The 288358-nt window shown below is 43.7% G+C and overlaps 3 protein-coding genes and 1 long non-coding RNA gene across 5 annotated transcripts; 1 reads left to right on the top strand and 3 right to left on the bottom strand.

Moving 5' to 3' along the window:
• The first annotated feature begins 18079 nt into the window (after positions 1-18079).
• On the top strand, positions 18080-29166 carry LOC100759281 (cytochrome c oxidase subunit 7A-related protein, mitochondrial). Its single transcript, XM_027417913.2, has 3 exons — positions 18080-18235; positions 26919-27050; positions 28325-29166. Exons 1-3 carry the CDS (start codon positions 18164-18166, stop codon positions 28463-28465), a joined length of 345 nt encoding a protein of 114 aa, XP_027273714.1. The 5' UTR covers positions 18080-18163; the 3' UTR covers positions 28466-29166.
• Positions 29167-47286: 18120 nt separating this feature from the next.
• Eml4 (EMAP like 4) lies at positions 47287-160697 on the bottom strand. 2 transcript variants are annotated; one of them, XM_027417911.2, is made up of 24 exons: positions 160418-160697; positions 98952-99134; positions 91986-92115; positions 88388-88561; positions 86121-86249; positions 85645-85670; positions 85422-85454; positions 79129-79252; positions 77517-77666; positions 74462-74531; positions 72736-72846; positions 70443-70538; positions 67362-67496; positions 67124-67259; positions 65635-65786; positions 64244-64369; positions 64030-64161; positions 62890-62957; positions 57837-57925; positions 55564-55661; positions 53241-53328; positions 52654-52752; positions 50397-50527; positions 47287-49999 (listed from the first exon to the last, which is right to left on the bottom strand). In XM_027417911.2, the coding sequence occupies exons 1-24, from the start codon at positions 160440-160442 to the stop codon at positions 49538-49540; spliced, it is 2967 nt and encodes a 988-aa protein (XP_027273712.1). In that variant the 5' UTR covers positions 160443-160697; the 3' UTR covers positions 47287-49537. The 2 variants fall into 2 exon arrangements, with proteins under 2 accessions (XP_027273712.1, XP_027273713.1); XM_027417912.2 differs by lacking the exon at positions 85422-85454.
• A 71708-nt stretch (positions 160698-232405) lies between these two features.
• Positions 232406-245654, bottom strand: LOC118238888. Its single transcript, XR_004770280.1, has 3 exons — positions 245474-245654; positions 235797-236014; positions 232406-235675 (listed from the first exon to the last, which is right to left on the bottom strand). It is a non-coding gene; the product is annotated as an uncharacterized LOC118238888 (long non-coding RNA).
• A 29946-nt stretch (positions 245655-275600) lies between these two features.
• On the bottom strand, positions 275601-284858 carry Pkdcc (protein kinase domain containing, cytoplasmic). Its single transcript, XM_027417910.2, has 7 exons — positions 284177-284858; positions 280146-280268; positions 279332-279603; positions 278653-278732; positions 278327-278431; positions 276680-276853; positions 275601-276467 (listed from the first exon to the last, which is right to left on the bottom strand). The coding sequence occupies exons 1-7, from the start codon at positions 284813-284815 to the stop codon at positions 276382-276384; spliced, it is 1479 nt and encodes a 492-aa protein (XP_027273711.1). The 5' UTR covers positions 284816-284858; the 3' UTR covers positions 275601-276381.
• Positions 284859-288358: the final 3500 nt, after the last annotated feature.

Here is a 288358-nt window from a genome sequence, read left to right as displayed (position 1 = left end):
TAATGGAATAACCCTCTGAAACTGTAAGCAAGCCCCCAATTAAATGATTTCTTTTATAAGAGTTGCCAGCCAGGTGGTGGTGGCACATGCTTTTAATCCCAGCACTCAAGAGGCAGAGGCAAGCAGATCTCTGTGAGTTCGAGGCCAGTCTGGTCCACAGAGTGAGTTCCAGGACAGCCTCCAAAGCAATACAGAGAAACCCTGTCTCGAAAAACAAAAACAAAAAACAAACAAACAAACAAAAAAACAAGAAAAAAGGAAAAACAAAGTTGCCCTGGTCATGGTGTCTCTTCACAGCAATAAAACACTGACTAAGACAGGGTCATAGGTTTTTGAGAGCATAGGAAACCAGGTAGAAAAATCTTAGCTTTGATTGGCATTGGAACCAGACTCTTGCTTTTTAGATGTGTCTTGCAGTGTCACCCACAGTGGCCTCAAATTCTGGATCGTCCTGCTTCAATCCCCAAAGGGCTTACCCAAGGCATGGACCACCAGACCTGGCTTGGAAGATCCAATAGGACAGGACTTGAAAAGAATGTTCTGGGCTGGACCCAAGAAAAGGAGATTAAAGTCAGAGGTACGGTGCCTAGTGTAACAGCTGGGACCAAGACAGCTCAGATGTGATAGAGGAAGGATGTCAGAATGGACACTTCCATAAAAACTGAGCAAGGGGCTGGAAAACTGGTCCCCTGGTTAAAAGCACAACCTATTCTTGCAGACGGACCTGATTTCAGATCTCAGCACCCACACCAGGTGACTCACAGACACCTGCAACTCCAGTTCCAAGGGTATCGGATGCCTTTGACTCAGGGTACCTGCAAGCATGTGCACATACCTCACCCACCCCCAAGACATGCTAACATACACATAATCAAACAATAATCATTTGTTTTAATCTAGGGGAAAAAAGAGAGGTATGATGACCTGGCTTGTTACAGGCATTTGTCACCACGCCAAGATGGCTTGAGTTTCATCTCACAGGACCCACACTGTGGAAGGAGAGAAGCAACTGCTACAAGTTGTCCTCCGACCTCTATGTGTACATATATACTGTGGCATGCATGCCACTTCCATCCCTACTTCCAAAAAAGAGATAAATCAATTTTAAACAACCTGAGTGAGACTCAGACTGTGGAGGGAGACAAAGAAGAGGTGGCATTTAGCCCTGTGACTGAGAAGGCATGAGAGGAGGGAATGGGACCTCCAGGCAGAACTGTGTTGGAGCAGTTCATCTATGTGTCCAACACATTGCTACTGAGGCTCTACCCTGTGCCCGGAAGATGGACAAAGTCCTGGTTCTCACAAGTCAACAGTCGGGGGAGAGAGATGGACAGGTAAACAATGAACAAATGAGTTGACTTCAGATCTAGGTGGAACAATGGAAGAAATAAAGAGATGGCATGGTTGAGTTCAGCAGAAGAAGAGTTGGGGAGATCCTCGGGGACCTATGTTGGTGGCCTTTGCCAGTCCTGCTTTGATTCTTTGAACCTGGGGCCTCTGGTGGGAGTGGGGGCAGGGAGAAAGAGTACCTCTGCTCTGTAGATGTTGGTGAGGAACCTAAGGAAGCCACTGCTCTAGCTGTTGGACTCCTTCTAGAGGTGCAGGGTGGGGCACGGCCCACACTCACCACATTACAAATGTGAAGGTCTCTGGGCTGCGCCAGGGCTCTGTGGGCACTTTGCAGCTGACTCCCACCAGCCCCTTCTCGCCATCCGTGCCCTTCTTCCTCAGACTCCCCTCCCCAAGTCTGGATAAGCAATCACCCTTAAGAACGCCCAAGTGTGCCTGCTATGGTCTCTAGGTAAGGGACTCCCATTCCTGTTCTCAGTAGAACCTGAGTAGGACCTGGGGAATGGCTGCTGTCAACAGCTCTGCGGAGCAGGAAGGATGCTCAGCCCCGCTGTCATTGTGGAAACGTAAGTCAGAACCACAATGAGATGCCACTTCATAGCCATCAGGATGGTTATTACAAAGCAAACAGAGAATGACAAGTGTTGGCGAGGAGCCTGCCAGTGGGAATATGAACTGGTACAGTAGCTGTGGAGGATGAAGCTGTGATTCCTCAAAAACTAAACACAGAATTAATTAGGATCCAGCCATTCCTCTTCTAAGTATATTCCCAAAAGAAGCGAAAGTGGGGACGGAACGAGGTTTCCTGCACTCCCGTGTTCATGGCAGCGTGGCTCGGGATAGCTGTACGGCAGAAGCCAGCATTGGTTATTTTTCTCATTGTGTGGTAAAATGCCTAACAGAAACAGAGGGCAGGTTTGTGTTAGCTCATAGTTCTCAGGGAATACAACCCATCATGACAGGACAGCTTAGCCTGTGGCAGTAGAAACAGACTGCTTCACATTGTGGCCAACCAAGAGACAGGTAGTAAAGGGGCAGTCAGGTGAGCTCTATCCCTTAAGGACCTATGCACAGTGAACTACAGCTGTCAAGTAGGCCCCGCCTCCCGAAGCTTCCACACCCTCTCAAAATGGTATCACTGGTTGACTGCCTGAGCTGTTGGTGACATTTCATATGCAAACTGTCTCACAACCCAACAATGGACAGATGAGTGGAAAAATAAAATGCGGTTGGGCATAAAGTGGAATGTTACCCGGCCTCTAAGAGGAAGAACATTTGACACATATTATAACACGGAGGAGCCTTGAAGACACTATGTGAGGTGGAGCAAGGCAGTCACAAAGGACACGCGTTGTACTATTTCTTATTTGTGAAGTTCCATGGGTAGAAGAGTTCATCCACACGGAAAGTAGAGCCATGGTGTCTGGGCTGGGAAGGGAGGCAAAGGAGAGCTAGTGTATGATGGGTACAGAATTTCTGTTAGGGAGGTTCAAAAGGAATTCTGGAGAAACAGACAAAAGACAAACTGCAGTCAAAGCCATTGGCCAAACGGAATTGAAGGCAAGAAACCTTGTAGAACGATTACAGCTGGCAACACAGAGAAGGGAAGAGGGGTTTCTGTAAGCCATGGTGAAACCTTACTTTTAAGCAGTTCATTTTTTATAAACTTTTGGTTTTTCTAAACAATGGGCTAAAAGTAAGTAGTATCTAAAAAATTAAGTTTATATTAAAAAAGAATTCTGAGGTTGATGGGGGTTGTGGTTGCATTAAACAGGGTAAATGTATAGTGAGACTGAACCACATATAAAATTGACTAAGTAGCATTGTGTGTGTGTGTGTGTGTGTGTGTGTGTGTGTGTGTGTATGAGAGAGAGAGACAGAGAGAGACAGAGAGAGAGAGAGAGAGAGAGAGAGAGAGAGAGAGAGAGAGAGTCCATGTGGGTGTACATATACGAGAGAGCTTTCCCTCAATCACTTTCACCTTATTTTTTGAGGCAGGGTCTCTCACTGAACCTGATGCTCACTGATTGGACTAGATTGGTTGACAGAATGCTCCAGGGGTCCTCCTACCTCTGCCTTCTTCTAGAGCTTGAGTCATGGGTGCACACTGCTACACCCGGCTTTTTTCAATTATTTATTTTTATTTTATATACATTGGTGTTTTACCATGGGTGTCAGGTTCTCTGGAACTGTGAGCTGCCAAGTAGTTGCTGGGAATTGAACGCAGGTCCTCTGGAAGAGCAGTCAATGCTCTTAAACAGTGAGTCATCTCTCCTGCCCTATACCTGGCTTTTTATGAGGGTGCTAGAGATCTGAATTCAGGACCTCATGTTTGTACAGACAAGCACTTTGCCATCTGAGTTGTCTTCCCAGCCTGTGTTAGGTACATTTATCACATGCATACATACATACCTTATGAAGAAGTCAAGGGAAGTGCTGGGTCCTATCAGGAAGTACAGCTCCCCTAGTCAGAAAACCTACACTTTCTGAGCCTTCAATACATGTTGAGGACTTAAGTAAGAAATATGTGTATGTGTGTGTATTGTTTTATACTCTTTTTTTCTTTAATTTTTCATTAATTTATTTTTTACATTCTAATCCCAGTTCCCCCTCCCTCCTCTCCTCCTGCTCTCCCCACTATCCCCCACCTCCCATCTGCTCCTTGGAGAGGGTAAGGCCTCCCCTAGGAAGTCTACTAAGTCTGTCCCATCATCTCATTGGGGCAGGACCAAGACACCTCTCCATCCCTCACACCTGTGTCTAAGCTGGGCAAAGTATCTCTCCATATAAAATGTTCATTAGTGTTAGATCTTGGACCCACTGCCAGCGGCCTCATAAATTATCCCAGTCATACCATTGTCTAGTTCGGTCTTATGCAGGTTCCCCATTTGTCAGACCTGAGTCAGTGATCTCTCACTAGCTTGGGTCAGCTGATTCTGTGGGTTTCCCCATCATGGTCTTGACTCCTTTGTTCATATTATCGCTCCTCACTCCAGGACCTTGTACTCGAGGACCTTGGCACATTGGTTAGTTGTGCATCTGCTTCCATCTGTTTCTGGAAGACAGTTCTAGCTTCTCTGGGGTTGTGGATTGTAAGCCAGGTGATTTGTCTCCAGTTAGTAACATGCCATCAGGACTGGTCTAGGTGGTGACATCAGAGTGTGCTCTTTAGCCCTTTTGTTGGGTCCTATCTGGAAAGCAACAAATCTTTTGGCCAAACAGGCAATGACTCTCAATAAGAGGCTGCTACAGTTTGAATATGAAATATCCCTCCAAGCCATACTGAAGGCTTGATAACAGCCTGTGGAGCTATGGGACCCTGCAGGAGCTGGAGAAGGATGCAAGTTGTAGTGATATCTTTCTTGCACAAATAAGGTCTGTTTTCGGGTCAGAAAATGGAGCTTGCCACTAGCTAACCATAGAGGTCTGGAGGGCTGTACAGACAGACAGGAAGTGACATAGCTGGGCAGAAATAGGATATAAGCAGGAACAAACAGGAAATCACTCTTAGGAGGTAAGGTGTGCTGTGGCTTTCTCCTTCTCTCTGATCTCTCAGCATTTCCTTCTGTATCTAACTCTGGCCTTTTATTGTCTAGACCACTTAAGAACTCCTTTTACATTAGGTGACTGAGGATGTACTCTTGAAGGGATTATTGGGAGGCTAGAAGCTGCTCAGTAGCTCAGGCTAGCCTGGAACTTGCTGAATAGTGACAGACAACCTCACATTTCTCATCATGATTCCTTCCACCTCTCAAGTTCTAGGATCACAGGCCTATACCACCAATTCTGATTTTATGTAGTTACTGAGAACAGAATCTATGGCCCCGGGCATGCTAGGCAAGCACTCTACCAACTAAGATACCTTCTCAGACCTTCTTTTTCTTTTAAATTCTGGATGTCACAAAGGCAACAGCCTTCTCTGCCATGTCCTCTAGCCATAAGGTACCGACTAGCCCAAAGTAACAAGGCCTAGTAACTGTCAACTTGAATCCTCTGAAACCGTGAATCAGAATCTGGTGTTCCAGGTGTTTGTGGAAGGAAAGCTGACAGATACAAGACTAAAGGCAGGTTGTGATAAGCACAATACCCCCAGGCTTGCCTGCATGGACCTGCTAAGTCCCTCTTGCTCTGCCCTGCTCTGGATTGCTTGGGGATGACATCCACAGGGATGTCTTGGGGAGGGACTCACGGTAGGTCCCACTACTCATCACCACATGTTCTAACATTGCCACCGCTCCTCTGTGATCCTGCTCTTTTCTCTTAGAACCCACTGCCTTTTGACATGAAAAATGAACTATAAGGAGTCGACTGGCTAATTAATTAAAATGGAAAAAAGTCCCAATCTCCAAATCTGAAGTGATTAATTACATAAGCACTACCGCCTCTGCACACCCAAGACTGCACATCTTTGATTTCAGCTCCCCTAGCATGTTATTTTCTGCTGGGTGCCTCTCTCTCTCTCTCTCTCTCTGTCTCTCTGTCTCTCTCTCTGTCTCTCTCTGTCTCTCTGTCTCTCTCTCTGTCTCTCTCTCTCTCTCTCTCTCTGTGTGTGTGTGTGTGTGTGTGTGTGTGTGTGTGTGTGTGTGTGTGTGTGTGTGTTTTCTGCCCATTTGAGGCTGATTTCTCACACACTTCAGTCCATTTCACAGCAAATGGCTTGAATGGTGTTTGCCCTGCTCATTAGGAGACTGTATCAATTAAGCAGGCCTAGCTGAGCAACCTATCCAGCTCTCACAGCCTTGATGGTGGTCATTTTTAAATCCTCAGCTGCCTAGCACCCCCAGACCCTCCCCATTCCTTAAGGTCTAATACTGGGCAAGCCCTTGGTGGGTTTGATTTGTTTGTTTTGTCTCTTTACAAGGTCAGGGCAGAGTTCTGATTTCAGAGAGCTGTTCTACTGGGCTTGCTGTTATGGTTTTGTTAAAGCATATTGTTGAGCACATTGTTGGGCTGAGACACGTGGCTCCCACCTGCCAGTGTATTACACCTTCCAGGTTTGGGGGCATGTGTGTTTTCCAACACAGTGTCACCCCTTGGGTACTTTTGATAGAGTCTCTCATTGACCTGGAACTTTCCAGTTAGCTAGACTGGTCAGCAACTCAGAGGGGTCCCACCAACCTCTGGGATTACAAGTATGTGCCACCTTTTTCATAGGTGCTGGGAATCAGCCTCAAGTCCTCAGATGCCTGAGCTATCTCCCCAGGCCATAGTTTTACTCTGTAGCTCTGGCTTGCCTAGAAATATATATATATTATATATATATATATATATATATATATATATTATATATATATATTTCTGATATATATACATATATATATATATATATATGTATATATATATATATATCAGGTTGACCCTGAACTCACCTGCTCCTACCTCCTGAGTGCAGGAGTTAAAGATGTGAGCTGCTGCCCTAGATCCCACTTGTTTTTTACCAAAAGTATAGACCTCCCTCTTGCTCATTGGCTCCCCCATAGTGAGCCCAGTTGGCCAGCTCCTGCCCAACCCATGCTATTTGTGGACCTTTGCTTGCAAAGGCCGGGACTAGAGTCAGAGAAGGGGATACTGGTGGCTAGGGCCCTGAGCAGGCAGAAAGCATCGCCCATAGTTCCCTTTCCCTGGGTGCCCATTCTCTGTAGGCAGAAAGTCCTTAGTCCTCCAAGGAGTCCTGTGGCCCTGGGGCTAATGCTCAGGTCTGCCATGCAGGCTGGTTACTAAATAACTATCCTTGGTGCCTACAGAGGAGGATGTGGTCATTTCCTTTGAAACCCAGTGAACTTCCTGATGCCATGGTTGTCTAGAGCAGTGGGGGGTGGGACACCTGGCCCACCACAAGCGGTAGAGGAATCTGTTTATGCCTCTGGTTGTAAAAATCGTAATGTGATGGTAGAATGCCTTCAGAGGCAAAGCCCCTGGGGAGAAGACGCAGATATTAATGGTGGGCACATGCTGAGAATGACATGTCCATCTTCCAGAAGTAGAAAACATGTTTCTTACTGAAACTGTGAAAAAGAAAAGTTACTATGGTTCGACATTTAGGCAGGAATTGAAGCACTTTCAATACAAACAAATTATTATTTTTTTACTTCCATGGCCTGAGTTCATTAACAAATGAGTTGGATTCTCTTCCATGAGGGCTTGGGCAAACAGGGGAAGTCTGTGTTTCCCTTCCTACCCTACTTTGCATAAACCTGTGCAAAGCCATAAAGTTGCATAAAGCCAACAACTACATGTGAATAGCTACATGGCACAGATGATGACGTTCCTCACCACACTAGCTGCTCTTCCAGGATCGGATAGCCACATGTGGACAGTGTGTGCCATATTGACCAACACAGACACAGAATATTACCATTGTCGGGTCCAAAGGAAATTTCATTTGCCCAAATTCTGGCAGTTAGACCAAAGTCAACTTTCTTCAGGAACGTGAAAAGCCGGTTCTTGTCTACCAAAAAAAGCCATTTCCTTCATCACTGGCAGAAGGGACAAATGGCTACTTGTGCCTCCTAGCATACCAAAGCACATGCTAGCCTTCAGGCTCCATCAGTATCACAGAGAAGTTACCTGTTACACATTTCAGAGTTCATGCTGGCATCCTGGCTCTTCTCACACCCCAACCCTAAACTTCTTCCAGGTCAAGGGGCTCCCCTCCCCCAGCTTCTCATTTTCCTTATAGCCCTGCTATTTTGTCTGTGCTTTCTTGATCTTTTCTTTTGCCCACACTCTTTGCCTCTCCCTCCTTCCCTCCATCCCTCCCTTCCTCCCTCCCCCCTTTCTCTCCTCTGCTCCTGCTTCTCTCCTGGCCAGGCCCAGACTGCTAACCATGTTCAGTCTGCTACTTTCTCTCTGCTGTGGACTCTTCCAGATACCTCTGGCTGTTCTCTCCCTCATATCTGTAGTAAAAACCTTCCCCGTAACCACACCATGTAATCAGTCTACAGAACCATCACTGCCAAACATTGCATTGGATGGCCTGCCAATATATATATTCCTTTATTATAGAGGCAAATTGCATCTTAGGATTATTGAACAAGCAATGCTTCAACCACATGTCTACATGAATTTGTTTCTTTTTCTGTGTCTTAGAAATGACAAGTTCCCCATAATTTTCTAAACCAGAGGTCTGTCAACCTAAGACAGGATAGCAGCAAATGCCTGGCTCTCCCTCTGTGAACTCCTACTCTGTTCCAAGGCCCCTGCAGCTCTCACCCATACTCTGTCTAACTTACATCCTTCTCAGCTTGACCCATGTTCCCTAAAGAGTATGGCCTTATTGTCAAGACTTTGTTCAAATGGCTAAAATGGCCTGGGAGAGCATTGGGGGAGAGGGCTCAGTGGGCAAGGCACTTGCTACACAAGAGTGAGGACCTGAGTTTGCATCTCCAGAACCCACATAAAGCTGGACACTCATGCTATACATACAAACCAGAACAACAAAGAGACCTTGTCTAAAACAAGGTGGAAGACAAAAACAAAACCAACCTTGGCCTGGGGAAGGCTGCAGAGGCCCAGCCACATACAGGTGCAGTGATGGAATGATGCATGTGCCCCTGGGGTGCTGCTGCAGAGTCACAAGCCTCCAGAGTTTGTCAACTCAGGTTACCTGTGGTTTTATAAAGGAGATTTAATGAAAAGAGACTCTTTTGCTATCGTATTTGCAATCAATATAAAAATAGGTTTGGTCTCTTTGCTTTGTTTTTAATTCTGAGGCACAAAATCCTCACCAAGAGTTGTTCTTCTCGCATCATTTAACTTCAGATCCTACTGAGTTGCTCACCCTGAAGCTTGCAGGATAAATGGTACTTCTACAGCCCACCGGAAATTAATGCTACTTGACTGACAGCGTCTCTGCTCTCTTGCAAAAGTGTGGCTACAGACTTCTGGAGTGCCTGCAGATGGGGACATTCTGGGGTAGCCCCAGGTACTGAAGAAAGGTGTGCTGGCCTTGTTTACATTTCTAAGGTTCTAACAGGGAAAAATGTTGGCTGGACAAGCTTTCAGATGACAAAGCAAATTAATTCCATGAAGCCTCCTGGGGAAGGTAGGATGCCCAAAGCCTTCCTAGGTCTTCTGGTGGCCCAGCCCCAAACTTGCTTAGGATGTTTCCCTGGTACCTGTTTGTGTTGGAAGGGCAAGGAAGTGCCACCTGTGGATGAAGCCCCATGTAAATGCAGCCTCGACAGCCAATAGAAAAGCAGTAATGTTGCACTCCAGTGTTTGGAAAGAAGCCTTGGCAATTAGAGCAGGCAGAGGAGAAATTATTATGGAACCAAGTTATTAGGTCTGCACCATGGAACAGTTTTTTTTTTTTTAAACCAAGCTTATTTTCCTGAGAGAAATTTTAATGTTCTCTCCCTCCCTCCCTTCCTCCCTTCCTCCCTTCCTCCTTCTCTCCTTCTCTCCCTCTCTCCCTCCCTTCCTCCCTCCCTCCCTCTTCACTCTCTCTCTCTTTCTCTGCACCTGATACCACTCTGCTCCAAGTGCATGTGGATGCCAAAAACAGGGGGACATTGCTGGGATGTGTCACAGAGTAATTGGCTTCAGGCAGAGTCAGACAGGACAGTGCTGAGAAGCCAGCAAAAACCAAACAAAACAACAAGAGAGAAAAAAAATGAAAGGAGACCCACCCAGACAGTAAACAGCAGAGCTTTACCCCCATCCCTTACCCCCCCCCCCGCATTGCTTTCTGGGTTGGAGGGAGGCTGGAGCAGCTGGGCTTGTCAAGAGAAGGATGGGAGCTGCTGGACCAGGAAACCTGGGACACTAATTGCCGTCAATTCACCACAATGAAGCTAAGAGCCACCATTTGTGGGTGCCTGCGGAATGGCAAGGTTGAGGTAGATCAGAGAAGAGAAGTAATAGGATTTGGAAAAAAGAAAAAAAAATCTTCCTCTAGCCATCTGCCCAGTCATTACAACTCACTGTGTCCAAGGTGCACACAACTCTCACAAAGGGCTTCTATCCTGTGCTATAAAGAACCCAAGGCTCAATGAAGTGAAGAGTCCTATGGCAGGGACCCCCACTGCCATTTAAACCCTGCCGATAGTTAGCATCACCAGGGTTAACAGGGATTCAGGCAGACTGATGAGAGATTAAAGTGGATTTTTTTATGACTTGGCATCAGTTGTTACAGCTCTCCCCATGATACACAATGTCCAAATTCAATTGTTAACCTGTATTATTCATATATTACTAAATCATTTATTTTGACTGGATGAATGGAATTGGCTAGATAGACAATGTAACCTAGCCTTTAAATATGTGGAGATTTCTGTTATACTCTTAACTTTCTTTTTTCTTTTTTAGTGCTTATGGGAGAACTGGGGGCAGGAAGGAAGGTGGGGGTGTTACCAGGAAAACATAGAAAGGACTCTTCATTAAAACAAAGAAACACAGGAAGAAAACACGTCTGGAAATGATTGCTCCATCAAACATGAGTGCACACAGCAATCTCTCGTATTTGTGCCACCCACTCCGTTGTTCTTAGTGCGTCAAGAACAGAACTGCCTGGGCACATTTACAGGCTCTCATCCTGACATCTGTGCTGAAATGACTGTGTGTGTGTTCGAGGAGCACTTGCTTCTGCTCAGGGGAGAAGCGCAAACACCTTGGGATGACTTGCACCTTTCCTGTGACTTAAATGAAAACAGATGCTGTTGTTCTCCTGCATACAGCTGTGAGCTCATAGGATAGAGAAGGAAGGGACAGGAGGACAGGGTGGGGTTGAAGTTTTGGGGGCTGAAAGACAGGTGATGGTCGCCCAGTGAAACAACTCCAACTATGTCTTTGTTCAGCTCTCTGGTAATTAGGAAGCTCTGGCCCATGTCTTTGGCTGGATGGTGTGGGCTTGTTTTGGAATCAAATTAGCAGATTCTTCCTCCTGAGAAAATGTATTGATAAGGAGTCAGGGTCTGGGGGTGGCTGGGGGTGGTTGGGTGGGGAGGGCACTCCTGTCCCAGGGCCAGCATGCCTTATCTGAGCCTTCCAAGTTTCTCAGCTGTGCTGTTGTGAATGTCCTATGTTCTCCAGTTGCCTAAAGGGAAGATTTGCAGTACTTTCTGCAGATCTGTAACTTCCTCCCAGGTGGTTTTCCTTAGACTTTACCAGATTCGAGGTCCATTCGATTCACTGAAGTTCCACCCTCTGTCCACCATTTTGGAAGCACTTGGCTTCCAAATGCAGGATGCAGGATGCAGGATGCAGGATTCGGGATGCACTGAACAGACTGAGCTTCTGTAGCTACTAATTAATACTCAGCTAATCTGTGATTCACCTGGGGGGAAGAGCTGGGAAGGGATCTGCTCAAGGTGACTGAGCTGCCACTCAAATCCAAGTTGGCCAGGGACAGCCTATCTCCCTGCCACCTTCTTTAAGTGTTATTTTAGGACTGTCATTTTGGGTTCCTATATAGCAGAAAACTAAAAGGAAGTTGTCATGATTGGAGATCCAGCTCATTGGTAGAACACAAGTTCAGTCTCCAGCACAACAAACTACAAACAATGATAACAGCAGCAACAAAAAAATGCCAACTTTCCACTCTGAGCTGGAAGGGAGGAAGGAAAAGGATGAATTTGGCGTCTGAAATGACCTGGTGAGATGGTTCAATGGGTGATGGCTCTTGCCACCAACCCCGACAACCCAGGTTGGAACCCTGGGACCAACATGGTAGGAGGAGAGCACTGACTCCCACACTTTGCTCTCTGCCACATGCCCTTTGGCACCGCCTCAAACAAATACATGCTAAAACACCTTTAAAAGTAAAAATTATCACCCAGGCATGGCGATGAACACCTTTAATCCCAGCACTTGGGAGGCAGAGACAGGCGGATCTCTGAGTTTGAGGCCAGTCTGATCTACAGAGTGAGTTCCAGGGCACAGAGAAACCCTGTCTTGAAAAACAAACAAACAAAAACAAACAAAACCAAATAATAAAATTCAAAAAGTACCTGACCTAGGTAGCATAAGCACTGAGACAGAGTAGTAAGATTTCCAGTTTCAGGTGGTGACACAGTGAGTGCCTACGCAACGAACAAACAAATCATAGGGAAAATTGGGAAAATGTGATTTTTAAGTTAATGACAATACCAGAAGTTGGCTGTTATTTTCATGAGACAGCAGGTGAGTTCTCCCAAGAATGGCCTTGGAAGAAAATGACCTGTTGCTGGTGGTGGCAGCGGCGGTGGCACACACCTTTAGTCACAGTACTCGGGAGGCAGATGCAGGCAGATCTCTGAGTTTGAAGCCAGCCTGGTCTATAGAGTTCCAGACAGGCTCCAAAGCTACACAGAGAAACCCTGTCTTAAAAAACAAAACAAAAATAAAATAAAAAAGCCTGCCAATTATCCAAATGAGATTATTTATTATTTGATTATTTGATGATGCCAAGGATGAACCCAGGGCCTCCTGTGTCCTCAACCACTGAATGTCAGCTCAAGCTCCAGTAGTTTTCTTTTGTGTTTGCTTTTGTTTTGTTGTTGGCTTTGACACAGGGTGTCTGTGGTTCAGGCTAGTCTCTAACTCCATATGTAGCTAAGGCTGGTCTTGATCCTCCTGTGTCTACTTCCTAAGTGCTAGGCGTACAGGTATATGCCACTATGCCTAGTTTCAAGTGCACGGTTCTTCATTTCCTTTCCTCTCAATCACCAATACCCGTGGCTGTGGGCACACTCCTGTAAGTAACTGCTCAGGTCATCCATTCTACTGTGATGTGTGGAGGTAGTGTTCGTTCATTTTTTTTCATTCTTGTTTGTTGATCACTCACTCACTCACTCTATAAAAAGCAGCACTTTATTTCATTATCTCTAGAGGGCAGAATGGCCCTTGAGCCACCCTCTGTGTGACTTTAACACTTGGAAACTGTCTCTCAATAGTTATGTAGATCAAGCTAGCCTGAAACCAAGTGATGCAACTGCCTCTGTTTTCTGATGCGGCCACTAAAAGTGTATGTCGGGCTGGAGAGATGGCTCAGAGGTTAAGAGCACTGGCTCATTCCTCTTCCAGAGGCCCTGAGTTCAATTCCCAGCAACCACATGGTGGCTCACAACCATCTGTTATGAGATGAGATCTGGTGCCCTCTTCTGGTGTGCAGATATACATGTAAGCAGAGTGTTGTATACATAATAAATAAAATCTTTAAAAAAAAGTGTATGTCACCATAGCAGGTCACCTCTTAGGGAATCTGTGTTATTGTATGTGTATATGTGGACTTATGAAGGTAATGTGTGCACATTGTAAAACATCTCAGTCCTGCAGACCATGTGTGATACAGAGAGCAAGGAGTCCTAGGGACTAGGAGCACCCCTGTCACCCCCAAACCAGGTTAGGTCACTATTTCCCTTCCTGTTTCTGGACAGAACATTATCCGGGCTGTATTTTTATAGATGATTTAATGTAAAGTAGCATGAATCTTGTTCAGGAGCTCAAGTTTTTCTTCTGTGCATAATTAAGTGTATTTAAAATGATTTAAAATAAATTATGAGTCATACCTCAGCCTTTCTTTACCAGTGAAATGAAATGTGATGTGTCAAACTTGAGTTAAATCCATAATCTCCCTGGATGTGCTTTTGACTTGCTTGTAAGGAAGGCGGGCGGACAGGCAGGCAAAACAGAGGCAGCCAGCTTCGTGCACCATATTGACATTCAACAATGAGAAGGTCAGGGTAGGGAGCTGATGCCAATATGTTCATCCCAAACTGCAATAAAGCTGTCCTAGCAACTGCAGTCCTGGCTGTTGTTTCCCTGTCCTTTGGGTTAGAAATGTGCCATTCAGACCCTCTACTCCCCTATACCAATATGCCAAGCTTTCACGAAGGACTGTTTTTAAATACCAATATAATCCTAGATTTTAGGTTTTGAGGACAAAAATCCCCACACCAGTTAAGGGGTTTATTTGACAAAAATAAAATAATTTTTTTTTGAAAAAGGAGTAAGAGATGACAACTGAGTTTTCTCCCCCATGAAAATTACCAAATAGAGCCATGTGGTGGCACACAACTTTAATCCTAGCACTTGGGAGGCAGAGGCAGGCAGATCTCTGTGAGTTCGAGGCCAGCCTGGTCTACACAGCTAGGTGGAGAAACCCTGTCTCAGGAAAAAAAAAATTACCAAATAGTTACACTGAGTATCACCATAAATATCAGAAAGTGAGTGTTTAGCTCTCAGGATGGTTTTCCAATGCTTTGCCAGAGATGGCTTTCTTGAGGATGATTGACAGATCAGATACTGGAAAAATACCTACCTCTCCCTCCTGTACCTGCTTACTTACTGTCAGGGATGGCAGACATAAGTCATAGCTAGATGAGTATCATGTCACTGTGACACCACATCTGGCCCTATCTCATTTTCCCATCAGGGACACAAACTCAGAATGGCTACAACCCACCTGCATACTGTCCCTTCCCAGGATAGGAAGGGCTGTTCAGTCCACATGTTTGGCAACAAAATAAGCAACAAAGCCAGGAAGGGTGGGGCTTTGGGACTCCGCCCAGGACATCACTTCTTCATGATAAATATCCCTCAGATAAATGCTTACCAAAAACAAAACAAAAAACAAAGCAAAAAAACCAAAAAAACAAACAAACAAACCCTTGTATTTCTACTTCTAACAGGTGACACCAAAGCAGGTAATAATGAATCCTTTGAAACAAAAGTGTAAGGAAACCAAAAGAGGGATAATCATCACCTCACCTGTTATGAGACTTCTGTCAATTAAAAAAAAAAAAAGCCAATCCTAGGAAAATGTTAAAATTTAAGAATTATTTCACAAGGCTGTTCCTGTCTATGTGGAGCATAACTTAATTTAAGATGTATATTGGCTACCCATCCATGGCCTAAATGCTTTCACAGAGCAGCCTGCCAGAGGCCATTAGCACACAGCTCTCACAAATGGAGAAGCAGGGCTTCTGTCTAATTCAACAGCCATCCTTCCAACCGGCGTCTGCATTCGCTCAGCAGTTGGCAAGCTTCTTTCCCGTCTGAGTCTTGGTCACTACCCCTCAGAATAAGATCCGGAGAAACGACCTGAAGGCATCATGGTTTAAAAAAAAAAAAAAAATGAAGTTATCTGATGTTGGGTGGGATGTGCAAACTCGAATGAGAAGAGTGCTTTAGTACTGTCGGGTTGTGCTGCATTTTATTTGGGAAATGAGGGGAAAAAAATCTTTCCATGATCAGCCACTCCATGTGACATCCCAGCCCACACTCTGCTACTGACATTTTATCTCCCACTGAACAGCCCGGCTGTTGTAACATTTTCAGGATTCTTAAATTGTGTCTTGCAGGATCTAAAATCAGAAGGCAGGGACTTCAAGAAAATAACCAGTGTTGACAGGCACCTTTATATTTCGAGAAGCTGCCACACCTTAATGATGCTAGAGGTGGGGAACATTCTCTCCTACTTCTTCCAAAATCTGTCCAGAAGATAGGAGGGGATAAAGACGATCCTGAACCATTCTGTTTTCTTTTTCCATATAAATATAGGAGAAAGAAAACCTTTCCTTTCACCCAATATTGCTAACAAGCTTATTATTTTTCCTTAGGATAAAGAATTCTAGCATTTGTTTGAGAGGAATTGGAGCAGTGGTTCTCAGCCTGTGGGTCGCGACTCCTGGAGTCCCAGATCAGACGTTTACATTATGGTTCATAGCAGTGGAAAAATTACATTTATGATATAGCAACAAAATGACCTTATGGTTGGGGCATCACCACAACACGAGGAACTGTATTAAAGGGTCTCAGCATTAGAAAGGTTGAGAACCAGTGAATTAGAGTAACCAAGATATGACCATGTTAATTAGGTAACCATGGTAATTAAGCTTCTTATCTATAGCCAGGTACTGTGGAAAAGAGAAAGAACCAACAGGCTAGGTCATGAGCTTAGCATAAATTGTATAACTTCCTGAATGGCTGAGTCTCATACCATGAGGAAGACAGGGTAATAATGATGGCTATTCCTTCAGTGAGGAGGCAAATGAAGTTCCAAAGACGGGTCATGACTGGGCTCAAATCACTCGGGTGTGGGGAAACTGACATTCAAACTGAAATTGCTAATTTTTTTTTACATTATACCATGGCTTTGTAAAGGCAGTAACTTGATTGGCTTATCATTAGAAGCTGCCGGAATCTCTGAGGTCCATGGTATTAGAGTTACCGAATACAAAGACAGGATTATATCCAGTGTATATCCTGGCTCTAGAGCGCTCAGCCTCGATCCTTTTCTTCGTCGAATGGATTTATATGTATTTATCTGTAATACAGCGATCAGGGTACAGAATCTTGAGTCTGATGACTAACTCTGTCACTAGTTGCTGACCTCAGCAAGTTGCTTCCTTTTTTCCTTCTGGGCCTTATTTTTCTGTGCTGTAAAAATAGAGATGGCCACAGTACCCGCTTCACAGGGTTGTTGTGGAGATTCAACACATCTATGGGAAATTCTTTGTCAAGCTTAGCACAATCTATCCATTAGCCAACTTACATTGAAAATGTAGTATACTAAAACCTATAATGTGCGTGCAAAGACTTCTGGTTAGACGATAGAACTAAAAGCTCGCTCTGTCTCTGGAGAGTAAGAAATCAGTACACTCCCTTTATAAAGTTTTTGACATACAGTGGAAGCTTGAAACCACTCCACATTACACCGAGTACCACTGTAGCCGGAAAGCTGTAAACGCACATCTTTCAAGCAGACGGTACAGATTTCAAAAGTGTTTCCAGTCACCTCCCTACAGGTGCTTATCCCAAAGGACAGAGGCCAGGAACGAGATGAGCAGCCAATCCTCATAAATGCAGATGACAGTAAATTCTCACTCTCAGAAGGTGCAAAATATACACATAGGTGCCTTAAATTTAGGCTAAGTGTATGCCCTCCACACAAAGCCTGTGAGTTCCTCTCCTCCCCTCTCTCCCTCCCTCCATTTTCTTTCTCCTCCCTCGCTCTCTCCCTCCCTTTCTTCTCACCCTTTCCCTCTCTCCCCTTTCCTGTCACTTTCTTGGCATTGAGGCAGTTCTTACAGCAACTGAGGTGGAATTCTTAACAGCCCTCGTTACTAAAGGCCCGTCAACAGATACAAAATAACCCTCATTGGACCCAGGATCCAGTCCCCGCCCCAGATCCAGGCCCCGCCCCAGTGTCAGGCCCCGCCCCAGTGTCAGGCCCCGCCCCAGACCCGGTCCCAGCATCAAGCCCCGCCCCAATGCCCAGACCCTGTCCCCGCATCAGGCCCCGCCCCAGTGCCTGGCCCCGCCCCAGTGCCAGGTCCCGTCCCAGTGCTAGGCCCCGCCCCAGACCCCGGCCCAGCATCTGGCCCCGCCCCAGTGCTAGGTCCCTCCTCAGACCCCGGCCCAGCATCTGGCCCCGCCCCAGTGCTAGGTCCCTCCTCAGACCCCGGCCCAGCATCTGGCCCCGCCCCAGTGTCAGGGCCCGTCGTTAGTGCCAGGCCCCGCCCTGTCCGACGATGGCGCTCTCAGCTGTCGGCTTGGTCCACAGGACGCTTGCGCATTTATCAAGACGTCTGGGCACTGCCCGTCTCTAAACGAGCGGCAGAGAGAGAGATGCCTGCTTCTTTTGGAAAGCCTCAACACGGCCTCTTCCCTTATCGTCTTAGAGCTTGTTTTCGTCTCACTGCCTTGAGAACGCGTTTTGTTTCCTTTTGACATGGCTCATGAGAGCACGTTTTCAGTCAGGCGCTCTCTGGACAGTCCGCATCCTGGATCGGGGTCCTGCGCCGAGCTTTGGGCGGGCCAAAGGGGAAGCGGGGTCCTTCTCTAGGGCGGTCGCGCAGGCAGCGGCTGTGTGAAGCCGGGCTCAGGCAACATGTACTACAAGTTTAGCGGCTTCACGCAGAAGTTGGCTGGAGCTTGGGCCTCGGAAGCCTATAGTCCGCAGGTACGAATTGTGCCGCGCCGCCTCCGGCGGGAGAACGGCGGCCCCAGGCAGGCAGTCCCCGGGTCCGAGCCGGGAGAGGCTGCTGCCGGCCGATCGGTTCGGTTTGCTGGTGTCTCCCGGTACCTCACCACACTGCCTGGTGGCAGTCGCCAAGGCTTCTCTGTGTGTAGTGTACCCTAGGCAAGGTTTTCGTGGCACACAAGTTGGGTCTGCTACCCTAAGCGGTCAAGGTGACCCCTGGGGTGGCCGCCTGTTTATGGATTTCCCGTGGGAGTCTGTGGTGCAGAGAATGTGACTTGAGCTCGGGTTCCAGCTCTCCCTGTTGAGGTGGCCTGGTTTACCCCTGTCACAGCCCAGAAGGCGGCTTCACTCAGCTACCAAGAAGAGCGGAAAGGGCGGAATTGAGACGCTTGCTTGTAAGGTGGATTTCTTCAAATACAAGGGAAGGCATGGGGAATGAATGACACGCAATGAGGTTTAGTTATAAAGTAGCAGACTGTGACCTTTGAGCGAACTGACATTACGCGTACTTAGAGACTACCCATGGTGTTTCCGTGTCCAGCCTCAGTGTTGTGAAAATGTGGTATTTTAGAGCTCCGTTCATACTTGGTTGGTACTGAATTTAGCAGCCTTAGTTTTGTGACCTTGACTGTTAACTTTCTGTTGTGAGCCCTTTTTGAGTCGGGCTAGCATTAATTTGGGTTAAATGCGCTGTGTGTCAAGAGAGCAGCTTTTTTTTTTTTGGCAGATGGTGCTGGATAAATGTTATATATTCTCCAAAAGCTGCAGTTGAATCATTGCTCAGAGTAGTGTGAGAAGGCTTAGTGGAACAGGAAGCTGGAAAACCTTGACTAGAATAGTAAGTGACCCGTATGGACTGGGTAAGATAATCCGTGTGTTGTTACTGCCTCTTCTCCCACTGTGGAACACTACATCTTGGTTAAGATGAGAGTGTTAAAGTATGATCAATCCAAGATCAAGCATGCTTTCAGGTTAAAGGAGGTCGAGAAGGACTGAGTTTGCTTTTAGGGGAGGACAAGGAGGAAAAAGTCTTGAGATTTTAGGTATTCAGTTTTTGATAACATGTCATAGCAGCGGAGTTTATGAATACAGTGTTTAATAGACCCATGGTTGGTAGTAGGCTCTTTGCTGACGGAGAGATCATTCAGGAAGTGCATAAGGAAGAAGGAGACTGTTGATCTGTTATAGAAAGCGAAGGGAAATGAGAAAAATGTGTTCAAAGAACAGTCCAGGGCTAGAAAGGGAGCTAGTGTGATGTCAGTAAAATCCAGTATAATGAGTTTTAAGGAAAGTATTGCCAGTATGCTGATTGATTTGTAAGGAAGTACTATTTTCATTGTATCTTTTTGGATTTTGGAGACAAGGTTTCTCTGTGGCTTTGGAGCCTGTCCCGGAATTTGTTCTGTAGACCAGATGGCCTTGAAACGCACAGAGATCCACCTGCCTCTGCCTCACCAGTGCTGGGATTAAAGGCGTGCACCACCAACACATGGCTAGATTTGCTATTTTTGAAAATGTGTGCGCGCATTGGTGTTTTGCCTGCATGTATGTCTCTGTGAGAATTTTGGATTCTGGAGTTACAGATAGTTGTGAGCTGCCATGTGGGTGCCGGGAATTGAACCCACGTCCTTTGGAAAAGCAGTCAGTGCTCTTAACTGCTGAGCCATCTCTCCAGTCCCAGTTTTGCCTAATTTTGAACCCCCTGTAAATCCCACAACCTCCTGTATAAGGCTTATTTTAAATGTACTTTTGAGGTTCCTTCATGTTACATATATGAGTGTTTCATCTTATGTCACAGTTTCTCTTGTGATGGTTGTAGATAAACTTTTAAAAATATTTTTTACTTGTATGGGTTTTTGTCTACATGTAAGTCTGTGTTCCATTGTCATTGCCTGGGGGCCAGCAGAAGCCAGAAGAGGTTCCAAATTTCCTGGAACCAGAGTTAGAGACAGTTATGAGCCACTCACTGTATGGGTGCTGGGAATTGAACTTGGGTCATCTCCAAGAGCAGCCAGTGTTAACTGCTGCTCCATTTCTCTAGTCCTGTAGATATGCCTCTTACAGAGTTGTGGCATAACCTATTGCTTCAAAGGAGAAAGGAAAAAATTGACTAAGTGGCATTGAAATACAGTTGACATCCAGAGCAGGGATTACCTAAAGGTGCTCCTGATATAGACAAGACTTTCAGTTTTTGGCACCCCTTGAATTAGACTTTGCCCTAGTATTAGAATTTCTAAGTTACTTAAAGCTTGTATTTTTATGGTTCTAGCGATTGAACCCAAGACTTCATACCTGCTAGACAAGTGCTTCACCACTGAGCTAATCTCCAGCTCATTTAAAGTTTTCTTAGGCCGTGTTGAAAGAAGCAGTTTTGGGTGGGCATTATATGAATTGTAGATTCAGAGTGACTGTAGGGCCTCATGACCACAGTAGCACCAGGGAAACAAACCATGAATGTAAAACTAGCAGGTGTTTCCCTTCAGTGAGAGGATTTACACTGATTTCTGCCCGGATAGCTCGGGATGGATCTGTGTACTAACCTGATGGTCTTGCTATCTGCAGGACCAGGCTTCCCCTGAATCCCCAGACAACTATGCTTTTCCCAGACTTCTGAGCATTGCTTTTCAGTCAGGAGGTATTTTGCAAAAGACTTGTACTTTGCAAAGGCGTGTAGTCATGCCTTAAGCTCTGTTGTGGTAATCAGGAGGAAACGTTTCCAAAGTTGTTCTGTGCTTAAACAATGCAAAAATAAACTTCGGGGTTTGTGTGTGTGTCAGACTCTAGAAGTTTGAACCAACACCAGTTAAGTTGTGTTGAACCAGATTTTCTTCTTGCCTCACTTGGATCACTGTAGTGTTTGCAGGAACCCCTCCAAGATCTCTTCCCCAACTTGGTGCTCTGATTCTGATAATTAGTATTTTGTCTTCCTTTCTTGGACACAGTGGGTTCACTGTAAGATGAAAATGTTTATACCATTCAGCGTTACTTCAAGTGAATACGTAGCATGCTTTAAATAGCCAAATATGGAAATGCTACTTCTGTAACAATAACACAGAGATTTGTAAGTCATTTTGATGGCAGCCAATTGTTGGGAAAGTATTTTATGGAGACTGATGGAAAAACACCTGTCTTTCCTTTTTGTGATATATCCCACAAATAAATTGAGGCACATGAAAAGGTACTTGACATTACTACTCAATTGCAGTGAGGTACCACCTCATGTTTGCCAGAATGCCCATAGCCAAAAAGACAGACGACAGCTTGTAGAAGTGAAGATATAGGGAAACCAGATGCCCACTGCTTTGTTGGAGAGAATTTAAAATGCTGCAGCCACTTTGGAATGCAAGTGTCTTAGTTAGGGTGTTCACTGCTGTGATAAAGACCACGACCAAAGTCAACTTGGGGAGGGAAGGGTTTATTTTGTGTAAACCTCTGGTCACACCCCAACACTGAGTGAAGTCCGAACACGAATTGAAGTAGAGCCATAGTGGTTCTCAACCTTCTTAATGTTTTGACAGCTCCTCATGTTGTGACCCCCAACTATGAAATTATTTTCATTGCTACTTTAACTGCTTTTGCTACTGTTACAAGTGGTAATGAACTATGTGTTTTCTGATGGTCTTAGGTGACCCCTGTGAATGGGTCATTTGACCCCCAAAGGGGTGTGACCTACAGGTTGAGAACCACTGCTACAGAGGAACACTGCTTGCTATCTCACTCCTTCCTCATGGCTTGCTCAGTCTGCTTTCTTTTAGCACCAAGAAACAAAACTCAGGAGTGGCACCACCTAAAGGCCAGTCTGATGGGGGCATTTTCCTAATTCAGAGTCCTTCTTTCCTGATTCCAGCTTGAGTGCAGTTGGCATAAAATTAGCTAGCACACATAATTTCTTAAAAGGGGAAATAAAATTTTACTGTATGACCAGCAATTCTAGTTAAGGTCTAGGTGTGGGGAAATAAAGGAAGAGAGGGGCGGAGGAGGGTTGTTGAGTAAAGTAAGTTTGGTTGTGGAGGTGAATCATGAAGAGCCTGTGATAAAATAATAGGAGATTGGATGCAGACAGTTGGGGTAGAATATGTCCTTACTGATGAGTGGCATCCTGGAGATGAGGAAGGAGTATCTGAGGTGACATGGGAATGTGAGGGTGGTGGCGCTCTCCTTAGAGACGGGGAGCTTCCTAGTGGGTTGATAGTGAATTTGAGGCATTTGGAGTGTGAGGTGGCAGAGGGATGTGGTGACAAAATGATCTGAGCCACTGAAGATTCAGCCTAGTTTTCAGCCATATATCAGGGGTGAACGGCTGATAGGTTTCTAGCATATAAAGACTGTCTTTTTATATATTTTATGAGTATGAGTGTTTTACCTCCATGGATGTATCTACATCACATGCATGTCTAGTGCCCACAGAGATCAGGAAAAGACATTGGATCCCCTGGAACTGGGGTTAAGGATGGTTGCAAGCCACCATACTGGCTCACAAGAACAAGTGCCCTTACCACCTGAGCAGTCTCCATTAAAGACATTTTTTAAAATGGGGATAATTTTCTGCCTCCACTCTCCTCAGTCCTAAAAGGTAGAAGAAAATGCTGAGCCAATCAGCTTTAGGAGGAGAACCAGGATTACTTTGTCTTTAAACCTTTCAACTGGAGGCGGGAGAGGTGGCTATTTCATTAAGTAGCTCATATTGCTGTTTCAGGGGACCAAAGTGTGGTTGTCAGTACCCATGACCTTCATTGGTTTACAACTACTTGAAACTCCAACTTAAGGGATATGATGCTGTCTTCTGGGACACCAGCATTCACATGTACACAGATTTGTTATCCCCTACCCTGATTCACACATCCAATATGCATAATTTAAAAATAAATCCTGTTTTGTTTTTAAATATGAGCTGGAAAGGCAGTATGGCAGCACCGTCAAACCCACTACTGCTCACACAGTCCTTAATAAACCTGCTTTCTGTCTTTAAAAATCGAGCCCAATGTGCTGGCACAGCAGTGTAATCCCAGCATGGAGGCAGAAGCAGAGGGCCAGGAGTTCAACCTCATCTTCGGCTACAGAGTAGGTTCTAGGCCAACTTGAGTTTCCCGAGACCAGATCTTAAACAAAACAAAACACGATTTCCAACAGTTAGACTGGAGGAGGTGTGGTCAAGCCTTTGTTTAGCATTCTTGTGGCCGTATCTTCAGTCTCCAGGACACATTCCTTCCTTGCTTTTTAGCAATTAAACAGGAAGAATTTGTTGTAGACTGTTTAGAGGTAGGGGTTATGTACAGTCAGTATGAAAAAATAAAACCTGGTTTCTCTCAGTTTAATGGATCTTTCAAGAGTTTCCCCCCTGCTACAGTAGTGGAGAGACTGCTGTGGAGCACCAGTTAGACTTCAGTTATGAGTCTATTTTGTGGTGAAGCTGTAGCCTTCTTTAGTGCAGTTACATGTTTGGCAAATGTGTATGGAAGGTGCTTTCTATCAATTGCTTTTGTTAGTCTTGGGAATATGATCAGTGATCAAAACATGCTAGACTCCTGCGTTTGTGGGGTGTCTGTTGCACAAGGGGGAAAGGGTAAATAAAAGAGGATGTAGCGTGTTTGATGATGGTAAAGTGCTGTGGAGAAGAACAAGGCATGACAGTAGACTAGCTTGTTTGCAGGTTTGGGAGAGGGACTTGAAGTTTTTAAAAGGACGAGTAGAGCCGGGTGTGGTGCTATAATCCTTTCACCTGGGAGGCAGAAGTGGTAGGATCAAGAGTTCAGGGCCAGCCTGGGCTATGTGTGAGTTAAAGGCCAGCTCATGATACATGGACCTGAATTAAACAAAAACCCAAAAAAGGTGTTCTGGAAAAAGTTTCCCAGGGTGATGTAAAAAGGTGAGGAAGTACAAGCCATGTAGAAAGAAATCTGAAGACTATTCCAGGCAAAGAAATATGCTTCCAGTCAGGGAGGCTTATAGGTGTATGGGTGGCAGGGGGAGGAGGAGAAGGACTGGGCTGAAATAGGGGGGTGAAGAGAAGGGTGCACTGTGTAGAACTCTAAAACTGCTAATAGAACTTGGGCTTCAGTTCTATAAGATAGAGTCTCCCGAGTGCCGGTGCCCTCTATTTTAAGAGCCACAGAGTAGACTGCCAGGCAGCAAGTGTGGAAGCAGAGTGCGGTTAGGAGGATGTTAAATCTACTGTTGCACTAGTGTGGAGGGGTGGAGGTAGCTCCTTGGTCTAGTATTGAGAAGGCGCTGAAGGTAAAGCCCAAAGGATTGGCAGCGTGTGCCCGAAAGACAGTAATTCCAAGGTCTTGAGCAGCTGAGATCCCTGACTGGTCTTTCAGGGAACCCAGGTTCATCCTTAGTATCTGAAACTCTACTTCCAGGAGATCCTGTGCTCTTTTCTGGTTTCCTCTGGTGGCAGTCACAAGGTGTATAGTCATACATACATACATGTAAAGATACCTCCTGGTCTTGCCAGCTTTTCAGAAACTCAGTGCTGGCTAACTCTCTCTGCCTACAAACACTGGAACTGTTGGGAGACTCACTGTGTGTGCATGCGGTGATGACAGGGAGGTGAAGTACCATCACTCATTCTTTTTACCAGCCAACTGCTTTATTAACGTGCAATGTAGTAAAAACAACTGAGCCTCATTGGGGAGACTGCATTGTTCATAGGAATTGATGGGACAAGACACTGAGGTAAGAGGTAATTTTTAACAACCTGTATTCCAAATTTTTATGATTTTTATATGAGATTTTCTAAAGCTGTTGAAGTATCTGGTAACCTTGGGTGTGTCTGGTGTAAAGTAAGTGACAGCTGTGCCTGGTAAGCGAGAGAGTGCATTACCCTAGACAGGACGTTTCTGTGCCAGACCAACTGTGCTTCAGTACATTTGCTTGTTGGCTTTGGTTTAGAATTAATGCCTAGTTGGTGGGGGTAACAGTGTTTTATATAAATGTATTTTTGTAATTCCGTTTTACTCTTCCTCCACTCTCTGCATTGATGTTTTAAATGCCCAATCTTTAGGTCTTGTTGGTTATAGATACATTCCTTTGAGAAATAAAAAGAGGCTAGCCTTGAAACTTTTCCCTAGTTAGAATTTAAAGGGATAATTTCACTGGCTTGTAACTATTTATTTATTTATTTTGGTTTTTTGAGACAGGGTTTCTCTGTGGCTTTGGAGGCTGTCCTGGAACTAGCTCTTGTAGACCAGGCTGGTCTCAAACTCACAGAGATCTGTCTGCCTCTGCCTCCCAAGCTCTGGGATTAAAGGCATGCTCCACCACCGCCTGGCTTGCTGACTCTTAAACTTCAACTTTAATATGCAGTGTTTTGGAAAACTGTTTGTGTGTTGCTTTGCAGCATTGCACCTTCAGATAAAAACAAGAGTTCCCTTTGGTTTTGGTTTGTGTGTTTGTTTGTTGTGGTGCTGCGGCTGCGCATGTTAAAGAGGCACTTTGATATGAGCTACATCCTCAACTTCCTGCCCTTAGGCTCTTTAAAACAAACAAACAAAAACCAAAAAACACAGCCTGGAGGTGGTGGCACACACCATTAATCCCAGCACTCTGAGCATGCCTTCAATCCCAGGGAGGAGGAGGCTGTCCTGGTTTTATATGGAGAGTTCCAGGACAGCCAGGCAGCCTTTGGTCCCAGCACTTGGGAATGGTGGTACAAGTTTTAGTTCCACCTCTTGAGAGGCAGAGACAGGTGGATTTCTGTAAGTTTGAAGCCAGCTTGGCCTCAAACAAACAAAAAGATTTATTTTTATTGTTTTTTTGTTTGGTTTTTTGAGACAGGGTTTTTCTGTGTAGCTTTGGAGCCTATCCTGGCACTTGCTCTGAAGACCAGGCTGGCCTCGAACTCACAGAGATCCACCTGCCTCTGCCTCCAGAGAGCTGGGATTAAAGGTGTGCCCCACCAACAACCGGCTTATTTTTATTGTTTTTAACTGTATGTCTCTGTGTGGGTATATGCACCTGTGTCAGGGTGCCTGTAGAAGCAAGAAATGTCACCCCACTTGGGTGCTAGGAACTGAACTTGTGCCCTCTGCAAGAGCAGTGCATACTGTTAATGGGTGAGCCTTCTCTGCAGCCCCCACAGTTAAGTTTAGAATAATTGCATAACTTCAAAAAGAAAGTTGTCTTCTTCAACTGGCACCCTCTTACACTCCTGCTGTAACAGCCAGTAATCTACTTCTATTGCTAGAGCTCTCTGTTCTGCACTGCTACTAATGAAATCATGTGCATGTGTGTTTCTGTCTGTCTGTCTGTCTAGTTCCCAGGAGCATACCCAGCCTTATACATGGTGCTGGGGAGTGAGCTCAGGCCTTCATACAAGGACAAGTACTTTACTGACTTAGCTGTCTCTACGTTAGTGGGTTAGTTCAGATGAGAAGAGGACATCATGGTCCTTGTACTTCTTGAAGCTCACGTTGGGCCCTTCCTGTAATTTCCAGCTCACTGTTAGAGTTCTTGACAGTTTGCTTTGGGAAAGTAGTTAAGGGTGGTTTGTCAGAGGCTTGAGAACCACCCAAAGGCCTCATACTGCAAGTGATAGAGACCCTGCTCCTTCCCTTATATAGTTGGTGCTGTGTCCACTATCCCAGACAGCCTGCTTCCGGAAATAGCTCAGCTTCCCAGACATACTCAAGACTTGCTGTTGGCCTTTGCTTTCCTGCAGGGGTTAAAGCCAGTGGTTTCCACAGAAGCACCCCCTATCATATTTGCCACACCGACTAAACTGACCTCCAGTGTGACAGCATATGACTATGCTGGGAAGAACAAAGTTCCAGAGCTACAGAAATTCTTCCAGGTGAGCCAAGACCGGAGCAGAGAACTGAAATGTTGAGATGTGTGTATGAGTGGAAGCTTCTGAAGCTGGAGTTTACGGCATTGTTGTTGTCTACCCAGCCTCCTTTTCCTTTAAATAGAACTCTTAGTTTCAGTTTGCTCCATTAGCTTATAGAACCTATTCACAGGCAGATACCAGTAATAGAGGGAGGGTGGTTAATGACCTCATTGACATAACACCCACAAATTTTCAGTCCTTCACGTAGTATGGCTCCTCATAGTCACTGTATGAGACACAGGAGTGTACGTAAGGACTCTGAATCAGCTAGTGCCTGTGTGTGTATGTATGTGTGTGTGTGTATCTGAATGTCACATGCGTGCAGAGGACAGAAGAGGCTGTTGAACTCCCGGGAGCTGGAGTTACAGGTGGCTGTGGAAACTGACCTGAGAGCTGCAAGGGCACGTAACTGCTGAGCCATCTTGCCAGCTCTGAGCAGTGACTTTTGGCAGCCCGTTTTCTTCTGTTTGGCTCGCTTGATACTACAGTTCACTGCGCTGTTGGTGGAAGTTGGGTGCCCTCTTAGGTAGGTCATCGACAGACGAAAGTCAGAATTGACACTTCAAATGATTAATCTACTAAGAGATAACCAAGAACCTAGTGACCTGACCCTGAGTGCTGGAGAGTGGCAGAGCCCACTACAGCTATCACCGCAGGGTTGCTTCCCCCACAGAAGCATGTTCAGGTTCAGTCCATCCTGGCTATAGAGCACTTTCACATTGCTCAGTATAAGTCTTTTAAATCTGATGAGTGAGATTTAAGAGGCTATTGGAGTGTGTACAAAACATGAAATAAATGTTCTACAGAATTGGATCATAAGTGAGAGCGTTAGCCAGTTGTTGGAAGGAAGGCCTGCTGGTTACAAATGGACTGGTGTGTTGCTGACTGCCCATGTTCTGACTGTGCTCACGCGCCAAACGAAATGCAGACATGCTCAGAGTGTTCCTTGTGCTTGGCCTTTGTTTAGCTCTGATTGTCTTTGCTCTTTAAAAACTCCCCAGGGCCCTTCTCTTGGCAGCGTAATAACAGGGTAAAGGCCGTAGAAGCATGGACTTGGTGCATACATCATACTTAAAAGTCTTGAGCTCCATTTGAAGGAAGTAGCCAGTGTTTTGCCACTCTGGTGTATCAGTGTCCCACTGTGTCACCTTTATGGAATAGTTTTTGTGGTGGACAGATTTTTCTTCCATCTGTTGTAAAAGCTTGTTTTATAAGCTTTGTCAATCCTTGCTTTCCAGAAGGCTGACGGCGTGCCCATCCACCTGAAACGAGGCCTTCCCGACCAAATGCTTTACCGGACCACCATGGCGCTGACTGTGGGAGGGACCATCTACTGCCTGATTGCCCTCTACATGGCTTCCCAGCCCAAAAATAAGTGAATTAGCCTTTGGAGGACTCTTCGTGGCACAAACCCTTTGATTTTTCAGATTCCTGGTTTTTTGTTTTGTTTTTGTTTTTTTTCCACTTGGATGGTCTACTAACATTTTTGCAAACAAAGGAAAAGATAAGAACACAAGCGCTTTGTTTGTTTGTGAAATGCAGATGGCCTGTCAGATGTCAGCGGGTTTGTCAGTTAATACACTGTTGCAGGAAATGACACTGAGCCGGAGTTTGTGCCCCTGATTTCCCTGGAGGTTCTGGATACAAGTTGCTCACTGTCTCATTAATGGCAGGCAGTCTGTGCTCAGGGCCTCCAGGACTGGGGCTAAGCAGGGACTGCAGAATCCTTTCTGAGTTTAACTGTAACTGTGGAGGGAAGACAAAAGCTGGAGAGTTCAGGCATGTGAAATGAGGGGTTCGAGTTAGCCACCTGGGGAATTTTTCCACCTTGCAGTGAAATGTTAATAGAAATTATTTGCAATCTGCTTCGTTTGTTGGGCAGTTTGTTTCAAAGGGTAATTTGCCTCACCCAGCTCCTTAGTGAAATGTTATGTATTCCATCATGGGAAAGAGAACACCTGTCAGGGTTACACTCTTGACAGCTGTACCAGAAATTCTCCTTTAATAATGCTATGGCTTTAAGTTATGATTTATTTGACTGTGGAATAAATACATGATTAAAAAATTTAGTTTGAAATTATTTATTTTTATTTTTATTTTTTTAAAGATTTATTTATGCATGTATGCCTGCCCGCCAGAAGAGGGCACCAGATCTCACTACAGATGGTTGTGAGCCACCATGTGGTTGCTGGGGATTGAATGCAGGACCTCTGGAAGAGCAGTCAGTGCTCTTAACCTCTGAGCCATCTCTCCAGCCCCCTTATTTATTTTTGAGACAGTGTCTCACTGTTTCATTGGATGACCTGGAACTCACTGTGTAGACCAGACTGCCCTCAAACCACAGAGATCCGCCTGCCTCTGCCTCAGGAGTGCTGGGATTAAAGGTGTGAGCCATCATGCCCAGCTGGACACCTAGCATGCACAAAATGCTAGGTTCAGTTCCTAGCTTGGGGTAATAGCCTGTTTAAAAAAAGAAAAAGGAAGAACAAAACAAACATCTCTTCCCTCAGCAACCTTAACTGCTTATAAATCCTTGCAGGGCTGGGGAGGTGGGAGTGCTGGGAGTTGGGGGTGCCGTGCAGCACCTCACAAGCTCCTCACTCCCATGATGGAAATCCATTGTGCTCAATCTTGTGCAGTTCTCATGGTGGGGCGGGCATTGCAGGTGTTGGGAGATCAAGAGGACACCGCCAGAGGACAGCATGTCACAACACTCCCTGCCTCTTCTGGATCTTATATTCCTTCTACATGCTCTTGAATGTCCCTTGAGATTTTGAGGGTGAGTTATAGATGTCCCATCGTAAACACAAGGCACTGCAAAAAGAAGCTTCTCTGACCAAAGCTGACAGCATCAGTCTAGGGGCATAGACCCATATTTAGAAGGCAGTTTCATAAACATGCTGTGCCCATTTAGCAAAACAAACCATGGTAGCTTCCTCATTAGTGTCCATGATCTTCCCAGCCATGGACTTTTGACTGAATTTGGAGTGATGGATGAATCTCTTCCTGTGGCGCAGCCCTCGGTTCCACTGGAAAACAGTTGCTTACTTGTGATATATTGTTTATGATCTACTAAAGCCACTGAAGATCAGTACAAAGCCAGCCACACTAGTTAGCCATAGAAGCTGGGCAGTGGCGGCACACACATTTTCATCCCAGGACTCAGGAGACAGAGGCAGATGGATCTCTCTGAGTTCAAGGCTACCTGGGGCTACGTGAGAGTGAATCAGTCTAAAAGAGTAACAGAGTTCATGCCTTTAATCCCAGCACTAGAGAGGTACATAAGGAAGAAGCAAAGGGTCTCATGTGAGATTCAGTTTCCACTCAGGGAAGACAGGATCTCCATCTCAGCCCGGTAGAGGTGAGAGCTACTGGCTGGCTGCCTTGCATTTCTGATCTTCAGCTTGAACCCCGGTATCTGGCTCTGGGCTTTTCTTGTTCATGTTACAGTTACTACTATAAAAGTCATGCCACTATTGTACCAGTGGGCACACCTTACCTGGCATATTAGCAGTATAGCACTCGGCCCATACTGGGGAAGGACTTCTGCTGTTGATTCTCCAACAGCCTACATAGTGTCTGCTAAAGCTAGCCAGCAGTATGGAAGCTTCTAGCTCAGTCCCAGCTTGCCTTTGCTAGGTCCTACATCCCAAGTGTTTATTGTCTTCACCAAAGAGGCTCTTACCATGTGGTCCTGCTGGGCACAAACAACAGCGATAATGTTTCTGGGGCGTTGACCAACAGCCCATTGGGAGGTAGCTTGTCGATGGCGCAGGATTGTCCTTTAGTAATCTGACTTCTAGGAGCATCATTCTCTATTCACACAAGGTACCTTCATTCAGACTCTCCCTTTAATATCAACAGACAGGGCCTTTATGCAGACTCCCCTTTTAACATTAACAGACACAGGGTGTTGGAGGATTTTTTTTTTTCTCATTAACCTCGGGTGTCATCTGTGCCTTATTCAATCATGAAGGTCCTAAGAATTTCATAGCTGTGCCTGATCTTTGCATTGAGTGTGAACTGATTGGACATCTTCGGGCCTTTAGAGATGCTTCTTTGGCTTTCAAATACTCTTCTAAGTCTGCAGAGAGGTTAGCATCACATCATCTACCAAATGAAACCTTTTGCAAAGGGTGGCCAGAACCACTGAAGGCCCGCTACCCACCTACCATTTCAAGTACAGCTTGATCTCAGGAATTGGCTAAGGGACTCCCAAAGAAAAATGTTAACAAGAAAGTATCATTTTAGCTGGGCATTCATGCCTTTAATACCAGCACTCAGGAGGCAGAGGCAGGAGGATCTCTGTGAGTTAGAGGCCAGCCTGGTCTCCAGAACGAGTGCCAAAGCTACACAGAGAAACCCTCAGCCTCCAAAGCCACAGAGAAACCCTGTCTCAAAAAACCATAAATAAATAAATAAATAAATAAATAAATAAATAAATAAATAAATAGTATCATTTCCTCTAAAGATCAGTGTTGAGTGTAGCATGGTAGGAGGCACTACGACAGGCCTCCACAGTCTAATTATTCTTTGTAAGTCCTTCTGTCTCATCCTGGGCTGCCATGTATCTCCCCATTGAATCCTGTTGCTCTGACTGACCTAGGGTCACCAGGGAGCATAGCTGTGTTCTCATCTACTGTACCTGGTGAGAGTCACGCTTCCGGGACCTGACTATTTCTGGGCCTGAGTGTGGCTGCCTGCTATCTCTGTTGACCACAGCTGCCTTTCTAATAGGCGAACAGTTGGTTGGGTGATGGGTTTCTAGCCCCAGTGTAATTTGTGCACAGCTTACTCTCTAGGCATAATTGCCCACCCCTGAGACAGGCTTAGTATTTTTTCTATTTTTGAAAATTTGGTTTTATTACTGAACAAAAAGAACACCTTTGCACTTTTTGCCCCTTACCCACTCTCCCCTGCCCTCCCAGAGAATTGTACATGTGGTTCAGAGATGGGTGGATGACCAGGAGGCCCTTGTCTTTCACCTTGACCCTGGGCCCCGGCTCACACATATTCCTTGGCAGAATTTGACTTGGGGTAGGAGCAGGGTGCACTATACAATTTTGATTGCACTGCCAGGGCAGGAGCAAGAGAGCATTTCTGTTGTGGAACAATCTTTTGTACACTGTGAAGATGTGTCTGCCAAGGTGCCTTCTGATTGGTTTAATAAGGAGCTGAATGGCCAGGAAGAGGTTAGGTAGGATTTCCGGGCAGAGAGAGAGGAAGAGGAGATGAATCTAGGCTCGAGAGAAAGGAGGGGACATGGAAACAAGAGATGCAAGATGGAAGAGAGGTAAAAAGCCATGAGACAAAACATTAATATAAATGGGTTAAATTATAAGAGAGAGTGGGACAAGCTTAAGCTATAGGCTGAGCTTTCATAATTCATAAGTAAGTCTCCATGTCGTTTTATTGTGAGCTAGGGGCCCAAAGAAAAATCCATCTACACATTCCTCTCCTGGGGGACCAGAGCAGTTGTTGTCTAGCCAGGAAATGTGGCAGAACTAAACTGTATTTAACGTTTCTGGGAGCCTGGGTGTGGTGATTTGAGTAGGAACGGCCCCCATAAGACACACATGTTTGACTGACACATAGGGAGTGGCACTGTTGGGGTATGGGCTTGTTGAAGTAGGTGTGGCTTTGTTGGAGGAAGTGTGTCACTTCCCTGGTGGGCTTTGAGGGCTCATATATGTTCAAGCCACGCTCTGTAGAGTTTTTCCTTCTGCCTGTGGATCAAGATGTTGAACTCTGCCTGCATGCCACAGTGCCCAGCCATGATGATAATGGACTAACCCTCTGAAACTGTAAGTGAACCCCAATTAAATGCTTTCTTTTATGAGAGTTGCCATGGTCATGGTGACCCTTCACAGCAGCAGAACACTAAGACAAGTGAAGTGGGCTGCTGTGCGACCAGAGCCCTAAGTTTTGTATTGCTCTGTCCACAGCTCCTTCTTGGTGGCCTGGCCTGTGAAGTCGATCGTCTGCTACCACAGGACGGAGGCCCTCTCTGTCAGGCCCACCCAACAACTGCAGGCCCCAGCTGGCCATTTCCATCTCATTAAAAAGAAAAAAAAAAGGGGGGGGGGACACAGGAAGGGCGACCCTACAGTAAAACAAAAAATTTTGGGAGCCATGCAAGAAAATTTGGATGGAGGTTTAAGTCACCTCTAGACAAAAAAGTCTCTGGCCTGGTGACCCCAAATCTTGTCAACTGAAGTAAACACAAATCAACACCCCCAGGGGAGAGATGGTCACATAGCAGAGGGAACCAGCTTAAGCCGAAGGACTGGTTCCATCGCAAGCCCTCCGATCAGTGTGTTCAGAGACTACCCAAAGAGCCCCCAGAAAGTATCAGGCTGTGCTGCAAGAGCAGCAGAGGTGGTTGGGCGGTGGTTCAGGTGGTTCAGCAGGTGCAGGCACAAATTTAGTTTATCTGCACTGCCCTGTCACTTATACTTCCTAACCCTTTGCCCAGCCTTTCAGGCCTTCCAGGGGCTCATAAGCACCAAATTTGGCTTCTGTTGGATTTCCCCCCCCCCCAATCTTATGACATCCATTTCCAGTGACTCAGACAAGCCACCTGCCTCACTTCTGCCTTTTCCGTTTCCCTGGGCCCTTCTTGCTTTTGCTGCACTTCACGAACCTGATCTACATACAGACCATCTAAACCAGCCACACTTCCATGTCCCACCATGGGGCTCAGAAAAAGCCAGAAAGTCTTACACCACATCCCTGCTGAATCAGCTTTTGCAGGTGTGTGTGGTGGCGGTGGTGTGCATATACAGGTGTGTGCCCGTGGAGGCCAGAGGCCAGATTCAGTTGTCATTGCTCAGGTGGCTCCCACTTTTTTTTTTTTTTTTTTTTTTTTTAGCCAGTCAGTCTATCACAGCCTCAGAGCCTGCCCAGTAGAATAGGCTGGGCGGCCAGAAAGCCACCCACCTTTCTCCACCTTCCCAGTGCTAAAGTTATAAACACATACCACCATGCCTGGCTTTCTGAAGACCAAACTGAAGTCTTTGCACTTTCAAGGCAAGCGGTTTACTGATTGAGCTGCTGCTGCTGTTTTGCTGCAGCGCCGAATATCTGTAACAGCTACGTTCACAGCCCAAACCCGGTTCTTTAACTCCTGTGAGCACAGTACTATTTGGCCCAAGCATCTGGGCATCAAAACTGCCTCTTCGATGCCTAGTTCCCAGTAATTCTAGTCCTTGTCTGTCCTCCAGGACATGGAATTAACGGGGCTGTCAGCCAGAGCTAACCAAGTGTCCCTAATGACCCATATGAGTCAGTCCATTAGGGACCGAGTTCCCTTGTATTTCCTTACATTAACTGCCAATTTCTCCCCAGGGAGGGGACTCTTGAGTCCCTTCATCCTGGCAACTGTTGGCTGCCTGTAAATCACAAGGAAGGGGTGAGTCTCATGAACACCGAGTCTCTACGCGATGGAACATTAATAGGCCTGACTTTTGGGAGTCCAGGAGGGCGTGCTGTTCATGACTACCCTCCGAGCCGAGCAACCATCATCTTGGGGCGTTCAGCTGCGCCCACTTGCAAAAGGATCATTCCAGCTGGGCTTGTTGACTGTTTGCACCCATCCCTTCGTGGAAGGGTGGGGAGGATTACAAGACTATCACCTGAGTAGCCAGCGGCTCCCTACACCTGGTGTATGCAAATCTGCTTTAATCCCACAAGGCCTAGGGGAGGGGTTAGAGTATTTAGGCCCTGGAGGCTGTGGAGAAGTTCCATCTGCGCAGCTGCGGGAAAGCTTGCTCTCGTTCCGATGCTGCGTTGTTTGAGAGGAACTCTCGCACCCTGTAAGTAACCCCTCACCCGTGCTCTGTGAGGAAGCCTAATAGACTCAGTGGTCCCCCAGAGTGAACTTTGATGGGATTACGCATCATTAGGAGGAGGAATGGATATTGTCTCTATCTCCCTCTGGAAATGGATTTTAGCTACCTGACCACGGCCATGTCATGCCCAGAGGACGGCATTGCACAACACCTGTGTTTCTAGTCGGTGACGGTTTTTGTTTTACATCCAGGATCCAGTTAAAGAGTGTAACAACATAAAAACTCCGTAAATCCTTAAATCTCCTTTAATCCACACAGCTCCCAGCGTCCTTCCTGAGTTACTGAAGAGTCCTGGGAAGCTGTCTTGTGGGACACCCCTCCACTTGAAGTTGTCTGAAGGTCTCCCCTGGGATGATGTAGTGTCCTATTTGTTCTATTATTGATGATTGGGAGCTGACATTTCCATCAATGTTAATGGATGAATTTTACCCCCAAGAAAGTATCTTTCCCCCTTGTGATTTTAAGTCCTCTGTGGGGTGTTTGAGATGGCACAGCCCTGTGCTTAGCTGCTCCAGCTTCCTGGTGTTAGTCCTAGCTGGTGAATTTTGACTGAATTGCTATTAAAGCAACTGTAAAAGTGATCTCCCCCCCCCCCGGGGGGTTGGGGGCTAGAGAGATAGTTCAGTGTTAAAAATGTTTACTGGTGCTAGGTGTGGTGGTGAACGCCTTTAATCCCAGCACTTGGAAGGCAGAGGCAGGCGGATCTCTGTAAAGTTCAAGGCGAAGCCAGCATGGTCTACTAGAGCTAGTTCTAGGACAGCCAGAGCTGTTAATAGAGAAGCCCTGTCTCAAAACAAAAACAAAATAATGTTTGCTGCTCATCCACAAGACCCAGGGTTAGTTCCCAAGCTCCACATGGCATCTCACAGATATCTGTAATTCCAGTTCCAGGGGATCTGATGCCCTCTACTGGCCTCCACAGACATGAGACATATATGTGGGTGCACATACATGAAACTCAGGCAAAATATTCATACATATAAAATAAAAATCATTTTTAAGTCTCCTCTTGGGGCGCGGCGCTGAAGGGGATAGCTCAGTAGTTAAGAGTGTTTACTGCTCTTGCAGAGGACCCAAATTGATTCCCACCCCCCCACCCCCACTTCTGGTGGCTCATAAGCACCTATAACTAGTTTCTGGTGGTCGAATTCCCTCTTCGGGTCTCTTGGGCACTGTGTTCATGTGCACAAACCCACATAAGCTTACTTAAAAAGAGGCGATTTCTTTTTTTCTTTATTTTTGATTTTCAAGACAGGCTTTACCTGTGTGACAACTCTGTCCTGACCAGGGTGGCCTTTGAACTCAGATCTGCCTGCCTCTGCTTCCCGAATGCTGGGACTAATGTCGTGCACCGCCACCACCTGGCTTAACGTGACTTTCTAGGCTGCTGCGCTGTTGACCATGCACGTCTGTGACGGTGGACATGTAAAGAGTTTACTGGTTTCCTTTCACTGTGTATCACTGTTCAAAATTGACTGTAGCTCAATTGTAGTCCCCTGATTCGTCACACTGTGCCCCTTATCAGTCTGTGAACATTTCGGAACTCGCCAATAGAGAATGGGTCTCAGCTGGGCGTTGGTGGGGCATGCCTTTAATCTCAGCACTCGGGAGGCAGAGGCAGGTGGATCTCTATGAGTCTACAAGAGAGTGGGTCTCCATGACAACCCCATTCTTGGTTTGCCATTCGGTGTGCATGTGTGTGTGTGGATTTGCCTCATCTGTTTAGTTTTGGCCTAAGTGCTACTGTACCTTCTGCTTCTCACTTTGAGCCTAGAGTGTTCTCAATTGTACCCCATTTTATAACCCCTCATAGTTTTCTTTTGGTTTTTTTTTTTTTTGTTTTTGGTTTTTTTTTTTTTTTTTTTTTTGAGACAGGGTTTCTCTATGGCTTTGGAGGCTGTCCTGGAACTAGCTCTTGTAGACCAGGCTGGTCTCAAACTCACAGGGATCCGCCTGCCTCTGCCTCCCAGTTCTGGGATTAAAGGTGTGCGCAACAGTCTCTCCTGGTGTACTGCCTTTATCAGATTGGTTAGAGCGCTAGCCTGTGGGACATTTTCTTGATAATTAATGTGGGAGGATCCCAGCCTGCTGTGGATGGTCCCATCTCTCGGCGGGAGGTCCCAGTTGTTATAGAGCAGCCTGAGCTAGCCAGGAGGAGCAAACCATAGCCTCGGCCTCAGCTCCTGGCCTGTCTCCTCTTAATCATTGACTCTGTCTACCGGTAAGAGGTACTAAATGGTCCCCGAGGTTGCTTTTCATAAAGACATCTAGCAGCAACAGAAAAGTAACCAATGCACATGGGGCACAAAGGTTGTTTTTGCTTTCATGATCCAACCTTCTCTGCCTAGAATCTGCTACACTGTTGAACACATCTGAGGCACAATTTCTGGAAGAGAGGCTTCATACTAAGGGATGCTACTTCCCATTTTGACAGCTCCTCCTCCTGAGAGATGGGGCTGTCATGGCTAGGTCATGAAAGTGCCTGATCTGATTTTGCCAGTAGAGTATAGCGTCTAGCTTTTTGATGTTTGCCAGTCTAATACACAACAAAATGTCTTTGTGGTTTCAATCACCTTCTTACACGATATTGGTGATGTTGAATATCTTTAATGTTTTAAATTTCGTTTTCTCGGGGGCTGGAGAGATGGCTCAGTGGTTAAGAGCAGTGGCTGCTCTTCCAGAGGACCCGGGTTCTATTTCAAGCTCACACCTGTCTGTAACTCCAGTTCTAGGGGACCTGGTATCCTTACACCAATGCATATTAAAGTTTCAAAAATTTTTTTTTAAAAAATTAAATTTCTTTAAAAAAATTTTCATTTTCTCATTGAGAGGTAAGTTGTTTCCATTTTTGTGAACTATTTTCACGTTTTACCAGAGCACTGTTTTGATATTGCTGGAAATGGCCATTGGCTCCTTGGGATGACTGCTTCAGAGACAGTCTCTAGCGATGCCTGTCCAGTAAATCCATTGTAGAAAGGGGGATTCCCCAGAGCCCAAGGGAAGCTGGTCTTCACTAGGGACACCTTTGGTGACAATGCAGTTGTCCTTTGTGTCATGTCTTGGTTGTGCCGCCAGTTGGCGCTCTTTCTGCAGAGCAGAATCTTTCTCATGTCACACCTGTAGAAATGGTTGTCCAGCCAGCAGAACCCAGCCCTGAATCCCAGGCAGAGACCTCACTGGCCTATTGGGGTCCATGACTTTTACTAGACCAGTCAGCAGTCTGATTTATGGGACCAGTACAGCCAGGCTGCCCAGGCCATCCTGGTCTTGCTTGTGACTATAGACTAAGAGCTGTTTTATAAGCTGCTTTGACTCCTTGCCAAGTTGGTTGGTTCTGGAGGCCATTCTCTCATTGCCATTGGGTGAAAGGCTCTTAACAAGGTCAGGATGTTCAGTCTTCTTACCTCCCCCTAGGTCACACAATTAAGCCAGATGCTACTGCCTCTTCAGTGCAGCCTTTACCTTCCCAGGGGGTGGTGTTTTCCTCATTTTAGTTGCCCAGGTGTGTGAAGACTTCAAGACTTCATGGATGTTCAGGCAAGGGTGCCCTTAAAGGATAGCAATTTTTGTTTTGTTTTTCGAGACAGGGTTTTTATATGTAGCTCTGGCTGTCCTAGAACTCGCTCTGTAGACCAGGCTCGCTTTGAACTCGGAGATCCGCCTGCCTCTGCCTCCCGAGTGCTGGGATTAAAGACATATGCCACCACTGCCTGGCTAATAATAGCAACTTCTTAAATTAACCATATAGGTAAACATACTAAGTTCGTCTTCATACATGTGTCATTATAGTTTTGAACATTGCCCTCCTCCTCCTGTTCTGTCTGCCTCTAGTTTTCCCTCCTCTGTTTTTTAAAAATCTATTAATTTATGTCTATGAGTTTGTATCCATGTATGCATGTGCACTGTGTGAAAGCCTGGTGCTGGAGGAGGCTGGAAGAGGCCTCAGATCCCCTAGAACTGGAGTTACAGATGGTTGTGAACCCCCATGTGCATGCAGGGAACTGAATCCAGGTCCTCTGCTAGAGGTCCAGTGCTTTTGGCTGCTGAGCTGTCTCTCCAGTCCTTCTCTGCCTTCTCATTACATTATATATACTTCATTACCCTATTTCTCACCTCCCTTAACTTCTCTTCTCCCTTCTCACAATTCCCTTTCTGGTTTTCATAACCTGCAAACACACACGCAAATACCCATATGTTTAGAATTTTAAATTTGTCTTCTTGAGACTGGTTGATTTCACATGATGAGCTCAGCGTCCGTTACCCTTCCCACAGCTGAGCTTGAGGGACCAGTGACCTATTCTCTTCAGCCAAAGAATAGCAAGTCAGTTAACCATCCGGTCTGACCCAGGTTCAGTCCTTCTGTCCTTGGTGTACCTCCTGCCAGGTTCACTGGTCCACCCTTGCTTCTCCCAGGCTTCCCGGATCTCAAAATTCTCGGGCCTCAAAAGCAAACCAGATGGCAGCCTTGCCTTGGATAAGCAAGCCCAGAGATATTCAGAATGAAATGCCTTTGAAATCATTTCTGGGGTGGTTTTCAGATCAGGGTTCCTAGAACACACAGCCTTTTCTGTAGGGGCATACTCCTAGTGCTGGTGTGTGGAGCATCAAATGCCTGTGTGTGTGTGGGGGGTGCTTGCTTACAGCAGCAGGCCTGGGGGAGCCTGACTGAGGAGGGTGATGGCCTGGGAAACTCATGTCCCTTTAGGCTCCTGTGTTAGAAAGGGACTGAATGGATGAAGTACTCGGTCTCCTCTGTCACCAGCTGCTGTCACCGCATAGGCCTGTGCCTGGAATCCTGGTGTCTGAATCCTGGTGGCTCAGAAGGTGGTGTTGACCATAGCAGGCTGTGTTCTGTTTGTCCTGAAGTCCTGAAGTTCACCACAGGCTTTGCAAGGGTTCTGACTGCAAACCACGAATGGGCGGCAAGGGCCATCCATGCAGGGTTTCTAGGAGCAGCATTCCTTAGATAACATCTTTTTCTTCATGTTCTGAACAGCCCGACCAGGACACAGTGCCTCCCCTCGACCTGACCTTTTCCATGGTCACTGATGTTTGTCATGATCACATGGCTTTGTTGCTACGCCAAGGCGCAGGCCTTCCACACAGCCCACCATGTACTTGCCAGATTGGAATCTTTGGTCACTGCAAACGTCACCTTGGGGTGGAAGGCAGCTGAAGCTGCCTCAGGTCGTGGGAAATGGTGGCCTTGCTTCCCATCACTGGGAAAAGCTGTTAAAATGCAAAGTTCAGCTAACCAAGCTTTGATTGGAAGAGAGAGGGAGGGAGGAGAGGAAGGGGGAGCCGGAGGAGGTCTAGGGAGGGGGGAGGGGCGGGAAGAGGAAGGCTTTGAGTGGGAATGTGTGAGTGGGATGGGGAGCAGCAGACAGTTGTTGAGTGAAGGGGAATGCAGGGGCTGCTGGTTCAGGGGCCACTTCAGGCCTCTGGCTGTGCCAGGTAGGAGCAACCTGACGGCACAGCTCTGCCCCAGCCTCTTTGGGATGGTGGAAGCGTGCCTGTGTGCGGGCGTGATGGAATGGTCTTGCCACTGGAGCCTGAAGCCAGACATACCTGAGTGGGTCTAAACTCATCTTTCCCCCCTCCCCCACTCAGGCCGCCAAGCCTCTGGTGTTCCACGGCAGATTAATTTGAAAATTGAGTTGCAGCTGAGTGAGTTGATGTTGATTTCAAAGTTCACTGTTGTTTAATTAGAACCATCTCGAGACTAAACGGGCTCCAAGGAAATTATCCTGACCGAATAATTAAAGAGAATAAAGGTTAGCTTTGTGTTTCTGGTTAAGTCTGTGTTGTATTCAACACTTCCAAAAACAGGAATCTCATTAACCTTTCGTGAACCAACATTAAATTGTTCTCAATGAGTTGTCATTCTAATTAAGGCAGAATCAGAGAGAGGAACCTTTGTTTATACTTGATGGCTGTGCCATCTCTCCTTGAAGCAGTTTGGGGCAATGACTTTCTAAATTTCTCCATGCTTGGGTGCCTGCAGTTCCCTTCCTTGGGACTTGCTCATGGAGCATTGGAGAGAACCAGGCCACTGGTGTGGCAGGGAAGGCTTGAGTTAAAAGTTAAAAGCTGAGATGGCCTATGAGGGGGGACCTTGGATGGGGACCTTGGAAGATTCCATGGCAGCCGAGGGTGACCGTGACCCAGGTGGGGAACAAACATACCAGGCAGACAAGGGGAGTGAGGTAAGGAAAGAGAAAAGAGGTAGAGAGACAGAGACAGAGGAGACAAGGAAAAGTCCTGTCTGCCCCAGGGGAACAGTAGGAAAGACAGCATAAGAGGGCAGGGGTCTTTCTTTTAAAGGGGTCCCTTGCACCTTTGTGCAGACTATGCAATCATAGAACCTTGAGCTGACCAGGGTACTGCCTGAGTGCATTCTGCCAGGTGACAGGGGTAGGCCAGCATCATGCCTGAATCCTTATAGCCTAGGCAAGCTTACTGGGCTCCTAGGGAGCCTTGTGGGTCAGATGGGGGGAGTTTGCCTTACTTTTGAGGCCATACATGCCCACTGAGTGCTGGTGACCTTGTTTGGGTCTTAGGCTAGGAGTGGTGGAGTCCAGTCAGGCTTCTGTCTGGTGGCCACAGCAGGACATGGGCCAAGCCCTATGTACCTGCTGCAGGACTCCTGGTTACCAAGCCTGTTTTATTTCTGCCTTTCCCCCCAGTCGATTGTAGACATGGTGAGTTAACAAGTAGGACGCCTGTGCCAAGGCAGGATTCCTCAAGGTGAGCTTCCAGGTCCCCAGAACTCAAGAGGCTGTAAGCAATGTTGGCTCTCCATGGCTGAGAGATACTGATCGTTCTGTTACCTGTGTGTCTCAGGATGGCAGCTATATGCTAGGGACATTCCTTGGCCTTTAAATGAATTATGTGTATGTGTGTGGTACACAGGGTGGAGAACAAATGACAATTTGCTGGAATCAGTTCCTTCTACCATCTGACCTTGGGAATGAATGGAATCAGGCCATCAGGCTTGGTGGCAGACACTTTACCAGCTGAGCTATCTTGCTTTTTGTTTTGTTGGTTTTTTTGTTTGTTTGTTTGTTTGTCCTGGTCTTTGTGATGTTTCAGTCCCAGAGGAACCTCAGTGTGATCTGGATAGACAATTGTTACCAGAATAGGCAGCCTGGCTCCACTGGAGAATTTGGCCCTGCCTCCATCTTCATGCTCAATAGCTCGGGCATGGGTTCAGTCATGATACCAGCTGACCCAGAAACCCAGGATCAGGAAGGCTTGTCCGGCTCTCCTTGACCTCTAGCTCTCTGGGATATCTTTAAATCACAAGTTTTATATGCTTCTTCCCAGGACCCCTATCTGTCCTTTTTCTGACGGTCTTCCATGGATAAATCTAGGGTTACCTTGAGATAGGCACCCCAACTCCCTCTCTGATGGGGGACTCGTTTGACCTCCCCAGCCAGTGCCCTCATGCTGCTGTCACTGATTCTCTTGTGGGGTGCCAAGACAGAATGGGGACCCTTCCTTTGCCTCCAGAACTGATGGAGTGATGAGCTTAGCTTGGGGACCTCAGGCTCTCCAAATGTAGGGCCAGGGCCTAAGAATGAAAGAGGTGGCGCTGTTTACAGTTCGTATAGCTCCGGGGAGGAGAACACTTGCATTTTGAGCATGCATGGGGGAAAAGAACAGATCTGTACCAGAGTCAGGCTCAGGTTTGTTCTGGAAACTTATGTCCTGGTAAGGAGAGCGCAAACTCTGGTTGGCAGGCAGCAGGGATGGGTGTGTGTTGGGGACAGTCCCCAATTCCAGTGCTGAGTCCTTGGTGCCAGGGGTAGATGGTGGGTTGGAAAGGCCCAAGGTGGCTGGTGAAGTGAGGCCTAGGAACAGCTGGGGCACTGGAGGCTTCCGCTGCCTTCCTGTCCTCCCATGTGTCTACTAGTCATTTGTCCCATGGCTATGTGAATCGGTGGCACAGTGACTGTGACACTGAGCACATGGAAGAGCAGTTGCTGAGGTCCTCGGGACGAGGGTACATCTGTGAAGTCTTGCATTTTGTATCTGGCTTCCTGAGTGGCCTCTTGGACAAATCCCTGTGTTTAGATTGTTAATGTTTAATGAACAACGCAATTGACTACTATGATTTATTAAAAAGAGAAAGAAAACCCTATCTTCACATTTCCCATGGAAACGAGTTCAGTTTTGTTGACTGAGTGGCAGTGTCTTTATTGGAGCCACCTGCGGGCTCTCCTGGAGTTCCTAACAATGTGGCCTTCCAGGACAGGCACCACTGTGCTCTGCAGGGGCCAGGCTTTCCTGTACCAGTAATCAAGATCACTAATGACATCCATTCATGCCCACAGAGGCCTGGCCTTGTCTGAGCAGACGGAGTGGGGGGGGGGGTAGGGAAGTGGGAGGGTACAGAGCTCCAAACTCTCTTCATTTCTCATTTCTCATGGGGCCAGAAGCCGGGGCAGCTCAGGCAGGCAGCACTTAACCTCACCTCCACCTACCACAGGCAACATGGGAGCTGATGTTAAAACCAGTCTTCCTCACTGTGGCCAGCAGGCTCGGGCATCACTTAATGGAAATCTAGGTGATTTCTTCCTTATGTGAACACCACAGTAATGTCTACAGACAGCACTGTCACTAGGCAAGATGATATTATGGGATGGGGGTTATGGTGGGACTGTGGTTAGGTTTTGTTAGATTCTTTATCGGTCCCCAGCAAAGGGCTGGTTTCCAGGGGGGGGGTGAGGGCTCTGGGATTGTGTGAATCCTGCCAAGGGGACTCTAAGCTCCATTCAGGGTTAATCCATCTTCTAAATGGAAATGTCAAGGCCCAGCAAACATTTTTGCTTATGATTCTGGTGATGAGATGGGCAGGGGCAGCAAACAGTTGGCCACATGGAAATGGATTTTGCCTGCCAAGCAGTCACTTGGGAGAGAGCCAATGGTCTCCTCTCAGGGCTGCTCATTCTAAGCTCCCCTTCATTGGATTAGTTCTGAGCAAAGAAGATAGCTCAGTGCAGGCACCCAGGAAAGTGGGCCTGGGTAGCTTTAGGAGAGGGTTCCAAGAAGAAGTGGACGGTGCCTGCCTCTTGGGGAGAGAGAGAGAGGGGAGGGGGGGGACAAAAAACCCCACCTGGCCAGGCGTTGGTGGTGCACACCTTTAATCCCAGCACTTGGGAGGCAGAGGCAGGTGGATCTCTGAGTTTGAGGCCAGCCCGGTCTTCAGAGCGCGTGCCAGGATAGGATCCAAGGCTACAGAGAGAAACCCTGTTTCGAAAAACCAAAAAAACACCCTCAAAAAACCCAAAACAGGTTGTGAAGGGAAAGGAGGACCTGCCTCAACAATGGGGCACAGCAAAGGCCATGTCCCCCACTTGCTGTAGGAAGTGGGAACTGTTACAGATGGGACAAATGTGCCTAAATTGAAAACGCTAACTCTGAAATGTTCCAAAACTTAAAACTTTTTGAGTGCCGAGATGGCTACCTGTGGAAGACTCCAGGCCTGATCTCATGTGACAGGCCACACTTGGGATGCAGAGGCATTTAGTGTGTAGTTACCTTCTAGCTGTGTGTATGTATATTTGAAACATAAATTGATTATGTCTAGACTTGGGTCCCACCCATGATATCTATGTATATATAAACAGGGGAAAAACTGAGGAGCACCTGAACCTTTTAAGCATTTCTGACCCCATGCGTTTTGAATGAGAACAACCAACTGCTGGCACTAGAATGAAGCAGATGAAATCAGAGTGCCTGGGTTGCCAAACCTGTAACCCCCTGGTATCACAACCTCAGAAGTTCACCCCTAGCCCCATTGTGATCACAACACAGCATGAAATCCACAAGCAGAGCCAGCCAGGAAAGCTGTAGATGTCACCCAGTACCTATGACAGTCATCTGACCTGAGGTAGAGCACACAGGTGCACAAGGTCAGAAATGGCACAAAAGGGGCTTTGGTGGGAGTGTAGCTCAGTTGGTAGAATGCTTGCGTAGCATACACAAGGACCCTCACAGGTATGACTGATGGGTGCCCATGAGCTTAGCACTTAGTAGGTGGCAGGAGGCTCTTAATGTCATTTTCAACTATATAGCAAGTTTGAGGTCAACCTGGTCTACACAAGACACTGTTTCCAGGGTTTTGTTGTAAAATGAAAAAGGGGGAAGTTTCCATGTATTTTCTATGTTTTAAGTTCATTTAGAATTAAGATACACATGAAGCTTAAACTCTCGAGTCCTGTGACCCTTCCTCATTTTCCAACAGTGGTGAAACTTTATATAACTGTTATTGACAGGAAATTGATAGTTAACCCACAGATGTTACCCAGTTTACTTATTAACCAGTTCTGGGCTTTGATGCCAGGTAATTCACATACAAGTTCAAGCAACTACCATCTCAAGTCTTATAGTCTTTAAAAACAAAAAAAAAAAAAACAAGCAAAACACAAAGGGGCCCCCTGGTGCCACCCATTGGTAGTCCCACCTTTCCTTCATTGCCCCTGACCATCACTAATGTGTTGTTTCTTACAGGGTCTTTCCATTTTTTGCCAGCTGAGTCTGAAGCCTTCTCTAGCTGGCTAACCCATCTGAGTGTTTTCTTCTTGAGAGCAATCACCCATCATTTTAGAGTATAATCTTGAGGTGGGAGCATGGGGGGGTGGACGTATGGGCAGAACCTTCAAATTGTGGCTATTGGCCATCTGTTTAAGTTACTGGGCTCTTTGTTCCTTGTCTATCAAATGGTGACAATGGAATTTAGGACTGCTGCAAGGGCTGATGAAGAACTCATGACACTCATTTGCTGTTGGCCATCACCACCAAAGCTTCTATAGCTCTCCCATGGTGTAGTGAACACTCGAGCCTGTTCCAGGCCATTTCTCCTTATTTTTAAATATTTCGGAGGGTGGGGTGGGAGAACTGAGTTTTCCTGCTAGTCTTTTGGACCGGAGTGTTAGGACAGTTCAGTAAGGCAGTCTTAAGGCTGTGCCCACGATGTGACAACAAAGTCACCATACTCTGTTGATTTGGGATTATTTGCTCCTCTCTAGGTTCCTTTGGCAGGAAAGGTGGTTAGGTGGACTGAGTGGTGAGACTAAGAAGGGACCCTGAAGAAAGAGCCGCAGCTTTTTTGTTTTCGGACAACACATGGATCCCATGTTTCTTTGGTGTGAGTTTTGGACAATTGCTGGACAAGACTGTCATGGCTCCTGTCTGGGTTTCATTTCCTTTGCAAAATCAGAGTCTACCCTTGTTAGGGCCTCCTTGTCCCTGTGTAGTCTTTCTTGAGCCTTCTAAGCATGCAGTCCTGACCTAATACTTGCAAGTGAGTCTGGGTTGGCTATTTGGCTTTCCTGTCTTGATTCCTTAGCTAAGGGTCCACAGGGGCTTATGGCCAAGGTGGGGTGTGGTGTGTGTGTGATGCTGGGCCTGTAGCTGGTATTCTGCCATAGCAGTGTCTTTCACCAGGGCATCACACATCTGTTCTCAGCCTATCATTAGTCTGCATATGTTGGTCATTGAGTTAGGTATGATGGTGCATGCCTGCAATCCTACCAACCTGGAGGCTAAGACAGACCACAGCGTCAAGGCCAGGCCTGGGATCCATGTGACTGTTCAAAAGCCAAACAAATAAGACACATACAGACACAATCCAAAGCTACCCCTTCCCCATAAAAACCCTCACACGCGTTTTACTTCACTTAACTGTTGCTTACGCAGGTGACAGCCCCTCTAAAGTTACCTTGCCTTAACCTCAATGCTCCCAAAATCCAACTGATTTTTCCCTGTAGTTTCTTTCCTAGATTCATTTTGTGGCAGCCATTAGAGTTGAGCAAGTTCCCACAATTGCAATGGTCAACTTTCGGTTGTGGTGTGGAGCGTGTGCACTGCTAAGGCACAGGGGAAAGCAGTGGGTGCCGGCTTGTTGAATACCAGGCCTTCAAAAGACAACACCAGGAGGCAGGCAGGGTAGTGAGGACCACAAGACCAGTCAGTGTTAAACACTAGAGAAAACACAGCTCTGAAACGATCGGAAGCTGAACTATTCCCTATTAACGGGGAAGTATGCATCAGAACCAATATTCTCTATGGCATGAGGTTTCCTGCTACCAGGAGTGTGTCCACAACAGCAGTCAACGGGTGTTTCCTTCTGCACCACTATGTCTTCTGCTATCTGGATTGTCATATAGTGTACCAGAATAAACCAATTTAAGGTACATGTGAAAGACAAAACTGAGTGGGGTGCAGCCTGCCAGTAATAACCTTCTAGGCTGTCGAAGGAGGGTTGTCACATGTTCGAGGCCAGCCTGGGATGTACAGCAAGACTATCTCTGACAATCCCACCAAACAAAAAAAGGCAAAGAAAATGTTTTGATTCTTATTTTTTAATCTTCAAAATTTTCTGCCATGACATCGGAATGCATGATAGAAATGGCTCATCTTCACATGAAACACTTGGGTTCATTTTCATTCACAAGTTTTTCTAAGAAAACATTTACAATTTCATAATCCCACATCCTTCCAGCCATTATCACAGATCTGACTGACATGAAACAGTAGTCGCCAGCACTAGGGGCTGGAACGCTTTCTGCGCATGAGTAGTGTCTTTGGAAACCACCCAAGAGTATCATGATTATAAATCTCATTGTACATGGCAACCCCAAAGGTGACAGATGTCCCCAAATAAAGTCCCTGTTTGTGGAGAGCTGTATTCTCCAGGCACGGAAAGAAATGTACTTCCATCTCCTAGTGTCCTTTCTCAAGGACTTGATTATGTCACCATTGCTAACTGGTGGAGAGAGATGCCTGAAGCTGCGCTCTGATAACTGGGTACAGAACGAACTCAAAGTCAGGTGGCTTAGCAGCTCTTCTTCGGAAGAGAGCTACTTTGAGGTGCTTTTTCCCCTTAGTTAAAAACAATGTTGTAAACAAAAGGAGAGAGATACATGGACATACACCTAGACAGACTTACACTGTGAGCGTTTTGGTGTGTGCATCTATCTTATCTAGAGATACACAGGTCTCCACTTGTCCCTCCACACCCGCCCTCCCACACAGCGTGTGGCTACGAGTGTCAGAAGGGTCCTTGGGAGTTTACCGGAGCTTTCATATTTCCAAATGATGAAATACCTGATTTTCACGTGGAGTAACACCTGAGAAGACACTAGAAGGGAATGACAGTTTTGATGCACTTTGGAATGGCACAGTCACGTAAACGGCTGCATACTTAAGACATCTGAACCTATGAAAAGTTCCTAAACATAATCCAACAACAAAAGTATGAAAACAATGTAGCAAGGTAAAAAAAATAGTTTTTGTAATCAAAGTATAAACAAACATAGGAAATGCACACTTGTCAGTCATTTAAGTAGGAAACATACTTAAGAAAAATAGTTATCTGACAAAACTTGAAAAAAGCCCCTTCCCATGTATACCAACATGCACTGCCCACACCACAGCAGGCCATCCAGGGGCTGCAAGGCTCACAGAAGAAGGAAATGCCCAGATAGCACACATCTGCACAGGGTGCCACCTAGTAAGCAGTACTGTGACTATTACACTTCTATAAAAAGACATCCCTCAGTGTAATAAGTTTGTATAAAAATTACACCTTTAATCCCAGCACTCCGGAGGCAGAGGCAGTCAGTCTCCAGAGCGAGTGCCAGGATAGGCTCCAAAGCTACACAGAGAAACCCTGTCTTGAAAAATAAAAAAAAAATAAAAATAAAAAAAAAAAATGAACCAATGAATTTCAAGCACCAATTCAACCATTTAAACTACTGTGTTTATGCTTCTACTGAGGGAACAGACAGTGCTGAAGGCTAGCGAGGGTTAGCAGGTCATCATTACAGTTTGTCTTTTAAAGGCATGCGGTTTTTGTTTTTTAGTCTTTTGTTTTCCCTCTTTTTCCATTCCCTTGAATGCCAAACATTAGAGAATGTTTAGGCTGGTAAAGGACTTCTTGGAGAACCCACCATCCCTCAGAATCATGGTTTAATATACATTAAAAGCTCTTCAACAAACCAATGCTTGCTTCTAGGATAAAGTTCTGTCCACAGGAACTGAGGGCTGTTCCTCGTTATGACTTAGAGAAGGCATCCCCTAGAATAGCCTCATGAGCATGTCCAGACATCTACTGGTAGTGTAAGAAAATGCAGTATTACAGGAAAAGGCAACACCACCATACTTGGCAATACTCAAGTTTTCCTTAATAAGTTCCCAACTAGACATTTGGGTGGGTCGTTATCACAATAAGATCACTTTCCTGTATCAGGAAAAATGGCAGTTTGAGCCCGTGGACGAGCAATGGTGTTTGCGATGCCTCTGTCGGTTCTGAGGAAATCACGCTCAGATAACGGGTTTATTTTGATGGGTACAACTGCAGCTCTGTTTCCAGTATTCACACCACACGTGGTGATTTCTTAGCCACACTCACCTGCCAGTCTCCTCCTGCTATTTAAGTTTGGTTACGTTTTCATCATATACCAAACGACCTTTGGTTTGCTGTATCTGACGTGGGAAACAAACCTCCATCCACAATGATTCCCCATCACTGCCCATCCTATTACCTGACTCCATCCCGTCACAGGCAGCTGAGGGAGCACTGCAGCCTGCGTTTCAGCACAGGAGTGGTATGCCTTGCTGGTCCTCAGGCAGGTCAGGTGCTCCCTGCTTCTCACCTAACTCACTGTCAGGCTCTTCATCAATCACCGTACCAAGGTCTTCACTGCCCCCCTCACTCTGCTCCTCGCCGGGCTCTGCAGTGTGCTCCAGGCTGTTCTCCACAAGTGGGGGTGAGCTGCTTATTCTGCTTTCCTCCTCAGCTGTCTGAGTTAACGGTTGGGAAGGAGGCAGGGGAGGAGGATTAGGCTGCCTGGCATTTTCAGTGGAAGAGGCAGGGGCTTTGGATAGACTGCTGTCTGTGATGACCTCATTCTGAGGTAAAGGTAACTTTTCCACAAGCTTCCACTGGATGATGCTCATATCTTTCCCACCAGTTGAAATCAGGTGACTGTCATTATGAGTGAAGCTGACATTGGTCACGTGGCTGCTGTGTGCACTGTACTTGTGACTGGGAGCCTAGGAAAGAAGTGATGGGAAAATGAAACTTATTCTTCTCATGCCTGCTTAGAGCAAAGGAGACAACTTGGGAGACTGAGTCAGCTTATGAAAACAGCTTCATTTAATTTACAGCGCAACCGTAAGCCTCAGATCTGAGGAATAAAACTTTGCCTTTTTCTGTATATAAAAAGGGGGAAGGGGAGCCTGGGATGGCAGTACCCAGGAGTCAAAAGCAGAAGGAAGACCCCGTCCCAGAAAGAAATCAGGAAGAGGACACTATCAGTTGTCCATCCCATAGTGTGAAAAGGGACAACTGAGCAGGGCTGTGCAGCCCATCACCAAGAGAGCTGGTAACTCCTCAGCTCTCCCGAAGCAGAAGGTAGGGCAGTGCTGGTTTCCGCTGAGCTGAGCTCACCTTTGCTTTGGAGCACGGATACTGAAACAGATGAACTTTACAGAAGTCATCAGCCACAGCTATCACCCTTCTATTGTGGGACCGCACCAGTGCATTGATGTCTGTCCCATCGGATCCTTCTGGCCAGACACCTGGAGAAAAAGAGGTGCACAAAATTAGCCTGAGGGGTGGAGAGATGGCTCAGCGGGTAAGACTGCTCTTCCAGAGGACCTCAGTTCAATTCCCAGCAACCACATGACAGTTCACAACTATAATTCCAGTTAAATGGACTCCCATGGCAAAACACCAATGCACATAAAGATAAATAAACTTAAGAAAAAAACCAAAATTAGGCAGAAACCATAACTGATATTAAAGTAAACAGACAAACTCTCCTTAGGTCAAACAAACTGGAACATTTAGGTTGAAGTGTTGATCTCCCATGACTGAGTCCTACATTGAAGAACTTTTTCTTTTTTAATGTGTATGAGTGTTTGCTTCCACAAGTGTGCCTGGTGACCACAAAAGTCAGAAGAGGGCATCTGACCCCCTGGAACAGGCCCACCATTGTGAGCCACAGCGGGTGCCTGGGAATCAAACTGGATCTGCCTTTCTAGCCCCGAGAGATGGTAGGTTTGTTGCCGGGAGTCTTCTCTATTGCGCTCTGCCTACAGGGTCAGCTTTTGTGCGGGAAGATGGCGTAGCTGTTAAGCACTTGATGCAGAAGAGCTGGGTTCCAGCCCCTAGACCTACTTGGGGGCTCACAACAATCCACAGCATTCAATTCATGTCCTCTGGCCCCAAAATCATGCACAGGGCGCACTTACATAGTTGCAAGCAAAACACTTCTTACACATAAGAGACATTTAACAAAAAAAATAGCAAGAGTCTTTAATGAACTGAAAGCTCATTGTTTTGACTAGAACAGCTTGCCAACAAGCTCCCAGGATCTGCCTGGTTTCATAAAGCTGGGGTTATAGTCCCAGGTGTTTAAGTGGGAGCTGGAGGTTCAAACTCAGGTTTTCATGCTTGCAAAGCAAATGCCTGTACCCACAAAACCATCTCCTTGGCTCCATCTACATGATATGAGACAGGGTCTCTTACTAACCCTGAAGCTCAGATTCAGGTAGGCCGATGGCCTTTAGGGACCCACACCAGTGACAGGACTGCAGGTTCATGCCAGCTGCAAGTTTGTGCCAAATAATCCATCTCCTCAGCCCTATAAGCCCTAATTTTATCTTTAAAACACCTAAATATTTTAACAGATGGCACTAGGACAACTGAATACCCACAAGGGGAAGCCATGCCACACATTGGTAAGGCCACCAAAACTCTGTAATTTGAATGTACATGGCACATTCACACACTAGTAGTTCTCAAAGGCCACAGGACCCAGCAATGCCACGCTGGAGTGCATACCCAAGAGAAATGAAACCTATCCATAAAAACTCTGTCCATCTACACAGCATCACTGTAATATCGAAGAGCAGACACAACCTACCTGATGAACAAAATGTAGTCTCTGCCACTCAAAAGGGCATCAGAGCTGTAAGAGCTCACCCAGTGAGATAAGCCATCATCACTGGACCGCAGCTGTGGTTATATGAATTATGCAGAATAGAGAACTGACAGATGAGTGTAGTGTTGCTGGGTTTGGATAGAACAGTCGTTCTCAACCTTCCTAACCTTTAATATAGTTCCTCATCTTGTGGGGACCCCCAACCATAAAATTATGTCATAGCCACTTCACAACTGTAATTTTACCGCTATGGGAGGGTCATTAGACCCACAGTTGAAAACCACCAGGGCAAAGGGAGAGATGGGTAGTAAAGGGTTTCTCTGTGGGTGAGGAAAATATTACAAGATCAGAGCATGATAAATTTTATTATCATTGATTTGTACACTTTAGGTAAACTGTACAATATGCGGATGAGATCTCACTAAAAGCTACTGTTTTTAAAAAAATGTCTTTACTAATTTGAAAGCTTCAAATCCACTGGAAGGTAATTTACCCTACTGTGCCAACTACTTTTCTTGAGACCCAAACTGGAAGTCTGCAGAGAATAATCTCACATTGGTTGAATCAGTACACTGGATCTTTCTGAATCTGAAATTAAGGGTTTTTACTATGTAGGCTTGGCTGGCCTTGAACTCTCAGAGGTACACTACCTTTATGCCTTCCAGATGCTGTGTATGTGAATGCCACCATCAGTTTACCTGGTAAACACAGTGTGTAAAAAGCTCATACACACTACCCACATTAGTGTAATGTTCTTACCAAAGACTTGGAAGCCTAGCACACAGGTGTACGTTGTCCAGTCGATGTCCTTACAGTCTGACCGGTTCCTGATCAGTTTGCAGCCGTTCTCAATGTCCCCTTTAGGAAATGAGAAACAGGGAATAATCAGAGCCATGTACAAATGTATCTGAGAGTGCCTCATAATTCAAACTGGTCATGTTTACTTGCATTTATAACCCATACACTGAACATTAAGATACATACTTTTTTTCCCCCCTGTTAAGTGTATCAGGACCTTACAGAAAAGAGTAAGTGTCTGAAAGCATGAAGGCTCACCCCAATACTTGCCCTGCCTCCAGGAAAAGCTGCTTAATGAAGCCATTGAGAGCTGCCTCAGTTTCACAGAAAAATCTCTCATGGCAACATCCGATGTCAGTTCTGCACTGTTAAATTAATGCATTGCTTTCTTGGAGAAGGAGCTGCATGGGAGCCTCGTTACTTAGCTCGGAGTAACATGTACTGTTAAATTAGAGGCCAGCACACACTTCACCGTTCACATTCCACGCAGCCTTCGTAGCACTGCCTGGCAAACAGATCTGAGCCCACAGATGATTGCTCATACTTACAGTACAGTATCTCGTAGTCGCCCGAGTTAGACATTATATGCTTATTGTCTGGGGACCAGTCAAGGTGTGTGATGTAGCTAGAATGTCCCTAAGAAAAGGTTAATAAAGACAGCATTTAGTTTTGAGTGACAGTGTAATAATAATTTGTTAACAATGCTTTCTTAGGATCCGTGTGCCAGGCCTCCTAAGGGTGGGGCAGCATCAGAGCCTGTGGTGCCAAAGAGACCCAGGACAGGTTCTTCAGTTCTTTTTACCCTGCCCTGTTAGAAGGTAAGAATGGCAGGTAGATACAACAAGAGTTTGGGCAGGGGACATAACAGAACACTGTCAAGTGCCACACCAGAGACAAGTAGGTACCACTTGTGTTAGAGAATAACACCATGCATTTTCAGGCTTGCCTTTAACCCACTCACCATATGTCACCAATGGAATGGACACTCGTCTTGAGAAAATTTCTGTTACAGATAATCACACAGAAGTTTTCCTGGGCTGTGTATGGTCCCTATAAATAGTCAGAACTCTCCTAGGCACATTCCTATTGCCAAAGAATGTTCTGGGTAGCAGAAAGTGACCCAACACTGCATCCCTGCAGAACAGCTAGACCCAAGTTAACCATCTGGTTCTTCAAAACTTTCCTTAAATAGGAAAATAGTGATCTTTTGCTGCTTAGCTTTTAACACTGGAAATTAAAACTACTAAATGCGATGATTCCCAATAACCCATTTCAGGTATGTCCTGAGGATCTTATGATTTATCAAGGTCGGCAGACACACACACACTTGTTTCATATAGCCTAACTTTGTACTTTTGGAATTAAAAGCCTCCTGCTTACATTGTTTGAAGTTAATAAACTCAATTCATCTCAGATACAGTTTTTAATAACTCACAAGCATTTTAATTATTCCAGTCTCCTGAAGCCAAATTAAACATGTCCCAAACTCTCTTTTGGACCCCACAACCTTGCTCAAAGCACCGCAGATCCATGTATTTGTATGTTTAAGTGATCTCAACTGTGGAGTTTGGGAGTTTTGAAGCTTCCTGAATACTAGAGACTGGATATGTTGGAAAACAGGCCAAGAATCACTTGCAGTTGAGAACATTAGCAACAAGAGATCAATGTTTAAAACCAGAATGGCATGCATGGTTACTGCATGGTATTTCTGAGTGTGCATGAGGGCATGCTAACACACTGACAGACAAGTCTCATGTCTAATTGTGCATTGCCATACTCCTCTAAGCCTTTATCCTAACACAGGTGTTATGTGCATATTGCCTGCATCTCTAAAAAAGCAATACTTAACTCACACAACAGTAGACACACAATGTGCTCAGAAGGCCAATCAATGCAAACTGGTGCCCAGTCAATTTCTGTAGTTTGAGCTGAGTTCCCACCAAACAGAAGTATGTAGCTTGTGTATAGAATTTAACTTTCATATTATAAAGATAACCTGCTATCTTTAGAAATGGAGAAACAAATCACAGCAAATACGTTTCTGCTCACTTTCTTAAAAGGAGACATCCACTAAAGTTATTCTATAGGATACTGGGGATCAAACATGGGGCATTGAGATAAAGCTTCCCAGAGCTAGGGGTGTGGTGACAAACACCTTTAATCCTAGCACTCTAGAGGCAGGGAAGATCTCTGTGAGTTTGAAGCCAGTCTGGTCTACAGAGTAAGTTCAAGGGCAGCCTGGGCTATGCAGAAAGATCTTTTATCAAACAGTTTCCCATAGAAATAGTTTAAACAAACTGCTTTAATACTCATTACAAAGAGATTAATACTAAGCTCAACTGTAAGGAGGTACCTTTCCAGAACCCATAGTAGTGTTCTACAGTCAGGTAATTACAATTTTCTTTTTAAAAAGTTTTTCCATTATGTGTGTGGGTATGTGCATTGCCATAGAGATCAGAAACACCAGATCCCCTGGAGCTGGAGATACAGGTGGATGAGAGCAGCTCCATGTGGGTCCTGGCAACCAGAGCCCACTCAGACACCTCCAGGTCTCCCCTCCTCTATTTTCTTTATTTGAGGTAGGGTCTCAAACTTACTATGTAGCTGAGGATGACCCGGAATACTGATCCTCCTGTCGCCATGTGCCAAGAAAGTGCTGCTATAGCTAGTTTATGAGGTACTGTGGATCCAGACAAGGGACCCATGCATTATGGCACAGGTGATCTCAGGTTTCACAGAAACAGATTAGAGTTTAAAGCAGTTAACATGAGAAAACAAGGGCTACATCAAGGTGAACACTTAATTCTCCTTTTAACAGAATACAATTTCTCAATTACTTTGTAACTTAGGTCATTCTATTTTGCTACTTACAGTGCACTTTCCATATCTGCTGTATTTTCTTGCATTTTCTGATACCGAATAGAGGTAAATAAAGTTGTCGTGAGATCCTACAGCCAGGAGAGTACCATCTAGAATTTAAATGTGAAAAAAGTGTTGACTAGAAAAATGTCTGTATTGCTACCTTACTGGTTCTACAAAAAAGTGTCAAATCTCAAAGTAACTGTTATTTGGCATTTTATGAACAAATCCAATCACTCAGCATCCCCTAAAATCAAATGGTAACCCAGTCCAACATAGAATCCTTCCTTGGATACTCTGTGGTCTTGTCCCCTTGTAGTCGACTAGATGATGGGTTCAGGACAATTTCCCTACATTTATTGGTGGAAGTACACAATGTTCATGCAGTAAATTAAGCATGTACAGCTGCATAGCTGGGCAGGCACATCTGACGCCACCAATATCAGGGTAGGTCTTAAGAAGGAACACAATACTCTCTCTGGTTCTGTGTCATCTTTGGTTATACCTACTGCTATGCTAAGCAATTGACAACTGGACAGACTCACTGATCTTTTGATTTTAAATGCTACATTTTGTAAAGGTTGTAATTCCAGCATTAAAAAAATAAAAAAGCAAAACAGGAAATACTGCTGTCTCAAATGACTGTACTGGGGCAGGCAAGATGGAGCAGAAGGAAAGGGACCCGTTGCCATGCTTGATGACCCCGTTCAAGCCTAGGAACCATGAGGTAGAAGCATAGAATGACCTAACAAGAGTTGCCCTCTGACACATGTGAAAAACAACAGAAATCAAACTAATTTTCCCCATGTTCGTGCTTCTTTGGAAAGAATGAAGGAGCAATCAAACATCCTCTCTTTACTCTTAATCAACAGCTATGAGAATACACTCTGTGGGCCAAAGATGTAGCTCCTTGATGAAGTGTTTACCTGTCAGGTACATGAAACATAGGTTTCAACTCCTAGCATTACAAAAACAAAACCCACCAACCCAAAATGTTCACATGTAAGAAATTCTAGGTATGCATGCCTATAATCCCAGTTCTTCTAAGAGGCGGGAGAATTATGAGTTTCAAGACAGCTTGGGAAAGACCACCTCAAAAACAGTCAGATTGACTCTAGAAAAGGATAATATAAATCAAACCACATAAATAACAACAAAAAAGTAACTGGAATATTGTGAAAACATTTTGAATAAAGTACAAAGAATTACTCAAAACTGAATGAGTTACTTAAGAATTACTTAAGAATTCTTAAGTATTTTATCCAGTAACAATTATGATTATATAACTCAAAACAATGTTAAATAGAGTATTTGGATATTAGTATGAATGCTGGTTATTTCTTCTACAATTTTTTGGCAATGCCAAGGACTGAACCCAAGGCAAGTGTTCTATCACTAAACTCCATTCTCCACTGCTTCTATCTTTTTTTTCTTTTTTAAAAGATTTTATTTATTATATATTCAACATTCTGCTTCCATGTATATCTGCATCCCAGAAGAGGGCACCAGATCTCATAATGGATGGTTATGAGCCACCATGTGGTTGCTGGGAATTGAACTCAGGACTTCTGAAAGAGCAGCCGGTGCTCTTAATCTCTGAGCCATCTCTCTAGCCCTCTATCCTTTTTATATACAAAGAAAAGGTTGCTAATTAGACGTAACATTCAGCTGTTGTGGGGTATCTGTATTCTGTGTGATGATGTATTGCTGTGATTGGTTTAATAAAAAGTTGACTGGCCAATAGCTAGCAGGAGAGCATAGGCAGGATTTGCAGGGAGAGCACGGAACTGGAAATGAATCTAGCACATGAGAGACGCTAGCGAGACCCAGAGGCAGTCGGACATACAGAATGGAAGAAAGGTAAAAAGCCATGTGATGGAACACAGATGAATAGAAACGGGTTAAATTTCAGTTGTAAGAGCTAGTTGGGAACAAGCCTAAGCTAAAGGCCAAGCTTTCATAATGAGTGTCATTTGGGGCGAGTAGTCCCAGCGAGAAACTACTACTACATTCAGCTTACTATATAAAGATTCTAGTGTATATAGTATGATTTGGTTATACTGGTTCTAACTGCTACCGCAGCTGTGACAGTTCATGGTAAATGCATGCTTGATGATGATTATGCTGTTTAAGTTTTTGGGTTTCTTATAGTTTCCAGTAGTGGAGTTTAACCTGATATTTGGGGGACAAGTCACAACTCTTGGAAACAGATAAAAGGAGTGAACCTCATCGACAAATAAATGTGATTTCGGTGAGTGCACACCAAAGGAGGAGGGGCTGCCCACCTACTGAGTAGCGCATCACAGAGAGCTGCTCATTCCCATCAGTGTGGATGGACACCAGATCTCTGCTTTCTGCATCCAGGACAAACCACCTGTTTAGGAAGGAAAGAAGGAAAAGACAGTAACATTTACAGAAAGAGTAGCTGACTTTTTCTACATTTTTTTCAGATTTCATTTATTTTAGTTTTATTTGCATTGGTCTGTGAGAGAGTGTCGAGTCCCCTGGAACCAGAGTTACACAAAGTTTCTGCCATGTGGGCTCGAGAACTGAACCCAGGTCCTTAACCAATGAGCCATCTCTCCAGCCCCCTTTTCTACACTTTTAAGAAATTTAAGTATTAATATTTAACTAGGACTGTGCTTCTATGTTCTAATCAAGAGTATTTAAAAAAATGCTGCAAAAAATGCTGCTAGATAGACATTGGTCTAGTGTTTTTAACTGTACCTCTGTCAGGCATTGTTTAGACAGAAAAATACAATGACAAGGTCAAGATTATACTAGAGCTGAAAGTCAGCAATGGGGCAGCGGAGAAAAGAAATGACTAAATGGTAATCCCTGGGACGGTCAGCAAACAACAGAACTCACAGAGGAAATGAGTAAGAGTAGGCACAGAAGAACCTGTAAGGAGGATGCAGGATGAAGTGAACATTGAGGGGAGGTTAGGATAATGGCAGCTGCATAGCTAGGGAGGCAGGCAGAAAAAAGGGACACATTCAGGATTGAATTTTAGTAATTTTGTGAGTGAGGGGCTGGAATTTCTCTAGGTAGCTAATTTAATCCATACACTCTGTCATTTAACAGCCTTCTCCACACGCTTGAGTTTAAAGGCCAACCAGTAGGAAGCTGGCACACAGGAGCCATATGGTCCATGTTTACTGAACATACGTTGGCACAGCTGACGGTGCCCACAGACTGTAGGTTTGTTTTGAACTGTTATTCATCAGTCTTCAGGCTACCACTGTAAGCACCGAGAGCTGCCTTTTCAGAAAGGAAACAAGATGACATCACAACTAAGACTAACTGGATCTTGAGATACAGAGTTACTATGACTACCAGGCTTCAAGTCTTAAAATTATTAAAGTTTTCATAATCATATTAAGTATGTAAGAATATAATAAAGTTGGTAAACCTCTAACTAATATTGGCTATTTCTAAGCCCTTTTAATTTTCCTAGGAAAGCTACATACATTTTTTTAAATCTGTTTGGAAGCAACCTGAGCAAGCAACAAAGCCTAGATCATGTTCTCATGTATAGAAACCTACACTGTTATAGATAGCAGCTACTTAATCTTTGTTTTTTAACTCTTGTGTAGTTTTTCTATTTCTTTAAATACAGCAGGTTGATTCTTCTATTTTTGGAATGGCATTTTATTTTGGACCCTAATTTGCATGTGTGTGAAAGCCCTAAGCCGACTCTCCTTTGAGATAGGGTTTCTCTTCTCAATGAACGAAGTAGGAGTGTGAAGATTCAGCTGTTGTAGCTGGCCAGCTTCCTTCTCCACTTTCTGGGGGCTGCTGGGATTAGAGGCTGGATGCTATGCCTGCTTAACTTGGAAACCAGTCATTACCCTATGCACACCAAGAGCATTATCTACTGAGTCCTCTCTCCAGCCAGGCAAATAATTGTTAAACGCATAGAATTTCCCTATAGATGTGCACGCTCTCACCCCTTTCACTGCACTGTATTTTACTTTCAGAAGATGCTACCATGGCCAGGATCTCTGTTCTTACTCAAAGTCCCAGAAAAGGGAGTTTTCTACAAGCAAAATTTGAGTTTTCACGTTGTATTTAATCACTTCTCATTTTAAGGTGTATATATTAGAACAGAGCTTCTCCTGGGGAGTAATGTGCCATCACTACGAGGCTCTATGAGACCTAAAGGAACTAATGGCTTTTTCTAAACCTAATGGCCATCAGGGATGGGATATATTAAGTTGACGTGCAAACCCAAATACCCTTTATCATGATGACTTTTTCGGGTTGGTTGTCAAGTCTCATGTAGTCCAGGATGGCTGTCAACTTGCTCTATAGCTAAGGCTGACCTTGAATTCTTTATCCTCCTACTTTTCCACAAATGCTGGGATCATAGCCATGTATCACCATGCTTGGGTACACGGCTTATGCACAGAGAATTTAGAGGTCGAACTACTTTAGCATCCTTAAATAAAAGTTATCTCTTTTCCTTTAGAAAAATATGCAGCCATTAAATCCATGATAGTATCTTTGGATAAAGTGTGTCCTATGGCCTTGCTCTTTTTTTTTTTTGAATGATCCTCTAGTTCTTCTGTCCTCCAAGAATGACCACACATATATGGAATAGACAGACAGGCAGGCACACACGAAAATAAAAATCAAAAGGAATGTTACTTTTGTAATTAGAAAAATGTAAAGTCAAAAGAAGAAAGAAAACAAACAAAAATACCCCAAAACCAGGTGGTGGCGGCACATGCCTTTAATTCCAGTACACAGGAGGCAGAGATAGGTAGATCTCTTAAGTTTGAGGCCAGCCAAGACTACACAGAGAAAGCCTGTTTATAAAAAAAAAAAAAAAAAAAAAAAAAGTAAAGCCAACAAGAGAAGAAAAGCCCAATTCAACCAATCACTTATGCGATAAAGAACTCTTTACAACTCAGTAATTCATGTGTGGGACAGGATTTGAATATACAGTTTGCTTAGAATGGTAAACAAATGCTGTTGCAAATGCAAACCATGACATCAGTTCCTTCACCCCCTGCCTCCTGGGTGACCAGAACACAGGTAGATGAGGAGACGATGTAAAGATGTGGGGAAACTGGAGCCCTCTGAAGTAGGATTGCAAATGGCACAGCTGATGTACAAAAGTCTGTCAAAGCATTAGAATTGTATGACCTCTGTCATCCAAGACAAATGAAAGCATACTTCTACACCAAATCTTGTACATGAATGTTTGTAGCAGGATTATTCCATTGTCAAAAGTGGAAAGCCAAATGGCCATAAAAAGGGATAAGTACTAGTATATATAACATTCTTTCAAGCTCTATTACTTCAAGTGAAAGAAGCCAGTCACCAAGGCATGCCTGCCTGATTCCATTCATATGAAATGTCTGGAACTGGCAAACCTATAGGAAAAGGCTAGTCAGCTACCTATAGCTGAACAGGGCAGAAGGTAGGTATACAGGAATTGCTGTTAGGGTAAAGGATTTCTTTCTGGGCTAATGAAAACAGTCTGAAATGATATTACACAGTTCTGTGGATGTACTAGGACCATTAGATAATATATTTAAGTGGGCTTTATGGTAAATTATATCTCAATAAAGCTGAGCAGTGGTAATTATACCCACTCATTTCTTCCCCCTTAAAAAAGACACAATACAGTCTTTGGGCAGTTGTGGAGCATCCCTAGATGTCACATACACCACACACTCTTTTAAAACAACAATTTTATCACTGATAATGTATTTGCTCTTGTGTTTATTTGTGCAGATGCAGTATTGTGAAAATATCTCTTACTAGAATTACTGCTGGACCTCACAGCTGAGTTAATAATATATCTTGAGGTCACTTAAGACTTAATACTGCTATCCTACTGTGTATTCAGCCTGTCTAACCTGCATTTGAAAGAACAGTGTAACTTGCCTTGGACTTTCCATGTAATGTACCTAAGCTAATGCACAGCTTTAATCTTTTCCATGGCCCTAGCCCAGAACAATACATGAATGTCTGCATGTGTGTTATCATAATTGTTTGCTGAGAACAGCAAACAGGATGCAAGTGCACTTATGTAATAATAAATACACAACACTAATACTTCATCCCTTCTCACCTGACGTGCTCTTTCTGTGCTGTTCAATACACACAGAGCAAAAGCCCTTTGTTAGGGACCAGACATAGGGACAGACAAGACAGACATCAGACAGGCACAGGGACATAGACTCAAACTGTTTACTGCTGGCCTGAACCCATAAGCTAGAGAGATAGGGAAGACACAGGGAGATAAACAGGACTCTAACTCAGGTTCACTCTTGGTTAAATTACTCCAAGAGAAGTGCTTTGATTTCTTCCCTTAATGCAGTACTAATGCATATTGGTGACTCTGAGTCACTAATGCACTTTTTACTTGGTGACATGATGCAGAAATCTATAAATGGACACAGACACATCTTTAAACATCTTACCAGTCAACTTTCTGACTCATGCACAATTTGGAAATGTTTTACAATAACCAGCTCTTAGCCCCGAATGTGACTTTCCCCCAGGTATAAAAGAGAAGTGATTATAATCTGAATGGCTAAAATAGTAACTTTTCAGTTTCAGAGAGTAAAGTGTTCACAGACAATATATATATATATGGAAGGTCCATGATTCAAAAGCACAGAAGCAGGTGTGAATCGTATCTAAAATGAACAATAAAAATTGCATCTGGTGTAGATCTGTGCAGTCTCCAGCTCCATACCAGACGGAGCAGACTAACTGCCAACACTACATATGTAGTTAGTTATTATAGTCCTCTCATTTGTGTGCTTTCTACTGACAACTCCAACAAGTAAAAATCTTTTAACTTTAGTATAAGTCACTAAGACTGAAGTGACTCCACAGCTTCATAAATATTAGAAAGTAATTTCAGTGGGTTTCAACCAGATCACTTTTTAAACATTTATTTAAGGTTTAAAAAAATGTGTGTGTGTGTGTTATAGGGGAGTGCACATGCCATGACATGCATGTGGAGAGCAGAGGACAACTTCCAGGAGTTGGTTCTTGATTCCAGGGTCTGAGTTCATGCCGTCAGGGTTGGCAGCAAGCAACTTACCTGCTGAGCCATCACCTAGCTAATCAAAACAGTTAAAAACACTAGGGCTGTGTGTGAGCATATGTATTGGACACACATGTACTGCTTTATCCAGTCAAACTGTGCTTTTGTGATTTTCAAACCCCTCTAGCCTTACACTTGACTAAGTGCACACAAGGGTATTAAGTGTGCTGTATGAGGGATGAATTTCCCAGATGAGATTGACAACACTCCACAGTAGTTCGAACAGCCCACAATTTCGGATCACTCAGCTCACTTAAAGACCCTACCTGCCTGAATGTGTTCCGATGGCCACCACTGTACCACTTGGATGAAAATCTGCACAGTGTCCTGGTTCCTAGAGGAGAAAAAGACAGCCATTGAGGGAGTGGTGGTCTCAATAGGTATGGCCCTACAGATTCATATGTTTGAGGGCTTGGTAGGGAGTGGCACTCTTAGGAGGTGTGGCCTTGTTGGAGGAAATGAGTCGCTGTGGGGATAGTTTTTGAGGTCTCATATGCTCATACTATACCCAGTGTGGGACAGAGTTCACTTCCTATTGCCTATGGGTCAAGATGCAGAACTCTCAGCTTCCTCTCCAGCACCATGTCCTGCCATGCTGATAATGGACTACAGCCCCAGTTAAATGTTTTCCTTTCTAGGAGTTTCCTTAGTCATGGTGTCACAGCAATAGAGCCCTGACTAAGACAGAGGGTACAGGAGAAAAGACTCCTTAGATCTAAGGGAACTGTGAAAAAAAAAAAAAAAATCTAAGTAACTTGTTTCACATAAACATGAAATTCTGGTCAGCTTTACTGTAAACCAATGAGAAATACTATGTAGATACAACTGAAAAGGAACTTTAGGACTGACTGGCAAAGGGAAAAGATAATTGGTTTGTGGCCGGGCAGCGGAACAATATGGGTAACACCAAATACATTAAATACATGCTGGGTGGTGGCAGCACATGCCTTTAATCTCTCAGCACTGGGGAGGCAGAGGCAGAGATATGAGTTTGAGGCCAGCCTGGTCTACAGAGCGAGTTCCAGAATAGCCAGAGCTATACAGATAAACCTTGTTTCAGCATCCCCCTAAAAAAGACACAAAGACCTCATGTGTAATTTTCAGGCAAGAAAAAGTAGTTGTCTGGATATAGTAGGGCAAAAATACAAGATGACTCATAAAGACGACGATAGCATCTGTTACAGCGTTGACTGAAACCAAATGCACCACCACAGTGGACCAAATATAATTAATGCTCCACAAATACATGAAGTCTAATTTGACCACTGAAACTGAGAGAAAAACAGTGTACGTGGCTCTCTTCGCCAAGCCATAGACACAAATTTACATCTATGCCTAGTTCTTTTTTTCTTTGCTGCTTGCAACCGGCAGTGGGAGACGTTTGCACGAGGAAATTACCCACTCACATCCACAAGCCTGGTCCACTCCAGCCTGTGCTCCACGGAGTTCCACATGCACACCTGCCTGTCCTGAGCACACGTCAAGAGCAAATCTTTGAAGGGATGTGTTGCAAGGCCCCAGAGCTCGTCTGTGTGACCCTGAAAATGAAAAACCGTGTTGTAAGAACCAAAGGGTGCTACCAAAAAGCAACACAGAAACCACTGGCCTCACATAGCTTACCTGCACTTCTATTTGGAAGCCATCGTTAAATGTTCCCCTTAAAATGAAGTTTCGTGATGTACCTACTAAAAACTGTTCTGCCTTTCCTTCTGCAACAGCTCTAATTGTGCCATACTGATCAGGAACCTGGAACAAATGAATGTGTGACGTTACTGTAAACAGAGTAACATGCAATAATTACTACCTTAATAGTACTGTGCTCACAGCTGTATGCAGATATAGAGTAATAAAGACAGATTCTAAACCTGAAACAACGGGGTAGTCTCATCATTTGGTAATTTAATGTTCACTTACATTTTATCACACAGAAGTTATAGTGTATTATTATCAACATCCTTTGCCTCATTTATAGTAATTATCTTTGCAGTACAAGGTCTCCCACAGACTGCACAAGCTTCTCACAGTGATCTCACTTCTAGCCCACTTCAGTAAAATCTAAATCTATATTCTGTATGATTCCAGGAGTTAAGGGTTAGAAGTGTGGGGAAAGGGAGTGAGTTCTTTTGGAGCTCATAAGAAGTATGGTCTGGGTTTTTGTTTTATGTTCTTCTGGGCAGTCATTCTTAATTGTCACAAGGACCAAAAAAGAAAAATCTCAGTGAATCCAAAAAAAAAAAAAAAAAAAAAAGAAAAAAAAAAAAAAAAAAAAAAAACACAGTTAGTTGGCCTTTTATCTGTAGATTCTGCATCCAAGGACTAAATCAACTGTGGACTGAAAATATTGGAGTGAAAAAAAAAAAACCTGTCTGTACTGAATATGTACCACTCCATTATTAGTTCAGTAAAACATTTTTGATAACATTCACACTGTATCAGATATGGTAAACAGTATGCAGACAATTAAATTGTAAGTACACGGAAATACTTGACAGCATTATGTAAGGGACTTGAGCACACACAGATCTCTGGACTCCGTGGGGAGATCAGAAACTACTCCTTTTCAGATAGGAAAGGATGACTGCACTGTACAGTGTTCTAAAGGCTATCCACAGGCCTCTTTATGAGATCCATTTCACTTACACACACTATGTGATATAATCTCAGTGATCTTTACACCGATAACCAATGATCCCACAGAATGACTCTGAAATGGGTGCTGTTGCTTCTTCATGAAGGGCTCCAAAATGCCTCTGCTCATACTGTTTGCCTAATCTGTGTCAGGCCCCAAGCTCAATTTCTTGCATGGCAAAATAAACCATAAAGCCCTCAAACTCCAAATTACGTTGTTTAAAGCACACTCTGTGCCATAACCAGCTTTCTCCTCTGGGGGAGGGGAAGGAATGGTAAGAACACGTACCAGTTTCCCAGAAAAGCAATCTCAAAATGAGACAAAATGCATGAGTAGAGGTTCTACTATTATGAGATTTTTAGCGTTCCATTGCCAGCCATACCTCGATTTCTCTTTCAGGGTTCAGATCATGATCCCACAGAATTATTTTTCTGTCTTTCCCTCCTCCAGTTAACAGCATCCCATTTCGCATCTGACAGAGCGTAAACACACTGCCATCGTGAGCTTTGATTTGTCTGCTGATCTGATAGACACCTAATATGGTAATGGGAAAATCAAAACACTAGTAATAATACATTTTATTAGACCTTAGTGTCCTTCTGGAAACAAACTTCGGCAGGGCTACAGGGCGAAGACTCAGAACGTTCATAACTTCATAATCAAAAGTCAATTCTCAGCAAGTTATTGAAACATGGGGACAGAGAAGCTTAAGGCTGAAAAGAATCCTTTGCATTCGTCGACATTATGTACTCTAAAAATTATTTTCTTACAGAAAAGTAAGCTGCTAAAATAGTGAGAACCGTCCAGACAAAAGGGTGTAAAATGTAGCACCAAACTTCACTGCTACCTCTTGTGATAGTTTTGTGCCACATCAGTCTCACTCTTCTGACTGTAGAGCAAGGGCAGAAGTCTGAGGGTGGCATACACAATACCAGTTACCTAATAATAAAGCTGTGACCAGGACCCAAGTCTACCACTCAATGTCCCTGGAGCTTTGCAAAAGAGCCTTTGTTAGTGAGCTCAGTACATAACAATCACTAATAGACATGCTGCTGAGAAATAGGAGGCTAGAAAAGAAATTATGTCACCCAATCCTGATCTGGAGCCCATGATGCTTATTCGGAAGTCTCTAGCAATCAAGTGAGGCTATTGAGGCAAGAGGACAGCTTCTGGAAGATAATGCCTTAGAGAATTAGACACCAGGTTCACAATGGAAGCCAGAGACTTGTTTAAACATGGGCTCAAGTCAACAAATAGCCTTAGATCTTGTGGAAAAATGGGGTAAAAGTTTTGAATAGATTCATTTTCTAAAATTATATACCAGCTGGTGAATGGATAAGTAAAACATAGGTATGCCTATATAACTGAATATTATGTCAAAAAAGGAGGTAATAAAACATGCCCTAACATAATGAACCTGGAAAACATGCTAACTAAAAGAAGCCAGTATAGTCAGGCATGGGAGTTCTACATCCATAATCCCAATAGGAGATGTTGAGTTTGAGGTCAGCCGGGGTTACACAGTGAACTCTGGACCAGCCTGGGATATGTAGTAAAGTGTGTTAAAAAAAAAAAAAAACCCAAAACAAAAAAAGCCAACCAAACAAAAAAGAAACTTAGTTATAAAAAGCCACACATTTCACTCTATTCCAATAAATTACCTAGAATAAAGACACCCAGAGAGAAGGGAGTGGCTGCTAAGTGGGAGAGGCTGACAGATGGGAAACTGTGGATATAGTAAACATTGCATGTATTCTTAAAGGAGCACAGGTATGTTGGTAACTCTCCCGTTACTACGGGTTGGGTAAGGGGGGAACTACCATAACACTAGGTAAGAATTATGCAGCTCATGGAAGATGACAATGGTATACCTTTAGGTCCTTTCCCAGGTGGGGGCTCCACGGCAGTTCTGCTCCAGATGAGCATGGTTCCACCTGAGTCTCCAGTGAGAACATCTCCGTTCCCCAAGAATGCTAAACACTGAACAAACTTTGGTTTCTCATATTTCTACAATAAAATGAGAATCTTCAGTTTTCTCTTTGGCATGGTGACTTTATGCTCACCCAACAATAAAAAAGATTAGTGATGTTACAATACTCTGATCCTTACCCCAAAAATTCCCTGTTTTCTTGTTAGTGAATTGCCACTCCAGGTCCAGAAAAAAATATGAGATTTACCACATGTTATTATAGTATTTGCATCTGTTGGGTGGAATTCCACAGCCAAAACAACTTCATTTGTTGTCTGTGAGGGGAAAAAATGACATTTTTAGAAGAATATATATTCTTACTTCTATTAAAATCCAATTATAATTCCTTACAAAGACAGGGAAAATATTTTAGGAAATGCCTTTTCTTCTAAGATTTATTTTCCTAAATCACCTACGCCCCAAGACAGGGTTTTTTCTGTGTAGCCCTGGCTGTCCTGGAACTTACTCTATAGACCAGGCTGGCCTCAAACTCAGAGATCTGCCTGCCTCTAACTCCTGAGTGATAGACTAAAGGTGTGCACCACTACCACCTGGCTTCCTAAAAAAAAAAAAAAAAAAGAAAAAGAAAAAAAAATTAAGAACTTCTAGAATCAAGGTTTAATTGTGACATCCTTATATTATTTTATCGATTCTTCTGCTGTTTATTTATAAGAAGTTTATAAGAATGACAGCATACTTCATACATATTGGAAAAGCACACTTCCACTGTACAATGCAGGAGCAATGTGGGTTGTCTTAACCCTCACAGCACTGGAGCCAGAAGCAGACCAGATGCTTTGTAAGTTTCCTATCCTCTGCCACTACATAGGAAATCAAACCAGAGGCACTGTCCAGTGTACTGCTTTCATGTTTACAGTATTTTTTCAACATTATATTTGTGAGATCCATTCATATTCAGTCTAAATGTCAATAAAATATTCCTTTGAAAAGGGAAAAAAAAAAAAAAAAGGACCACATCTCCTGCCAACTGCAACTAGGGTAGTTCCACTTTTTTTTAAAAAAAACTATTGTAAATAGCACTACAAATATACTACTCTAGTGAATATGTCAGTCTAGTTACGTTGGCCTTATACTCTGGAGAAAACCAGGCTGTGTCAGCAAGTAGGCCTAGGTTCAGCCTTAGCAGGTAATGCCAAACAGTTTTCCAAAATGTCTATACCAATTCGCCCATCCAGCAGCAGCTCCAAACTGAACCTTAAACTTACACAAAGTACAAAGTTATTTATCAGGCCTCAGGTCTTCATGACTTAAGCAGAGGGAGCCCCCTGTTAGACTGCTGTAAGGTCTACACATAGAGAGGAAGATGGTGGAGAGAAGGCCATGGATTTAGCCCTGGAACCAAATCATTCCTGGCAAAATGCCTTTGCTTTTCTCCAAAGGCTTTCCTCTCTGACTACCAGGAATAAATACTCTGCAGTTAAGCTTTGCTGGCTTTCCAGTGAGCTGTTCTGGACAAGGACATTAGGAGGGTGTGGGGATCTGGATGAGAAAGGAGAGGCCCAGGTGTCTCAGATGGATACAGCATCCACATTGGGAGGCAATACTGGGTGGAACAACAGAAGACTACATTAAGTTAATTTTGATTTGTGGTAGAGGACATTCCTATACGATGTCTGGGAAATCTGGGCTGGAGGTACACAGTATATCTTAGACAGCAATGCCCTCAATGGAGGGTCTGCAATAGAGCTCTGTACTAGCAACATATCCTGGAAAGGCAACCGAGGCATGGCCAGGGGGAAACGCAGTGCTCACTTGGGAGACCTACCCACAAAAGAGAAAGATTTACCTATTTCATTTGGCTTCAATTTCCTTACATGTCAGTAGTGTAAACTATGCAGAATGGTGATGGCTGAAAGACTATCTATGATTTCATTTATGTTTAAGGTGTGAGGTTTTCTGACAGCCATTTTCAAGTACAACCAGATATACCCTGCTTATTTCAGAAATTACATATACATACAGCAACAACAAAACGCCCTTTAAATTAAAATAACTGAAAACTTAGAGATATATATGTAAATAATTAACCCCGACACAACAGACAAGAAGCTGAAGCAAAACACATATTCTTCCTTTCTTAACTTTTTAATTATGTTTATGCATGTGTGTCTGTATATGGTATGTGCACCTAAGTGCAGGCGCCATGGGCTTAATCACAGAGGTTATGGGTGGTACCGATGTGGGTACGGGGAGCTCTGATCTCAGGTTAGCTGCAAGAGCAGGACAAGTTCTACCTGCAGAGCCATCTCTCCAACCTTACAAACATATTCTTTAAGGACTTAGCAAAGGCATCCTGTACTCTTAGCATCTCTGACCCATATAAATGCAGCTGTGATGCTAACTTACAATGTTTTTTTTTTTTTTTTTGGGGGGGGGGTTGTGGCTTTGGAGGCTGTCCTGGAACTAGCTCTTGTAGACCAGGATGGTCTTGAACTCACAGAGATCCGCCTGCCTCTGCCTCCCGAGTGCTGGGATTAAAGGCGTGCGCCACCACCGCCCAGCTACAACCAACTTATGAGCCAGTCTGAGCCGCACTATTCTACAGCACTTATAAATTCTACAAGCCCTCTAAATGCCACAGCACTCCCTATAGTCACTACACAAAACCTTATACGTTTATATAGGCCCTTTAGTTAGAGTAAGTGTGTTCCTTTTTATTTTTTTTTAATATTTATTTATTTATCATGTATTCAGTGTTCTGCCTGCATGTAACCCGAAGGCCAGAGAGGGCACCAGATCTCATTACAGATGGTTGTGAGGCACCATGTAGTTGCTGGGAATTGAACTCAGGACCTCTGAAAGAGCAGTCAGTGCTCTTAACTGCTGAGCCATCTCTCCAGCTTCCTCAAGTGTATTCTTAAGTAAAACTCTCCTATTGACTCATAAGGCCTCAGAGGCCGATAGAAACGTTAAGTTGAGTAAAAAGCAGTAGCCACGCAGAATGCTCAGTCTTGAAACTGGACATCTTCTACTCTGATATTTCAGTATCATGTTTTCTGAAATATGAAACTGCTCCAACTCCACTATTTTGTTTTGTCTAACTGTAGTGCTAATATCACAGATTCCTGATAAATTGGAAAAACTGATAAATGTGAGTTATGAATTTATTCTTATAATCTGGATTAGCATAAACTATAAATCCAAGCACCTACCAAATAATGGCCTCTGAAAGATAATATCCAAAACTTATTTTGATTTACCTTTATCTCTGCTACTTTTGATTTTTTCTGCCAGTCCCATACAGTAAGCATATGTTCATTGGAGTCATCAATAACACATAAATGGACACCTGAATCCTAAATAAAAGTAAAGTTGAAGAAAACAATGCCATTATTAAAACTACTAATAATGAAAATTTTGTTAAACTCCTTTGAGACACAATTGAATGTACTATTCATAAAAATACTATGCTTTTTTAGAATTACAGAAATCCATTAACTTTTCTCCTGTATCTAGTTTTGCTGCTGGGCTGATTCCTACTTGCCAGTCAGTCACTGGTCACCATCAGATGACAGCCACTGTCTCTGAGGCTCTCCTAGTCCCTTCACACCATCTTATGCTTCCCCTCCTGCTGTTAAAAAACACTCAAGGCATTTCCCCACACAGAATATATGTAATTTCATGCACTTTAGACTGATGAACTTTTGATAGTTTGACAGAATATGTTAAAATTAAATGCCGTTTTAAAGTACACTGATTCCAGTTTTTGTGACATACTTGGTTTACATTAACATGACTAAATGAGATAAATAGAAATAGCATTTTTCTAAAACCACCTTCATTCGCACAGGTTACAGAGGCTAAGAAAAGGAACTATGGATGGGGCCAAACTATTTCTAGCAGCATCTGTGGCACATTAAATGTCTCTGGAATAAGAGAAGCTAAAGTGGAGATGGAGAGCAGTGCTTGCTGCTTATCTTCCCTGTCTCAATGGAAATGATTATCTGCATTAAGGAAAGCTAAAGAGTATGGGCTATTCTAGACACAATGGAACCAAACCCATGACAATAGCTCCTGTCATCCATGTTTCTGTTCTGGTGTCTTCCCTTCTCCTGACCTGTCAGACTGTTGTCATTCAAGGTCTTCAAACAAGCAAAGCTGGTAAACTCAACTAAATTTTATGCTTTACAAATGCCTCATTTTTCATGACCCCCAAATTCCTGTAAGTCAGAATACAGGTAAGAACTGAAGAGATAATCCGAATAGCTAAACACATTCTAAGTATAAACGAAGCCCAGTAAACTCTAGAGGGGTACACTTGAAAATTTAAAATATGACTGTGAAAATATAGGAGGCCTCTTACATACTTTATAAATGTAATCGCTTATACAAGAGAAGGAAAATGTTCAGATGAGCAACATCTTACTTTCTACTCATAATAAACCCTCAAAGCTTAAATGACACTGCTATACACAATTTAAAAGTTTTAAGTGTGTATGTTTTGCCTGCGCACGTTTGTGCACGCACACATGTGTGGGCACCAGTGCTCCACATGATTATCTGGTATCTGCTGAGGCCAGAAGAGAGTATCAGATGTGTTGGAACTGGACTTACAGATGGCTGTGAGCCATCCATCACGTGGGTCCTGGAGACTGAACTCAGGTCCTCTGCAAAAGCAGCAAGTGCTCTTGACCACTGAGCCATTTCTCCAGCTTACTACATATAAAATTAAACTAATACTATCATCAATTCAGAACCAAGATAATTCGTGGATTTTAGGGAATACTAAAATCTGATTGTTTCCTTTCTCTCATGTTACATCAAAAAATATTTTATAGAAATGAAGGGTCATGCCTGAATTTCCTATTAAGATGGATGTCTCCTATGACTCAAAAAGAAATTAAAATGCATCTTATTGCTTATATCAAACTACCATACTATGTCTTTATTCCTCTACCCATTTTCCACAACTACACTGGCATCTATCTCAGGACAAAGACAATGTGGCGGTTTAAATAAGAATGGCCCAATAGGCTCACAGATTTGAATGCTTCATCACCAGGGAGTGTCACTATTTGAAAGGATTAGGGGGTGTGGCCCTGTTGGAGGAAGTATGCCACTGGGGTGGGCTTTAAGTTTCAGAAGCCCAGGTCAAACCCAGAGTCTCTTTTTTTCTCCAGCCTGCAGAACCAGATGTAGAACTCTCAGCTACCATACCTGCCTATGTGCCTCCACGCTTCCTGCCACGTAGAATGGACTAAACCTCTGAAACTGTAAGCAAACCCCAATTACAAGGTTTAAAAAATATAAGTTGTCATGGTGTCTCTTCACAGCAATAAAACACTGACTCAGACAGACAAATTAAATATAAATAAATGTATATCTTGATCCTACCTAAACCAAATTTGTACTTAGACTACAATAGTAGCTATTTAACAATAGCTATACTGAAAATTGCTAGCATCTCGTTTTTTGGATGGATACACGATTATACACATACACAAAACTAATTCAGGCTTAGTTTGCTTACTTTAAAAAATAACTGTGACTTACTGCCTTTGAAAAATCCAGGCATCCTACTCCACGCTCAAAAGTTCCAAGTCCAATGACATGCAGTGTGGAAAGGCTTACTGAATCCCACACCCTGACATGGGGCTGCAGAGGCTGCAAAACAGAAGATAGAGCTAGCTTATCTAGGTGGGTATAGATATGTGCACCACTCCACACAGTAGGCATGTGCACCACTAGCACACAGTACATATGTGGACCACTCCACAAGCAGATATGTGCACCACTAGCACACAGTAGGTATGTGTACCACTCCACAAGTAGATATGTGCACCGCTAGCACACAGTAGATATGTATACCACTACCACACAGCATATAAATGTTCACCATTCCACACAGTAAATATGTACACCACTACCACACAGCAGACATGTGCACCACCACCAAGAGTAGGTATATGTACAACTACCACATAGCAATTTGCTTTTTGTTTGTTTGGTTTCTTGTTTGTTTTTGTTGTTTTGAGATAGGGTTTCTCTATATAGCCCTGGCTGTCCTGGAACTTACTATGCAGACCAGGCTGGCCTCAAACTCAGAGATTCACCTGACTTTGCCTCCTGAGTGCTGGGAATACAGGTGTGCGTCACCACACCCAGTCCAATTTTGCCACCTTAGTAAGACAAAAATTATAAAATTTAGACAAGCCTCCAAAAAATCTTGAATAGGTACTCCCCCATACTAAGGAAATAAGGGATCATAGCAGCAAATAATTTGGATATTTAGTGTTATGTGAAGCCATTTAGTCCTCATAATCTGCAATGCTCACTCCAAAGATAAGGAGATGAGACACAGGGATTATAACTATCTTTTACAGCTACCAGAAGGTGGAGTCAGACTCTAATTCTAACATGCTATGGTTACTTTTTTTTCTTTTGAGACTCGATCTTAAAACTTTATCCAGGCTGATCTCAAACTCTTAAATTCAAGTGGTCCTTCTGCTTGAGGCCACCAAGAAACAGGAACCACACGTGTGGGTGACCATCACCCGATACTTCACTTTTAATATTACTTTTGTTCTTGATATACCTTTAGAAAAACAACTGTTTACTAAGTTCTATGGAAACAATCCTTAACAGAATACAGAACTGGGAAGGGTTTTCAATGCCATCTAATAGAACCCACTCAGTTGTAGCTTTTCTTTATAGAAACTGAGCCCAGAGAACATCATGTGCATAGAGTCATCATTAATCCACGGGCTGGAGAGATAGTTTAAGAGCACTGGTTGCTCTTCCAGAGGTCAAGAGTTCAATTCCCAGCAACCACATGGTGGCTCACAACCATCTATAATGAGATCTGGTGCCCCGTGTGCAGACATACATGCAGGCACTGTATACATAATCATCAATCTACTGCTGATCTCAGAAATAAATATATCAATCTAGTGAAACCAAAGAGTAACTGACACTCTAAGAGATCAGCTGCCTTCCTAAGGGAGAGAATCAAGAGGGCCCATCAATTAGGAGGAATTTAGTTTAAGAAGCAAGAGTCCTGCTATTTTCACATGCAGACAGTTTCCCTAGGAAGAATACTTCTTATATAGAAGGAAACAGTAGTTTAAACCCTACATTTTAAGACTTCCTTATATTTTAATATTTCCCCCTAATACTAGAGATCCTTTCATACAAACTTTAAGCAAATAACAATAAGCTGTGGCTACAACGAGTCAGTCCTTCTAACAGCAGGAGTAGGTACATGAAACTGGCTGCTCACCCTTCCATCCTTGTCCACTCCAGCTATCTGTCCAGTTGCGATCCTAATCTTGTCAGGATGTATAGCCAGGCTAAAAGGCAGCATTAACAATAGTTTTAAATACAGAAACATGAAACAGCATGAATGTACCTTTATATCATTTTTTTTTAAGCAAATAGTTTTCAGTCTTAAAAACACACCTGGCCCATTTATTTTTATTAGTAAATTAAGCAAACTTCTATTTTTCTTTATTAATCTTAATAAATTACAGGAACACTGAATTTATAGAAGATATTTGGTTCATCATTTGATATAGTAAAAATGGAAACCATTTTCATCTGTTCAAATTCCTTTTTAGTCGCTGTACTTAGGCAGACATTTTTACATGGTTTTATGAAGTGAAGTGTGGCCCACTGTAATTTTTATCTATTAAAATATAAGCATAGCGTCAACTCTACACAATCCTTATACATTTACTAACTTAATTCTTTAGCATTTTAGGCATTTCTACAAACAAAAAGCAGCAGTAAATGTTTTCCAATATAATTCTACTAACCTATAGCTAGTTCCTAAATCTATCTTTGTAAATCTACCCCAGGGCGATGAGTTCTAAATGAAAATGGTAAATATTATAGCAAATGTACTCTAATTAACCATAAAATCTGTGTGTATGCACGACTATGTAGGTGTGCAAATCTGCCTGTGGAGGCCAGAGGACAACGTTGGGTGTCTTCCTCTATCTCTCACCACTTCATTTAATATTTGCAATTTAAATTTTTATTACATTTATTTATTTGTGCGTGCAAGCCTGTGCGTTTATGTAAGTGCACAAATGCAACAGAGATCAGAGGACAACTTGTGGAAATTGGTTTTCTCCCACCATATGGTTCACATTGTCAGGTTCTGTGGCAAGTGCCTTTGCGCGAACGCCTACATGTGCATAGGCCACATTCACCACTGCTCATGAACTAACTCACTGGCTGGATAGCCAGCCTGAGATCTGTCGTCTGTCTCCACCCTACAGCGCTGGAGTTACAGACATGTATTTTGCCCAGCTTTTACATGAGGTAAGGGATTTTAACTCAGGGCCCGTATTTCCACAGCAAGCTTTAACCACTGAACCTTTTCTCTAGCTCCTGTTCACAGAAATCACTGTCCCCTATCCCCCTCTAGAATGCATATATAAAAATTACGTTTATTTACAGGGAGAGAGCATGGAGGTCAGAGGTAGACTGTCGGGGTTAGTGCTCTCCTACCGTGTAGGTTCGAGGGATGGGACTCGGCTTGTCAGTTTGGCTCACTTGCTGAGCCATCTTGCAATCAAGGAGTCAGCTCAACTGGAAAGAATTTTTGTTTCCTGCTACATGTTACTAATTATTTTCCAGAAGATTGTATGAATTTGTCACAGGAGATAAAAACATTCCAAAGTTCTATAACGCCTCCATATTAAGAATTGTATCTTGGGGCTGGAGAGATGGATGAGTGGTTAAGATCAGTGACTGCTCTTCCAGATTCTTCTAGAGGGCCCAGGTTCAATTCCTAGCACTCATATGGCAGTTCACAACTGTCTGGAACTCCAAGATCTGACACCATCACACAGACACACGTACATGCAGGCAAAACACCAATACATATAAAATAAAATAAATTGTATCTTTTGAAATGTTTCAATAATTTGGCATAAATGGCATCAGGTTTTCATTTCTAAGGAGGTTAGAGTTTACCAATATTTCTGCAATTTCTTTTCTTCTTAAACAGTTTATATCCTGCATCTAGACATTAAAACTAAAACTCTGGAGAGATGGCTCAGGGTTAAGAGCACTGACTGCTCTTCCAGAGGACTCAGGTTCAATTCCCAATACCCACATGGCAGCTAACAACTGTTGTTAACTCCAGCTCCAGGGGATTCAGCACACTCATACATGCAGAGATGTACACTAATGCACATAAAATGAAAATAGAAATCGTTTAAAAAAAACCCTGAAACTCTATTACATTAAAATTTTGCTGTATTTAACTCTGCTCTTTCTTTTCAAACAACAATTTTAGATTGTAATTTCTGTACTAGTTAACACATTTGTATGGCTCTAATATCAAAAACTATTTATCACCTGCACCAACTGGTAAGACTGTCTCTACCTTTCCCTTACCCCAGCCTATGACATCACTTAAAGGTAACCACTACAGCTTCTTTTCATTGGGAACTGTAGGGAATACTTCACATATGTGGAAGCCACAACAGTATTTTGCCTGCCTGCTTTTTGCAGTGGTCCATCCTCCTTTCCTGTTTCTAAGCCAGGGCCTCCCTGCTGCATTAACCACGATGCTCTGACACGTGGTCACTAGCATGCAGCTTCTTCTAACGCTTATGCTGCAACACTTTTGCGTAGAATTGCGCAAGTAGGAACTGTTTTATCTGTGCTGAATATCATCGATGTACTCTCCCAGCATTCATACACGAGAGATTTTTATCTACTTGTCAGGACAGAATAAAGAAGCTAAGCTTTGAAATGTGAGAAGACAATGGATTCTGGTAACAAATGACTGAATTTAAAGAATAGCAACATTCATTGAGTAAAACCCAAAGCCTAAAGTATTTCAAAAGCTCTGCAGTTGTAGTTTGACACCACAGGGGTTACTTAGGATCTGACTCAGCTTATGGCTTCTCTCCCTCTGAAAGGAAAACCTGAGGCCCAAAATTTATCACACAGAACAAACCCTCAATAAACACTAAGCAACCAATGAAAAGCTACTTCCAGAAAGTCACGAAGTCCAGTCTTTCTCCATGGATTTCATATGACAGGCCAGATAGAAACAACCACAGACCTAAGGCAGCAGAGGGATTCCACTGAGGTTGAGATCAGTGTATTTTATCACTGTTGGCTGCACACATGAAGAATGTGACCTTTTTACTTTAGGAAACATATTCCATTGAATAAATAGCATCCTTACTTATATTCTAAGCTTTATAATGGTGAACTTTCAATACAACACAAATAATAATGACAGTAACAACAACAACGATTATGATGAAGGCAGGCAAGCACAAAATTGACAAACTGTAATTGATACCAACCATTTCACACAGTCTGTATGACCCAGGTAGTGCCGCTGAGTCCTCTCCTCATAATTAAATAGTACCACTATTGATGCAATGAAATAAACTATCTCCCCCGTAGGAAGCAGGTAAACATTCGCTCGACAGTCCTTCCCTCGATAACCATAGCTTAAGCAAAGTGTCAAGGTTTTAAAGCAAATACTGAAGGGAGTTTAGGGAGCCAATGGAGGCACAACGAGGAGAGAACTGGGTCAGAGCCAGAACACTCACATCCCCTTTCCTGCCCAACCCTGAGCCTTTTACTCTATTTGTCTTAATGTCCACATTCCTTGGACAAAGTTCCTAGTATATACTAAACACATAGCTCTGAACAGATGAAATGTGGGGTCTGTGGTGACAGTATGCTAGGAAGAAGCATACATGGAGATCCTGAATAAGGAGAAAGAGTGACCTAAGACTCACCCAGGAAGGTAACCTGAATGCTGGGCCTAAAATGATGAATAAGGTCAGTTAAGCAGTGTTTGCTGTACACAATGACAATAAAAACCTGAGCCAAATTCCAGGATTGGTGAGCTTCTCCAAGCTAATTTAATTCTGCCCAATGTATGGGGAGGGGAGCACAGAAGAACAGAGACAGAGAACTCAGTTTATATGACTAGCCTCCTTCTTCTTCACTGAGTTTCTTAGAGGCCATAATGAATCTCTCCAGGTGGAGCCAGGAACGTTGAATATTAAACTACCACGTGTGTCTAAGCCTAGCAGAGAAGCAGTCAATTTCAGAACTACATCACCCTTGTAGGGAGACACCTGCAGCTACTCCTTAGTAGGCGTGGTTACGGTATACTGGAGCTCTTGGAATAATCCACGGTAGTAATGCTGTGGTACATGTTTGTGACCCCATCTCTTGGGAAGCTGAGTCAGGAAGACTCTTGGGATGTTAAGGCAACCCTAGACTACATAGTGAGTACAAGGTTAGGTAGGGAGACATAGCAAGACCGCATGTCTCAAAATAACAAAAAAAAACAAAATAAGGTTTGATCAAATGTATCACTTCATAGGCTGGGCGTTGGTGGCACACACCTTTAATCCCAGCACTCGGGAGGCAGAGGCAGGTGGATCTCTGTGAGTTGGAGACCAGCCTGGTCTACAAGAGCTAGTTCCAGGACAGCCTCCCAAAGCCACATAGAAACCCTGTCTTGAAAAACTAAAAAACAAAATCAAAATACCAAAGCAGTGCTTATAATTCTTAGAGCAGCCCCATGAGGCCAGTGTTACCTCTTTCTGTAAGGATGGTAAGATTGACAGGGGCAAGGGCAGAGCCAGCACTTGGATACTATCCTTCCAGCTGCAGTCGGGAACCTTTCCTGCCGCACCTCCACTACCTGCTGCTGAGCTCATAAAACACTGCTGTCCTGTCTGGTCTGCATTAATGCTGGTGATATTATATTGCTATTAGCAAAATATATCTGACATGTTTGAGAGATACTGTCTCCTTTTTGATTTTGCAAGTGGTTCTTAAGTCTATTATGTTTTCTTCCTGGTTTAAGGACAATTCGATTAATTAGCTAAGGAAGTTTTTATTAAACTAGGACAAATCAAGTAGGTTTGTTCTCTTGTTTGGGAAGGATACACCCACTCCAGTTTGAGCTTTTCGGGAGGCAGTTCTGTTCTGATGTCATCATAGTTGTCAACATTCGAAGGAATGAACATGGTAATTGGCCGACCTCGCATAAACATTTTAATATATTCTCCTTCTGTTGAAACATAAGACAAAATTAAATCACATGTATTTTCCATGTAACTGTAGGAAAACAGATTATTGATACAATGAAAACATGACAAGCTGTTTAAGTTTTCCATTGTATGTTTTTTGAACATATTATACAATATAAGTAGAAAACAAAGGAATACTATAAATATCTAGTCCAAAACAATAGAAGCAAAAAATCATAACAAAGTGGCCATTTGTTTAGTTGAGAGTAACTGTTTTCATGCAAATGTAATTTAGCTGTTTAAGCTGACATATTTCTACAAGAAGCCAGAAAAGCTCAAGTAAAAAAATGCAAACCTGTGTGACCAAGGTTTCTTAGGCATACAATAATCATGTCTATCACACTAACCAACCTAAAAGTCAAGACCTTGCAGATTAAAGAGCCTCTGCCACAACTGACAACATGAACACAAAGCATGGAATAGGAGAATTGTCTGCAAACTATGTATATAACATGGTGGTTAATCTCTAAACATATAATGGATGCCAGCTCAATAGGAAGAAACAAACCAAGGCAACTGCACCTAAAATGCATTTTAAAATGGGTTAAGTACTTTGAAAACATTTCTGGAAGGAAGGGAGGGAGGGAGGGAGGGAGGGAGGGAGGGAGGGAGGAAGGAAGGAAATGGTCAACAGGTAATTTGAAAAAATATGCAGCAACAATAGCAGTAATGCAGGGAAATGTGAATGAAAACCACTGTTATGTCATTCCAGACCTGTTAGAATGATTAGCAAAACCAAACAAAGTATAGACAAGGGTATGGAAAAACAGGATCATTGTATATGCTGCTGCTAGGGATGCCAAATGATGCTGCCTCAATGGAAAAGCAGGGTGGAGCTCTTCAGAGACAATTCAAATAAAATTATTGCATCATCTGGCAATTCTACAACTAGATATTTTCCAAAATAATGTAAATCAAGACCTTGATCAGATAGCAACACTAACTTTCATGTTCATGGCAGCACTGTTCTTAACAGCCCAGATCTGCAAACAACCTCAACGGTCACTTCCAGATAAAGATGTAGTATAGACACAACTAAGCCAGTCACAGAAAGACAGCTAGTCAAACTCATGAATAGGGGACAGTTAACCAGGGGTTACAAGGAGAGAGAAATGAGGATCGAGTGACAGTTCAGCCAAGCAAGAAGAATGAAAGCTAAGTATTATACAATGTTACACTAGTCAATATTAACTAAATTACATGATTTAAGACAGCAGATCTCGTCAAATCTTCTTACCATGGTAAACCAAAACAACTATCTTGGAATATATCATAAGAAAAAGACTCACATTTTTTCAACTTAAAATGAGAAGCAGGAAGAACTATGCTACACAGCAGTGAGCAGGGCCGCTTCTCACACCTTCAATTAGCCTCATATCAACAATCAAATTCAACTGTAAACAATTTCTAGACAATGAGAAACAGTTTTCCTTTTCTTACTTGCACCACAGGTTCTTAAACAGCTTTTGTTTATATAAATTCATAGTTGTTTATAAGATCTTCAATAGTCTAAAACTAAAATATTTTTAAGAGACAAGCCAGAATCAAATCAATATTGATTATATATCGCTAACCAAGGGAAACAATGCTCCATGAAACAGGTAGGAGCTGGGCATGGTGGCTCATGCCTGCAATCCTACCATTCAGGAAGCAGAGGCAGGAGGATTACCCACAAATGCAAGGACAACTTCATCTACGTAAATGAGTTCTAGGTCAGCTAGGATTGCATACTGAAACCTCTCAAAACAACAACAAAAAAGCAGGAAAAAAACCCACAGATGGGACTGTTCATTACCCCCAAAAGCTTTAAACAAACAAGCAAACAAATAAATAAAACCACAAACCTGACCTATCACTGCCCCAGCCTCCTAATGACCCACATGCAGGTTAAGTCACTGCTGTGAAATGGTTGCCAAAGCTAAAGGTAAGGAAACGAGGCTGGGTACATGGCACAGGAATGTCTAGTGTTTACTAACTTGTCTGGCACAAAATGGAAAGTGTGATCATCACCAACCAGAGGCTGATGTGATCTTAAAAATCTCTATCAATGATCCAAGTTATCTAAGAAAAATAGTGTATAATCCAGTGTTCAAGATTCAGTAGTTTATATACTGTAACTAGGAAGAGGGAGAGAGATTATCTGGGGAGTGTCTGCCTGTAGCCATCGCTTCAGATTAAGAAGGTGTGCTTATTGTGGGTGAGAAGTTCAAGTTATTTTTATGATTGTTACTCAGTATGCTCAGCCTTGGGGTTTGATCTAACAGGGCAAGACCTCCCACACCACGCTTTACCACCACATGATGCATGTCAGTATCACTTCTGAATCTAGGAGTGGGCCTTGCTTCCTGATGATTTTTAGCATAGCTGAACTCTGACAGCAACTCAATGGTTACCAGCTGCAAACATCTCCCTTCTAGAATCATCTTGATGTGTGTACCTGCCTCTTGGGGGAGGGAGATGTCAATCTACTCTAATGGGTATTCATCTATGATACAACTTTCTCTCTTGATTTTTTAAAAGTAATTCATTTAAATTTATTTTATGTGCATTGGTGTAAGGGTTCAGATCCCCTGAGGCTGGAGTTACAAACAGTTTGAGCTGCCATGTGGGTGCTGGGAATTGAACCCAGGTCCTCAGGGAGAACAGCCAGTGCTTTTAACTGCCGAGACATCTCTCCAGACCCCTCTCTCGATTTTTTTTTTTTTTTGGGGGGGAGGCTGGTTTTTGAGACAGGATTTCTCTGTATAACAGTCCTGGTTGTCCTGGAACTCACTTTGTAGACCAGGTTGGCCTTGGATTCACAGAGATCTGCCTGCCTCTGCCTCCTGAGTGCTGGGACTAAAGGTGTACACCACCACTGTCAGGCAAGGGGAAGGTTTGTATTGCAGATATGAGAGAAAAAAAAGCCAGAGTCCATAGCAAGATAGAAGGGAACAGACTGAAGTGACAGCGGACTGTGCACGATCAGGAATATCTTTAGAGAGGGAAGAATGGCAGGGGATAGAGAAAGCACCAGGGGATAGAGAAAGCACAGTGAGAGAAACAAGAGCAGAGTAGAGAGAGAGAACACAGCAAGAACTCAGGGGTTGGTTATATGGAAGAGGAACTGTGGGGGGTGTGGGGGGGTATATGGCAGGGGAAGAGGTGAGATGGCCTAGGATGCTAGCATGGACTTTGAAATATGTTAACAGGTGCTTCTATTACCAGCATGGGCTTTGAGATCCTGACAGGCGCCACAGGTAACCATGTGTCTCTTCTGCCAGACATAAGGGAAATTATTCCTGTTGGTAGATGGCAGCTGGTTTCTAAGTTCCTGCGGAATGTTGGCTTTCCTCTAACCACCAGAAATTCTGTGGTCCAGACTGAGTTCAATGGACTGCCTGCCTTTTGGAGTTTTGGGAACTGGAGTCTCATTTGGCCCTAACTTACAATCTCCCGGTCAGCTCAGAGAAATTTCTTCAGGGCTGGGGAGGCAGCTCAGGGCACGCAAAGCTGCAGTCACATTTAGACAAAGCATAGAGCTTGCCTATGGTGATAGGTCCTGGGTTTGATCCCCAGCATTGCACAACAAAGAAACTAAACCAAAAAGTATTGTCCTAGCTGCCACATATGATAATAAACAGCTCTATAGGAAAACTTAATCAAGTTCTAACTGCTGCCAGCACTTTACTTCTGCTGTGACTATAACAGCATCCAGAACCAGGAAGACAGAGAGTAAAAAGGGCTTAGGTATCTAAAGCCCTAAGTCTTTCCCTACAGCTTGCCCATGTATATCCTTTCCCGCTGCCAACTGCTTCCAACCAGGGCTCCTGCATTCTGTGTTTAACTGCTGACCAGGACCTGCAGCCTCTCCAAGCTTTCCTCTGATTTCACTAGGCCTGAAGGCACAGGGTTCTAGGTAATCCTGTCTGCTACTGTTCACCTAAATGTATCAGATGTAAACAGGTTTCTTCCCATGGCAAAACAGATGGGTTAGAACCAGTAACTATTGTCATTGGCGTGCCCCCCCCACGTTGCAATTATATCACAAAAACAAAGACTTGGGGAAATGAAATAATCAGCTCAATGTCAATTTCTAGACTCCAGGAACCAGAGTTTACATATCTAAGCTGCACACCCACATGGGGGGTTAAAGGGTTTATTTTCTCAGTTTTAAAGACAATTCAAGTGTAACTGCTCAAATTACATTCTACCTCTTTTACACACACACACACACACACACACACACACACACACACACACACACACACACACACACTTCTCCAGTGTCTGGTCTTCCAGCAGAGTCACTTACCTAGTTCTCTCATGCTAGTCTCCACAACGCCTCTACTCCCTACCTCACACTCTACACCTGTCCAACCATTTAGAATCTATCAATTTCTTTTTCAGACTCAGTCAGGACAGAACTGTGTAGCTGACTGAACCAGAGTCTTCACAGGTCCATTCTAGTGATTACGCTCCAGGAAGAATAAGCTAATTAAAGAGCAAAGAAATGTATTCAAATTGTGTACAATTGAATGGTTCAGTATGGTCATGTAATGTCATCAATTCCCATCCTTGGGAAACTTTTTTTTTTGGGAGGGGGGGTTACTCTGTAGCTTTGGAGCCTATCCTGGCACTTGCTTTTGTAGACCAGGCTGGCCTTGAACTCAGAGATCTTCCTGCCTATGCTTCCTGAATACTGGGACTAAAGGTGTGTGCCTACTACCACCTGGCTGGAAAATCTGTTTTTTAAGACAAAATTCTTATAATGAAACTCAACTTCCTTTTTTCCTCTCCACCTTCTCCCAAGCGCTGGCCAGCCTGTCCATGCTGCTCTGCTGCACCATGACCACCCATATATCGACATTACTTCACTTATATACCTGAATGACTCTGAAGAGTGTGCCAAAATACAAAGCACTTTTACAAACTGATGTCAAGTTCCACCTTCCCTTCCAAACATACTAAAGAAAGACAGCCCTTTCTCAATCCCTATGAGGATTCTGTTAGATTGGAGTGCTTCTCTAGAACATTTAGTAACAGTGCACCTCTCTGGACACAGTGTTTCCTAGTTTTAAAGGACTCGTGTATAAGCTGTTCTGCCTTAGGAGTTATGTGAAGTAAGCTTTGCTGTGATTACCATTCTCAGGTCAGAACACCATTCGAGGACACTGTCATTTGGCAGAAAAACTGGAACCCATGGCTGTCCACAGTCACTGCTCTTTCTGTGTATCAGTGCCTCTCTACTTAACAAAGTTTGGCTAGAGTCAACATTGTGTCTTAAATAAATTCAGTATTTTTCTTGGGTATGTCAACCATTATGTAATCTACACTATTATAATGCAAAACATTCAGATCTAACTGAAGAAGGCTATCACACTTCAACCTTATTTATAATTTCTGTGTAAAAACTTGTGACCTAAAGAATATAACCAATAAATATATTTTCCTTACTAGAGTAAAAGAAAATAAAGATTCACAGGAATTAAGTAAATTGCTAACAAAAAATTTGCGTACATTTCAGCCAACTAACAAACTATAAAACAAAGATAGCTATGATACAGGAATGAGCTGCAAAAGCATGCACAGAGAAGGCACGGTTTCATCTAGAACAGCATGCTTCAATTAAATTTGCAAGCAATTTGAAGAGAGTGTAAAACTGACACATAAAACTTACCTACTTTGCAATTAAATTAAATATACAAAGTTATCCTGCTTTGGTCAGAACAAGCCAACAGCAAGTAGCCAGAAATAACAATTAATAAAAGGGAAAAATTTAAGAGGAAATGCTTTGCTAGACTCATTATATATGAGTCTTAGCAGCAAGAAATAAGTGTTTATTTGCAACCAAGTTGGCAAGACAGGAAATTGAGTTAAAAAATGTATCAATCTTTTAAATGGCTTTTCTAAGTATAATTTTTAGAGGAAATATATTTTTTGATTTCTTCATGTTGCTATATTTATTTTTACTGTTCACCTTAATTCTTCAGATCTCACAGAAGACATATTTTTTTTTTTTTAAAGCAGTTACACTTACTAGTTCAAATTACCATGGTATTTCCTTTGTTAAGAGGAAAGCCCTTTTGAGAGTAGTTATGCTGAAAAGCCAAATAAGAGATCCAGGGAGGGGCGGGCTCAGAGGGCACCCACTGTAGAGCTTATCCTTACCTTGGCTGTTTTTTTCACGGGTTGACATTTTTGCTGGTTGAGACAAAAATGACATATCGTACAATAAAAACCAAGCATTTTCTTAAATGACTACAGTAATATGTCTCTTTGGTTACTATGAACTAATAAATTATACTGAATAAAATTAAGTCATTCTTATGAATCAGCAATAGTTAGAATGATGTAAAAAAAGGCAACTATTTCTAAAAAGAACTTAATTTACCTTGATTGATGATGACATCTTTGTGTCTAAAAGAGAGAATGCAAAGAACACATTTATTTTATATGGCTCAGCACTAGAATCATCTGAAAGCATTTAAATTTTTTGATGCTTAGCCCATCCCCTAGATAAATTTAGACAAGTAAAATTCAGGAGTAGTTTTTTTTTTTTTTTTTCAGTTTCTCAGTGGTCTCAACTACTAACATATATTATTTCATAAAACAACAAATACCACACAAAATCATCGAAACAGTGAAAGCACACAGAAAGAGTATAATACTCAAATCTTGTAAGATGGAGATACTGGAGAAAAATTAATAGGAAGACAATGCTTTTCCAAGAAGACTTAAAAAGAATACACTGGCAAGAAAAAACATAACTAAAATAGATTAAAAATTCAAATCAGGTATGTCCTTACAAACAACAGTACAGAGACACAATTATTAATTTTCATACATGACAAATATGACTTAACTTACTTGTCTGCACTTTTTATAACCTTTGATATTAGTTTTGATGTTGAAACGGTTTTCAATAATTTATTACGACTATCATCTGAATTTTCCCATGAGTTATGTGACTTTTCAGCTGTTGGTGGACGCTTTATGCTAGAAAAAACACATTAACTTCTTAGAGGAACGTTCTGAGTAACAACATGTAACTGACAGATAAGTAGAAAATGAAAGACGAGATTAGCACTCTTAGAGTGAGTCCAGGCGTGAGAAGGATTAGCTGAAAGATCTGGCTGGATGAGTGGAGGAGTTAAACAAGGCAATTAGGAAGTCTATGTCACAGTATCATTCAAAAGACCCACCAGAACAAACATTATCTGGAAAAAGAAATCTCTACGATCTGCTGTTAACAGAAGAAAATGCTTACATCTCTATGTACTATTTCTCATAGTGTGTAGCTATAAAATATGAATTATAAACCTGAAATATGAACTTTGCCTTTCATTCTGCATGTAATGATGTTCGTGAGGTGAATTTATACATGGCAAAGATTTCTAAATAAACTGTGACGCTAAAACCGAAGCTCTTGTTTACAGTTTTAGAGACTTTTATCTGGGATCAGAAATAAACAGTATGTGATAAAATTAAAAGTTATTGGTGTTATCTTTGAGGATTCCCTGTATTTGTAACTGAAATTTTATGGTTTGTAAATGACTTTCTGGATGCATTGCTAACCACCCTGTAACTCATCCAGTCTTCAGTACTTCAGCAATAGTGCATCCCAAGAACAACTGAGAAGGAAGGGCAAAAGCACATTTTCAGGAGATGGTAAGCTGAAAAGGAGACTCTGGGACGAAGAGACACCAAGTTAATCAGAACCTTAAAGAGAACATGAGCCGCCCTCCCCTGCACACAGCACCAAGTTGCATAACGTTCGTTAATAAAGCCACCCTCAAGAACTCCACAGGAGCCCAGGCAGAGGAACCACACAGCCTTAGACAGCAGGAGAACTTGCGTCAGGCACAGAGACAAAGCATTCTGTAAATGGTAAACATGCATTAATCAAGTGAAGAACATTTTGGTTTTCAAATTTCCATGACAGACTTAAAGCAAAATATTAAAGTAGCTAAAGAGAAATATACTGCAAATCTTTTATGAGTGATTGTCATTTACTTTACTGAAGTTCTTACCAGTTCTGGGGATAGTTTCCTCAAATTCTTCTGCAGTACAATGATAATTAAATGCTAAAGCTTGAGTCTTTCCTTTCTTTCTTTTTTTCTTTTCTTTTCTTTCTTTTTTTTTTTTGAGATAAAGGTTTCTCTGTGTATCACTCTTGACTGTCCTAGAACTCACTCTGTAGACCAGGCTGGCCTTGAACTCAGAGAACTGCCTGCCTCTGCCTCCCAAGTGCTGGGCTAAAGGCATGCGCCACCATGGCTTGTCATTCTAAATAGTCCCCAACTTCCTCCCTTCATCAAGAAAGGGTTTCTCTGTGAAACAGTCCTGGCTGTTCTGGACCTTGCTTCGTAGACCAGGCTGACCTTGAACTCAGAAATCCGCCTGCCTCTGCTTCACAAGTGCTGGGATTAAAAGCATGCACCACCACCACCTGATTAAATGCACTGATTTAATTAAACTGGTATCAATACTTATTACAAGGCAGCTGCATCAGTGAGCCCCAGCATGCAGATCCACACTCCTAACTTAGGCTCACACACATTTGTTAGAAATATTTTTCCCTTCTCCCCATCTCATCACATTAAAACATTAATTATTATGGACAGAGAAAAGCTCTCAAGCAAGCCTTTAGCATAGAAAAGACCAGGTGAAATGAATTCATTTCCATACTCAAGCAAGACTTTATCCTCCCAAGACCCAAAGCTGAAACTGAGGCACAGCCACAGGAATCTTTTGTTTAAAGGGCCTTGCAGGTTAAGGTTGTAATGATGCCAAAATGTAGTGAGGGCAATTAACATGGCAATTTCTATCCATGGCTATAAATTTATACACAGCTACATAAAAAATTAAAATAGTCTACAGCTGTATTATAAAAATACTGTTTGCGTTGTTTATACCTTTTTCCTTTTACCAAATTGTTTGTAACTTAGCTCCTTTGCCAGTTGTAACTGAAAACTTATGGTTCTATATCTTTTTTTCCTGGTGTTCTAAAACACAGATTATAACAATGAAGAAGCTTTCTCTTGGAGTCCATGGATAGCCAACACTTCCCAAGTCACAGAATTTAGGTATCTTTACAACCGGTCCCTAGCGCTGTACTTGGGGATGGTTAGAACCTTTTGGTGGGAGCGGAGCTCTTGCTCTCTGGAGTTTGTCTGTTTATTTGGAGAGGCTGTGAAGAGGGCTGGGGAGAAGGTGATGCTCGCATTTGTGGGCTCTGATCATTAGAATGAGATTCCTCTTTTTTTTCTCTCTGTCCTTGTGGCTTTTCTTTCTTTTTTTCTGTACCACTGTAAAATAAAGTATAACATGGAACAACACATATTTAAACCAACTTTAAAATCAAAGTAATAGTGATTATAATTCAAGACCCTAAATCATATTACCTAATACAATTATATTGTTTTTACTCAATAAGGAAATATAATTTTTAATAAAGAATTTTTTAACAATTTAAGGTAATAATCCATCCTATGAAGATTGCCCTTTTGGACACAAGTAACCTCTAATGGATTGTGTGATTTTGGTAGATTTCAGTGGGGCTATAGAAGCTGCCTTAACTAACTTTAACTGATGTCAAAGTTGGAAGGACCTTTGCATTCCCTGTGAAGAAACTGATGATGACACAGGAGCTGCTCATATTTAACCCAGACTAGTCCTGGGTTCCTTTGCACCTGTCAATTGAGGTTTCTCTGTATCGGGAGAAGGGAAGGGTGGGCTGTGGTACTGAGCATTAATTCAGGGGCTCATGAGCTACACCCAGAGCCCCCATCAAGAGTTTTAAATTTACTAAAAATGTATTGTTTATTACAAACCTATTAATGATAAGTTGTTTTAATTAAAAAAGGCTGAAAAGAAAATGTAGTTCTGTGAAAACCAAATTTTATGCTTTAGAAAGATTAAAAACGTTACTAAAAACGTTGTGAGGGGCTAGAGAGATGGCGCAACTGTTAAGAGTGCCCGATGCTCTTCTAGAGGACCAGAGTTCAATTCTTAGCATCCATGTCAGCTGGTTTAAACCACCACTCCAGCTCCAGGAGGATTCAATGAACCCGAACACAAATGTACATACCAACACACATATACACGTAATTAAAAAAAAAAAAATGCTTTAAGACGCCTAAGCATGCTGGCGCACTCAGGAGGCAAAGGCAGGCGGATCTCTCAGAGTCCGAGGCCAGCCTGGTCTACAGGACAGCTAAGATTGTTTCACAGAGAAATCATGTCTTGATAAAAACAAAAGAAAATAAACAAAAACCAAAAATGAAAATAAAAACCAAAAAAATTAAAGTTAATTGAATGTGAACTGATTTTTAAAGTCACAGAAAAAGAAGTTCTAATGTATTGTTTTGCCAGAGTTTTACATTTCTTATTCTGCCTTTAAACCAAGAATTACAAAGTTACTTCTAGGTATGTAAGACAGTCAACAAATTTGATCAGAAATACATCCTTTGAAAGAGGGTAGGAAGACTGTCTTGACAGACGACTAAATATTGATGTGTTTTAAGTTAAAATACCTAACATGCTTATGTACAACCTTTATGACTTTGCAGTTGGACACAAGTTCTCAGCTGCACTGATGAGCAGTGCTGAAAAGGGAGGACTCAAGGCTTGCATTCCAATGTTGAAAGGGTAGAAAGCCATAAATGCTTTGCTCTACAGTGCTTAAGCAAAGACATTTACATTTTATAAGGCATGAATGTCTTATTGTCTATACAGTCTATACAGCTCCACTGTCACACTGTAACAATTGGAAACACAGTAATAACTTTTAGATCCTGACACTTCTGAATCTGACTCAGTCCTGATACCTTTGCACCAGCCATTGATTGCTGACTCCGTTTGGTTTTTAAAGAAATGTGTGCTAGGAAAAACATCCTTACCAGAAAATATCAGACCAAACCTTAAAATTAGAAAGGTAGGCCTGGAGATGATCAGTGGTAACATGCTCACTGTGTTAAGGGTGAGGATCTGAGTTTGGATCTCCAGCTCCCACAGAAAAGGCAAGCATGGCAGTGTTCACTGGGAACTCAGCACCCGTGGTGGGATGGGGGGTGGGGAGTGGGGGATGAGGGAGGACTCCAGCACTGGAGGCAGGGACACATAGATTCCTGGGGGCCTGGGAGCTATCCTATCTAAGCAAAATTGCAAACTACAGGTTCCGTGAGAGGTCTCAAAAACTAAGGTAAGGAATGATGACCGTTCATCATCAACCTGTGGCCTCCACAGATACGTGTATGTATACACACATTCATATATCACACAAAAAAGGAGGGAGAGACAGGGCCTGAATTAGATGTCACTTCTTTTGTATTGGTCTTCAAACTATTCTTTATGCTTAAAAGCAATCTTCCTTTTGGGTTACTTAAAAGCAAAATCTAGTTCCTCTGAACAGTAAAGAACAAAACCAAGTTTGGGTCCTAGATCACCTTTTCCTATTGTGCTGATCACTACAATGCAACAGCGCAGCAGCTAGCTAACAAAACCAGCTAAAACTAAACCGTTACTGAATAAAAATTGGATGTTTATTAAAAAATTATATAATAAGGGCTGGAGAGATGGCTCAGCAGTTAAGAACCCTTGCTACTCTTGCACAAGACCTGGGTTTGGTTCTCAGCACCCACATGGCAGCTCACAATTACCAGCAACTCCAGTTCCAGGGGATCCCAAATCCTCTTCTAGTGGGCACTGCATGATGTGTTCACCAGAGGGCAAAACATACCGATGAAATAAAAATTAGACAATCTTGAATAATAATATTATAAATTTCTACTACAAATGTTTTATTACAATGTTTTCTCCTGAAAATGAAGCAGAGATAATTTTAGCACTCTCTGAAAGGGGAAAAAAAAATCTAGATTCAGTAATGACATTACATTCTGGAAGGAATTTTTAAAGAACTGAAGGTCTTGTTATTTCTTCATCCTTGTAGCCGCCTGCTTGGTGAAACACCTGTAATTCCACACTATGAACCTCAGTCACTGGCATTAGCTTGCTGAAGCAAGTGCTTCTTTCTGTCAGCATACATCCTTCTACTTTTTAAACCTTTGTGCACTATCAAACAACATGATCTGCTCTGTGTGGGTAGGCAAATGTCACTTAAGCCTGTCATTGGGACAGTGAATTATACTGAGTTAACATGAGCACGAGCCCATGGAATTCAAGTCTGTAATGCCCTGGAACGTTTATAACACAGAAACTCCAGCATCCTCTTGCCTCTACCAGCCCTGAACATGTGGACGGCCACACGCCACTACTAAAATACTTTGAAGTAAGCCTCAGTTTTCTGATTTTTTTTTCTAAAGAAAAAGTCATAATAACCTTTAACCCCCCCCCCTAAGGTAGATCTATATTAAAGAGTCTATTTTGCTTTTAAAATTTATCAAATGTCACTTGGTTAGGAATATCTACTTAAATAACGTCATTAAATGTATCAACATTTTTCTTGCTGAAAAACAAAAACAGTAATAACAACAAGATTCCAGACATGAAAAGGCTCTGTCTCCTCAGTAAGAACCAAAAGCTTTCTGTATAAAAATCAGCAGTGTGGTATTGTGAGTACGATGGACTCAGGTGTCTCACCATAGTTAAGGAACTCAAGACATGAGCACCTGCCTACCATAGGAATCTATCTATAATTCTTTTCATGGGGAGCCCAATCTACCACACACAGTTGTGTCCTGTCAGCTCTCCCACCCCATGACAATCAGGTACCTTTTAGCAGCAGATGAGAGAGTTTCTTTTCTTGCTATTGATACAGAGCTGGTGTGATTCTGCTTTCTGTTTATACCACTTCCATTGGTTATACAGGACATGGAAATAGCTTCTCGGAGGCTCGGCTGGCCTAAGATAGTTAGAGAAAGAAAACTGTAACAAATTTCAAAATATTTCTTAAAGACCAGTTTTAAGAATTAGCTCTATTCGTGTTTAGGAACAGTGAGTAGGTGGCCCCACCTGAAACTTCAGCAAATGGCGCAACTGTCTTGACATTTAATGCCATCAACATAGACCAATAGACAAGCTACACTGAGCTGCTGGGATGCTACACCCACTCACCCAGCTAAATGACTACTTTTACATGGCAGCTCTGAAGCTCATGACACAACCATGTATTTTAAATTTCTGATATTACACACATCAAATTTTAGAGTGCTATTCTATATAAATAAAGTTTAATTATGTAAAACTTTAACTTTGCAGTAAAAGAAATGGAGTCAATGTCTGACCGGTAGGCAAGTAGGCATCTGTAGTCAGCAAGAGTCAAAGCCTCAGACTAAACAGGACGTTTTACTAAGAGTCAAGTTTAAAGATTGGGAATAGAGCACAAGTTATGGGATCAAGCAAAAAAGACAAATCTCATGCTGGTTTTCCTTTCCAAAACATAAAAATTAAAAGTTGTACATGTAGGACCTAAAGTATTTAGCATTCCTGAGTGTTTCAAACCTGGTATTTAACTGAATTTTTGACAGGTCCTTGACTAACTTCTACTTCTATTATAACTACCTAAGAGGCATCCTTAATACAGTGTCCCATATCCTACCACAGATGGATGAGCCAGAAAAGAGGAAAAGGCAGAGAGCAGCTGCATTTATCTTTTAAAAACTTCTCAAGAAGGTACTTACATAAGAGATATGCCCCTCAAATTAAAATTTCTGCTATAAAAATCTAGCAACACGTGTGCCACACAAGTGACTTATTGCACTGATGATTTCTGTTTGTTTTTCGAGACAGGGTTCCTCTATGTAGCTTTGGAGGCTGTCCTGGAATTTGCTCTGTAGGCCAGGCTGGCCCCGAACTCAGTTATCCACCTGCCTTTGCCTCCCAAGTACTGGGATTACAGGCGTGCACTACCAACACCCAGCACATTGATTATTTTTTAAAATTGTCATGATGAAATACTTTAAAATGTTCAAGTCAGCAGCATTTACCATGTGTGCAATGCTGTGGTCAAGGGAAGGCAGTGGTGCAAGGAGGAAGAACTCTATCTGAGGTTCACTGTCAGGTGCTCACTATCTCCAAACCCCTCTTCCACTTTCTAATTCTCTTCACTGTCAAGCTCTAGACACCCTTTCTTAGTCTAATGACTTTATCCTTTAAGAGGACATCAATGTACCCCCATCAAATTCTGTCTTTTCTATTTCCAGTTATCTTGGAATATTTCCCCTTTCCTCTTGTCTTAAAGCAAGATATACCTTCCAACTTCTAGCCATTGTTTTTCAAAAGCAGAAATGACAAGAGACATATTAGACTCTGGCATAGGAACAGCCCTGTTGCTTGGTCTGAGACAACAGCCACCAGCATACTTTTGACACAATTACCACTGATTTTATTTTAATGCTCTCATTAAAAGGGAATCATGCCTTCCCAACCTGACTAACATAATTTACCTACTAACAACCCATGACAACCCTTACCATCTCCTATGTAATTCAGGATAGGAACTAAATGACAACGCCTGTGCCTTGACAATATCCCAAATTCTACATAATAAGGACTGACTTTCTATTATATTTCATTATTTTCTCTGGGTTCTTTCATTTCTCAAGTGGTGACTACACAATACTTTACATCTTTGGTTTATCAAGTTTCCTTGGTTTGAAAAATTAACCACTACCTTTAGATAAAGTGGGCTTTTACCTGTAGAGTATTCTGTACTAGCTGCTTGTCTTTATGCAGTGCTGCTGGGCTGTACTCTCAGATTATACTCACTTGGTCACCCCCTCTCCTCAGGGGGTTCTAATGGGTTTCCCAGGGACCAGCTGTGGCATAATTTGTCTTCCTGGCAGCTAAAATTGCCCAAGTATTCTCTGGACTTTCCTTTATATTCCAAAGTACAGGTAATTTTCTTTTGGCAAGGATTCAGTTCTAACTGTTACTTAAGTTATGAACATATGCCGTCAAAAGGAAGGAATTCTCTGATAGGGAAGGTATATGAGAAAATTAAATGGCTGGCCAGTTTAAAACACTGACGTAAAAACTTCCTATGTAAAGTGTCTGACATAAAATAAAGAAAAATAAGGGTTAATTTTTTAAGTACATGGAATAAGATAAACTAAAAGAAAAGAACCAAATATACTGCAGTAATTAGTTAAATGTGCTTCTGATTTGGGCATTTAAGTGACAGTAGAATTTCAACAAGCCATTTAGACTTATATACATACATCATTAATATTTACTGTTAGCCATACTTGAGGCCAAATTATGTTTACCATATTGCTACCATCTACCCACACTAAGTAACAGTTGTCCTCAGCAGCAGTTACAGTAACCCCTCTTTAAAAAAAAAAAAAAAAGATTTTTATTGATTTATTATGTATATAACATTCTGCTTCCATGTGTATCTGCACACCAGAAGAGGGGACCAGATCTCATAACTGTTGGTTGTGAGCCACCATGTGGTTGCTGGGAATTGAACTCAGGACCTCTGAAAGAGCAGTCAGTGCTCTTAACCTCTGAGCCATCTCTCCAGCCCCCTACAGTGACCACTCTTAACCACAGTGTTATAAAGGTCCTTACCCTGTTCATCCAGAGGTTTAATCTATCTCTAAGAGAAAGGCATCTTTAAGAAGAACAGAGTGGATTCCGCCGACCGACCCAGGAACTAGAGCCCTCACCCAGTGGCTGATAGAAGCAGAGACAGACATCCACAGATATATACTGAGCCGAAATCGGGAATTTAGTTGAAGAAAGGGAGGAATGAAGAACGAAGGGGTCTGTACCAGGTTGGAGAAACCCACAGGAACAGTTGGCCTGAACAAGGGAGAGCATATCGACCCCAGATGCTGTCGGGGAGGCCAGTACAAGACTGATCCAGACCCCTGAACATGGATGTCAATAAGGAGGCCTCTGCACTCCAGGGAGCCTCTGGTGGTGGATTAGTATTTTTCCCTGGTGCAAGAAGGGACTTTGAGAGCCCATCCCACGTGAAGGGATACACTCTGGCCCTGGACACATGGGGAAGGGCCCAGGACCAGCACAGGAAGAGAGAAGGAGGAGGAGGAGGAGAGGAGGAGGAGGAGGAGGAGGAGGAGGAGGAGGAAGAAGAAGAAGAAGAAGAAGAAGAAGAAGAAGAAGAAGAAGAAGAAGAAGAAGAAGAAGAAGAAAGAAGAAAAGAAAAAGAAAGAAAGAAAGAAAGAAAGAAAGAAAGAAAGAGAAAAGAGTGAAGATGATGAGTAAGCACTGTCCTGTCAATAACTCATGAGGTGTGAATACAGAGGCACTCGGTATCTGGGAGCATTTCCGCTCAAATCTCTTGCCATTAGCTGCACAATAATCTATGTATATACTTTTGCATGTTTTAAATCATTCCTACATTACCTAAAATGCCCAACATAGTGTAGGTAAGTAAAGATTATACTCTATTGTCCAAGGGAGTGATACATAAAAACTACAGATGTTTAAACATACCCTGAATGTTTCTGATTATGGCTGGCTGAATCTACATATGCAAAATCTATAGATACAGTACTGACTTCTAATTTCAACAGAAACTAAGACCCTAACATAGTAGAGTTTTCCACAGTACAGTAAGTAATTTCACTTTTAGTTAAAGTTTAATCGTATGTTAACAGGTATTTTATGAAAAAAACTTAATTTGAAAACATGTTGCTTAAAATATTCAGATTTTATATCAATATACATTAACTCTATTAATTAAAAACTGATACTTGATTTTAGATTATTTGAGTAGTATACTATATACAAATCCTAAGAAAAATATACACCTGCTGAAGAGTTTTCAATGACAAAACTTAGAAAATTTTACATCTTTGTGTCTTATTATCAGAATTACAAAACGTAATTAAACAAAATCTCCACTAACAAGAAATAAGTGATTAATCTTAATGAACTATGTTCATCCATAAAAGTTTTTTCAACCGAGTAACCCAAACATAGTCAATTAAATGGATCTCATTTCAGAATGTAACTACCCTAGCAGCAAAGTAAAGTACTGGGATTTATTTTAAAACCTGTTTTCCTTTACTTTTATGTGTATGGGTGTTGTCTGCACACTTGTTTGTACATCACTTGCATGCAGTGCCTGTGGGGGCCAGAAGAGGGCGCTGATCCTCTGAGACTGGAATTACAGATGATCTGCCATGAGGGTGCTGGCAATCTAACCAGGTTGTCTGGAAGAGCAGCCAATATTTTTAAGGCTGAGCTATCTCCATAACCCCTAACTTTGTTATTTTAAAAATTGATTTCTTGATATTTTGTTAGAGCAATAAAAAATGATTAACATGCATGTATGTGTATATTAATATGTATGTATGTGTGTATCTTATACATCCACATAACTACACATCCACAGAATTGAATATTACTCAGTCATTTAAAAAAAAACATCTTTTCATCTATATTAAATAACATGTACAGAACCTAAAGGAGGACAGAATGTTAACTGAGACAAGTATGCATAGAAAGAAAATAACATGTGTTCTCATGGGTATATGGAAGCTAAAAGTTGATTTCAGAGCAGAGAATAGTGCTTGGAAGTCTGTGATAGAGAAAAGATGGTTAATAGGCACAGTGATGAAGATGGATAGGAAAAAATGATGTAACCGTTTACACAGTATAGGAGGATAACTATGGTTGAAAAAATTGTTTCAATATTTCAAAATAGTTACTAGAGAGAATTGTGAATGTTTCTAACACAATAAATAACAAATGTCTGAGGTGACAGGCCAATTACCTTTACCTGATCATCCCATATTACACACGTGCATGAAATGCTACAATGTACCCCAGAAATAGTCCAATTATTACATGATAGTTAAAAACAAAGACACATAAAGTACTTCTGACAACGAGGAAGCGTTATTTTCTATCGCACGACTTAACATATGCATACAGATTCAAGCTGAGGTGGAGATGTCAATTAGGCAGAAAGCTTGCTCTAAAGCTGTAACCACTTTAGTCAAGCCTCTGCATGTTAACCGATCTACTTCCCCATCTACTCTAGCAATGTCTAAATTTTCTTACAAAAATCAAGTCTTAAGCAAATCATTTATTACTGTCTTGACTGTGGCAGTCTTTGAAGTTGATTCTCAAAAAGATACAAAATTAAACAAATTAAAAAATAATAAAACCATATAACATTATCATCCAAAGTGGTTTCTACCAAGCCTTTGGTTCCTTCCCAAGCACTTGGGAAGCAGAGACAGGCGGATCTCTGTAAGTTCAAGACCAGCCTGGTCTACAAGAGATAGTTCCAGGACAGCCTCCAAAGCCACAGAGAAACCCTGTCTTGAAAAACCAAAAAAAGACTTACTAGCTTCTTCCCTTACCTAAGATCACCCTTTGCAAACTCAGAGAAACCTTGATTTACCAATTCTTATTACCAGCACCAATACTATCTTCCTCTTTGCTATCTCTCTGTTCTCAACATATTTATATAACATCTTAAAACATAAAAAGTATACAATAGGGCTGAATATACATATATATTCTGGTGATATAGTAGGATTATAGGGCCCTCAGTTACATCCTTAGCACCATAAATCAATGAGTAATATTAAAACTGGCCTTCAATGTAGCATCCTTTTATAGCCACTATCATTTTCCCCCTTCAGGCAATTTGTTTTAAGCCACTACTCTTAATTCTACAATTTTCCTTAATCAGAGAATTCCAATTACATTTCTCAAAATACTAGAGATTTTCAGGACTGCTATCTCACTAAAATTGCTTTTGTAGGGGTTTCTAAGATTCTTACACATCAAACTCCAAGTGTTACTTCTCAGTCTATTTTAATGGCCTTCCCTGCTGCAGCTGACAACCCGCATCACTGATGCCATTCTGGGCTTAGTTTTATAGCCCTTTCTGTCACATCAACTTCATCTGTAAGGTAATCAGTCCCAAAGTCTTGATGGCTAACAGGAGCAAGAACACCTCCTGTACTTCCATGATGTACACAAGCCTACTCACACACCAGCACACGCATCTCAGTTAGCACTCACACACACACACACTGGCTTCACTGGTTTGAGTCTTGGCTAACTGTGTTGTGAGCATTGTCTAGTAAGCATCGAGAATAACAACATACTTCTCCCATGTCACCTTCTATCTAGTCCTCCCGACTCACTGCAACCTGGGGGAAGCAGTGCAAACGTCCCTTTCCAAACAAACACTGCTGAGGACAATCCCTATTAGCTCCACTAAGAAATGTTAAGTTCAAGTGCTTGAATAATTTATAAGAATTAAAAATTCTTGGTGGCTGAGAAATAGAAAAGGCTACATCTGATTTGAATGAGAGCAATGTCTTAGGGACTGTTTCCTCAACGTTTGGATGTAAAAATTCTGCCTGTATTGAGGGTGGCAATAATTTAACTACTGACTGCAGAAGGCTTAGGATGAAGCTAGTTAAATAATCTACAACTATTTCACTCATGTTTCTGGAATAAGTAGTTTAATGCCTAGCTATAGTTAGGACAGGAGGTGCAAAAAGATTCAGTCCTTGCCCTCTGCAAAATTTATTATATAGTTAGAAATATTATGGTGGGGGAAACCTGTAGTATTACACAGGTTCTCAATAAGGAGTAAACTTTCAGAATTTGGAGAAATAAAGGAAACCTACTATAATCACAAGTGATTCAAACTAACAAACAGTTTTGAATTTCAAGTTTCAATTTTAAAAAGAAAAAGAGACATTCCAGGACTCTTGTTACAATGATCTTACTCACCTTTATTTGGCACAGACTTTTTCACTGAGGCTACATGATCCTCAGAGATCGCAAGACGCCTCAAAACATCAGCCAAAGCTGCCTTTAGCACAGTGATTTCATCTTCCTGTTGTTGAACTCGTGACTCGAGAGCTGAGAGACGATCCTGAACATCAGAAGTACTTGCAGCAGAAATACTATCATCTGAAAAAGAAAATATTGACCATTTTAAAACCTGACTGCCCGAGAAAGGATTTCCTTCTGGTGAGAAAACTACACCAAATCAGTTTTGTTTTGTTTTATTTTTTAAAGACAAACAAAAAACAAACAATAATTTTACCATGTTTACAAGAACAACTTCTATAAAGATATTTTTCAAGTTATTAAAATGATGAAAATTTCCTGTGCCGTCTGCCCCCCCCATACCGCCTTAGTTTTCTTACTAAATGTTCCTACATACATCAATTTGGAGACACAGGAATAGTTTTCAAGAGAGCAAACTACCCAGGCTCCCCTTCTAATAACATCACGGTCTTTAGGAACAGACGGCAAACCATGCGCCACCACTGACTACAAAGCCCCTTCCCTTGTCTTTGCTCTCACACTCTTCCAACACCAATAAAAAGCAACACTGTCAGGATCTTAACTAAAGACTTTTTGCTCTTCTCCTTTCTCCCAACAGTGCAATGTCTTTTTAAAAGAGTAATGGCTGGGTGTGGTGGCATATACCTGCCATCTCTGTACTCCAGAGGCAGTAGGATTGGCTCAGCCTCCAAGCAAGCCTGGGCTGTATTGTAAAAGACGATCAAAAACAAAGCAATGTGCCAACAGGATGATACAGCAGGTAAAGATGCTGCCAGCCTGAGTTTGATCACTGGGACCCACATAGTAGAAAGAAAGAACCAATTTCCACAAATTTCCTCTGACCTCCACACATACACTATGGCACATGTACATTTCTGCTACAAATAAATAAGTGTAAAATAACGCTTCCAGAGCTACTTCAGAATCTACTATTTGCTGAGTCAATGAGAATAAAAATGTACAGCTATGGGTAGATACGGGATGAAAACAGGAGAGGTCAGGGTGAAGGGAAGCAGAGGGGAGGTTACTGAAAGAGACTACTGGAAAGGGGGGCATTTCAGGGTCAGGTAAAAACCTGGCACAAGGGACTTTCCCAGGACTCTACAAGGATGACCTCAGCTAAGACTCCTAGCAATAGTGCATACCCATCTCCTGTGACCAGACAAGACTTCAAGTAGGGTGAGTAGGATATCTGGCCTATGGGATATTCTGAAGTAAGGTAGGCCTAGAGATTGAAGGAATGTCCAACCAATGACTGATCTAGCCTAAAACCCATGCCAGGAGAATCAACCACCCCTGACACTGCCTGGAGTACCAGGACCCACAGGCTTGGTAACCCAGAGACCTAGGATAGGAGGGGGGGAAAAGTCAATGTAATGATGCCTAATGATATTCTGTTATACTCATAGATTGGTGCTGAACCCAATTGTCATCAGAGAGGCTTCATCTAGCAACTGATGGAAACAGATGCAGACCCATAGCCAAACATTAGGCGGAGCTCAGGGAATCCTAGAGAAGAGGAGGAGAAAGGATTGTATGAGCCAGAGGAGTCAAGGACATCACAAGAATACCCACAGAATCAACTAACCTGGGCTCATAGGGGCTCACAGAGACTGAACCAACAACCAGTGAGCCTGCAGGGGACTGATCTAGGCTCTCTGCATGTATGTTACAGTTGTGTGGCTTGGACCTCTTGTGGGGCTCCTAACAGTGGAACAGGGGCTGTCTCTGACCCTTTTATTGGCTTTTGGGACCCTACTCCTCATACTGGGTCACCTTGCCCAGCCTTAATACATGGTGAGGTGCTTAGTCTTACTGCAACTTTGACATGCCATGGTTTGCTGATACTCATTGAAGACCTGCCCTTTGGGGTTGGGGGGTGAGGACAAAGGGTGGGGAGGACTGGGAGGAGAGGAGGGAGGGGAAACTGTGGCCAGGATGTAGAATAAATTAATTTAAAACGTACAGCTGTATAGAAAGATCAAGTGCTGTTAGTTAATTGTCTATAAGCAGAAAAATGCTGGGGAGAAATACTGATTTAACAGACACCCTTGACTTACTTCTTAGATCCGTACAATGTAAACTAAACTAGGTCAGTCATATCAGACACTAGGGCACACTGCCGTTTTCCTCAAGCTGAAACAGTTAATTCCTAGTCAGAGTTAACACATTGACACAACCTCCTCAGCATTTTCAAACCAAACTTATGGAACAGGCAACATCCACACTGAGACCATACATGCCAACTGACCTCCCAGGGGGCAGATATGCTCCCTTCTGCTTTTAGTGGAATTTTAGTGACAAACAAAGAAGTAACAGTGTTGAAAGAAAAGCTGGGTTTGTCTTTAACTTGGACTTCAAGTCCTGGCTCTATACTAATAAATTAAATTACCTTAGATAAGTGATTGCACTCTTTGACCCTTAATTATTTGTCTTTAAAGGAGAAAAATACAAAGGGACGAATCCAGACCCTTGCACATCTGTTACATGAAAAAGCAGGAGTGTCAAAACCTGAGGTGGTTTAGCAAATGGCTGGTAAGAATAACTCAACTCTCTCATCTTGTGACTCCTATGTACTTTTTAAAGTTCTTATTAACATTAATATGCCTAGTAATGGGTTCCATTATGACACGTTCAAACAGTACAGAATGCACTTTGAGCACATCTGTGCCGCCACTGCCCTTCAGCCCCTGCCAATTCTCTTCCTCTTTCAGCATGTGTGCACACACTGAGTCAAGGGAGCTTCATTAGGGTTAGCCACAGAAGTATTTACAGCACCATAAAACTTTATTTATATGTGTAAGTGTGAAATTTACACACACACACACACACACACACACACACACACACACACACGGTTCTGTGTATGAAGTGTGCTAGTGTGTGTGGGTGCAGGTATACTCATCTATGCCCCTGCATATGTAGAGGAAGTAGCTTCCTCTACCATTCTGCACCTTCATTCCTGTTTCTCAAAGGAACAGTGAGCTCACCAACTAACATGCAACACTGGGCTCACACATGTGCACCACTGTGCCTGGCCTTCACGTGAATTCTTGTGCTACAGAGTCTCCCTAGCTCCGAGCATCTTTATGCTACCTTTCCTTTGTCATCTGGCTGGCCTGTGCTATTTGCAACTGTGCAAGTTCAGTCACTATTTCTTCTGCCTTGAAGAAATAAGGAGTGGGGCATGGAAAAACAGCAGTAGGTCTTCTCTCCTGGTGCCTCACTCTTCCACATTAGCAGGTTGTACTGTATAAGATGGCTTTTTGAGTTGGTATAAAAACAACTGACTACTAGCAATTTTGTAAGGTTCAATTTACACTGGACAGTATAGAAATTGTGACTAGACACCAGGCTAGAGAGTGACCTTCCAGGTTTTTAAGAGACAGGGGTACACAGCATGCTCTCTCCTGGTTCATCAACACTCCAAGGAGTTTAAGATTGTCAGTAATAAAGAAACTCCCGACTACTCTAGCCCCAGTTTTGAATTCTTAAGGTGTGGACAACCAGTTCTAGGAGGCAGTCTTTTATTTCTGCTGGTTACTTATATGGCCTAATAAATCTAGTTTTTGCAAGCCACCACTTGTAAGCCAAACATTCTAATTAAGTCAGTAAACTATATAGCTATTACCTTCTAAACTGCTCTCAAATTATGAAGGTTAAGCTGTAAGCATAAGTCATAAACACATAATCTGTTTGGTGCCTTTGGGAAGGGAGCAGAGCCTAGTGAATACATTATCAAGTGTCACACTAACATAACTAACATAATTCACCCACCTGGGGTTCACACCATGCTGGTACTTTATGTTGGTGTGTCACTTGCCTTGTGTGACAGGCCCTATGACAGACACAAGGATAATTTTTCAAAGGCGTAATAAGCGCCAAATTAGCAATTAAGAATATCATATTTTTGTGGTGTATTTTTCATATTAACTACCTCATTCCTTTTCCTTGTTCTGTCTATATTTTATATTGAAGGAAAAAAACTGAAGATACTAAATAGCTTGTCCAAGGACACCAAGCTACTCTCTGAGACCTCAAACATAAGCCTGACTCCAAAATTAAATGCCCCTAATTTTATATCACACTCCACTCTAATAATAATCACACGATGACCAGATAAATACATCCTTTTACAGAGCTAGAAGGGTTTAAAATTACTGAATGACATATAAACAGCATTTTTGTTTTAAACAATATGTTGGTCTACCAGTTATTAATTACTAGTTTATCATTTATTAGTTATTAATGAACCCTCTTTTACTCCATTTTGGATGAACAATAAAAGAACACTCTAGCTAAGGAAGACACAAATGAGGACTGAAGTGAAACTTCACAGTTCTTTTCAGCTCTCTTCAGTTTCTTCTTGTCTGAAATCTTTGGGCTAGGAAGATAACTTAGTGGATGAGGCACATGAATACAACCCTGGAGACCTGACTTTGGACCTTCAGAACCAAGTTAAACACCAAATACACAAATACAGCAACACACAGAGATGTAACCCCAACAGCCCTATGGGCAGATGCAAGACAGGGACAAGAGATCTGCAAAAGTTTATGAGGGCCAGATAGCCTAGCTTACACAGTGGCAAACAAGAGAACCTGTTTCAAGTAAAATGAGAGACAAGGATGGACGGACCCCCACACACACACACACACGGAAATCTCAACACTTCCAGTAACAGGATCCAACAGAAGATGTGACACAGCAGTGTATGAAATCTGGTGTTAAACTCACTGGGTAAATATGTTTACTTATCAGCTCTGTGAGTGGTTTCCTCACAAGTAATTTCATCATGCTAATTAGTACTAACATAAGGCTTGGGAAGACTAGATGAATAATGAGCACTGTTAGGTGATGCTCTTGACTGCCCTGTTTAATAATAATGCCATGAAATTAGAAATGATCTAAAATTCATGAGCATCCATGCAACCACTAATAAAGAAATATATAGGGTAAAAAGATTGCTTATTTCACTTGTCTTGCAGATCTTCCAAACTGCAAAACAAAACACACTACACACACCACACACACACACACACACACAGAGAGAGAGAGAGAGAGAGAGAGAGAGAGAGAGAGAGAGGAGATTAGAAAAGCAAAGCTTTTCATTATGATTTTGTGTATTTGAGTCTCACAAAAAGTAACACAATAGAAAGTGTGTATACTTTAAGTTTGTATTGCCTGGTGCCAATTTCTTAAGATAAGTTCTCTTTTAGCACAGTGACCCAAAAGTATAGAGAGACATATACAATAAGATACAATTAAGTTAAACTTGCAGTCATAGATTACTACTGTTGGAAAGAAACTATCATAAAGCCAGTGATCTTCAGCATTTGCAGACAAGGAACTGAGAAGTCAGATGAGTGTTACATGGTTATACAGGAATAATATAAGCTCCTTCCTCGAATGACTGACTTCATTTCCAGTGCTCTCTCAGCATTTGGAAGGCTTCCTTTTCCCAATGTAACACAATCTCATTCACAATAAACTCTTTAGGTAAGCATCTGTTCAACAAATATATTCTGGGGCTCATTTTACACTCCCTTTTCTTAGTTCAAATAGATTGGTTTCTTTTCCTTATACCACGGTAGTTCTTTGTTTTGTGTTTTCTCCTTTCAAATAAGTTTCTAGTCTTGAAGGTTAAAAAGTAGAACTGAAAATAAGATTCTCAAGAGTTCTTAAGCCAGTGTGTGTGGGTGGGGGGGGGGATAGGGAGATCTAAAATAATTTACCTGTCAGTCTGTCTCCTGGGATACACAAGTCTCTTTTATAGGAAATGTAACCAATGCCTATTTAATTAGTGTCTGATGCTAGCTCTATTCATTTTACATCTATCACACTGAATCACTAACTTGTTTCCTGAACTGTGAAGAAATGTGTCACCCTTGGAGAAGTACATACATTGTATTCTAAATACCCCTAAGCTGGCAACCCAGCATGGTATTAGAATGAGACATGCCTATATATTTTAGTACCTTCAGAATTTTAATTACTTTATGCTAATCTTTTGAAAATGGAACACTGTAATCTGTTTTCCTACTAGTAGGGTCACGATTGTAATTCATGATGAGAATCTCCATTTAGACATTGAGAGGGAGAGTGACCAGAATATATAGTTTACATATGAAGAACCAAATTTACTAGTTAAAAAAATTAACTACTATGCTGAAAGCTGTGATAAAAGGTGCCCCAGAAGATGTATGTACACCCCTAATACAATAATTTCTAGTCTTTCTCTGCCTCCCAGTCCTTGCGATTAAAGGTGTGCACCACCACACCCAGCCCTAATCTTTCTTATAGTGTTTCTGTGTATCATTTTGCAGTTAGAAATAACTATGCCTATCTGTACTAATACCTGCTTCTGATTTAATATCCTACATTATGGGATGTTGGCTAAATGAGCCTTTGTATTGCTTAAGTGAAAAGAAAACAGTCTCTGGGATGAGGACATATTTTGTTAAAATTTCTGTGTGCACATACTTACAGATTCACTGATAAATATATGCATAACTGTATATATCTACATGAGTACACATGCACACATGAACTATGTAAGGAAGGACAAAGGAAGAAGGCAATATTACTGTTAGTGTCTACTCAGTGTTAGGCACTGTGAGACAACATGTAATCTTACTGAAGTCAATCAATGATGCAATGAAACAAGATGCAGTATCCCTACTTACGTAAGCACACTGAAGCTGTGAGAAGCAGCTGCCTAATACTGTGTGTATAGTAAGGTGCAGAGCTTGAGAACAATCCACATGAATGCTGGACCTACAATGTAGCTTTGGGGGAGAGGTGTGGCAAAACACATTACATTAGGACCATAGAACTAACAGTGGGCACCACACATTTTGCCACTGTATAATAACATGAGAATCAGATATCCTAACCAAATAAAGCTGTCTCATCTCCTAAATTTTTAAAAATTTTATTTTACATTATAGGTGTTTGATCTACATTTATGTCTGTGCATCTACCACATGTGTTCCTGGTGCTCTCGGAGGCCAGAAGAGGGCATCTGGAACTGGAGTTACATATGTTGTGAGCTACCTTGTAGGTGCTAGGAACTGAACCCAGGACCTCAAGGAAAACAGCCACTCTCTTCACCACTGAGTCATATCTCCAGCTCCCTGTTATATCTATCTTTATTCTTAATGACAAAACAATTACTTGAGATCTCTGAAGAGTGACATTAGTAGGTGAACTGAAAGGGAAATCAAACTCTTAAGAATTACCCATAAGGCAACTCTATGGCACACCTTTTACTGCAGGGTAACCCAAACCCCAGAAATGTATTTAAAACAAGACTCTCCAGACAAATCCCTTTCTCTCTGGCCAAAACCCTGGGAGGGATGGGATGCTGCAGGATGGGACTCTGTATTTCACAGGCAGTCCTGTAGCTCTACCACATGGCAGCAGCCACCAGCACTGGAAGTAGGAAGGGCTCCCCTTTTCTTTCCGCCTACAGCTTTACCCTGATATGGGTAGACACAAAATAAAAGGACTCAGCTTCCTAGTACAAAAGCAGAGAAAGAGGGGTCTTCAGAGCCCAAGAGTACCAAGATAACAGAGAGGACGCATGTGAAACTGTACCTCGAGGCCCTCACCATAGCAGAGAGGACACCTGTGACACTGTACCTCAAGTCCAAAGTTAACTAGAGTCAACATGGCAAAGGCTTTCAAAAGTGAACAGACACAGATCAATGCCCAGTGCCCATGATGGTCCATGCATGTGTGCATGTGTAAGGGAGTAAATAAACTAAGCTGTTGAAATATCCTTTTTCTCCCATCTCTTCTCTTGCTCTGAACATTTTTGAAACCACCTTTTTGGGTATATGTGTTTTCTCTAGAGCATAGATTGGGAAACTGCTATGTTCCACAAAGGGAAGACTTTCTTGAAATAAATGGAACAATGCAAGTCTCAGGGAAAAAAAAGTTACGTGGAAGTTTTAGAAATGAAAACAGTATTTTTAGTATCACAGGAGTTCCAAAAACAAACAAAAAAAGAATGATGACTATAAAGAAAAGATAGTGAACTTATATTAGATCAAGATACTACTTATTCTCAACACATGGAGGAAAGTAAACATAGCACCAGGCCTAATATTTGTGTCCCTAGTGATAAAGAGTCTAGGGGTGGGAGTGGGGGGTTCTGAACAGTGGTTAGATTTCCCAAACTTAAGCTAAAATTTATAAATTCATTTAAATTTGGTATAGTGAAACCCTGCAATCATATGCAAAAATATGAGTAAAGCAGATTAAAATGCAAAGGCAAAATTATAAAATGTCAGTAACATAAAATATGTTCATAGACCCAAAGTAGGAAGAAGTTTATAAGCAAGATACAGAAAAGAACAACTTCTCATACCATTAAAAACTCGTACTTAACCACAATAGAATTCAGAATGCACGCACGCACGCACGCACGCACAGAGGAAAAAGACAAGGGCAGTATATAACACCACTAAAGGATTAGCATCCCTGACAATTCCTACAAATCAATTCTGAAAAGCTGACAAAAGTCTGAACGTGTGAATATATGTTATGATGGTTTAAACAAGCTGACTGGCCAATGGCTGAACGGACTAAGGTTAGACAGGAGAGCCAAACCGAGAATGCTGGGGAGGAGAAGAGTGGAGTCAGAGGGAGCAAGACAGGCTGGAGGACAAGCAAAGACACAAGCCATGGGGCAGCACATAGATGAATATAAATGGGTTAATTTAAGTTGTAAGAACTAACTAGTAATAAGCCTGTGCTATTTGGTCAAGCATTCATAAATAATATTAAGTTTTCTGAGTAATTTTTAAGAGCAGCCGTGGCACAAGAAAACTCCAGCTATACCCGAACATCTCACTGAAAAGGAGACATTACAAATGGCCAATGAAAAAAATGGGATGAGGCTTGAGCACATCATGAATCTTGGCCAGGAAAATTGCAACCATACAAAATACTATTTTATGCATATATATGCAGGGTGGGGGGAATGGAGTGGTTTTCCTCCGTTATAGAAGATAGGGCAAGATGGATAGATCATGCTGATTTACTCATATTCTTTTTTTGTGGGGGACAAAATGGAATTATTTTTGCAAATTAAATTCCAAACTAGAAGTTGTATATTACCAAGGAGCATTGAGGCTTTATAGCATAGAAACAAGAAAACTGAAAGGGATATATACATATATAAAATTATATGGTCCTAAGATCTATTATATAGCAATCTGTTTTTTGTTTTAAGTCCATCTCTAAAAGGTACACAAAATAAAATGCCAGGCTGGCCTCAAACTCAAGAGACCTACCTACTTCTGCCTCCTTAGGGCTGTGATTGAAGGCATGCACCACCACTGCTGGCTAAAATGCTAGGCAGTTCTTATCAGAATAGCAAAGGCAGATTACACAGAACACTAGACATGTCCAGAGTGAGAAACTATTAACAACAGTACATATTGTTTATAGTTAAACAACTGTAGTAGCCCAAATGACAGTCAGCTAATCAAATAAGTCACTGTATTCTGGCATGTCCAAGAGATATTAAAAGGGACAGTACACATTTATAAACACAAACATGAGTTTACCAGGAAGAAACACACTATAAGAAAACCTGGGGCTGGAGAGATGGCTCAGAGGTTAAGAGCACTGACTGCTCTTCCAGAGGTCCTGAGTTCAATTCCCAGCAACCACATGGTGGCTCACAACCATCCGTTATGAGAGCTGGTACCCTCTTCTGATGTGCAGATATACATGGAAGCAGAATGTTGTATACATAATAAATAAATAAAATCCTTAAAAAAAAAAAAAAGAAAGAAAGAAAACCTGAAGGGCAGCATCAAAGCTGTAGCTGTACCTGCACAGAGCTATTCCCATTGGTAAACACACATAGAAATGCTAGAGCAAGTCTCTGGGAAATAGGATTTCAGAGAACTTTTAATTTTAGATGAATTTTTCCACAAAAACAAAACAAAACACATTTTGTAGAGGGCACGGGGTCCTTCTGCTCACAGACAGGGATTAGAGAAACCAAGAATATTAAGCACGCAGGCTTGTGTCTTCAACAGAAGGGATGTGTACAACCTGTTTTCCACACAGAAGGCTGGGAGTGGATGTGGTTGATAGCCTAGTGAGCTGTGCCATCAGTAGGGCCAGGCCTCACCTAGACTCTTGATCATGTTTACCCCAGACTGTCCCTCCCTAGACCTTTGTCTTAAGCATTGTTTCTCAGTCAGTAGGACCCATCCTTACAGGAGATGTCACGTGTACTTCACAGTGTGGTGAACTCTATGCTAGCTTGGTCAGAGACCACACCTGATCCTAGGCCCTTAAGTTATGGAACCATCTTCATGGTCACATTACTTTGCAAGAGTTCTGATATAGTCACACCATAAGCTTTACTGTGTGCATGGGACTGAGATAATTGTTATCAGGAAACTTTTCCCCAAAGCTGAATATGTCAAAATAAACTGCCTGGTGTCAGACTCTAGAAGTTTGAACCAACCGGGCTAACTAAGCCGTGCTGAACAAGAGTTCCTTTTTGCCTTGAGAGGGTTGTTCCTCCCTGGCAGTGATACTTGCAGGGACCCCCACAAATTTTTAAATAAGAAAAGTGAAATTATGCTGTAATGCAAACCTATCTAATGGCATACCTAAATTTTCAGTTCAAGTTCAGTTATCTGATTTTTTTATTCAGTGTGTGAAAATCCTTCTATAAAAGTATAAATACAATATTCAAAAGCATATTATCAGTAACAAGAGGCATGAAATCATTACACAATTCTCTAAGGCCTTCAAATACTACCTTTTAAAGTCATGACAAAATCCACAGCTGATTTGTCACTTTAGTAAGTCACAGAAAAAGATACCCATTCAGCAAACTGTTTTTCCCCACCTGTTGAGCCACCTTGCCAGCCCTTACCAACTTACCTTTATTAACTATTAACTAGAATTGGTTGTCATTAAATACCACCGCATAAAGTCAGAAATGATGGACGTTCATATCAGGAAGTCAATGCCACTACACATTCCACAATAGCTAAGAGTAATTCTAGGAAATAACTTAAGAAAATGTATGCATAAAACACAAATGCACACATGGAGACATCTTCATACAAGAATTATTTTTTACTTATCATAATATCCTACTTCCAAAGTAAAACCCTTCTCTCAAAAGAGTTTTTACTAAATAATACACTTAATTTTGTAAAACTGGGGTACTTTAAATTTGCAGTACACAGTAACGTTAATCACCTCTGTTCAGCAATATAATAATATAAAAGCACTTAGGAAGTGAAATAGCAACAGGGATACCTTGTGGTGGTTTGAATGTGGACACCCCCCCCCCCAAGAAGGCTCATACACTGAATGCTTAGTCAGCAGGAGTAACATTTTTCAAAGAACCAGGAGGTGTGGCCTTGTTGGAGAAAGTGTATCACTGGGGGTGAGCTTTGAGGTTTCAAAAGCACATACCAGGTCTCCCCAGCCCCCACTTCCTCCACCTACAGATAAGGATGCAGCTCTCAGCTACTTCTCCAGCACCTGCCTGCTCGTCACCGTGCTCCCACCATGACCAAAATGGACTAAGTCTCTTAAACTGTAAGCAAGCCCCTAATTAAATGCTTTCTTTCAAGAGTTACCTTGGTGGCGGTGTCTCTTCACAGCAATACAACACCAACTAAGACACATTTGTTCTCTACTTTAAAACATTAAGACTGTTCTTTTTTTCCCCTTATAAGCTAAGAAGTCATCTAGAATATAACACAAAAAATTGTTTTTAAGAAAATGAAAAAAAAATCATTTTACTACTGTAATCCAAGGATGATGTCTACTTCAAAAAAGAATTGTATCATTAATTCAATACAAAATTTAAAACAGATGTGCAGATAATTCTGTTTCTGATGAAGGTTTTTGGTAGGACTTCACTGAAAGACAAAGTTCACAATCTGATTATTTAGGAGGCACTATTAAATTATGAAGGGACCAGCTCCCCATTTCAGCAGCCGAACACATGCTTTTCTGACCTTGCCTTGGTCACTAGAGGTTAGGTGCCTGCCTCATGGCAAGGAACCAATCCGAAGTTAGCTAGTGGCACTATGCTTTACGGCTCTGGGTGTGCTTTACGGACAAGTGCACAGCAATGACGCAGAGCATAGCAATCACCCTGGGAGGGTCTATGGGCCATAACAACCAATTGGCCAATCAACACAGGGCAAGCCCTCCAAGCCTGGAGGCACACCAATCCTGAGCCTGTGAGTACCCCTTACGCTGCCCTACAAGATCTCTCTGCAGCTGGTTCTGCAGCTGGATCTCTCTGCAGTTGTCTTTGCTAGAGATCCGCCATGGCGGGTGGGTGAAAGACCCGAGCTAACATGGGGTTAGCTCATTAAACAACAATAAAGCCTCATGCAGTTTGCAGCAAGCTTTCCAATCTGCCTGGTGATTGGGGTGACCGAGGTCCTGGGCTAAGACCCTGGAAGCCTGAGTTTTCCGGGGGGGGGGGGGGGTGTCTAACAATTACTGTCCATTAAAGTGGTGTCTTAATCTTTTCTCCTCAAGAATAATATATGTTACATACCCAACTATGTTTCATAGGAGAAAATCATGTAGCGTGAAACCCATGCTGCCCGCTCCACACACGTGTTATAAAGTGAGTACAGGTTTAAGCACGCAGAGTACTTAGGCAAATACTTACGGTATTACTGTCTCGTGTACTTAAGAGTGAGGAGACCACCGGGATCTCAGGTCTCAGCTTCCTACAGGAACCACACACTTAAGGGGACCAAGCAAGCTGTCTTCCGCTCTTGGCACTTCTGCCTGTTTCCTGCCACCTTCCCAGACACTCCATGCAAACTCCAGCCCAAAATCTCACTACATAGCTTGACATTTTGAGGAAATCCCCTCGGTCCAGATGGCCTACAAAGCACTTCTGTAATGGCAGACATAAAACCTGCTGAAGACAGCCACTCTCCTGTCCCTTCGCTGTCTGAACTACAAGTTTTCTACTCACGACAAAGAAGCTGAAGGAGAACAAACTAACTAACCCAAACAGACAAAGCCTTGGGCCGCCCCAGGCAGCAGACAGGGCTAGTACACACCTCCAATATTCACCACAGTGAGGCTTTGCTTTTAGGATCTCCAACTGCTCCTTCAAACCTAAACCCTAGATTTCTCCTTCTGAAACACAATACAGTTTCTATAAATAACAGTTCAGAAGTGCCAAAGTGAGTGTTTTTGTCTTGTAGGAAATACAAATAAACAATGTGCGTGCAAGTCATGTTTCCTTTTTCCTTCTGCTTTTGTTTAAAATGAAACCCACTCAGAGTATAAAAAATAACCACCTCTCATTAACTTTAAAACCTAAATATTTAAACCATGGCTGATGAATTATAAGAATTTTACTAATATAAGAATTTACTAATAAATACAATTAACAAAAAGTCATTTTCAAAATTGTCTAAAAATGTTAAAAACTACAGTAGTATTAACCTATATGATGAAACCACTCGCAGCTGCTTACACACATACTCTAGTTTTAAACCATTGATGCTCACACAGTAATATCAATGTGTGATGATACAAACCATAAATATTTTCAGCCTGTCTTACAACACCATATAAAGTCAGGAGACAATGAACATGATGTATTTTTTGTGTGCTCACTTCTAACGTCAACTAAAGAACAAATTCATAAAAAGTAACAAAGATGCCAGAGGATTTTCTTCAATTTGTTACTTTAAAACTTTGCATTTAAGAAAAGTAAATCTAAACCAATCCAAAGTAAGCACAAGCAATATGACTGCTATAAACACATTCACACACCAAGAAAATATTAACATATGAAACCTAACCCAAACTGAACATGACGGGATCTGAACACAAGGATAGATGAATTGGTAAGCTGACAGAAGAGGAACGAGGAAAACCATCCACACCAGTATTTCCAATAACCTTTATGGGAAAGTAGGAGCCATTACAAGAAGATTCCAGGAGGCAATTCTGCTTTGATTAACAGCTGGTACCGATCTATCAAAGAGATAACTGAGATTAACAGTACTTAAGTGGTCTGGGGAGGGTGCAATCTGTTTGAAACATCACAGACTAGGAAACCTTCAAATTCTTGATAATGATTCATGGGAAGTGTGTTATTATACTTCAATTTCTGAATTTCTGTCTAGTTTATAATTCTTTATACTAAATGATTACAGCCTCATGAGGTTAGGGCTATTAAATTCTGTAAGGTACTTTCTACCTGGGACCTGAAGAAAGCACTTCTCTTTTTCATTACAACACAATCAACCCCCCCCTTACATGTGAGTAGATAGGGTGCTAATAATTTATTTAGATCATATAAGTTAGGTAATTCTAACTTCTCAAATACATCTGACTTCAGGCCAGAAAGCTTAGTTTCTATGTCCAAGAACCATCTATATTATTATAGTTGAACATCCCTCCTAAAAGACCTATTCAAACTCTTCCAAGTATGTGAAGAGGTGAGAGGGGCTGGCCGAGGAGGTAGGAGCAAGAATAACTAGCACTTAAAGATGATTGAAAAGGCCATGTGTAAATTATTATTCATAAAGTAAGAGAGAGTGTGTGTGTGTGTGTACGTGCACTTGATTAATTGGGGTTACTCTACACAGAGGTAGATAATGCTCCCCTCAGATGCTGTTAAACTGTCAAATAAAATTTCTAGTGCAGGTGTGAGATACTTCTCTCATTGCTAAGAGGTACCCTTAGAGACCCTCAAAATAAAACAGGCTACTGTCACTGCTTTATTATCACTTTCAGAACTTGATGGTAAGAACTTACTGCTGGGGCTGGAGAGATGGCTCAGCAGTTAAGAGTACTGACTTTTCTTCCAGGGGACCTGGGTTCAACTCCCAGCACACACATGGCGGCTCACAACTGTCTGTAACTCCAGTTCCAGGGCTCGGACACCTTCACACAGATATACATGCAGGAAAAACACCAATGAACACAAAATAAAAATTATATATTTTAAAAAAAACTTACTGGTGAAGACATCACATACTTTGGTCACAGGACACGGAGAAATCAAGTTGGCACCGACAAGGACGCTGTCCTGCTGAATACTTCTATAGTACTTAACATTGCTATGCAGATTGCTGGTGGAAAAAGTCTTCAAACATCTTTCTCAACTGTGAATGCTGTGCACTACAGTAAAGACCAGAGTGGCAACATATAACTTCGGGTACAACAGTGATACAGATGTTATGGGGTGTGTGTGTGGGGGGGGGGTGAAATCAACTATTTTCTGACTGGATTTAAGGCCAGCTCCATCAGAGTACTGTGAATCCAGTTGAGAACACTTGGTTGAGTTGCTCACCAGAGGCTTCAGGGTGAACCTACTGCTGTTATTTTGCTACACAAACATGGGCAAGTTTCTTAACGTCTCTATGCCTAGGCTGTCCATCTTTATAATCTTTTAAAAGATTATTTTTATTTCATGTGTATGGGTGTTTTGCCTCCATCTATGTCTGTGTATCATGAACATGCAGTCTTGCAGAGGCCAGAAGAGGGTGTGAGACCTCTTGGAACTGGAGTTACAGACAGTTGTGAGCTGCTGTATGGGGGCTGGGAATTGAACCTGGGTCCTCTGAAGAGCAACCAGCACACTTAACTGCTGAGCCTTTCCCCCAGCCCTGGGCTGTCCATCTTTAAAATGAGACTAAGAGCATCTAACACACAAAACTATGGAAAACCAAGTGAGATAAGTCACTGAGACAAGCATGTGAAAGCATGCCTAAAGTCCCAGCATCACCAATAGGCAGAAGAATCTCAAGGTCAATACTAGTCTGAGCAAGAGGTTTCACAAAAAAGCAAATCACGACAAAACAAGCATATATATATATATGCTTGTTGGGAGAGAGGGGGAAATACATACAACAAAATACAAAAGAGTACAGCATGAGTGTGACCCTGATAAATTTGTCAACAGAACTTACCAATGGCATTCCTAAGACAGGTATCCTGTATGTGCAGGCAAAGGCATCACAGCACCTCATACAGCACTGAGTTCTTAGACAAGCGGGTTAGGACTTTTCTTTTTGGGGTAGAACAGTAGAACAGCCTGAATAGGTAAGATATTCTAATTCTCTGTTTAAAATGAAAGAGGCTAGGGGCAGTCCAATTGGCAAGGTGTTTGCTGTGCGAGAATGAAGACCTTCATTTGGATCCCCAGCACTTGTGTGAAAAAGCTGAACATAGTGGTAATGGCATCTCTAACCCCAGTGATGGGAAGGTAGAGGCAGGAGGATCTTTAGGGTTTTCTGGGTAGTCAATTTAGCTATATGAGCATGACCCAGGTTCAGTGAGAGACCCTATCTAAATTTAAAACAAACAGGGATGAAAGATGACTCAGTGGTCAAAAGTGGCTACTCTTGCAGAGGACCAGAGTTCAATTCCCAGCACCCATGTGGTAGCTCACAACTGTATTTGTAACTTCAGTATCAGGGGATATGACCCCCTCTTCTGGCCCCCATGGGCACTGCATGCAAGTGACACATGCAAGCAAACACCCATACACACAAAACAAAAATAATGGTTAAAAATAAAAATTTTTATGAAAAGTGGTAGAAAGTAACATAAGTCCCCTAAAATCAACCACTGTTTTACACACACACACACACACACACACGATCATTTACCCATACATACACCATGTGTGTATCATATACTTATATGAACATAAAACTGACAGAAAAAGACTAGACTGTTTAATCACTTTAGCACAAGGTTCAAGAAAGCCTTGCTTTCTTTTTAAAATATATTCCCTTTCTTGAATTCCATGGAAAAATTTTGGCAATCTGCTAAAAGAATCAAATTTTTTTATTTTTTAAGGAACTAAATATCAGTGATCACATACTTCTTTACCCTCTTATTTAACATTATTTTAAACTTATTGGTAAGTTTGTGTGTATGGTATACAGTATGACATTTTGATATGTATATACATTACAAAATGGCTAAATCAAAGTATGTGTATCATTTCACATAACATTCTTTGGAAAACACTTTTAATCTAGTCTCAGGGCTGGCAAGATGGCTCAGCAGATAAAGGTGCTTGAAACATAAACGAGGCAACCTGAGTTCAATTCCCAGAACCCACATAAAAGTGGAAGAAGAAAATATCAACCTCATGAAATTGTCTTCTGCCTCTGTGCATTTGCACACACACACTAATCTGTTCTCAGCAATTTTCCAAATGTACAGCACATTGTTACTAATTGTACAAACCACAATGTAAAGCAGAGTCTTCCTTGGAATTAGTCCTTTTTAACTGAACTCGTGCCTACATCTTCCTGGTTTCTACACCGTAGCCCTACTTCCAGGCTCTGGGTAGACACCACGACTCTTGAGTGAGTTCAATGATTTCTAGGTTCCATATGAAGTGAGATCATATAAAGCCTTTATGTGCCCGGATTCTTTCACTTTACACAATGCCGTCCATGCTTGTCTGTGTAGCTGAAGACAGCAATACCTTCTATTCTAAAAATGAGTAAAGTATTAGTTTCTTTTATCCAGTCATCTGTTGGTAGGCACTTTAAATTGATTCCATTATCTTGTCTATCTGTGAATGATGCTAAAACAAACACGGAAGTGCAGTGATCTGTTTGAATATGTACCTAGGAGGACTGTAGACTACATTGTAACACAATTTTAACAATTTTAGGGAACTTCCATAATGGCTTTAAATGCTGTTGAGGTTTTTGTTTTGTTTTGTTTTTAAATATTCAATGGTCACCCATCATAGATCAAGAAACATACATATATATTATTATACACACATATATAATGTAAAGATGTAGAACCTTGGTATATGGAAGATTCAGTAGATAAATTGTACTTTAATTTTGGTATGACTATCAGACACAACAGAACTGTCAAGCTGTTTGCAGTCCACCCACAATGTCTCAAAACTGCAGTGCAGTCACAGGAGGTGCAGACATTGCTGCACTGTGAACACATAATTAACACATATTAGACAATTACATGCCATTTGCTAAGGCAGCATCATTCTTTTAAAACAAAACAAAATTTTAGATTTTTGCATACTATTTATATATCCTATATTTGGTGGCTAATTTACCTACCATGTTAAATCTCAGGCTACAAGGTATAACACTCAAAAGAAATATGTAAATACAGCCTGTAAACAAACAAAAAGGCCTCAGCCCAACAGAAAACAAGGAAAAGCCATACACAGGCCAATTCTGTTTGTAGGAGGGGAACACGGGTCAGGTTCCCTGACTAGGAACATAATATTAAAACAAGATTCTAATGAAACAATCATAGAAGGCCTAGCAACACCAAATGGCTCAGATTCATATTGCCTGCGCTTCTCTTATCTTCTGAGGGGAAGTGCTTGTTTACAAACCACTGCAGAGAAGGATCCAGCAAGATCTACATTTCAAGTTACATTCTTTTCTATAATCCAGCAATCCCATTTACAGAAATGGACAAAGGATTTTAACATGCATTCTTCAAATCAGATAAGTGAATTATAATATGTAACCCTAGCAGACTTGGTATATAATAACTGTAGAAAATGGCAGGCAGTTATTCAGTGACTGACATTTTCAAAAGTCCTATTAAATCCAGACCATTTTCTCTAATGAGGAGGCTGGCTGTAATATTTGATGTTAGACCTTATACATTCTGAATATATTCCCAGCAACATAGCTCAAATTTACTGCTCATTCAGGCTGGAGAAAGCTCAGCAGCTAAGAACACATGCTGATTTGCATAGGATTCAGCTTCAACTCCCAGCACCACATGGTGGATCACAACCACATGCAACTCCAGTTCCAGGAGATCCAATGTCCTCTTCTGGCCTCCATGGTCTGCTGCATGCATACATGCATGCATGACACATGAACTCAAAGAAGCTCGAGAGACTCCTCTCTCTCCTACTCTCATTTTTCAAAATTTTAACTAGCCGGGAGATGGTGGTGCACACCTTTAATCCAGCACTCAGGAGGTGGTGGCAGGTGGACCTGTGAGTTCAAGACCAGCTTGGTCTACAGAGAGAGTTCCAAGATAGCCAAGGCTACACGGAGAAACCCTGCCTAAAAAAAAAAAAAAAAAGAAAGAAAGAAAGAAAGAAAAAGAAAAGAAAAATAAATACATGAAATAAAATTAAGGCAACTGCTTATTAATTAAAATTAAATTATATGCACATACAAACATGACCAAATATAACCCAGAGCATACTTTAACAATTCTCAGAGAGCATCTTTCTCGTGAGTAGAAAATCCCATTTAGGTATATATTGTGTCTATAGCTTAATTCAAGCACAGCAAAGCCTAAAGACAAATGCTGATGTGTTCACGCATCTAGTTATTAAATGAAACACAGTAACCATCTGTTTCTACCAGGATCATGCAGTAAGAAATATGTGCAGTCTGTAATGCAAAGAACAGAGGTTAAAGGATTTTCTTTTAGAGTAAAGGGTAATTGAAGAAAGCATGAAGGTTGGTAAGTGAGAACTGCTTTCTCTGGAAAAGATCTTTTAATAAAACAAAAGACTAGGGATGAAGATATGGCCCAGAGGCCAAAAGTGCTTGCTGAACAACAGTGAGGGCCAGAGTCAAATCCCTGCACTTACACCAGGTGCTCAAAAGCACTTGTAACTCTAGCTCAAGGAATCACACACTCTCTGGCTTCCACTAGCCCCTGTAATACTTCCACAAAGACATAATCCTCTTAAATACTTTAATATTTACCTAGTGTGTGTACATGCACACATTTGTACCATAACGAATGTGTGGAAGAGAGAGGGAGGAGGACGGAGGTCAGAGGACAACTTGAAGGAGTCGATTCTCTCCTTTCACCAAGTGGATTCCAGAATCAAACTCAGGCATCAGGCTTGGCAGCAAGTGCCTTACTGAGCCCTCTGGCCATCCCTGAATAAATCTCACTACTGAGATACTATGTTTGGGCCAGAAGAAAAATCTCAAACTACCACATACTCAAGGGTCCCAGTTTACTTTCTACTGCTGTGATAAACATCACAACCAAAACCAACATGGGGAGGAGGGGTTTACTCGATCTTACAGCTTACAGTCCCCTTATGAAGGGAAGCCAGAGCAGGAATCTGGAGACGGGACATGGAGGAGCCCTGCCTTCTGGCTTGAGTTTTATTGCTTGCTCAGCTACCTTTTTACACAACACAGAAGGACCACCTGTCCAGGAGTGGCAATGCTCACAGTGGGCTGGGCTTTCTCACATCTATCATTAATTAAGAAATTTCGCTCACTGACGTGCCTACAGGCCAATCTGATGAAGGCAATTCCTTATTGACAAGCAAACTGTGCAGCACAGCCAGTGAACACAGCAGGTGGTAATGGAGATACCTTCCTTCCCGGGCCCCACCTACAGAGCACTTCTATGCAACAGCAAAGATTTCTAATACATTCAAACTTGCAAGTAAACTTGAACTCATGATGGCCATCTGCCTCCACCACCACCCTGCCCCCCCCCCAAATGCTGGGCTCACTCACAGGTCTGTGTCTCTACTCCCAGCCTCAAATCTTTACATTACTTTCCGACTTCTCCACCTTCACCTCATCCTTAGAATGTGTCCTCACTTCCTCCTCCTTGAAAGGAAAAACAGCAGACTTCAGGTTTCCAAAGCAGTACCCTTACCGAAACCTTTCTGGCCAAAGTGCAGATCAAATAAAACAGTCTAAACACAGAGCCTTCAGGAGAGGAATTAGACATTAAGAAAGCAAAGGAAAACTAGCATTTTGTTTTACATTACGCCAAACTTAGAAAGCCATTGATTGTTTTAAACTTCAACTTATCAGAACTGAGCCAAGAGGAGAGCACGAGCAGAGAAGCTCCAGCCAAACTAAAGCTGTAGAACACGGATGAAAAAAACCACCTGTTTTCAAGAAGCTTCCTCTGGCCCTTTTTAAGTGCTTAACTACATTTTCTACAAGTGGAACCACACCAACTAGTTCCCCAACTAGCAGCCAAAACAAAAAAAAAAAATTAGAAAGTGATTCAGGTACAGCTGTTAAGACAAGAAAAACTCACCAACGAGAAAACATATTTTTATTTATTTTTGTTCGTTTGTTGCTGAGACCAGGCCTCATACAGCCCAAGCTGGCCTTGAACTCCTGATGGTCCCACCACAATCTCAGGAGGGCTGGGAAAATAGGCATGGACCACCAACACCCAGTTCATAGGATGCTGAGAATTAAATCAGGGCCATATGCATACCAGGCAAGAACTTTACCCACTGAGATAAACTCCCAGCTCCAAGAAACAGTACTTTAAAGATATTGAGGTGCAAGAGCACAGATCCAAGACAAACACAGGCAAACAACCTTAGGACATTTTAATCACTTTGGAGGTATTAATTACCTTTAAAAATCTACTTTTGTGAAAATCAGTCACATGTGATTATGTTACATTATTTTATATCAGAGGTTGCATATATACATAGATGAATTTCACTGTACATATTCATAAAGAAGAATTGGTTGTGTCTGAAAACTACATTAAACAACACCAGAGATAAGGTATTATACATCCACTCAAAAATGATCGTATTAAGCGCATGCCTTTAGTCCCAGCACTCGGGAGGCAGAGGGAGGAGAATCTATGTGAGTTAGAGGCCAGCCTGGTCTACAGAGCTAGTTCCAGGACAGGCTCCAAAGCAATACAGAGAAACCCCGTCTCAAAAAAACAAAAACAAAAACAAAAACAAAAACAAAAAACAACCCACAAAAAACAATAAATAAAAATGATCTTATTATAAAATGTAACCATGCTGCTATATGTTCCCACTATTTTTGAATAATTATACTGAAAACTAACATACATATAGTTAACAAGTATTTAGTGTTGTATAATTATCCTACTTCACTTCACAAAGGTGTAAATATTAAGTACAACAATATGAAACTGCAGATGTGAAAACTACAAAGGTGGGTGGGGTGGGTGGGGTGGGTGGGGTGGTACACATCTATATAATCCTAGTTACTCTGGAAGCTAGAACAGAACAGAGGGGTGAGTGGCAAAGGAAGGAGGGCAGGGAGAAACTTCCTGAGGGGTTAAGCCCACGAGAACACAGCTGAGTGGCAGGCTCAGAAACCTATTACAGGCATGTCTTGGTCATAGTACTACTAAACTCACAAGTAGCCATTACAAGGGTTTAAATTCTATATTTACTGAATCGATATATATTATACACCAAAGACACATCACTTAAATAGTATACTTGCTAAAAACTGCTCATCCTAAATCTAGCTCTGATGAAATAACAAGCAACCTCAAATTTATCCTACAAAATAAAGTTTGGCAATCTTTAAATGCCTGTGTAAAGACACTTTTTTTTTTTTAAAGTTTAATCTTAGACTGGGCCAGGAAAAAATTTCTGTATCTATGTATATTAGGTAGATATAATATATAGATACACTCTGTGTATCTATGGAGAAGTTTATCAATAACTTCCGGTGCCCACAATTACATTTTGTGTAATTGGTTTCAGAGCTGACCACTTTATATTTTGTATTATATGTATGCATGTATGTATATATGGAACAATAATCAAATGTATGTATATATGCATATATGTAACAACAATAATAAAGGCTATTAATTTGAGAGTTGGGGGTTGGGAGGAGTTGGAGAGGGGGTACCTTTGAAGGAACGGAGGGAGGAAAGTGAGGTAATTTATTTTAATTAAAAATATATTAAAGGGGATGGAAGATGGCTCAACTGTTAAGAGCACTGTCTGCTCTTCAAGAGGACCCATGCTCAATTCTCAGCATGTGCAGAGAGGCTCACAACCATCTGTAATTCCAGCTGAAAGGGGTCTGACATCCTCTTCTGGCTTCATGGGCACCAGGAATGTGTGTGGTACAGACACACATGAGGCAAAATACCCATACACATAAAATAAGTCAATAACCAAGATTTTTTAACATATAAAAAATAAAATTACTCTATCTTGGGAAAGTAGCTGTGCATAACTTTATTTTCTAACTTTGGTAAGGATACGGTGGTTGTATAACTCAGTGTCTTTACTGAGGAGTATCTGTTGACTAGCCAACAATTTACTTAGTTGACTGTACTTGTAGCTTACATACATGGTTCAGTAGAGAAAATGTTACACAGATACATAATGATATTACAAACACAAAAAGATATATGAATTCAGAAATTATTTTTACCATTTTAAATTTTCTATGTATTAAATCATTTAAAAATAAAATTAGGTGCTAGGCATTGTGCCTTTAATCCATCAGGAGTTCAAGGCCAGCTTGGGCTGTATGAGGCCTGGTCTCAGCAACAAACGAACAAAAATATTACAAATATTACAAATCAGCTCTCTATTTCTGTCTAGAACCTGACCGATTCACTCATTCTGACAATTCCTTAGAAAACCTCCCTATCACACTAGCAGATCTATTGGTTTCTCCATTTGAGCGCCTCCATGACTCAACCCACCCTGTGCATCACTGAAAAATCGATGCTAGGTTAGGCAAGTCTGGACGCTGACTCAGCACCAACTGTGCACACAATGCCTACAAAGGGTCACTATACCCCTACAATTATTATTAGTCACACTGAAACTGGCTTACTTTTAGTTATATCCTTTACATATCAATACAGAAATGTAAACTTCTACTGATAAACTTCCAAGTGTATAAGGACAAACCTATCTTATTAGTGCTGATTTGTCAACACTGAAGTTTTCATTAAACGTTTTAATTCAGAATCTCATATCAGTGATCACATCTGGAAGTGGTTTCCCCATGCTCGTGAGCCAAACTTACAATAGATGAGCCAAACTTATACTAAATTCATTCAAGGTCAAATTTATGAATGTCAAAATACAATCTAAGAGGCCAATTTTGTAAACTTAGGATGAATCATCTTTTGAGAGCTCTTCATTTTCATTTAATCTTCATTGCCCTTCTCACTGAGCTGAAGAATTACACTGCCTCAGCACCTCATCAACAAAAGAAAGCTGGCCTTCAACCTTCTTTTGACAAGCAGGAATGGCGGTGCACACTGTAACCCTGGGGGCTGAATCAAGAGGGATCACAGATGTGAGGCCAGCAGGGACTCACTACACAGTGAGCCCCCACCTCAAATCTGTTTAAGGGCTGGAGAAATGTCTCCACAGTTAGCAGGTACTGCTCTTACAGAGGACCAGAGTTCAGTTCTGACACTCTAACTCAGAGTGGCCCATAACCACCTGCCACTCCAGCTCCAGGGGATCTGACCCTCTTCCGGTATCCATGGGAACCCAGAAGACACATGATCAAAAAATAAAACATAGAACAGACTGACAACTGCTTACAAATAAAATGAATAGTCACGATTTCTAAATATATATGGTCTGGATCTGGTGACGTGTTCCTAGAATCCCAGCACTGGAGATTATGGCAGGAAGATTTTGAGTTAAAGTCCAGTCTGAGCTACACAGCAAGAGAATCTCTTAATCTGTGTGTGTATGAATATACATGAACACACACATACACACAAGCACTAAAAAACACAAGATTATAACGAGATATAAAATTAAAGCCCTATAATCTTAGAATTTAATAAATTTCTGATGAAAATAGCATTTACCCATATGAGTTTCTAATTTGTAACTACACCAAATGAAACTAGTTTATTCTTAAAAACTATTACAAGGACTATCCATGTTTATTACCTCACCAGAGAGCAACTGCAGCCAGCGTTTCAGCTGTTAACTCTAATCACATCACTTGTCTATATGAACTAAGAATTTTTTTAAGTTTTTAAGTAGATGAAAAACATTCAAAGAATAGTATTTTATGACCCATGAAAATTATATGAAATTGTTCTGTAAGGCCTGATATCCATTGTTTTTAATATTTTTAAATATATTTTTACTTATTTTAGGTGTACCTGTTTTGACTGAATGTATGTCTGTGTATAATGTGACTACAGAGACCAGAAGGGGCATTGGATCCAAGAACTGAGTTACAGATGGTTTTGAGCCACAGTGTAGGTGCTGGGAATTGAACCCAGGTCCTCTGGAAGAGCAGAGAGTGTTCTGAACCACCAAGCCATCTCTCCAGTCCCTATTTTAGGTATTTTCTATAGCTGTTTTACAAAAGTAGCCCATATGCGCTAGCTGGTCCTTTACTGAATTGACCAAGCCCTGTTTATAAAGATTGGTCCAATGGCAGGCAGTAACATCAAACGACTGTTCAAAATTGTCATCTGTGATATCAATTTGGTTATACAGCTAATCTAAAGTCATCAAGTAGCTATAAAAAATAATTTCTAGTATCTGTTTATAAAGAGATAAACATATACAAAGTGCCTAACACTGTATCTGTATAAAGGGTTGAGTAACCCTACTGTTAAGTGGTCTTATACTTTTCTTGTTACAAGCATTAATCAAGTCAGACCAGTTAACGTATTGGTCACCTCTTATAATCATGATTTGTTTGTGTTAACAAGAGCTTTCCCTTTAGATGCTTTTTATTTTTAGTTGTGAGCCATCTCTTTAACGGCTGAGCTAGCTCTCCAGCCTCCTTTTAGATGCTTTGAAACACACACTGTTGGCTCTATGCAGTCACCATGCTGTGCTGTAGTCACCACAGCCCACTCCTGAAAACTCTGCCTCCTTTGACTTCTGTCTTCTTTCACCACTCACTCACACCTCCACACCTCTTCACACCTCCACAGTCTCTGGACATAACCACCCTCTCTACTTCTGTGACTCTCAGATTCCACACATAAGTTCATGTAAGTTCATACAGTTCTTGTCTCTGGGCACACACACAAATTAATATAGAAGACTCATCCTATTGCCATGTGCACACACAAATTAATATAAGAGACTACCCCCATTGCCATGCTGCTGCTCTACACAACAATTAGAGGCTGTGACTTGTTTCAGTTACCACAATCATCCCTAGGGCAATTTCCGAGGGGCTTAGAGGCCACAGCAAAAAAACAAAAAACCAAAAAAACAAAACTGCATAAATTATGCTTGACATTTTCTTTTCTTGTCTCTTGAACTTCTAGCCTTTACTCTATATACTATGTTTTTTCCCACCACAGAGTAAATGAAAGATATGCCAATGCTATCTGTAAAATAAGCCCTCCCCAAATTTAAACATTCCTTCAGATATGAATCTAGAACTGTTGTGAGGTTGAGAGCCAAAGCTGCTAAACTTGAGGGTTACAGTCTCTGCAAAGAAAGTTTGAGAATCTGAAATAAGACCAAAATTTTCGAAACTCTCTTTTCAACTACAGCAGGTGGGAAAGATTACTTGTGATCACAATAACCAATTAACCAGCATTTATCTATACAAGCATTCAAAATGAATTCAGATATGTACTGTCTATGTATAAGCTTATCAGTCACATGCAGTTCGAAGGTCAGAAGTGATAATCCTTGAGCCTTACCCACATCCACACACCAGCAATAGCTTGACTCTAAACTTCAGCAACCTGATTTGCTTAGAGGTTGTTCATTGTGTTAAAGACCAATACTCTGTTTCAAAGTGGCTTTTGAGATGTGCACAAATGGCAATTCAATACCCTGTTTCAAGGTGGTTTGAGACTTGCACAAACGGCAATTCATGTAATACTTACCACCCTAAAACGAACCATATCCCTTTAATGCTCCCAGTCACACACCCACCATCTAGCTGCTCAGTAACAGAACAGGCTTTTCTGTAAAGCAGATCTTTCCTACTTCTCTCTCCCTTGGCATATTCTTTTACAAATAAACTTATTGACAGAACAGCACACTAGAGCAAAGAGTGTTCTGAGAGACATCATCTCCACTCCTGCTGAGTAAAAGTGGCAGCTGGTCAGCGTCTACCTTTCACACAGACCATCTGAAGACATAGCACTTCCTACCTTCTCACTGTGGCACACATGACTGCTCCAAGAGTGTCCTGTTACATCTTTCCTCCTTGTAATTAAATCCTAACTGACTTAATCACTCATCATTATCCATGAACCAATTTTCTACTGTCCAAATTACAGACAAGATTTAATGCAAGACTGGCTACCTAACCAGCTTTTCTAGCACCATCAGCCTGCGGACCTTCAAGGTCCCTGTGAACATCTAACTGCTCTTCTCCTGAGAGGACAGATAAGACACCCGGCTACAATCTGGACTTTTTTGCATGCTATTTTCCTGAATAAGTCACCTGTGACCACTCACCTTACCACCCACAACAGTTTCTCATCCGAAGGTTTTAGGCTTATCATCTTGGAAATCAAGTTGCTTTCAAGATTATAATTCCCTGTACCCTTGTCACATTTTACTTCTTAGATTTTTCTGGTTGCACCAGAACCCTTCATCCCACCCACACCCCATAGATGGGCCTCTTTCCTTTTCAAGCTCTAGTTTTGGCCCTGGGTCTCCGTTATGCTTCAGAAGGCAGGTCTATGTTCTTTTCCTTCTTCTCCCCTCCCTCCACAGGGTTTCTGTGTGTAGCCCTGGCGGTTCTGGAACTCACTCTGTAGGCCAGAAAGATCTACATTCTCTTTCCACTGCCTGCCAGACTGAGTGGAATGTGTTCAGAGTGGGTGTGGCTAACTAAACTTCCCCATTGAAAAGCCTCACGGTCTAGACTTGTTGGTGACTGCAGTAGACGCTCAGATTGTCCTCTAGATTTATCTCCTATTCTCCAATTCTATTTTCAGAAAGAAAATGGCCATGCCCATTGCTTGTTAGAACCTAGTGAGAGAAAGAAGGCTACAATAGCTGACACTCCTGTTGTGAATACCAGCAGGGAATGGCCATCAATACAAAACTACAATGAACTGAGTACACATTAGACACTTTTTACGTCCTTCAATAACTTGTTCTGAGACTAGGTATCATGTAGTTCCAGGCTGGATCTTAAACTTGCTTTGAGGTAGAAATGAATTTGAAATGGCTGAACTTCCTGCCTCCACCTCCTGGCATTACAGGTGTGTGTCACACTGTCCAGTTAATGAGGTGCTGGGATATCTAATGCAGGGCTTCCTGATGCTAGCTAGGCCAGCACTGTACCAAACCCAGCCCCAAGATAAACATTTTTTTTTTAATCTAGATCCATTAGAATCCAGACATTCATTTAAATGAACAGTAAAGGTTCAGAGACACATTTGTCCAAGCTTCCGAAGCTAGTATATTTTAGAAACCCTCAGATCTCTTGTGATTCCAAATTTGTTAGTCAACTGCAATATTCATTTCAACTCAATGAAAAAGAAATGCATTAAGTTTAGTTAAAGCATGGTACGGTAGTGTAAGCAAATTTAAACAATTATCAGAGATACATTTTGTCTGCCAAGAAATGAATGATGTGGCATTTGGTTAATCAAGTACTGGGTTTTACAGAGAAAACGGTTATTGAAAAATGATTAACTTTAATAACACCTGGTACAATAAAGACTGGAGAAAAACAATCTCCAATAACCTGATGCTCCATTTCCGTCCAGGCTTCCTGTAGTAAATATGTTATGTTGCAATAAAGGCTCCTTGAAAAATGAGTCATCTGGAACCAAACATAATCAACAAGATAATGATTAACCAAAACCTGGCACAAATCCCAAGAGAGTAATAAAATTAAGATTCAGTCCTTTGAGAGATCATTCATGTTTAAATGCTGCCATCTCAAAAATACAAGGCAACTGGGTTTATGTAATGTTTACATGTTTATATAATGTGCCTAGAATAAGTATATGCAGAGCTATGTTTGAAAATCTTCATGTCTTAAATTTTATTTTAAATCATATCCCCACAAAACCTAACAATGAAGGATTTTGTAGTTTCACCTCTACAGTTCAGATTCTATACAAAATGCTGTAACATTATTTCCTAAAGTCAACAGAGAGGCTGGAGAGATGGCTCAGAGGTTAAGAGCATTTACTGGTCTTGCTGAGAACCTAGGTTCAGTTCTGGCACCCATAATAATTCCAGTCCAGGGCATCTGGTCCCCTCATCTGGCCTCAGACACCAGGCATGCAAATAGTACACTTACATGCTCACAAAACACTCACACAAATAAAATAAAATAAATATTTAAAGGTTACAAAAACTAATGTATTCATATAATGTTAGCATGGTATAATAACTGGGCATTCTACCTTAGGCACATTCTTCCATGAGCATGGTATCATTAAAAATATAATATACCATCTTTCACACAAAAATATCTTAGTGACTACTATGCAGGGCATATTGTTAATGTCTTCTCTAATAACATGGCAGTGTGATCATAAACCCTCTTCAGAGCAGAAAGGAATACATTCCACGGCCACAAAACGAGGCCTATAAATCTGTCATTGAAAGTCCAGTTACCATAACCAGTGATCTAGCTAATCATGTAACTACCTGGGAAGAACTAGGGTTGAAAATTTAGCTCAGAAGTAGAGTGCTTGTCTAGCACGTGCAGGGAGGGAGGGAGGATAATTTTATAATGTAAGATTCAAATTTTAATAGGAAATAAAGTGTTTAACAAGTTTATAAGGATATTCATAAGGAAAAAACAACTTTAGCCCTTTTATCATACACAAAATTTAAAAACAAAAAAATTAATCCGAAGTAAATCATAGATTAGATTAGCAAATACTACTAGCCCTAAAGAATGAGTGATAGCTTTTACTTCATCAAGCAGGCACGCTGATGCACATCTGTAATCCTAGTCCTTATCTCAGAACCTGGGTTCCACAGCAAGATTGTTATCACTCAAGAATAAGAAAGTTTTAAAGAATTAGATTCCATCAAAATTAGAAGTCCCTACTCACTCAAAAGTAATCACTGAGAAAACAAACAAGAAAAGTCACCTCGAGAGGAAAACAACCACAGCATACGGCACCGCACAGGATTTTTATGTACCCTTCGCACTTACATTCAGTAAGTCAACAATAACAGTAACCAGTGGAAAGAAATGTGACGCAGAAAATCAGATAAGTTGCTTTTACTGAATTTAGGTATTTGGTTTCTGTGCCTCAATTCTCAATATGCCTCCACCATCCCCCATACCCCAACGGACTAGGATGGAGGTCAAAGGACCCCTGGGAGGGGCGCTTTCTCCTTCCCCCATGTGGTATCTTAGGATCAAACTCAGGTTGTGCAGGCTTGGCAGCAGGTGCCTTTACCCACTGAGCCATCTTACTAGCCCAATAAAGCAATTTCTTAAAACATAATTGTCATTTGCCTAATTTAAAAGGACTTGATTTACTTCACCAAACATTACAACATAAATTCCAGCTTTAAGCAAATCAGAAGTTTATTAATGACCATTTTTGTGTATATTCATGTGTATAAAAATGATAAGTTGTAATTTGCAATAAGCAGAACACAAATCATATTAAAATGTTTACAGAGAAAATCTGTATCTTACAATAAATACCAATATAAGTAATAAGAAAGCATTTAATGATTCAACAATTAACCAAAGTGAAAACATTATATAAAACAAAATATGCAGTCTCTTTAAGAAATAGGGCCTAGAAGGGGTAGCACTCACCTTTAATCCCAGTACTTGGGAGACAAAGGCAGGTGGATCTCTGTGAGTTCAGGCCAGCCTGGTCCACATAGTGAGTTCCAGGACAGTCAGGACTACACACAGAGAAACCCTGTCTCTTAAAAAAAAGGGGGGGGGGGCGCTAGAGAGATGGCTCAGTGGTTTAGAGCTGGCTGCTCTTCCAGAGGACCCAAGTTCAATTCCTAGCACCCACATGGCAGCTCAGAGCTGTCTGTAATTCCAGTTCCAGCAGATCTGGCATCCTCACACAGACATATATGCAGGCAAAACATCAATGCACATAAGATAAAAAGAAATAAATTATTTTAAAAAGAATCAGTGATTCATTAAAAGAAAGGAAGAAAGGGAATTAGAAAACAGCCACAATTTAAAGTAATGATTTAAAATCATTTTAGTTATAATTATAATGCTATGAAACTAAGAAATTTTTCCAGTCTAAAAATTACACAGTGGATGTAATTATGCTCTCTATTCTTCTCCAAAACCTATTACTAACTTTCCTTCAATAGAATAAATTTATTTTTATTTTATATAATTTGTAAGTTAGGAAACAAGGTTATAGGTTTCATTATGACATTTCATATGTATGTCAATATATTTTGTTTGACTCATCTCCCTCCCAAAATACCCTCCTCCCCTGCCTCTCCCATGGCTTCTTGGCATCACCCTTTGTATTCCAGTAGAATTAACTGTGCATTATACATAATATTTATCATGAAACAAAGGAATGTTTGACTATATGTAGTCAACTAGCCTGACATGGCAGTTTCAACAGCCTCTAGCTAAGTACCCAGACCACCTCAGACTTCACAAGGAAGTTCTACAGTCACTTAGCATTTCCTATCACTCCTCTAGTTTTAGCAAAACCATTGATTCACCAAGAATCTTCAGGTTTCTAGATGTGGGCTGAAAAAACACCAACAATAAGAATCAATTATTTTCATTTCTAGCGCCTTTCTGAGCTTCCTGATTCTAGTAGAAGCTAGTTCTTCTAGAAAAATACACTCATATTTGAATGTCTGTTTTCAAATGATCCTCAATCTATTTTTCATCAGCCTTACTGTTGCTGTAAAAATAACAAGAGAAGACCTCTGACATAGGACACTAGTATTTCAGCATAAAGACTGGTCAAAAAGAGTAACTTTTACCAACATTTACAAGCAGGTAAATGAAAAGAATACAAAAATTAAATTAATAGCCAATGTTTGCCAAAAGACAGAATCTAGGAAAGTTAACAACTCATAAATAATGCCCTCAGTTGATCATGCCTGCATTATCCTTTCCCTTCAATTGAGAAACTCCCCACTTCCTCAGCCTATTACATGCCTGCTGGTTCTAAAGGAGAGCTACTCCTTTCCTACATGAACCTCTTCTCTCAATACTGTTACTACCGACTGTGGGGTACACCTCTGATGACCTGGGTTTTCAAGCCCACGCTGAAAGGAGGACACTTTAGGGATGCAGCAGAGAGACTCGGTAGCCAACGCCTCTCTTTCAGCTAGGAAAGCTTGCTTTGGCTGTCTGTCATTTGCTGTGCCTCCAGGAGAAAGCTATTTTGAAGAATAATTCCATATAATTACTGTAAAACTTAAAAGAAATAATGTATATAAAGAGACTTTGTAAAATGCAAGTTTATCCATCGTATTCTTCAGCAATAATCACTTTGGTCTTCAGCTAAAAATAATGCACATTCATATAAAGAAAGTAGGTAATAAAATTCAGTGAGACATGACTACAACTATTAAACAAATGTACAATACCAGAAGTCAGCAGATTGTTGCTGGACAGCCAAATCTAACCTGCCAATCATGTTTGTATAGCTTCTGAGTTTAGAATAGTTTTTACATTTTGCAACGTCTTGAAAAAAATGAGTATTTGCATTATGGGAAAAATTTTTATGGATTTCAAGTTTCAATGTTTTACTGGAAATCAAACACCTTCATTTATATATTTTCCAGGATTACTTTTATAATAAATAGAGTAGAGAATCTGCCTTTACAGAAGAAAGTTTGGCAATCTCTACACAAGTTTACAAGGGAGGCCCTTGGGTAGCCTGATCTTGTATCTTTTCAATGTATGAGATACACTGGCTGTGCAGCTACTTCAAGTCTTCTTCAAATTAAAAATTAGCATCATCAAGTTGATGAGGCTAAAAATACAGGTTACTCATTATCTGTTCTTTCCTCTCATCTTTTTTTGTTTGAGGCAAGTATCATGAAGCCCAGGCTAGCCTTGAACTCACTATGCTAGGATCACAGGCATGCAACTCACAATAGGTTCATGCAGTGCTAGGGATCAAACCTAAGGTTTTGTTGCAAGCTAGGCAAGTCTACCAACTGAGCTAAATTAAATTCCCCCAGACTTGTGTGTGTTTGTTTTTTAACTTCACCCATTACAACCATTCATCAAGTACACCAAGAGACTCTTCAAAAAATATTCTGAATCCTACCACAACCTTTTTTAGCACTACTACCCAAACCACAGCTGGCTTCTATCTTTATTCCTGCAAAGAGCTCCTAATCATGACTGATGCTGTAGGAGGACAGCTAAAACGGAGAATGAAGGGACCTCACAGTTCTAAGAAACACAAGGCTCCACACAGAACATAATGAACGTAAGTCACACATTTAAATCTAAACATTAAACTGCTATCCTCCTCCTTCTTCTCCTTCTTCGTTTGTTTTTTGTTTTGGTTTTTTTCGAGACAGGATTTCTCTGTGGATTTGAAGCCTGTCCTAAACTAGCTCTTGTAGACCAGGCTGATCTCAAACTCAGAGATCCACCTGCCTCTGCCTCCCAAGTGCTGGGATTAGAGGTGTGGGCCACAACTGCCCGGCACTATCATTTTTCTTAAAACAAAAACAAAAACTTCAACTTAGTTTTATCTTTTGAGGAAGGGTCTTTTATAGAGCAGGCTGGTCTTGAACTTGTATGAAGCCAAGGATGGCCCTGACTGAACTCCTAATTCTTCTGTTTCCATCTCTCAAGTCTGAGATTACATGTGTGCAACACTGTGCCCACTATCTTGCAATTCTTTTGTGTGCACGTCCGTGCATGCGCGCGTGCGTGAGTGCCAGAGGCTGACTCGGGTATCTTCTGTATCTTCTTCTATTGTTCTCTCTGTCTCTGAGAACCTACTGTCTCCAGGCCATCACAACTGGGGTCCATCATAACTGGGGTTACAGACATCACCACTACAATGCCTGGCTTTTTTATGTGGCTGCTTGGGATCCAAACTCAGGTCCCTGGGTGTGTGTGTGGGGGGGGGGGGGTGTAAGGACTTACCCACTAACCCCGCCCCTGTCTTCAATTGTTAATATAAAGGCATGGGTGTTATGTTTTTGTTGGTTTGATTTTGCTTTCCCTTAACAATTCTTGCTTATCTTTCCTGAATTTCTAAATATAAAATGAAACTATAAACACTTCTTTTGGATTGTCACAGTTAGACTCTGAAATGTTACCCCACTGGCTCCTATATTTTAATGGTTGGTCTGAGCTATTTGAAGAGGTTATGAAAAACTTAAGAGTTAGGACCTGGCAGGAAGAAGTAAATGAAAGGTGCACTATCAACTACTCCTCCCTGCCACACCATGAGGTGAACAATTTCATCAAACACCCTGCCGCCATGATGCTCTGTCCAAGCACACAGGGCCATGTGACCAGGGACTGAACCCTAAAATCGTAAGTCAAAATAAATCATCCTTCTTTGGGGCTGCTTCTGTCAAGTATTTTAGTGACAGTAACGAAAAGCTAACTAATAAATGGTTGTAAACACAAATATGCCTGTCAACCCAAAGAGAGGTGAAGACAGGAGACTCACAGGGGACTTACTGACCAGCCATGTGCCTACAGGGGAGTTACAGCTCAGTGACAGACCCTGTCTCAAAAAGTAAGGTCTAGTAAGCTGTAGGAGACTTCCAATACCCTGGTCTCCACAGACAGACAGACAGACAGACAGACACACACACACACAGACACAGACACAGACACAGACACAGACACACACACACACACACACACACACACACACACACACAGAGGTCCAGGGGCTGGAGAGGTGGCTCAGCCAGTAAGGATATATACTGTTCTTGAAGAGGATCTGAATTCAATTCCCAGCACCCAAAGATGGCTCACAATTGTCTATAAAGGGAATCAAACACTTCTGGCCTCCTAGAGCAACTGCACTTAAGTGTACATGCCCACATACAGACACAATACATGTAACTAAAAACAGATAGACTGACAGACAGACAGACAGACAGACAGATAAATAGGACCAGACAGTAAAATCCACAGGGACAAAACAAAGATAACTGCCAAGGTCACAGCTTCATTCATAAAAGCTTCAAATTGGTCACAACTGAAAATGCATGACAGGAGCATGTGTGCACGCACACACAAATAAATGGGACAAATAGCATTACTGCTGTGACTGCATGCAGATCACACATGGAGGTCAGGGGGCAACTTTCAAGAATCAACTCTCTCCTTTCATCTGTACATGGATCCAGGTGAACTCAGGTCACCAGGCTTGGGCACTTTATCTGCTAGGCCATCTTACCAGCTCTGACTTTTAAACTTCTGAAAGTCTGCAGTGTGATGCTCTGTCACTAAAACCAAGGGTGCTGTGAAGCTCAGAACTTTAAGATGTAGGAGTCCAATGTTAAGAAAGCACCTTGCTTGAAAACAAAACTACCTAATTCCCAAAGAAGCAAAATATATCCAACTTCATAAAACAAATAAAACTTGACAGAAATACTGGATTGTCTGTATTTCTGTCCTTTTGTCGTAACAAGAGGGAAGAATAGTTTAAATACAGGGAAAGAAAAACGCCTTTCTTCAAAGGCACCCTGGCAAGCAACAGGCCTGATGGTGTTTTCCAAGCCTTGAGCAAGCAAAGGGCAGAGGGGGTCTTAAGTTCAAGGAAAACCTGAGCTAAAGAGAATTCTGGAACGATTTCAAGGATGTCTCTCTTCCCTGGAACTTTTCAAACTTGTATAGACTTAAGGCATTATAAACATATTCTATAGGAGAAAAATTGTAACAACACACACCAGCATATCCTCGGCATTACTTTGCTGACAAACTATTTGAAAACTAGAAGCACAAAATACACACAGACACAGGCACAGGCACAGGCACGCACGCACATGAAAAAACACAGCAACATGATTCCACCAAAAGTTAGTGACTCTGGAAACTGACTTGAAAGATATCAAAGTGTATGGAATTCTTGACAAAGAATTCAAAAGAATGATTGATGAATTGAGAGAGGACATAAATAAACTAAGTGAACTACAGATGATAGGAAGGCTACAAATGAGAAATTAAACAAAGAAACGGAGGTTTTGAAAACAACGAAAAATGCCCACTAAGTCACCTACATGGAAAACACTACTGGTGGTGATGACAAAGCAAGTGAGAGTGTGGTCTGCACAAGCAGGAACCCTGTGGATGTGTGACTTCACAGGCATCACTTACCACTCTGAGATGCCCAATCTCCCAGCCTTGAAACCCCAGGGTGCCAACAGAGCAGTGAACAAATGAACATCTCTTAATTCTTCCTACAAGGTTCCCAAGGTGGTCAGACTGCTGGAAGCAATACCAGTGCCCACACTCTCCCCAGTTCCCTCTGCAAGAAGACCTCCCTTCTGCCAACGGGGTGGGTGGGTCTTCACCTGTACCTCAGAACCCAACCATTACAAGACGGAGAACATGAAGTAAAACGGCTGAGGCTGGAGAAGGCTAAGGTAGAGACAACTCTAAAATGACATAGACAGTGCAGGTGTTGGAGCTCAGCAGGGTAGAACAGATCCCAAATTGTAACTTACTATTAATAGTTCTGTGTGTGGGTGCAAGTCATGTGATTTTCCCTTAAAAGGGAGTAAAAATGCCAGCCTCCTGGGATCACTATATCATAAGTAAATTCTCCAGAGAATTTAAAATAGAAAAACACCTCAGTGGAACTGAGCACAACAGGGCAGGATTAAGAGTCCACTCAGCCTGAGTTACTCAGGGAGACCCATCTCAGAACAAACAAGGCATGTCGGTGGAAAGACCAGCAACATACTCACAAAAAGTAGAGACTCTAAGTGTGAAGACAATGGTGATGGATGAACACGTTCATGCAGTGATAAAGAAAAAGACATAAGGGTGTGGGGCTATGGCTTAGTGGTAAGGCATTAGCCAAAAGGGGGTGTTGGCTTCCATGAACTGGAGTTACAGGTGGTGTCCTCTGGGAAAGCAGCCATCACTCCAACCGAAAAATGAAGTTTTGTGGATGAGGCAGCCCAGTGGTTAAGGCAATGGACTGATAACCCATTGTGCTCTGCATTCCTGGGTTCGAATCCCACGCTTCCCTTCTATTGTTGATTGGAAAACTATGAAAAAGAACTCTTATGCCTTCCAGTGAGGATAGCTAACTAAAGTATATTTAAATAACTTTATTTACCTGTGTGTCTCTGTAAATGCATGTGCTTTCCCTTGCTCCCTCCCTCTCTGAGAGGCAGAGCGGGAGGGAGGGAGGGAGGGAGGGAGGGAGGGAGGGAGCGAGAGAGAGAGAGAGAGAGAGAGAGAGAGAGAGAGAGAGAGAGAGAGAGATGCCAAAAGAGGACATCAGATCGCCTGCATCTGGAATTACAGGTGGCAATGACTACCTCTTATTGGGAACTGTCCCCTTGAATAGCAGTAAGTGGTCTTAACTACTGATCCATCTCGTTAGCCGCACTAAAGGGGCTTAAATAATAAAACATTAAGAAGTGAGACATATAAATGTAAACATCAATATCCTTTTCTTTCTTGGAGTTCACTTTCTTTGATTTTACTTTAGGCCTTTTAAACAGGGTGGACCCGTTTTAAATCTCTCTCCTTTGGCTCATTCAATGTTCCCAAAGTACCGTGTTTATCTGAAAATTCTGCTGGAAACTGACCTAAAGTTTAGCTCCTTTGAAGTTCTATGAATTATTTTATAGTAAAATTACAAACAATAAAAAAGTGAAGTTTTTTTAAAAGACTGGGGTCACAGCTCAGCAGGGCTTAAACACATAGCAGTACTGGAGGGGAAGATGCCGCGATTGCAGGTATGTGTGTTGAAATACTCAATTTTAAGATTCAAACACTACTGGACAGAAAGCATAATACATTAACAGTTATTTTAACAACCTGATCTTTGATCAACAGATGCTGCTGGGGGCATTGATCAAGAAGCATGGAACTACACCCATGTAGATCACGTGAATTTAATAGGCATCTACAGAGTATTCCATCAAACAGCTACAGAATATACTTTCTCATTATCAAGTGTGGATGTTTCTATGACAATGTCCCCCTTAGGCTCAGATGTTTAAATACTTGATCCTGGCACAGCTGGTGACACTATTTGTGTAGGTGTAGGGGGTGCGGCCTTGCTACTGGAGGCAGGTTCTGAGGTTTAAAAGGGAACACCATTCTTCCTCTACTTTCTGCTTGAGTTTGAAGACGTGGGACTCTCAGCTGTGCCAGCCACCCTGTCTGCTGGTTGCCACACTTCCCAAATGTAATTCAGATGGTCCCTTACCATTCCAGACCATAAGCCCATATAAACCCTTCCTTCTCTAAGTGGCCTTGGTCATAGTGTTTTATCACAGCAACAGAAAAGAAACTAATACACAAGTCAGAGCTTTACCCAAAATAGATATCTTAAGACATGATGACACAAGTCTAAACAAGTCCAAGGAGGAGGTGGGATGGGGTAAACCCCTTCCATCTTACCACATCATAATAGAATGAACCTGGAAATCAACAGCAAAAGCAGCCGTGAAAACGGGAGAAGGAACCACACACTTTTAAATGAGCAGTGAGTCACCGAAGAAAAATGAGGGAAACTTTTAAAATCAAGGATTCAAATGTACAGAAACAATTCAAATGAACCTGTGGGATACCACAAAGCATTCTAAAATGGAAGTTTATAGCTGTGAGTACCCAAGAGCAATGAGGGAGCTATCGAACAATGCCATCTCAAGGTTGTAAATAGCAAGAACAAACCAAACCCCAAATCAGCAGAAGACAATAAAGATCAAAGCAAAAGTGAGTCAGAAACCAAAAAAAAATAACACCAGAAGTCAATGAGAAAGCTGAGGTTTTGAGAAGATAAACAAGTTGAAAGCCCTGAGCCATAGTAACCAAGTGGAAGAGGAAAGACCCAAGTAAGATGAGGAGAGAATGGAATCACTACAACAGATATAACTGGAATCCAGACAAACATTAGAATATTTTAAAAACTATATTCCAATAAACAGGAAAATTAAAAGAAATGAAAAATTTCCAGACACATATGACCTACCAAAATTTAACTGAAGATACATATTCAAAAGCAAATATAAAACAGACCAATACCAGCCAACAAAAAGTTCATCAACAAAGAAAAGGTCAGGCTTGAGACATTCATGGCTGAATTCTACTGAATTGTTGCAGGCAAAAGAAAGGGTCACACCGATACAAAGAGGAAGGGAAATTATCCCTGCAGGCACAGCATATACTGAAAACTAAAGGCTCCAACTAAAGTTCTTCAGTTTCCTAGAACTGAAACAAATTCAGCAATGCAGCAGGACAAAAACACAACATACAGTTTGTCTATATACTACCCAGGAGCTCATCAATAAAGAAGAAAAATTCCATTCACAGTAACTTAAAATAGATGCATTCATTCTAACAATAAACCCAGCCAAGGTGAAAAGACTACTAAAACGAAAACTACTAAACACTGGTGAAGGAAAGTGAAGACAACACTGGAAGACGGAACGACATCCCCTGATAACACTGAAATCAATAAGCATTTCATGTAATACCATCAAAACATCAATGATGTTCTTCACAGACAGTAGGCAGGAAAATTTTTATTTGGAAACATAAAAGACCTGAATAGCCAGAGCACAGTATCAGCCATGCAAAGTATTGCAAGTTTTCTCTCATAAATGGCAACCACAAATCAAAACAAAAAGCGCACTGACAGGAAAAAAGGACAAATGGCGAAAGGAAAGGGAGAAGGAATCCAGAGAATACTTTAGGGAAAGTGGGTTTGAATAAATATATTGTACATATGGAAACTATTATTCTGAAATGTTAATGAGCTAATAAATAATTACCCAAAGTAAAAACAGATCCTCAATAAAATGTGGCCCTTGCTAATATCTCTCTAGCTTTTTTAAATTAAAATATCAATTTTTTAGAATTTCCTTAGCAGTTCTAAAGATCCTATGTTAGTAAAGTACAAGAATCAGCACCAGCTTTATCTTTTTTTTTTTTTTTTTTTTTAATTATTTGAGACATCATCTCTCTACACAGCCCTGGCTGGCCTTAAACTCATCTTGTAGACCAGATTACCCTTGAACTCACAGAGATCCAGCTAACTCGGCCTCCTGAGGGCTGGGATCAAAGGTGTGTGCCATCATGCCCAGCTCACAAATTTACATTAAAAGAGGTGGGTTAGAAAACTTGTATGAAGAAAGCAGAGACTTCAGGCCATTCAGTTTCTGTCCTAGCTATTTCACTCTACCACTGTCACATGAGAGCAACTATAGACAATTCCTAAGTAGATGAGTATACCTGTGTGCCAACAAGATGTGACCCAACTATGTTATCTAAATTTCACAGAATTTTTATATGTCACAAAATATTATTCTTTTGATTTCTACTGTCAGTTACTTAAAAATGTAAAACCCATTATTGAACACAGAACAAAAGGACTGGGGATGTAGCTCATTGATATACACCAAGTCTTAGGTTTCATGCAGCACCACAAACACACAAGCACACGCAAGCACACACACACACACACACACACACACACACACACACACACGGGGGGGGGGGGGGGAGTATGGCCTGTGCCAAATAGCAATTTGCTGACTCCTAATCTTACTTATTTTTCTCTCTTTACAACTTAGTGGAACATTAATATCTACTCATACACCAGCTGCTTTCCCACTACATTACAGGTTTATCATTTCACAAGGGGAAGAAATAAAATAAAAACAAAAAAGTTTAAGACAATTCTATCAATTCAATAATTCCATAGTTTTCCATGCTTGTTGAAATAGGCACTAAATGTGAGCAGTTACTATTCAAGGTGCAGTATGTTGGATGCAATAAAAATTCAGCCAAACAGGGCCTAGTAGCACATGCTCTGTTTCCAGCATTTGAAGGACAAAGAAGGCGTTTTCACCAGGAAGCCAACTTAGGCTACATATGATGAGATGGTTCTGTGGATAAAGGTGCTTGCTGCCAAGCCTGATGATCCAATGAAATGGAAAGAGATCCAATTCCTACAAGTTGTCCTCAGACTCACACGTATGTGCCACAGCACTTGCACGGTCATACAAACACACACACATCAATATAATGAAAACAAATAAATGGGGCTAAAGAGGTGGCTCTGTGATTAAGGGTTTTTTCTGTTCTTGCAGAGGACTTGAATTCATTCTTCAATACTCGCATTAGGCGGCTCATGACCACCAGTAGCTCCAACTCCAGGGGATCTGACTCCCTCCCGACCTCCTCAGGCACCGGAATGTACTTGCACATACTCACACACATACATACAAATAACTAAAAACAAATACATCTTCATAAAATAAATAAATGGATTAAAATAAAGACAATCCTACTAAAACATATTCCTGTCCTTACAAAGTGCACTGCCTAACAAAGATCAAGCTATGCAAACACAAGTAACTAAATGACAGTAAGAAGACACATGCTGAACAATTTAAGGTACATACTGATTTCTGCAAAACCAAATGTACCACACATACATCCAGGAAAGGATGCAAATCCCCTCATGGTTAAAGCAATGAAAGAAAGGGGTGGTATTTTCACCAGTTCTTGATAACGGGTAAGAAACGAAATGGCAAGAAAAGAAAAAGGAGGAGGGTAAAGGGAAGTGGTAAGAGAGGCCACCGCACATGAGAGAAACAGGAGCCATCCTATGAGCACAGGAGTAGGAAGGAACAAGGCGGCAAGAGAGAGAGAGCATCAGCAGCCAGGATTGAGAGTGGCTGGCAAGCCCAGCTAGAGGGTAGGGCAATCTGGGGACAAAGCTAAGAGTTCATGTCCTAACGACTCCGAGTACAAGTTCTTAAACCGGGGAGTGACAATAATCATGACACAGTAAGGGAGAAAAAAAAAACATTGGCCCAACGTGGGTTTCGTGAAAATAGGGTCAAACTCAGAGAACAGACATTACCATGCTGCCTGGAGTGGGTCAGAACCTCAAAGCTGTACCAATGCTTTTCAGTTTACAGTTTTCAGTTTACTGAACCAACTCCTTTCATGGCTAAAACATAATAGCACCCCTGAAAGTCTCACCCAAAAACAAAAGCCTAACATCACTCTACGGATACAACTAATGAGACTACTGACTCTTGGCAGCACAGCTACAGCCAAAACTGCTTAAGTACCAAAGTAGGTGTTAAGATCCGGAAAGAAAGAGAGCCAGAAGGTGGAAAAGGTGACCTCATCCTGGTCACACAACCCACTGTTTGCCTCTATCATCACCACCACCCACAAACAGCTGTTTCAAGATCTTGGTAGCATCACAGGAATTCTCAGTAATTGGATAGGGGTCCTGAATCCAGATTGATCAACAATCTACAGTAATTAACCTGAAAACCGGGGTTCTTTATCACAACAAAAGGGAAATAAACACATGTTGAACACGCAAAGATAGTTTAGCAAACAAGAGTCCACACAGTAACGCTAAAAGCACAAACCTATGATAACATCAGATGCTAAGACACATGCCAGCAAAGCTCTAGCATGGCCGCCAGTCTTGTCCCCCACCTTACCCAGAGTTGGTCTTGAGTTCTTGTGAGGTTGTATGGTGTTTTTTACTCTTTTTGGCTCTTTGAGGGACCCTGCCACCCGGCTCCCAAGTAAATTACACACGGAGGCTTATTATTACTTATGAATGCCTGGCCTTAGCTTGTCTTGTTTCTAGCCAGCTTTTCTTATCTTAAATTAACCCATTTACCTTTTCCTCTGGGCTTTTATCTTTCTCTTTTCTGTATATCTTACTTTCACTCTTGCAGGCTGGCAAGAACCTTCCTAGGTTCTCCTCCTATTTATTCTCTCTGACTGCCAGCCCCACCTATCCTTGCTCCTGCCTCGCTATTGGCCGCTCAGCTCTTTATTAGGACCATCAGGAGTTTTAGACAGGCAAAGTAGCACAGCTTCACAGAATTAAACAAATGCAGCACAAACAAAAGTAACACACCTTAAAATAGTATTCTACCACATTCCTGTGCTTGACAGTATAGAAATGTCACTGAGCCTGACAACTGTTGTGCCTTAACTATCTGCTCTGCATGTTCCAAATGACTTTCCTATAATAAGTTCATCTGCTACAACCAGACTCTAACATCTACTAAGAAGGAACCATTTATAGTTGTATTATAACTGATAATTCAGACATCAGCATATATATGTGACTGTCCTCCTAGTAGTGAATTTAATGAAATGGTATGTGATCTAATTAATTCCCTTTGCTATAAGCTTCATGACAACAAGGATTTGTTTTGTTCACTGATACAGTCTCTGTAAGTAGGAAAATAATGCCTGGAATGAAGCATATGCTTAATATTTATTGAATTACTAGATAATTGGGTAACTGTTGAATTATTAGATTTTTCACTCTAGGGAAATAATTAATATTAATTACCCCAAAACTATCAACAGATATTACAAGTTGAGCATCCTTTACCCAAAATGCTTGGTATCAGAAAGGGTTCTGATTTGGTAGTTTGAGTTTTTTGTTTTGTTTTCCAGATTTTGGAATATTTCATAGACTGCACTGAGCATCCATAATCTAAAAATCCAAAATGTTCCTCTATCTGCCAAGTTTGTGCACTGTTCAAAGTTTTGGTTTCGGAACATTTAAGATGTGTGGACTGTAGACACTTCGTTTTTTTGACAATCATCATCACCATCATCCACAAATGAAGACAGTCTTGTAGGTTCCGTTCCATGAAAGCCAACTAACTGTTAGAGAGGTCTTAAGCTTGAATGTATGTTTTAGGGTGAAAACAAGGTGTTTTGGGTTTCTTTGGGAAGTTGTTACAATACCAATAAGGTTCCTGAACTCACAACACTCCCTGAACTCCTACGAGCACCTAGGCTGGCCTCCTGCCTTACCCTCCTTGATGCCAGGATGACAGGCATTCAAACACCATATCCAGCAATGATAACTGCTTTAAAGCAAACATACCAAATCGATCACAAGACTCATAATCAAAAACAAAGGGGGATGGGAGTGAGTATCACAGAAATTATCACTGACACCAGTAACAGAGAGATGACAGAAGCCACAGAATTCAGTAACAACTTAGAATCCCACCAGGCAAGCAAAATGATGACAGCCCCACTAAAAGTGAACTGCTCTGTCGTTTCTCTCGGATGTTTGTTATCTCGGGAAAATATCATGCCCCGCTGACCTCTGTCCCCCTGCTAAAAACAAAGGTCTAAATTTGAGGGAGATGCCTGACAACAGAGGCCTGAGATAAACCTTTGGGTTCCCAAAGTTCTCTATACTTCACCAAAAAGATTCCTACCATTCTGTTTTAAAAGCCTACGTTATAAACCCATAAGGTCTTTGTTTATAGCTGGAAGAGTGCTGAGCACATACCAAGCATTCAATAAATATTTCCTGACTAAATATTGCCTAAATCCTCTACAGAATTGTAAGGCTTATGGGAACAGGGATTTCAAGTGGCTCACTCACCAACTCCCACTCCACTCAGTGAGGGTGTGATCCACAGACAGTAAGAAAAACCCACTTACTGCAAAGCACAAGCAGGATTGGGAACCACAGCACCACGAAGCCAAGTAAGACTCAAACTCCCTGACCTCACCCTACTGCATCAATGAACCAAGGAAAGCAGTTCCAAAGAAACCAAGTTCAGTAAAATGATGAAATCCCCCACAGTCATGATTAATATTTTAAAGTGGATATTACCTTTCTAATAATCCATTCTAAACTTTGTTCCCACATTATTACATTCTGAAGTGGGAAGTCATTCACTGCCTGCATGCAAGCACATCTTACCAATCATTAACTGAAGACTGAAAAGGCAAGATGAATGCTAAGGAGTATGAACAGCAGTCAAAAGCTATGCCCCAACTAAACTGAAAACAGGATATCCTTTAAAGCGATTTTCTTTTTTTAAAAGCAAACCTCCCACTCACTCATCAATTGAAGTCAGTTATGATACTTTTCTGGAACAAATGACTCAATGAAAAATGCAGATAAATTTTGCCAAATATCACTTAGAAAACCATAAACAGTATAGCCATTCAAAATCAGCATGCAAAAATAATTATTAGACAAAAATACTTGAAAGCAATATTTAATACTTCTCTTTTAAGACAGGAAGTCACCTTAATGTTAGGAAGTCAGAAAAACCACTCTCCCAGCGGTTCTCAACCTGTGGGTCATGACTCCTTCAAGGCGTTGCCTGTAAGATATCCTGCATAACAGATATTTATATTACAATTCATAACAGTAGCAAAAATTGCAGTTATGAAGTCGCAAAGAAATTTTCAAATGCTGTGACCCTTTATTACATTTCCTCATGTTGTAGTGATCCCCAACCACAAAATTACTTTATTAGTACTTCATATCGGTACCTGAATCTGATATTTAGGATATCTGATATTCGACCCCTGGGAAAGAGGCATCTGACCCCACCTCAAGGGGTCATGACCCACATATTGAGAACCACTGCTCTAGAGAAAAGAAATGTATTCTTATAGAGCATATCACACAGAGTAATAAGACCTTTGATATACCAACAGCTCACTCATAAAGATTCAACTGATAATCTTCAAAGAAAATGCAGAGCCAGTGCAGCAGCTCAGCAAGTACAAACGCTTGCCTTGCAAGCCTGCTGACCCGAGTTCAGTCCTAGGAGCCCACAGTGAAATGAGAGAACTCCTGGAGTTGTTTTCTAACCTCCAATCTGATTTCCACATGTGCAACATGGCATGTGTGTATTCACACTCTTCCATATATACACAATCCTAAAACATGCAACAATAAATTAAAGAAGAAGAATACAGTATCAATGGTCTGTAAATGTTTACTTGTGTACATACAAACACACTTCTCAATAAGTCAAGCTTATCAACTTAAAAGCTCATGCATTTTACTAAAGACCTCACTCAAAACTATTCTTGTTTTTTGTTTCTTTGACACAGAGTTTTCTCTGTGTAACCCTAGCTGTCCTGGAACTCCATTTGTAGACCAGGCAAACTGACCTCGAACTCACGGAGATCTGCCTGCCTCTGCCTCCGAAATGCTGGGATGAAAGGCCACCACACCCAGCTCAAAATTATTTGAAACAACATCTTTTATTGTTATTGATATTATTACAAATAAAAGTGGTGTTTGTTTTGGTGAACCTACATCATCAATTTTGGAGCCTCCTCCTTTGAGGTTTAAAACAGTCCTTAGACACAGCAAATGGACTTTGCTAACAACAACAGATTCAACTGCAGGTACTCACATGATGGAAGAGGCAGACCCCTGCAATTTGTGCACACACACACAATAAATACATGAATGCATTTAAAATTTTTAATTCTAAATAAAAAACAAACAAACAAAAAAACTAATCAGAGACACTGATCCATAGCAATACACATGTCTAGATACCATATCTGTATGTAAAAAAGAACACAACGTATTGGAGAAACAGCTGATTTCAGGAGTAGGGTAGGATGCATAAAGATATGCTGGAAACTGTATTAGGTACTTCTGTTACTATGGTGATAAAATACCATGACCAAAGCACCTTACAGAAGAAAGAATACATTTCCAGAGGGAGTGGGAGATGTGCATCAGGGGTGGGGATGTATAGTAGCAGAAGCAGGAAGTGAAGAGCTCACATCTTCAAAGACAAACATGAAGAAGAGATGTGACCTGGAAGGGTCATGAGGCTTTCAATTTTCAAAGCCCAACTCCAGTGACAAATTTCCTCTTCCTAAATCTTCCCAAAGAGTGCTACCAACTGGGGACCAAATGTTCAAATATTTGACCCTCTTGAGATCATTCACATTACACCACTACAGGCACATTCTGTCACACCTAAAAGCAAGGGAAACAGCTATTATCAGAATTCAGAAAGCAGTTTGAGGGTATTCCTAAATGCCAAATTAGGTTTTAAAAAAAAAAAGGTAAATAAATGCAGTAGATTAAAATACAGCAAATACATAAAAATCCATGAGCTTCATTTAAAGAATATACAGAAAACAAAGCAACATGTTACACAGAACCAAAAGATGTATCATCGACACCTGTGTTAAACTCTATAACAGAAGACAGCTTCTTTAACCAACTATGGAGGGGGGGAAATATATACAATGAAGATGCCTAACAATGAAATGTAATGTATGGACCTTAAATATAAACTACTGTGAATGGCATTCAAGAGAATGACAGCCAGAAGAGGTGGTGCAGACCTATAATCTAAGCATCTGGCATGCTGAGAACTGAGTTCTTGAGTCTGAATCTGGTCTGGACTACGTAGCTTGTACCAGACCAGCCAGGAAAAGAACCTGTCACAAAAACACAAAACATACTCAAAATACAAGCAGACAGGCAATCACAGATATCTTCCTGTATATATATATATCTAATACCAAGAAGTTCCATTAAATTTTAGGTCTGACAACAGTGTCCTTAAGACAAGCATACTCAAATAAGAAGAGCAGAGCAGAACACTGACAGAGTGACAAGCAGCAAGACCATGAGTTAACCATCCTAAGACATTTATTGTGTGACATATATCCCCACAAACAGCTCTTGAAGGAACCAGTGTCTTCCACCACAACAATCATGTATGACACTCCTAACAGCCACCTTGGTCATCAAGAGTAAGTTAAATTACGTTTGATACATACAACTTAAAGAGACACAATGTCCAAACAATGGAATAAGTACACTGAACTTTCTATATATATTTGCTAAGGAGACATGGCCACAATATTTTAAGAGGAAGAAATGGTTGATTCTTCTCCTTACACGTTATTTTTCTCTACCCAATCCCCTCACATATTAGCTAACCACAGCTAACTTCATGATAAGTGTTCACTGTTTAAATATAGAAATGAGATAGTAAGAATTAGACAACTGGAATGTCTTCCCACTGACAGCAAATACTTTCAAAATAATTTATATTCATGATCTAAAGTATCGTACAGTTATTAAAATACTCATTAAAACTGACTACTCAAAATGGTATGATTCAAACTTTCACCTGAATCTTATTAATATTGTATACACAGATATGTATGTTGTTGAGGACTATATTATGTCCCTGCACCATGCTATGCTGAAATCCTACTCCACAGAACCTCAAAATGTGACTGTATTTGGAGAGAAGATTCTTAAAGCTACAATCAGTAAAGTCTATAAAGATGGGACCTTATCCAGCATACGAGTGTCCTTATAAGAAACATTAAAAGGATTTAGCTGGGTGGTGGTGGCACACACCTTTAGTCCCAGCATTCGGGAGGCAGAGGCAGGTGGATCTCTGTGAGTTTGAAACCAGCCTGGTCTATAAGAGCTAGTTCTAGGACAGTCTCCAAGCCACAGAGAAACCCTGCCTTGAACCCCCCCAAAAAAAAAGAAACAGAGATTTATAGACACATGTAGAAATACCAGGGATAAGCATGCATAGTGAAAAGACCAAATGACACCAGAGAAAGGAGGCTGCAAACAAAAAGCAAACCTACCAATGCCTTGATCTTGGCTGGACCTCTTAACTTCCAGAACACTGAAAAAGACTAGTTTGTTAAGCCACCCAATGTGCAAAAATTTATTGTGGTATCTCTAGCAGACTAAAATGCATGAAAGCAGAGCTGATATAACAGAAAATGAAATGGTGTTATTTGGTAAGAAGGTCAGTTTTCAGTAAAGTTAGTTTATCAAATTGTTTTAATAATTAAAAAGAAAGAGAGAGATAAAGAAGGAAAACATAGTTAGCGGCTAGGAGAAATGGCTTAGTCAGTAAAGTGCCTGCCACACAGACATGAGGATCTGAGTTCAGATCACTAGCACTTGTGTATGAGTTAGACATGATGGCACACATCTGCAAAACCAACGCTAGTCAGGAGGTGGGGAAAATACTACAGAAAGATCCCTGGAGCTCATTGGTCAGCCTAGCCAAATCAATGAGCTACCAAATCAAGAGCCCCTGATTCAGTGAGAGACTCCACCTCAAAGAGCAAGGCAAGGGAGATGACTACATGAATAAAGATGGTGGCCAACAAGCCTGAAAACCCGAGTTCGACTCTTGAAGCCCACATGTGAAAGGAGAGAATAACTCCCCTAAGCTGTCCTCTGACCTCCACATGTGTGCCATGGCACATGTAGGTAGGTAGGTAGATAAATGTGAAAAGATCAAAGTAAGGTGGAGAACAACAGAGGAAGATACCCAACGTTGGCCTCTAGCCGCTAGATGCATGTAACACAGGGTGAGCGCACACACTGTTGACCAGGGAGGTCCCCAAGGTCCCCCAAAATAATATTCTCAACTGCAGCTTCTGTTGGCTTCCCCCTCGAAGTAGCTGGCAAAGCCCTGAGGCTGATGATACCACACACATTAGCTGCAGGACATAAAGAGAATAGGCTGACTGGGCTGGATGCTGGCTAGCCTTCACAGTGCTACAAGTGTGATGCAAGCTACTGGGGGTGAACTGTCATCCACAGTTTTACTTATCTGCGGACCTTACGTGCTTTAGTACCCCTAGCCAGGCAGGATGGACCCACTGGTGCACAGTGTCAAGTCTATTATGGCGGTAACTAACTGCTTTTTTTTAAAAAACTGGATTTGACACTGACCCACAGGAGGGAATTCATGCATAACTGGTCTCATGGCTGGGAAGGTCATGGGCCCTAGAAGATACTGATACTGCTGCCCTAAACAACCATGACATGCCCATCCCATTGCCTTCTAAACAGCTATTATATCCACAGATCAGTGCTGCTGTTCACTGTGGTCAGAACACATATTGCAGAGATCAGCAGACTGGGGACAAATGAGACATCTGTATTACCTTCTCTGAGGCATGAACACTGCAGGAGAAGGGGCAGGAGGAATGCCACAGATGGAAAGGGGGGGGTGGATGGCGTGGAATGCTGACTCCTAGGCAGAGCATGGCTGTTTTACTCTTGAACTGACTGAAGCTGTGATTTCCTGCACCAACACCCTACCATACATAGAAAGCTTGTGTGGCCCATCCCTCCCTGATGATTTGTATGCAGCTAATGGTTGATGGGGGAAGAGACGTTTTCCTCAGTGGGGTAGCCACTAGTAAGGTGCCTATGCGCCTGTAAACTCTAACAAATCATTAGGTACTTCTCTCCCATGCAGGCATGGGGGGTGTGAAAATAGAAGGAAGACTACTACTTGGGAAGAGGAAGTGGATTACAAGAAGTGAATGAGGGGAGGAGGTCCATGAATATAATCAAAATATATTGAGTACATGTGTATAAATGTCATAATGAAACCCATTATTATATGTAATTAACATAGGTTAGTAAAAAAAAAATTAAAATACCCAGGAGTGGTGACGCATGCCTGTAATTCCAGGACTTGGGAGGAACATGACTTCAAGACCAGCCTGAGTACATTAAGTCCCTGTCTCAAAACGAACTGTCAGTCCTAAAGTCCCAAGAAAGAGCAAAAGAGGCATGTAAAGGAGACAGGTGAAAGAGTGGCCCAGCGGAGGGGGTCAACCCAGGTGGATGAAGAAGGCACCTGCCCTCTCATGGCAGCACCCAAATGAGATGAAGATGCCAGGCCACACAAAGAAGTTAAACCGTGAGCTGGTGAGGAAACAGATAGGAGGTTGCTTTAGCAAACTGAAGACCAGGACCATCACAACTTGAAAAATTAGTTACAGATATGTAGAGAGAAAACTAAAATGAGTCCTATGCAGTTATAAAACCCAAACATAGACATAAATTCACCTGTAGCTCTGCATACACTCCAGCTACTACTCCAGGACTACTCCTGGAGACTGACGGCCACGTGTACACATAGTATGTAGAGCTAGCTTCCAAATACCATTCTCCACAAAAACAGAATGAAGTCTCCTTAAAAAGGCGGCCAATTCCAGGGCTGGAGCAGGAAGAATACACACAAGGTGAGCCTAGATCATCTTATTGCAGGAAAGCAAGAAAATCCCACAGAAAATAATCTAGCTTGCATGTGTACCCACTGGCCAAACTGTGGCCAGTGTGCACCTCAAAATGAATAGCAATGAATTATAACCCACTGGATAAAAAAAAAATAGGACATTCTAGGCCATACAAACAGAAAAGAACCAATACGGTGAAGGACTGAGAAGCAGAACTTTTATAACTTCAAAGCTTCTCTTACAAAATATCTCCTTCCTACAAACTAAAGAGAAAACTGGTTTTATAGTGAAAGACCTTAATCAAGTGACCAGTTATAGGAGGTGCTGCCACCTGTCAATGTGACACAAACAGTTTCATTTTGTGATAGTTCTTCCCAAACCATGTGACTTGAACCTAATGGGGGGCGGGAGGGATATCAAGGTTAGGACATCCGGAAGTGTGAAGATTAGAGGACTATGAAAAGACTAAGGTGTCTGAAGGAGGTTAGAGAGACACTGCAATTACAGTTCCAAACTGGATCTTAGACACTGTGAACTAGAGGACTGGATAGCTACAATACACTGACTGATTCTCCAATATTGATGGTTGTGCTATGGCTAAACCAATGCATAGGAAATAAATGCAACATGTTGGGAGGGCAGTGGGCATCAGCTCAGAAACTTGGTTCTCCAATTGCCCAAAGTGCAGAGAAGATGGCAGGACCCTCACCATCTCCTGGCTAGGCAGACTTGCACACAACTGTCTACAGAGCCCAGGACAGGCAATAAAGGAGATGAGACAAGCTGGAAGTCAAGAGCACATAGCCTGACACATCATTTATCGAACATGTAGACTATCTGAAATGCATACTCAGAGTGGCAAATCAACCCATTTTTCAGCTAAAACAAAAAGAAGACGAAGACTGTTACATGAAATTGCCTAGTTTTTAAAAATGTATATATTTATGTTTATGGGTATTTTGTCTGCATGTATATCTGTGTGTCATATGCATGCCTGGTGCCTGCAATGGTCAGGGCCTCTAAAACTGGAGTTACAGACTACTGTGAGTTGCCATATGTGGGTGCTGGGAATCCAACCTAAGGCCTCTGCAAAAGCAGCCAGTGCTCTTAAGGACTGAGCAGTCTCTCCAGTCCCAACTTAGGGCCGAACAAAACAAAGTGCTTGTCTGCTAAATCTGAACCACAGCAGCCTCTTGCCCAGAGGCATGTTTCTCCAAGTGAGGCCTTGGGATACAGAGAAGCCGCATGATACACACATGCAAAATTCTCACAGCCACAGTTTCATTTCAAGGGTTTGCTTTGGAATTTTCTGAGAGACAGCTAGTTCCACATTTTTTAAATGCTATATACTACAAAATAAGGGCCAAGTTCACACAATTTTTTAAAACTCTGTAATAGAAAATGCCAAGGTCACAGAAAAGCTACAAGAACAAAATGAAAAAAAAAACAAAAACCCATACAGCTATTTCCAAATTCACTTGCTGCTAACATTGTCTGTTTATCTGAATACATGTTGCTTACATATGTGTACAAATTTATCTATAAAACATACACATTTTTAATGAACCATTGAAAAATTATACACAGTAAGTGTGGTAGTGCAAACCCGCTCCCAGAACTTTGGAGGCTGAGACAGGACTGCAGCATGTGGGCTATACAATGAGTTCCAGCTCAGCCTGAGATACAAAGCGAGACCCTGCCACAAACAACAGTAAGTTATACACACCATGGTCTTTTCTCCCTATCAACTACAGTGTATGTTTCCTAAGGATAAAAACATCTCCATGCATAATTTTAAGATATTTATCAATGTTAGTGAGTTAAATACTGATACAATATTTTTATCTCTACCACATAAACTCTGTTGTCAAGTGAATCAATAATATCCTTTATTGTATTTTTCTCTCTAAAGCATAGTCCAATATTTCTTTGGTCTCCTTGAGTCCATACCACTTGAAAAGACTCTATCTTTATAAAGAGTGTGTGTGTGTGTGTGTACTTCAAAAGTTTCTTCTGATTAATATTCAGGCTATCCATTCATGGTAGAGGCAAAAAAAGTTAAGGCACACAATGTCCACTGGAAGTATTTGTTTTGATTATGCACTCATGATGTGGTCTGGCTTTGTTACTGTTCAGTTACTATTTTTCCCCCTTGCAACTAATAAGCACACAATAGGGAGAAATTTAAATCCATGCAGACATCCTGCTTTTCATCAAATTCCCTTCTAGGTTTGTCAGCTATTGATTCCCGTCTGAACCAATGGTCTCAAAATAAGACCATGAATTATTCAAAGGAATAAACATAAATTTTTAAATTAAACAGGCTTCAACTTTTGAGTATAGTGCCATATGCTTTGGGGGTTAAGTACAAATTTGCCATTTTAGGAATACTATACTGCAATGGCTTGAATATACAAGACTAGAGCAACCAGGAATAGACTCCAGGATAAAGAAAAATCAACCTGAGATGTACATTGCAGAGTGGATAGTCTATTTACAATTGTTTAATTATCAAGTCAAGACAGATAACTCCATTTAAAAAGCTAAATGAGGAGCTGAAGAAATGACTCCAAGGTTGAGAACACACGCTGCTCTTGCAGAGGGCCCTGGCATGGTCCTCAGCATCCACACAAGGAGGCTCACAGGTGCTGTATATCCAGGACATGTGATGCTGTCTTCTGGCCTCTCAGACCTGCTTGTTCTTGTGTGCTCTCTCTCTCTCTCTCTCTCTCTCTCTCTCTTTCTCATACACACACACACACACACACACACACACACACACACACACACACACACACGTACCTCCTCACCACCCCCTGACACATATACATAACTGAAAAATTAAAAGATTTTTAAAAGCTAAAATAATAGATGGTAAATATAAATCCTTTTACAAGTCAAAGAATGACTTGACAAAGTAAGTATATCGATCTATCAATTTTATAAAACCATAATATAAGGTACTAAGTTTGTCTTCCTTCTCTACATTCAAATCCTTAAGTTTCCCAAGAGATAGCACACTATTCACTGTAACTTCTAATCGCTCACCCACTTTCATATATGTCAGCATTCCTATCTCCTCCCTCAGATAGAGCTTAGCCACAAAAATGTCTACCTCTTCAAACCCACAGAAAGTTTATACTGCAGTCTAAGTCAAACACACACAACTGATTTAAAGTTTCAACCATTATCATGTGGAGCACTGGCATTTTGTAATCTTTCCTCCTGCCTCAGTCTTTTTAAATGTTGGTCTTTACCATTAATAAACTAATTTCAGAATCAATTAATAGGTAGATCACCTGCCAACTATGCCTGAGACTCCTAGGTCTCCCAGTACTAAAAGAAAAATAACTGATGAACACAAAGAGACTGGATGTAATGGCACATACACCTAAAATCCCAGCATCTAGGAGGTGGAAGCAGGTACTTCAGGAGTTCAAGGCCAGCCTTAGTTATATAGCAAGTTTGAATTGAGGCTAGCCTGGGCTACATGTCTCAACAACAACAACAACAACAACAACAACAAAAAGATGGCAGGGGAAAAATAGCAAGAAATCAAACACTGTCCTGTGAATTCAAGATTGGATGATAAAATATTTCATGTAAAATTACACATTTATATAATATATAACTTCATGAAGCATTTATAAAATAGCCAGTGATTTAACATCCTTGTCTGTGATTTCAAAAACCACTGGAAAGCCTTAATTGCTATTCAATGTAAAATGCAAATACAGTGCTTTCCTTATCTGAACACTCATCAACCATAGGCCAAGTTTGAATTTCAAGTGTTTAAAACTCAATAAAACTGCCATCTTATTTTATTTGGTTTTCCAGGATAGGGTTTCTCTGTATAGCCTTGGCTGCCCTGAAACTCACTCTACAGACCAGGCTGTCATTTCATAAGAAGCAAAGTAGAGTGCTTTAACAGAACGATTCTACAGAAACTAATTAAGAGACTTCAACATTTTGAAAGGAAAAGCTGATTTAGAAGAGAAAGATTCCAGATTTGGTTGTTTGATGTTTGATAGATCTGTGAGATTTGAGGAGTCACTAATGGGGCAGACATGGTGACACATGCCCATAATGCCCACACTAGGAAAGCTGAGGAGAGGACTTCCAGTTCAAGGACCCCAAGTTCTAGGCTGTGCAGCAATACCCTGTCTCACAAAGCAGTCACTAAGGGACTAGGGAAAGAACACTGAACTCCATCCCATAAAGTGAATTGAAGGGGTTTTGTTTGTTTGTTTTGCGGTTGTTGCTGTTTTGTTTTTTAAAGGGTTATTTGCCAACAGGAGAAAATGAGAATGAAACAAGGTATGATTTCTCTTTCTCTTTCTCTCTCTCTCTCTCTCGGTTTTCAAGACAGGATTTCTCTGTGTAGCTTTGGAGCCTATCCTGGCACTTGCTCTGTAGACCAGGCTGGCCTCGGATTCAGAGATCCGCCTGCCTCTGCCTCCCCAGTGCTGGAATTAAAGGTGTGCGCCACCAACGCCTGGCCTACAAGGTATGATTTTCAGTATTAAGATTCTGGGCATAAGAGAACATTTACAAACACACCATCCTGTTAGCATCAGTTGTGTACAGGTAGAAAACATGAAATACAATTTATCTTCCTATCTTTGTCACTGTTTTACTTTTAACATGAATGTAAATTCTCTGAGTGAATCCTCTCTCAAAAGGAGAGCCCACATTCATATAGTTTAAAAAAAAAAAAAAAAAAAAAAAACTTCAAACTCTCTGAACCTCAATTTCATCTATAAAAGGGTAACAATTTGCTCTTAAGATTACATATAAATTTGAGAGATAAAGGCTCTTTGTAAACTACAAAGCACTATGCAAAGTTAAGGTGTTATGCTAAGCTAAGGCACCCAGAGCTTTAGAATGAAGTACCATACAGACACAGAAATCTACAACAGACATGCAATCTTCCACACTGAGATAATAGGTAGCTGCCGGGCTATTTCCTTGAACTTGTAAAAGGTCTTATGATGCATCTATTTAAATATCAAAATGTTTTCAATTTCCTATGAACAACAAATAGTGAAGTTTTACATAATATAGCAATGAGCTTTCATATACAAAACAGGTTTTCTATTAAACATAAGACAAATAAAGACGCAGTCATATAATCCCTGGAATTTGAAATGCCAAATACATTCTTTCATAATTTTAAAAAGTCAGGCTTTATAGATATCTAGCAGTCTCCAGATGTTCACTCCCAGAAATCACTTGCTTTGATACACAACACAGCATTTTTAAATGGCGGTTCCCTCCTTTGCCTCCATTTCTGGTATTTACTTACATTTAGTAATAAACATCTCTAGATGCCTATTTAAAATCGCAATAAACTCCTAAAGGACAAAAGCAGGTCTTTTCTGTCTCTTTTCATAGAGCTGGCCACACACACTTAGCAATATTCTAGCTAACTCATGCTATAGATGCTGTACCTGTTGTAATTTAAGAAAAGCAGCTCGCTAGAGAAAGACACCATGTATTGGGGTTCAAGAAGAGGGGTTTTTATTAGGGAAAGGAATCATAAAAAGGGGAAAGGGGTGGGGAGAGACTGGCCTCTGAGGACAGGAAGAGCAGGAGAGAGGAACAGACAAGACAGAGAGAGGGAGAGAGAGAGAGAGAGAGGATGGGAGGTGGGCAGGGCCCTTTTAAAAGGGAACACAGTGAATGTGCACAGGTGGTGCTCTTAGTGGCTTCGGCTGAGGGTGTATCCTGTCAGAACCCCAAGGACAGGCCAGTACAGATGCCTGAACACTAACAGTACTTACATTTAAGAGATGTTATTCACATTGTTATATATACATTCATTTGCATGAGTTATTGTGTATGCATGTTCAGGTATACAGGGGTGTGTAGATGCATATGGAGGCGTGACAGTCTGGCATCAGGAATCTTTTGTTTTGTCTTCTTGAGAATGGGTTCCTCTGTGTAGCCCTGGCTGTCCTGGATCTCACTCTGTAGACCAACTTGGCCTTGAACTCAGAGATCCTCTGCCTCTGCCTCCCAGGTGCTGGGATTAAAGGTGTGGCCACCACTACCAGGTGGAATCAAGAATCTTCCTCAGTCACTTGCCACCTTATTCATGGGTCTCTGCACAGAAACTAGAACACAGTTGTATGGATGGTGGAATTACAAATTCACTGCCACACCCACTCAGGATTTAGATGGGTTCTGGAGATCTGAACTCCCATCCAGCAAACACCTTAGCTAAAGACAACCAATAAGAAATTAAAAGTTATTTAGAGAAAAAAATCAAATGGTTACAAGAAAAAAAAGAGCTTACTGAATATTTAAAGGATATTTGAAGCTATTAATAATTGAAAATCAGCCAGGCACTGTGGCATGTGCCAGTAATGGCAGCTACTAGAAGAAGCTCAGGCAGATGGGTGGCTTGAGCCTAAGAGTTCAAGGCCAGCCAAGACAATAACGAATGCCTTTGTCTTACAAATAAATTTAAAGAAATCAACAAAGAGCTTGGTGTAAAGGAGCACTCCCATAGTCCCCTAACTCTGGAAGCAGAGACAGAGGATCAAACGTCCCAGGACAACCTCAGCTATGACACCAGTTCAAGCCCAGTCAGGGCTATGGAAGAACCTGCTCAAAAATATAAAAACTGAAATCCTGGGGCTGGAGAGATGGCTCAGCGGTTAAGAGCACTGGCTGTTCTTCCAGAGGTCCTGAGTTCAATTCCCAGCAACCACATGACCACTCACAACCATCTGTAATGACATTTGGTGCCTTCTTCTGCCCTGCAGGGATACATGCAGGCAGAACACAGTATATGTAATAAATAAATCTTTAAAAAAACAAAACAAAAAAAAAAAAAACAAAAAACAAAATCCTGCATTGTTCCTTTAAGAAAGCAAGGTTTGAGCTGAGGATGTAGTTCAGTTGGTAGACTGCTTGCCTACCATTTAAAAGGCCGTAGGTTCGCCCTCGAACCCTCAATTACTCCATAAACCAAGGAGCAAGCACCCTATAAACTGAATACAGTGACTCATGCTTGGTAGGTAGACACAGGAGGATCAAGCCACAGCAACTTTCAGGCTAGAAAATGCTAATTCTCACAAATAATAACTTTCCTATATTACATTATGAATTTTATATTGTAAACTAGCATGGTTAAGTTTATATTTTCTTATAGTCACCTTTAGGCTAATCCCAAGATAAATATATTAAAATTCAAACTTTCATTATTTAAAAAAGCACTTGGGATACCGACAGCAGAATAGCAATAAATTCAAACCAACCTGGGCTACATAGTTAAGACATTGCCCCAAGGGTGGGGTTAAAATCAACCTCCACTACCGCAAAACAAAAACTGACTTAAAAATTTAAATAAAGGGCTGGAGAGATGGCTCAGAGGTTAAGAGCACTGGCTGTTCCTCCAGAGGTCCTGAGTTCGATTCCCAGCAACCACATGGTGGCTCACAACCATCTGTAATGAGATCTAATGCCTTCTTCTGGTATAAAGTTGTACATGCAGATACAGCACTGAGATACATTAAATAAATAAACCTTTAAAAAGTATTTGAAAAAAGAAATTTAAGAAAAACATGCTAAAAGAAGGCTAAACATAAAATGTACCCAACCCCTGCCTTATGAAAGTAAGATGAGTAAGAAAAGTGGTATTCACTGGTAGTTTCCTACTCTTGCAAACACACCTGAAGTTTAAGGTGCATAGCCTAAGACATTGTATGTATACCCATATTAAGATGTGGAGGCAACACTCCAAAATAATGTGGGGTAACTTAAAAAAACTGTTTCCCCAGTGCTGCCTTTCCAGGTGACCCTAATATGTGTACAGAAATATATAGTACCTAGGAGAAATTCCAAGCACCTGCCAGCCAAACTATCTAAAATTCATCAGCTGCAGAGCGAATGGATACTTTTGTTGCTTTTATGTAAATCAAGGGCAATACAAGGAATGCATGACTCCCATGTGGCATCAAAATGGCCAATCATCTGACACTCCTACCTCTGGCTCCCAAAACTACCATGAAGGTGTCTTAGAAAGAGCATGCCCTGCAGAATGTCCCTTATCCAAACACTCTTTCCAGAGGCATGGTTTGAATTTTAAGTCTTTCTAATTTACAAGACGATTCACTACTAGGTTCCCTTCAATAAGCAGCTTGTAAAGAATCATCTCGAAGATAAAACACAAATTCTTTGCTTATATAAATGCAGTCATCTCACGATTTCCCGAGAATCCGTCTAGTTTGTGAAAGGAGATGCAGGCATCCACTTCCTTGAGAAGAAAAAAAAGACGCTTTCAATATCTGTTACCCCAGAAGGATTTCACATGCTTTGAATTCTTCGGTTGAAAAAAAAAGTTTTCAGACATAAGTGCTTTCTCTTATATTAAATGGCTCTCTTGGTGATAAAATAAAGATCAATGTAACTCTAAGCTCCAGACTAATGAACTGCAGGGAACAGAGACAAGAAATCTGGCAAGAGCAGAGCAGAGCTCTGCTTAGAGTCTACTAGTAAAATATACCAGTTCCCCTCCCCCACTCCCAACCCTTTAAGGTTTCAATTAAGATGGGGCCTAGTTTTACTCTTACAAAGGGACAGACAGAGGAAGCACAGCTCCAGCTAGGAAGTCTCTTCATGGGGGTGTGGGGGGGAGACTCCAGAATATAGACAAGAACGATTTCCTTCCTGCAGCTGACACGGGCATGTCTCCCCTGGCCTGGAAAACACCAAATCTAAAGAAAAGTCTCATCACAAAGCATCCAAAGACAGCATCAAATCAATCACAGTAATTTTTTTTTTTTAAATCCAACATTGGGATCACAAAAGATGGAGTGAAATGAATTTTTAGAGCCCAGTATTGCCCATCTTTACTATGCCATAAAAAGAAGATTTGTTTTCCCAATTGCAACTCTCCTTTCTGCTGTCTCTCCTGGATTAGTTAAGGGGTAAGATTAAGGCGCGCGCGCACACACACACACACACACACACACACACACACACTTTCAAAATTAACTTTAGTGCTCCAATTGGTGAAAGACACTTTAAAAAAGTGAGGCTTCTTCTGCAAGGCCTCCAGGATTCCTCAGAACTAACAAGAAAAGCACAAATGAGTGGATTCCATTACATACAGAGATTATCACAACCCCCCAAAGATACTCGATTGTTTTCCGACAAGTGCACAATCTGCACATTAGTGGACATGCAGGCCAGTCTTCCAGCCAACTGAACTGAGGAATGAACCCAGGCAAGAAACTGAAAGAGAACCAATGAAAGGCTAATGCCTCTCTAAAAGGAGCCCAATAATGAAATAACTTCACTATGTAAGGAATTATAAGACATCAAAGGTTAGATAATGGACAACAGGTGTCTTTGGAGAGCCACAATGAGTTGCTCCTATTTTAGGATTTCCATTCTCAAAGCAGTCTAGTAACAATGATTTCTTTTTCCCCCTCAAGAAGTCAAGACCAAAACATGGCTCTACAATTTAACAACTGCAAGAACCTGATGGTGTTCTACTTGCTTTTTATTTTACTTTTTTTTAATCCATTAATCCCAACCTTGTGTGGGCAGATTAAAATATGGCTTAGGGCCAGACGGTTTACTGATCTGTGAACATTAACTAGAGATATACTGTCAAGAGATGGGAAAGAAAAGCATCGGAATACAGGCTGCCACCACATAAAATATCCAAAATACAAATCAAATCCAGGAGCAGGTATCACATAACTGCAGTATCAGCCAAAGCAGAATCATTTCTCTCACCATAACACTTAAAATTCAATCTTTACAGTAACCGGATTCCAGTGGCCTCGAAGAATCCTAATTCCAGATACAGGTACTGGCTACCCCTGGAGATCTTCTGTTCCTTAAGATAAGTCACAAAATTCACCACCTGTATTCTGGTCAAAGGGGACACTAAGACGACACTTTAGAATAGCGAATAATCCATTCTCTTTCACGCCATTCCAAAGACAGCATATTCCAAAAATGGAGAATCCTTTCTTTCCCCGATCGAGGCCCCCTTCCTTATGGATTCATTGGGTAGGATTACTTCTCTCCGGCATGCAATGGGAGAACACACACTTCTGCTTTCACTCTCAAAGGGGGTACCCCAACACAAATGCACCTCTTCCTCTCCTGTATTGAGTAAGTGAGGTGCTCGCTCGCTCTCCACCACTGCAAAACGTGGAGGGAAGTTGTCAGTTGCAAATACAAAGACTGACGAGGGGGTGCCTCCAACTCAGAAGTGGGATTGGGGGGTGGGGGTCGCTACTCTCTGCGGAAAGGCTACCCAGTTCCTGCCTACAACTCCCTAAAAGTGGAAAGATGTACCCTGAGGGAGAGTCCGTATTAGATGAAGGGGTGCTCCCACTTTATTCGGGGTCGGAGATGGTGTTAAAGTGTACCGTGATGGAACGCAGCAGTTGTTGGGGAGGGGGGCTGGGGGTCGCCGAGGGGGAAGGAGGGCCCCCCCGCACTTGAAGGGGGCTCTGGGAGGTGAGGAGGAGGGTCTGGAGGCGAAAGCCCCATGGGGGAGGGGCCCGCCCGTTCCGGAGGCGGCGGCGGGGCTGCAGCCTCGCGGGGACCATGTGCGGGCAGCAGCAGCCGCCCCGCGGGCAGCCGGGGGAGCAGGGCCGCGACGGAGGGGCCGGGGGGGGCGCGCGCGCGCAGGAAGCCGGGGTCCCGGGTTACGCACGAGGGGCGCGAGCCCGCGGCCGGACTCACCGAGGCTGCCGGCGAAACCGTCCATCTTGCGGAGGGAGAACGCACCGGGCTCGGGGCTCAGCGGGGCGGGCGCTTCATTCAGCACACTGACCGAGTGTGGCGGCCGCGGAGCCGGACGCGCTGGTCCTCAGCGTCGCCCGACGCGGCTCCTGACTCCCGCCTCCGCCCGTCAACCAAGCGCCGGTCGGTCGGTCAGGGTGAGAGACGCACAGCCCGCCGCTCGCCCGGCCTCTGTCTCTGCTCGCTCCCTCGCTCGCCCAAGCCGCAGCAGCGAGCGCCGCGCCGCGCCGCGCCCCGCCCCCGCGCACGCCGTCACGCTTCCGACCCCGCCCCCCACGTGATGGATCGGGGCGGGGCTCTGAGCGGCACGCCCCTCCCTTTGCCGGGCCTCTGCAGCCGCGGAGGTTACTGGAGCCGAGAGGCTCTTACTTGGCTGCACTTGCTTGCGTTCTGGCCCGGCGTTCGCGTCCCGTGTCCTCCAACCTGAAGCTGGACCTGAGTGGGCGGGATTCGTGAACATCCTGCTGATTGGGAGAGCCCAAGTGCATGATGGGATTCTCTCCCTTCTGAAGACTCTGTCTAGTCCAGGTCTGGAGTTCTCTTGAAGGGAGATAATAGTACAAGGACTCTAAAGACGGATTACTCCTTCCTGGGTTTCCCTACTCTTCTAGTCAGTTGAGGAATAATAAATAAATAGATAAATTATATAATAATAATAATAATAATAATAATAATAATAATAAATAGATAGAGGTAAGACTTCTTGACTAGCTTGAGAAGAGTTCATCTTACCTAGTGTTTCTCAACCTTCCTAATGCTGCGACCCTTTAATACAGTTCTTCATGTTGTGAACCCCAATCATAAGATTATTTTCATTGCTACTTCATAACTATAATTTCACAACTATTATGAATCGTAATGTAAATATCTGATATGCAGGATATATGACGCAAACGGGTCATGATCCACAGGTTGAGAGCCGCTGATCTTACCCAACTCTAATGAGGAAGGACACTGGATCTTGAGAATGTAGCCTGCCCAAGGTCATGGAGCCTGGTGGAAATCCACCTAAAAGGCAGGCTTCCTTCCTGTCCCTTTGTTCTTTCCATCAGGATGCAAAGCTGCTGTTGTATAGCAAGCCACAGGATAACCTATCAGGAAACTGTAATACACATTTTCAAATCTATGAAATCACCTAACTTACATAGGCCTCACTTTATTCGTTTGCAAATTCAAGGCCAAAACATGTTCCTTCCTCCTGAGTCCTCTGATCCTATCCCCCTTCCTTACGAAGACATTTGATTAGTTCTGGTCCCCTTTAGGTTGAAGGTTATGCAGAGTAGAGTAACAAAGGATTGTACAGTGTTTCTGAAACTTAATTGGATATACCTGTTTTTTGTTTTGGTTTCGTTTTGGTTTTTCGAGACAGGGTTTCTCTATGGCTTTGGAGGCTGTCCTGGAACTAGCTCTTGTAGACCAGGCTGGTCTTAAACTCACAGAGATCCAACTGCCTCTGCCTCCCGAGTGCTGGGATTAAAGGCATGAGCCACCACCTCCCAGCTTGGATATACCTTTTAAAAGAGCATCTGTCAATAGAATCACAGGTTACAAGGGACAAACAGAAGCAAGAAGAGAAGAAACAGAAGGCAGAAACTGTCTTGATTAAAGGATTTACAGAATTAAATAATTGAAAAGAACTGTTAAACATTCTTGAAGTATATTTCTCTCCTTTGATGCCCCTTTAAAAGTCTTCCCTAAGGTCCTAGGGGCCTAACCCAGAGTCAGACTGTATTTAAAATACATGAGGCATTCGGTTTCATCCCCAGTTCTGGGGAAAAAGAAACAAAATCTTTCTCAAAAATCTAAGTAAATGTCACAGCAAAACTAGGAGATCGGGGTTGTGACTGGGACCTAGCAGGACTGAGAGGTGGCATAGTCTGTAAACTGCTTTTGTGCAAGGTTGAGAACCTGGGTTCAACCCCAGAACTGACAGCTTTAAAAGGGTGTGATGGAGCAAACTTAAAAATCACAGTGCTGGAAAGGTAGAGACAAAGGGAGCCTTGAGGCTTCCTGGCCAGCCAGCCTACACTGAGAGCTCCAGGCCAACAAGACAAAGCAGGTGAAGAGTTACACCTGAGACTGACCTTGGCAAACACATGCACAAGCACACACAAATAAAAGCAAATATGACATTGGCTTTAAAAGTAAATTTTAAATGTTTTTGTTGTTTTTTTCCAAGGCAGGTTTCTTTGTGCAAAAGTCCTGGACTTTGTAGAACTGGTTGGCTTCAAACTCTGAGGTCCATCTGCCTCTGTCTCCTGAGCTCTGGGATTAAAGGTGTGCAACACCACCCTGCTAAAATTAAACCTTAATTAAAAGCAGAGGAAGGTAATTTGGGTTTTTATTCTAGCGTGGTAGACCAATTTTTAACTTATTGGTAGTTGAAGTAAAACATGACTTCACACTTAGAATAAAGATACCTTGCTAGAGGTATTCTGATTTTCTTTCTTATGGTTCACACCTCAAAAAAAAAATGTACAATGTAGCATGCATTAAAAACTCTGGAGTGCTGCATAGCTGAGCATGCTTCTGACAGGGGACAATGTCTGTCTTGGCTTGACATCAGTGAAAACCAAATTCTCCAGTTACAATGTACTTATCTAATTTAGCAAGGATCTTCCCCCTCCATAAGCTCCTGGGTCTGTGTGTTGCAATCCTTGCTTCCCCCACACTCCTTACCTCCTGCCAGTGCCAGCCATGTGGTCCATATCATGTTCTAACCTCTAGCCCTGAAACTCTGTGACAGCATGCCAGGTGAGTCAGTGCAGTGGGCCACAGGAGCACTCCCCAGAACCTGTTGCTAAAACACAAGTAGCCAGCAATGATTCAATGCAAATGACTATGGCCCGTGTGGAATCTACCTCCAAGCTTAAAATTAAACGTATCACCAACTCAGCTTTCTGAAGCCAGATGCCCCAAATATCTAGCTATTCCAATACTGCCTGCCAGAGTGGAATATGTGACAGGGGGAAGATTGTAAGGGAAAGATACACCTTAGTGGCAGCACAAAGTCACATTGCAGGGCATGGTGCACTCATCTGTAATCTCAACAACCCTGGAGGCTAGATACTGCAAAGAAGCTTCTAGAACATGTAATAGGTGCTTTTCAAAGCAGCCTCTGCCAGGCCTGGTGGTGCAACACACCTTTGATCCCAGCACTCAGAGTTAGGTGGTTCTCCGTGAGTTCAAAGTCAACCTGGTAGTTCCAGGACAGCCAGGGCTACACAGAGAAACCCTTCCTTGAAAAAAGAAAGGAAGGAAGGGAGGGAAGGAGGGAAGAAAGAAAGGAAGGAAATCAGGCAGATTTGGGTAGAGCTGGGAATGTAGCTCAGAGCGTGCATACAAAACCTGGAGCCTACCCCCAGAACCACATAAACAAAGTGTGGTGATGCAGTATTTGGTAGGTAGAGGCAGAAAGATGAAGAAAGCAATGTCACCACCGGCTCTATAGCAAATATGAGGCCATACTGAGTTATGTGATACACGGTCTTAAAAACCAACCAAGCAAACAACAGCCACCAATGCATAGAGACTCCAAAATCATACCCTTATACCATCTAGATTCTAAGCCCAGCTCCATCACTTCCAAGCTAATTTGACATTAGACAAATCGTCTAATCCCTGTGGCTCAGGATTTCACAGGTAGCATGCGACAATCACATTTCTGTGACCTAGAGCTGCAGAGAAGATAGTGTGTGATAACCCAGGTAAAACTTCCAGAACAGGCCCCAGTGAGCTGGAGGCATTATTAGCTGCTGTAATCACATGAGTAGTTACACTTCTCCTGTTTTGTCCACCAGTACAGACTCCAATATATCCAGTAGCTGGACAGCAAATATTTACTGAGTAATGAATAAACATGGGAGAACTGAAAAGCGGTCAACCTGGGCTCATTATTTTACTGCCCAATGCCCAGCTGCTTTAAAGCAACCAGTATCAATTATATCTCTCCAGCGAGATGTTGCCAACTATCTAGTCATCATAACGAAGCAAAACATTTAATATGAATCTTTCGAAAGGAGGGTGCAGCAAGGTATTGTCATTAAACATGAAACATAGGACACCAAATGCATGGGACAGTTACTGATTACGGAAGCCTTTTAAAAAAAAATACTTATATTTGTATATTCCAATCCCAGTTCCCCCTCCTTCCTCTCCTCCCGCTTTTCCCACTTCCCCTACACATACCCCGCCTCCCCTCTACTTCTTGGAGAGGGTAAGGCCTCCCCTAGGAAGTCTACTAAATCTGCCCCATCATCTCATTGAGGCAGGACCAAGGCACCTCTCCCCCCCCCCCCCAGCAAGGTATCTCTCCATATAGAATGGGCTCTACTAAGTCAGTTTGTGCATTAGTATTAGATCTTGGACCTACTGCCAGTGGCCTCATATATTGTCACCTGTATTCAGGGATTCCAGTTCAGTCTTATGTAGGTTCCCGAGTTACTGATTCTTATTTGGATAATTTGATCTTTTTCTTTCTTCCTTACTTTCTTTTGTTTTTGAACAAAGTTTCGTTCTTTTTTTAATTAATTTATTTTTTATTATTTTATGTGCATTGGTGTTTTGCCTGCATGTACGCCTGTGTAGGGATATCAGATCTTGGAATTACACACAGTTGTGAGCTACCATGTGGGTGCTAGGACTTGAATCCAGGCCCTCTGGAAGAGCAGTCAGTGATCTTTAGCAACTGAGCCATCTCTCCAGCACCTCCCCCTCTTTTTTTTTTTTTTTTAAACAAAGTGAGTTTACTAAGAAAAGTTTTAGTACAACTTTAAGCACCAACACCAGGGGAGAAAGTGAGATGCTTATGAAAAGGACGGTACATACTTCTCGAGAAAGCCACCTAGCTTATTCCCCTTAAAAGGGAATTTATGGTTATATTATTTGCACTTAGAGACCTTTAAACATCTATTACATTGTGTTTAGAGTGTACTACTCCCCCATGTGCATGTGTTGTGTGTGTGTGTGTGCATGTGCACATGTGAATGTACCTGCATATATTCTATGACACATGTATGGCTGTCAGAGGACAAGGTGCAAGAGCTGGTTCTTTTCTTCTACTGTGTGAGTCCTGGGGATTTACCACAGGCCACTGGGTCTGATAGCAAGTGCCTTTACCAGCTGAAGTATCTTGCTAAAGCCCGTACAATTTAACTCGGCAAAATCAAATATGTACCCATTCTTTTCAAGAGCTCAAGTATTCCACATGGTGGTAGTTTGAAAGAAAGTGGCACTATTGGGTGGTGTCACTTTGTTGGAGTGGGTATGCCTTTTTGGAGGAAGTGTGTCACTGGGGCACAGGGTTTTGAGGTCTTTTGCTTAAACGTTGCTCCCTGTTACAGTCTCCTTCCCGTTGCCTGCAAAAAAAAAAAAAAAAAAAGTAGGACACTCAGCTACTTCTCCAGCACCACATCTGCCTGCACAGTGCCATGCTCCCCATCATGATGATAATAGACTGAACCTCTGAAACTGTCATTTTCGTATTGTTTTAATCGTAATAAACCTATGTTATCCTATAAGCCGCTAAAACTTCGATAACGGAAAGCAAGACCCACCCCAAACTATCTGTAGCGATGGGTTTGAAGTATGCTTATGCAATGACCAGTGTGCCGGTGTCGACCTGAGCATCTTCTTTCATGTAGGACTTCCCAGTCTCACTGGCCTTCAGAAAGAAGAGGTCAGCAGTGTTGTAAGGTCTTGCTGAGAGCTGAACTCTATCCTGTGGCTCAGCAGCCATGCCTCCCACAGGGGATTTGACTGATTCAGGGATCCATGAGTGAACGAATGGACAGTGACTGAACCTAATTTTGAAAGCTCCAGTGGTGCCTTCTCTGACCAGCTCAGAGAAGAGATCCGCCTGGGGCTATGGAACTTTTTCCCCAGTGAAGACAACCTACAAGTTATGCCATAGAGTGGGGTCTAAACTTGTAGAACCTATAACCAAACTTGTCCGTTAGAGAATCGACTTTAAAGTTTCTTTTTATGTTCTTGAGCTTCTCCAAGTTTAATAGATGTTGGGCAAGCCTTAGAGATAATAGCTAATAATTTTCAGGTGTCGGTCATACACAGCCCCCCCTTAGGGAATTCACAGCAAAGTTAAAATTCTGTTACAGGGAAATACTTTCAAAAAGCAAGGTTAAAATGGAAGGTAGCCAATTAGGGGGATTTAGTTCTCCAAGTTAATAACACAGGAAGCTCTCTACTTGCAAATAAAATATTTTTCAAAGGGTCATTTGTAAGTCAGTTGTTTGAAATTAGGAACAATGCTGTAAACGGTGGTGAGATTGCTCCTTTGTCCCCGCAAAACATGTAGCATTCTGATCCTAACCTGCCTTGCTAAAACCACAGTGATGACAGCCTTACTAAACATCTTGAACCAGACAGGTCTGAAGTTGAATATTGTCCATTGTAAGCATCTGTGGGATGATGTTGCAACCTAAATACAACATGTAATGCCATTTAAACTTTCAAAGTGATGACTTACAGATGCCCTACGAGACGGATCTTATTATCCCAGCTCTTCAGACCCAGCAAAGAAAATTAAAGTATATGAACTGGAAAGGGGGGAGATCAAGGTTTGACCCCATACAGGTTTGCATCTGAAGGCCAAGTTCTTTTCAAGACACCAGTTTGCCTTTTAGTCTCTCTGGGCTCTTGTGGAAATCTGTGTGAATGCCCAGGTGGGGCTCGGATCAGCAACACAGAGAAACAGTGGTGTGATCAAAGAGCTGCTTTGTGGAGATTAACCTGTGGGTGCATAAACGGGAGGAGGGAGTGGAAGTGTGGAATCCGATTAGGATTGCAGTAGGGATGGCAGAGAGAGAGAGAGTGGTCATAGTAGGACAGCAGTTGCAGAAATATCCAGAGGAGGGTAGGGAGGAGGAAAGCAATACACAAAACCCTTGCTGACCTGAGTGATGATTGCCTCTGAAACTGAGGAAGAAGAAAGAATAAAAGAGGGTCCCCAGGTTCCTGGGCATGGAGAGAAGGATAACAACATGAAGTACAAAAGAGAAGTTGGAGACATGAGATAAACGGAGACAAAAATACACAGTGATTAGTTTTCTTTTGCAGCCGAAGGGAGTCAGAGGTTATCTTTGGCACCTGGGGCCCAGGCACATGATCTAAGCCATTTGGATAGTATAAGCTAGGTCTTTTAACCTGGAGAGAATGGCACAAAAACTACCATCAGACACCATGCTTAAAAGGGGGCTGAGGAATTGATGTGTCTCAGCGATAATATTGGGGGGGGGGCAGGGACGACAGCCAATACCAGGGCAGCGTCCTCACCCACTTCTGTCTGTAGGTGAAGTGAGGTTGGCCATGCTCTTTGTGCCCCAGACTTCCTGGTTTGCTTTGTTTTGTTTTGTTTTCCCAGTGTCTTGTGGCAGTTCTAGCTTTCCTGCCAATGAGCAAGCTACTCGATACCCTCACAGTGAATTTATTCTCTGCTTGGGTAAGCCAGAGTGGGTTTCTGGTGTTTTTAGTGAGAGCACCCAGAGTGGTACAAATGTTGCCTTTAGTTTTAAACAGACTGCGATTGGTTCATAACCACATACCCCAACGGATGTCTCCTGTGCAGGGCTTGAAATGTGGGATTCAGGTTTATGGTGGGAGTCGGGTCTAAGTCATAAGAAAACATTATGAGAAAAAAACTTTTCAAGAACCCTAAAACAGGCTGAAGGCTGAAGCTAAGGACGCCAACGTTAGTCAAGCAAGAGCAGGATTGAGGAAAGACATGGGGATAGGAGGCTCTTTTATTTTTTAAAAATGATTTACTTATTTTTATGTGCATTGGTGTTTTGCCTACACATATGAGGATGTAGGATCCCTTGGAACTGGAGTACAGACAGTTATGAGCTGCTATGTGGTGCTAGAAATTGAACCCAGGACCCCTGGAAGTGCAGCCATCTCTCCAGCCCCTTGTTAGGCAACTCATTTGAAAATCTTTGGAATATTCACTAGTCTATGGTTTTCATAACATCAAATTATTCCCCCTCCCTCCCTTTCTTCTTTCCTTCTCCATCTCTCCCTCTCTCCCCCTCCTCCTTCTAACTTCCTCTCTCTCTCTCTCTCTCTCTCTCTCTCTCTCTCTCTCTTTTATCTATATGTGTATATGTGTATCTGCATGTTCATGGGTTAAACCTGCACTTGGGCATGGAGGTCAGAGGTCAAACTCGGGTGTCTGGCTTTTTTCCCTGGGGCTCTGGAGTCCTCATGCATATGGAGTAAGCACATTCCTCTCTGAGCTATCTCTTCAGCCCACAACCCCACAGTTTAAATTGGAGAGAACCAAACAATCAAATACAATATCAAACCACTATAGTGAATTTTTATGACAAAAAAACATAGTTAGAGATTGCCTACGCCATAAGTAATAACAACTGTAATTTGTTTTGTATGTCTTTAAATCTTTCTCCAAGAAGCAGAAGCCTGTGTGTCGAACTCTTGCCTTTGAAAACAAATTGCAACGGAAATGCAAGAAGAGATGAATAGTTTCTAGAGCACAAAACACTTGACCTGTGCTAATAAGATTAAAGAGATGGTTCCCACCCTCACCTTATGGTCTTTCATGGATGTACCTGAAGCTCATTAAGCTTGCTTAGTGGGTCTAAACAGCCTTTCCCTTTGCTTGCAGACTGGAGAGGCGATCTCCTAGTGCCCACCATAGTTTCGTTAGAGCTGTCAGCTGTGTCTTCAGGGTTCTTGTTTTTTGTTTTGTTTTGGGTTTGCTTTGGTTCTTTTCAAGACAGGGTTTCTTTGTGTAGCTGTCCTGGAACTCACTCTGGAGACCAGGCTGGCCTCAAACTCACAGAGATCCACCTGCCTCTGCCTCTGCCTCTGCCTCTGCCTCTGCCTCTGCCTCCCAAGTGCTGGGATTAAAGGCGTGTGACAGCACCACCTGGCCACTTCAGGGTTCTTACAGGTTTAATAGAGAGAGAGATACATTTTGCCTGGAACTAATTGTATTAAAAATCAAGATACAAAATTAATAATTTTGTATCATCTGTTTTAAGGATATTATGTTGTGTGGGCATGCAAACATAATGTACATGTATGGTATCTCTAGATACATAGTCACAAAGCTTTTCATGCTTTCCTCTCCCCAGCCTAGAGCCTTAGGTATTTGATCAAGCTGTGAATAGTCTGTAACAGCTAATAATGGGCACTACAATTATTTTTAAAGCCCACACACATGCCCACCGAGTTACAGGTGTTGGTAAGCTCCTGATGTGGGCACTAGGAATCAATCCCGGGTCCTTCGGCAGAGTTCTTAACTCCTGAGCCATCTCCTCAGTGCAAACACTGAGTTCTTAAGTCCCTAGAATACTTGCAACTAAGCAAATGATTGTTTCAAATGAGGCGTTTCTATAATTTCAATGGTGGTACTTGAGGCATTGAAGGATCTGGGAATTGAATGTTATTCTATATACTGGATATATAGATTATCTTAGAACTGAAAACTTCACTCCACAGTGGCAGCATTTTTAAACCAGCCTATGAACTGTGTAGTGTGACCCATATACATCCAGTTTGTAGTGAAGAGGGGCTTTCCCCAACCGAGAGTTAGAAGCCATTCATTCCTACACAAGAGCCCAAGGTCACGTCTTCCTGTCAGTGCAAAGGAGTTGCTGAGCTCATCTAGCCAGACTGCCGTGCAAAATCAGGTCCTCTATTGTGGCCACACTACAGGTTAAGAAACGTTGGCATAAAAAAGATGTGGCAAAGTCGTTCAGTGGTGGCACAGGCCTTTAACTCCAGCACTCAGGAGGCAGAGGCAGGTGGATATCTTTAAGTTCAAGGCCAGCCTGGTCTACAGAGCAAGTTCCAGGACAGGTTCCAAAGCTACAGAGAAACCCTGTTTCAAAAAAAAACCAAACCAAACAAAACAAGAATATTCAAAGCATAGTACACAACACAAAAATCTGTGCACAGGTTCTAGCGGCTTTGTTCCTCATTGCCCAGTTAGCAACATTGTAGCTCTCCCTCAGTAGATGAATAGACAAATGATATTCATTGCTAACAAAGAAGTGAGCTATGGAGAAGACATGGGCTGGCAGGCAGAGGAGACTGAGGATGTAACTCGATTAATAGTTTGCCTAGCAGGCCTAGAGTTCTAGGTTCGATCCATCCTGAGCAGTGCAGAACTAGGTGTGGTATTGCACACCTGTAATCCCGACATTAGCAAGGCAGAGGCAGGAGGAGGAGAAATTCAAGGTAATCTGCAGCTACATGGTAAATTGGTGGCCAGCCTGAACTACTTGGGACTCTGTTTCAAAAACATCTAGAACTATAAATGACATGAAGGTCACAGACAAGATGATGCCCAGATCTGGGCTCTCCACTGATCCAGCTCTGGTCCTCAGTACGGCCGGCCTACTGCACCAAGCGTTAACGATACCTAAAACCCAGGTCAGAGCAGGAGACGAGGGTAGCCGCGGAGGACAAGAAGAGACTAGATGAGCTGAAGAGACTAGATAAGCTGAAATGGCTTGAGAGAGAACTGGCAGAAACTCAAGATGACATCATATTCAAGTGAGACGTCAGTGAACCTTGCTCTAGTCCCAACAAATAAAGCTTTGTTGCATGAAGTAGAAAAAATATATGCATACACACACACACACACATATATATGGTAGATAAGTAAGTGAAAAGATATGGAGGAAACTTAAATACATATTAATATGAAAAATGCAACTAGTTTATATACTGTATAATTCGAATTATGTAACACTGGTGAATATATCTGGTAAAAGGCAGGACTACAGAGATAGTAAAAAGATCACGCCAGAGGTTTGTGGGGGAGAAAGATGAACATGCAGAACATGAAAGATTTCTGTTTCTGGTAGAGTGACAAATCCTCTATATCATAATATGAAGGTGGGGACCTGTCCTCATGCATTGCTCAAACCCATAGAGTGTACAGCACCAAGTGTACAATGAACCCTAATGTAACTCTGGACTTTGTAGGTGGTGATGACAAGTGGATATTAGTAAGTGTACCACCATAGGGAGGAAAGCTTGTAACAGGGCAGATTTACACTAGAGAACCTAGGCCAAATGAAATATCAAAGAAAACACAAACTGGCAAAAATTACCAAAGAAGAGAAAATAAGGGGGAAAAAAATTAAAACAAAGAGCCAGTGAGTGGAGAGGGAATGTAGTGAAGCACTGGCTACTCTTCCAGAGGACCAAGCACCAACATGGTGGCTCACAATGGTCTGTAACTCCAGTTCCAGGGAATCTAACGCCCTCTCCTGGTCTCTGTGACCACTGCACGAATGTCAGCAAAACACCCATACAGATTTAAAAAAAAATTAATGAGGAGATAATGTTTAACAATTCAATGACTCAGAAGGCTGAGACAAGAGAATATGACTGAAGCCATCCTGAACTATGTGTGGATACACTGTCTCAAAACAACAACAAACTGGTTAGCAGAAATCAAATAGGAAAAGGTTGTTGGTTTTGGTTTGGTTTGGTTTTTTGAGACAGGGTTACTCTGTATAGCTTTGGAGCCTGTCCTGGAATTCACTTTGTAGACCAGGCTGGCCTGGAACTCACTGAGATACACCTGCCTCTGTGATGGGGGATGTCCTTCTGTATATATGTTTCTCTTATTGGTTAATGAATAAAACACTGTCTGGCCAATGAGGCAGGACTAGGACGAGGAGAATTCTGGGAAAAGAGGCAGAGAGAAGCCAGAAACAGTCGCCATGAGGGACTGGAAGGATAGGATGTGCCAGGTGTTCTCTGGTAAGATAAGGCCATGTAGAAATACACATTAAGGGACCAGCCCCCTGGTTTAGCAGCCATGACAGGCTGCAGGAAAGACTCAACATGTGCTTGCTGAGCCTGTTCCAGTCACTAGGAGGTCAGATACCCTCCTCATGGCAAGGAACCAATCAGAAGTTAGCTGATGGGGCTGTGCTTTATGGCTCTGGGTGTGCTTTATAGTACAAGTGCACAACAGTGACGTGCAGAGCATAGCAACCACCCTGGGAGGGCCTATAGGCCATAACAACCAGTTAACCAATCAACACAGGACAGGTCACCCAAGTGTGGAAGCGCACCAATCCTGAGACTGTTGTGTACCCCAAGACACTCACCTTTCTCTAACCAATATATTCCCTACCTCATGGTTTCTCAGGGTCCTTCTCCAAGCATCTGCCTCTATGAATGGATGAAGGGCCAGAGATAACCGGGATAGCTGTTAGACAACAATAAAAGACTCTTTGCTTTTGCATCGAAATGGGTCTCTTGGTGATTTGGGGGGTTCAGAATTTGGGAACAGCACATAGATTAGTAGTTATGGGTTAATAATTAAGACAAATTAGGACTGGAGAGATGGCTCAGCGGTTGAGAGCACTGACTGCTCATCCAGAGGTACTGAGTTCAATTCCCAGCACCCACATGGTGGCTCACAACCATCTATAGTGGAATCTGATGCCCTCTTCTGGCATAAAGTCATACATGCAGATAGGGGACTCATATAAATAAATAAATAAATAAATAAATAAATAAATAAATAAAATATATATAAAAAAGACAAAGCTAGCCAGTAAGAAGCCTAGCCATTGGCCAACAGTTTCATAATTATTATACGTCTTTGTGTGCTTATTTGGGGCAGAGAAGGACTGTGGGACAAGAGGCCCACCAGCAACACCTCTGCTGCCTCCCGAGTGCTGGGATTAAAGGCATGTGCAACCACCACCCATCAAAAAAAGCTTCCCCCCCAAATATTTGTTTTTGTTTTATCTGTGTTAGTGTTTGCATGTGTGTGTGTGTGTGTGTGTGTGTATGTATGTATGTATGTATGTATGTATGTTTATGTGTATGTGTGTGCACCATCTGTGTGCCTGGTGCCTTTGGAGACTAGAAGAAGATGTCATATCCTCTAGCACTAGAGTTACAGATGTGTGTATAGGTGCTGGGAACCCCACCAAGTCCTTTGCAAAAAGAGCCAATGCTCTTGACCAATGAGCCATTGCTCCAGCCCACAGAGAAATGTATTTAAAAATAAACAATGAAGGAAAGAGAAGTCATATAAACAGAGCCCCTTTAAGCAATCAACAGATACACAAAGATGCTCAGCATTTCTGACAGAGATAACTATTTTTAAAATCCCTAACATGGGACCATCAATACCTCAGAAGCTTCACCTTGAGAAATTAGCCCAGAAGAAATCACATGAGCTTTATACCTCAAGGCAGTCATGGGGTGGGGGTGGGGGATGGTTTTTTTTTTCAACTTTTTTTATTTGAATTAGAAACAGGATTGATTTTACATGGCAATCCCAGTTGAGAGCCCATTCCATACAGAGGATTACTTCCTGAGTCAACATACACGGGGGTGGACCTAGGCCCTATCCCAAAGGATACAATAGACTCTGATGACACCCTATGGAAGGCCTCACTATCCAGGGGGAGCAGAAAGGATATGTGATAGATAGGGTTTTAGAAGGGAAAAAAATGTTTTTAATGTCACAAAACCAAATTTAATAACCTATATGCGCACCTAGATGATCATTTTATAGTTCAGCTATGAAAGTCATAAAGCAAAAACAAAAACAAAAACAAAAAACCTGTTTAAATATGTGGGGAAACTGTTGGCATTTTACTAAGTGGTGGTGGTGGGGGAACGACACACACTATAAAACAGTATTGTTGACCAGTCTTGAGGTTTCACAGGAACGGTGATTTGCATGTGGATCTACATAAGAAAGAGCTGAAAAAAAATCTGCCGATGTGTTTACAATGGTTGTTTTTGGGTTCTGGGTTTATATAGACAGCATTTTATTCTTACACTGTTTCCTATTTTGATAAGGTATAAACATGATTTTGGATCTGTGGAAGAAAAATAAGCAAAAGGAAATGCCCAGTACTAGTTTGTATTCTATCTTAATTCAGTTATGAACCAGGTATCTAGACATGACAGCATTTGGGAAGTAGAGGCAGGAGGGTCAGGAATTCAGCATCCTCAGCTATGAAGTGGGCTTGAGGTCAGCCTGGTAGTAATTAAGACCCCATCTTAAAAACAACCACCACCAAAACACAATCAAAATTATGATCCTGAATAGGTGAACAGAAGTAAGTCCTTGTCCAGATTTCTTGTTGCTGGGGTAGGGTTGGGTGATGCAGAGGGCCTAAATTACAAGACACAGCTCTGACGTACTTCTAAAGGGTTATTTCCACTGAGTCAATGCAGTCAGTCAGAGAAAGCCACTTCTTCTCAGATTCGGTACTTAAAGATCTTGCATAAATCTTTGACCAACTCGTCCCCCACTTGGGATCAGATTTGGCAACAGGGCAATTGATGCATATCAATGACACAATTCCCTCTTCCTGGGGCACTGAGGACACTGAGCTGTTTATTGTTGCTTTTGCATTCAAGGATACACTTGAGGGAGAGTGGGGACGGCTGCTATGAGTGTGAACACAGCTCCACAAGCCTTCATGTTCTAGTGTCCATCAATCAGGAAGGAAACAGTCTGCCTGCCACTTCACATTTTCCCTGTGATATTCCCCTGTGATGACATTTACTCTTTTGTGAAACTGTTTTTAAAGATTTATCTTCATATCATTTTAAAATTACGTTTCTGTGTTCAGTATGTGCATATGAATGTAAGTGTCTGTAGAGTCCAAAGTCCAGGGTTGGATCTCTTGGAGATAGTTACAGGCAATTGTAACTGGGTCACAGGTGTTCCATATCAGATATCTTGCATATTGATACATACATTATGGCTCATAAGAGTAGCAAAATTACAGTTATGAAGTAGCAACAAAAATAATTCAATGATTGGGGGTCACTACAACATGAGCAACTGTATTAAAGCATCAAAGTGTTAGAAAGGTTGAAAACACTACAAAATATGTGCTTGATTGCAACACCTCTTCAACCCTAACATTTATTTATTCATTATAGAAGCCATTAGGGATAATACTGGTTCTGTCCATTTAGTGTAAGTTCATTACAATTGTGCCTATTTTGTATAAAACCTAATAACATTAGCCGGGCGTTGGTGGCGCACTCCTCTAATCCCAGCACTCGGGAGGCAGAGGCAGGCTGATCTCTGAGCCAGATATCCTGGCTCCTCTAGATTAATGTTATTAGGTTTTTGGTTTTTTTTTGGTTTTTCGAGACAGGGTTTCTCTGTGTCACTTTGGAGCCTGACCTGGAACTAGCTCTTGTAGACCAGGCTGGTCTCAAACTCACAGAGATCCACCTGTCTCTGCCTCCCAATTGCTGAGATTAAAGGTGTGTGTCACTACCACCCAGCCAGGATATCTACTTTTAGGAGTAAACTGCTTGGGCTGAGTGTGGTGGCACATGTTGTTGTAAAGTCTCAGGACTTAGGAGGCAGAGGCAGGTAGATCTCTGTTAAGTCTGAGGCCAGCCAGAGCTACATAGTGAGACCCTGTCTCCAAAACCACAAAATAAATAAATAAATAAACTTCTTTATTTGGGGGATAGGCTCTCATACAGCCCAGGCTGGCCTGAAACTTTATATGTAGCTGAGAATGACCTTGAATTTCTGGTCCTCCTTCCTCTGATTTCTAAATGCTGAGATGCCAGGTATGCACCACCACAAGTCATTTATAGATCTCTGAGGTGCTGGGATTAAAGCCAGAACCTTGCACTTGCTGACAAGCGCATTCTACCAACTAAGCTAAACCCTCAGCCCTAGGGTGTAAAGAAGGAATTGAAGAGATTTCTATGCTTCTGAAGGATGGGTTCTTTCCCCTCTTTACTAAGTAGAAAAGGAAATGTCTTTCTTTCTTTTTTGTTTTTTGAAACAGGGTTTCTCTGTGTAGCCCTGACTGTCCTGGAACTCACAGAGATCCTCCAGCCTCTGCCTCCCAAGTGCTGGGATTAAAGGCGTGCAGCACCACCACCCAACAATCTTTTTTGTTATAAATTTATTTTATTTTTACTTTATGTGCTTTGGCATTTTGTCTGTGTGTATATCTGTGTGAGGGTGTCAGATTCCCTGGAATTGAAGTTACAGATGGTTGTGAGCCACTGTGTAGGTGCTGGGAATTGAACCTGGGTCCTGGAAGAGCAGCCAGTGCTCTTAACCACTGAGCGATCTCTCCAGCCCAGAAAGGGGGAACATTAAGAATAAGGACCACACAAACAAAAACTCCCGCTGAAGACAACATTATAGCATTTAAGTAGAGAGGCTGTCATGCAAATAAGCAAAAACAGTTCTTCTTCTACAAAGAAACTGAGACTTTTGGGGTGAGATTTCTCTGTTACTGAGCAATGCCTTCCTGTGTCTATCATATTCCACCTCTGGGCTGCAGCTCACCTCCCAAATAAGCAGGTAACCCCATGAAGAGATGGGGAGATGTGTCCCTGTATAATTCCAAGGTTTTACAGCTTTTCAAGTGTACAACCTAATGGCTTTTTAATACATTCAGAATTGTACATCACAACTATTTAACTGAAAAATGTTTTCATCTCACCACTCAGCCTCCCAAAGACACCATGGACCTATTAGCAGTCTCTCCTCATTACCTGTTCTGCCCAGAGGCAGCCACTACTACATCTCTGTCTATGGATGTGGCTTCTCTGATATCTCACACAAATGGAATCAATTCTACACACCGTTGTATGGATACACACTCGACAGTAGCAGCAGCATGTTTGAGTTATTTCCAATTTTTGCCCATTATGAATAATGCCACAATGAACACTAGTTCTTGCACATACATGTCTCTATAGTTGTGGAGTTGCTGGATCATCGGGTAACAATCCTATGATTAACAGTTTGAGGAACACTCTGGCATTACCTTTTAAGGGTCCTGGTTGCTAATTTGAACACACAAATTTTTTTCCCTTCCTTCCTTTCTTCTTTCCTTCCTTCCTTCCTTCCTTCCTTCCTTTCTTCTTTCCTTCCTTCCTTCTCCCTCCCCACCCCCCCATACAACTTCTCTATATGTAGCCTCTGGCTGTCCTGGAACTTGCTATGTATACCCGGTCTTGAACTCACAGAGATGCTCCTGCCTCTGCCTTCCTAGTGCTAGCATTAAAGGTGCGAGCCACTGTGCCTGGATGTCTGCCTTTTTCCTTCTTAATCAACTTAAGCTGATTTCAGTAACATTTGTAATTTCACGAGCCTTGACAAAAATCAACTCGTTTTTGTTGTTATAGTTGTTTAGAGCCCAGGCCAGCCTTGAACTTGTCATGTGGTGAAGATGACTTTAAACTCCCTATCACCCTTGTCCACTTCTGAGTACTGGAGTACAGATGTGCACCCTAGTGTTTGACTCTTCACCTGTTTTTGTTCCTTCCGCTTCAGACTCCTTGGTCCCCTTTATTTTGGCCCCATTTTTGTAGTCTATTAGACAGCACTTAGCTTGACTTTATTTTGGCTGCGAGTATCTATCACTCATTCCGGCTACCTCAAGCATAAGCATATTAAAAAAATGGTAAGATAATGGAAGCTTTCAGAGAGCACAGGTCACAGCTCAATGGCAAAGGGGCTTGCTGAGAATGTTCAGGGCTCTGGGATGAATTCCCAAACAGGGAAGATAACTTCTGCAAGCGTCTTTCAGAAATCCATCAATAGAAACCATAATTGGCTGCTGAAGAATCAGTAGTGCAAGTTAATCCTCAGTTAGGCAAGAGCTGGTTCTACAGAACGAATCAATTAAACGCATAGAGCTTCTCTGATTACATCATGGAAATATAGTAGGTCCCGCCCCTTCCTGCTTGGCTACCAGCTGGTCACTTTTCCCTTTGTTTTCCTGATACCTCTGTAAGCGAGACCATGACTGATGGTTTCAGTCATCCTCCTCATCCACCTCATCTTCTTCATCTGCCTGTGCCTTCTTCCTCTTTTTAGGAAAACAAGATAAAGGAAAAAGAAAAACACCAAAATACAAAACAAAACAACAAACCTTAAAAATGAGTTTATGGGCCAACAATATAGCTCAGCAGATGAAGGCTCTTGCTGCCAAGCTTGCCAGCCTGAGTTTGATCCACAGAACCACAACATGGAAGAAGAGAGGACAGATTCCCTGTGACCCCCATACACATGCTAAGGTACAGCACCTGTACACACCCACCCATACACACTTACCCATACACACTCACCCAATCACACCACCCATACACACCCACCCTTCCTATACACAATGCATAGTATACAATACATAAATGAAAAAAAAGTTTAGTACAATATGTATAAATATGTGTGTAAAGGGCACAGCACATGATAATAACAGGACTACCACTGGGCCCAGTGTGCTTTTAGACCCAGCCAGAGACCATAAAAACTTACGCAGTGTAGGGACTGACTGCCCTAGAATCAGGTTCAATTAGCCATGAAATCAGACTGGGACCACATGACATAAAACATGGCTGCTGGCTCTACTCCTTTATCAGGAGACAAAGGTTACAGCAGTGTCCACTAAATGATGTTCCTAGAAGAGACTGGGACAGGAGGCTATGGTGACTGATTTTTGTTTAGTTGCTTTGATAGTCTTATGTAGCCCAGACTGGCCTCAAACTCATTATGTAGCTGAAGATGACACTGAATTCTTTTATCTTTCTGCTTCCACTTTCCAAGTGCTAAGATTACAGGCATGTAATCACTATGCCAGGTTTGATTGTTTTTTCTTTTTCTTCATTGATATTTAAGTGAAAATGAATCAACCTTTTGCAATCAATTTCTGACTTTGGTCTTAACAATTCTGCTAGGACATAGCTCAATCTTCAGCTTTATGCACGGTGTTCAAAGGTAAGTCAAGCCCTTTGTCCTATCCCAGCGCAGTCCACACATTGCTCAACTATGTCCCTGTGATCAAGGTTGGATTAAACACCCGGAGTAAAGGCAAGTTGCCCACTTGGCTGTTGCTAACAGAAAAGGCTAAAAACTGGTCCCATAGAAACCCCCTTCTCCATTAAACTGAGGTCATTTCCATTCCCTCTTCACTCCCACCCTATTTCCTAACATCCAAAGGGCCAGAGTCATGGCAAAGGCTCACAGAGTACAGCAAAGTCCACAATTTTCAAGTCTCCTTTCAACATGTCACAGCTGGAACAGGACAGGAAGCTCCATGAGCCAAAAGTCAAGCTTCAGGATGGGTGGAAGGCTGGCCTGCAGCACTGTCTTTCTGTAAGAACATAATCCAGAGATAGGAGGCTATTTTTAGGGGGAAAATGCAGGCTTTATATGTTAGGATGAGGAGTGGCTTTTGAAACAAAAGTACATACTCTTATCATTACTAAAACAACTTCCCAGAATACTATATTATGAATATGTTTATATTTTTCCATTAACGATGAAAAAAATTAACCCATTGAGCTTCATAAAAGTCTTCCATGTAGAGAGCTGTCCTGGTCTCTAATGATTGTAAGTTCATAGTTTTCCTTACTTTTTTTCTTTCCTTCCTTTGAGTTTAAAAAAAAAAAATGCTTCCCTGTAGCTAATGTCAAGTGTGCACTTCCCAGATTGTTGGGACACACTCCAAAAGAAATATCTCAGTCATATCTTTAAAGAAGAAGACATTTAGTACATGTGTCTAAAAGCTAACATCGCTAGAGGGTGGGAGCTGTGATAGAGAACAGAGACGAGTTTCATATTTGACTAGCAAACTTTTGGGGCAAACTCCTGAGCCTTAGCATTTTAGGAATAGGAGTTGGCCAAGTCAGTTGTGAAAGACTCAGACCCAGGATAATCAGGGGGAAAAAAAGTCAGGTTATTTTTGTGAGTTTTGAACCCCCTAATTGGATATGTATTGTTTGAAAACCAGCTGCAACACAATCATTTGTTTACTTTCTGGCTGCCTGCTGCCCTGCACTGTGAGTTTGCTCAGCAGCAAGCAGCACAGTGTAGCACAAAGACACAGGACTGAGAGTCCAGACTCAGAGCCAGCATTCAGAAGGCAAGTACTGGGAAGACCACCACAGAATGGCTTTCTCAGCATGGCTGGTTATCCTTTGTAGCAGCCCTTAGACAGGCTGGCTCTTGGTCATTTGAGGAGTCCTGTAGATTTAGCAGTCATGGTGCCTTTTGGGTTACTTATTATTTAGATTCCTAAATATATTCCAAAGAAACTGAGTTCTCATCCATAGGATGGCTGTGAAATGTGACAGGATGAGGTTTTGGGGTTTCAGTGAAGTGAAAGCCACAGGCTTTGGAGAACTACAACCTGCTGAGTTGGTGGCATACACCTCTAACACCAGCAATGAGAAACAGAGAGCAGGTCTCTAATAATTTTAGTCCAGCCTGGTCTTCATGGCAAGTTCTAGACAAGCCAGAACTACATAGTGAGACCCTGTATAAAAAAAAGGAGGGAGGAGTATGGACTCAATTGTGATGGGGAATGTTCTTCTGCATATGTTTGTCTTATTGGCTAATGGATAAAACACTGATTGGCTGATTGGTCAGACAGGAAGTGATGTAGCTGGGCAGAATCAGGATATAAGCAGGTACAAACAGGAAATTGCTCTCTTTTCTGTGGAGATGCTGAGCAATTATCATGTAGCATGCAAAGGAGTTGCAGGTCCAGCATTCACCAGTAAGCCAAGACCATGTGGAAATACATGAATTAATAGAAATGGGTTAGTAATGAAGACAGAGCTAGCCAATAGGAGGCCCTAGTCAGCGACCAACAGACTTATAACTAATATAGTGCCTGCATGCTTCTTTGGGACAGAGAAGGGTGGTGGGACCTGCTGGGACAAAAAAACCTCATGTAACATGGTTGAGTGTGGTAGTTGGTACATGCCTGGAGACCTACATTTGGAAAGCTGAAGGTTGTTGCATCCAACTGTAATGACAGTGATTAAATAATCCTTATTTTAGTAGTGTTATTACATGAGTTACATTTGCTCACCTAGTAATAGGGAAAATGTGCTGGAATTCAACTATTATGAAACAGGTTCATTTTACCCACTGGTCGTGTGCATATGTTACTAAGGTAATTGATGAGGGATGTCCTTCTGTATATATGTTTCTCTTATCTGTTGATGAATAAAACAGTGATTGGCTGATAGCCAGGCAGGATGGAGCTACCAGACTAAGAGAAGGCTGGGGAGAAGAAAGGAGAGAGAGGCTGTGAGGTGATGCCATATAGCTCAAGGAGCAACATGCCGGATTACGGATAAGCCACAGTCTGGTGGCAATACATAGAGTAATGGGAATGGGTTAACAATTAAGATAGAGGGCTGGAGAGATGGCTCAGAGGTTAAGAGCACCGACTGCTCTTCCAAAGGTCCTGAGTTCAATTCCCAGCAACTACATGGTGGCTCACAACCATCCATCATGAGATCTGGTGCCCTCTTCTGATGTGCAGATATATATGGGAGCAGAATGTTGTATACATAATAAATAAAATAAAATCTTAGAAAAAACAATTAAGATAGAACTAGCCAATAAGAAGCCTAAGCTGTCGGCCAACAGTTTATAAATTAATAAAGCGGCCGTGTGTTTATTTGGGGCTAATCAGCTGTGGGACCAGGCTGGAGCAACAGGTAATGATGTGTGTATTTATTAAATAGGTGAAGTAAAAAATCATTATGGCTGGTGACCAACCCTAGGATTCTATATCATCATCAGATGAGAAAGGGTCCAAATGCTAGGAAGAGCCCCAAATTGGGACATATTAAATAAATCAGAATCCTTTATGAAATATGAAGTACTGTCACCACTTTTAAAATGAGACAGCTGGGCTGAAGAGATGGCTTATGGGTTAAGAGCACTAGTTGCTCTTGCAGAGGATCCAGGTTCAGTTCCCAGCACCCATATGGTGGTTCACAAACATCTGAAACTTCTGTACTAAGGTGTCTGATGCTGTATTCTGTCTTCATCAGCAGGTATTCATGCAGTACACATACATATATACATACATACATACATACATATGTGCAAGCAAACCCATACATACAAAATTAAATAAGTACATATCTAAAGCCTTTGAGAAATAAAACAAAATATTATATACATATATATGTACATATCCCTATAATATATTAAGAGGAAGTAAATCTCGGTATAGCATGTGTCATAGGGTTTCTATCTCTATGGAGAGACACCATGACCAAGGCAACTCTTGTAAAAGAAAGCATTTAATTGGGAGCTTGCTTACAGTTTCAGAGGCTCAGTCCATTATCAGTCATGATGGGGAACATGGCAGCCTGCAGGCAGACACGGTGCCTGGCGGTAGCTGAGAGCTTTAATCGGATCCACAGGCAGCAGGCAGAGAGCCGCTGAACCTAGCATGGGCTTTGAAACCTCGAATTCCACTCTGAGTGGCACACTTCCTCCAACAAGACCATACCTCTTAATCCTTCCAATCCTTTCAAACAGTTCACCAACTGGGGACTAAGTATACAAATCCATGAACCTATGGGGACCAGTCTCATCCAAACCACCACAGCGTGTGTGCAGATCATTCTGAGAACTGACATTTACTGTTTTCTGTGTGCTGGGCAATATTTTAAGGGCTTTATATACATAACACCTACTGTCCATATTAAGGAAGACTTCTTTGTTTCTCACTATAGAAACGGAGAAAATCAAGTCTCAGGGGACTTAGTTCATTTGTCTGAAGTCACACAACCAGCAGGGCAGATGAGCTGGGACCTATTTGGATCAGTCTTGTTCCAGCATCCATTTATTAATCTCTATGTTAAGCTAGTCTCCTACTGGGGTGCTTAAGTTACGTACAGATAAAGCTGTGTACATGGGCTGGCAATGCAGTTCAGTTGGCGGAGAACTCACCCTCCTATGCACAAAGTCCTGGGTTCAATCCACAGCACTCTGTAAATCAGGAATCACGGTGCACATCTGGAATCCCGCCACTGGGAGGTGGAAGCAGGAGAATCAGAAGTACTGTTGCTATATATCAAGTTCAAGACTGGCCTGGGGTACATGAGACGCCCATCTCAGAAGCCAAAGCCAAACCAAAACAAACAAGCAGCAACAACAAAAAAAACAACCAACAAACACTTCCCCCCATGATATATGCATGCAGAAAAACAATGCCCCCCCAAAGGACCTAAAAACATCTGGAAATAAAAGGGAGACTTTCACTTTTTGTCCTTTTGGTATTGAGCCTTGGCCATTAGCTGCTGAACCATCTCTCCAGCCTAAAACTTTCACATTTTGTGACATATACTTGTATGCTGTTGGAATTGTCTTGTGACAATACCAACGTGAACCCACATAACTGCTTTTGGAATGAAAAGTGATTGTAAAGTAAATTTAGCTCATTTGACTTAGTGAGGGGTCACTTGATGCCAGGTAGTATTATTTAAGTGCTTTACAGAATTAAATAACCCAATGACAATCATCCCTGTTTTGCTAACGAAAAGACTGGGTTACACATCACCTGTTTGTTAAGACACACAGCTGGGGTTTGGATGGTGTGCGGTTGCAGATTCTGTGTGCTCCATGAATGTCACTCACATGTACTATACATATACATGTGTTGGGCCCCAAAAAGTTGCCACACATTTTCAAATGCCAGATCAAACCATAGGAATACCCTGTAGTCTGTGGTTAAAACAGCCTTTTGAATCACAAAGACCTGAACATAACTTTAGTCTTTACTAGTTACCAGTGATCTGGGGTTAATGCATTAACAGTTTTCATTTACAGATACTCAATGTAAAAATAGGAGGCAATACCGATCTCCACTTTACAAGAGTGTAATGAAGATGAAAAATATTAGTACAGATAACATGCTTGGCACAGAATCCATAAGAAAAGAAGGAAAGAAGGAATCAAGGGCCAGCCACCCAGCTACACAGCAAGCCATGGAGTAAGAAGTAAAGTATACAAAACAGAGAAAGATAAAAGTCCAGAGGCAAAATGTAGATGGGATAACAAGTTAAGAAAGGCTGGCTAGAAATAAACCAAGATAAGGCCAGGCTTTTGTAAGTAAGAACAAGCTTCCCTGTATTTTTTTGGGAGCTGGGTGGATGCCTCCGCCCCAAAAGAGTAAAAAAACAACCAACAACATGGCACTGAAAGGAAAAGGAGATCCCTGTGTGATAGAGGTACTCCCTTCCCAATTTTGAGTGTGTATCTCCTGCCCTCTTCCTCCCCAGAGCTTTGGTTACCAGCAAGTGCTGCTGTAGCCAGCTGGTTTTTATGTGAGTCTTGGGGGATTGAACTCAGCTCCTCATGCTTGCCGGCCAAGCACTTTATGCTGACTGAGCAATCTCCCCAGGCCCCTGCCAATTTCTATTAATGTTGCTGGTTGATTTTTTTTTCTTTCATCTTGATTTAGACATAAAAGCACACATCTTTGGTTGAGTAATTCTACTGTAAATAATTTGCCTGCCCTTGTATTTTTTTTTTTAAATGTACCAGGGTAGTTGCCTAAAATGATCACTGGGGTGTTGTTGACCAAACAATGAACATCCATCATTAGCAAACTAAAGTTTAGTACATCTATATGATAACGTTGGGGGGGACCCTCAAGTGCCCAAGAACAGTCTTCTTACTCTGCTGAGAATCTGAACAAAGTGAAACAAAAACAGATGAGGCCCAGTGTCCCCAGCAATGGCTTAGGTTGGATGCTGCACTGTTTGCTATTTCATATTAAGCAGGGAAGAAATAGGCTTCCTCCCACTGACACCCTGAGGTGTGTGGGTTTTGTCAGTCCAGTGTGCTTCTCAGGGAGCAGAGGGACCACTCCCAGGAGGTGACTCAATCTTAAGAGCAGAGTTGATCCTAAGACACACTTTCTATCTCCCTAAACTTGATAAATAATCAGATAGATGACGCAGAACACAGGAAGTAAAGGGACAGACAGGGCCCAGGAGTGACACCAAGTGCCTTTCACCTGGAAAGTACATTCTCTTCTAAGAAAGACAATGTAGACATTAAAGGGAGGGACTAAATCTTGGATGCCTGTGAGGTGGCATTTTGGGTGAAAAGTGAGATGCAGAATAATGAATATGGCAGGATCTTATGTAAAGTTTTGAAAGGACATACACAAACTATATTAATAAAGATATTATTAATAATCTTCAGTAATATAATAAAATAATTCATCTGTGGCTATGATTTTAGAAGAGATTGAAGAAGAGGGAACTTCATTATTTTTTTTTATTGTTTTTGTTTTTTGAGACAGGGTTTCTCTTTTGCCCTGGCTGTCCTGGAACTATCTCTGTATATCAGGCTGGCCTTGAACTCACAGAGATGCCTGTCTCTGCCTCCCAAGTGCTCGAATTAAAGGTGTGCACCACCATCAACAGAGTGAGGGAACTTTTATTTTTCCTTTACCTACCCCCTTTTTCTTTACTGTTTTAGTCTTTAGCCAATGTGTGTATTGTTTTTATTTCTAAAAATACTGCTAAGGGTTATTAAGACTGAGAACTACTACTGAGAGTTGGGTTTTTTTTTTTTAATAGCTCACTGTAAAAAAATAAGGTATAATAAATGTTATTTTAAAAATACAAACGAGATAGCGTTAAAAAACAAAACAAAACAAAAACACGTTCTTTCTCTAGCCTTGGGAGTCCTAATGAACTATAATCACAGAGACGCCAGACTAGTCAAAATTGGAAGAAAGAACTATAATCACAGGAAAAGAACTCTCTCCACAACTTGAGAGATCCCAGAAAAAGCAGCAGTAATGACAGCGGGGCTGACTTTAGGAAAAGCAGAAACAGGAGCAGCGCTGTGGTGGCGCCTGGAGTGGGTGGGGTGGGCGATAACACGTAGAGACACTGGAGAGCATTAACTGCCACCAAGGACCCAAGGACGCCAAGGGCAGGCAAGGAGGATGGGAGACCAAAAGTGTAAAATCAACAGGACACAAATCTGGGAGAAAATGGATGCTGAAGCGATTATGACTCACGACCCGCTGGCCCTCTCAGCTGGAGTGGCCTTGGAGAAACACCGTCATGGTTGTGTAACTGAGGCATGGTGTTCAGGGAAGCTGGAAGCCTAATGAAGCAGCTTCCCACAGCCCCAGGTAATCAAACTGAGGTCAGTGTGACTGAGCCTGCAAGGTCAGGTCACTGCCTTGGACAATCATTCCTGTCTTGTCTCTCCTTGTGTTTGCCAAAACTCCAGCAGGGAACTAACTCATTACAAGGCATGCATGAGGCCTAATTACTTGTCCCACTCTGTCGACAGAACAGACCCTGTAAGAGAATTCCAAAGTGCAGTGAACTCCGTGTTGCAATCTTGCACTGATCACAGAACAGATACTTTAGGACCCAGATTCCTTCAACAGCTCTGTTTTACTACAAACTTCACATTCCAGCCCGTGTTTGAAGTGCTCGCAGCAGCTGCCCCGGTGAAGCCCTTTCTTGCTGTTCTCTGCAGTTAAGTGCCCAAGAACAAAGATGTTTCTTAAACTTCCCTGCTCGGGAAACAAACGAAAGCAGCCATTATATAATAAAGCTCCCTGCTCCAGGACTGAGCAGCCCCCAAGATCTCCCTGCCCGAGGTCACTCGGGCAGAAACAGAGAAAGTCAGTAAAGCGGGAAGAAAAAAACAACCTCCTAGGCAGGAGACTGGGTGTGAGACTTAGTCAGCAGCTAGACGGGCTCCGACGGCCATGAGGTTGTAACAGTATCTTGACAACATGGTCTTTCCTGGAAGAGACTTGCGCAGCGAATTTATCATTTTATAATTTGTGGTTTAAATCTGAGCTATCCACCAAGCAAGCAGCTGTGTTGGTCTGAGGCACTTTGGAGTCCTTCTAAAGTCCCAGGAGACAGAAAGACCACTTCAAATTTGAGGCCCCAAACTCCTCAGGGTTTCACCGTGGGCGCACAAAGGGCAGGGTTCCCGCGCTGGCTTTCTTAGGAAATGTATGGAACTGGCGCCTTTGTTTGTTTTAGACTCTGGGAGGGAGCAGACTGTGATAGTTGGAGCCTGGAGTTGGGGGTGGGTGGTGGGGGTGGGGTGGGCACTCCTATCTGGTGACAGCGGGTTTTCATATATTCCAGGGTCCCCCTGGGAAATGAGAAGCTGGAAGCAGAGAGGGGGGAAATGGGTGGAGAAATGGGAAGCTAGGAAAGGGAAGAGTGCCAGAGATAACTGTGCTGACTTCACAGTTTTCCACCGGGGCCTGCCCTGCCTACCTCTGTTGACATCAAAGCTCTCCCAGCGCCTTTGCGTGCCTGCTCAGTCCGCCCTGCCTGCTGCCACCCAGGGAAGAACTGGCGGCTAGCCCTACAACAAAGCGGAGGACAAAATTTCTGCAACGAAGCTCTCATCAAAAACACCAGCCCCCTTCCAGTTCTGTACAACAGCTCTGCACCCCCCGGCCGGGGGTTCAATGGTCTGCCTTGGACAAAGACAGCTTTTTACAGGGAGGTCTCCAGGAACGTGGGCAGCTTCCCAAGGTGTCTCACGGGTTCTGGGCAGCACTGTCTGTCTGTGGGCCGATGGGTGTGTCTTTTGCAATCCTGTTGGGGCGCCTGGATTTGGGAAGTCTTGGCTCCTCTCCCCCACAGCGATGCAGGGCATCAGATTATTACTGGCAGCTGAGCCCCAGAGCCTGCTGCCATTCCTTCGCTTTTCCCTGCTCCCCTGCTGGGATCTACTTGTTTTCATTCCCTTCTCTATTTTGCCCACACTCTGGAAATGGCTGGCCTCTCCCCAGGGAAGAAGTAGAGGAAATAAGTTGACCATCCTTGCTTGCTTTTCCGATGGGCCTTCCCCAAATCTACTTGTAGCTGGAAACCCAGGACAAAAGGAATCACAGCATCCCCAGAGAGGAAAAGCAGTTGTCACTGGGTCCACACGCTAAAACCAAGCAGGACAAGTTTGAGGTGTGTAAGAAAGGTCACATTAACCATCTCCTGCTCATCAGTGCGAATTTGAAAATAAGCCCAGGATGGTTGTTGTTTCCTTGGAAAGCAGTTGAAGTGTCTCTGACTTGAGCTGGGAGTATAGGTCAGTGGGAGAAGTATTGCATGCTGAACTTACCAGCCCTTCTTGACAGCTCTGCCTCCAATTAAAAAGGACATTGGGGTGGGGGTGAGAGTTTCTATAATGGGCTATAGTGTTACCATTTAAAGGGTGCTGAGATTTTCTGCCTTTTGAATTGATCGCTGTGAGCTCTCCAGTTGACCTTGAGAAAGTTCCCAGGAGGATAGAAGTTGGGCTCTTCTAAAACATGGTCACACCAATGACCGTTTATATCTACTGTGGCCAAATACAGACTTGGACCATAGGGCATTTTGAAGGACAGCATGATACTAGAAATGTCACATTTCAGACAAGAAATTGGTGTGTGGGATATTGTAAACTCTACCTGCAACAGCAGGGATGTTAAAGCCAGAACATGAGAATTTGTTACAGCTAGTTACAGGTTGGTGAGGTGGCTCGATGGGTAAAGTCCTTTGCAACCAAAGTTGACAAACCATACAATAGAAGAGAACCAACTCCAATACGTTGCCCTCTGACTTTAACACATGCACACATACAAATGAACATAATAAAAAATTAAAATTTTATTACCTAATCCCTTAAACAAGAGTTAGTACCTGACCAGGCATAGTGGTGCACACTTTTTAATACCATACTCAGGAGGCAGAGGCAGTCGAATCTCTGGGTTTGAGGTCAGCCTGGTCTACAGAGTGAGTTCCAGGACACCCAGGGTTACACAGAGAAACCCTGTCTTGGAAAAAATAAATCCCCCAAAAACCTGTTTCAGTTTATAACAAATGCATGCTTGAGGACCCAGATTCAAATAAGCATAGTACTGTAATCCTAGCATTCAGAAGGTGGAGGCAGAATCAGGAGTTTGATCCATTTGGGGCTATAGAGCAATATACTGCCCCCCACCATACACACACAAAGCAAATTCCAAGTAAGAGTGTTCCTGTAAGCCAGGCTTACTACGAGTGGCGCATGGATACTCCAATGGTCAAGGTAGCTGGAACGCTGTGCTTGGTTTCGTAGCTACAGACAGCCTCTTCGCAGTCCGCCAACACCTTTGAAACAGATCCAGATGCTTTTTTTGGAGAGCATCTTGATTCAGCTCGCAGGCATTCTTGGGGCCCCCTTCCAAGAAGAAATGGACTGGCATGCCGTCTGGGCTGGACCCAAGTCAGCTCTGCCTACTTGGGAGTGAAGCCGCTCTCCTGTTGAGTGCCTGATGGCGAAAGCTTCAGGCTCTCTCTCGGCTCAATCAACACCTGCAAATCTGAAGTGCTGGCTCTGTTCACAGGCCTTAATCTTTAGCTCTCATGTAGCTGAGACAATTCTCTTTATAAAGAGACATTACAGCTATATTAAGTTTCTCTTCCCTGAATTGTTGCCCTTCTATTTTATTTACTACATCTCTCAAATGACCTAGGCGTTCAGGCAGACAAGGGAAACTTGATCCAGGCTTTCATGACCTTTAAATGCTGTGGACAGTCATCATCATGTTAAAACCACGTTAGAGATAATTATTATTATTATTATTATTATTATTATTATTATTACTTATTATATTGGGTTTTTTTCAGACAATGTTTCCCTGTGTAGCCCTAGCTGTTTTGGAACTCACTGTGTAGACCAGGCTGGCCTCAAACTCAGAGATCTACCTACTTCTATGTTGTGTGTGTGTGGTTTTGGTTTTTCAAGACAGAGTTTCTCTATGTAGCTCTGGCTGTCTTAGTACTCACTTTGTGGACCAGGCTAGCCTTAAACTCTCAAAGATTTGCCTGCCTCTGCCTTCCAAGTGTGGGGATTAAAGTCTTGCACCACCACTGCCTGGCTGCGAGAGATACTTTTTTGTTTGTTTATATGTTTTTGTTTTTCAAGACAGGGTTTCTCTGTGTAACAGCCATGGCTATCTTGGAACTCACTCTGTAGACCAGGCTGGCCTCAAACTCACAAAGATCCATCTGCCTCTGCCTCCTGAGTGCTGTGATTAAAGTCACGAACTACCACTGCCCTGCTGTTAGAGATATTTTTATAAGAGATGATAGATGTCTTACAGCCTCCTGTCCCCTTCATCATAGAGTCACCACAAGAGACCTGATGGATGCTCAGGTGCTCTGGTTTGTATACCAGCTGTGGTTAGGTTAAACTTTCTGAATGCACATTCCTTCTTTTCTGGATTACTTATAGAATTTCCAGGAGGGCAAAGGCAAAAAGAATGTAGGAGATAAATAAAAGGATTGGCCAAACCAGATAGATGGTCAGAGTCAGAGGTCTTAGCTGCAAGCAACAGAAACCAAACCCGCTTAAGCAATTTGTTGAAAACACTATTGGACAACTCAGAGTCATAGGAAGGTTAGAACTGACTCAGAAATCACCAGGGATGCAGGGTTGCAGATGGAGCTCAGCTGATACGGCACTTGCCTGCCATGGATAGAAAACCTTAGGCTTGGGCTGGAGAGATGGCTCAGAGGTTAAGAACACTGACTGCTCTTCCAGAGGTCCTGAGTTCAATTCCCAGCAACCACACGGTGGCTCACAACCATTGTTATGAGATCTGGTGCCCTCTTCTGGTGTGCAGATATACATGGAAACAGAATGTTGTATACGTAATAAATAAATAAAATAAAATAAAAAGAAAGAAAGAAAGAAAAAAGAAAACCTTAGGCTCAACACCCAGTGGTGGTACCTGCTCATAATCCAGCACTCTGGAGGTGGAGGAAGGAGATCAGAAATTCAAGGTGGCTCAGTGGCTAGAATGCTAGTCTAGAATGCATGAGGCTCTGGGTTCTATCCCCAGCACTGCATTAACCCAGTATGGTAATTCATGCTTTTATAATCCCAACACTTGGGAAATGGAGGCAGGGACATTCTCAGAGTATTCCTTAGCTACTTTAGCTACACAGAGTTCAAAACCACCTGGGCTACATGAGATCCTGCTTAAAAAAAAATAAAAATAACAGCAATAACACAGCAGCAGCAGCAGCAACAACAACAACAACAACAACAAAAAGCCTGCAAGCAAGCAAGCAAACACAGGAACCAGAAAGAGAGGATCACAGCCAAGGCCATAGGTATAGTTACAGAAGAGACAGAGCAAAAAATGTCACATTCCACAGGTGACCAGTGCTGCTGGCTCATAGGTTGCTCAGCTACCAGCTTCACTGGATGTTACCACGAACACCACTTGCCCTTACAGTGTCTCCATGCTTTCTATTTGATGGTGCTGGTCATTTCTGACTATAGTGGTAGCAGGTACACCTGCTTGGCCAAGTCTTGCTGATCCACCCAGATCCTTTTGGTAAAGAAAACCGAAGAAAGCGCATCTGATTTGTGGGTCTCCATCTTGATGCTGAGGATAGAACCCAACACTTTGTGTATAGTAGAAAGCATGTTACATAGTAGCAAGCACATTATATAGTGGCAAGCACGTTACTACTGAAGTACACTTCCAGCCTTGGGGCTCTTTATGTTTATTATTCTTTTATTTATCAGGTAAAACATGGGCTTCATCATGACCTTTTGTTGTACTTTTGACATTGCACCCTCCCATTGCCTTCTCTTATCCTCCCATCCTTCCCTCATATAGCTGTCCCCCTCTGTGTTTATTATTTATTGGGGGGCTTTAAAAATATTTGTTTTCGGGCTGGAGAGATGATGGCTCAGTGGTTAAGAGCAATGGCTGCTCTTCCAGAGCACCTGGGTTCAATTCCCAGCACCCACATGGCAGTTCACAACTGTCTGTAATTCCAGCTCCAGGAGATCTGGTGCCCTCTCCCAGCCTCTGTGGGACACATTGTGACCACTCTTGGTCACCACTAAGTCCAGGGCAAAAGCCTGGAGATTTGGATGAATGACAAGACGCCTGGTCCACTTTCTGAGAGAATTTCTCTCACCTTTATTGTGGAGTAGCCTTATATACAAACAACCCCAGGTCAAAGGATTCACAACAGGATATTGATCCCAGTGGGGTGAGGTCAGGAAAACAGGAGGTACCTGTGGTTATGCTGGAAAACAACTCTTAGAGACCCCGTGGGGGCTGGGTCCCAACAACACATACACATAAATAAAGATAAATTAAAAAATATTTGTTTGCATTGGTGTGCTTGTCCTTGTGTGTGCATGGGTATGTGTGGGTGGTGGGTGGGGGTGCCCGAGGAAAGCAGAAGAGGATGCTGGAGGCCCTGGAGCTGGACTCGTAGGTGGTCACGAGCTGCTGAGACCAAACTGAGATCCTCTGCTAGAGGAGAGGTGTAGGGTGGGACATATGCACTATGGCACTTGTGTGGGAGCCAATTCTCTCCTTCCACCATGTGGATCCTGGAGCTAGAACTCAGGTATCAGGCTTGGCAAGAGTGCTGAGCTGTCTCATCTGCCCTGTCCACATTTTCTCCGTCTATTCTGTTGGTGGACATCTGGTCAATTCAATTCTGTATCTTGCCTTGGATTCCTTATTAGATTATTAAGATTCATAAACTGGCAAATGTTTTAATCAGGGCTTGGAGGGAGTTCAGAGCAGAGAAGCCTGCACAGTCCTGATAAATCCCCTTCCCCTAATTCCAGGAAAGCAGGGGCCTGGGTCCATGATGCTGGCTTGCCAGAGAACTGGAAACGAGTCCAGTGTGTATATTCTAGTACTAGATCCAGTTGCTGTTGACCAGAAGGAACTTCACAGGCAACAAGGGCAGGCTGACTTCCTAGAGGGGTGACAAACCCCTGCTTTGCTCCTTTCTCCTATAAAAACCCCATCCCAGCCCCAGAGAAGCAAGGACAGGGAACTCAGGAGGCCCAGAGGTCCCTGAACCACACAGGAGCCAGCCCTGCCTGCTCTACCCATCCTTCCCACCCCAGCAGGAAGCATATGGAAGCTGCTGCCATCTAAATACCAAATGCCAAAGCCTGTGTCAGGCAGGGGCTTGTCCCTTTGGCCTTGACCTCTCATCTTAGAGCCACTGCTTAGACTTTCAATAATCTATGGACCTGGATCTTTGGTGGGTCACCGGAGATGGCCACTCCACACGGGCACTGGGATGGGGATGGAAGGGCAGGAAGAAGGAAGGACTCACGCCACCCTCATAGCTCCTGGGCCTTGGAGCCGCAGGCCAGTCTCCTCAATGATATTGTCTAGAAGGGATTAAAACACAACAATCTGTAGCTTATTATTTGTTTGTTTGGGTCTCTTATTCACAAAAAGTTGTTCTCTCTCTCTCTTTCTTTAAAGGCCCCAAATAAAACCAAAAATAGAAAAGTCTTTTTGAGTCATCTAATTATTTGTTACTTGGCTTTTGGAAGCAAGACCAACTGACCAAAAGTGTAGCACTCATTAAAGGATGATCCTCCAGCCATTCTCAGGATTCTGCCCTGGGGTGGGCCCTTGGTGACATACTGTTTCCCTGTATCCTTTTCCTGGGGATGTGGCTGGGGAAGTAGCCTCCTGGTAGAGTGGATAATTCTGTCTGGTTCCTAGGAAGACAGGATGGCAAGTGGAAAGGTCTGTTCCCGTTTTTCCCCATTCCCTTTGTTAGACCTCCGAAAACTCAAGTATCCGGGGTCCCAGGCCACATTCGAGGTCACCCCAAATCACCAGGCAGATTCGAGAGCTTGCTGCAAACTGCACGAGGCTTTATTGTAATTTAACGAGCTAACCCCATGTTAGCTCGGGTCTTTCACCCACCCGCCATGGCGGATGGCTAGAAAAGACAGTTTGAAGCTGCTGCGCACAGATCTTTATAGGGCAGCGTAAGGGGAGTGTCTAGGGGTGTGCACAGGCTCACAATTGGTGTGCTTCCAGGCTTGGAGGGCTTGCCCTGTGTTGATTGGTCAACTGGTTGTTATGGCCCATAGGCCCTCCCAGGGTGGTTGCTATGTTCTCTACGTCAGTGCTGTGCGCTGTAAAGCACACCCAGGGTCGTAAAGCAGAGCGCCACCAGTTAACTTCTGATTGGCTCCTTGTCACGAGACAGGCATCTGACCTCCAAGTGACCAAGGCAGGTTTATGGCAAGCACGTGTTCGGCTGTTATGGCTGCCAAAAGGGAAGCTGGTCCCTTCACCTTCACCATAAACAGAGCTCCCTCTCTAGCCCACCCTTTCCTCATCCCAAGAGACACATATCCAGGCTTTGGTTAAACTCTGGGCAGCTGACAGGCTGGCAAGATGGCTCAGTGGGTTAAGTTCTGAGCTGAGTCCCATCTCTGCAACCTTCATGGTAGGACCCCTGCATGAATTCTATGGCATACACATACACACAGGGATAGAAAGTAAATAAATAAAAAATACAATTTTTAATTAAAAAAACTCTGGACAATTAAAATTTGAACAAACCTTTTAAAAACAATATCCTTTGAAAATGGTACTTTTAGGGCAGTGGAGCTGTGGTGGCACATGCCTTTGGGAGGAGGAGGCAGGCAGATCTCTGAGGTAGAGGCTAATCTAGTCTACAAAGTGAGTTCCAGGACAGCCAGAGCTTCACAGAGAAACTCTGTTTCAAAAAAAAAAAAAAAAGAAGTTGATACATTCAAAATATTTTAGCTTAGTTCAATAGGTCTGTAATCAACTTGGAAAGTAGAGGTAGGAAGATCAGGAGTTCAAGGCATGCCTTGGCTACATAGTCAGTTATAGGCCACATTTAGATGCAAAAGAACAATTCACAACAAATAAGAATGCCTCCAGTGAGTCACAGTTCAAGGCTGTCAAAGTTCAAGGCTGTCAGTCTGAATCTCTTAGAAGGTAGACATAAGAAATTATCAGGAGCCTGCATGGTGGCAAACACCTTTAATCCCAGAACTTAGAGGCAGGTGGATCTCTGGGGGTTCACGGTCAGTCTGGTCTACAGAATAAATTCTAGAAGCACAGTTAGAGCTGTTACACGGAGAAACCTTGTCTTGGAAAACAGAATAACAACAACAAAAATCAGGAACAAAAAAATCTTTTTTTTTTTTTACATTTTTACTTTATTATAGTGTGTGTATGTACACAGGTGCCATAGCCTATGTAGGGGAGTCAGAGGAATTGGTTTTTCCACCATGTGGGTGCTGGAGATTAAATAGCTGGGCTTGAGGACAAAGCACCGGAACCTGTCAGTCTGTCTTGCCTGCCCCAGATCCCTCTCTCAGTGTCTTTGAAAACTCACCTGAAAACAGGATCTGCTTTTGCTCAATCTTGACTTTTAGCGTTTGATACATTTCATTCAGAGTTGAACAGGAGGAAAAAGATCACATTTCCTCAGGAGTAGATCTTGCTTCCGCTCTTCAGACAGCAAGAATGGCATAACCACTAGTGTTTCTGGTTTTTATTTAACTGTCAAGAAGCCCACACTTCAGTTTAGAACCCATTCATAAATTTATCTTATCTCTCAGTTGCTTTGCCTTCCTTTACGGTTCCTCATCTTGCCTTTCATTTTTTTTTTTTTTTTTTTTTTTTTTTTGTTGTTGTTGTTGTTGTTGTTGTTGTTGTTGTGTAGCTTTGGAGCCTGTCCTGGAACTTGCTCTGTAGACCAGGCTAGTCCTGAACTTACAGATATCTGCCTGCCTCTGCCTCTGGAGTGCTGCGATTAAAGGTGTGCCCCTTTTTTCCCCCTTTCATCTTTAACTGTCTTACTTAGTTACATATTTCATTTGATCAGCACCATAGTATTTTTCTTTTCTTTTTTAGAAACAATCAATAGTAGGCCATAAAGATGACTCTGTGGGGAAAAGTGCTTGGTTTGAAAGTCTGGGGACCCGAGTTCAGTCCCCAGAACATGCTCAAAGGTGGAAGGAGAAGGTTGACTGTGTGAAGTTGTTCTCTGACCACATACAGGCTGTGGCATGTGCAGCACACACACACACACACACACACACACACACACACACACACACACACACGCACACACACATACACACCAACAATAATAAATTAAAAAACAAAAAAGAAAAAAAAGGAATCAAGCTGTGTGACAGTCACCTAAACAACCCATGAATCTGAAACGTGACCACCGTTACCAGGAATTTGAATGCCCTCTACTCATATACCCAGGCTAGTTGGAGAACTGAACTCACAGACAGTATACACAGAATTATGAGCAGACTGTATGCAAGTATTAAATGAGAATGTACAGGGTTTTAAGGATTGAGACCATAGGTCCTTGAAGAATGGACAGTCAATAGAGGCTTCTAGAAGGAGATGGTGGTCTCTAAGGAAGGCTTGAAGTCTTGCTTAGCATCAGGGGTTAATTTCACTGGACTAGCTATGTATTTTGGACCACAGGAGGACAAAAACTTTATCTGGTTGGATCTATTACTGGGGGCAATTTCAGGGCCCTTTTGAGTAGCTATTGCCTGGGTGGGGATGCTCCTTCATCAGGTAGTGACGTGTGGAGAGAACTGATCTGGGCATTTCAGATGCTGAACAATTTCAGAAACTGGACAATCTCAAATGCCTATGTGGCTTTTTTTCCCTATGGCCCTAAAGGGTGTGGGTGTGTTCATGACCACACAGATGACATCTGCCATTCCATCAACTACCCAAGAACCTCCTCTTTAGCATGCTCCCATCCCAATCCGTCCACAACGGGAACTTTCAGATTGTTCTGGTTTTAATGTGTCCTCTTAAAGTTAATGTGTGGGAAGTTTAATTCCTGGTGCAGCAATGTTGAAAAGGGGTCTTTCAGAGATGGTGCATTTATGTGAATGATGTCAGTGTAGGGATGGCTTCTTTTCTTAGTATTTTACTGAAAAGTGAATGAGTTCCCGGGTGGAGGTAGCACACACCTTTAATCCCAGCACTTGGGAGGCAGAGGCAAGCCAATCTCTGTGAGTTCGAAGCCGGTCTGGTCTACAGAGTGAATTCCAGGACAGTCAGGGCTACACAGAGAAACCATGTCTCGAAAAACCAAAAGAAGAAAAAAGAAAGAAAGAAAGAAAGAAAGAAAGAGTTCTTAATCTTCCTCCTCCCTCTATGTGATACCTTCTGCCCTGCCATAACAGAGCAAGGAAGACCTGAGCAGATGCAGATCCTTTGTCTGGGACTATCCAACCTCTAGAACCATAAGACAAATGAACTTTGTTTTGAGGCAGGGCTCCATGTAGCATAGGCTGATCTCAAATTCAATGTAGCCAAGGATGGTGTTGAACTCTTGGATCCTCCTGCCTATACCTCCCAACCTGTTGGATTGTAAGCATGTTCCATCGTGCCTGGCTGATGCATGCTATCTTCATTCTTTGGGTGTGCGTTGGGGGGGAGGGTAACAGAAAATGGAACCCAGAGCTTTGCCCATGCCAGGTGTGCCCCCTGCCATTTGAGTTAGGCATCCTGCCCATTATACTTTTCACTAGAGGCACTAGTCACTTTCCTCATTGCTGTGGCAATACTCCACAGAAACAAGGAAGGAAGGAAGGAAGGAAGGAAGGAAGGAAGGAAGGAAGGAAGGACGGAAAGGAAGGGTTGACTTCAGCTCAGGGTTTCAGACATATCGGTCTTTCATGGCAGGGAAGGCAGAGCAGGTCCATGTTGGTGAGAGCTTGTGGCAGGATGTTTATATTGTGGCTGGTCAAGGAGCAGAAAACGAACAGGGCCACAAGCGGGCCTGGACTACAACCTCCAAGCCCTGTCCCTGGTGGCCTAAATCCACCAGCAAATCCCCGTATCACAAAGGTCCTAGAAATTTCCAGAACAGCGCTATCAGCTGGTGACCCTGTGTTCAAACACATGAGCCAGCCAGAGGAGCACATTTCACGTTCAAAACTCTAGATGAACACATTTCTGGTATGCAAGCTATTCTATCCAGATACTATCTTAACTTACTTGACTTAGCTGAAGTATTTACCCTGGAGCCCCAAACACAGAATGGAGGTGAGAGGATGAGCAGGAGACATGAGATAAGAACCATTCTTCAGGCCGAAGACATACCACGAGACCTTAGATCTCCCTGATTCCCGCCTCTGACTGCACAAAGGCAGCTTGAGACAATATGGATGCCAGATTCTTCTGGGGTGGAGTTTAAGCAAGGGGATTTTTTAAGCCACGCCCATTCCCAGGGAGGTTCTAGCACGCTGCCTGAGCTATATATTCATTGCTATGCTTGGCTGAGGGGAGAGAAGAAGGAGAAAATGAGCCAGTGAAGGCAGGAATAATGGTGGTGGTGGTGGTGGTGGTGGTGGTGGTGGTGGTGGTGGTGGTGGTGGTGGTGGTGGTGAGCCGGTGCCCCGATGTCAGGTGTTCTGCTTGGCAGTGTTAACTGAGGGGATTTAGAAGAATGGAGAAGCAAGCACATTCCGACCGAGCCAGGGAAAGCATGATTCCAGAAAGTAATATACTCCGAATGTGTTCCGTCTTGAGCAAAACAGATGTGAAATGGTATTTTCTGAAGAAAGAGCTTCGTTTTGTGCCAGACACTGGAGATGTCCCAGCTTAAAAAAAAAAAAAAGCAGCTCCTAGAGAGTGGCGTTTTTCTTTATTACCTAGTGATTTTAACCAGTGCCAGCAGCAGGTTCCGAGCCCAGGCTGCCGAAACCCAAGGCTTTGCTAGTGTTGGCCAAGGAACAAGCTTCTGATGTCACCCTGGGCACCTCAGTGAGAAATGCTCTCCCTTCTGCTCTGGGCGGGATATAAGCCAGGATGTCATCCCTGTGCCATCAGCACATGCCTGCTTGGCCTCTGACAAGTAGGTCAGTATAGACGCGGCTCCAGCCTCCACCGAAAGCTGTTTGCCGCTGGCAGGAAGTTACTTGTGCAGAATTAAAACCCATCAGAGCTGATCAAAGGAAGTGCAGGGCAGGCTGGCGGGCAGGCCAGATCCTAATCTCGACTTGCTGGCCTCACACATCACTGCGCATGAGTCACCCCGCTGAGCTCAGCGGACATGATGTTTGGATTAGACTTTTACCGGGGGAACTTTGCCAAACTCGCCTTTGCTGCCTGGCAGCTGAGAAGTAAGGGGGAAAGGTGGCCGTGTGGATTAGATGTAGCTCCGCAGGTGCCAGGGAGGAGGCGAAGTGGCTCGACAAGCTCCAGGGAGTGGCTATGAGACCTAGTGTCCCCAGCTCTTCTTGTCATCTCAGCCCTGGCCTGTACCGGGAGCAACTGAGCCCACAGCAGGCCCACACATCCTTCCTCCTGGGCCAGCTATCCAATTAAGATGTTCTATTACAGGCACACATTTTGCCTTCACTCAACCGTTCGCCTCTCAACCAGCAGGAATCCCTTTTCTCAAAAGCAAGCAACACTTCACCGCTCAGGCATCTTGCCTCAAATGCAGTGCAGTCCAGCGGGGGGGGGGGGGGGGGAGTAAAGGGGAGGGAAGTCAGAAAATAAAAATTCCTAAATTAAGAGCCAACCCATAAAAGCAGGGCTTCCCTTAGCGCCCGGCTGGTGTGACATCACCGTGAATTACTCAATGAAGGTGGTGTCAGGGCAGCAGCAGCTGGTTTATATGTGGAAATTCTCCTGCAGAAATAGAACTGCAGAGAATAAAATAAGTAGGGAGTAGAAATATCCTACTCTGCACGTGGGTACTTGGGGCTCAGTTTCCTGGGCAGAGAGCTGGGTGGGATTCTCCCCCAGCAGGGTCCAGGTGTCAGTAGTAGATACAGCTACCAAGTTGCTTAGTTTGTTTTGCTTCCTTCTCTGGAAGCACTGGTAGGAACAGGATCAAAATCTTTTGCTGCTGATCCTGCCAAGTGTTGCTTCTGTGCATGGTGACTTGGGAAGTGTCGGCCCCCGTTATTTTGTAAGCCAGGCATTCTTGGCTTGTAGTCTCTACTGGGAGTCTAGTTAGAGTATTTTAGACTCTCATTTATTAACAAGGCTTATAAATGGAGGTGGCAGAATAAATGTTGCCACCAGTCTCTACGCTGCTCTTGACTATAAACCACAAATCTCTATATTTATCAATTAGATGCAACACACACACACACACACACACACACACACACACACACACACACACACACACACTGCTTCCCAGCCTTCAGTTTTGTTTTGTTTTAATCTGTTAGCTGGATAGTGGTGGCACATGCCTTTAATCACAGCACTTGGGAGACAGCCTGATAGTTGAGGCCAACCTGGTCTATAGAATGAATTCCAGGGCAGCCAAGGATACACAGAGAAACCTTGTCTTGGGCAGGAGTGGGGAGCTATCTGTAATTCCCACAGTTGGCAAATTGGTCATGAGCTTTTAAAATGGGAACGGAAACCCAACACATTACACTTGAAAGCCTTTTATCAGTCAAGCACTGGGAGCTGGCTAGCAGTGGTGATGAGGGTGTGGCTGTCAGACTTCACCAGCTAATGACAGTATGATCTTCAAATAGTTCCCTTAATCCCCCATCACCTCAATCTCTTCATCTGTAAAGTGCAGATAATAACAGTCCCAACTACATGGGTAAAGAAAACTTCAATGAACTAAGGCAACACATTCCTGGCACCCAGTAAACGAATACAAAAAGTATCATTATTTATATTACAATAATCACTCTGCAACCACCATTATGTAGTGAATGGTGGTAAGTTTAATTGGACTCTACAGCCAACAATTCTTCCTTGTGAAATTCTTTGGTGCTTAGAGTTGGAGGCTGTTTTAATTGAAGTAATTAGCTTGAGGTGCCTGTGTTGGACCAGGAATTCTATCCCTGGAACTGACCTGGGAGGAGAGACCCGACTCTTTGACCTTCAACCTCTGAATTCATGCCATGGCACAAGTGTGACATTTCCTGGTAAATAAATAAATAAATGATGTTGTTCGTTTTGTTTTAAAAAGGTATTGCCTGACTTTGGTAGTATGTGCCTATGGTCCAAGAACTCAGGAAGCTGAGTCAGAAGGGATCATAGGTTAAAGGCCAGCCTCTCTACATAGTGGGTTCTTGCCCAGAAAGATGAAAACAAAACAAACAAACCAACAGGAGAAAAAAAAAACAAAGCAAAGCCAAAAACCCATAAACAAACAGAATAAATAAGGGATTAAGGACGTAGTTTGGTTGCAAGAGTGCTTGCCTAGCTTGCACAACACCCTGGGGGGTCAATTCCCAGCACCTAATAAAGCCAGGCATGCTAGGGCATGCCTGTAATCCTACCACTCAGAGGTAGGAGGATCACTAGTTCAAAGCCATCCTCAGGTATACAGCTGAGTTCAAAGTTAATCTGGCCTGCTTAAAACCTTGTCTCAAAAACCAAACAGGAGCTGGAGACCTGGCTTAAGTGGTTCAGAACACTTGCTGCTCTTATAGAGGACTAGAGTTTGGTTCCCGGCCCTCAAATCAGGAGGCTCACAAACCACCCAAGACACTACTACCAGGGGACCCAACACACCCTTTTGGCATCCACAAGTACTTGGGCTCATAGGCATACCCCCCTATCCCCGACACATGTAATTTTAAAACAACAAAATCCAAAATGAAAAACAGCAAAGAAAAAGTACAAAGATAAGATTATCTGTACAGTTGACTCATTGTTAAAGTTAGGTACTTTGTTGCCAATCTGAGTTGGATCCCAGCACACACATGGTGGAAGAGGGGGTCCCCTGTAGGTTGCCCCCTGATTTCCATGCTCACGCTGTGGCATCCATCTGAACACAGATATGTGCAAATAAGCAAATAAATGTAATTAAAGTTTAAGAGGTATTTTGGCTGAAGTTTTGTTCAGTGGTATGATGTGGATTTAGCATGCAAGATGTCCTGGGTTCAATCTCCTGCATTAAAAAAAGAGGGGGGTTGGTATATGCACTTGGGGCTTGAGAGCTCCTTCCTAGAACTAGAAGAAAAATCCCGTAATTCTCAGCAGCTTATTACAGGAGGATAGAATATACGTTTTTTTGAATGAAAGCAGATTACTAGCAGATTTCCATTGAGGCAGGGAGCAGGGTTGGCTGAAACCTACAAGTGAGGACATCATGAAGGTGGTCCACTAGAAAACCAGTTGGTGAGGGCTTGGAGTTTCGTCTCTCGAGTTCACTGCTCTGTCCAGCGTACTTAGACCAGCATGGCTTCCTTGCAGGACTTTTCTATCAGTTCCCTATTGTAGGTGTACATTATCCCATATTTGGTGACTGAAGACACCATATTTGTAATTCGTTTGCTTATCTCAGAGTCTTAAAACCTGAAATGGAGTCACCAGTAGGGGCAGAATTCTTTGGGAGGTTCGAATCCAGGGGCAAATATTCTTTTGGTCTTTTCAGATTGCAAAGACCATCTGCATTCACAGTCCCTTCAGCCCCACTGCCACCCTTACTCCGATTCTGACTCTCCTGCTCTCCTCCTGGCCACATAAGGACCCCCGCTCCCATTACACCATGCTTCCCATCTGTCCATCTCAATGTCTTCAATTTAATTATATCTCCCAAGTCCGTTTAAGGAAACAGATTCACAGGCTTTCCCGGGGACCATTATTCTGTCTACTTTAGCCGTAAGGCCACCACCATCAGTGTCACATCTAGGGAAGGTGGCAGCCCTGAGTCATATAGGTCAGAGTCCGTAGGATCTCGTGTGCAGATTAGCAGCAGGTTGAAGCAGAACAGGTTGGCAGGGACTGGATTGGCAAATGAAAAACCAACTCCCTTTCTGCAAATATACTGCAGGGAGGCAATGCGTGGCAGCAGACACATTGGTTAAAAACTTGAGCCAAGGGCCAGCCATTTGGTTTGGTGATTTGCCACATTAAACTGATAACATTAGTTCCATGCGCAGAACCCATGTAAAAGTAGGAGAGAACCAAAGTTGTCCTCTGACTTCTGTATACATGCAATACATATTTTTTGTTTGTTTTTCAAGACAGGGTTTCTTTATGTAGCCCTGCTGTCCCGGAACTCACTTTGTAGACCAGGCTGGCCTCAAACTCACAGAGATCTGCCTGCCTCTGCCTTCAGGATGCTGGGATTGTGCAACAGCACGGCACAATATGTAAAAACCACCACCACTACAAAAAACTCAAGCCAATTAGTAAATTGCCATGCCTTGTTTCTGGCAGGTGTGCAATTCAATAAGAACCATCTATTATTAATGGAGAGGGGGGACCCAGAGCCCCAGCTGCCTGAGGAGGCAGCCACAAAGCCCTGACCCTGGGGAAACAGAAGAAGACCCATCAGAGGAGAGGGAGTTTTGAGGCAGGTGTGCAGAGGTAAAGTTTCAAACACTCTTTGTAAAGTCTTCCCACGCCACTGAGGAGGAAGTATCTGGCCAGTTCTTTAATGAAACTTGGAACTCACTACTATAGTCAAGAAGGAAATATTCCTGTGGTTTTTCTGTGGGGGAAAAGAAAGTCATAAATCTTTGTGTTGTTGAAGGAACACCTTTCTGTGGTGTAGCTCCAGAGGGACGGTATTTCTGAAAGCCTACGTGCCTGAACGTTTGTCAATGGCAAGTGACTGGGAGGGGTCACGTAGATCCTTCCCAAAGATCGCAAGGGCAGGGACAAAGTTCAGGAACAAATGACACACATTCCACTGCCTTCTTAAGGGACAGAGGCCCAGAAAAGAGGTATTGCTACTAGAACTTTGGGGTGAACACTGGCTCTGGATGTTGTATCTGCATCTCTCTATGAATTCACTGAAGTGCTCCTTCTCCTCAAAGGAGTGTTCTGTGATTAGTGACTTTGTTTGTTCTGCAGGAGACCTTCCATGCTCCACAAGAATTCTTGGTGTTAGAGTCCCGCTCTGGGTGTGTGTTAGGTGGGTGAGGTATGGCATCCGCAACTGATAATAAACGTGTGATAAGAGGTATAGAGACAAAGCAGAATTAAGGGCTCGGCAGTGGCAATGGGCTGTTTGCTGATGCCAGATAGTCAGGGAAGCCCTACTAACAATTGAGTACATTGAAGAGACCCGAGAAGAGCAAAGTGGGCAGAGAGATAAAACATGAAGACACCCCAAACATGTCTCTGTAGTGGAGGAAGCAAAGCATGAGGAACTGCGCTTGTCTTAGCAAGGGCTGGGTGGAGTGCTGGCCTGCTTATCAGCCTGTGTCGATCTTGTTAGGCACAAGCCCTCACCCACAACTGCAGCTCCTGGCGGCTCCTTTGTATAAGTGACCTAACCCCTGGCACACTTTTGCATAAAGCGAACAGCAACCCGGAAGAAGTCAATAACAAGAGACAACAGGAGCTAGTGAAGGGAAAGTCCACAGTACCTTGTGACTATCAAGTGGCAGATGATCTGGGTCAGAAGACCTGGCCACAAGTGGTGGCCTGAAGTCTATATGGGATCTTGGTGACTTGCACTGGGGTTATTAGTCAGTCCTTGAGGCAAAGGCCCTCTGCAAGCTGTGTGCATGACCTCCCACTTAAACAAAAACCAAACAACTACATTATTACTTTTGAGTGTGTGTGTAACTTTATGGAGCCATGTGGAGTCAGTCATTACCTCCTACTGTGTGACAGTTCGAGGGACTGAACTCAGGTCCTGAGGTTTGCAGGGCCAAGCACCGTTACCCCCTGAGCCATCTCATCTCTCCAGCCCTTGAAGCCCCACTTTTATGTCCTGAGGTAAATCTGCCCTGATCTGAGTCCTCCTGAGTCTAGATGTGCAGATGAAGTGTGAGATTGACTGCCAAGGTAAAGAGTATCCAGAAAAATAAAATAAAATAAAAATAAATAAATAAGTAAAGCCCTTCACTGTGATCACTGTGTGTGAAGATCAGTTCCTGTCGGTTCCACACACATACACAGACACTGGATTTTCCAAAATGCTTCTGCAGAACAGTGTCCATTTCTTAAAATAATTTATTTTATGTGGATTGGTGTTTGACCTGTATGTGTGTGTCTGTGTTAGGGTGTTAGATCCCCCGCAATTGGAGTTACAGATAGTCGTGAGCTGCTATGTGGGTCCTCTGGAGGGGTAGCTGTAACTCTTAACTGCTAAGCCACCTCTCCAGCTCCGAACAGGGTTTTTTTGTTGTTGTTGTTCACTTTTTAATTAATTTTTTACATTCCAATCCCAGTTCCCCCTCCCTCTTTTCCTCCCAAACCCTCCACTCCCGGACTCTTCCCATCTGCTCCATGGAGAGGGTAAGGCCTCTCCTAGGACGTCTACTAAGTCTGTCCCACCATCTAGTTGAGGCAGGACCAAGGCACCTCTCCATCCCCATACCCTGAACAGGGTCTATATTTAAGGCACTACCTTTACCTGGAGCTTGACAATAGTTCTTTAAGTGATAAAGTAGTTAAGAAGAAAAGCAGATGTGCAGACAAGGAAGTGATACCCATCTCTTTTTTTTAAGTATCTTGAGGATCCAAAGGAGAGTGAAGCAAAACTAGCCCCTCCCATGCCTGTCCTTCACCTCTCCTTCCATGCTCTGCAGGCCTCCCATCTACAACTTACTCTGGGTTGCCAAGCCCCTCTTTCATTATGAAATGCAAACAAGAATGCAAATGGCAATATTCTTAGGGCCAGGGCATTTCTGATTTTTTCCTAGGGGAGTTTAATGAGTCCACATGTCTTGCTCTGTTGGTTGAAATTCCATGAAATAAAAACTATAAAATAAAAAAAGAGAAAAGTATAAAGAGTTTCCGTGGTAAATTGATTAGTATAGATAACTAGTTGTTACTAAGTAAATAGTAGCTTCTGCTGAGGTTGTTAGAGAAAAAAAGTCCTTATTAATTGGAATGGATGCTGAACTGCTTATGAATGAAACAATGTTGCATTTGTGGTGTATTTCTTAAAAGTTCAGTTAAGGACTGGGCAGTGACAGCACATGCCTTGAATCCCAGTGCTTAGGAGGCAGAGGCAGGCAGATCTCTGTTGTGGAATATTATTATTATTGTTGTTGTTTGTTTTTTCAGAGACAGGGTTTCTCTGTATTGCTTTGGAGCCTGTCCTGGAACTAGCTCTTGTAATCAGGCTGGCCTTGAACTCAGAGATACATCTGCCTCTACCTCTGCCTCCTGAGTGCTGGGATTAAAGATGTGAGCCGTGGAATATTATTTTAAGATGTATTACATTTGTTTATGCTATAGAACACTTGTTTAATGATACAAAGATATGTTGCATTCTTTTATGATGCATTTGTTTGACTCTGAATCTGTGTTACTTTGCCTATCTAAAACACCTGATTAGTCACAAAAAGAGCTGAACAGCCAATAGCAAGGCAAGAGAACAGATAGGTGGGGCTGGCAGGCAGAGGAGAAAGATTGAGGAACAAGAAAAAGGAGGAGAGGAGGACATCAGGAGCCAGCCACCCAGCTATATAACAGAATAAGAAGTAGAGATAAAAACCCAGAGGCAAAGGGTAGATGGGATAATTTAAGAAAAGCTGGCTAGAAATAAGCCAAGCTAAGGCTGGTCATTCATAACTAAGGCTAAGTCTTGGTGTATTTATTTAGGAGCCGGGTGGCAGACCCTGTAAACATGAGTTTTCTAGTTTTCTAGGCAGGTCCCTTGGCCCTTGAGCCCCAAATAAACATACCAATGCTATATTAGTTATAAAACTGTTGGCCAGTAGCTTGGGCTTCTTATTGGCTAGCTCTGTCTTAATTATTAACCCATACTATTAATCTATGTATTTCTACATGGTCTTATTTTACCGGCGAATGCCTGACTCGCATCCTCTCTTCCTGGGCTCACATAATGATTCCTTTATGCTTATACTTCCCAGAATTCTCTTCACCTAGTAGCCTGGCCTATCCTTCCTGCCTGGCTACTAACTAAATAGTGCTTTATTCATTAGCCAATAAGAGAAACATATGTACAGAAAGGCAACCCCCATCATCTCTTCTTTTCTAAATAAAAAGAAAGGTTTTAACTTTAACATAGTCAAATTATATATAACAAAACAGTTATTAAACAAGAACTATAATTACAATATTTAGTCCATTAACATTTGGCAAAATTTAAAGAAAATATTCTATCAGCTATCCTATCTTTGTGAGTCTAAAGTCTTATATGTAACTTATCTTTTATCATAACTAATAAAACCAAAACCATAACCATTTTCCACTCCATCAAAGACCACAGAAGGATAATAGGCCTCCAAAGAGCAAAGAGCTGAAAGAGTAAAAAACAATTATCAACAGATCTCTGTGAGTTTGAGGCCAGCCTGTTATACACAGTGAGACAGGGCTACACTGACAGGGCTACACAGAGAAACCTGATATTAAAAACAAAAACAAACAAAAAATTTCCTTTAAGGGATGGAGACACAGCTCAGAGGGTAAAGGTACTTGCCAACAAGCTTGATGACCTGAGTTTTATCTCTAGTACCCACAGAGTAGAAGAAGAGAACTGACTCTTGTGTATCATACCTCTCTCACTGGATGGGTCCGAAATTTTTCATGATTTAAAAAGCTAAGAGAGAAAGGAAAACAAAAGTCAATAACTGATCCATTCTTGAATCTCTTAAGTAGAGAAGCAGAGATCCTAACGTGGGGAATTTGATGATGGGAGTTTTTGCAGGATGACTTCAACAAAGAAGCGCTTGATGGATTCTTTTGGAGAATGGAACCATCAGGGTTTCCAAGAAAAGGGACAGTGAATTGAGTAATGAAGGGCTGTCTGCATCATGGTGCAGTCCTCAGGGCTCCTAGGATGTTGTAGAAGGGAACAGGGATGCCTCCTGACTTGTGCAACTCAGGAAAGACCCGTATAAGCCATTCACTTCCATCCAGCCCTTCAATGTGGATAGTGGCATTGACTCACACCTCATAATCTTGGCTATGGTCAGGACTGAATGCACATTTCAGGTCGTTCCTGCATCTTGGCTGTCTGGGCATGGCATTCTCAGAAGCTTAGTGTCTCCAGGGAAACATTGTTGGAAGGGGACTGTGCAGTACTATCATGTAGCTCACAGTCAGTCTTTAGCATGGTCAGGAAACCCAGCAGGGAGGGCTGGAATGCAATGTGGGAAGTTCTCTTCTCAGCCGGGTCACTGGCTTGTAGGGTGGAGTGGAAGTCAGATTCGGTGGTGACCACACCCAGCTAGCTCCCTGTCTACAGAGACATCCTCCACAGCTGTTGTCTGTGTTTGGCTTTCTACTTGGCTTGCTTAACCTGGCTTGCAAACCATTTACAGAGTTCAACTGCGACAGCGGTGTTTCCATCTTATCTCGCTTGGACCCCCTCCCTATAGCCCTTCTGCTGCATACATTGTATCATTCTGTCTGCTTCCAAGACACCTTAGGCTCAGGAGGTAGGTCTTTAAGTTTGCACCAGGATTTGATTCTTGAGGTTCTGAAGTCTTTTTTACAGGCTCCTTACATAAGATGAGGGAGGATTGTTTTTTTTTGGGGGGGTGGGTTTCAATAGAATGAAGGATAGGATGATCTTATATAGTTTAGACCATTCCAGGTTATGAGAACAGAGGGTGAGTGGTGGTTTAGGAGCTGTCTTTCCCTGGACCCTGTTTTTTTTGAGAGAGTCACATTGCCCAGGTTAACCTCCTATATTCTTTCTTCTGCATTCTGAATACTGGGGTTATAGGTGTGTGCTTCCATGGTTGTCTGAAATGTCTTTGTGTTAATGAATCATAATTTTACCGATCAAGATATGAAATGTGGCGCTGGAGAGATTGTTTGGTGTGTAAGAGTGCTTGCTCAGCAAGTACAAGGACCCGAGCCTGAAGATTTCAGCATCTCTTTAAAAATCTGAATGTGGTCATATATGTGCCTACAAACCCAGTGTTGTATGTATGTGTGTGTGGGGGGGGAGATGGTGTGACAGCAAGAGCATCTATAATCCTAGATCTGGGGAGGCAGAGACAGGAGGATCTCTGGGGCTTGCTAGCCAGCTAGCTAGCCAAAGTGATGAGTACCAGGCTCAGTGAGAGACCTTGCCTTAAAAGATAAGGCAGAGAGCTATTGAGGAAGTCACCCAGTATCAGTTTCTGTCCTCCACATGAGTGTATATACATTATACATCCCCAAAGACACACACATATATAGACATACATTCATACATAACACAGCCATACAAAAAACAAACAAACAAACAAACAAACAAACACGTAACACCTGTCAGTGATAGCACACACCTTTAATCCCAGAACTCAGGAGGCAGCCTGGTCTACAGAACGAGTTCCAGGACAGCCAGGGCTACACAAAGAAGCCTGTCTCAAACAACAAAATGAAACAAACAAACAAACAAACAAAAAAACCAATAGAACACAAAACCCAACACATACACACAAAGAAAAGACAATGTAACACAAAACAGCTTTTACACACAGGAGGTACATTTACTTCCCCCCAAGATAGTCCTCTCATCATCTTGTCTTTTAGGGTAGCTCAGGGCCAAATCCCGATCCTGGTAACCAGTCTTTAATCAAGTGAGATAATTCAGTAGTCTGTAGCCTGGCAGGGTTTTCTGGAGAGGCTCTCATGTGTCAGGGTGAATCACAACCTGACTTAAACCCTAGATTATGGATAGAACATGAAAAGGGCACATTTATGATTACCATGTGGTCAGCTGAACCAAGACACTTAGATCTTTGAAGAAAAATGAAAAACTTTGGAATCATTTCCAGGGTGACTTAGCTGTGGTAGGTCCAGTGAAAATTAGAGTGTTTGGGTTAGATGTGGCTCTTGTCCACAACCCTAAATTGTGTATTAGCAGGACAGGATAGAAATGTAAATGGGCGCCCGGCATTGATGGAGCACGCCTTTAATCACAGCACTTGGGAGGCAGAGGCAGGTGGATCTCTGTGAGTTTGAGGCCAGCCTGGTCTCCAGAGCGAGTGCTAGGATAGGCTCCAAAGCTACAAAGAGAAACCTTGTCTGGAAAAACCAAAAAAAAAAAAAAAAAAAAAAAAAAAAAAAAAAAAAAAAATGGGCTCCTCCATTGCTGGTGGGAGTGCAAACTTGTACAGCCACTGTGGAAATCAGTATGGCGATTTCTTAGAAAGTTAGGATTCAACCTACCTCAAGACCCTGCAATACCAGTGTTGGGCATGTACCTGAAGGAGGCATATTCACACCACAAGGACATTTGCTCAACTATATTCACAGCGACATTATTAGTAATAGCCAGAACTTGGAAACAACCTAGATGCCCCACAGCCGAAGAATGGATAAAGAAAATGTGGTACATTTACTCAATGGAGTACTACTCAGTGGTAAGAAATAATGACATCCTAAAATTCACAGGCAAATGGACAGAACTAGAAAAAAAACATCTAGAGTGATGTAACCCCAAACCAGAAAGACAAACACAGTATGTACTCACTCATAAGTGGATACCAGACATAAAACAAAAGATATCCTGATGGGGGAATGTCCTTCTGTGTATATGTTTGTCTTATCGGTTGTTGAATAAAACACTGTTAGGCCAATGAGGCAGCAAGTTAGGCGGGACTAGGAGTCAAGGAGGATTTTGGGAACTGTAGTAAGGTCTTGTGATCCGGGCAGGAAGTGACATAGCAGGCAGACTTAGAATATTAGCAGGCACAAGCAGGAAGTTGGTCTCTTGTTCTTCCTCCTCTCTCTTCTCTGGAGCCGCCATGTGAGCCTGACGAGAGAGGTCGCATGCCGCTGGCGTCCTCCATCACACAAGTCTTTATAAATATATAGATTATGGCTATGGTTGATACTTAAGACAGAGCAAGCATATAAGGAATCCTAGTCATTGGCCAGCAGCCTTGTGCCTAATATAAGTCTTTGTGTATTATTTGGGACCCTAATGTGGCAGGCGGAACTCAGGCAGCTGACAGAAAGACTTATCGTTACAATACCCAGCCTATAGTCCACAACCTCAGAGAAGCTAGAATCCTCTTCCAGAAACAAATGGAAGCAGATGTAGAAATCCATTGGCCCAACTAACCATTGGGCCAAGCTCCTGGAGTACAATCGAGGTGTGGGAGGAGCGATAACATGAACAAAAGAGTGACGACTGTGATGGGGAAACACACAGAATCAGTTGACCTGAGCTAGCAGAGATCACCGGCTCTGGTCTGACAAATGGGGAACCTGCATTAGACCAAACTAGACTCCTTTAATATAGGTTACTGGAGCAATGTGGCTGGAGCAATATATGAGACCACTGGCAGAAGGTCCAATATCCAACTCTAGTGCACAGCCAGACTTGGTGGAGCTCATTCGATATGGAAAGATACCTTGCTCAGCCTAGACACAGGGGTGGGGGTGCTGAGGTGTTGCCTTGGTCCTGCCTCAACAAGATAGTGGGACAAACTTAGTAGTCTTTCTAGAGGAGGCCCTACTCTCTCTAAGGAGCAGATAGAAGGTGGGTTGAGGGGAAGTGGGGGGGTCGGGAGGAGAGGGGGAACTGGGATTTTAATGTAAAAAATAAATTAATAATTAAAAAAATATTTTAAAATTATATAAATGGGGCTGGGCAGTGGTGGTACACGAATTTAATCCCAGCACTCAGGAGACAGGCAGCCAGCCTGATTCACAAATGAAGGGCCAGGACAGCCAGGACTATTATACAAAGAAACCCTCTTTCTCAAAAAAAAAAAAAAAAAAACACAGAAAGAAAGGAAGGAAGGAAGGTAGGAAAATGGAATTTGAGTCAATCAACACACCTCACAGGGTTGGGCGTGGGAGGATGCCGTGTGGGGGAGGGAAACACAAATATGGTAGATAGGCTCTGAGTTAGGAAACTTGGATTTCCATCTCAGCTAGATTCCATCCACATGTGTCTTGGACAACTCTCATTCATTTTTCTGTAAAGTGAGAGTCAATATTGCCTATCCCGAAGACAGACACATGTATTAGGTAAGACTATGTGTTTAGAACAGTCCAGTTTAGTTCCCAGATTCTAGTAGATTTCACCATTCACTTTCCCGATCCCTTAAACCTACAACAGGGGCTATGGAAGGGAATAGGTCACAAGCCTGGCTGTACTTTTAAATCTTTAGATGAGTTAATAGAAAGAAGTCCTGATGCCTGGTTTATGCCTACAGAAGAGCCTGGATTAACTGGAAAAATATGTGACCAGGCCATGAGAAGGAGAAATAGACAGAGCTATAGTTTTGTGAGTGTATGTCAGAGGACAACCTTTGATGTTGGTTTCCATCTTTTACCTTGCTTGAGGCAGTGTCTCCTGCTCACTGCTGCTTTCGCAGAGTGAGCTGGCCTCCTAGCTCCTCCTTCTCGGGTTACTCCTACCTCTGCATCTCAGTGTACGCTTACAGATTACAGATGCACATTACTGCTTCAGTCTCAAACTCTACAGCTACAAGTTTGTTTGGAGATTTCAATACCTTTCTCTCACCCCTCTTCTCTCAATAGTAGCAGATCAAGTAGCAGACAATCTGTCAGGGTACAGGATAGCGCTGTCACATAGTGAACAGCAATATTGTCAGCTCATTGACTGGACAGACATTGAGACACTCTCCAACTGACACCAGCAAGGATGTTCTAAGATAGAACACTTTGTAGGCCATAAGATTAATTTTGGGAAATTTAAAAAGATGAAAGTTAAACCAAATGCTATTTTCTGATCCCAGAGGAATTAAACTAAATACTGATAAGAGAAAGCAATCTGGGGGCTGGACATGTAGCTCTGTAGTCCCGTGTTTTCCTGGCATGAGTGGGGTCCTGGCTTCAGTTTCCAGAACCCCAAATAAATAATGGCAACAATAGAGCACAAACAAACAAAGACTTCTGGGGCATGGTCAATTATTTGGGAACCAAATTATATATTTACTTCTAAATAACTCACAGATTAAAGGAGAAGTCAAAAGAAAAATAAGAAAAATTTAAAGGTAAATGAAAACAACTCTAATCAAACTTTGTGAGTCTCATCTGAAATACATTAACAAATTTCTAGCATTAAACACTTACATTAGAGAGTAAGAGCTGGCTGGGCAGTGGTTCATGCCTTCAATCCCAGCACTTGGAAGGCAGAGGCAGAGGCAGAGGCAGAGGCAGAGGCAGAGGCAGAGGCAGAGGCAGATGGATCTCTTTGAGGCCAGCTTGGTCTACAGAGTGAGTTTTAGGGCTACACAGAGGAACCCTGTCTCTAAAAACACAAAACAAACAAACAAAAAAAAAAGGAAAAAAAATGTGTCATGGCATATTATGAACAATTATATGCTGGTCCTATTTTAGTAAACCTAGACAAAATTCCTTCATATATTTGAATTATTGAAGCTTATTAAATAAGAAGTATACAAACTTTTCTTATATGTGGTATATGTGTGTGCTTGTGCATGTGTGTGCATGTGTGTGCTTGTGTGCGATTGTGCACAGAGAAGCTATAGGGTTGAGGGCAGGTATCTTCCTTGAACTCTTCCTACCTTGAGCCAAATTAACTTAATATTACTATATCAATTAAATAATTGGTAAAAACTGCATAAAAATTTACTCCTGTATATGAGTTCTATAAAATATCGAAGGAATAAGCAATACTGAGTCTACACATAAATATTTTCATGTAAATTGAAGAGGAGGAACTATATCCTACCTGCTGGATTATAGGTAAGCCACAGCTTTGTGGCAATACATAGTTTAATAGAAATGGGTTAATAATTAAGAGAGAGCTAGCCAGTAAGAAGCCTGAGCCATCAGTCAGATTCTAACTAGCTAATAAAGCCTCAGTGTCTTCATTTGGGGCTCAAGGGCAGTGGCACCAGGCAAAACAGAAACTCTGTCTTCACTTACCTCATTCTAGGAGATGAGCATTAGTCTAGTACCAAACACAGCTAAAATCATAACAAGAAAACTACAGATCAGTCTCTCTCATAAGTATAAATGAAAATGCTAACAAGATATAATAAATAGAACCCTTCTTTAAAATCTCTTTATTCTTTTTATTGCATGTGCATGCGTGTTTACTTGCATGGATGTATATGTACCATGACGTTCCTGGTGTCCTCAGAGGTAGGAAAAGGGGGTTGAATTTTCTGAATCTGGATAAACAGTTGTAAGCTGCCATCTGGGTTCTGGGACCGAAACAGTGTCCTTTGTAGAGCTACCAGTCCTCTTTTTTCTTTTCTTTTCCTTTCCTTTCTTTCTTTCTTTCTTTTTTTTTTTTCTTGTTGAGAAGTGGTAGGGTGCTATTTTTTTTTCTGCAGATTTTTTTATTTGAATTAGAAACAAGATTATTTTACATGACAATCCCAGTTCCCTCTCCCTCCCCTCCTCCCCTACCACACCCTCCCAACTAAAACCCTACCTATCACATATCCTTTTTGCTCTCCCTGGATGGTGAGACCTGAGCTGCCATTAAGACAGAGATTCTTCTAGAGTCCAGTCCTGGCTGGGCGTTGGTGGCGGAGGCCTTTAATCCCAGCACTCGGGAAACAGAGGCAGGTGGATCTCTGTGAGTTCGAGGTCTCCAGAGTGAGTGCCAGGATAGGCTCCAAAGCTACACAGAGAAACCCTGTCTCCAAAAACCAAAAACCAAAAACAGTCCTGTAAAATTTTCTTTGGTCTTAATAATAAAAACTCGGAGTCAGAAAGATCAAAAAAGCAAAGCCGCCAGCCACTAGCTCTTAACTCTACTTCAGACCAAATGTGATCCTGTCTCCACAAATCTTCAGAATGAATCCTCAGACTGCAATCTCAGACTCCTTGCTCAGACTGCACTGCTCCTCAGACTGTCCTGAGCCCCTATCTCCTCCCGCCGCCCAGCCATATCATTCCTATCTCTACCTCCTCAGTGCTGGGATCACCTTTGGGTGAGCTCTGTTTCTCTTTTAGACTGGATCAATTTTGTATAGCCCGGGGTGGCTTTGAACTAATAGAGATCCGTCTGCCTGTCTTCCAAGTGCTGGGATTAAAGATGTGTACTGCTTCTGCCTGGCCTCTATGGCTAACCAGTGTGACTAACTTTGCACTCTGATCTTCAGGCAAACTTTGTTAGATCGTAAACAAAATATCACCACACAGTCCTGCTGCGAACAGGAAACATGCAGGATGGCTAGGAATCATCAGCCTGTTTCACTGTGGTAATTCCAAGGCATTCATTTTAGGCCACGGGGAAAGCGCTAGATAAAAGCAAGCTACTACACTGAAATGAAATACAGCCTGAGCCTCAAGCCTTTAAGCTTCTAGAGCAATAAATCATCCACAGTGCCGAGACAATTTTGGATCTGATAATTTGATGAAACTCCTCCTCCCTTCCTTCGAGGGCTAAGCTTCTGTACGGCTCCTTCTTCATGGGAGGCTGTAATTTGAACCCATTGTCTGCTTCCTTTCCTTCAACCCAGTCTTCGCTGTTTCCGAGAATAGGTACTTGAATATATCGATGGGGTTGTTGACTCCGGGAGCTAAGTGAGACTTTCTTAAATGAGTGCATCTCTTCTTCCTTCTCAAGCACGCTAACAGAACACTCCGCGGGAGACTTGACATTGGCTGAATGAGGCTAGGCTATCCGTGCGTCCAGTTTTGCTCCGAGGCTAGAGAATAATTTAGAGTGGCATACTTTAATCCTCCGTGTGTGAAAGAATTGCCTGGGGATCCTGTTAGGATGACACTGAGGCGAAGCATGAGGTGGACTTTTTGCATTTGAATAGCTTCTCCCAGGTGGGACTGATGCCGCTGGTAGAGTCTTGTGACCCTGAGAGACAACATTATGGCCCCAGTTCACAATGTTGGTCATTCAAATCAAAACAAGAAAACTTCTTAGCATTGCCCTCCTTTACAGTCTTGAATACTCTCCTTATGTAAATGCTTATGCATCTGGGAAGGAGAAGAACCCACTTGTTGGGCATTGCCTGGAATTATAAAATACATAGTTCAGTGGGGACCGGAGTTCAGGTCCCCATAACCCACATAAGAGCCCAGGAAGGACATAGGCATCTACCGCTCCAGAGCTGGTGGGGCTAGAGACAGGTGCATCCTGGGAGTTCACTGATCAGACAATCTGTCCATCTGACCAACATGGTTGGAGCTCCAGAGCCTGTCTCAAAACCTAAGGTGGTGAACAATACAAACCACACCTAACACTGACCTCTGTCTTACACATGCATGCGGGTGTGTGCCCCCCCACACACGTAAAGAGAGAAAAAGAAATATTGCTGGATATATATACATGTATATATATTCATAACTGTGCATACTTGACATGTAGTATATATCTATTGCTCAATGTTGCTCTTGTTGATAGGTTTTAATTTGTGTATGTTTACCTTTCCTTTTCCTGGAACATACTTGACATTTGCTATCATTGTATATAGTTTTTGCATCAGGCCTAAAACCTTCTTCTTTAGACTAAAAGGGGAATTGTAGCATTCTTACAGTGACCCTATAACAGTAGCCACACCCCTCTTGGGCGTGGCCTTAGGCAGACCAAAGCAGGAAGAGGGAAGCTAGAGGCATGACTTTCTGGTGGGTCAGCCAATCCAGTAGGAAGGGCAGAGAAACACTCTGGCAGTTCTTTGTATTTTTCTGTGTAAGTGTTCCTCAATAAATACCCAGTCTAGTGAAATCTTTACACCCACACCATCAATTATGGGTGATATTCAGTTAATCCAAACAGAATCACCTTACTATTATTGTATCCAACCACTTCTTGTATATATTTGCTTTTCATTCACTTTCAAAAAGGTATATGATATTGAGGTAGGAGACACTTGTGCTAAGTACATCACCTAGCTGTTGTTTTCAGTTCTTGTGACAAATGGATTGATCTCTTTCCCAGATAGTGAGAGGATTACGTTGGCATGTCTTGAATTTTCTTCTTTTTGAGGCAGAGATACTACAAATCACTGGAAACAGCAGCACTTGCTTCCAGTGATTTAGAGTGAGAGTGAAATGTGTTGAATTGAGTTGCAGAGCAGTCTTGAGACACGGTCATGAGTCTTCCCAGGGAAGCTGGCTGTCACAAAGGGTAGGTTTTTCTCCCCGCTATTTATTTCCCCCTCTACTTTGTAAGTCAAATTGCATGGATTTATTCCCAAATCAAATACTTGATTTGGGGGAAGGAAATAAAGCAGAAAAAATACTTGATTTGGGGGAAAAAGTGATGAAGCTAATCAAACACATCACACACACACATGCATGCACACACACACACACACACACACACACACACACACACACACAATGTAGATTATGATGTGTATACAAATTTCTAAGTTTAATGAAGTACTCTTTTAAACATTTCTTTATATGCCGGGCATTGGTGGCACACACCTTTAATCCCAGTACTTGGGAGGCAGAGGCAGGTGGATCTCTGTGAGTTCCAGGCCAGCCTGGTCTCCAGAGCGAGTGCCAGGATAGGCTCCAAAGCTACACAAAGAAACCCTGTCTCGAAAAACCAAAAAACCAAACAAACAAAAAATTTCTTTATGTGTATAGAATTCTGCACCTATGTATGCCTACACACCAGAAGAGGGCCACTAGATCTCATTATATATGGCTGTAAGCCACCATGTGGTTGCTGGGACTTGAACTCAGGACCTCTGGAAGAGCAATCAGTGCTCCTAACCTTTGAGCCAACTCTGCAGCCCTAATTTCTTTATTTGTATGTTATGTGCATTGATATTTTGTCTGCATGTATGTCTGTGTAAGGGTACTGAATCCCCTGGAAGTGGAGATACAGACATCTGTGAGCTGCTGGGAATTGAACCCAGGTCCTCTGGAAGAGCAGCCAGTGCTCTTAACAGCTAAGCCATCATCTCTACAGCCCCAACAAAGTACTCTCAATGTGTCTATATTTCAATCAAAATTCTTATTGTAAGGGTTGGAGAGACAATGGCTCAACAGTTAAAAGCGATGCTTGTTCTTCCAGAGGACCCAGGTTCAATTCTCAGCACCCACATGGTGGGTTACAACCATCTATAACTGCAGTTCTGAGGGATTCAATGTCTTCTTCCTGACTTTGCAGACATCAGATACATACATGATGCTCAGACATACATGCAGGCAAAACATACACACACACACACACACACACACACACACACACACACACACACAAATAAACAAAACAAATAAAAAGAACTCCCTCTGTTTTTATAAAAGAAGAAAAAAATCTTACTGTGGGTGATTTCCTGTCACCATTTGCCTTGCTAATTAAAAGGGCACCCCACGACTTTCAATGAAAATAACTGAGGAAAAGGAACTAGTGAGGGTTAAGCATAAATCCATGTTCATTGCTTGGTCTGTATTCCGGTCCAGGAGTTCTTACTAAGTGATTACAACAGCAATTCAAGCTTCTATTTTTTTTTTTTCTTGTAGAAGAATGTGAATCACTGCTGGAACAAATGTGGTAACAAGAAGAGTTCAGTCGACAGTCTGGGACAGGAAGGAGAGATGAAGCTGAGATGTCTGGGCTATGGTTTTGGATGGGTTTGGGATTTTTTTTGTTTGTTTGTTTATTGCCAGAAAACTCAAAGTTCAAAGGGTGTGGAAAAGCATATTGATTAGGTCTGGACTGGTCAAACACTAGATTTTATTTGCGTTTAGCTAATGTTTCACACATGATCTTCTCTGTGCCTAAAAAAACATTGGAGCCCTGGTTATCTAAAGCTGAGGGCCAGAAGCAAGCCATTCTTTTTCTTGTCTCCTTTTCTTCAAATCATGGCCATTTACTAGATAGGCAGATATTAAATCTCTAGGAATAAAAGGCAGTGTGAGTGGCCCAAGTGACCCCTGATCTCCAAAGTCCCATTGGCACCAACAGACCTTCATGGGTTTTCTTTCTCCCCCAACCCCCTGCTCCAATGACACATTCACAAGGAAGGGAGAGCTAATGAGCAAGATGACCACAGCCCTTGTTTCTATCCATCTTTCTTTTGTTAAGTTTACCCAGTACATTCAGCTCTGCTGATACAAATTTCTTCCCGTTATTTAGCTGTTTTTAAGAATTATGTTGCTACAGTGGGTGTGGTGGCATATGCCTTTAATCCTAGCACTCAGGATGCAGATTCTTGTGTGTTCAAAGCAAGTTTCAGGCCAGCCAGTGCTACCTAGTGAGATCTCACTTTAAAAAGCAAACAATTGAACAAACAAAATAGGCCAGGCAATGGTGGTGTACACCTTTAACCCCAGCACTTAGATGACAAAGGCAGACAAATTTCTGTGAGTTCAAGATCAGCCTGGTCTACAGAGGGAGTTCAAGAACAGCCAAGGTTACACAAAGAAACTCTTGTCTTGAAAAAAAAGAAAGAAAGAAAGAAAGAAACTAACAAAACCAAAAACAAATAAAACAAGTACAAAACAAAAATAACAAAATCAAACCCCAAACAAACAAAAATGTGTTGCTAACTTACTGAGGATATTTTATAAGCATTTTACATATGTTCTCTTATTCAATCCTCGTGATACCAGTCACACATATGAAGAATAGAGGAACAGGAAGGTTGTATAACATGCTCAGATCTTCCAGGTCTAAATCCTAAAGACAGTTATATATAACATGTTTTGGACAAATGATGGGGGATACCATTCTGTATATACGTTTCTCTTATTGGTTGATGAATAAAACACTGATTGGCCAGTAGCCAGGCAAGAAGCACAGATGGTGTTACCAGACAAGGAGAAGCTAGGGAGAGAAGGAAGAGAGGGAAGCTGTCAGAGGAGATGCCATGTAGAGTCCAGGAAGATAGAATGTGTCAGGCATTCTCTGGTAAGATAAAGCCATGTAGAAATACATAGATTGTAGTTATGGGTTAATAATTAAGAGGGAGAGCTAGCCAGCCAGTAAGAAACCCTAACCATTGGCCAACAGTTTATAAATTAGTAGAAGTCTTTCTGTGTTTATTTGGGGCTAATCTGCTATGGGACCAGGCTGGAAAGAAACTCCAGCTACAGACAAATATGATGGTGCTCTCATAAGAGTACAATGAAGTTGAAACATCTCTCCTCTTTCTTCTATCCTCTCCCACTACTCCTTCCTTCTCACCCTTAGGAATTAGGAAGGAACTCAGAGCCTTGCATATACTAGCCAAGGACTCTACCACTGAGCTACACGGGCAGCACTCAGGAGCTGACGTAGTCCCATTACAACCGTAGTCTTGGTGATGCTGGTGCAGGCAGACCTTGCCAAGTGTGTGTTAGCACACCACGTGTCATTGTGTCCTGTATATAATGCTTATAACAAGATACAACTATGTTCCTGGTTTTGTAATAACTTGAGAGAGTGTTCCGACTTACAAAAATGCATGATGGGTCTTTTTGACAGCAGCCTCTAACCCTATGTGGTTGATGACTTTGAATCCTGGGTTCTCCTGCCTCCACTTCTCAAGTTCTGGGATTACAAGTACAGAGAACCCTGTGCCAGGCTTAGGAGAATGCACTTAAGGGGACAAAGATGCTTCACAGATGCCTAGAGGGATGGGGAAACCTGACTAAAGTCCCCTGTCTGTCTAGGCATCCACTTCACATTCATCTTTCTTCTTCTCCATCCCCCACTCGCCTCCCTCTGCCAGTTTGCCTGCCTCTCTCAAGCCCCCACCCTTAACTTCCACATCACACAGAATTTGCATGCTGTGGTTCTAGCCACATCATAAACTCTCAGCTTCTACTTCAAGTCAGATTTCCAAATCTTGCTGAGTAGCATGGGACCCCACATCCACCTACTAACAACCAGGAAGACAGTTTTAAAGTACAAACATAGATGTGGGGGATTTACAGGAGACCCTTTCTCACAGACAAAACAAAAGGAACCTAAGACAAAACAAAAGGAACCTAAGACCCAACATTCAGCGAGTACTTGCAACTTCCACTCTCTATCCAGTACAGTCCACACCCCAAGCCCTGTTTGAACCTATAATTGTATTTTCTAAAGCCAGGCCATTTTCCTCTTCTGTTTACTTTACATTCTACCAGGAGGCCAACTCAAATCAAAACAAAAAAACAAAAACAAAAACAAAAAAACCAACAACAACAAAAAAACACATTCACAGCTCACTAGCTCCTGTGTTTCATAGATCACCAGAGGAAATGTTTCATGATTAAAAAAAAAAAAAAAAATTACTGTGGTCAAAAATGCTTGAGAAATCCAATTTCCCCTTTCTTCCTTTCTTCCTTTCTCTCTCTCTTGCTTTCTTTTTTCATTTTGTTTTTGAGATAGGATTTCTCTGTATAGCCATCCTGAAACTCACTCTGTAGGCTAGGCTGGCCTCAAACTCAGAGATCTGCCTGCCTCTGCCTCCAGAGAGCTGGAAACCAAGGCATGGGCCACCACTGCCCCACAAAATTTCCCTTTCACCATTGCTGTATTTACAGATATACTAAAGGCTGAAGTTATGAATTTTACTCCCTACTCCAAAAAAGCCAAATCCAGCTTGAATTTGTTTTCTTTCCTGGTATAACACTTACTAGTGTTATACTGGTAAGTTATATACGTTATATCAGGGGGAAATGTCTATGGCATTAATATAGACCCAACCTTTTTGGGGGGGTTAATGGTTAGCTGATTTGATCTCCCCCTTTGTCCTTAATACCTCCAAATACCATCCCATGTTTCCGTCTTTACACGGCTTCTGCCTTCACGCTGAATGCTTCAATTCAGCTCCAGAGGCCCAGGGAATTAATTCCCTTGCATTTTGACTTTGTGCATGACACTCTTGTGAGCTGTGGTCAGCTTTTTTTTTTTTTTTGACTAGGCCTTGCACTGATGTGAGGACATCCTCAGAATTTGCTGATAATGGAGACACTGTCCTATGCAGATTATCTGTGATGGGATCAAAATAGCCATCGCCTCCTTCTGTTCCCAGACTCTGACTCCTCTCATTCCCTTCGCTCCATGTCACTCCCTTCTTCTCCCTTAGGGAGAAAGTGCTGATGGGCTTGTGTATCAGAGCCTCCTCCAGGAGGCTAAAATGGAGGAGGAAAAGGAAGAGGATCAAATAGCAGCTGTGTGGGGTGTTACATTCAGATTTCCTCACTGCAGAAGAAGCAGTCCAGGCTAGCGGCCCTGCTGCCCTGCTACTGACCAGCAAAGAGGAAGAGTGCAGACTTGAAAGCAGCCAGAAACACAGCATGAACCCTCACACTGGGAGCATAAAGGAGAGGGCTTAAAATTTTTATTTTTATGATGCAAGGTGGTGCATGCCTGTAATCCCAGCACTCCTGAGCCAAAGGCAGGAGGATTGCCACAAGTACAAAGCTAATCTGGTCTATATTACCAGTTCCAGGACAAAATAGCAAAACCCTTAAAAAATTCATTGTTGTGTGTGTGTGTGTGTGTGTGTGTGTGTGTCTGTGTGTGTGTGTTTTAGACAGGAAAGTGTAGAGCATCAATGGAGATTGGTAGCTAGAACCCACAAGTGGAACTTCTGGAACACCTTCAGTTCCCAGTGGAGTCATGTGGCTCTCCCTAGTCTATGGCATTTAAATTCTAGCCAGACTAGGTTATGACTGGTTGCACCAGTCCGAGGTCATGAGCCCACCTCTGCAGCAGGAGTCCCTAAAGGTATAGTCCTTGATTTTCCCATGCACTGTGCTGGTTCTGTGTGGCTGTGGGCCCAGGGTATGACATAGCTCTGTAGCATGGGACTGCCCTCCCCATTCGTGGTTTAACTTGATTTATGCTGAGTGCAGAAAGGCTGCTTACAAAACAGTGGCATCTTAGAGAAAGTATATGTTGGCAGCCAGCCTCAGACCTGGAATTCTTGCAGGAAAAGGAAGACATGGCCTCCAGAAGACTTTTAGCATGCCAATGGTGGGGCCAGGCAAGCAGAACAGTTAACCTATCTTCACCCAAATGGTCCCAGGACTCTGGTGATTTGGGTCTTTGGGCTGCCCAGATGTGCCCAGAGTAGGCAAGGAGGGAAATGGCAGAAGGGTTTCTTTTTCAAAGATCTAACTCATGGTGAGGGAGAGATGGCTCAGTGCTTAAGAGCACTTGCTGCTCTTTCCAGAAGATCCACATGTAGTTCCCAGCACCTACACGGTGGCTCGTAACCATCTGAAACTCTAGTTTCAGGGATTCCAGTGGGCTTGTGGCCTTTTGTTATGAGAGAAGGGTAATTTGAGAGGATGGTGAGGAGAGGCCAGGAGGGGTATGGTGAGAAATGTGTGGGTAGGCTTAGAGACTAGATTGAGGATCATGGACATTTTGCCCACCTTAGATTAGGAACTCCTAAAGGGTAAGGGGGAAGGGACTCAGGATTGGGCATAGGGATAGGATATGGTAAGGGAGAGCTCCACAATAGTAGGATGTTAAAGTCTTGGGGGGAATTAGCAAGCTGGGAGCCAGGGTGATCTCAGGACCCACCCCTGGAAAAGGCAGATGGTGGCAATGAGTCTGAGTGTTGGGGTTCAGGAGCTCCTCTCCATTTAACTGGGGAATGTTAGGAAAAGCCCCTTACCCAGCACAGAAAATCTCTGCAGGTATCTCGAGGATTCTTATCTGTCTACTCTCACAGTCAACAGTTGCGACAATTCTGACTCTGGCACTGGCTTTAAACAAGGTCGGATAGGTATGTTTTTCTCCCTGACTAATGAGTTTCCTGTTTGGCTAGAAATCACATCTACTTCTCTCCCCATTGCACGGTGAACATCCGGGGTTTTGTGGACACACTTGTCACATGGGCCATTTCTAAGAAAAAAAAAAAAAAAAAAGGTCTACTGCATTCGAATAGTCCTTCCAGATATTAGGGCAGACTAAGGCAGCTGGAAGTGCCAGGATGGCTGAAAGCTTAGCTCCCATACCTCCATGCAAAACCACTCACAAAAGACTCCCCAGCTCCCAGCCCGAGGAGCGATCGACAGCTGATGGCTCCTGGGACTGGAGAGTCGGTTTTCTTTACAGATATGACCCCTTGTAGGTCAACTATGCTCTAAAGGATTGCCCCACTCTCACAGCAGCACAAACTGGGACTCGGCGAGTTCTTAAAAACAAAGACCTTTCCTCACTCTGCTCCCTTTCTGTAAAGGGCTCTGGCAGGAAAACCTTTGACTTACAAGAAGAGGATTTTCCTTTTGATCCATGGTCCTTGTTTCAGAGCACACAGCTGCTGACCATCTTGGTAAATGAGGGCGCATGCGCACGCTTCATTCAGTTCCTGGCTGCCCAGACCCCAGTTAATCACTAGGGCCTTGTCTTCATTTAGCTCCTTTCCTGCGCTTGGCTTGGTTCTAATTGGAGGCAAGGCCCATTCCTCGAGGCTCACTCAGAGCCTGAATCCAAGCAGTAATCACCTCCAGGCATTCCTCTGTCCATTACATAGGGCACTTCCCAGACAGCGGAAGGACCTAGGGATACTAAGGCAGCAGAGGAAGGAGACAGAGTGCAAGGTGTTAGGAAGGAGGTGCTGCTCCTCCTGCCAGCTCCAGTGTCAGGGCAATGCTTTCTCATCTTGTGGTTTTCTAGAAGCCCAGAACCTTCGGCTGCGCTCTGGTGTCATCTGACACCTTGTTTTCAAGTATCATGTTTTCTTTCCTTAATACATCTCATTTTCTTTAATCAGCTCCTAGAAAAGCCCTTCATAACGGGGATGAAGCTGGTAGACTAAGAGGGACTCGTTGGTGAACTTTCCATTTCTGTGAGACAGGTGGGGCTGGGCCTGCAGCAGAGTGGCAGAAAGAGATAGTAAATCTAAATGCCATGTAGAGGATACGGCACTGTGGCCAGATCTACAGATCTGAGGGGAAGAAGCTAAAAAACTTGGGGAGGAAAGGGGTTTATTTCACTCACAGTTCTATATGCCCGTTCATCCTCGAAACCAGTGAGGGCAGGAAACTGGAGGCAGGAGTTGATGCCGAAGCCATTGAGAGGAGCCGCTTGCTGGCTTGCTCAGCCTGCTTTCTTATAGAACCCAGGACCACCAGGCCAGGGATGGCACCACCCACAATGGGCTGGGCCCTTCCATATCAATCACTAATTTTAAGAAATGTCCTACAGCTGATCTTATGGAGGCATTTTTCTCAACTGAGGGTCCCTCCTTTCAGGTAACTCTAGCTTGTGCCAAGTTGACCTAAAACTAGTCAGCACAATTGACCCCTTGTAAAATTGGCACACAAACACATCACTGTTAAGCCATAACCCTTTCTTTCTTGTTCTTCCCCAAGGTCACACATTAATACCAACATTATAATATAAACATCCCAATTTTGGGAGGAGGGGCAATTTAATCCTTCTGCTGGGATTAAAGGTGTGAGCCACCACTGCCCAGCCTAAATATTCCACGTTTTAAAAAAAACTCACAGTCTGTAAAAATTCAAACACTTAAATTCAACCTCTTTAAAATAACCAGTCTTTCTTTAAAATCCAAAGCATTTTAAAATTCTAGGTCTCTCAACTGTGGGCTCCCATAAAATAAAAAGTAAATTAAATACTTTCTTTCTTCGGGAGGGAAGAACCAGGGCACAATCACAAACTGAACAAAGCAAAACCAAACTCCAGCAGTGTAAATAACTCAGTGTTCAATGTCTGGGATTCACTCATGATCTTCTGGGCTCCTCCAAAGGGCTTGGGCCACTTCTTTGGCTCTGCCCTCTGCAGTACACACAGCTTGTCTTCTAGGCTCCAGCTGTCTCTGCTGGCTCCATCCTCGGCTGCTGCTGTTCTTGGTAATCATCCACGGTACTGGCATCTCCAAAAATGCTGGAGCATCTTGCTTTACCTGGGATGCAGCTTCACCAGTAGCTTCTCCTGGGCTCTCTTCAGGGACTCCAACCCTGTCACACAGTGCCAAGCCTCAGCTGCTCTCCATGACCTTGTTGTGCCTTCAAAACCAGTACCACCAGGTGACCGTTTTTGTTTTTGTTGTTGTTTGTTTGTTTGTTTGTTTTTGAAACAGGGTTTCTTTGTGTATCTCTGGCTGTTCTGGAACTCAGATCTGTAGACCAGGCTGGCCTTGAAATCACAGAGATCCACCTGCCTCTGCCTCCCAAGAGCTGGCATTAAAGGCATGTGCCACCACCATCCAGAACTTGGGTGACTCTTACACTATCAAGTTCAGTTGCCAGTGGGAGGTACAACCTTGGCGACCTCTGAACCACAGCATCTGTGTGCTGCCCCTAAGAAAATTCTCCCCAGAAGACTACCTCAGTGACGCTGACCTCTTCTTAATCACAGCTGATTCTTCAGCCCCAGCTGACTAGCATCCATTGTCCCAACAAAGCAAGGTTTTTACTTAGTACCTATCTCTGGTTAATCACAGCCAATTCTTCAGCCCCAGGAGACTAGATACCACAGATTCTTCACATAAAAGGCCTGATGGAGTCTTTGCTTCCCTCTGAAACCTCACAAGCCAGGCATCCATCATCTGTGTTGCTCTCAACATCTTCCAAGTTCCTATAGAATAGTTCACTGAGATTTCAACACTTAATGGCTTTTCTGCCTAAAGTTCCAAAGTTCCTCCACAATCCTCCCCAAAACAACATGGTTAGGTCTGTCACATCAGTATCCCACTATCCTGGCACCATCTAGTCAGCACTAGGTTGGGCCACCTCTCCCAACCCCAGCTGTGCTCAGCTGCCTGTAGTTCTTTGTGTAGGGTTGAGACCTTGAGTGGGCTTTTTCCTGTGCAGTTTGTCATGTTCCTTGGTGGCCTCCTTGTTCAGCTCACCTTTGGGCAGTCATATTGCTGAGACTTTAAGGGTGCAGCTTCCGATGTTTCTAGGAGACACAATCTCACAGCGAAGTCCCTGATCCTTGGCCTCTTATCTTTCCATCCCCTCATCGGCAGTGTTTTCTGAGCCTCTGTAGATGTGCCCACTGGGACTGGGCTCCACAGGTCTGCATGTTGATTGGTTGTAGTTTTCTACAGTGGGCTCTGTCTGTGGCAAAGACAAGTTTCCTTGATGGGGGTGAAGGCTATCCTTATCGGTGGATATAAGGACAAATGTTTACAGATTATTGTTAGGGGCTATGCTGGTTTAGGAGGGTGGTTGTAGATTCTTCCCCAATAACCATCAACTCTTGTTGATCAGGTCTTAAGGCCAATTAAAGAGCTGTTGGTTACCACCAAGGCATGTGTGCCACTAGTGCACCTGTAGGGTTAATTGTGCCATTGTGCCATGCTGGTCATTAACGTGGTTCAGAGGCATCGTAGCTGGGTGGGACTGTTGGTTGCCACCCTCATTTGGAAGCTTGCCAGCACCTTCTGGTACTATGGAAGCTAGAATCAGGGAGAGGCCATACAGGTCAGCTCCAGCTCAGGGGCCCCTGGGCCTTGTTTCTGAAGTACGTGGTATCTTCAGCAATAGTTACTTATCAATTATAAAAGGCTATTTTATTGTTGTTATTTGTTTGTGTTTTGGAGGCAGAGAGTATCACTGTATAACCCTGGTTGCTCTAGAACTTGTTATATAGACCAGGCTGAACTCAAAATCAGAGATCCACCTGCCGCTGTCTCTTGAGTTCTGGGATTAGTTGTGTGTGCCACCACATCCAGCATTTAAAATGTTTTAAAATTAGCTTCAAAATAATGTTTCCATATGGGGTCTTCATGCATATTTAATTTGGGTTGATCTATCCCTAGCTCCTACTCCTTCGTGGTCTCCCTGTTCCCACTTTACCCATTGCAAAGATTCCCCTTCCACTTAGTCCCCTCCCTTGAGGACTTCTCCAGTCTCATTGGTCCCCTCTCATTGGCTTTATTATGTTAGTTTTAGCAAAGATGCCCTTTGGTTGTCCTGTGCACACAGGAAGGCCTGTCCTGGTTCTGATTCTGACCTTGGTAGCCACCAAGGTCTGAGTCTATCTGGAATTCTGTCATGAGGGGCATTTCCTTCTACATAACATGGCTATGGAGCAGGTTTTCTGGGTTCTCCTGGAAAGCCATCAGGTTCAGTGAGTATGGTCCAGTTGGTTGGGAGCATAACACGAAGGCCCCAGAACCCACAGATCTCCAGAGAAACCAAGAATGTTCAGCACACAGGATTTCTTTCCAATGGGAGAGATGAAAAACCTGTTCTTCCATCCAGAAAACTGAGACTTGGACCTGATTAACAGCCTGGTGATCTGTGTTATCTGTTGGGCCTGGCCTGCCCTGGCTGTATCAAGCTTTTACCACAAGGATCTGAGGTGGTTAGTAATCTAAATGGCCCTGATAGCCTAAGGCTCCTCCCAGTTCCCCCAACCAGGACCAGAGGTGGCTAATAACCCAAATGACCTCTACACTATCTGTATGACTGAGACCAGGCTAGACTCCCTTAGGCCTTTAGCTGGTACAGCTAGCTGCCTATCTCTAGAATCCATCTTCTTGGAAGACATGACATGTAGTCTGAGTTAAATTTCAATGTAATTATGTTTTCTTGTGAACCAGGGATTGTATTACACCAGGAAACTTTTTTTTTTTTTTTCAAATTGCACTGAGCCTAAATACATTGGGAATAAACCGCCTGTCATTAGACTCCAGGTTGATAAAGTCAGTTTGCACTGGGTTTTCATTCTTTTATCCCTTCCTTGTATGACACCTGCAGGGACCCCCTTGCAGTTGGGTCTGCTAGGTGAGTGCAATAGGAAGGTTACTCTCATTGTGAAAGACAACCAAAGACTTCATGGGAATCATTTCCTGTTTAGAGAAACAGTGGGGTGTCTACCCTCAACACATAGCCCTGGAACAAGATGCTGGGGTTCAGGTCTCCTTGCTAAGTCTCTATCAGAAGCTACTTAGCCTGTATGTCCTCAGTAGCAATCCCCCAAGTTCTCTCTCTCTCTCTCTCTCTCTCTCTCTCTCTCTCTCTGATACAAAGTCTGTATTTCCTAGGGTGGCCTAGAACTCATTGCCATACTCTTCTCTCAGCCTCCCAAGTGCTAGAATTCCAGGTGCGTTCATCCTCCATTTTTACATCTGTAAAATGGAGGATTTAACGGTACCTTCTGGGTAGAATTCAATGCTTGCAGGGTTTTTTTTGTTTTGTTTTGTTTTGTTTTGTTTTTCCCAACTGTGTCTAGAGCCAGCTCTCACACCGGAAGAGGGATATGACTGTATTTTTAGAAGACTTACCCACTCTGCTTTAAATAGGGGTTTACTTATCTAGTTAAAAGTTTATTTTTGCAGCCCCATTTGAAGAACGGTGCCTTAGATCCATTCTATTTATCTTCAAGCTGCCTCACTCCTTTTACCTTTTGTCCAAGGCTGCTTAACATCCTACAGAAATGTGCCTGAGTCTCCGAGCCTCTGTGGTGGAAGCTCATTAACTCCTTCTTTTCTCAGTTGAAGCTAAGAGAAACTGGGACCCTCTTGAATGGAATGTAGTACTTAATCTCACCAAACTCCAGACCCAGCAGACCCAGTACAGAAAGTCCCCCTAAACTTCCACCAGCTTGCTGGGGCAGGCAGCCCTCATCTTCTGGAGGGCTTGCATATACTTTGCGATTCTTTGCCACTAGTAGGTCTGCTGCCTCCGATCAAAAATTTAGTGTCATATTTTATCGTTTTTTGACACAGGGGCTCATGTATTGTTAGACCCCCGGAAAACTCAGGCCTCCGGGGTCTCAGCCCAGGACCTCGGTCACCCCAATCACCAGGCAGATTCGAAAGCTTGCTGCAAACTGCATGAGGCTTTATTGTTGTTTAACAAGCTAACCCCATGTTAGCTCGGGTCTTTCATCCACCCACCATGGCAGATGGCTAGCAAAGACCGCTTGAACCGGCTGCAGAGAGATCTTGTAGGACAGCGTAAGGGGAGTGTCTAGGGCTACGCACAGGCTCAGGATTGGTGTGCCTCCAGGCTTGGAGGGCTTGCCCTGTGTTGATTGGCCAATTGGTTGTTATGGCCCATAGGCCCTCCCAGGGTGGTTGCTATGCTCTGTGTGTCATTGCTGTGCACTTGTCCTAAAGCACACCCAGGGTCATAAAGCAAAGCACCACCAGCTAACTTCTGATTGGTTCCTTGCCGAGAGGCAGGCATCTAACCTCTAGTGACCAAGGCAAGGTCAGAAAAGCACATGTTACTGTCATGGCTGCCGAAAGGGGCAGGCATCTACCTTAGTGACTAAGACAAGGTCAGACAAATACGTGTTCGGCTGTTATGGCTGCCGAAATGGGGAGCTGGTCCCTTCAGTATCCCAGGCTGGCCTTTGACCTTGCTGTGTAGCAGAAGATAGTCTTGAACTTCTGAGCCTCCTTCTGATTGATTATAGACATATACCCACCACATCTGGATTATGTGACATTGGAGCTTGACATTCCTGTCCTCCTCTCCCCTTTTAAACTAAAGACATTTCTCACCAATTCAAAGAGCACCCTGCATTTCTGAGAGATCCGGCTACCCCCAGTGTACCCTTGGGGGTCTGAAAATAAGGAGAGGAAGGAAACAGCGTGAGACTTCTGAGATAGGGAGATGGGCCCAGGGCTGAGGACTAAGCTTCAAGTTTGGCCCATAGAGGCTTTTGGGGGAAGAGAGGAAATCCAGGCCTCTGATACTGATGAAGTCCCCTCCTCCCACCTCAGAGACACTGGTTTGAAGCGCTCTGATGGCCGGAAGTGCCAGGCCCTGGAGCCTGCTGGGGGGGGAGGGGGGAGGGGGGAGGGGGGAGGGGGAGGGGGCAGCCGCTGTCCCAGAGCTCAGGCTGCCTGCCATTGGGCGGGGATATTTATAGCACCCGCCTCCCTGATTCTGTCTGCACCTGGATGTCTGCGGCCTGTGGCTGCTGCATGTGTGGGGACTGCGGGGACACACATCGATTCAAGGGGCTGGTGCTTGGCCTTGGAATGCAGGCTCGGGTGGAAGTTACCGAGTCTAAACAGAGGGCGGGCAGGGGAAATGCCAGGCTGCTCCACGGTGCAGGGCAGCTTGTGCAAAGAGCTCAGTGGTTAGGCCTGGTGAAACCCGGGACTTTCCAACTCCTGGTGTCCCAGCTGCGGCGGCTGTGGGCGTGGTGAGGCAGGTGTGGGTGGCCAGGAGGAAACCTGTCTCAGTTTCCTCCCCGCCCTGGCAGTCGGGGTTGTCTCCGCAGCTATGTGGAAGGGTTAAAGGCCAAACAGACAAGGACCTTTCTTTGTAGTAGGAAAGAGGGTCCCAGAGAGGTCGTTGTGGCTGTCTTCTTTTCAGACACAAAACTACCGACTCAACATTTGCAGACCTGTTATCGCCATCTGCACCTTCAATTTTCCCTAACCACCACCTGTCTGGCTGCTGGCAGACAACAATGACATCATTGAAAAATATATAAGTAACTGACCTTCCTGCCTTCCAAACAGTGATTGCAGTTCAGAGGGCAATGCTTAAAAGCAAGGAGGACTTCACTATTGGACCTTTAAAGACACACACACACACACACACACACACACACACACACACACACACACAGCACACGCTGGGCATAGTGGCTCATGCCTTGACATTCTAGCACAAGGGGAACGGAGGCAGAAGAATTGCTCACGAGTTCGAGGCCAGCCTGGGAAACTTTGACATATGGAAATAAATAGATGATAGATAGATAGATAGCGCAAAAGTGAGAACCCAGTCGCGAGCAGGTCCAGCAGGAGTCAGCCGCCTACAGGACTCTGAGTAAAGTCGGCCTTGACTGTTCCAGTGACAAGCCAGGCTGGAAACAGGCCAGCACAAGATCGAGCAAGGGAAGTAAAATAAAGAACACTAGCCATGACCTAGAGGAACGAAAATACAGTTGACACTTGTCCCGACCTTTCTTCTCGCTTAACCTTGTTGCAACCCAGATGAAGTCACCATTGCACAACAGGGAAACTGAGGTTTGGGAACTAGGTTAAGGAACTTGTAGCTTCAGACCCAGACGCCTATCCCTCTCGTGGGCGCCGCGGCCACCCGGCTTTTCCACGCGGGCCGGGGACAGGTTCTGGCACAAGTGGCACAGGTCTCAAGCTGCTGGATAGGCCGGTTTGGTGGCCCGGGACGAGGGGGTGGCTGGCCGGCCGGGATCCAGAGCAGCACTGCGAGGCCCCGGGCAGCTGGCAGTCAGCTGGTGACGGGGCCGCGCGCGGCGGGAGGCGAGCAGGCCACATACCGCGCGGCGCAGAGGAAATAGCTGGAATTCCTCCCGCGGAGCCGCGCTCGGGCAGCCCGGGCACGCGCAGCCTGCAGGGAGGGCCGGGGGCGAGCGCCAGAGGTCCGCGTGCTCGTCTCTGCCACTGCCTCGGGAACTTCTTTTCTATCCCGAACGCTCTAGCCACTCCCTGCCAGCATCTGGGTCTCAGAGCCGGGATGTGCAGGGGCGAGGGTGTGTGTGTGGGGGGGGGCGGGCGGGGAAGATGTGGGGAAGGAGGCGACACCTGGAGAGAGGCACCGCAGACTCCCCAGGCCTCCTGCCTGTTGTTCTCTGGCTCAGGCCTGTGAGCTACAGGGTGCCTGGGAAGGCCATCTGAATAGTGGTCCCCCCCAGCCCGTTCAGATGCTGCCCTCTGCCCTCCAGCAAAGGAGATTGCTGAGGGGCTGGACCAGCACCATGCAGTGGACTCCCACAAGTGCCAGCCCTAGCCTTTGGAAAGCTGTGGCCAGAGATGTCACTAAATGTTCTAGGCCCCTTTCCTGTGGGCTTGAGGCAGAGTCCTTTAGGCAGAGAGTTCACGCTTGGGGTGGAAGGGATGAGGCTAGACCCTCGGGAAACTGCTGTTGCCAGGTGGTGAGGACTGGGTGTTAGAGACAGGGAGGGCAATGAGGGCTTGATGTGAATACGAACCTGGAACCCTCTGTGTACAGGGCTATAGAGACCCGAGAAGCAGAGGGAACTCTTCTAAACAGACAAAATATCCAAGCAGGTTGGGGATTAAGAGGTGGGAAGGTGCTTGGAGGACCCTAGGTGGGGCCCACATAACCTTTCCTAGGAGCTTGGCCCTGGTTGCTTGGAACAGGGGCTGGTTGATCGGGCCTCTCCTCACTTTCCACTGGGATGATTAGTTCAATCGATAATAGCATTTGGGCTGGTGAGATGGCTCAGCAGGTAAAGGTGCTTGAGGCCAGGCCCCCACATTGTGGAAGCAGAGACCGTTAGTACATCCGCCTCACGGCTTCTGTTGTGTATGAATTCTTCCCTGACTTCCAGTATCTTTCAGGCTGTCACTTTCCATGGCCTTTACGATTGTTCCTTTCACACTGGGTTGTGGACAAGTGGCTTTTAAGTTTATGTTCCTAGTTAATACTAGCTTTACAAAGACAGCGACCCTCTGGGTCTCACATGCCTCCGGGGACCTACTATCTAGTAGAGCACTAACCTTACAGCAAAGACTGCTTAAATGTTTGTTGAATGAATGAGAAGGATGAGGAAGAAATAGGGCGGGTCCAACACAAACAACAACAGACCAGAGGCAAAGCTGGACAAACATGGAGTCGGCACATATAGGGTACCTGCTACCTGTTGTGCCCAAGTTGAACCCCAAATCACCAAGAGACCGGATGGGATACAAAAGCAAAGAGTCTTCAATTAATTAACGACTTAACTGTATTAACTCAGGTCCTTCTTCTGTCCAACATGATGGAGGAGAAGGAGAAGGACCCGGTGGGACCTTAGGGCAGGGAATTTATTGGAGTAGAGCAAGGGGAGTGTCTGTGTGTGTGTGTGTGGGGGGGGATCCACTAGTTGCATAGCAACAGTCTCGGGATTGATGCACTTCCAGGCTTGGGCAACCTGTCCTGAGTTGATTGGCCAACTGCACCTGTGGGAATGGTTGCTATGGCCTCCCAGGGCAGTTGCTATGCTCTGTACTTCATTGTTAGCATAAAGCATAGCAAGAGCCCGCCAGCTAACTTCTGATTGGCTCCTTGCCACATGGAGGTATCTGGCTTCCTAGTGACTGGAAGGTTGGGAACTCAGCACATGCTGCTGAGGCAGGGGCCTTTGTCTTGCTGGGTCTTTTCTGCAGCCTGTCATGGCTGCTAAATAAAGCAGGGGGCTGGGTGAGGGTCTGGTCCCTTCACTACCCAGATCCAGGACAGGCTGGCTCCCAAGAGGCCTTGAGCTTCATGCTTTGATTCTAATCTCAGTGTCACCCCGATTTACACATATTTTCCATCTAGGTTCTGATTTGGGATTACTGACATAACCCAATTTTCCCGCTCCCCTTACCGTCCACACTCCCTGTACTCCTGGACTGCCTAGAAGATTCTGATTGTGCACAAATGGGTGCTGTTTGGTCATTCTGCTGGGCCTTATAAGTGACCTAGTTCAAGACTGGGCACAGAAATGACATTTGCTAAGCTGTCTACCTCCAGGGCAGGGTGGCTTCAACCTCAAAGCATGGTGGACCTGGAGTTTCCCAAACTGACCCACATCGACTGAGTCCAAATGAACAGCCCCACCTCTCCCCCCACCCCCACCCCCAGCCTCCAGGCCTTCCATGAAGCCAGACAAAGGCCTGGAGAGGACCTCCCCTCTGAATAAGTTCTCCACTGAGGCCCTGGAAGGAAACAGGAGGCCGAAGCCAGGCCCATCCTAATGCATCTGCCCCTAACTGGGAAGGTCCTGGTTATAAGACATCATTTCCAGAACTGCCCCTAGACACTTAGCCATGAGGAGCAGGCCCAGGAAGGCTTGGCAGATCCTTCAGACATGGCCAGCTCATAGCATCAGCAACGGTTCTGGGAACTTGGTTCTCTCAAAACCCCTACATTTTTCATAAGAAAAAGGAACAGACTTTGGCATCTTTGCTCCCCAAACAGGAACTGACCAAGACAGTGACCTCCAGCAGTCACTTCCTCATCCAGGGTTCACAAGGGGGTAGGCTTCCTTAGCCCTCTGTTTTTCCCCAGGGATCTGTGGGCAGAGGAGCCCCAACAGGAAAGAGTAGGGGTGGGGAGGGAAGGAGAGAGATTTCTGAAGACTGAGTACAGAGTTAGGGCAAGTGGGTACCTGGCATCTAATAATTACTCAATGGAGTTGTTATTTTTATCTTGTCATGGAATGAGTGTCACCACTGTGACCTCTTAGGGGTTCATGGTTTCTTGGACCCAGGCCAGGTGTGGATTCTGGTGTGGGAAAGAGGAGAGGAGTGGCCTCAGCTAGAGCAGGAGAGCAAAGGGAGCCCACCTGGGGTGCTGAGTGGATGGGTTAGAGTGGGGACCAAGGCCTGGCAGGAGGAGCAGAGGAGACAGGCATCAGAGGGCCTCTGAGCTGTGAGGAATTCCCCAGAGGGCCCCAGGAGGCCTTGACTCTTGACCAGTGCTGGTATGACAAACCCAGCTCAGAGGAAGGCATGAGGCAATGGGGGAGGGCTGGGGGGGAGGAAGGGCACGCAGCCTGCAGTCACATGATGACGACTCACCCGGACCAGTAACTTGCTTCACATTCCTGGCTCCTCATGGTGGGCAGCTGGATGGACTGGTCACTGTGGATAGTCCTTTGTTGGTCCAAGTTCTTGCTGTAAAGTTGAGCTTTTGTGAGCTCATGGGAGCTAACAGGGCCACAGGTTGACAGTAAAGTGAGGACATCTATGTTACTGGATGAGGTGGGCAGAGTCACAGTCTACTGGCAAGTAGAGAGAGGCTTCCTCCCTTCTGGACAGGCTAGTGAAAGGCGCCTGTGGTGGTGGACAGGTGTAGGCATCTGGTCTGTGGACCTGTAAGGGTGGCCACACCCCTTTGGTTGTGGTTTCAGGCATATGGAAGCGGAAAGAGGAGCTTGAGGTGTGGTTTTCCTTTGGTGCTTTCCTTTGGCACTTTGTTGACTCTGGCAAGAAGCACAGGGAAATAATGCTATTGTGGTTCTTTGTATTTTTCTGTGCAGTTGTTCCCCAATAAACATCCATTTATCATTTATCTTGGGTCTAGTGACATAATTACATCCTCACCTTCAGACAGGGTGGGCAGAAGTCACAGGTCTGGGCTCTGAGAAAGGTGAGAGGCAGACTGATGGTGGAGAGAGACCATGGTCAGGTCAGATAGTAGGGGGAGACCATGGTCACAGGTGTTGGGGAGATGCCAGGGGTGGTTTGAACTTCTGTAGGTCAGTAGGGTGTTCCTTGGACTCCAGTCCTGGGGTACCTGGCTTAACCAAATACTCTTCACACTGGTGGGAGAGGGGTGTGGAAGGGAAAGGAAAAGTCTGGTTGAGTATGAGATGCCACTGAGACTTTCTGCCTCCCAGCAAAGGACAGAGAAGGTTGTGCTGGCTATCTTGTTCAATAAGCTTTATTTCTTATTGTCCCTGGCTGTAAGTGTTCGAAGATGGCATTTCCCACCTGTCTCACACACACCAGGTATCAAAGTCAGCTGGAAGAACAGGGTCAGAGGACCACTGTGAGTAGGCAGAGCCTTCTGGGTGCCTGCAAAGGCCAAGTGTATTGTTTTATCACCTTGCCTTGTTGACAGCTCTGTGACTTCTCTAGGTGTGACTGTGAAATCCACTTCCTGGGAGGTCTTCGCTGGTCTGCTGGCTTCTCTACTTCTCATTTTCGCTGGTTCCTCTGGTTCCCGGGGCCTCCCATAGAGCAAGTGCTTGAACAATTTGCTGTGTATAGTGTGTGTGTGTGTCCTGTACCTGTTATGTGTGTGTATGTGTGTAGATGGAGGCCAGAGACTGACATCAGGTATGTATGTCTTCATCTATCACTTCTTTCTTTCTTTTTTTTTTTAAGATTTACTTATTTTTATTTTGTGTGTATGATTGTTTTACCTGCCTGGGTGCATCATGTGCATGCCTGATGCCCTCAAAAGTCTCCGAAGAGGACATTGAGCCCCTGGAACTGGACTTACAAACTGTTGTGAGACAAGAACCAAACCTGCATCCTCTGTAAGAGCAGTAATCGCAGTTGGGCGGTAGTGGCACACACCTTAAATACCAGCACTGGGGAGGCAGAGGCAGGAGGATCTGTGAGTTGGAGGCCAGTCTGGTCTACAGAGTGAGTTCTAGGACAGCCATGGCTACTACACAGGGAAACCCTGTCTCAACAGAAAAACAAACAAAAATAAATAAATAAATGGAGCAGTAATTGCTTTTAACCTCTGAGCCATCGCTTCAGCCCCTCCACCTTAGTTTTTGAGGCAGGATCTAAATGAAGCCAGAGCTTGCCAGTTTGGCTACCCTGGCTACCTAGCAAGCACCGGTAAACCTGCTTGTCTCAGTCCTTAATTACAAATGTGCTGAATATCTATCTAATTGGGTCCTTGTGTTTACACGGCCAGCACTTTACCGATTTAAGCCCAGTTACTGCGTTTTTCTGTCTTTAATTTGTTAGGGATTACGCTGGACAGGACGATTCAGTGGTAAGCAGTGCTTCTGCCTGAGCTAGATGAACCCCTCCCCGCTGCCTGCAGATGTCTGTAAAGCCTAGCAGGGTATGAGACACTGAAGACAGGGCTCTTGAGGAAGAGGGCAGCGTTTTTCTTGCTAGGTGTGATTTTGTGGCGCCACCTGCTGGCCAATTGTCCCAGACACACCGAACACCAACTGCGTAAGCTCTTCAAACATCCTGAGCTCTTTCCAGCCTCCGACTTCTGCAGATGCTGTTCCTTCTGCCTGGAAGTGTTTTACCTTGATTGTTATGTGTCCCCCCTCCCCTGTTTCAGAACCAGTTTAAATGTCTCCTGTTCACAGAGGCCTCCCCTAACCACTCAGAGTAAAATTATTTCTCTTATCATTAGCTATGGTTAATTTAAGACAGGGTTTCTCCATGTAGCCCTGGCTGTCCTGAAACTTGCTCTGTAGACCAGGCTGGCCTCAAATTCACAGAGATCCTCCTGCCTCTGAATTCTAAGTGCTGGGATTAAAGGTGTGCACCACCACTGCCCCCCGTCTTTATACTATTGCCACTGAAAGTTTCATATTTATTTGTTTCTTTTAAAAATTTGTTTTTTTTTATTTTATGTACATTGGTGTTTTGCTATGAGTGTTGGGTCCCTTGGAACTAGAATTACAGACAGTTGTGGGCTGCCATAAGCCTGCTGGGAATTGAACCCCAGGTCCTCTGAAGAGCAGCCAGTGCATTTAATTGCTGAGCCATCTCTCCAGCCTCTCTATTTGTTTCTTAAATTATTGTCTTTCACAGTAGATGTTAGCCTGAAGAAGGGAAGTGTGTGTGTGTGTGTGTGTGTGTGTGTGTGTGTGTGTGTGTGTGTGTGCTTGAGTACCACTGTTTACAGTGTGATACATGTGCTAAGAATAGGCAAGCGGCCATATTTGCAAGTTAACAAGTTAGTTTGTTACTATTTTATGGATGCTGGCAAAAGACAAAAGATTCTGAGGACAGGGATGAAGACTTTATTACCCACAGCGATAGTGGTGGCCAGAGTGTAAGCAGTGACGCTGGTTCTTTAATGTCCAGTTTCCACCGGGTGATGTGCAGGGGTCTAGGAGACGTGTGTTTGTCATGGCATTGCAAAAGAGAGTGAACAGAGGGAATCTGCATTGTTTTTGTTGGCACTTTCACTCATTTGGCCTTTATTCTAGAAGAAGACACAGCCTTATAATGCTGGGCAAGAGGTGAAGCTTCCCTTTGCTCCACAGGGATATGCACTCTTGGCCCCTCAAAGCTTTGTACTATGCAAGCATCTTCTGAACAATTAGGAACCAAGTCAGGCAGTGCTTTAGCTCATACGATGCGTAGAAATGGGACAAGGCTTTGGGAACCCTTTGTTTACCTGGGTTTTCTGCCTGGAGGTGTTTTGCAGAACAGATACAGGACTTTGAGAGAACTGGGGCCCTCATTTAGAGCTAGGGGGCAGCTGGAATTTGTGGATACAGCACTGGAGAGGAGGGGACTGTGCAGATACAACTGAAGTGCACATGGGGTTTCCCTGATACTTGCACAAACAGGCAAGGACCAGCTATTGGAAACCATCCACCAGGAGGCTGGAGGCCAAGCAGTTTCCAGAGCTCACAGGGATGTGGGAAATGTTCCAGTTCTAACTGGCAAGAGTGGCAAAGGGAGAGGCACATGGGCTCTGTGGTTCAGTGAGTCTTAGTCATAAGATGTCTTGGTCTTGGGATGCTATCCTGAAGAATCACAGGCCCGGTGGCTTATAAACAATAGGAATGTATTGTAGAGGCTGCACATATAAGGCCAGGTGCCAGAATGAGTGGGTCCTCATGAGAGGCCTCTTCCAGGTTGTTGGATGTCTTTGTGTATTTTCATCTGGTAGAAGAGATCTAGGAGTTCCCTACACAATAATGACACTCATGAACTTCATTCACCAGGGCTCTAACCTCATGACTTACTAACTTTTTAAATGGCCCATCTCCTGACAACATTGCATATCCATGTGTGCTATTTCTTGCAGTTCTAGGGGTTAATTCAGGGTCTTGTTTAAGTTAGGCAATGAGCCAACCCATGGATTCCTGTGTTTTTTTCTTCTTTTTTTTTTGCATACGTAATCTAAACTCCTAGTTGTGACAACCTAAAATATATGCAGACACTGCCAATATTCCTACAGTGGAGATGGCGGAGTGTTGCCTCTGATTTAGAACCAGTGTTCTGGACTTATCCTAATAATGCAGGAAGACAAAAGCTTGGAGGTGTTTAACTTCTCTATAAAGAACTCAACCATCTGACTCCTCACTTCAAAAGAAAAAAAAAATGAGGTTCAGATACTCAACAGTGCCAACAACATTCACAATGCCCAGCCGTATCCAATCAAAAACCACTAAGCACACTATGAAACACTGGATCAAAACCCGAACCAGGAAGCTGTCAGTGACAAGAGACAGATTTACATATCTCCTGAATCGACATACAAGAATCTTTTAAAATGAAGATCTTACTTTATGGCCGGAGAGATGGCTCAGTGGTTGAAAATGCTTGCTTTTCTTGCAGAAGACGCAGGTTTGATTCCCAGCACCTATATGATGGCTTACAATGGTATATGACTCTAGTTTCCAAGGGACTGGATACCCTCTTCTGTCCACCAGACTTGCTAGAATGTGGTGCACTCGTGTGTGTGCAGGCACAACACTCATATACATCAAAGCTAAATAAGTATTTTACTTATTTTTAGATGTGGGGTGTGTGTGTGTGTGTGTGTGTGTGTGTGTGTGTGTGTGTGTAAGTGTCTGCAGAGGCCAGAAAAATGGTATCAGATTCCTTGGAGCTGGAGTTACTGGTGGTGATTGTGAGCTGCCTGATGATCTGGTGGGGACTGACTACTGACCCTCTGGAAGAGTAGCGAGTGCTCTAACCACTGGACTGTCTCTCCAGCTCCATGAAAGCATCTTTTTCTTTTTTTAAATCATTTTTATTTGAATTACAAACAAGATTGAATTACATGACAATCCCAGTTCCCTTTTCCCTCCCTTCCTCCCCTACCACCCCCCCCCAACTAAAACCCTACCTATCACATACCCTTTCTTCTAATCTACACCTGACTCAACCTCCATGAAAGCATCTTTAAGGGCCTATTGCAGCGATGTTCAGAGATTTTAGGAAAAACAGGAACACAATGAGAAGAGAAATATAATTAAAATCTCTCCTTCACTCTCTTTGAGAGAGTTTCTTATCACATTTTTTCCCTAGAACTAAGTAAGGAATATCATATGTAAAGTGAAATAATCACCAAATGGGCTTACAGCACATTGACTAGATAATGCAGAAGAAAATTTCTGTGAACATGTGCACACAACACCATCCCAAACCCAACAAACTCATCTAAATCTATTCAGACCAAAGCCCCTGACACAGTGACTTACTGGGTAGTTTCAGCAACCTAAGGAATACATAGACTTCCAGATGGGAAACTGAAAGTGAGGGTAGAAAAAACACATTGGAAAATAATAAAGTCTGAAAAATATCCAAACATGATGGAAGTTATAAACTCAATTATAAAAAAAATGAAGCTGTATAAACACAAAGAAAACCACAAAGGCATATTATGTAACGATTCTAAAACCTAATGATGAAAGAAAAACAGAAATCAGGCAGAATGAGGGGAAACACACATTGCTGACAGAAAAGAAAGAAGGAATCAATACCACTTCCTCATTAGGAATGCAGGAAGCCCTTTCTGCTGGCTGCCCCTGAGAGGTGAGTTTTTGTTCCACCAGGGGCCTCTCCATGACACCCAGTCTTACCTTAGCCACACAGCAATGCAGCCAGCCAGCTATGGGCTAAAACCTCCCATACCACCAGCAAAATGGGTTATTAGGAGATAAACCAACAGATTTCCAACCGAATCAGGTTGTTAGTGCAGTGGTGGTGCACATCATTAATCCCAGGATTTGGGAGGCAGAGGCAGGTGGATCTCTGTGAGTTTGAGGCCAGCCTGGTCTACAGACCTAGTTCTAGGATAGGCAGGGCTACATAGGGCTTCACAGGGCTACACAGAGAAACCCTGTCTTGAAAACCAAAAACAAATAAACAGACGAACAAACCAAAAAAAAATGGGGCCGTGTTCTTTCCATGTTTAAATGCAGAGGAAGAAATCAAACCTTGGGAAGTGGCTGTGGGAGAGCCTGGATGTACCCACATGTCTCAGGGAAGATGACTGACCAGATCCTTCAGGAACTATCTGAACAGAGAGGTAATTTAGTAGCCAGATGCCTCACTTGGTGAACAGGGATAGGGTGGGGGGGGTGGGGTGGGGTGGGGGTGGGGAGGCAACCCAGCAGGTTATTCTTGTTTGAATTAATCCAGGTGAGACTTTTACAGTTTTACAGCAGGGATGGAACTTTTCAGTGTGTTGAGAGACATGAAAGAGGTCACATGATGTCACACAACAGATCTCTTCCTTCCATCTGGGTGTCTCCTAGTTATAGCTTACAGGTAGTGTAGGCAGTAGAAGAATCCATTGGGCAAGCCTCCCAAGTACTGTTCCTCAAGCTGCCCCTCAGCCCTATTTTTACCCCAACACTTACTCCCCTACTTGACTCATGATGCCAATAAAAACATTCTTATTACTTGAGAATTTTGTACCACGTTTTCTGATCGCATTCACCCCACCAAATTCCTCCAAGACCTAGCCCACTTTCCAACCTACCCAACTTTGTATCTTCTTTGTTAAAAATCCATGAAGTCCAATTTGTGCTTCCTTTACTCTAGTGTAGACATCTGGTCTGTGAACCTGTAATGGTGGCCACACCCCTTTAGGTGTGGCTTCAGGCCTATGTAATCCGAAGGAGGGAAGCTCCAGGCATGGCTTTCCTTCCCTCAGTCTTTCAGGTGGGTCTGCCTATCTGCTAGGAAGGGCAGGGAAACGCTTCTGCTGTTCTTTGATCAGTGTAATTGTTCCCCAATAAACACCCATTTATCATCTATCTTTGGTTTAGCAAAGTCATTACAACCTTGCCTTCACTCTTGGATGTGTGTTCATCCCCTGAAGAGCAGCCAACCTCCCATGAATCATACCCTTAAAGAAAACTGACTGTCCCTCCTCCACAAGCTATCAGTTGTCAATAGCTCCTCAGTTAGAGGTTGTGCCAACTTTCCCTCTCTATGTTGGGAGTATGGCTTGAGCAGGTCTTTTGTGCATTCTGTCACAAATGCTGTCACCACCCATATTTTATTCATACATGCAACTCAAACGTGACTTACTACCCTGGAGACACACTATTTCCGTTTTGACCTACCCGACAGTAGGGCAAGCACAGAATGATACTACTCTATGGAATGTCAAGCTATACCATCCAAGGACCAGTGCAGGAAGCCCTCACACAAAAACCTGAAGGCTATCAGATTGACAGCTAGAGCTGCCTCAGCTGCTCTCCTCCCATCTATAGAATCAACTGGATGCAAGTGCACAGAGCCCATGGGAGGGTCGCTGCAAGGAAGGGGAGAAGTGGAGAATGCATGTCATCAGAAGTGGGTCTTTCTCAAGAAAACGCTGAGGAGGAAGCTGTCCAAAGCTGAATGATCTAGACCTACATGGCAGTGCTGAAGACATTTGCCATACAAGGTGAATTACTGAAATTATTGAGACGGGAAGGGTCTGAAAGAACTATCTTCACATAAGACTATTATTGGATGGAGGTTTATTTTTCTGGTAGCAATGCTTGGGTGAGCAAATCTCTCTGCTCTTCTCCTTTGATTTTATTTATTGTTATGTATACAGTGTTCTGCCTGCGTGCCAGAAGAGGGCACCAGATCTCATACAGATGGTTGTGAGCCATCATGTGGTTGCTGGGAATTGAACTCAGGACCTCTCTTAACCTCTGAGCCATCTCTCTAGCCCCTCTGGTCTGCTTCTTAATGAGGAAAGGCTACTATAGCCCTAAGATTTTGTTAATGCTTCATGGTGGAAATGTTACGTTGTCCAGGCAACTTTCTGCCAGGTCTTGGTTAAAGTGTCTAGAAGTGTTTTCACAGTAGCCTTGTTTCCGTTCTTCACTCTAAATAGATACAGAAAAAATCCAAAGTAGAACACGTTTTTACTAAAGTTTAGGCTAGCTTAAATCTCGTGAAGTGAGTGGCAATTAATCCATGCTGTCCTGCAATTGTCATTGTGTAATAGGAAGGTATTTCTGTTGTTTCAGTCATTAGGTCACACACACACACACACACACACACACACACACACACACACACACACACAGAGTAGAAAGTGAGAGTGGAAATTGGTGATGCATGTCTGAATTCTGGCACTTGGGAAATGCAAGAAAAGGCACTCAGAGACACCTTGGGCTACAGATAATGTGCTCTAGGCCAGCCTGGGCTGCTTGGAACCTTGTCTCAAATAACAATAATAACAACAACAGCAGCAATGAAAACCAAGACTCAATTCACAAACTACCAAAGCCAGAGAACAGCATGGCAGCACCCCCTGCCCCCACCAGGTGCTGGAGATGAACCCAAGGTTTCCAACATGCTAGATGAGCTCTCTGCCACCAAGCCCAGTCGGTATGTTTTCACTAATTTTTTTTTTAGAGGTGATTTATTTTGATGTCACAGGAGGAGAAAAGCCAGTCTTTTATACAGGTGTATAGAAGCCAGACTTAAACAAAACAAAAAAGAGCAATGTTTTGATAGAGTACGTGCATGTACAGGTTCAGATGCCAGGGAAACAAAGACCTCAACATGAAAGATCAGGTAACAACTGACTGACAGGAGAGTCACTCCATCTCATCTCATCCCAGTAGGAGCCAGGACTGTGTGAGAAGAGAAGTTTGTGGATGCTAAAGACAAAAGCTGCTTATGTTTGTGAGTCTGGGGGAACGAACCTCCAACAGGGAGAGGAAGACACTGGTGGCAACAGTTTCTTCCCCCATTACTTATCATGAGTGAAGTGTATTGGAAGAGGAGGAATCAATGAAATGTACTCTATACCTACCTTTTACTCGGGTACTGAATATCCAGTCGGGTCCTTGTGCTTACCAATTTAAGCCCAGACACGGTGTTTTCTCTAAATTTATTCGAGATTAATCTGGGCAGGACGGTTCAGTGGTAAGCAGTGCTTCTGCCTGAGCTAGATGAACACAGTCCTCTGCAGCCCCCTAAATCTGGAGATGTCTGTAAAGCCTAGCAGGGTCTGAGACACTGAAGACAGGGCTCTTTAGGAAGAGGGTAGCATTTTTTTCTTGCTAGGTGTGATTTTTGTGGCGCTACCTGCTGGCAATATCCTGAGTTTTGCATGATTGTACACATAGAAACAAAACAGCCAGGTGGTGGTGGTGCATGCCTTTAATCCCAGCACTCGGGAGGCAGAGGTTGGAGGATCTCTGTGAGTTCGAGGCCAGCCTGGTCTACAAAGCTACACAGAGAAACCCTGTCTTGAAAAACCAACCAACCAACCAAAATAATAAAATAATAATAATAATAATAATAATAATAATAATAATAAGAAGAAGAAGAAGAAGAAGAAGAAAAGAAAAAAAAACCCAAACCCAACAACAACAAAAACAAACAAACAAACAAACAAACAAAAAAACCCCAGAAACCAAAAGAAAACATCAAGCTAGGCTCTTCGGATAACCTTTATTGTTTACATGTCAGAGGATGGAGGTTGTTAGTCCTCCACATCTCATGTTTTAGGATTAGGGCTCCCTCCTGGGTAGGGGGCAAGAAGAAAGCCAGGGGAAATTAAGGGAACATGAGAAGGGAAAGGAGCCCTCTCACCCTGAGATGTACTTTGCCTTTTTCGATGATTGATCATCAAGAAACCTCAGTACAACTGACAACGCTAAAACTGCCCACAGAGATGACTGTGTGTTTCCCTAAAGACAGCTCAAGCACGGATGTTTAAAACGATTAATTGTGCTCACTTAGGGCCGGAGTGTTTGGAACCTTAGTTTTACTGTACTCACTCATTTCTGATCCTTTACCCAAACAGTTCATCTCAGCTACCTTGCCGTTTGATTTACAAAAGGAAATTCTTTAAGAGAAAGAAGACAGCCATATATTTTTACTTCTTTTTAATACATTACTTACTCTTTAAACCTTGCTTAATTTTAAAACTTATTGCAAATTACATCCTCTGATTAGGGTAACTTAGTAGGCCACAGTATCGCACGAATTGATTGCAAAGACAACTAAATGCCCACCTCCCTCTTGCAAAGCCCTCACCCCGCCCCTTAAAAAACGAACCTAAAATGTGCACACTTCCTTACCGGCATAAACTCATGAACCCTGCTTCACTCTGGCTTGCTTTAAAATTCTTTTCTGTGGTACAGTCAAGGATCCAGCTTTACTTGAGTGGAGGCTGCTAAGCCGAAAGGGTTGAATTCAAGAGGAGTTGAATTGCTGAGCCCAGGTCAAGGCTGTCAGGTATGTGAGCGTGATTTCCGGGGACCTGAGGATTGGATGGAGAGAGCCATGAAGGGGCGGGGCGGGGCGGGGCGGGGCTTTGCGATCTTCATCTTCCAGCCCCTATTTGTTTCATTCCAGAGGCAGTGGGGAAAGCTGGGGTCCATCCCTGAATGCCCGAGGGTTGGGCTGCAGGCTGAAGGGTGGATGTCCATTTGCAGGCCCCTTAGGCCCAAGAGGCTAACAATGGAGAGGGTATTTCTGCATTTTGGGCACTAGATGGCGACACCTCCCTTCAGACAATTAAAGTTGTCAGATACCAAAGCACCCTTGAGGTTAGAGTCGTGTCCCTGAAGTTTCTGGGTCCTAATTTTGGGGATTTGGAGTGGGAAAATTTTTATGTTTTGTTAGACTGGACGCGTTGATTGCGGAGCTAAACTGGTTATGGATCCTATTCTCATCCAGTAGGTTCAATCAACAGTTAGCCAGAGCTTATTGTGTGCCAGCCCTGGGCTGTACTCTGGGGCAGAGAGCTGGAAGGGATACAGCAGTGGCAGCCAGAGAGCATACAGTGTCTCCACAGGGCTTGTAGCCCTGACAGGGATCCAGACACAATGAAAATGGCCACAAAACAATGGACCCCTATCAACTGAGCTGTTACAGATGATTGATGCAGGGTGCTACGAGACCATATTAACTAGAAAAACATGGCTTGCCCAAGCTTTCAGGGAAAACTGCTCTGTCAATAAACTATGCATATCCTGACAACTCCTTTGCTGCAATACACCATTATACCTACTAAAACATGCCTAATTATAATCCCATTTATATCCAGTGAGCCCCCCACAACATTCCATTACACCCCTGCATAAAATCCCATCCTAGACTCCCCTGTAGACCTTAATTACAGATGCTATTCCACTACGTATTCCTTCCTCCTGTAACCATGAGCAAATCTTTTTAGAGACCTTTCCCCTGTCCCCACATTCTCCACAATCCCATGAATGTACTGTCTCATCTATTAGGAGAAATCACATCAGACAATGAGCTCTGATTTTACTCAGCTTCCTACTGCCACTCCACTGCACCTCACAGGTTCTATATTTGCAAAAACACACAGCAAACCCAATGTCCCACATCACACATCTTATCACAGGCATGTTATGGTTGCTATCACTGGGCCGGGTCACAGCGTCCATCTAGAAATGCACAGACCTCTATTGTCTTCTTTGCTTTACAAAGGAGGAGCGGGGGTGGGGGGGTGTAGGAGGAGGCTTGCCTCTGGATGCTCTCTTGCCTGCATCCAGCCTTACCAGTCCTAACAGCTCCCAGGACGGTAGGTAGCACTTGAGCACAGGCTCCAGATCTGAGGTCTAACTTGGTCTATGTCCATCCTGAGATGGGTGTCCACTCATTGTCTCCTCCTCCTCAGAGGGGAAGTCACTAGGTCCTTGTTATGGTTCTGCTAACTAATCACTTAGCCAGTACTCCCTTTTCCCCCTCCAGCCTGGAGGAGAACTTTCCCCTACTTGGAGAACATCTAAGGCTGGAAGAAACACCCCTGAAGGAATCATCTCATTTAACATCCCTTGATTTTCTCTCTCCCTCTCCTTTCCTGACACCCTCTTGCTCATCTAGTTTTTCTTTTTGTGAATGTAAATGCATAGCAGGCTTCCACAGTGGGCAAGAGCTGGAAGGAAACACGTGACCCAGTCTAACCCCTTCATACACAAGTGAGGGAACTGAGGCTCAGAGCAGGAAAACTATCTCCTCACACTCTACAGCTGGTCAGGGTAGAACCAGCGTTCCTACCATTCCTCAAGAAGTATTCCTCCAGCAGCTGCCTCTCATGTGCCTCCTTGTTCACGTTAGTCAAGAAATGCTACTTGCATTCAGAAGGCACGTCCAATGCGAACCACTCCAGAGATTGTATTTCAAAGATTGATAGACATGGCTTTTGCATTATCTGCTGTTTCAGATTAGCTATGCTGTGGCTTCATTCTTTGGGGGTTGACATTGGGGGTGGGAACCAATTTTGAGTCCCTCTCTGAAGTCCTGAGCTCTGGCCTATGAGACTGGGCCTAAGAGGGACAGAGTGATCCATTCTATATTTTCAGTGTGTCAGGAGATTTCATTATTTAAACAAACATTTCAATGAAGCCATCCAGCTGGGCAGTGATTTATGGCCCTGGCTACAGTTTTTCCCCAACAAAGATAAACAATCCTGCAACTCTTGGGACTGGGACTCCTGGTTCTAATAACTTGGAGCTGGCTGGACCGCCAGCCATTGCCTGGTCTGGGGTTTGGTTAAGATCTGTTCACACTGGTCCTGCGGCTGAGCCACAAACCTTGGGGGCCCATGTTGTGCTTGGAAGCTGGAACTACCTCTAGGGCATTGAAGAATGGCATAAAGGAGAGAAATAACTCGGGATGGGGGGCTTCTGACCCACCCCCTCTTCCAGGGAAGCAGTAATGTTCTGTGTTAAGTAGATATTTGGTATTTCAGTACAACAGTTTCTGTTATTGTTGTTGTTCTTCTTATTACATTGCTTATTTATTTTTTTGTGCGTAGGCATGTAACTCAGATGATAACTTGTTGGTTCTTGCTTCCACCACGGGGGTCCTGGGGATCAAACTCAGGCCATTAGGCTCCGCAGCAAGTGCCTTACCCATGGAGTCATCTTGCTGATCCTAAATTTCTGGTTTTGCTTGCATTGGTAAGTGGCACACCAGTTTCCTTCTTTATGTCTAATCCTCAGCTCTGGCCTCTGAGTTCAGGGCTGAACAATCAGAGCAACATATTCTTGCATGTCATAGCTGCTGACCAAGGGTACCGGTAGAGGGACATCACATTTTATGAAGAACACAAAAAGGCAGCTGGGACTTCTGGGAAAGAAGTGCATATTTTTTTTCCCTCCTGGGCTTGAAGTGGGATGATATGTAGGTGTGACTGACCACAAGAATTGTTGCCAGGGAGATAGATGGTAGGACAATGGATCGGATACTTAGGATGTGGGGACCGAGGGCTGGAGAGCATTTAACCAGGTCGTCTTTTGAGTGAGGTAGGCTTTGACTTGCAAGTACATGACAAGTGCAGGAATCTATGTTTACCATGAAGTACAGCAAGGGACCAGCTAGGATGGACAGTCCAAGTCCAGCGTCTGGCTTGTATGGTTTACCACATGGGCAGTGACTTCCCCACAGTCTGACTACTTGCATGTTTGACTCATCTCAGTGGAAGGTTGTGGAGCTGAGGCAGATGCAGAGCAGAGAGGAACGCAGCTCACATTCACACATTCCCAAAGAGTTCTTGGTAAAGCTGAGGGAAACACAATGGGGGACAATTATTGAAGGAGATTCCCAAGAGAAGCAAAATCAAAATCCTTCAGAGAACACCATGATTAGGTGGAAACATCACAGTAAAAGGACTTTGGGTGAATCTTGAAAAGTGAGGAGATTTTTGATAGGTAGGGATGGACAGAAGATTTGACCAGTAGATGGAATGGGAGGTAGAAGGGATTATTCAGGGAATGTTGGGAAGTGGAGTCCGATGAGAGGTTAAATCCAGCAACTGATAAGGTAAGTTGGGGTCATAGTCTGATGCCTGTATTATGAAGCTTGCTTTTAGATCAGTGGGCAATGGGGAGCTTTCGAGACCTCTTGAGTAGGGAAGGATCCTTATAGGAATTTCCTGCTGTGGAATATTAGTTTATGATGTGTTACATTTGTTTATGCTGCAGAATATTTGTTTAATGATGCGAAGATGTGTTGCATTCTTTTTTAATGATTTATTTATTTGCATTGGTGTGTCTGTATAAGAGTGTTGGATCCTCTGGAACTGGAACTACAGACACTTGTGAGCTGCCATGTGGGTACTGAGAATTGAACCCAGGTTCTCTGGAAGAGCAGTCAGGGCTCTTATCTGTTGAGCCATCTCTCCAGCCCCATTAATGTGTTCTTTTATGTTGCATTTGTTTAACTCTGTGAATCTGTGTTACTGTGCCTGCCTAAAACCACTTGATTGGTCTAACAAAGAGCTGCATGGCCAATAGCAAGGCAGGATAAAGGATAGGCAGGGCTGTCAGACAGAATAAATAGAACAGAGACAAGGGAGAGGTGGGAGAAAAGGAGAAGGAGAGGAGGCCCCCAGGGGCCAGCCACCCAGCCACACAATCAGCCAGGGAGTAAGAAGGAAAGAAAGGTAAATAGAATAGAGAAAGGTAAAAGCCCAGAGGCATAAGATGGGATAATTCAAGTTAAGAAAACCTGGCTAGAAACAAGCCAATCTAAGGCTGGGTATTTATAAGTAAGAATTTTTAATTTATAATAAGAGACCAGCCTTGTCTAAAGAGTGAGTTCCAGGATAGTCTCCAAAGCCACAGAGAAACTCTGTACCGAAATACCAAAAACTAAAACCAAAACAAAAGGAAAGAATAAAACTCCATGCGTTTATTTGGGGGTTGGGTAGCAGGCCCCTAAAAAAACCAAGGACAATTGCTCTTGAGGGGCTTCAGGTGGAAACAGGGAGAGGGTGAATATGGAAACAAGTCACTGATGTAACGTGAGGACATTCTTGATTTGTTCACAGAACAGGTAGCAGGGGGTTCTATTCATTCGCCTCCGACTGCCTGAGCTACTGATGCAAAACTTTAGTTCAAAAGCCATAGAAGGAAAAGTTGATGTGTTTAACTAAATAAAAATTCAAAAGTTCTACGTGCTCCAAATCCCCTAAACAAAGTCAAAGGCAAGGGCATGCTGGGAAAGTACTTGCTACACCAATGTCACAGGGCTACTTTCCTAAAAATATATAGAGCTTATCTTACAGAAAGATCAATACACACACAATGCATATATATATATATATATATATATATATATATATATATATATATATATAATCTCCAATGCAAAGGGCATGAGTAGAAAGTTCAAAATGTTGAAGAAATTAAGGTGTAGATGGAAGTTTCTGTCTCACTGGATCCCACAGCCCTTTAGTCCCAAATAAACGCACAGAGGCTTATACTAATTATAAACTGTTTGGCTGTTGGCTCAGGCTTCTTACTAGCTCTCTTCCCTCTTAATTATGAACCCATTTCTGTTAATATATGTATTTCCATGTGGTCTTGGCTTACCAGAGAATGCCCAGGCATCCTACCTTCCTGGTGGTTACATGGTGGTTCTCTCGAGACTCACTCTTTGTGTTCCTCTTCCCAGCCTTCTCCTAGTCTGGTAGCCCAGACTATACTTCCTGCCTGGCTACATCCTGCCTGCCCATTGACTGAAACAACTTTATTCATCAACTAATAAGAGAAATATGTATTTGCAGCATACAGAAGGACATCCCCCATCATTAAGGAAGTTGCCCAAGTCACTCAACTGTCCTCCCCACCCCAGATTTTAAAGACAATGTTTCTCTATGTAGTCCTGGATGTCCTGGAACTACATCTTTAGACCAGGCTAACCTTAAACTCAGAGATCTACCTGCTTCTGCCTCCTGAGTGCTAGAATTAAAGGTATGAGCCACTATACCTGGCATCAACTAATGTCTTAATTAGGTTTCTATTGCTGTGATAAAACATGACCAAAAGCAATTGGGGGGGGGTGGGAAACTAAAATAAAGGGTTTATTTTAGTTTACAGTTCCACATCACAGTTTATCATCGAGAGAAGTCAGGGCAGGGACTCTAGCTGCATAGGAACTTGGAGGCAGGAACTGAAGAGGCTATGGAGGGGCACTGTTTATTGCCTTTCTCCTTGTGCCTCTCAGCCTGGTTTCTTACATAACCCAGGACCACCAGCCCAGGGGTGGCATTGCCCACAGTGATCTAGATCATCCTACATTGATCATCAACTAAGAAAATGCACCACAGGCTCACTCACGGGCAAATCAAATGGAGACATTTTCTCAATTGAGGTTTTTTCTTCCCAGATGATTGAAGCTTATGTACTGTTGATGGGAAACTAGTCAGCACAGCTAATAAGCAGCTGGGCTGGGATTTGGAGTCAGGCATTTGAGTACCAATCTGTCCTTTCAAGCACAGCTGCCTCAACTTCATATATTCTAAAGGAAATCCAAATTAAAATTGTAGCAAAACATCGTACTTTGTCAGTCATATCAGAAAATATCAAGACACTTAGTGGATGATGTTTTCACTCATGTAAAACCACATTCACGTATTATTTGTAGAAACATTAACTAGACTGTTTCAGAGGGCAACCTGGCAGTATCTATCAACATTTTACACACACAGTTGGTTTGACATAGAAACCCTATTTGGGCATTTTTTTTAACCTTCAGGTAATGGGAAATGTGGACATTTATTGCAGTATGTTTGTGATAGCAAGTGTCTAGAAAGCAGCCAAGCATCCACTGAAGGTTCCAGTGTAAAGATTTCACTAGACTCAAGATAAATGATAAATGGGTGTTTATTGGGGAACACAGATAATAATAAAGAACTGTGGGAGCGCTTCTCTACCCTTCCTATCACATCAGATCGGCTGACCTAAGGGAAAGAGAGTGGCTTGATAGAGACCATAATTCTCTCTTTCTGCTTCCATCCCACTGAAGCCATACCCAAGGTGGTGTGGCCACCGTTACAGGTTCACAGGCAAGACACCACTTCAGTCTATCAACAGGGGCTTGTGTATGGGCTAGGGAGCAGCAAGCTAATAGATGAGTTTTCGGAACACTGTCTAAGATATGGTGGTGAAGTGTCCAGGAAGGTGTCCAGGGCAGAGTATGATGCACACAAACGCATTCCCATATACTGGCACACAGACAGTCTGACTCTAGCAAGAAGGCTTGATGCCTGGAGAGAGAGAGAGAGAGAGAGAGAGAGAGAGAGAGAGAGAGAGAGAGAGAGAGAGAGATTTTTTTTGCTGTTTAAAATTTTGTATGGTTTGGTATTGTTGAGAAACACATTTAAAATAACAAGTGTAAAGATCAACTCGTAATAAATAAAAATGTACAGAGAAATAAAGATCTACTGGGGTTTGCTCACAGAACTGAGGGGTAGGCAATAAAAGCCTGGAGTTCCGTGGGAACTCCCATGGGAAGGGGTGTTTTACCATGTGATTGTTACTTTCAGACAGAAACACACAACCTTGCTTGTTTCTATTTTACATTTTAAAATTGATTTTTATTTGGTAAGCATGTGTATGTGTGCATGTGTACCTGCATGTATGTGGTATAGTTAATAGTTTATATGTTAATAGTTCATGCCACACACATACTGTGTGTTAATAGTTAATAGGTAATACCTAATAGTTCATATGGGTGTGTGTACCTGTGCTTGGAATCCAGAGGCTGATATTAGATGTCTTTCTCATGATCACCTTTCCTTTGTGTGTGATGTGTATGTGCATGCTTGCCTGTATGTGGGCAACATACGCACGTGCAGCTCATATGTGTGCATATATAAATGAAGGTTCTAGGTTAACAATGAGAGGTTCCCTCCACCATACTCACAGAGTCTCAGAGCTTATCCATAAGGACTAGTCTGGTTAGCCAGCCTGTTCAGGGAACCCTGCATCTCTGCTTTCTGAGTGCTAGAATTACAGGCAGACCACCATGCCCACCAGTATTTAACATGGGTTGTGGGAATCCAAACTCTGGCCCTTGAACTTGTACAGCAGGAATTTTATCTCCCTAGCTCTGTTTCTGTTTTTTTTTTTTTTTTAAATTAAAATGCAGCTGGGTGGTGGTACACACCTTTAATCCCAGCACTCGGGAGGCAGAGGCAAGTGGATCTCTGTGAGTTCGAGACCAGCCTGGTCTACAAGAGCTAGTTCCAGGACGGCCTCCAAAGCCACAGAGAAACCCTGTCTCGAAAAACAAACAAAAAAATCAAAATGCACACACACACACACACACACACACACACACACAAAGAGAGAGACACAGACACACACACACACACACACACACACACACACACACACACACACAGGAGAGAGAGAGAGAGAGACAGAGAGAGACAGAGACAGAGAGAGACAGAGACAGAGAGAGAGAGAGCAACCTATACTTTGTTTTGAATGATTCCAGCATGCTTTGGTACAGCTCAGAATACCAGGACTGTGGCCGCACAGTAGTACAGCAGTGTAGCTGAGCCTCGGGAAGTCATCTGGACGCCTGCTCTTTCTCCACCTCAATGGTCCTCCTTAAGCCTGTCTTATCTGCTCTTCAAAGTGTGTTCTCTCTGCAAGAGTCTCTTGAGAATCTCTAGGTACTTGTGGAAGGTCTAAATGAGGTGGAAAAATTAGAAGGGGACTTTAGAATGAGGATTTGGGGACTTTCAGGATATTAAAGAGAAGAAAGACCAACTGAAAGATGGCTGATGTCCAGAAAGCAAAAATGGAACCAAGTCAAGGCTGGAAGGACGTAGTTCATAAACAACACTACAAAGATGTCCTTTGTAGTGTACTTACCTCTTGGTGCACTTACCTCTTTGTTTAGAATGGCTCTTTAGAAGTTAAGTGACTAGGTCAGCAGTTATATGTGTTTAAAAATTTGGTGCCATTTCCAGATTGTACTCTATTAAAATTTTATTTTTTAACTCTCTCTCTCTCTCTCTCTCCCTCTCTCTCTCTCTCTGTGTGTGTCTGTGTGTCTGTGTGTGTGTGTGTGTGAGAGAGAGAGAGAGAGAGAGTCACAGTGCATGTATTAGGTTAGAGTACAATTTGTGGAGGTCAGTTTTCTCCCTCTACCATGTGAATTCCAGGAATTGAACTCAGGTCATCAGGATTGGGGGCAAGTGCTTTTTAACTGTCAGGCCATGGTGCCAGCCTGACTATTAAGATTTTCTTGATCTCACATAGGAAGTATGGAAAGTTCCCTGTTTCCACCTTAACCTGACCATTTCAGAAAGATTTTTAAGGCAGAACAACGGGAATTGGAAGGATTTTGGAAGAGACAATCTTAAAGTCTTCTTTAAATGACAAAGCCCAATGGGAGCTCCTGGTGGGAGAATTGTATAGATCCTGGAAGGGAGAAGGCAGAGGTAGCAGGGTCAGAGCCATGGTTCAAGGAGAAATGAAGACCAGGTAAAGAGCAGGTGGGAACTACCTGTGATACACGGAACTAGTCCCCTCTGACGCCTTGGTCTTTATGACCATGCGTTACTCTTGCTCTGCAATGGTTTTAGGTGAGGAATTCTACTTTTAATTGAGGAAGAGAATGGGATGCACAATTCAATTCAACAACACAAGCACCAGTTTCATGCTTGCTATGAGGCACATGAAAAAGAGATGACCAGTCCCAAAGTGCTCTAGTCCGATCACCAACACAGACCCATCAGTACTCATTATTAATCAAAGTAATGTGTGGAACAGTAGAAGAAAAGGCTACAGATATGACATCAAGGAGAGAGGATGAACCTGGCATTCTAATTAAGGAGAGGCATGGTAAAGAGGCCAAGCCTAAGGCTAGGTTTTCAGGGTGAGCAGGAGGAATGGGAACAGTAAGCTAACAGAACAGGGAAGCACTATGTAGATTCCTGCCTTCTAGCTAGAGCTAGGTCTGTGTTGAAACTGAGAAAAATCCACCCCTCCTCGTTCAGTTTGTGATCTTTGTGGAACTTGGAGCTATTTTTTTTAAGGAGGTGCATGGGAGTTGGTGATGGTGCTGTGGGGTTGAGAGTCTAACTTCCTTTTTTAATGAAGACTTAGGTATCTTGAGAGGGTGGAGTCAACTTGGATGAGGAGAGGACAATTTGACTCATGATGCTGTTGTGAAAGGAAACTCCGAGGAACCCAACAAGGAAGACAGCAGGGGCGAGGGCTGCCAGATGGAGCCCAGGATTCTGGGTGCCAGGTATGACCTTCACAGTGGCCCCTGGTCATAATGCTTTCCATGCCCTCTGTGTGAGCCCTTCACATCCAGGCTTGTGCCTGGACCAGTCTGCCTCTCTGCTGGGATCTTCCTTCTCTCTCCTGCCTATATCATTTCTGAGGACTCTTTATCATTCATTTTTAGGGGTATACAGGATGGGTGGAGAGAAGCACTACTTCCCCTCAAAATGTTTCTCGTAAATACTTTAATCTTGTCCAGACATCAAAGTTTGTCTTCTCCTCTTTCTTCCTATCACATCTTTCCCTTGAGGCAGAGAGAATCCAAGATTCTGGCTGCCTGAATAGGGACTGGGGGAGGGGGGGATTGGGAAGACAGATGGGAACCCCTGGGAGGAAAAAGTCAGTCATGATCTCACAAAACACTTCCTGTTGCGAGTTGTTGGCCATGAGACCACTGTCCGCCGGCTGGTGGCTGCATGCATGACTTGCAAGTCATGTGCTGAGAACAGCTTGTGGAATCTTTCTAACAACTGGGATCTTGAAAGTGGCATGCGTGTTCAAGAGATGAAAGAGCCAACCTGTGCAGACTAATCGTGGCACAGGTCTCTCTGGATCATTTGTTTTCTCAAGAAATACAGCACACAACTGCCAGGAGAACTGTGTCTCTGGCCACTGTTTGATCACTACAGGGAGACGTAAATTTTGAGGGGGGCTACTACTTCTGGATGGGACCAAGTCAGTAGCATCTTGGGAAGAAATGTTAGTCTGGGATCTCATCTATCTATCTAATCTATCATCTATCTTATCTATCTTATCTGTCTGTCTGTCTGTCTATCTATCATCTCTATTACTTAGTGTGTGAATGTGTTGTGTATGTGAATACATGAATGCCTGAGCATGCTCTCAGAGGGTGTTGGGTTTCCTCTTCTGTTATCCTCTGCTTATTCCTTTTTGGCAGGGTCTCTCCCTAAGATCTAGGGCTCATGTTTTCTCATCTAAACTGGAAGCTAACAAGTCCCAATGACCTTCTGTCTCCACCCCTCTTGGAACCGGAGTCACAGGCATGTAAGGGCTGTCTGGCTTGTTGTATGGGTGCTTGGATCCAAATTCCAGTCCTCATTGTTTTTCAAAAAGTACTCCTAACCACTGAGTCATCTCTCTCTTTCTTTCTTTCCTTCCTTCCTTCCTTCCTTCCTTCCTTCCTTCCTTCCTTCCTTCCTTCTCCCCCTTCTTCTTCTTTTAGAAGAGTTCTCAATTAGCCCAGGCTGGCTTTACCTTGCTCTGTAACTAAAATGACCTTGTATTTTCCTACTTCCACTTCTTGCCCAGAAAGCATTGGGATTACAGGCTTATGCTACCATGCCTGATTTTATGGGGTTTTGAGGAATTGAATTCAGAGCTTCATGTATGTTGGGCAAGTATTTTACCAATCGAGTTACATCCCAAGCCCGTAGGTCCATTCTTGTTCTATGGAACATATCTGGAGTCCCATAGGCTCCCATCCCTTGCCAACCTCCTGCCTCATGCCCACAGGAATTCTTCTTCTCAGGTCTGACCATGACATGTGTGCCATGGGTGGGCTGTAGGCAGGAGAGGTGAGTGTGGCCAGCAACTGGGAAGGAATTCACAGGACACACAGAAACTTCTGGGAGGTAGGGGGTGAGAGGAGACTAGGGGGATGTGAAGAATTGCCAAGCAGAGAGAGGGCTGATGAAGGTTTGATAATCTTCCATCTTCAGAACTTTCTATTTGAAGCATGAAATTTAATCAGATGTTTAAGGGGCCTACAGAAACACAAGAGCAACGCAAGCACGGCAGGCAGAATCTATGGGCAGGTGCAGTGTCTGTCTTATTACTGCAGGGAAGACAGATATTGGTACTGACTAAGAGATTGGGTTTGGAACCCTGTTACGTTGCTGTGGGTAAACAGGCCCTGGGGAAAAAATTGCTTTTCATTTCCTGAGACAGGAAGAGGAGGAATGGGGTGAGAGGAAGTGGTTGTGAATCCCTGGAGACAGCAGCATCCACATCCTCATTAGCTAGGGAGATAGGGAGATGTCAGGTTGAAGCCAGATGGCAAATATTTAATCACAAAGAGCATCTGTCAGAGAGCGAGAGAGAGCGAGAGCGAGAGAGAGAGAGAGAGAGAGAGAGAGAGAGAGAGAGAGAGAGAGGGAAAGGGGGAGGGAGAGAGAGAGACAGAGAAACAGAGAGGGGGGCACGGCCTGGGTCAGGGAGCCCACATGGCTGGTGCCAGTATTGTCAGTCTAGCCATCAGCCTCCTCAAACTCCTACTGTGTGCTCACTCAACCAGCGCTCTCCAAGTATGTATCCCAGGAAGTTCACATGACATTCGAAGTGAATGTCATCTCTTGGAGCATGTCCCAGTTAGCTATTGTTGCACAGGGAACTCTTACAAAAGCTTGAGACTCAAGATGACTTAGTTTCCTTCACGCTTCTGTGGGTTGATGGCCACAGTCGGGAGGTTTCCACTTGGGGTCCTTTTCGGGTTGCAGTCACATGTCAGATGGGCTGCAGGGACGTGAGGGCTCCATGGGGCTAGCTGACCACTGTAGCTCACTCACAAGATTGGAAGTTGATGTTGGCTGTCTATCTGGGGCTCCTCCAAGGAGTTTCACTTATGTAAGGTTTTTTTTTTTCCCAAGATTTTTTGCGTGTGCCAGCTGTGTTCTCGGAAGAAATATTCTAAGAGCAAGCAGCCCACTAGGCCCAGGCTTCTTGTGGACTAACCCTGGAGGTACAAGGACATCATTTCCAGCACATGAAGGGAAGGGAGTGAAGCTTTGCCTTTTACCATAGGACTGTCATATGGGCACAGGGAGATAAGGAATTAACGGTGGTGTTTTTTGATGGTCATCTCATATTAACCATCAATCAAGAAAATGCTCAACGGATTTGTCAATGAGCTAATGTTACGGAGTGGATTCTCTGAGAGGACTAAGGAGGATGTTTCCCACAGGGAACTAGTTCTAGGTTTCTCTAGATAAGAGGCACTTTCAAAATTCCCATCCAAGGCTTAGTGTGGGCTGTCAATCTTCACTAGTTCTTGTCAATTTCCTATTTTATTCTTTGACCTTCTTGGACTACTCTTCGGGGATTTTGTCTTAGTTACTTTTCTATTGTTGTAATAAAACACTGTGACCAAGGCAACTTATAAAAGAAAGCCTTTCATTGGGTTTATGGTTCTAGGGTTAGAGTCCATGATGGCAGGAACAGCTGAGAGCTCATAGATCCAACCACAAGCAGGAGGCAGAGAGGGCTGACTTGAAATGGCCCCAGTCTTTTGCAACTTCAAAGTGACATACTTCCTCAAGCAAGGCCAAACCTTCTAATCATCCCCAAAAAGCTACCCACTGGGGATCAAGTATTCAAATGTATGAGACTATTGGACATCTCAAACTACCATAGACTCCATCTGTAGGGACCCATCTTCCAGACGCTCAGCCTTATCCTAACAAGTGAGTCTAGCCAATGGAACCCTAGGAGAAGATTGAAAGAAGATAGAGAAGGGAAAATCTGGTTAGCTCCCTTTGCTTCTTATGGGAGCTTGAGCAGGATCTGGGACTCTTCATGGTTCCAGTTCATATCAGGTGTCACCTCCCCATGGTTGTGGTGCCTGCTGGACAGCCCTGGCTTCTGTACACTCTGTCAACTGTGCATCTCCCCATGAAATTTCCTCTGTTGAAAAGAGCTAATCTGGGGCTGGAGAGATGGCTCAGGGGTTAAGAGCACTGCCTGCTCTTTCAGAGGTTCTGAGTTTAATTCCCAACAACCACATGGTGGCTCACAACCATCTGTAATGAGATCTGGCACCCTCTTCTGGTGTGCAGGCATACATGCAGACAGAACACTATATACATAATAAATAAATAAATCTTTAAAAAAAGAAAAGAACTAGTCTAATATCATGGACATCCTGCCTTTTGTGTACCCAGGAGGTCTGGAAGCCAAGGAGGACCTGGTGTTTCCATCATAGAGCCATAATCCTAACTCCAGAGGGACACTGTAGGCTCAGCTGTGGTAGGAGAGCCCATCTTATTTATTTACTTAGGTTCTTTTTGAGACAGGGTCTCTTTATAGAGTCTTGGCTAGCCTGGAACTTGCTATGTAGACCAGGCTGGCCTTGAACTCACAGAGATCCACCTGCTTCTGCCTTTGCCTCCTGAATGCTGGCATTAAAGGAGTGTGCCGCCATACCTGGAGAGCCCATCTTCTTTTCATCAACAAGCGTACTCTAGCACGCAGCTTCTTACACTGACCCAGATGAGATCAAGTGATTGGATATGAAGGTCACAAAAAACTAGGAAACAGTAAAAAGTTTCTGAACACAAAACAGCAAAAACTTGGTTAATGTAATGATGATGATGATGATGATGATGATGATGATGATGATTGTGATGGTGGTGATGGTGATGATGGTGATGATGATGATGATGATGATTGTGATGGTGGTGATGGTGATGATGGTGGTGGTGATATGATGGTGGTGGTGATGATGATGGTTATGGTGATGATGGTGGTGATGATAACAAGGAGGCTACAAAATGACTCAAGGAGTACAGAAAGGCACTTGCTGCCAACCCTGATGACCTGAGTTTGACCCCTGGAACCCACAAGAATAGAAGGAGAAAACTGACCCTTGCAAGTTGTCCTCTGACCTCCACATACATGATACACACACAAATAAACCAGCATATAAATGTAATAGAAATATTTTAATGTAAACAAAATTTTCAAAATCACGTGTGTGATGATTCCCAGGTCTTTCTGTCGGTGCTGCCTCATTGTTGTGTCACGTTACTCCGCTGCAGCTTTAGTTCTGAGCACACACCATGGGCATATTGCTCTGTGCACCCCGTCACACCACACAAAACCAATCAACACTAACTATCTGAAACACCCCTGCTCAGACTCAAGAATACTGAGGGTTATGAATTAGTGTTTCTACAGCACACATGAGGTTTTCCATTCTTATAGAAACATAGTGGTTTAATTAAGGAAAACAATGGCTTTTTTGCATTTTTCCTACTATGGTTGCTCAGTGTGTAAGTATCAAATTAGCATATATTTGGATTGTATTGTTTCACAACGTTTGACTTAGGACACTGCTATGTGAGTTGCTGACAGGAGTTTCACAGTAATTATTCATTCAGCTTTGGCTCAATGGGATTAGATGGAATTTCCAACAATTTCTGAAATGGTCCTAGATACTTTCCTGCTATTTTGTGATATATATATGTATATATATGTATATATACATATATATACATATATATATCACATTTTCAGCATTGACATAAATAATCGAGTATAAAATCAAAATATCAATCAATTCTGAAAAATGTTGATTATGCTCTGTGTCCTGCAGGATCAACTATTCAGCCAAAATTTAACTCTTTATGTAAAAACAAATGCATCCACTTCATTAGTATGCAAATTTGCTTTTATCTTTAATAAGTGGTAAAATTATATGTGTACCAAAGAGTTTCTTTATGATTGTTTTGTTAGTGAATTCAATGAGCGTTTGGCTTGTGTAACTATTTCATATACTTATATGTCCAGAGTAGATTTTTTTCTCTTTTTTAAAAATTGCTTTCTAAATTGTGTGTGTGTGTGTGTGTGTGTGTGTGTGTGCGCGCGCGCACGCGTGTGCGTGTGTACACTCGCGCAGCATGCTCAAGGTGGCTTAGAGGCTAATATCGATATAAAAATGTGGGACTTATCTACCTTTGCAGACAAATGTGAAATAATTTCCACTCTGAGGGTGTAGGTCTAGCTAGGATAAACTTGAGGCTGATTCTCATAAACACTTTTTCTTAAGATAGTCTTCTGTAGCGGAATGCTGTTTGTGGATTGCTAGTTGGGTCTAATAATAGGCCATGTGGGAAATGAACCCACATCGGAGGCTGTGGGGTGGCCTCGCCCTCCTTCTTAATGGTGAGTCTAGTTCCCTCCAGCTGTGTCCACCATGGCACAGCACTGCCTCCACTGGAGCAGGGAGAACATGTCACATGTCACTCATGTCACTATCTGAAGGGCTGCTTAGGCCGTAAAGAGACGAGACATAGGCACACACACACACACACACACACAGAGAGAGAGAGAGAGAGAGAGAGAGAGAGAGAGAGAGAGAGAGAGAGAGAGAGAGCAGAGGCAGAGGCAGAGACAGAGACAGAGACAGAGACAGAGGCAGAGACAGATGTTTAGGCCATGGTTTCTTTTTCCTGTACCCTCATCATGGAGACAGTACAGCGCCAGACTTGCCCTGGTGACTGGGGTAGCACTAGGCACCTCACTGCCATGCTCCCAGCCAATGGAATCCTGGTCCCCTCCTCTGGCTGGATGTGTATATTCTGATGATGCCTCTGCTAACATGTGTCCTGCTCTGATACTGTCTGGACTTCCTAGGCTCAAGACCCTGTTTGCCAGCTCTCCTCCCTGCCTGGTGCCCACAACCCTAGCTCTAGCTCTTCATTCGTTGTGTTCTGTGATCTACAGAGGGACGTTCCTGCTGCGGCCTGACCGCCTCTGAAGTCATCCATTGCTGTGATCCACCTGCTGCCGGGGACACCCTGCTACCAAATGCTAAATGCTCTGCTACACCCCTCCCCAGCCTCACACTGTTGCTGAGCTGCCACCTGCTGTCTGTTTCCACACCCTGTACACTGCCTCATGCCTGTCACCCTGGATGGCTGCCCAGCAGCTGCAGCTGAGGCCGTCCTGCCAGCACCTTCCCAAGCCTGATGGGTGGTCTTGTTGGGTTCCCAGCTCTCCCAGCCTGCCTCATCTGCTGCAATTGCTGGGCCACATCTGGCTAAATACAGAGCTGGGAGAGCCTGGATTCACCCCTGAGGATCATTAGGGCAGGACCAGGTCTGGAAACCCAGAATGATAATGACAGTGTTTACAAAGGACTTACAACGTGGCATGCATGTGATTTGTGAGCTTACTCTGTATTTTACAGCTCCTGCCCTCACCGCAGGGCATATACTATGACATCCCCTTTCTGCAGATGCAACAACTGAGTGTAACCCAGCTGAATGAATCTACATAAGGTCTCCTTAGGTCTCCTGAGGCTCAAGTTATGGAGGTGAGATACAGGCCCAGGGAGCTTGATTTCAGACTCATGATCACTAAATCAAATACTCCAGCAGCATGCTCTGTTGTTTTCAATGACTTATTCCTGGTCTCAGATCTGCTAGATGGGAAGGCCATGGTTAAGGCTTTGAACCCTTCCAGCTTGCGTTAGAGCTGACCCTTAGTCATCATTAGGAAGGAGACTGGAACCACACATCGGAGGGTCCTTCTCTGATGCACCTGCTTCTTCCGAAGCCTGTTGCTGCTGGGTTTTCTTTTTCTTTTTTTTTTTTTAAGATTTATTTATTTTGTATAGTGTTCTGTCTGCATGTACACCTGCAGGCCAGAAGAGGGCACCAGATCTCATTACAGATGGTTGTGAGCCACCAGCCACCCACCATGTGGTGGCTGGGAATTGAACTTAGGACCTTAGGAAGAGCAGTTAGTGCTCTTAACCTCTGAGCCATCTCTCCAGATCTGTTTCTGGTTTTTCTTTCCCACAAGGTTGGTTCCACAGCTGCTTCAGCCTCAGATAAGTACACGGATCCTATATTAGTTATAAAAGTGTTGGCCGATGACTAGGGCTTCTTATTGGCTAGCTCTGTCTTGTTAATCCATTTCTATTACTCTATGTATTTCCACATGGTCTTATCTTACTGGAGAAAGCCTGGTGTGTCCTTTCTTCCTGGTCATTACATAGCGTCTCTTCTGGAGGGCTCCCTCTGCCTACCTTTTCCAGAATTCTCCTCATCCTAGTCCCACCTATATTCCTACCTCATTGCCCAGACAGTGTTTTATTCATCAACCAGTAAGAGAAACATATATACAGAAGGACCTCCCCTATCACCCTGTATTCTCTCAGGTCCCATGAAGTCTCTCAGGAGTAGTCACTTGGTGGTCACATTGTTAATCAAAGTGGGAAAGCAGAACTTGTGTGTAAGTAGAGCTAAATCATTAAAGACTTTTTGAAGGGAAAGGAGGGAAAGGGAAGGGCATCTTGAGGGTGGCAGAAGTCATGGAAGAGAGGACAGAGGATCTGGTAACTCAGACCATCTTCATGCAGCTCTCAGAGGAGACATGGGGAGAAAAAAAGAAAAGGATGAACACTGAGTTGGGTTACTACTGTTTCCAAGTGAATGGTTCCATACTGTGGTGTGGTGACTAGGGGGGAGATGACACAGGATGGTGGATGCAGGAGGATAGAGATGGGCTCCCTTCCATACTGAATCTGGACATGGTGATTTCTGTACCCCATTTATTCTTGGGGAAACAAGTTTGTGAGAGAGACATCAAAGGGAGTTCTCCTTTCCATTACAAGTTCTCCATCACTGCTGTGTTTGGGATGGATGGCTTAGGTGTGGAGATTGGCTATATTTTCTAGGTATTCTTAGAGGAATGCACAGTGTGGCCTGTAGCTAACTCAGTCTTACTGGTAATTCCTGTCGGTACTCATAGCTCTGTCTCCAGATCTGGCTGGGATGGACTACTAGGGAACCTGTTGCTGTTCCTCTTGTCTCTGCAGGTGTTTGGGATCATGTTCTATTTAGGACCTTTCCTGTTTGGATCCTGATTCCTGGCACCAAGAAGGAGAAGGAAAGGGAGAAGACATTCTGGGTTATTAGAGTCCACGATGGTGAGAGGGAGGAACTGAAACACTGACAGTAGATATGAGTCACATTCCTTGAGAGACCACAGCAGAGATAGGCAGTCCAGGGTGATGCAGATGCAGAGCTCTCCTTCCAAAGGTTTTGGTCCAGGGTGATGCAGACGCAGAGCTCTCCTTCCAAAGGTTTCAGTCCAGGGTGATGCAGGTCTCAGGCTCTGCGATCTGCATCACCTCTCCTTCCAAAAGTTTCGATCATAGGTAGTTACTGGTCATGCTTTGGAAGGCTTTGAATCCAGATGTAAGATCTGTGTTTACACTGGCCTCTGCCATTAGCGTGAGTTCCCCTTGGCAGAAAGTTCTGCAAGGCGTGACAGGATCAGGAGACAGACACAAGGCTGTGAGTGGACAAGGCTCTGTCAGGTTCTGAGGTCAATCTTGATCTGCTGTGATCCTAAGTATCAGAAGTGTCTTTCACAGATAGTCCATGTCTTTCCCCCTCTTTTCATCATGTCAAAGAGGGAGGAGGCACTGAGAATGGCAAGGTGAGAGAGGGGCAGTGCAGTGAGCCTCCATCTCAGTGCTGTGTGGGCTCCTAGAGCCCAGGCGTGACCTCCGTCACACACATGTGCCCCACATGGTGGGCCATGTGTGTTGCGGCTGGGCTCTGGAGGCTGCAAGAAGACCCTCCATGCTTGGGAGAGTGTGGATCTGCTGACTTGGCGATATGGGTTGGGGGCTGGGCCACATCTGCAGGGGAGGGGTAGGAGCCCCAGGGGCTGAGCTGTGGAGGGGCTTTTCGGCCCCACAGCCCTGAGCTCCCCCTTGTATCCCCCAACCACAAGAGTAGTGTAATTCTCCTCATGTTAAAAGTAAACATCTGGCAGCATCTGCAGTGCCCAAAATAAACTAAGAACTAATAGGAGGCATTTGTGACCACAGTAAGTCCTGGATGGCGCAGGAAGGGGGTGGTGGTTCACTTTGTAGAAGTCAAAGTTGCTACTGGGAGAGGGTCTCAACTCATTTGTTTATTGATTGGTGATTAACAAGTTGACTAATGCCCAAGATTGTAATGTTGATGTAATTTGCCATGGTTCAGGACAGCAGGGACAGTACAGTGACTTAATGGGGTCAGATAATGGATCAGGGACCAATGAAGGTTAGCTATACTTTCTTCAAGTCTAGGGTCCAATACTGGAGGATCCAAGAACAGTGAGAAATCCATGTGGCAAAGTCACTTGGTCATCGCAGGGAAGTCATTTTTTCTGGAGGTGGAGAGCAGACTCAGCTCAGAAATAACCAGGATCCCAGGGCCCTGAGCGTGCTAGCCAAGCACTGTGCCATTGAGCTACACTCCCACCCAAGAGAGGAATGTTTGGACATTGGTCCCCTGAACTTGGCATTTGTGCTAGGCAGGGTAGTGGTGCTGGAATAAACAGTGATAAATACATTTACTGCTGAAGTCTGATTGACAAGCTGGAAACAGGGTTTGGGACTGGCTGGTACCATCTGACAATTGCGAAGGGGCTTGTGGATGAAATTGGGCATATTTGAACAGCATCAAATCCATTCCTCACGGCCACACTTAATGTAAGCGACAGACGGAGAAACAAATTAATACCAAAAATGTCACCAGCTCTCACATTCTGGCAGGAGAAATGCTTCCAGCCTTGGACAGATTTGCAAGCCTTTTTGCATCTGAGGACTACTATGCTTCATCACCCTCATCAAGCAGGTGGCATCATTGCAGGACTACAGCAGAAGAGTGAGCCAAGACATGTGGATTGTGGGGGAGAGGGGATTGTTTGATTGGGTACCTGCAAAGAAGGCAGCTGGCTGGAGCTTCTGGGGTGGTTTTTGTGCTGGAGGTCACAAACCGACTGTCAGCTGGGTGAATACAACATGTAGACATGCCTTGTTTGACCCACAAATGTCTTTATCTTATTTTAATTTTAAATTTCAATTAGTGGCTCAAAGCACACAGACTGGAAGTCATGAAAAGGGGCTGGAAATATTGTTCAGTGCTAAGAGTGTACTGCTTTTCCAGAGGAACTGAGTTTGGATCGCACCACCTACACTTGGGCTCTGTCTGTGGCTGCAGCTCTAGGGGGATATGACATCTCCTCAGTCATTTGTGCTTCTGTGTACATACCCTATGACCCACATACACATAATTAAAAAGAAAAGAAAGAACACACACACATACATACACAAACTAGCGTACACACACACATACACACACCACACACACTCGCATACACATAAAACATACACATACACACACAACACACAATACACACTTATACATATACCACACACACACATACTCACATACAAACATATACACACTGACACACATATACACAACACACAATATAGACACATACATACACAACACACTTGCATACACACACTCACACATACAACACTCACATACTCACTCACACACATATACACAACACACACATACACACACCACACACATGCACATTCATACACACAACACACACATAGTCACATACACACATATACATACTCACACACATATACACAACACATACACATATCACACACATACACACAACATACACACACCACACACGTACACACACCACACACATATTCACACACACCACAAATACACATAACACACACATATACCCACAACACACACATACATGCATCACATACACACACACACACACACACACACTCTGATTCCTCTCAACTTGCCTGTGCAGCTCAGCTCACACGCCTGGCCCTGATAACCACTGCTTCAGTGCCTGCTGGCTCCTGTACTTATGTGTGATTTCAATTCCTCTATTAGCTATTAAAGAACAGTCATATAACGGAATGAGAGATTTTGGTCTCACTTTTGGTACAAAGATCGGAACCATTCCTTCAATATAGTGAAACTATAATCCAAATAAAAACCACATTTTTTTTTTTTTTTGGCTTGGCACATAGCTCAGCAGTGGAGTGTGTGACTGGCATGCATGAGGTCCAGTACTACAAAAAATACTACTACAAAAAAAGGTGCTTTTATTAATCAAACAATATTGCAAAGTATAGTGACATGAAAGTATGAAATGCCACAGTGAAACTCATTATATGTTAAGATAAATAGTAAACAAAAAATAAAAATATGTAGGGGGAGGTCCTTCTGTGTATATGATTGTCTTATTGGTTGATAAATAAAGTACTGTTGGCCAAACAGAAAACAAGATAGGTGGGACTAAGAGTTAAGGAGGATTCTGGGAAAGGTAGGAGAAGGCGCAGAGTCACCACGTGAGCCGAGGAAGACAGGATGCTTGCTGCTGGCGTCCGATAAGTCTTATAAAATATATAGATTTATGATAATTAAGACTAAGCTAGCAGATGAGAAATCCTGGTCATTGGCCAAGCAGCATTTGTACCTAATATAAGTCTCTCTGTGTTACTTGGGACCTTAAGGTGGTAGCGGGCGGAACTTGGGCGGCCTGGCAGAAAGTGCCCACAAGGCAGCAGGGCTGGGGTGGCTTGGCGGAAAGACTTATTGTTATATGTAGCATACCTGGAAATGTGAAAACAAAGAAAAGCATAATTATAAAGAAGCACTTGGTCTTTTGTATTTCCTTCTATTAATTTTTACACATTTTCCCCATCACTAGAAAAGCCTAGGTTTGCCCCCTATTTCTTTCATTTATTAGTATAACTTATATATTTTCTTGTATTACTTTATAATCCTCATTCGTGTGAGTCTAGATAATATTGCAGGGACCATCTCCCTGCATATCACAGACCTGCCTCAAACCCACTGTATAGTTGAAGATGACCTTCAACTTCTGATCCTCCTGCCGCCACCTCCCAAGTGTTGGGACTGCTGATGTGCCACACTCGACTAGTTCATGGTGTGCTGAGGGTTCAACTCAGCCTCAGGCAGGCTAGGCAAACACTCCACACAACAAGCCACATCTGTAACCCAACACTTGACTATTCCTAAAGTCTCCATTTCTCTCTCAGTATTAATCTATCTTCCTTCCTCCCTCCCTCCCTCCCTCCCTCCCTCCCTCCCTCCCTCCCTTCCTTCCTCCCTTCCTTCCTTCCTTTCCTTCCCTCCTTTCCTACCTCCATCCCTCCCTTTCTTTTCCCTGTTTTTGTTGTTGTTGTTTTTGAGATAGGGTTTCTCTGTGTAGCCCTGGCTGCTCTGGAACTCACTCTGTAGACCAGGCTGCCTCTGTCTTCCAAGTGCTGGGACTAAATGTGTGAACCACCACCACCTGGCTCAGCCTGTATTTTCCTAAGCAGCATGAATGGGTTCCATAAAGACTGGAGCCGTAAAGAGTTAACCTGGGGCCAGGCAATGATGGCGCATGCCTTTAATCCCAGCATCAGGAGGCAGAGGCAGAAGGATCTCTGTGAGTTTGAGGCCAGCGTGGTCTACAGAGCGAGCTCCAGGACAGGCTCCAAAGTTACACAGAGAAACCCTGTCTCAAAAAACAAACAAACAAAAAAGTTAACCTGGAAGTTTCTAACCAAAATGTGGCGATGTCTGCATCTCAGCAAACATTTGGAGAAGCTATTGGGTGGGCGGGGGTGGGGGGCTCCTTTCAGAATGTGTGACAGGATCGTGGATAATATGTTTTTTATTTATTTTTTATTTTTATTTCCGCATGTGAAGTCCATCCTAGGAAAAGCAATATCCTGACACTCAAGTCAAACAGTACTAAATGTGCTCAGGAGACGTTTACATTTTAAAGACGAAACTCATTTTCTCTCAGCTGACTTCACAATGCTGCAGTTCAATGATAAAGCCAGAAGATGCCTCATAGCATCAAAGGCTGGAACAAGAACATACTGGAGATGGGGATACAAGGTAAACTGTCCTTTTCAATTACAACATCTCTGAACCCTGAGCGCAATAATCATTTCTTAGAGAAATAGCCGCCTTTAAATTTTTTATGGATGGCAGGAAAAAAAAAATGACTAGACAAGACCAGATCATTTGAGGTCAATTTATGTCCTATATACAACCTAGAGAATGATGTAAACAAAACGGTATGTCATAAAACGAAATGGGATACAAATAACCTCACGCCGCCTCCTGCACAAGTTAAGATGAATTCGGTGACTTCTCTAGGCCACAGAAGGCAAAGCACACGGTAGATTTTATTATTATTTGCCTGTCTTGTACCCACCATCTCCCCGTGGCCAATAAATAAGGAGACTTATCTAATGGTGAGGCAGGATAAATGAGATGTTGATTTGTGTAGTGGCATCTTGCCTTGCTGGTGAACTTGTAACAGTTCACACACCCTTTGGGCGTGGTTTCAGGTCCAAGGTAGAGGAGCAGCGGGGCGCGCGCTCTTTTGGGTTGCAGAGAACATCAGAGCGGCAGAGAGACTGCATCTTCTGGAGCAGGGAAGCCGCAGCGGTTATTTAATCTGTGTAAGTGCTTCCCCAATAAACATCTATTTATCAATTATCTTGGGTCTGGTGAACTCATTTAAACCCCGCCTTCAGAGTTGGAGGTTGACTCACTGGTGAAGAACTAGAGGCCTCTCGAGGTGTGTCAGGGAAACAGCCCACCCCCACCAGCTCGCCGGGTAAATTGTCGGGATCTCTAAGGGCCGGATTAGAGATCACTTGAGCAAACTCCACCTCCCTGTGGCAAGGCAGCCTGTCTGTGCTAAGGAGAAACCACGCTTCCATAATCTACCAGAGCTCTTTGAAGGGTCAAATAAGAGTGTGGATAAGGGGGAAGCAGTAGACACAATCTATTTACACTTTCCAGAAGCCTTGGAAAGCTCTGTACCCAAAGCCTGTCCGCAGAGTGTCGCCATGGCGATGAGGAGAATGTCTGATGACAAATAGGGAAATGGCTCCGAGATAAGAACTAAAGAGCTGGGATAAGTTAAGTGTTTCTTTGGGTGTAGAAAAATGTTAACAACAGTGGAGTGGTTGCTGGGGAGCAGATGTTTTTGGTGGTCCAGGTGGACAGGCCCTTAGTGACTAGAGATGTGACCATCAGGTCCCTTGTTTGGTCAATTTCCTGCCACAGAGCCGTTTCTTTCTCTCTTTTTTTTGTTTGTTCATTTTTTATTAATTTATTTTTTACATTCCAATCCCAGTTCCCCCTCCATCCTCTCCTTCTGCTATGCCTCTTTTCCCCACCTCCCTTCTGCTCCTGGGAGAGGGTAAGGCCTCCCCTAGGAAGTCTACTAAGTCTGTCCCATCATCCAGTTGAGGCAGGACCAAGGCACCTCTCCCCCAGCCACACCCCCGTGTCTAGGCTGGGCAAGGTATCTCTCCATATAGAATGGGCTCCACTAAGTCAGTTTGTGCATTAGCACACAGCCGTTTCTTATAAAAATTTTTTTTCCGGATGTGTCTGTTTTGGTGACAGGATAAACTTGTGGAAGAGGGGAGGTATATCTAACATGGTGACTGGCATCTGCAGATGACTACGAGCTCTTCCAAGTAGGGGAATCTCAAAAAGGAACTGTAAGATGCTGAAGGTGCAGGAGGCCCCCGAGGGGCCGAAGATGCTCAATGGTGCGAAGGCTGTGTACTCTGTTTCTGTTATGAACAGCATGAAGAATGAAAACACCACTTTAGGTAACAGTAGCAAGATTATTCGCTTTTAAAAGTAGAGATTCCATTGATGACTACCTTAAATGCCATCCTAGAGTCCTCATCAAGTAGCAGATGGAAGCAGAAGCAGACACCCACAGCTAAGTACTGAGCCAAACTCCTGGAATCCAGTTGTAGAGAGGGAGGAGTGATGAGCAAAGGAGTCAAGACCATGCTGGGGAAACTCACAGAAACAGCTGACCTGAGTAAGTGGAAGTTCATGGACCCCAGTCTGACGGCTTGGCAACCAGCATTAAGACTGAACCAGGTCCCCTGAACCTGGGTGTCAGTTGGGAAGCCAGGACAGTCTATGGGCCTCTGGCAGTGGAACCAGTATTCATCCCTAGTGCACAAATGGGCTTTGGGAGCCCATTCCTTACGGGCTCTCTCTCAGACTAGATAAGGGATACTCTCTTAGACTAGATAAATGGGAGAGCCTAGGCCCTGCCCCAAATGATATGACAGATTTTGATGATCCATCATGGGAGGCCTCATCCTCCCTGAGGAGTGGATGGGGTGGGATGGGGGGGTTGGTGGGGAGAATGGAAGGACTCAAGGGAGAGACAAGGGAGAGACACCTTAAAAAATAGGGATTCCTATTTATTAATTACATTTTATTTAAAGATTTATTTATTTATCACGTATACAGTGCATGCCAGAAGAGGGCACCAGATCCCATTATAGACGGTTGTGAGCCACCATGTGGTTGCTGGGAATTGAACTCAGGACCTCTGGGAGAACAGTCAGTGCTCTTAACCTCTGAGCCATCTCTCCAGCCCCTACATTTTATTTTTTTTATAATTTGGAGCATGGGGGCACACGCCTCGTCACAGCTGTGGAAATCTGAGGGTATCTAGTGGGGTCCTGTTTTCTCTTTCTACCATGTGGGTCTCAATGATGGAATTCAAGGTTGTCAGGCTGGGCAACAGGCACCTTTACCTTTGGAGCCATCACACTGGCCTGAGGTGAAAAGTTCAAAACTCTTGAGTGACAGCTCAAGAAGCCACATGGGTTATACCAGTCCAAAGATTTTCAGCTTTCTTCATTATTATCTTCACAACTGATTTTTAAGGTACCGTTCCCCTAATGGGATGTCTGTTGTGTTCCTGTAGCATATGTGTGTGTGATAAACACATACACATGTGTGTTTGTGTGCATGGAGAGAGGTTGCTGTTGGGTGTCTTCTAGGTCTCTTTGATTTGCTTTTGGGGAAGGGTGTCTTCACTGAACCTGGAACTTACTGATTCATCTAGACTGGCAGACCAGCAAACTTTGGATGCCTGCTTGATTTTGCCTGTGCAATGTTGGGGTTACAGACACCTGGCTTTTAGCCAAACCTGGGTCTTCATGCTTGTGCAACACGTGTGCTGACCCATGAATTCTCTTCCTAGATGCCTCCCATAGAATTTTGTTTTGTTTTGTTTTCGTTTGTTGTTTCTTAAAACCGAGTTTCTCTGTATATCCCCGGCTGTCCAGAACTTGCTTTGCAGAGCAGGCTGGCCTTGAACTCAGAGAGATCTGCCTGCATCTGCCTCCCAAGTGCTGGGAGTAAAGGCATGTTCCACCACTGTGGCATCCACCCTTGACCAGCAAGAACGACGCAACACCGAGGAATCTTCTTCTCACAGTTTTACTTGGGAATCTTGATTTACAGGGAGTGGCCCCGGATAGTGGAAGACGGGGCCTCATATAGCCTACAACTACCAATCACCTAACCCCACGTGGTGCGCCAGGATAGGTTGTCTCCAAGCAGAATTAAGAAGATACGTGGCCTTTACCAAATTAGGAGTTGTTTACAACAGAGAGCACTCGCCGTCGGGCTGGTGGAAGGCGGAAACCGGTGCCATTTTTTAGGCGCGGTACTCTGCAGCTCCCAACACACCACCACTCAGCCTCCCATAGAATTTTAATACCTCTGATTGGCTGTATATCTGGTTACATCTGGAGGACCACAAACCGTTGCATTACCTAAGATCTTTCTTCTAAAGGCTGAGTTTCATCAGAGGCTAAGAACTCTTTCAGGTGGAAGGATCTCAATAAGTATGTATGCAATAGAGGACTCCTCTGAAAGTTTGGGCCAAAGCTGCCACTTCACCAAAACAACACAGTAACTGAATATATACAAATGGAACCAGAGAGAGACATTTTCTCTTAAGCCTCCTCAAGGGAATCCAGTCCTCTAGTGTGAAGGGTGAGGGGCTCCTGGTCCTTGTAGCAGCTCCCTTCCATGCTGTTGCCTATCTGGGAGGACTGGCAACAGTGCACCCACACCAATTTCTGTAGCCCTCTGGCTGTAACTTAGATTTGTCCTCTCTACAGGAGCTTGAGAAGGAAGGAAGGGACTGTGACGAGAGGGCCCCTCTGTGTGAGGTTGCCTTGTGCACCTGGTTGCATTGGTCATTTCCTTTCTTGTGGCCTTTCCACATGGCTCCTTTGGGGGTTTACCAGGCTCTGGTAATGGCTCCCATTCCCTTCCCATGGTTCGAGGTGGCAATTTAATCCCTACAGCCTCAGGTTGTCCCACTACTCCTGGGATTCCCCTATGCTGTACCCCTGTCACTCACTGTATCTTACATTCATTGCACTTTTTCCTGTTGGACCCCTGGGTGCTGGAGTAGGGGTGTCTTGCCACCTCACTTTGAGGAAGATATAACAAAGCAGAACAAGGGCAGAGGAGAGCAGGCAGGTGGATGCAGCATGCTTCTGGTGTATCTTCTTCATACAGTTAGATTGATAGGCAGTTTTTGCATGTGACAGGAACATTACCACAGACGTGAACAGGAATTGGGGTTTTTGTGCACAGACCTCAGATGGGTCCTTCAGGGACAGATCCTTTATGGACATCCTCATTCTTTGTGTGTGATGATGCCAGTGAGATAGTCTTGGCTCTCCATCTATGGAGCAGCCCTTCAAAGGTATGGCTGTAGTCGGGGGTCCCTTCCCTGTGGAGTGGCATGTGTGAGTGGATCACTGGTCCTGTTGGTGACCCCAGTCTTCAAAGATTGCTATGCTGAGAGAAGGAGATGACAGACATCTGGGTACAGAAACCAGGTTAGACCCTGGCTCTTCCTTCCACTCTCAGGACAAATACCCAATCCAGGGTTGCCATGAGGATTAAATGAAAAGTACATGGAAGGGCAGCCAAGAACAATCGGAATCTCCCAGTCAGAGTCAAGCAACCCTCTGCCTCTTGATCCTGGAGCAGGGGGCAGCCATGTTTTACATGTTCTGGCCATGGAATGAAAGCCAGAAGCCGTTGTCACGGACAGGGGGCGGGTGGGCACATTATCCCGAAGCCTCCTAATCCCATTTTCTGCTTTCACGTTAATCCTCTTCCAAGCCTTTTCTGTCTGCCACACACTCAACTCCCAAGGCACTGGCCCCAGAGCTGGGCCTCACCTCGCCCAGTCAAAAGCAGTGCTTGCTTAGGGGTGGGGGGGCATCTCAGGCAGGGGTGCAGATAGTCCACTCTGCCTTGCTCCCTGTGAACGGATCATGGGTTCAGCTAACTGATCACATAGCGACAGTGTTTGCCACTGTGCCCAAAGTTGGCTGACACTGGCTAGGACCTGTATGGACAGAATTTCCTTCATTCCAAGCCTTCTGATATTATCAACCTAAAATTTGCAGACAAATAAATTCAGGGAAATTATTTAGCCAACAAACAAAGGCAGCATTTCCTAGGGCTGCTGGCCCATCTTGGCCTGGCTCTAGAACCTCACAGAGAAGAATCATCTAGCTACATTGCCCCTTTGTGTTGCTTCTGTCTTCCTGGACTTTGAAACAGAGCTATACTCCCCATCCACCAGGCCTCTCTTCTCTGATGTCACCTGAGGCATCAGTAGGTGAATATGTTTTCTCTACCCACTGCTCTTGGAAATCACCGTTACTACACGAGAGTAGACCAAGTCTAGGTTCTAAAGAGAGCAGGTGTCATGAGTGGCTCTGGTGTTTGCGGGAAGAGATGCAGCAGAAAACTGAGAGATAGGTGGCTGTGTATGGATGGCTGTCTGGAGGGAAGAAAGATGCTGCTTTAGTATAGTAATATTCCATTGCCTTTTAACTCCAGGTTGCAACTCTTCTTTTCTCAGTTTTGTCGAACTAAGCATGGCCATTTCTGCCCCCAGAAAGAGGTTCTGAGGCAAGCAAGGCTCACTAGTCTGAGGGAGAAACTGTCTACCATCTGTCCATTCAGTCACCTCTGTGTGAATCTTTCTGCAAAGCTTTTAATGCCTTAGCTTGTTGCAGAAAGAGAACGTGTTCTCTAACGCTAACCTGGATCTCCAGCCTGTCCCTGGTTCATCTTTTATGCTTTGGGTATCCAAACACCCCTGCTAGATTATTCTTGCTAAATCCATACAAACTGGTTTTTCTATAGACCCTTCCTTCTCTCCAGTCTCCACATATTTCTTGCTTAGAGAAAGGCTCTAAGAAAGAATAGTGCCTATGAATTTGTGGTGAGCAGTGGTGATGAGATATACATCTAGAGTGCACCAGGCAAAGCCAGTTTGCCTGGAGGTTGTTTGGCTACCCTTCTTAATTATGTCTCCAGCAGTTAATTTAGACAGCCAGCATCTTACTATAAGGATGACACTCTTGGGATAAGGCTTTGTGCACAGTCAAAATGTGTTACAATGAGAACCTCTTGGGGAGAATGTGGTGGATCCCTCATGTCCTTCACTCTGGATTTGACATGGAGATCCAAGCAGGAAATAGGCACTGTGGGAGAAGAGCCTAAAAACACACCATGGTATCTTCAGTGTTTGCCACTGAGATCTCCCTCCTCAGAAGTGTCAACCCCCGTTAGACACAGACTACTAGCCAGATGCACCAGAGACATAACTGGGCCCAAGGAAGGAGCTTCTCAAGAACTCGTGGCTGAGAAGAGTATTTGTCATGAAACATCATTTTATTAATTGATTAATTTTTTTTTACAAAAATAAACAATTTAATGAACAAGAAGTACAAAAGCTTCTGGAAATGCAAACTCCAGGAGGGGGAGAGCCTGGTTTTGGCTGCTTGGTGGCTTTCACTGAAAGCAAATGAGGCAGAAAGGCTCCGACCCTACCCCCACCCCAGGTCCTGGCTCAAATGCAATCTGCTCCTCCACCCTAGTCTCGGCTCATATGGATGTGTGCACCACTGCCCATGACCCCTGGGCTGGCCTAGGAGCAACCTCTGGGGAGAGGCAAAGACAGCCTTCCCAGGTACCGTTTCACTCAACATCTTGCTTGGAGCATCCATCCCGCAGCTCCCCATTTGGAGCTGAGCTGAGAGAACATTCTGCAACTGATTGTCCCCAAGCAGCTCCTGCCCACTGTGACTTGTGCAGCAGCAGCACCGGCAGCAGCAGCAGCAGTGTTCTGGCTACACTCTCAAACCATGAATGCAGCGATGGGGCTGCCCATGGAACTGTCCCAGTTAAGACTAGCCTGAGCCCCGCTGGCAGCCCAGAGCTCTCAAGATGCATTCAGCCCTCAACAGTCTCAGACCTAAGCTGGCAAACTCACATTTTAACAGTTTTGCATATTGCACGTTTGTCCTGGTCACATCAGTTGGTCTGGGATGTTAGCTTTGTCTGCAGGGGTTCCCAGGTGATATGCAAGTCACTCCCGAAGCAGGCAAGCCTGGCTGGTAAAGATGCCAGCCGGTCAGCTGAGCCCACGACCAGTCAACCAGGGGCCTTCACATATGTGGTCTTGCCGGCATTGGGGACCACTTGGCTCCATCCAGTCTTAAAAAAGACCAACTTCCGACCTAAGGACAGAGATGAGGGGTTACAGGTCTCGGTAACTGTCTCCTAGGATACAGGGCCACTATCTATAAAATGGTTGCCTTAAAGGACTCATATACACATATATTTCTCTCACTGTCTCTGTCTCTGGCTTTTCTGAGGGAGGCCCTTAACCTTTCTCATCCTTTGGAGATGTCTAGTCACTCCTTTGAGACACCTACTCCCTCTAACTCACCTGTCCAGGTGGTCTGGTTGGTGACCACAAAGGCACGACACTGAGCATGGCTCTCACAGACATCTACTGCCTCAGCCAGGTTGAACACAGACAGGAGGCAGCCGCCATGGTGGTAGGATGGCCAGCAGCGATAATCCTCTTGTGTGATGGTACTGTCTGGAATGCGTTGGTACTCTAAAGAATGAAGGGGAGAAAACAGAATGGTGTGCCTAGGGTGAGGGCTCATTTGAAAGCTGATGTCCAGGCCAGCACATCCAGCACGGACAGGAAGGCAGCCAGAGCTCCACAAGCTCACTTGACAGCCAGGTACAGGCTTGGATTTCAGGACATACACATCTCTTAGATTTAAGGCCACCTAGCTAGTTTAAACAGTACAGTGTGGGCCAGGCACACACTCAGAGATACCAGCTGTCTATGTTGGGGTCTGAGGTCGGGGCATTTTAGAGATTTGGGAACAGTCTTCTCAAATATCATGGTGCGTATATATTTCCTTACGGTGTGATTAAAAATGTAGGTTCTGATTCGGGAAGGCCTGGGGTGGGGCCTAAGGATTCTTGACTAGATTCCAGTCTGGCCCATGTGTTGCAAGGGTTCAGAGACTCTCTGACATACTTGGTCCTGACTTCTGGTAGAGGCCAGCTAAGCTTCTAAGACAGGCCTGGGACCCCAGTAAAGGAGTTTTAAGGTTAAGAGGCATCACAAAATGCCACAATTCAGGGTTCACATGTCTGAGAAGGATTGAGGTCTCCCTGTGGTGCAGAGCCCTAGAGATCCAGCGAGTACAAGGGCTCTACAAGAGGCTGAGAATGAGCCTCTGGCTCCCTGGTCTTTCCCACTGCCCTGGGAGCCCCGGTTGCTGACTGATAATGCAGAAGCCCTGGGCCTCTGGTCACCCCACCCTCCTGCCTCCTTCTCCTGCCAGGGACTAGACCAAAGTCCAGGCAGGGTTGCCTGTGATTTATGGCCCCATAAACTGAGTCCTCAGGGACAGAGCCAGCCATTGTTCACCTCGTTAAACTTTATTTACAGGGCTAACGAGGGCTCCCCCACCCCTAAGGCTGGCCAGGCCTCCTTGAAAACAGAGGCTGCCCACCCCTTGCCCCCCTGCCAACCACTGCTAAACCCTAAGGCTTCTGTAGAGGGACCACTGCCTACAACAGTAGCTGTAATTCTCCCTATCCCTGGGAGAAGTGGCTTCTTGGCTGGTTTCAGAGTAGCCTGCCCCCTTTCTCCAGCTGCCCTGCAAGGCCCAGGAGTGCAGAGGAAGGAAAGAAGCAAATGTGTATTGGGTTCCAGCTGGGCAATAGGAACTGTGCTAATTGCTTTTACACACCTTGCAGGCCTACAAGAATTTTGCTAGGTGAATCATCTTGAACCCAATTCTCAGATGAGGAAAATGAGGTACCAGGGGTGAGTCACACGGAGGTGTTTGAAGCCGTTCACAGGAAGGCAGAATTCTAGCTGTTCTAGCTCAGTCAGGGATGGGACTTCAAGGGAGAGCTCCACTGTCTAAGTGATCCCAAGGGTGGCCTTTCGAGACAAGAGTCTCCAGAAGGGTAAGCCAGAGCCCAGTGGGTGGAAGCCACTCATTCTTACACCTGCTTCTTCTACCTGCCTAGCCCCTGGGTCCCTGAGGTGGTCACTCACCAGCACTGCTGCTTGTGGAGTTCTGCAGGTACTGCCCACTCCGGAACAGATGCAGCACCATCTCTAGCTGGGCCAGGGTCTCATCCACCCCCCAGGTGAGCTCTCCTGCAAAGTGCAGTACAGTTATCATGATGTACCTGGGTTCCTGTCCCTCCCCACAACCAGGGCTTGGGCCCAAAGTCTGGTGGCTAGGGAGGGCCCTTACCACAGAATATTGTCTTAGAATATAATAGGTCCTAGACTTTGCATTGCCCAGAGTCATTCTTGTCTCCATGTCTGACAGGGCAGTGGCAGGCGACAGGAAGCAGATGGGTCCTGAGGCTTACCTGTGGCATTGACGATGGTATCCAGCAGAGGCCGGAGGGAAGGAGGGGCACTATGGGGCAGGAGGTATGTGAAGAAGAACCTGTGACAGAGACAGGACAGGGGCTCAGGAGCCCAGCCTTTGGAAGTATGTCCTTCCCTTTCGCTTCCAATAGGTATAGACTTCAATGTGGTCTGGGAGCCTGAATCCTCATACAGGGACCAAGCATGTCCACACTATTCCAGGGACTCAATTCAGCCTTGAAGTATGGCACTGGGCACAGTTGTGACTACTATGACTAGCTTGAGTCCAAACTGGTACCAGAGGTCCCTTTTTCCACCCTTCCTCATCTTCCAGCCCACATTGTCCTTTGTTTGACCCCAGAGGTGTAGCACCCCGTAGTTGGGGTTTCAGCTGTGAGGAGCTTTGTAAAGGTCAGAGCTAGGGTAGAGAAGGGACGTGCCAGTTCTGGCAGTCCTAGGCCCTGAATGTGACACTATTTTAAGAAGCCTCCAGCTGCCCCTACGAACTAGCTCTCAGAGCTCTCTATTTTTAGCTGTACAGTCACATTCTCTCTTGACTGGGCCCCCGGGGTTTTCACTGGTCAAGGTTATTCTCCCTGGTTGGCCTTCTAGCCCCCCATGGGGCTCTTGCCCTGCCAGCCCCTCCTTGGCTGGAGTCCCAAAATGTAGGGTCATCACCTGTAGGCGTTGTAGAGGTTCCTTTTCTCATTCATGCCCTCACACCAGCCCTGGGCTGAACAGGGTAGAGTGAAGTTCCTGGCTGGAAACTCGAGGATACAGTCAGCAACACTAGCACATGGCGTTTCCTCCACTCGGGCATCATCCAGGTCCGTGACCTTCAGCTCCCCATCCACTAGCACAAACTGCCGAGGGCGGAAGTCAAGCAGAGTGACTGAGCCCAGTGGGGAGTGGGCTAGGTGATGGAGGAGGCGGCCAAGGCTGAGGCAGATCTGAGGGTAGACACATAGGTTGGGTCAGGCCTACTGGACTCACAGGCTCTGGATTTCGCTTGGAGATCAGCCTTCGTCCTTTTCAGGTTCTAATGCAACATAAAGGCTGCAGCCAGTGTCTTGGAAAGATTGCTGATCTTCAACTGACCCCTGTCTGATTAACCATGCACATGGCATGATGACCCCTGGCTAACTAACCATGCACATGGCATGGATGACCCCTGTCTGACTAGTCATGTGCATGGCATGGATGACCCTTGGCTGACTAAGCATGCACATGGCATAGGCTGAGAGTGAGATAGCAGGTGGAGTGTGCTCATGTGCACCTACACATAGTGAGCAGGGAGAACAGCAAGAACACAGAACACCAGGAGCCTCTGTCCTGCCCCCTCCCCAAGTCTCCACCTCGCCTGCTACCTCCCTTTGGCCTATGGCTGAGCACCATGTGCTCCTTCCTCCCTCCCAGGCTAAGAAGAAGTCTAGGCTACTCTGGGAGACTGTCTTCTAAGGGAGAACCATCCCCACAAAAAGCCCAGGCTTACTCGGAATCGGTCCTCCCAGGAAGTCTGCAACAGCTGGATCATTTCCACAGGGGCACCCAGCTCTGTGATGGTGGTCAGTGTGTCTGGGATGTCCTCACTGTCCTGGTAGCAATAGCCGTAGAGCTAGGGGAAATTCAGGGCAGGTCATTAGGTCACAGGGTAGAGGTAGGGATGGAGAGAGACTGGACTATCAGATGCTCTGCCCTCTGCCCTTGAGGCCCTCCCTCTGCCTTTGCTTTCGCTCAAGCCAGTGAAGAACAGTGTTTCCTGGGAAGTTTGGCCTCTGCTCCCAGAGCCTTAGTTTCTTCTGGTTTGGCAGCCTCAGTCCCTCACCTCTTGTTACTCAGGGAGATAGGCAGGCTTGGCCACCATGTGCCAAGGTAATATGCTATGTGCACAACCTGGTTCTCATTTTTTAAACTTTAACTTATTAATATTGTGGTGTACATGGTATGCACGAGTGTGTGTGTTGAGGTTACAGAGCAACTTCCAGGAGCCGGCTCTCATCTTTCAGTGTGGGCTCTAGAGAGTGAACTCAGGCCATCAGGCTTGGTGGCACACACTTTTACACACACTTTTACCTACTGAGCCATCTTGCCAGTCTTCCAGTTCTTATGATCATGCTGGTGGCTCATGACCCCTATCACTATGTCTGAGTTTGGCTGGGGAAATCAACTCAAGCAAAGTTATGTTGCTTAAATGGGTTATACGGCTAACAAACATAGGAGCTGGGATTCAAATGGATGTCACCACGGTTCCACAACCTGGTTCCTCTGTCAGCAAATGATCATCCGATTCCCTCCCCTATGCCAATTTCTCTGCGGTCTCAACTTTGCAAAGTACAGAGGCACATCTGGATACGTGACATAAATGGGAGACACAGTGAAGAGTGGTTCTCAGGGAAAGTCTGTTTGGGAGTGTATGGTTAGAAGATGCTCCATACTTCTCTCACCCTGGGGATGGCTCCTGGCATCCCCCAGCTGTCCAGGAAAAAGCACAGGGGGAAAAAAACCTTGCCGTCATGCCCATATTAGCATCTCACAGGGAGGCCTGCTTCTCGATGTTTCTCCCAACACACTGCATAGCTCCAGCTCACAATGGGCTCCAAACAGCCAGCACCCTACGGAGCATGGGCACAAAGGCCGAGTTGTCCAAGCCATACAAGGGAAAGTGAAGATCTCTGTGGTGGAGGATTGAGATGGAGGCCAGGAAGCCTGTGGCCTAAATATGCCAGTACACAGCAGCTCCTCATGCCAGCCTTCTACCCTTCCCAGCTGCCCTGCTTGCCCCAAACACTCACTCTCGTCCCTATCCTGTCCCAATCCTGTCCCACCAGAGAAGCCAGACTCAGTGTTTGTCTGCCAGGTTACCTGGGCTGTGATGCAAGGGACCAGGGCCTGTCCTAGGCACCTCTTTTTCTCTCTCCTTCCACACCCTCAATTCACCCAGGGAGGCCCCAGACCCAGGATGGGCTTCGGGGAAGGTAAAGACAGCAACCCTGGGGCCTGGTTCTCATTTTCTTGCTCCAGTCTGGGCCTTTGTGGTAAACTTCTGAAGGTTATTAAACACCCAGAGGCCGTTAAATACACTGTTAACGAGGTATTAATCAACACTCCTCAGGAAAAAAATAAAAAGACACCATTAAACCCCCCCTCCACCACCACCACCAGGAAGCATGAGGCTTGAGCACCATAGTTGCATCTTTTGTTCTTTCTGGAAGAGAAATACACTCTAGCATGGTCAGAATCTGCAGCCCTGGCAGGCCTGGGGGCCCATCTGAGGCCTGAGGTCCCAGAATGATGGAATCAGGAGAGGGAAGACTCTTGTGCCCTTTGACCCTGGACTACAGAAGCATCTGTCCCATGAGGAGAATGTATGTGGAGGATAGAGGATCCAAAAGACTGACAGAATTCCCCAGGCAGTCCCCTAGTGACCAGAGTCTGTGCTGGGAAGAGCACGGTAGGCCTCTGATGCTGTCCTGCATTCACTAGTGGAGCCCACGGCATAATTTCAGGCTGCCCAGAGAGCGGGGAGGGATCTTGGGAGCCTGACATACTTTAGAAAGTCCTCTGGCTCCTCCCTAGTTCAGCAAACAGTCAAATGGTTTTGAAATTTTAAATGATTAGGAGGTATTAACACAACGGGATTTCTAGTTCCTGGCACACAGCTCTGAGGCATCTTGTGCAGGAAGACACATGGCAGGCTGCATGGGCTACAGAGGCAGTAGAACTTGAAGAAGCCACAGGGACATGGCCTGAGAGTCAGAGAATACATGGGGAACTTGCCCTCAAAGCAGTTCCCAAGACATGATAGGGACAACCACTTTCCCCTAAGACCCTTATTACTTCTGTTCTAAGGGAACTAGCTTCAACCTCAAGCTGGAGGGAGCAGGGGTGGGGGTGGGGTTACAGTTCTGAGAGATGCCATGCTGGTGAGGACTTGGGTGAAATGTCTTCTGTTGCAATGTCTTGTCTTTCTCTGGTGCTCTCATTTTTGGAGGAGAAGGACCTGTCTATGGGTCTGGGTGGGCATCTAGCTGGATACTTGTTGAAATGCTTGGTGAGGCCAGCAAGGCCCACTGAAGGTCAAACCTGTCCTGTGAAAAGGCCTTGAACAATTAATGAACTCTGAGTGTCCTGCTAAGTCACTCAGGGCCTCTCCATCTCTTCAGAATCTGGCCTGCACCACGGGGTTTCCAGAAAGTTCCCAAGAACCCAGAAGAGGAAAAGAAAACAAGGTCCTCCCAGTTAGAATGGGCATGTAACCAGCTGCTCGATCCCTTAAGCTCCAGCCAGTGTTAGCCACACAGCCGGATAACACACACAACAGGTAGCTGCCTGGGACCAATGCAGGGCCTAGGACCTTGGCAGAGCTTGTCACAAGTGTCTGGCCAGGATTGGGAGGGCATGTCCTAGGGAGACTTGGAGCCATTAGGAGTACAAGTAGCATTCTGGCCTCTTCTATTCCATATGGCCCACAGATCCCTGCAGGCCTGGGGCCCACTTCTCACCACTGAGAAAAGAAGGGATGGACTGCTGAGTTTCTGGTCAGCTCTTTGGATATGGAAAGTGGATATGGGTGGGATTCTCAGCTGTGAGTTGCAGACAGGGGTACCCTTCAGTAAGCTCAGACATAGGCAGAGTCAAGGCAGAGCCCTCAGAGAGGGGCAGTGGGCTGTGTTTGAACGGAGCTGGTGTGCTGAAGGTCCCGTCTAAGTCTTGGAGGGACAGGGTGGGGTTTCATCCTTCCTGCCTGTGTCCCCAGTGAACAGGGACACAGAGTTTTCTACTAGGAAGGCATACATCTGGCTTTTTGAACCTATTAGTCTCTTGGCTAAGAAGAGCGTGGCATTCAGACTGGCAGACCTTAAGTCTTCTGGCCTAAGACCCTGAGGCTGCCCCGGTGTCTCAGCTGGACTCACTTGAAGTCCCAGGAAAGCCCATGGTCACTTTTAGAAAAGGCCGTGGATTTTCTGGCCTCCTTTATTCCTTCCAATGATCTGTGAGCAGAGTGAGGAATGAGTGACTCTCCGAGAATCAAGTTAGACACACAGGTTTCTTTTCAGCCCTTCCCACCAAAGCCAGACATGTCACTGAAGAAGGGGGGGGGGGAACTCGGGCTCTACCAGTATGGGGGATCCTGTTACTACAGCTGGGAATTGACTGAAGCTGAATGCTAGCGTTGGGCTTGAGGTCACTATGACTGGGGATAATACTGTGGTGTTGAACCGTCAGCTTCAGCCAGCAGCAGGGTCCTATGTGGTCATACCTCCTTACTCACTGCCCTGCCACCAGTTTGGGGCCCTTCCTGCCCTTGCCTCTGTCTTTAAGGGATGCGTGTAAGTTGGGTAGAGTGTTTTACCCAAAGGGTGAGAAGCAGCTGGGTGACGCTCAGTAGTGCCCTGAACTGGGTTCTGCACCTAGCTACAACCGGGACACAGTCATTGACGCCTCGTGACTTAACTCTGGAAGACCAAGGAGTCTCTCAGAGTGACCAGCCAGCCCCCTCATCCCAGAACCCCACTCTCGTACCTGCAGCACGTTGGGGTGCCGCAGCCGCTCCAGCAGCACCATCTCCTTGAGCAGCTTGTGGGCCGCCAGGCGATAGCAGCCCCTTCGCGCCCCGAACTCGCGCACGCAGCTGCCCAGATCGTGGCCGCTGAAGTCCACTGCTTTAAGCGCCACCGCGGCGCCGCCGGGCAGGCGGACCCGGTACACAGCCTTAGTGTAGCCTGAGCCCACGTACTGAGCGCCAGACACGTTGCGGAGCGCGGCGCAGCCCAGGCGCGGGCCCGGGCCGGGGGAGCCCGGGCCGGGAGCAGGGGGCCAGCCCGGAGCGCCGTCGGGCGGGGGCCGGGCCCGCGGGGGCCGGGGACGCTGCAGGCCCGGCCCTCCCGGAGCCAGGTCCATCAGGCGCCTCCGCTCCGGCCGTCCGGCTCCCGGCCCGGGACCCCCACGGGAATAGCGCTGCACCTCCTCGTAGCGCGCCCGGATCTGCCGGGCTAGCTCCCCACGGCCCCCGCGACGGCCCGGGCCCGGGGCTGCCGAGGGTCCCGGGGACTGGCCTGGCCTCGGAGGCTCCGAGCCCGGTGCAAAGAGCACGTTGAGAACGGAGCCCAGCAGGAAGGAGGCGCAGAAACCCGCGGCCACCGCCACCCGCCGGCGCCGCATCGCTCCCCTCCCCCCTGGCCGGCCGCGCGCAGGGCTCCCCGGCCCCGGCCCCGGGCGGCTCAGGCTCCGAGGCGACTCCGCTTCGCGCCGCGCCGGCCCCCTGCCCAGCCCGCGCGCATGGCCCGGGCAGCCCCGACCCCGGCCCCCGGCGGGCGGCACATCGGCCTGACACTTGCCTCCCTCCCGCCCTGCCCCCGCCGCTTATAAGGCCCGGAGCCACCTCCCCTCCCTCCCCGCTCGCCCGCCCGCCCCTCCGCCAGCGCCTCCCAGCGCCCGGCCGAGCCCGTCCTCGGCGCCGCCCCCTCCGGCCGCCCGGGCCGGCCTTCCCCGCTGACTGACAGCGGGACCTCCTCCCGCGGCCAGCCGGGCCTGGGAAGCGGCGCGGAGGCGGCTCCGGCCCTGCCCAGCGCGCGGCCCCCGGAGCTCAGGCCGGGGAGCGGGGGAGGGGGCGGCGTGCACGGGTTCCAAGCCCGAGGCGAGGCGGGATAACGGGACCCGGAGGCCGAAAGCGGAGCTGGCCGGCAGGGTGCGGGGAGTTGGAGGGGCGAGGCCGGCGGGTAACGGGCTCCTAGGGACCAGCCGCCAAGGCCTGGGTGCAGAGGTCACACGGGGTGCACAGCTGCCTCCTGGTGTGTGTGTGGGGGTGTGTGTGTGGGGGGAGGCTCGCGGCTTTGGGGCTGGGCGCTGGGGAGGGCGTAGGGGTTCCGCCTTCTTCGGGTGAGGCTGCTCGGGGACAGCCCGGGTTCTGGGTGTGGTGAAGGGCGGCGGTTTGGGGAGGTGGCCCGGCACTTGCGAGAGCGCGAGGGGTGGGGACTGTGGTCTCCGAGTTAATCATGAGGTTTCCGAGAGGTTCGGTTCAACCTGCCTTCTCCCAGGACTTTTGCCTTGTCCCCGAATCGCCACATTTAGACAGACGAGCTCCACCCCCATCCCGGAGATCCCCGATCTCTGACCCGCCAGTAGGGGATTTGGAACCGTATGCGGCGAGTGCATTGGTGTCCACGCAGGTCTGTCTGTAGAGTGTGTGTATCCGCGTGTCTTGAAGGGGCTACTGTGTCCCAGGAAGGGAGTGTGTGTGCTCTGTGTGTAAGTTGGTGCTGACTCCATCAGAACTTCTGGTCCCTCCTCCTCCCTCCCTGATTGCATCATTAGTGCTAATTGAGGGGCTTTCACACGCCAGTGCATTAGCTGTTTGGAGTGAGCTCCCCCCTCCTGGGAGATAAGCCGCTGCCCCTCCCCCTCGCGGCTCTCCACTTCCCTAGGGCCCTGAAACTGTCCACCTAGGTCCTCTCACCTCCTCGGGGTCCCTCCAGCTTTCCTCTGGACGGGAAAATCTCTTTCTTCCGGCAGTGTCATGGATAGGCAGCGGAGACTGGGGGGAGGGTTGCTGTGGGTGTGGGGGGAGAGTAAAATTTAGGGGTGGGGAAGGAATCTAGAACCTTCTTTTTGAGGAGCTTTCTAGGGAGAGGGGTTTTCCCTTAAGAAGTCTTACATTCCAGTCGAACGCAGGGAGGGTCTCTGCTATCAGAAAGGGAATAGAAATTTCTGACTAGATCTTTTGAACATGTAAGGGGAGGGGGCAGGTTTCTTATGCTTAGTCTGTGATCCTATTGAGGTAGGCCTTCTGGCTTTGACTTTGTGCTCCCCTAAGACTCAGAAAGTGGGGACCATGCTGACTTATTAGTCATGGGAAAGGCAGGTTGAAGGAAGCCATGATTCCCCTTGAGAGATTTGGGTCTGATGGAGTCCGGTACATCAGTCTGTTCCTGTTTAAGCTGCTCCGCCCAACTCTGGCCCATAGCTGCCGGGAGTGTGTGTGTGGAGGGGGGGTCTGAGCAGATGCCCTCCCCAGCCCTCACACCAGATGTCTTTGGTCTAATTAACTGTGCTGAGAAAACCAACCTGGGTTTGTAAACAGAGCTACTGGCTAAAGTCAACACGGAACAGCAGCAAACAGTAAACAGTCCCTTGCACTCAGCCTCAATGGAGACCCAGCCCCCCCAGGGAAGAGGGGAAGCTGGGTGGATCAGAAATCTCCTATCTACCTGGGTGACCCCAACATGACTGCCATTTCCTTGCAATTCCACAGAATCTACTCAAGGAGTGTGAGAACCAGCTATTATCCCAAGATAGGTCTGCCTGCCTTCCCCAAGTTTCACAATCTGGCTACACAACCAGACATGGCCATCTTTGAGAAAGTCGTAGTCGGGGGCAGATTCCTTGAAAAGCGTTCTTTGGATCCTCTGAGTGTTCATGTCTTGGAGAAGCCTCCCCGGGAGGGATTGACATTGTGGGTGTACAGCTCAGAGTTGGTGAATATAACGTGAACACTGTTAACTTCATTACACATCATGTAGGTATTATAATAACACGTTCTGAAATTAGATAATTATTCCTATGATATCTCTGCCAAGCTTTGGTGTTTCTGTTATGGTTTGAAAGTTCAGTGCACAACAAGGGCCGGAGAAATAGGCATAAATGTAATATGGTGCACACCCAGAAGCCCTGCAAACAGGAGCCTCATATACAGAAACAAAGACCCTCCGACTGCACAGCCTCACATTTACTGTTTCCCTCAGCCCTCCCTGAGACACACAGATACACATGATCAGAGACGGAAACAGGGTTTTGGATTCTGAAAGATATACAACCTTTGGAATTGACAGTTCTTAACCAAATTTTGACTGTTTGCTTTCCTGTGTGTGTGTGTGTGTGTGTGTGTGTGTGTGCTGCGCGTGCATGCCTCCCAGGGAGAGGAGTTATTTCAAAGAACTGGGAAGCAGGAATACTTGTGCAAAGCTACTGTTCCTTCATCTATGTTTGTCCAGCCATGCAAAAGAAAGGTCAGACAGGCCCACACCACAGCCTGGGACTCACAGGCCAGGGTCCTGCTCAGAGCTGGGTGCTGTTTCTGATACAGCTTCCAACAGCAGCATCTTCTTCCTACTCTTTCCCTGACCCAGATCCCACCATGAGCCTTTAGGCCAGCAATTGCCTTAACAGGGCTCCATGCTTCAGATTGCTTTCTTTCTCTTCCCTTCGTCCCACTCAAATGCAACACACTAGCCGGGATACTGGTGCTTGGGAAGGAGGTGGCTGGCGTAGACTCTACAAGGCACTGCTTTTCTGGGCTGCCTGTTTTATACTATCCCTTTTTTTCCAGTCCAGGTCCCTGACACCTCTGGTAGAGTGTTGCTTTTCCTGCTGAAACACCTGGGGGATCAACTGACCTGGTGATCTGGGCTTCCATGAGCATCCATTAGCTTTCCATACAACCTGGCCCCCCACCTTTCCTTCCCTTCGAAGAATGCCACATTCTCCAACCTTGAAGCCGTGCTGCCTCTTGGCCACCCTCTGTCTTTTCCCATGATCCTCTAGTTCCTCTACTGTTCCAAGTTTGCCTTCCTGGAGTGCCTTCTCCCAGCCCTTCCCTTCAGTTTCCTCAGCTGCTACTTCATGCTTTTCCAGGAAGTAATGACACTTCTATAGCCAGGATTCGTGGGATTCTGGGATCTGGAGGGTGTATTTGTGGAACCCTGAGGC

The sequence above is a fragment of the Cricetulus griseus genome, chromosome 5 (genome assembly GCF_003668045.3).
Source record: "Cricetulus griseus strain 17A/GY chromosome 5, alternate assembly CriGri-PICRH-1.0, whole genome shotgun sequence".
NCBI classification, from domain to species: domain Eukaryota; kingdom Metazoa; phylum Chordata; class Mammalia; order Rodentia; family Cricetidae; genus Cricetulus; species Cricetulus griseus.
The sequence above is the reverse complement of the archived record's forward strand: the minus strand, read 5'-3'. Positions and strand labels throughout refer to the sequence as shown.

Coding starts and splice junctions, on each gene's coding strand:
- Pkdcc (XM_027417910.2), bottom strand. CDS start 284,815: ATGCGGCGCCGGCGGGTGGCGGTGGCCGCGGGTTTCTGCGCCTCCTTC. Junction 278,733..279,331: donor AACCTCTACAACGCCTACAG/GTGATGACCCTA, acceptor TCTCTGTCACAG/GTTCTTCTTCACATACCTCC. Junction 278,432..278,652: donor TACCATCGTCAATGCCACAG/GTAAGCCTCAGG, acceptor TGCACTTTGCAG/GAGAGCTCACCTGGGGGGTG.
- LOC100759281 (XM_027417913.2), top strand. CDS start 18,164: ATGTACTACAAGTTTAGCGGCTTCACGCAGAAGTTGGCTGGAGCTTGG. Junction 18,236..26,918: donor CGGAAGCCTATAGTCCGCAG/GTACGAATTGTG, acceptor GCTTTCCTGCAG/GGGTTAAAGCCAGTGGTTTC. Junction 27,051..28,324: donor AGCTACAGAAATTCTTCCAG/GTGAGCCAAGAC, acceptor CTTGCTTTCCAG/AAGGCTGACGGCGTGCCCAT.
- Eml4 (XM_027417911.2), bottom strand. CDS start 160,442: ATGGACGGTTTCGCCGGCAGCCTCG. Junction 70,539..72,735: donor GCCTGGATTTTTCAAAGGCA/GTAAGTCACAGT, acceptor ACTTTTATTTAG/GATTCAGGTGTCCATTTATG. Junction 64,370..65,634: donor ACCCTGAAAGAGAAATCGAG/GTATGGCTGGCA, acceptor CATTTGTTCCAG/GTTCCTGATCAGTATGGCAC.